General features: G+C 42.6%; 1 protein-coding gene across 4 annotated transcripts; it reads right to left on the minus strand.

The window, feature by feature from the left end:
* Positions 1-361: 361 nt before the first annotated feature.
* Positions 362-206,906, minus strand: LOC121278260 (synaptotagmin-like protein 2). Of its 4 annotated transcripts, none has more exons than XM_041188501.1 (16): positions 206,768-206,906; positions 205,256-205,688; positions 136,471-136,619; positions 134,846-134,957; positions 128,592-128,655; positions 127,752-127,800; positions 114,247-115,605; positions 38,315-38,409; positions 37,762-37,881; positions 30,823-30,998; positions 20,506-20,608; positions 13,565-13,726; positions 8,291-8,369; positions 7,103-7,202; positions 2,959-3,164; positions 362-1,091 (listed from the first exon to the last, which is right to left on the minus strand). In XM_041188501.1, the coding sequence occupies exons 2-16, from the start codon at positions 205,381-205,383 to the stop codon at positions 952-954; spliced, it is 3,042 nt and encodes a 1,013-aa protein (XP_041044435.1). In that variant the 5' UTR covers positions 205,384-205,688; positions 206,768-206,906; the 3' UTR covers positions 362-951. The 4 variants fall into 4 exon arrangements, with proteins under 4 accessions (XP_041044435.1, XP_041044434.1, XP_041044433.1 ...); XM_041188500.1 differs by lacking the exon at positions 206,768-206,906 and adding an exon at positions 205,775-205,875; XM_041188499.1 differs by lacking the exon at positions 206,768-206,906 and having other exon boundaries at positions 205,256-205,739.
* Positions 206,907-231,204: the final 24,298 nt, after the last annotated feature.

Here is a 231,204-nt window from a genome sequence, read left to right on the forward strand (position 1 = left end):
CAGGTCAATAATTTGCCTTCAATTCCATAAGCTGTAACTTGAACTAATTGTCCCTTATGAGTGACTTTATGAATATCTTCCATAGACATTGCCTTATCCACTACTTGAGTCACTTCTTGAAAAAGTTCAATCAATCCGGCTCATTCGGCGTGATCTACCTTATAGGTTACAAAATTTAAAACAGCTTTTAGTGTAATAACTTTGAGATTTAATTTACTTCGAATCTTGTGCTCTCAAATTTATTTCAAGTGTTGGGTCATTCTTGATTGAAGGAACTCTCATGTAAGCACATTTTGTACTCATTTTGAATTGTTTCTTTATTCACACATCTACCATGATTAAAAAAAGAGATGAATACAGCTTAATTGTAAATACTATATTTATAATATTTTGATAAACAAAAAGGTGCAAAGTTTGGATAAAATGCTTAAATGATTATAATTAGCCTAAAACTACATGGTATATGTTCGTTCAAAATTTTCAAAATTGTATTTGGCATTTTATTAACAGACAGGCTTTAGCAATGAAGACATTTTCTTGGAAATTTAGGGATAAGTACAACACTTACTTTCATTAAAATAGCAACCTCCCACATGATTTATCCTAGTTGTTTTTCATTTCTTTGCTTTTTAAATTCCCCATATCTTTTTCTTTAGTTCTTCAATGTTCATGTTTAGCTTTGTTCTGTTTTCGTTCTTCAGAAGTATACCAGTTTCTGTAGTCACCAAATACTTTACCAATTTCCAAATGCTCCTGTTCACTTAATTATTGTCTTGTTCAATTTTTTTAAACTTTGGCTTGTCTCTATAACCCATCACCCCTCAAAAAAAGAATAGATGTTAAATGATAAAAAATGTATGAAGACATCATATTTTTCTTGACAGAAGCAAATCATTAAATTTATATCTAAGCACCTAAAGTCAAAGGAAGCAGTAACTGAAAAAGAGCTCATCACTTTCTTTTTGTCATAGTAGGTCTGAGAGGCAATACTGCTTCCACCCACTGACAAGGTTTGGATATCATGTCCTTCCAGAGAGCAGCTTCCTCTTCATTTGAGTCCATCCAATCCACACTTTGGCCATAGCTATTCCCTGCAGAAGAAACAATTGGAAACATATTTAAGGAAAATCAATACTAGTTGGAAGTTTAACATATTCAACATAGAATACCTATTGTATTGCAGTTTGAGGAAATGAGTTATTACAGAGAGTAGTTAGAATGTGGATCTTGTTACATGGAGTGGTTGAAGAACATTGTATTGATGTGTGTAATGGGAGGTTTGATGCAAACATGAAGGAGAAGGGAATCCAGGGCAGGGAGGAAGACATAATTAGCATGGAGGTGACTCTTGTGGAGTATAAAAGCCAGCATAGATTTTTTGGACCTTATTGCCAGTGTGTGTGCAGTGGAATTGATTAATTCTACTTAATGTTGTATTACAATCTTGAATAATGTGTGACCACTATAATTTTTTAATGCAAGAATTTCTGGATTGAAATTAACATCAACATGCAAGAGAAGCTTCAATCATCAAACTCATCTACTGGAACCTCTTGGGATTGAACAGCCCCTGTCAAAGTGGCGCTAAGTTGTAGCCCCCATTTACGTCAAAAGATCTAATTGTGAAACCTCCCATTGACAATGCCACTGGTGCAGCCTATCAGTACTCCAAACAAAAATGCCCTTTCATGCCCTTCAAGTAACTAGTCCTAAATATTGTTTAAATGCATGAAACCAATAATGTTATTAGCTACACTTGTATTAGAGCTAGTAATGAGGGGAATGGATGCTATCATATAAAAACTTTAAATAGACTTCATAACTGATTTTAACTTTAGAAAGATTGAAGTGGCAACAGCACCTTTATTAGAGTTATAGAAAGCTTAACAACTGAATTTGATGTGTTACTTGTTATAGTCTCCTTTTTTCCTATCAATATGCTATGTGGTTTAGTTGGTTAAAACACTTTTTTTTCATCATTAGGATCTAGGATTAAAGTTGAAACAGGGAAATAAGGATGAAAATCTCCTCATTACCTGTTGTAAAGGTCCCAAACGTAATGCATTTGGATAGGCACAACTTTGTTCTTTGCTGGTGGGTTGTTCACAGAACAAATTGACCATCATTTATCACTAATTGGCAGCCTTACTACAGAGACTGCTGGGAGAAGTGGAAATTGTCTCCTTGATGCAGTGAGGCTGATCTGTGATTGCCGCAAGATATTGATGTGGCAGGCAAGGGGGAGATTTACTCCATATCTGGCTAAGCTATGCCTGACCTGGGAGTGCATTCCTCAGGACTGATATCCCTCATACTAATGAGCACAAAGTCATACAAAACAATTTAGTTTAACTAGAAAACTACATTTAACTTGGATCTTGAAAGTTAAACAGCACACAAAAATGGCAAACATTAGGATGCATACACAATTTTGTGAACATCTGTTGAAATGATGACTTCTTTAATTAATAAACTAATAGCAAGACTGAGAAATTGGGGTTTACCACTGTTTACAGCAAACAGCAGTATAATAATGCTGCAACGTAACCATGAAACAGAAAATAGTTTCCCGAAGAAGAAATGCTTTTCAAAAACTGTAACTCCTACTGACCGCAACAAGAGGGTAGGTAGAGTCGTTATTTTCAGCGCTGTGGTATCCTATTATATTTTCAAACACATTTAGGGTAAAGATGTTGAACCTCCACTATTCACGGCAGTCTCTGTGGTAAGGCTGCCAATTAGTAATAAATTATGGTTAGTTTGTTCTGTGAACAACCCACCAGCAAAGAAGAAAGCTAACCCTGTCCAAAATTATTCCACTTGGGACAGTTAAATATATTACAGATTATTTCCAAAGATTCCCTCTGCATGTCAGGATCTAAACTCCTGTCTTCCACAGTATTACACACTCCTTTAAGTAAATTGCAGATAGAAAATTACAATTAAAACTTTTCATACCTGTGCCTAGATTAAGACGAACTCCCCCAAGAAACTGATTAGTGAAGGTTTCGTGGTCCCAAATCGATAGTTCTGCACAGGCCTCCATTATTTCATCCAACTTGAATCCATCATACACCATGGTATGGTTATAGATTGGATTAAGAGTTTTCTTTACAACTCGGGTCTTCTGCCTGCTCTTCTTACTGGTATCTGGTAAAATATAACTAGAAGAAACAAAACAGTAAAAAAAATGACAGTGAACAGCTTCAGACATTACTCGGTCCAGCGTTAAACAAATTTTACAATGATACGTTTGTTTTCAAGCTGTGCTTCACAGCATGAATTTTGCTGAGGGCCAAATTCTGTTATACATATTCTACGATACCTCAGAAATTATTCAGCTGATGTTAAAGCAGCAAAAATGTTATAATTGTATGTATAATGTGTGCAAACCCCCTTATAAAATGCAGATACATGAAACAACCAACTCATTTTTAAAGCATAAAATAAGTCTAATGAAATTCTGTATTTTATAAATCCTATCTTTCCCATAACTTCACACAATGTGAAACAAATCACATTAATATATTAAAAAAGGAGCAGTCGCAAAAAAACATGCTGCACTATATAAGCTGCTAATTCACTAGAGCAATATCATTCTTTTTCTACATGTCCATAGAACAATTTTATATTAAAATCATAATTTTAAGTTTCCAGAGCAGAGAGAAGAGGCAAAAATTGAAACACTTATCAACTCTCAAATAGAACTACCATTTTTCAATGTGCCCAAAGATCAGGAAATATATTGATCCAATTTACCAAGAAAGTTTCATACCAAATAATAGAATTAATTAATCATCAAAACTGGTTGCCTTTTAGTCAACCTTTTCTGAACTTGACCTTTGATGTTCTCAACATTGAAAAAGCAGGAAGATAAACTCTCTTTTAACATCAAAAATGTTCCACATACAAAATCTACTGATGCAGTCTGTTAAAATTACTGAAAGCAAACGTTCAACCTGGAAATGTCAGTGTAGGGTCACATGAGATAAAATTAAGTAACTTATCAATTAATAAGTAAATAGGATCATAACATTTATAGTACAGATAAAGACCATTCAGATCATCACATCTGTGCCAATGCTGGTTAATCAGCTGCAACTGTCCATTCAAATCTCACTTTCGCTGCGTTCTTTTATATTTTTCCTTTGCAAGTAAATGTCCAATTTCCCCACTGAATAATGTTATAATCATTGCTTCAATTGTTACTTGTGGTAAAACATTTCACATTTTAGTAATCACTGTTTGAAAGTTTATTCTAAAATTCACTTTCAACTTTTAGTGTTAATCCTTAGTCAAAACTTTGTTACTGACTCACCATCCAATGCAAACAATCTTTCAGTATTTACTCTTTTGAACATCTTAATTTTGAAATCTCAGATTACATCCCTCTTAATCTCTGGAAAAATTCAGCAAGCCTAACAGCATCTGTGGAGAGAAAGACAGAGTTAACGTTTCGAGTCCATATGACTTCTTCAGAGCTCTGAAGAAGAGTCATACAGACTTGAAACGTTAACTCCACCTTTCTCTCCACAGATGCTGTTAGACCTGCTGAGTTTTTCCAGAATTTTCTGTTTTTGTTTCAGATTTCCGGCATCTGCGGTATTTTGCTTTTACCTCTTAATCTTTACTTCACTAAAAAAAGGTCCCCGTTTTCTACCCTTTCTTCACAAATATAATTCATGAATTTTAATTATACCCATCCATTGTGTTCAATTTCAGAAACCCAGTTGGTAAAGGATAGAACTGGAGCCAATCTTTTCACACTTTTATAAGCATTTTACAGAGTTGACACATTGCAAGCACACATCTCCTAACTCAACAACCACAGTTTCGGTTTGTGTTTATTTATAGGGGCCAAGTGAATCCCCACTTAAAGCCCACCACCTGCCTATATAAGTAACAACATTCTCTGATTTCATCCCTGTAATGGCATGCCTAATACAGCACAATATACTGTAACTGTGGCTCAACTCGTGACCTGTGCACATTTGACATAATTTATTTGTTTTGCACATGCGCGAAAGAGCGCTGGCCCCAACTCTCCCTCCTCCTCCCACCCGCACAGGTAGTGCTGAGCACTACTGCTCGCATCTTATGCTGGGCGGGCCTTAATTGGTCCGCCTGTGTAAAATGGTGGTGCAGAGCCGATTGCGGGAGGTGGTCAGCTCCGCGACTGCTCCTGCCAAGCCCGCACGACGCGGGAAAAATTCAAGCCATAAGGAATATCAATTACTTATATATACCATGGAGAAAGCAAGAGATACTAGCACAGATCTCCAGGACATACCACTCCCAGCAACCCAAAATGTCCACTAATCATTACTCTTTGCTTCTGTTCCCTCACAATCCCTCTATCATGCAGTTACATTCCTTTTAATCCCAAAGGTAGCAATTCTGAACTCCCTACTACTCTATTTGTGCTCAAAAGGAGATTGCAACAAACAAAAAATGCAATGTTAGTACCTCCTAGCCAATCATCACTGATTCTACAACTGGTTTGATTTTCCAGTAAAGCTGGCAGAAGCCTCAAAATAAATTCACATTGGTGTCAAGTGACATCATTACAATGCCGGTGCCATTTTTTGACCTTACTGCCTGACTCTTAACGCTTCATTGTTGCATTAACCAACTAGAGTTGATACAAATCCTGAAGAAGCCATTTCAAATTCTATTTATGTGGATTAAAACAGAAAATGATGGAACTACTCAGCAGGTCAGGCAGCATTTGTGGAGAGAGAAACAGTGATAATGTTTCAGGCCAATGACCCTTTATCAGAACTCAATTCCAGAACTGGCCTCAGGTCTGATGAAAGATCATTGTCCTGAACTGTTAACTATGTTTCTCTATTCACAGATGCCGCTAACATGTTCTGATTTTATTTCAAATTTCCAGCAGTTGCAGTATTTTGCTTTTGCTTTTCTATTTAAAGGTCTCTTCAGTTGTTTATAGTTAAAGCTGTATACAGCTTTTAGAGCCATTCTCTTCCAGTCATTTGTGGGTTTTTTAGCCTAAAATGAGTTGCAGCCTACACAAGACTAAATCTGCACCTGCTTATGTCTGTTCCCAAACTGAACTGCTTGCTTCTGTCAGCAAACACACAGAGATAACTTAAACAAAGTAAAAATCTTCTAACCAAGGCACCACCCTGAATCACTATCTCCATGGCAAGGTGACATCTTCTGGGATGGTCTCAAACAGAAATGTAAACCTTCAAACATTTCTTTGATTCTGTAACCTGTATGATTAATTTATATTTGTAATGGAGTTTTATGACCTCCTTCCTCCAGAATTGTTGGCCCTATTAAGGAACTGTCTTGTTTACAACCTGGTGTTACCTTCCTTTGATGTGGGAACTATATACATATTTAAATCTTTTATTGAAGTAAGTGTAGACCTCCTGACTGCATTACAAGCCTAGAGCTGGGTCATTAATTGTTTAATTTGCACATCTATATTTCTGACCTTATTAAATAAACATTTGTTAGTTTTTAACTGTAATTAACTCCAAGCTTGTTTGAATAACATTTACTTCAGGGTTGCTGATCAGTTTGTCATTCAGATACTTCATTTATTTAGTTAAATATTTAATTCTTAAACCTAAAGGTATTTTCTAAAACATATGAGTCATTGACCAGATTTTCATAACAATGGGCATCAGTCTATAAACCCAACTTTGAGACAAGGAAAAAGAGAAGCAGGAGGAAGGAATGGAGCTGCAGCTGGATAGAGAGCAAATAGAAGCAGGTGTGCCCAGAGAAATCCTTACAATCTCAACAGAAAATATACAGAAGTTCTCTGAGACACAGTGAAGAAGGAGACGTCAATTATTGAAGGGAGGTATCAACCAAGTTCAATGTTAACATCTTTGCAAGGCCCAAGAGCAATTATCAATTCTACTTTTAAGTGTGCCTTTAAATGGAAAAGGAGCTTCAAAATTTAATGTTCTCTTATAACCTCTACAGCAAAATTCTTAGCTGAGTTCAGTGCTGTTTTGCAAAGCATCACCAGAGACTTTTACATTTATGCATTGCATGTTCTATTAATGTTTCTAAATGACAGTAGTAGATAAAATTTTATTCTGATTCTAACAGAACTTACCATCTCACAAAAGAGTCTACACCACCAGGCTTTAGTGGCTGTAATTGTGTTGCTCTTTTCAGCCATATATGAACTTCCCCATTGAGTGGTGTGCTCCCACCTAAAGTAAATTGCATATTATCAGTTATACATTGATTGTTTCAAGAAATCTTGAATACACAATATCTGTCACCAGAAGTTCAAGTAATGAACTTGTGTTTTTCTCATGTAAATGGACTGAAGAAATTTCACTTAACAGACCAATGGTGGTGGGGTGGTGTGATGGTAGGGGGAAGGTGGGAAAAAATGATTATATTCAGATTCTGAACAAAATTAATTGCAATACTACATGGAATTTCCGACCGTTTTATTTTCGTGGTTATATTTAACACTGTTTTCTCCCGAGAATAGGCTCATGTGAATAGTGACTTATCCAATTAGAGCATCTTGCTCCTCTACTAAAGTTTCCTTTTAACCTTGAATTTCATTATATTGGTATCAGGAGTATATCAGGGCGGGTCACAATCAGGTCACAATTAAGCATTATTTTGTAACCTGAAGCAATTATCATGCTACTAAGATAATTAAACTGAATTGCTAGATAATAGCATTGTATTTTTGAGCGGGGCAGAGAAATTGTTACGCTGAAGTTCATTGTGTTGCTGCATACATAAGGTGAAATCTTGCTTTTCGTCCTGCGGACCGAGTTGGCCTAAAACAAAATAATTTTGACATCTGTCGATCACTCCCATGCATTGAATTTTTAAAGAGTGAAAGTAAAAGAGCAAAAGAATATAAGAACTTGACAGATCATCATAAGAACATGGCCTCAACTCCCTTAATTCCCTTTGTACTCAAAAATCTATCAGTTCCTGTCTTGCATCTACTATATTACTGGGCTTTCACAGCTCTCTGGGATGAAGAATTCCAAAGATTCACAACTCTTTGAATGAAGAAATTTCTCCTCATCTCAGTCCTAAATGCCTAATGTTTTACTCTGACACTAACCCTATGTTCTAGCTTCCATAGCCAGAGAAAACATTTTCTCAGATCTGCCCTGTCAAGCCCCTTAAGAATTTATGTTTCAAAGAGAGCACCTCCCATTCTTCTAAATTCCAGGGTAGGGAAATCATAAGGGTTTTACACCTAGTTTAATTAGTGTTTGATTGGAAACACTGATCCAAGTGTTACTAATGAAAGAGAGATTACCTATTGACTCTGCTGGAGTATACTTGAGCGCCACACAGATTTCTCCTTGACTGATGTTTTCTTCAGGTAATTTGGATGGCTGAAAGTGTATAGAAGTTGCATCATATAATATTAGAAAAAGACAGCAGTACCAGTATGTATACTCTAAATAGTTCAGATGTTTTGGTACATATTGCCACGACAGACAATCCAACAGATTATGCTACAATTATACCACAATATTTAATAGTACAACGTGGACCCAAGTTACACTGCCATTGCACCTTGCACTGAATTGAGCAAGAGGTTACTGCACATGCATGCTTGCATATTTGTACAAAACTCCATGTGCTTGGAGATTTTTTTTTAACTTTCTAAGATGGTCGGCAACAGCATTCACTTTCTGTTACCCTTAAAATATTGAAAGTAGATTTATAAGGTTTTTGGATTTTTCAAACGTGACTTTGCATCAGGGTCACATTTCAGGAATTTTTGAACATTTTTCCATTGAAAGGATTTGAACAAACAGATACTTTTAATGTTGCATTTTTAAAAGCAATCTATTCTCACAAATTTAATAAGGGTGACCAAGACAAAAAGCTATTGATATTCTAATTCAATGTTGTATCTCCCAGAGTCAGGTTATCTGGGTAATCAGGAAAAAACTTCACCCATTACACTGAAAAATCCAGTGATCATTGTGAGACAAAGTAGAAGAGGGGCATGCTTTTTGGCAAGGAGCTTTTCAATCTTGCATCAAAATGATGTAAAATAGGGTTCTGCAGGAGAGAAGAGGTTCTGCTCATGGGAACAAAGGAACTGGAGTAGGTCATTTAGTCACTTGAGCATGTACCACCATTCAATGAGACCATGGCTGATCTGTGACCAAACTCTGCATACTTGCCTTTGCCCCTGAATATCTTTGGTTGACAAAAACATCAATCTCTTGTTTAAAATTGACATTTGACTTAGCACCAATTGCAGTTTGCAGAAGATGGTGCTAAACTTTTACCACCCTTTGCATGGAGAAGTATTTTCTAATTTCACTCTTGAAAGGTCTGGCTCTAATCTTTAGAGTACTTTCCTAGTCCTGGACTCCCCAACCAACAGAAATCGTTTCATTCTATCTAACCTATCTCTCCCTCTTAATATCTTGAGAACTTTGATCAAATCATCCCTTAACTTTCAAAATGCCAGGAAAAACAGACCTAGCTTGTGTAATCCTTCCTCATAATTTAACCCTTGGATTCCAGGTATTATCCTGGTAAATCTGCGCTGCACTTCCCCCAAAGCCAATTTATCTTTCCTAAGGTGATGTGCCCAGAACTGTTCAAAGTACTCAAGGTGTAACTTAATTATGGTTTTGTACAGCTGGAGTATAATTTCTATCTCTTGTATTCCAGTCCTCTAGATAGAATGGCCAGACTTCCATTCGACGTTTTGAATATTTTCTGCTTCTGTTGTAAGGAACATATCTTTTAATTTCTGTTGGACTGATTTGAGAAGGGGGTAGAGTTTAAGTTATAGTGTTAGAAGTTAGCAGTTGATATTTTTTTCTTTTGCCACTGGTTAATGACAGTTTGTTCAATAAACAGTTGTTTACTTATTAAGTTTACAAGCCTGGTGCTCGTATTCTATTAACCTAAATTAAACAGGTAGGTAGAATTGGGACAATCTTCTTCACATTTGTCATGGCTCGGGGGACAATGGGGCTATATTACAGCGCATTATCCCTAGTGAGTCGTGACACTGTACATGACATTTTAGTAATCTACATATATGGACCCACAGGTCTCTTTGGACCTCCAATGTTTCTAGCTTTTTGCACTGTTCTGTCCTTTTCAGGTTCAATGCAGATGACCTCATATCTGCCTACATTAAAATCCACTTATCACAGCTTTGCCTAGTCAATCTGTTAATGTCTCATTGAAATTTTATCCTTTCATCTACATTGCTTACAGTGCCATTGGCTGGTTAGATAAATGGTTTTCTAATCCCATCACCTGTCATTAATAAATACAGTGAATATTTTCAGGCCTCAATACAGATCCTTGCCAGACGCCACTGGTCAATCCTCCCCAATATCTCAACTGCCCATTATTCCTATTTTCTGTCTCCTGCCAATCAGCCAATTTCCTAACCAGTCTAATACTTTGCCTTCAGTTCCATGAGCTTCAACTTTAACCAACAGTCTCTTCTTAGGGACTTTATCAAATACCCTCTAAAGGATCATATAGCTACAACATTAGCATCTACCTGACAAATGGAATATTGCCCAGGTATATCCTGTCCACAAAAATCAGGAAAAACTGAATCCAACAAATTACTGCCCCATCAGTGTACTCTTGATCATCAGCAAAGTGATGGAAGATGTTATCAACAATGCTATCAAGCAGCACTTAGACAGCAATAACCTGATGCTCAGTTTGGGGTCTGGCAGGCCCATTTGGATCCTGACCTCAATACAGCCTTGAACCAAACATGGACAAAACAGCTCAACCGAAATCTTCATAAAAACAAAAAACTGCGGATGCTGGAAATCCAAGACAAAAACAGAATTACCTGGAAAAACTCAGCAGGTCTGGCAGCATTGGCAGAGAAGAAAAGAGTTGACATTTTGAGTCCTCATGACCCTTCAACAGAACTGGGTGAATATTAGGAGAGGGGTGAAATATAAGCTGGTTTAAGGTTGGGGGGGGGGGGGTTGTGTGGGGGGAGAGAAGTGTGGGGGCGTGTGGTTGTAGGGACAAGCAAGCAGTGATAGGAGCAGATAATCATAAAATGTCACAGACAAAAGAATAAAGAGGTGTTGAAGGTGGTGATATTATCTAAATGAATGTGCTAATTAAGAATGGATGGCAGGACACTCAAGGTACAGCTCTAGTGGGGATGGGGTGGAAAGGCTAACAGGGCATAAAAGATATAGATTTAAAAATAATGGAAATAGGTGGGAAAAGAAAAATCTATATAAATTATTGGAAAAAACAAAAGACCTGCGGTCACACCTGCAGTCTGTTTGCAAGCAAGACCCAAACCTCCCTGTCACTTGCCATTTTAACACTCCACCCTGCTCTCTTACCCACCCTCTGTCCTTGGCTTGCTGCATTGTTCCAGTGAAGCCCAACGCAAACTGGAGGAATAGCACCTCATCTTCCAACTAGGCACTTTACAGCCTTCTGGACTGAATATTGAATTCAACAACTTTAGATCTTGAACTCCCTCCTCCATCCCCACCCCCTTTCTGTTTCTTCCCTCTTCCTTTTGTTTTTTCCAATAATTTATATAGATTTTTCTTTTCCCACCTATTTCCATTATTTTTAAATCTATATCTTTTATGCCCTGTTAGCCTTTCCACCCCACCCCCACTAGAGCTGTACCTTGAGTGTCCTACCATCCATTCTTAATTAGCACATTCATTTAGATAATATCACCACCTTCAACACCTCTTTGTTCTTTTATCTGTGACATCTTTTGATTATCTGCTCCTATCACTGCTTGCTTGTCCCTACAACCACACCCCCCCAACTTCTCTCCCCCACCCCCCACCCCCCCACCACCTTATATTTCACCCCTCTCCTAATATTCACTCAGTTCTGTTGAAGGGTCATGAGGACTCGAAACGTAAGCTCTGCCAGACCTGCTGAGTTTTTCCAGGTAATTCTGTTTTTGAACTGAAATCTTCCTTTGCTGTAAATCTTGATGTGAAATAATTGTTTGATATGCCCACCATTCCCTTATTTTTAATGACAATATCACCATTAGCAGCTTTCAAGGGATCCGCATTGCTCTTGATCACCCTCTTTTTTCTTATATCATTATAAAACAGGTTGTGATAGCTTTGATATCTCTTGCAAACTTCCTTTCATACATCCCTTTTGTAATTCTTACTGTTTGTTACCATTTGCAGTTATTTGTATCTCTCCTCGTCACCAGGATCTGTGCTTTTTTCTTTCGTATTTTTTGGTTTTTTTAGTTTCATGCTGTCTCTTAACTTTTTATTCATCCATAAGGACAGAAAATATAGGAACAGGAGTAGACCAGATAGTTGCTTGTACTTCCTCCACCATTCAATATGATCATGGCTGATCTTCTGTCTCAACTTCATTTTCCAGCCTGCTGCTCATCACCCTTGATTCTCTGAGAGACCAAAAATCTGTCTATCTCAGCCTTAAATATACTCAACAATGGAGCAACACTCGGGTAAGACAATTTCAAAGATTCACCACCTTTGAAATTTCTCTCCACCACTCTCAGTCTTAAAAACTGGGCCTTTACCCTGAGACAGTGTCGCCATGTTCTAAATGCCTCAGCCAGGGAAAACAATCTCTCTGTCTACCCTGTCAAGCCTCTTCAAAATCATTTCTTTGACAAGTAGAGCTCTTGTCCCTTATTGCAGTTCTGACGATAGGTCATCAACCTGAAATATTAACTCTTCTTTCTCTCCTGCTACAGTTGATGCCTGGCCAGGTGAGTATTACCAGCACTTTGTTTTTATTTCAGATTTCCATTTTGCTTTCGGAATTATGCTGGAAGTGATATAAAACTATCTACTACAGGTGATCTCATGAAATTTGTTTTAGTATGCCTGAAGGTCAGAACACTGATTTGACTTCTGACTTATGATATCATTTTCACCTTAATATGTATTTGAAATCATTGTACAGAATTGACTGGATAACTACACCATAAGAAATGTTTTAAATCTTTATGATTTTAGAAATAAATGAACAGTAGCTCATGCAATGGTACAGTGCAAATAATTCCCCTTGGTGTTATTTGGAGAAATTTTGCAGGGCCAAAAGAAGTCCAGAGAACTAAGTCTTTACATTTTCTTTTCACTTTCCTTGTGAGATCAGATGAAACAAGCGTCCTCCCCCAAGTTCCACAAAGGGTAAATCCTCTCCTTGAGTGCAAATACCCCTCCTCCCCCATCCCAAGCAAGATGCACTTCAGTAACATGAGAGTGCTTGGGACCTCTCCAGCGTTGGCCTCTTGCTATCTGACATTTCTCCACAAACTGTTGGCCAACTGCTGCTTTCTATTGTTGAGATCAGGACAGATTGTCACCTGCCTCAATGCCCATGCACCCAATTCCCAAAAGTCACAATGCAGGGTGATAAATTCCCAACACAGTGCTCTCTGTCTACAAATTGTATGCTTTTGGGATTCACTGAAAGTTTAAATTTTAAAGCATTTTCCAAGAATTTATGATTAAAACCAACTGACTCAAGAGGATCAACTGTTGTTGACTTGTATGGTTAAAAATATATGTCTCATGCAAAACGCAGTTGTTACCTTTGACTGCAAGGTGTACCAGTTTGGTGTATTATCGCTCCAGTCCCAATTACTCATCTCCACCTCTGTTTCACCAAGGAACATATTTCGACCAAGAGTATCACTGTGCCACACAGAGAGATTCAGTGTTCGATTCTGAAGTTCTTGCTTCTTTATTTTGTACTGAAAAGAATAGTTCAATAAACATTAACTCAACCAATCCAGGATGGATTATAAGGGCTTCTTCAAAACTATATACAATAGTGTGATACTTACTGCTTTAACTGTGATTATGCAATGCAAGTATTTCTTTTGATATCTTCCAAAGTTGTTTTATATTAAATAGTTATTATGATTAATCATTGTTTTGCCAGATTTAAGGATATTTATCTCAACCCATAACAAAATCAGGGTAGTGTCCTCAGCCCAACTATCTTCAGCTGCTTCATCAATGTCCTTCCTTCCATCATAAGGTCAGAAGTGGGGATGTTCGCTGATGATTGCACAATGTTCAGCACCATTCACGACTCCTCAGATACTGAAGCAGTCTATGTCCAAATGGAGCAAAACCTGGACAATATCCAGCCTTGGGCTGACAAATGGCAAGTAACATTTGCACCACACAAGTGTCAGGCAATGACCACCTCCAATGAGAGAGAATCTAACCATCGCCCCTTGATGTTCAACAGCATTACCATCACTGAATCCCCCACGATCAACATCCTGGGTGTTACCACTGACCAGAAACTGAACTGTACTAGCCATATAAATACTGTGGCTACAAGAGCAAGTCAGAGGCTAGGAATCATGAGGTGAGTAACTCACCTCCTGACTCCCCTAGGCCTGTTCACCATCTACAAGGCATTCCATCTATCAGGAATGTGATGGAATACTCTCCACTTGCCTGGATGAGTGCAGCTCCAGTTATACTCAAAAAGCTCAACACCATCCAGGACAAAGCAGCCTCCTTGATTGGCTCCGCATCTACAAACATTCACACCCTCCAACACCGACACACAGTAGCAGCAATGTGTACCAACTATAAGATGTTCTGCAGGAACTCACCAAGCCTCCTTAGACAACATCTTCCATACCCATGACCACTACCATCTAGAAGGACAAGGTCAGCAGATACATGGGAGCACTACTGCCTTGAAGTTCCCCTCCAAGCCACTCACCATCCTGACTTGGAAATATATTGCTGTTCCTTCACTGTTGCCGGGTCAAAATCCTGGAACTGCCTCCCTATTAGCAATGCGGGTGTCCCTACACCACATTGACTGCAGTGGTTCAAGAAGGCAGCTCACCACCACCTTCTCAAGGGCAATTAGGGATAGGCAATGAATGCTAGCCTAGACAGCGATGCCCACATCCCATAAATGAATAAAAAATAATACTGGAATAACCTAATAGTATTTTAGGTGACTATTATTTTACACCTTTGTACAGTACATCCACTGGATCTGCAACATTTAGATTTTTAACCATGTTTTCTAAACTATGCTTAAAAAAAGACCTCAGAACTCAGCCCTTAATTTTTTCATTTTATTTTTGGTCTGCCTGCTGCAGATCACAGTCTCCTCAGCAGTGACCACTAGCTCTGGTGACATTGATGTTAGGAAATAGAGATAGTATAAGTAAGTTATATTTGTATTTGTAGGTATTAGGCATGAGTTTTAGCTTTAAAGCTTAAGTATGATTTGTATTTCTGTATCTGTGTGTTAAGAAATATCAAATGGAATTTTAGCTTCACTTTAAAAAGGTGCTTGCATTTCTAATTAGAGTTTACGACTTAAGAAATTAAGCAAACACAAGAGTAGAAAAACAGTGCTGTTGCCTAGCAACAGGAGAACAGAGAGGCAGGTCCCTCCCATAGACACTCATACAAGAAGAAAGACATCTGTTTGTTTTGGAAGCTATTGGACTTCAGCTGATTTGGAAGACAGCTGCCAAACAGAAGCCACCTAGAAGAGACAGATAGCTACTCCCAAGCTAAAATTGGTTGTAAGTAGCTGCCAGAGAGAGACTGGAGCAAAGGGCTCAGATAGCCAGTCCCAAGCTAAAGAGACCCCAAAATCCAGGGGTGTGGAACAGGGGAAAGTCCCAAGCAGGCTTTCTAGTCAAAAGTAGGACCTGGGAAAGTTCCTGAAAATGGAGTTAAGAGTGAGGGGCAGGGCAAAAGGCTCCAAGCTTCAGATTTACAGAGACAAAAGCTACAGAAAGCAGATTTAAAGTGAGAACAGCTTGCAAGAGGCAAGATGGTCCAAAGAAACAACTGAAGGTCTGTAACTCTTTGCTATGGTTATGTGAAGCAGTAGTACACTGAGTTGGTGAGACAGAGTACATGGAAGACAGCTTGAATGTAAATGGTGACCCAGGGAAGAGGGACATTGGAAGGAAAATTCGAAACCCTGGAGGTGAACTCTTGGGAAGGCATCTGTGAGAAAGCATTGGTTTGAGAGAAGATTCTTAAGTGAGTTCTTTGAGACTAGAGATTGGAAACCCTTGTGTGAAAGAGGGAATTCAATTAGACTGATTGGTGCACGGTGTGACAAACATTTAGGGGAAGTTGTGGAGAGACCTATAGCATCTGGTAGAAGTGGCATCTGTCACTTGGGGCTGAATCTTCTGGTCGGCATGCGGGGGCAGCCCCGTCACGCCGATGTGTAAAATGAAGTGCAATGACATCGGGCGTGCATCCTGACATCATCACATGTCATCTCAACATTTCATTTGGTGAGTACACCCCAGTGTCGGCTGCTTACCCGCCGAAATGTCATCAGCCTATTAAGGCCATTAAAAATGAAATGAAACCAGTTAAGAACGCTACTTGTCCAATGTTAAGGTTGGCAGGCAACCGAAAGTCCAAGCGGCCTTCACGTTTTTTTGCCCATGGATGAGGTTTCCTGAAGCTTTTATAAAATCAATAAAATAATTTCCCCACCTTTACAAGCATGTCCCAACTCATGATGTGATACTGTCACATGAGGGGATGTGTTTAATAAATTTTAACATCACTTATTAAAGTTTATTATTGTCTATTCAATCTCCCTGAGGCAGCTCCATGCCTCAGGGAGATTGTTGTGCTCTTTCGTGCACATGCACGGAAGAATGCAGGCCCTGACTCTTCCTCCTCCCCCTCACCCGCACAAGTAGTGCTGAACGCTACCAGCTGCGCATTGCGCTGGGCGGGCCTTAATTGGCCCTCCTGCATAAAATGGCGATGCACAGCCAATCGTGTGCAGTGATTGGCCCGATGCCAGCCTGCCATAGGAAAAATTCTCCTTTGGTTTCAGAGTGTGGTGTGTCTGACCACAAGATGCCTATTGTTTATGTGGACTGTGTACTTACTGTGAACATTAGAGCACAAGATAGTTTCCGTAACTTGTGTTATCCTGTATATATCTGTAAAAGGGTGAAGGAGTATTGTAATATAGTTCAACATTTCTTGTTAAAAGTTCATCAGCTAACTCCTGTGACTTTGTTCAGCAGCTATTCTCCACGTATCTAAACAAACAAATTAAAAGTTAGATTTATCAAACTGGATAAACTCTGGGATCAGGCTTGTCCAGTGGTAATCTCAGCTGGGGATCATAACATTGCTGAGACTGCTGTGCTGCCAACCCTTTGATTGGGCCAGCAGCTCTTGAGGATGGGCACTGTTCCTTAATAAAACAGCAGCTCTGGAAGCAGCCACTGAATTAGCTACCACCTATAAAATGAAGCTTCAGAAATAAAAACAGAAAGTGGCGGAAAAACTCAGCAGGCAGCATCTGTGGAGAGAGGAACAGATTTAACATTTCAAATCTAATATGACTGTTCTTGGAACTTCTTCTCCATATTGGACTCGAAACATTAACTCTGTTTCTCTCTCCACAGCTGTTGCCAAACCTGCTGAGCTTTCCAGCATTTTCTGTTTTTATTTTAGATCTCCAGCATCTGCAGTATTTTGCTATTATTAAATGAAACCTCAGGTTCCGCTGCCAGCTCTGGCAGCAGAACCCCTGGAAAATTGCAGCCTATGTTTCTATCAAATTATTGAGAAAGCCACGTAAGTGGCATTTCCATCTCTCTGGTATGGTGTGTGAAAACACTCCATCTATTTACGCCCAGAGAACTTAGTCGTTAGGTAGCAAAAGATAAGGTTAAGGTACCCTCATGTGCGTACAGGGCTACTCCTGCAGTTTAACCGACCAAACCCTCACACGAGGCAGTGTAGCTGATCAGTCATTAATAGCCCTGGAATTATTGAGCCTGTCCAGCAGCCAAACTTGATTCCAATCTTCCATTGTTAGCTATGTTAAGTTGAAATCAACATGGTCCCAAAGAGACCCTATTTCACCTCTCACTCAAAAAAGATTATTACTTGCTTTGAGCAACTCCTACGTAACAGCCCCTTATCTTTATAATTGCTTTATCCTAAAGCCAGCTTTGGAAGCAAGTCACAATTTTACTGGTGTATATCTCACACAGTCCCAGTTTTCCTTTTTAATATACTTTTTCATTTTATGTTTTGTTTTCCTTTTTCCTCAAATTCTCACTTCATAGGTTCTTTTCAATTATAGAAAATGATGCTCTCAAGAAAGTTCGAATTGAGTAGCTTCCTGAAGAAAAATACCAAACCACTGAATCAAAGAATTGTGTTATCATCCCAGTTGTTGTTACTACTGGACAAGCCAGATCCCAAGGTGGGATCCGGCTTGATAGATCCCAACTTTTATTTTTTGTTTTGAAATGTGGAGAGCAGCTACTGAACAGTCGCAGGTGTCAGCTGATGAACTTTTAACAAAAACATTTATTAAACAATAAAAGATGAACTATATTACAATATTTCTTCACCCACCACTATATCTTTATACATATACATAGATTTGTAAGCATAACACAAGTTACAAAAGCTATCTTATACTCTCATGTTCACTGTAAGTACACAGTCCATGTAAACCAATAGGCAACCTATGATCAGGCACTCAAACTAAGTGACAACTGCCACCCCAAACAGATGCTATGGATCTATGGATTTCTGATCAACTTGCACCCTGCCCCAACCCAACCCCTCCCCCCTCCCCCACTGAGACGCTTGCCATACCATGAGCCAACCAGTCTCACTGAACCCCGTCTTTCACACGAGGGTTTCCAATCTCCATTCCATAAGAATCCACTTTGGAATCTTCTCCCAAACTACCCTTTCTCTCGGATGCATTCCACAAGGGTCCACCTCCAGGGTTTCAAACTCTTCTTCCAATGTTCCTCTCTCCTGGATTGCCACGTGCGTTCAGGCTTTCTTCCGTACACTCTCTCTCAGTTACTCAGCCATGCTAACAGAACACCACTGCTTCACATGTCCATTGAAAGAAGTCACCAGCCTTTTGGCTGTCCCCTCAAATCTTCTGGCTTCTCACAAGCCTGTTTTGCCTTGAGTCTGCTTCCTGCAGCTTTTTCTCTCTCAAATTAGGCCTTTGCTCTCTGCTCCTTGCTTTCAGTTCCACTGATCAGGATCTTGTTCCAGATCCCTGTCCTTGTCCTTTGAATTAACTTAAAGGGCTTCTTGAGACCTTTCTCTTTTTCCTTTAGGACCTGCTCCCTGCAGTTCCCTTTCCCAGTAGACTGCTGACAACTTGGTATCTCCCTTAAGATCCAGAACTCATTAATAGTCACTGTTACTTTATCTTTAGACCAGCTCATCTAAGAGCCTTAGACTTATTTCCCTCCGCAATCTGCTAGTATATCCAGCTAGAGAGAGACTTAAACTGCTTCTTCCACCTTAGAGCTTAATCGCCAACTGAACTCGAACTGCTTTCAGTTTCTCTGTGTCTGTGGTTCCCTCTCTCTGGACCCCTGTTGCTAGGCAACAGCACAGGTTTTTCTACCTTGTATTTGCATTAACTTCCCTTCAAGAGTCATTAAAAAATGCCTGCATTTTGATGAGGTTTTAAGTGAACCTAAAACTCAAGTTCCTCCCTTTCTTAACACACAAATACAGAAGCACAAATTAAACTTAAAGCTAATACTCATTCCTAACATCTACAAATACCAATTAAATTTACTTAAACCATCTGTAGTTCCTTACAATTGCTACAGTGCAGAAGGAGGCCACTCAACCCATCATGTCTGCACTGGCTCTCTGAATGAGCAATTCACTTAGTGTCATTCTCTTGCCACCTCCCCATAACCCTGCATTTATCTTGTTGAAGCACATACAAGCATGAGGATGTTGAGAAAAATTCCATAGAGTATGTATTCTTAAGTGGGTATGTGAATTATCCAAAGTCTGAAACACTAATGCTGTGTGAACGTTTTAGTGGTTAAAAATATAATATTAAGAATAAAAGAAGTCTACATGGGGTTTCAATTAGGCTTGCAACTCCTATTTGATACAACAAATATTTGGCCAAACAACCAAAAGTACAAAAGTGTGTTGGCACTGTTCAATTTCTGTAGTTTCCTCATGTCCAAGAGAAAATGCTCATTCCATTGCAGAAAGCTGAAAGATTGAGTAAATCCCATGCTACCCAATTTGAGTGGTTTAGTATTCCACTCTCAAACAAATGTCCAAATCTCAAGATTGGATGTTACACAGAAAACATGTTTCTCTCAATTTATTAGGTTTTCTCAGTGATCAGTTGGGTTAGTGGTGCTGTGCAGGAAAGAAATCTTTCTTCTTTGGACATGGGGTTGTGTGGTACGGAAGTACATGATAATATGATGATAATGTGGCCAATTTAGATCAAAATTTCTGTTAGCCACTGTAGACTAATATAGACAGTAACTATGGCAAGCCCATGGCTCAAGCTAGTGCATCTTCCTGGGTGCAGGGATTAGATGAAAGCAAACAACATGGATTATGGAAGTGTGTTGTGGGGGTGTTTGGGGGGGTGGGGTGGAATACAGATTTTCTATGTTTTAGAATAATTTGCAGATGCAAGATAACCAGCAAGCTCTAATTTTAAAAAAAAACTTACCTTCAGGATTTCATTATATTGTGGATTCAGTGTAGCTTTCTTTACAGATGACTTGCGTTTACTTGGTCGTGAGCGGTCAGGAAGGAGGTAAGTTTTTACATACCTATTTGAAGAGAAAAATAATCTGTATAAGTACAGGTTTCTGGGATTCTTGTGCATATGCTATTTATCAGTCTATAACCTCAATCTCTGGCACCTCGATATGTTTTAATATTTTGAATTTCGATAATATTTTCAAACAGGGGAATTCTTGTTCATAATAAGCAAGCTGGGAACAACTTGAATACATAGAAATTTATATCAAAGGCATCATTACTTGGCCTCTCAACACTATTATATCTGTTTGGAGATTTTAGTTGTAATAAATATAAACCAATCAAGCATTATATAACATAATGATAATCCTCTGATAGAATTCTCCTCAGGCATATAAAATCAATTGAGGTTGTCTTACATATGATGGAGTACTTGTTACTTTTCCATAAATTCTGGTTGAACTAACAATATTTACTGAGATTACAGCTGACCATCATAAGCTCCATTCCACGTAAAAAAGCTTTTAGTGGCAGCACCTTTCAAATTACAACAATTCTTTCTCAGTATATTTTCTGTCTCATTACATCTTATCACTGCTCATTGCAGAGATGTTTAGTGCCTATTTATTTCTGTTCTCCTGAAATATTTTGCAGCTTGTTATTTCATGTGCAGCAAAGACTAGTTTCAAATCAAATAATTTGATTTAGTTCCGGTCATAGTTGACTAAGCTCATTATAAACATTTTAGTGCCTCTGATATACATCATGTATGTTTTTGCCTGGGCATTTTCCCTTCCTTTCCTTGTCTCTTAATGGCATACACAATTCTTGAGCCAAGAAAATGATCAGGTGTTTGCTAATGCCAATTTGCAAGCAGATACTAAAAGTTGTATGAAATTAACCTACGAAATTCCTGGTCCAAGTATCCCTGACTCTATGTAGTAGATGCACATGATCTCTATTCATTGCCTTTTGGCAATAATGAAGCTGACATTTGGAGTTCACCAAGTAATGAAATTGTAGGCTCAAACCTGGACTCCCCCAACAACCCCATAGTCTCTGAAACTGGCTGCATTCACAAAGTTTATCATTACAGAAAAGCTGTTTTATAAGCAAAAGTTAGTTACAGCAATTTTAAGAATTTCACGAATTCATATTCTCAATGGAATCTGACTAGTTTTGTAGATATTTTTAAGCCTATTCTGACCATATTTATATCTCCACCATCAAGCATAGTTAAAGGCTATAACAGTACCCCTACATAATATGGTCTTCCTGCTGTGCAGTTATGAAATGTGTGATAGATATATCAAAGAATCATACCATGTACTTTTAAAATTTCCTTTTCCTTTATTTGAAATGCAGTACACGTAAATGGAAAATGGAGGCTTGCTAAATACAATAAAGGGCCGTAGCTTCCGGCTAGCATCAGAAAGTGCTGGCCCACAGAAATGAGAAGAAACAAACACATACAGTTACTGTTTGTGCTGCGTTCATCTATTGAATCAATGAGCGGAATAGTCTCAGGTTTGCACTGCGGGGTGGTGGCCGGGAAAAATGATATTTTACCCACCGGCCACAATGGCAGCTTTTCATGACATATCACTCCAAACCTACCACGTTAATTATGCATTCCTGGGATACACACCGTTTTGATGGCGAGCAGGTTCCGATTTGCCTGCCACGCTGTCACCTCATCACACCAGACGCCACGTTTAAAGTACAGCTGCGCTCCATGCTCCCAGCCCAGGACTGCAGCAAAGAAGACATGACTCTGAAAGGCAATTGGACTAAGGCCCTTGAGTGCCTTTTGGATGCTGTGGAGGCCCGCTGTGATGTCCTCTACCCCCACTCTGGCTGCAGGAGGGGAAGCAACATTATCACTCCAGCATGGTAGGCAATGGCAGTGGTGATCAATGCCACTGCTGTACAGAAGAGGTTGGCCATCCAATGCAGATAGAGGATGAATGATCGCATCCATGCAGCCAGCTCATTCATCACTCTAAATTCACACACTCAAGCCGATCAGGCACTTTTTAAAATTCATTCATGGGATGTGGCCTTTGCTGGCTGGGCCAACATTTATTGCCCATCCCTAATTGCCCTTGAGAAGGTAATGGTGAGCTGCCTTCTTGAAATGCTACAGTCCCTGTGGTGTAGGTACATCCACAGTGCTGTTAGGATGGGAGTTCCAGGATTTTGACCCAGTAGCAATGAAGGAACGGCGATATATTTCCAAGTCAGGATTGTGAGTGACTTGGGATCACCACCACCTGGAAGTTCCCCTCCATCTACCCTTGTTCTTTTAGATGTTAGTGGTTGTGGGTTTGGAAGGTGCTCTCTAAGGAGCCTTGGTGAGCTTCTGCAGTGCATCTTGTAGATGGTACACACGGCAGATACTGTGCATCAGTGGTGGAGGGAGTGAATGTTTGCCAATCAGGTGGGCTGCTTTTTGCTGGATGGTGTCAAGCTTCTTGAGTGTTGTGGGAGCTGCACTCATTCAGGCAAGTGGGGAGTATTCCATCACACTCCTGACTTGTGCCTTGTAGATGATGCACAGGCTTTGGTGAGTCAGGAGGTGAATTACTTGCCACAGGATTCCTAGCGTCTGACTTGCTCTTGTATCCACAGTATTTGTATGGCTGTCCAGTTCAGTTTCTGGTCAACGGTAATCCCCAAGATGTTGATAGTGGGAGATTCAGTGATGGTAATGCCATTGAACAGCAAGGGGCGATGGTTGGATCCTCTCTTGTTGGAGATGGTCATTGCCTGGCATGTGTGGCATGAATGTTACTTGCCAATTGTCAGTCCAAGCCTGGATATTGACCAGGTCTTGCTGTATTTAGACATGGACTGCTCCAGCATCTGTGGAGTCACAAATGCTGCTGAACATTGTGCAATCATCAGCAAACATCCCCACTTCTGGTGGAAAGAAAGTCCTTGATGAAGCAGCTGAAGATGTTTGGGATGTGTATACTACCCTAAGGAACTCCTGCAGTGATGTCTTGGAGCTGAAATGACCTTCAACAACCACAGCCATCTTCCTTTGTACTAGGTATGACTCCAACCAGTGGAGAGTTTTACCCCTGATTCCCATTGACTCCAGTTTTTCTAGGGCTCAAGATGCACTGCAGCAACTCACCAAGGCTCCTTGGACAGCACCTTCCAAACCCACGACCACTACCATCTAGAAGGACAAGGGCAGCAGATAGATGGGAACACCACCACCTGGAAATTCCCCACCAAGCCACTCACCATCATGACTTGGAAGTATATCGCCATTCCTCCACTGTTGCTGGGTCAAAATTCTGGAACTCCCTCCCTAACAGCACTGTGGGTGTACCTACACCACTTGGACTGCAGTGATTCAAGAGGGCAGCTCACCACCACCTTCTCAAGGGCAACTAGCGATGGGCAAAAAATGCTGGCCCAGCCAGTGAAGGCCACATCCCATGAATGAATAAAAAAGAGTTACCTGCCCTTGAAAATTACGCTGACAGTTCCAATCATTGAAGCTGCTTGGGTCCTGCATCGAAAGACTCCTCGGGCCCCAGTGAAGTGCAGCTCTGGTGGATACAAGGAGGCCACGCTCCCTTTTTTAGTTGGTCAGCGGATTTCAGATATGAGGGTCGGAGGTCAGGGGTGGGGAGGGTCAGAGATCAGGAGGATGGAAGGTGGGGGGGGGTTGGATGTCCGGGGGTTGTGGGGGCTTGGAAGGAGTTGGGGTGCATGGGGGTACCACAAGCTTGGGGAGGGTGGTGTCAGAAGTCGGTGGGGGTCAGGTCGGGCCTGCGAAGGCGATTGGAGGTTGGGGGGGGGGTTGCTGAGCCAGGGGTTGGGGAAGGTGATTCCTTGTGAAGGGTGGACTGGAGTGTGGGGGGAGTCACGCTGGGGTCAGTCTGGGTGTTTACCATACTTATCCAGAAGTTAGAAAAGGTTTTAATTTTTCTAACTTTTTAAGGGTAACTGTTGATGTACTCCTGTCCGAACCATCCAAGGGTTGCGATTTAAACCGCATTTTCAGATGGTTCCCAGTGCAGCGCAATTGTCCAGAGGAATTGTGCACTTCTGGGCCAATTGCAGTGCAAACCCTTACCTGGGAACGTCCGAGAAGGATTTCCCAGTGCACCTTTTGGGTAACCCCAAACCCGACACTGGGGAGCTCGGAAGTTACGGCATTGTTAAATAAACTTTTCATGTCATGAGTTAAAGATACTGTACAGTCTAAATAAATCCTAATTGGATATTCATTAGGACTGCTTCATAAAAAACTTCAAGAAGCATCAGTAATTAAATCTATTCAGGGATTATTACAAATTAGCTAGTTATCAAAAACATAACTCGTCATTCACCCTGTTCAATTGGCTCAATTGCAGGTTTTAATAAGGCTCAAAGAGAAAGTGCCCGAGGAAAAATGCCCATTGCCGACTGTGAATTGATGTGCACAAGAAAACCTATATCAATTGAAAGGAGGCTCAGGTCTTCTTTTAAGAGCTGACAAATGCATATCTATTGACTGTTTTAAGTAAAACACCTGAGATAAGAATCAATCTGAATTACACATAACTGCTAAATGGAACAAATTTCAATTCTGTGTCATCAGCAATTAACAAGTAACACCAAGCACTCAGCTGGCTTACACATAAGAACATAAGAAATAGGAGCAGGAGTCTACCATTCGGCCCCTCAAGCCTACTCCATGAATCAATACGATCACGGTTGATCTTCTACCTTAGCTCCATTTTCCTGCCTATCCCTCATATCCATGGATTCCCTGACAGACCAAAAATCTAATCTCAGTCTTGAATATACTTAATGATGGAGCATTCACAACCTTCTGGGATAGATATGTGAAGCTATCAACCGTCTCCAGCGCCACATTGTCAATGCTGATAGGTGGAAGTATTGCAACACCATGGACTATGAGTTGTCTTCCTGATGATGATGGCCAAACCAAACTCCCTACTGGTGTGAAAGAGCCTAATCATTTACTGCTGAAGGTGATCCTCAGTATGGAATTTAGTATGGTATTCTCAGCATAGAGTAACTCTCTGATGAAGACTTGGCACACTTTTCTTTTGGACCTCAAGTGGGCTGAACAGTTTTCTGTCAATTCTGGTATGTAAGTAGATACCCTCTGTAAATGAACTGTAGAGATATGACAGCAGCAAAGAGAAGAATATGCCAAAGAGTGTTTGTGCCAGAACACAACTCTCTTTGACCCCGCTGCAGATCTCAAAGGGTTCCAATGATACCCCATCATACCTGACTTTGCCCATCATGTTGTCATGGAAAGAGGAGATCACACTGAGCAGCTTCAGCGGGCAGCCATTTTCTCCAGCAGCTAAAATAGACCACCTCTGCCTGCCTGATCAAATGCCTTGGTGAGATTGATGAAGGTTACGTAGAGTAAAATAGGTCTCCTTTGTTCAAAGCATTTCTCTTGCAGCTGCCGGACTGAGAAGATCAGTTCAATTATATATCTCCCAGACCTTAGGCCACACTGGGATTCAGGGTAGATGCACCCAGCCAGGATCTGACAAGGGCAATATGGGCAAATACTTTTCCCACAATGCTCAGCAGGGAGATAGATACCTTGATAGTTGTTGTAATCGTTGCAGTCACCCTTGTTCTTGTACAGGGTCACAATCTTTGCATCAATCATATCATAGAACACTGCCCCCTCCCTCCAGTGGAGACAGAGAAGTTTGTGTAAGTGCTGCAGGAGTGCTCGTTTCTGGTGCCGGATGAGTTCAGGTGGTATAGCTTTGCCCATGGTAATCGAATCAATATCTCTGTGAAGCTCCTCCACTGTGGGGTTTGGTATCCAGTTCCTCCATGACAGGTGGGCTTTCTATGGTGTTTAGGGATTCCTTGGTGACAGTGTTCTCCCCACAGTACAACTAAAGATAGTATTTCAGTCATTTCTCCAACTGTTTAATGCAGTCAATGATGGCCTCCCCTAACTTTTTTCTCAATGGAGCTTTTTTTTGCTGATGGACCTTTTGCAGTTTTGATCTGATCATACACACCCCTAGTAATCCCAGCATTGAAGGACTTTGGATATCCTGGCAAAGTTGTAACTAGTGATCGTTGGCACAGCACTTAGCAATCTGTTGGACCTTACTTCTAGCAGTTCGTAGCACATCCAGAATCTTCTTGCTTGGATCTCTTATAATTAATGAGAGTGGATTGCTTGGGTACAATGACAGGGTAATTACAATATTAGCCTCAGGCCAGTCAGTGTTTTACTGCTCTTGCTTCCCATATTTTGAGAGCGCTGATATTAGTTACCTTAAGTTCTTCACTCTTATTATCCCTTTGGTTAACCTCTATTTTTGGTATATAATTTATGTCCTCTCCTGTGAAGTCAGACACAAAATATTTGTTCAAAGTCTCTGCCATTTCCTCATTTCCCATGATAATTTCTCCTGTTTCTGCCTCTAAGAGACCCATGTTTCCTTTAGATAATCTCCTCCTTTTGACATACTCATAAAAACTCTTACAATCTCTTTTTTTAATATTAATGGCTAATTTACTCCCATATCATTTTTTCTCCCTTATAGCAACTTTTGGTTACTATTTACTGATTTCTAAAATATTCCCAATCCTCAGACTTACTACCATTCTTTTTAGTCTAATACTATTCTTAAATTCCATAGGAAGCATGGATGAATCGTTATCGCTGAATTTTTGTTAATGGAATTTATGTTTGTTGAACTTTTTCAATTGTTTCTCTAAAGGTCTCCCACTGTTTATTTATTGCCATACATTTTAGTCTATTTACCCAATCAACCTTAGCCTCCCTAGCAAAGCTGGAGTCAATGGGAATCAGGGGGAAAATATCTACTGGTTAGAGTCATACCTAGCATAAAGGAAGATGGTTGTGCTTATTGGAGGTCAATCATCTCAGTTCTAGGACATCAGTTCTAGGACATCACTGCACAAGTTCCTCAGGGTAGTGTCCTTGGCCCTATCACCTTCAGCTGCTTCATCAATGACCTTCCTTCCATTAAAAGGTCAGAAGTGGGGATGTTGGCTGATGATTGCACAATGTTCAACACCATTCGCGACTCCTCAGATACTGAAGCAGTTCTTGTCCAAATGCAGCTAGACCTGGGCAATATCCAGGCTTGGGCTAACAAGTGGCAAGTAACATTCATACCACACAAGTGCCAGGCAATGACCATCTCTAACAAAAGGGAATCTAACCATTGCCCCTTGACATTCAATGGTATTACCATTGCTGGGAGTTACCATTGTCCAGAAACTGAACTGTACTGTCATAAAAATACTGTAGCTACAAGAGCAGGTCAGAGGCTATGAATCCTGTGACAAGTAACTTGCCTCCTGACTCCCCAAAGCCTGTCCACCGTCCACAAGGCACAAGTCAGGAGTGTGATGGAATAATCTCCACTTGCCTGGATGAGTGCAGCTCCAACAACACTCAAGGAGCTTGACACCATCCAGAACAAAGCAGCCTGTTTGATTGGCACCCCATCTACAAACATTCACTGCCTCCATTGCCGATGCACATTGGCAGCACTGCAGGAATACGCCAAGCTTCCTTAGACAGCACCTTCCAAACCCAGACCACTACCATCTAGAAGGACAAGGGCAGTTGACACATGGAGGAGAACTTCCATGCTGTGGTGTTCCCAAGTCACTCACCATCCTGACTTGGAAATATTTCGCTATTTCTTCACTGTTGCTGGGTCAAAATCCTGGAACTCCTTTCCTACCTAACAGCACTGTGGGTGTACCTACAACACGTGGACTGCAGTGGTTCAAGAAGACAGCTCACTTTTACAAGGGTAATTAGGGATGGGCAATAACTGCTGGCCTAGCCAACAATGCCCACATCCCATGAATGAATAAAAAAAAACCTTTTCCTCTCATACCTGCATAGCTGGCTTGCTTCAAGCTTATGATTCTTGTTTGGGACTCGAATATGACACTTGCAAAATTAACATGGAATTCAATTATATTTTGATCATTCTTTTCCCCAGAGGAAGTTGACTATGAGATTACTAACAAAACCTACTTCATTGTGCAGTACTATATCTAAAATAATTTTATCCCTAGTTGGTTTCACAACATATTGGGCTGAATATTATGGCAGGTCCTTATTACTCATCCTCACCTCCCACCCATTAGAAACATCAGTTGCAAACCTACTGACTTTAGCAAAGGCTGTTCTGTGGTATGAAGCTGTGCTGGCTTTAACAAGCTGAGTGTGGGACTTGTGCCCCTCATTGGAAGTCTTGCCCTCGTGAGCTGTTGGCCAATCAGATTTTGGAGCCCAGGTGGGGAGGCACAATGTGGGGTACAGGGTACAGCCTACAGCCTTAGTGGCGGGGGTGGGGGGGGGAGGGGGTGGGGGTTCCCCCCAATGTGCATTTGCACCCCCAAATGATGCATCCCCCCTTCCTTCCCACCCTTTTACTAACTGTAGTGAAAAAATGGCCTTCCTACTCTTGCCTGCCTTCCACTGCAAAGCGTAGTAAAGGGCCATTAATTGGTCACTTAAGGGCCCCAATAAACCAAAGGGCAGGCAGGCTAGTAGCACCTTCCCCCTCCGTATTGTGGGAATGGGTAGGGGGTGGGTGGAAATGCAGTGGGCTATATTTTATGTGACCCCTGTGCTGAAAACACCAGTGGGGGCCCCAGTGGGGGCCTGTAAAATCCAGCCCATTGTTCCAGGAAATTCTCATGAAGGCATTCTACTCATTTTCTACACTACTTCTGCCAATCTGATCTGTCCAGTCGAGATGAAGATTAAAGTTCCCTACAATTATTACATTGCCTTTGTCAAAAGCTCCAATTACTTCTTATTTACTGTTCTATTCAATGGTATAACTTGTATTTGAGGGCCTATAACTCCCAGCAGATTAATCCTATCACCACCTATACTGATTCTATTTCCTGATCTTCTGAGCCAAGATCCTTTCTCACTACTATGTTAATGTCATCCTTTATGATCAGTGGTACTCCTTTTTCATTCTGTCTTTTTGAAATGTTATATACCCTGGGGGCAGCATTTTCCCATCACCAAGTGGGGAGGTGAGGCCCAGGGCCCACTTACTGACGTAAAATGACGCATGGTGATCGCTGAACTGTCAAAGGCCTATTAAGGCCTGTTTAAAACAATTAAATGAGCTGCCCGTCCAACCTCAAGGTTGGCGGGCAGGTGAAGAGCCCAGGCGGCCTTCACATATTTCATGGAACCTCATCCATGGGAGGGATGAGGTTTCATGAAGTGTTCAAAAAAAAATCAGTAAAATTTTTTCCAAAATGTCACATGAGGGGCCAAGTTTCAAAAATTTAAAAGTCTTTTATTTAAAAGTTTAACACTGAAACAAATCTCCCTGAGGTACCTCCGTTCCTCAGGGAGATTGCTGAGCTCTTTCACACACATGCGCGAAAGAGTGCAGGGAACCACTCAGGAAATTCCTCCCCCCAACTGCCCGCACAGGGAGCGCACAGCGTTTCTGGTCGAGTGTTATGATGGGCGGGCCTTAATTGGCTCGCTCACGTAAAATAGCAGCACGGACCCAACTGGGTTTGCGCCCGCCCCCGCACAACACCCCCCCCGCCACCCCCCCCAAGCCTCTGATGGAGGGAAACTTCTGGCCTGGAATATTTACTTCCCAAACTTGGTCATCTTGTAACATAGATGTGGCATAAACAGATGCTACACATCAATTTAAGAATCCTTCTGAATATCCAAAAAGTTGACTTAGTCTAATTTCTCCCCAGTAAATTGCCATAGGATATTTTGTACCCAATTATAAATTGGTGTCAAATGTCATTTTGCTTGAAGAGTAGGAGCTGTGAACACCAAGATCCCTTTCACTCTACTGTATATGAACTGAATTTTGAACTTTTTTTTTACAAAGCTGGTCAAGCGAGCAATAAACTGAAAACCACAACTAGATGATTCTTAACCTACTGAATGAACAGAAATAACATATTGCTTCGATGATGGGGCTAAAATAATCAAGCCGTTGCTTCTATTGTCTGCTTTCCAAAATATGTCTGGCTCCTATAAAGCACACCAATTGGGCACACATTAATTGTGCCAAAGTAGTTTAGACTTTGAGATTTGTCCTCCGCTAATGAAAGCTAAATATCAAAATTTTAGACGTGGGCTGTCTTTCACGAAGACCATATTTTATTTGTTATGATGTCAAATCATCCATGGCCATGTTCAATTTTTAATTAATTCATCAAAATGCTTGCAATAGTTCCAAAAAAAAATGAAAGGCAAGAGTTTGCTTACGGATCGGAGGTGTACTTTTTGATGTTAGCTACAGCCAACCCTCGACACTGTATGACTTGGATCTGGAATTCTTTTTTTGCTTCTTCATAGTGCAATTTAAATTGTACAGCTCCCTGAATTGGAATATCTCCAAAATCTCCAGCATCACTGTATAGGCTCTGCAAACTGCCACTCAGCTAGAACAATATAAGAAGAAAAATCAAAATTTTATTCTAAACATGAAATCCCAGAATAACAAACCACTAATACAATCACTCTAAGGTACAAAGAAGATATTACAAAGGATCACGGAATTCTAAAATTATTAAATAGCCTGCTTATTGATTTGTATAGCTGTTTAGCAGTAAAACCAGAATGATCAACAATTCATATTGCTTCTTTATAAATGTCTTTTCTGAAGTTAGAAGGCAAACAAGGCATATTTTGCCAATGGAATTAAATATATATTTTTGTCATTTGATCTCAGGATGTGGGCAACACTGGCAATACTGTATTTATTGTCCATCTGCATCTACCCTGAAAATGTGTTACTCTGCTCTCATGATGGTTCTCCCCATTTTGATCTTAGAAAACTGCTCTAGACTTTAACCCAGAGATGATGAAGGAATGATGATATATGTCCAAATAAAATGTGACCTGGAGGATAACTTGGCAATGAGGGCATTTCCTTAACCTTTCTGCTCTTGTTCATCCTGGTAAGTGAGGCTACAGTTCAAGGAGGTGGGAGGGTAGATATTACACGGGAGCAATGAAGCAAACTGCTTTGTCCTGCATATTTTTGAGCAGTATTGTGACTTTGTTTATCAGGTAAGTATCAGTATTCCATCAACTTTTTCCCCTTTCTAGTAGCCTTGATGTTGATTTGGCTGGTCCATTTCAATATATGGTCAGTAAGTCTCCTGTAAAGCCATGTTAATATCCCATTGCTAGCTGTCTTGGCAACTGAGTTGCTCAATAGACCATTTCAGAAGATATTAAGAGTCAATAATGCAATTTGAATTAATGTGGAATACAGGCCAAAATGATTTGCAGTGTATTAGATATAAGTGAACTAACTGGATTTTGCAACAATCAACAGCTTCCTTGTTCATGTGTTTCTGATGCCAGCAAATAAATGACCACCCTTTAGAAAGGCCAGCCTTCATTTAGTCAAAGCACCCTTGCCTCTGGTATAGAAGAAACTTTGGTACTTAACCTAGACTGACACTTCAATGCAGCTCCGAGGGCATGTTGCACTGTTGTTGGTGCTCCCTTTCAGATAAGATGTAAAACTGAGGCCTCAACAGTCTGCTCAAATGAACATAGAATCTCCTATGAAATTGTTTAAAGAAGAGCAGAAAAGAGGTGTCCTGACAAACATTGAATCCTTATCCAACACTATTAAAACAGTACATGGTCATTTATCTCACTGCTCTTAGTGGTACTTCATATTGTTTGACTATTACAACATTTACCCTTCTAAAATATTTGATTGACTTTGAAACACTTTAGCACATCATAAAAATGTGATAAGTAATATATCAATGTAAGTTCTTCCTATTTAGTTGCACAACATTGTGGAATTTGAACCTATAACATATATTTACTGGCCCAGTACTATAATCACAATACCATTATTAAATTCCAAACATGCTCATTGTATTAATGAATATCTATTTATATAGCAACATGCTAGTTTTTTTTGCAACTACTGTATGGCTTTTGACAGCAGTAGAATTGAAATTTCTAAAAATTTATCATATGGAATAAAGTACCAGTACCTTACAAAATGCAAGCACAGACATCAAACATTCACATTTCTTCCTTAGCTTCCTTTTACAAGTCCCCATAGAGACTGGGTGTTTCAAGGCTGTGAAAGCTGCTGCTTTCAGCCTCCACAACAACCATCCCACAGCCCCCACCCTCCCAAGCACCACCTTTCCTGTGAGGCTGATTGGAGGTGGGGTGGGGTTAAAAACACTGCTTGTTCTGTTGGTGTTTATGTGTGATTTTGTTTTCTCCCCTCCCATTCACTCTTCCCCTTGCTCTGTTCTGTTTAAAAAGCTGTTCATCTGTGTTCTTCGAGTTTTGGCAAAGGGTCTGTACATCCATACGTGCAACTTATTAACTTCTATGTTGCCTCCACAGTTGTTGTTTGACTTGCGGAGGCTCCAGCATTTTCTCGTTTTCCTTCTTGTTCTGTTGGTTCAGTGCTGCCTCATACTGGTTGTATTCAGTAGAGTGGCAACAGCAATATCCAGTTTTTCAGTCCCTATCAACTAGGGGCGCAATTTTCCAAGCCTGCTGGCAGCGGCCTTTGGCATGTGTGGCAAATATGGTGCAAACTGCTTCACGACGACATGAAGGCAGGTCGTGATCGTCTGCTCAGCCCGCCAATGGTGGACCGTGTTTCCCACCGTCGGTCGGCGGGGAGCTAATTGTAATACATTAGCATATATTTAAAAGGCCATCCGGCCAGGCTTTTGGAACTCCGCCGGATTGTCCATCTACATTGGCGGGAAAGCACGCTGACGTGTTTCACAACAGCACGCAGGCGACGTGCACTTGGCGGCCTTTACTTTGGGGGGAACTGAGGTGAGTGAGCAGCAGCGTTCTCCACAGCTCGCCCATTGTTTACAGGCCTCAGGGGCGCCGGGGGGCAGGGGAAACTGATGCCTGGCCTCGGAGGCGACTGCTGAGGGAAGGGGGTGTCTGGGGTGAAGTGCTGGCCAGACTCAGAGGTGTCTGTTGCCAGTGTTGGGGGGATTGGGGGGGGAGGGGGGGGTGGGGGGGGGATGTCAAGTGCCGCCCTGGCGCTGCATCCCGCACACAGGCTATCAAGGTGGGGTCAGGGTAAGCGAGGGAAGTGACCACACATTAGGGACACCTGTATAAACTAACCATGCCTCTGCAATTGAGAGGGATCAGGCTCAGCCACAGTGATACGATTGGGGTTGGGCTCCTAGCCTGCCCACCCATGCAAGCAACGCGGTGGCACCAAAGGGCTCCATACCTTACCCCCAACCCTCCCTGCCACCCCACCCCCCTGGCACAGACATCAAGACCACCGCCACTTTATTGGACCGCGGAGCAGTTGGACTGCGCACGTTGTACAATCTCCTCACCAATGCTGGCCATGTAGCAGTCACTGCTGGAGGTGCTCACAGCCCCTTGCAATCTCAGCAACTCGTTTTGGACCAGTGTGCCCCATGTCACAGGTTGTCAGGGCAGCCATGCAGCGCACTCATCTCTAGCCATCTGAGGGGTGACCAGTACTCTCCAGGAAGCATTAAGGAGTGGTCACACAGGATCAGGAAAGGTGCTAGGTACAGCCATGATAACCACGTCTCTCTCTCTTTCATGCTGCAGGAGGACCACGTCAGGATCATGGATCCTGGTGACCTAGCTGTATGCCTGTTGGCCTACAGGGACTGTAGAATTTGGAGGAGAGAGCGACTGAGGCCCCTGGCTGTGCAAAGGCAGGAGCAGCAACCTCATGAAGAGGCAGCAGGGGCTCCTGCACACACTACCCAGGAGCGACAGCGAGCCGTGGTTAGTCGGCACCTAGTGACACCCAGGGTCTATAGATACTGTCTGCCATTTCTGAAGATGACTGAGAGCCAGTGTCGCTGACGACTGCGCATGTCTTGGGACCTGGTAGCTCACATCTGCCACTTACTGCAGGACTTGGTACCAAGGGGACATGGAGGGCATCTACTGCCAATGGCTGTGGAAGTGACTGCGGCGCTCGATTTCTACGCCAATGGCTCCTTTTAGGGCTCCACAGGTGACCTCTATGGGATTTCACAATCCCATTTCACAAATGCATCCATGAGGTCATGGATGCCATCTTCTCCATGGCACACAGCTTTGTACGTTTTGCCCAGGATTGGGACAGCCAGGATGCAAGGGCCATTGGATTCACCCTGATCTTGGGATTCCCACAGGTGCAGGGTGCAATTGACTGCACTCAGGTGGCGTTCAGGTTTCCATTGCTACACTCGGTGGACTACATCAACTGCAAGGGCTTCCGCTCACTGAATATGCAGCTGGTATGCGACCACCAGAAACACATCCTGCAGGTATGTGCACGGTTTCCAGCAAGTGTGCACGACGCCTACACCCTGAGTCGCTCGCAGATCCCTGAAGTCTTCCAGGGTCCACAGAGGCTGCAGGGATGGCTCCTTGGGGACAAGGGCTAACTGCAGAGAACGTGGCTGATGACACCCGTGCGGCGGCCTCAGACTGCAGCAGAGCGATGCTATAATGAGGCTCATGCAGCTGCTCGCAACTTTTTGGAGCAGACCATCGAGATGCTGAAGATGTGGTTCTGGTGCCTGGACTGGTCTGTAGGAGCCCTGCAATACAGTCCTCAGAGAGTGTCACGCATCGTCGTCATCTGCTGCGCCCTTTACAACCTGGTGCTGCAACCAGGACAAGATCTGGCTGAGGACGAGATGGAGGAGCTGGAGGTATCCTTGGGTGAAGACGATGCTATGGGGATGAGGGTGAGGGGCTCCTCGGTGCTGACAATTATGGGGATGGGGCTCTCACACTGGCTAGGCGAGGCAGGGGCGCTCATGAGACCCTCATAGCTGCCAGATTTGTTGAGAATGATGGCGACATGCAGTGTGGTGACTCCATAGATACTCACATCACAGTTATGAATGTTTGCCTCCAGTCTGGCTTATGGCAGCACGAATACCCTCTGAGAGAATGCTCCTGTCATGGAGATACAGTGGAGGCTCAAATAGTCGCTCAATTGCAGGAGGATGAGGATGACATGGAGCGAGGGCACTCCATAGATCTTCACACGGCCTCTGAGAATGTCTGACTCCTGTCTGACTGAGGGTAGCTGACTTGCACTCCATGATCAGGGCCATCTCAGAGACGCAGCCATGAAACTTTAGACACATCTGATTCTACGTCCACCTTCAGCACCTCAGCCCTTCAGGAGCTGGTGCACAGAATCATTGGTCACGTGATGCACTGACCACCGCTGCCACCTCCTCCCAAGCTGGGTTGGTGACTTTACTGCCCATCCTGCAGCCAAAGCGGGGGTAGACTACTTCCACGGCATCCAGCAGTCGCCCGAGGGGGGCTGCAGTCTTTTTTCCTTTGCTGACTATGTCTCCCAGGCAGTGGTGGTGAGCTAGTGGCAATGATCACTTTGTTGGCGGCTGCCTTTTAAAGATGGAAGCTGGTGTGATGCAACAGTGGGATGATGGCGGGCGGGCAAATGAGAGCCCGCCTGCCATGGAAATGGTGCGTTTTGCGGGAGTGAATAAATAATGAGGCGGGCTGCAGACAATACAGCGTGAAAACCCACCATTTTTGTCAGCGGGTAGGAATCCATTTTACCTGCCTGCTATTGCACTTAGTGCAATTCTGGGGAAATTCCACCCTAAGAGTGTGCCTCATTCAAAACTGTTTTACTGAATTCTCTAACAGCGCATTTAATTGACTAGTAATTAAAAAATAATTCATTCGTACAGTGCCTTATTACATTGAAATGCTACAAAGTACCTTACAGAATAAAATACTTTTAGACTGTTGCAATGTAGGCAAACTAATTAAACACAACATGTTATTTAAAGGAATTAAGGATTAGAGATGGCAAGATGCATGGTAATGGAATTACTTTTTCTATTGTTACCGTACTTGCTGTTTCGATATTTATGTTTTTGATTCAATGGTAGCACTCTTGCAATTTGAGTCAGAAGGTTGGGGGTTCAAGACCTACTCCAGGACCCGACCACATAATCTAGGCCAAGGCATGAATGTTTTTAATCCATTCCTAGGGTGGGTGTGAATGGAAAGGTCAGCATTTATTGCTCAACCCTAACTGCCCTCAAGATGGTAATGGTCACCTGCCTTCTTGAACTACTGTAGTCCCTATGGTATAGATATTCACAGTGCTATTAGGGATGCATTCCATGTAGCATTGAGAAAGTGTTGCATTGTCTTTCATATGAGATATTAAACCAAGTTGCTGTCTGTCTTCTTGACTGGATGTAAAAGATCCCACAATAGCATTTGTAAACCAGGGAGCCTGCAGAGTGTTTTGGTTAATATTTCCATCCCAGTCACCACAAACAGATCAACTAGTCACTCATCTTATTTACACCTTGATCTATGCACAGCTTACCCAATGCATTAAATTACCAAAATGTATATTCTTCAGGGAGAATGATGAAGGGGTTCATTGAGATGGAAATAAGAAAACACAGAAACATTTTAAGAAGTTGATCAGAGGGCTCAAAAAGTTGGAAGAATCAAAATTCTGTCAGGATCATAGCCCTTAAACCTCCAGGGAAATACAAATTGGACCATTGAAGCCCTTTGTGCTTCAAAATTCAAAACTCACCACTTCAAAAATTTAATTTTTATGTGCATCAGTATTTTTTTCCCTTATAGTGAAATATTGGATAAAGGTATAGCTGACATTATGGCAAGTTCATGTCCAACTGCATTCCCATTGTGACTATTTTTGCATGTCATAAGCTTTCTTCTTCAAATGCTGATTTACTTGCTTTGCAGATCCAACCATTTCTAATGTTTATAAGCTTCAGATTTCTTGCATTCACAGTTTTGCTGTTTATCTCATAAATTAGTAATCAAATTACAATACAAAGTAGTCTTGCTTGGCAGCAACACAAAGTTTGTTGTGTAAGCTCAACATTAGGACCAACCTGAGTGAAGGAGGGCGCAACTCCTTCCTCCATGGGGGCTCATGTTAATTTGATTTTGATTAACTCTTAACATACATTTCAATTTTACCATCCATGTGAAGCATGGATGGTTGCAGTGCGATTGTGATAATTATGGCATTTTAGTATTCAATCAAACAACTGGCCCTTATGCAAAATCTGCATACTTGCCTTAATAAAAATAACCATATAGCCTGTTTAATTTTAATATAGTATGAAAGCACCTGAATGTATTCGCAGCTTGACTCACCTTGCAAGATTGCAGATTTGAACCAACATACACATCTGTCTGCTTCAGGATGTCTGACCCAAAGCTAGATTCAGATGTTAAATCATCAAAATAATCATATTCTTCATTTTGTGGATCATTCTAACAAGAGAACAATAATTAGAACAAATCAGTAAGTCTATTGACATTTTTATGATACAAGAAAGCCTAACATTAATTTTTCACACAAGATGGATTTTATATACATTAATAAAAAAAATGTTCTGTACACATCAATAATAAAACAAATGTTCAACCCCAAACCAACGAGGGGCTTTCCATTTACTGTGCAAGAATGGGATATGAACAGAGCATAGAACTTTTAAGACAAACATGACCTTTTTGACATACACCACATGAGGGGATGCATTATTTGTTGTTGGCGCCATCCCAGAGCTATAATTTATTCTTCAAGCAATGCAATATTTTCAGGAGCAAATTAATATTTTTCATATTTATACAGTAGTATTGGACTACCATTGATTTCTTATGATGCATGGCAAGGTGAAATAGTTCATATTCTTCGAAAACTTACTGATGGCAAAGTAGAAACTGAGACTTCACTGGGAGTTGATAGTGAGGAGGGTTTATTTGTTTTGACACTGAAGTCTGAAGAATCGTTACTAGGCACTGAAATTAGGAATAGAATATTTAACAGTTAATCATATAAATCCAGTTTAGCCTCAAGTACTTATTAGTCAAATACTTGTTGTAGATACTTAGAGTTAGAGGCAGAATAAAGCTTTCCCTATTTTATCATTTTAAATCTAACCACAAAAGATTATTTCCTATTGCATTATTTCTTCCTTCTTCAAATAAACCATGAATATCCGAAGTCTCAACAAAACTCATCAGCAGCAGCATATTTCCAAAGGAAAAGGAAATCAACATATTATTGTAATAATCCCATCGCCACCACCACAACTGAAGATACTGCTGATCAATACATTGATGAAGCTGAAGGGATGAGGAACTTCAGTTATGAAGATAGATTGGAGAAATTGGGACTGCTATTCTTGGAAAAAAGAAGGCTGAGAGGAGATTTAGAAGTATTCAAAATCAGGTCAGAATAGATAGGAAGAGACTTCTCCCACTCATGAAAGGATCAAGAATGAGAGGGCACAGGTTTAAAGTAATTGGCTAAAGAAGCAAAAACAAAATGATGAAAACTTGCTCACAGAGCAAATGGTTAAGATCTGGAATGCACTTCTATAGGCAGGTTCAATCGAAGCATTCAAAAGGAAATTAGACTGTATCAGAAAAAGAAGAATGTGGATGGTTACATGGAGAAGGTGGGAGAATGGCATTAAGTGAATTGCTCATCCAGAGAGCTGGTGCAGACACAATGGGCCAAATGGCTGCCTTCTACACTGTAACAACTCTGTGATCCTGTGATATCTAATCAGGCAATTCTAGCCATGTTCTCTTGTGTACTGCCTAGCCTACACAGAGTTCAGTGCTGAAAAGTATGTGCATGGTGCAGTAATTCATGGAATGCTAAGGATTTATTAGTCAAATACTTTGTTGTAGATACTTAGAGTTAGGGACAGCATAAAGCTTCCCCTATTTTGCGGTAATTCATGGAATTCTAAAGACTCCTATGGCAGCTGTAGCACTTCTATGAGGCCTTGGCAAGAAGGTAATTGTGGGGCACTGTAGCACTGTTTTTTAAACTCCAATCTTCTATCATTGCACAATATCCGTGGGAAGACGGCATTTATTAACCTGCCTTCGCTTTGCTTCTCAATGTTAAGAAAGCATTCAACTTCATGGAATAGAGCTATTTATTTCAAAACTCGTGACATTTAGCCTTGTCTTTATCAAACAGCAAGTTATGTGGTATGCAATGTAATGGTTATTATTCATTATGCCATTCTCAGGCGCTTTCTTAACACTCTCGGGATAAGCCTATTCACTTTATTGTTTTTTTGTATTTAACTCACTTGCAAAGGCATACTTAGTAAAGCAGTAGATAAGCTCCACTTTGGTAATCCACATAAGTTAATGCTCTTTGTGGAAGATTTAATGTTAACCAAAGCTATTCCAGAAACCCTTAACCTAGTTGACTCCTTTTGCTCTTTCATTAAAAACAAAATAAAAGGGAGAAAAGCTGACATCATCATTGTCATCAAGATATTTCATTGAAACCCAAAAGTGAATGTATGAATTATTAATAATAGTTATAATTAAAATCAATTATCAGAACTTTTCAGTTCGACACTTGATCCCATAACAAAACTATTGACTTCAGTTGAAAGGTAAATTGGGTGAGTGCATAATGGTGGCTGATCTGTTACTGCTTGTTTTGCAATTCAACTGCAGCAGGGGTGCATCTCCTGAGTACATTATCTATTGATTTTTTTCAATGCTATTTAAAAGGAGGGATAATGGGCCTGGTTAATAGTTTCAAAGCTGTATATATTTGAGACTCTCTAGAATTTCCCAGAGTGTATTTTTTTACATTTATTTTTGGGATGTGGGAGATGCTATCAAGGCTGCATTTACTGTCCTTCCCTAATTGTCCTGAAAAGGGGATAGTGGGCCTTTTACCTGCTGTCCTGGTGGTAATGGTATTTCCATTTTGGTGTTAGTGTTGAATTCCAGAATCTTGACCTAATGAAATGTTCAAATTGACATGGTGAGTAACTTGGAGGTGAGAGTATTCCTTTTTGCTGGTCTAGTTCTTCTCATCAGCAAAGAATGCAGGGCTGGGGGTGCCGTTAAAATAAGCTTGGAAAGTTGTTGTTGTTTGTTCCTATAGATAGTACATATTGCAGCTACAGTGTGCCATTGGTAGTGCTGTGGATGTTCAAGAAGGCAGTTCACCACCACTTTCTCAAGGACAGTTAGGGATGGGCAATAAATGCTGGCTCAGCCAGCGAAGCCCACATCCCATGAATGAAGTTTTTAAAAAGCTGAATCAAGTGACAGGGGTGTTGATCAATAACACAATTCTATCTTGAAAGGCATTGAGCTTCTTGAATCTTGAGCTGCAGACATCAGGCGAATGGTAAGCATTCCATCATGCTCCTAACAAGCCTTGTAGGTGGACGAGAAGCTTTGAGGGCTTAGCAAGTAAGTCTGTTGTCATAGGATGTGCAGCATCTGTCCTGCTTTTGAAGCAATTCTTGTGTAGATATTGCTGCTCCAGCAATGCAGTAGCATTTCCCAAATATTTTTGAAATTCGCTGTTATGAGCATCTCAATGTACATGATTATTTTGTGAATGTAAAAATATATAAAGTTTGGAAAACCAACAGCAAAGGAAAACAAAAGTGATGCGTCTGGATCATACCACAAGAACAACTGAATTGATGACAGAATCCAACAAGGCAAAAATTGGGGCCAGGGCTTATTTAACTCTAGCTGTGAATTCTGTACATTTTTTTTCTTTAGGGCATTTAGTCTTCATATCTCTTTTAACCTGAAGGAAAATTAGGAAAAATGGACATTTCATTCCATTTCATTCTCTCAATTTTCCCAAATGCCTTGTGCACTTTCTATAGCATCATTATCCTTTTGGGAGCATGATGCTCAAAATTGTATACAGTGTTCAAAACTGCTGAATTATATAGATTTGACCTTTTGGCTAATTTTCTAGCATGCTGACAGATTTATTAATGGTCATTTCTTGTTGCAAAGTCATTTTTTCAGACTGATCTACAGTTATCTCAAATAATTTCTTCCATTTTTATGGCACCATCATTCATCCTGCCAATCACAGTCATTTTTTAAAACAGTAAATGTCCTTCTGCAATCATAAACTTTGAGCCACTCGAGATCCTTCTGAATAACCCTTACAGATGCAATGCAATTTGTCATCTCCTACCTTTTTGGTTCGTCAGCAGTACTAGTCATGTTTTTAATTTCTTCATCTAGGTTGTTTACGTAGATTTGAAACAGCACTAGACCTCAGGCTGAGCTCTCAGAAACTCCAGTAATAACTTCCGCCCAATTTGAAGAACTTTCATTGACTATACAGATGCTGCAGTGGAATGATGTAATAAAAAGTCAAAGAAAAAGTGGTGATAGCTTCTGAAGTATGAGGGCTGATTAATCTATGCTCATCTTTTTATCCATTCTGGGGCTCTGAAAATATTTTAAATCAAGCTGCATAATTTGCTGCCATGTCCCCAATGCCAGAAGAGTTTGTCAAGTTGTTTTATGGTTTCTTCATTGCAGTAGAAAAAAAAATCCTTTAATAATAACAGCAGCCAAGTAAATTGCTATTTAGAAAGTATATAATCCACCACATGGTCTGAATGAACAGCTGTCAGTTAAAACATTCTCAATCCTTCAACAGGGCTTTAATGCACAAATGCAATTATCTGACAATACAGTTACACTGGAAGGCTTGTAACTCATTTCAAATTTCATTAAGGTTACCAAAAGAATCAGCAGAACATAAGAATTAAATAATCTCCAAGGTTTGCGATGATAACCTTAAAACTATTAAGCCAGTCCCAGCTGTATTCTTGATTGGTGAAAAATGGAATTGAACAATTTTTCGGCAGTACAGAAAGTTTGGGAAATAAGAGTTTTAATGTCGCAAATGTTCTAAAAGAAAATATTTCTATAGAAACTAAATTGTTACTTAACAATTAAGGTACAATCCAAAGAGATTGGCTTAGTAGACTAATCAGAAAAATTAAATTACATTACCTAAGCTAAAATTGGCTGTCTGGGCTTCATCATCCATAGCTACCTTCTGGCATTGTAATTAAGTAACTACCCTGATGGAACTGCTGTGTACTTCCATAATTTGCATATTTTTTTCTTTCTAATTCTGGAATAAGTTCTACAGATCTGAGGCTTGCTACGTTAAACTCAGTCTATTGACAACAATCCCAGAGCACAGACTCCCGACCAGAATTCCACTCTGTCATCCTTTGTTCTACAGGAATGAGTCCCAGTCCATAGAATACCTCCTAATGGGAAGATAAGGGAGTGCATGAACATACAAAGGACAGGATAGGACTAGCTGAACCTGTCATGGTGTAATTTCATTATACCATAATTTCCATTTAGCTTATCTTCCACCCAGCTATCAAATAAAAACCTAGAAGAGGCAAAAAAAGAGAAAAAATATGTCGGCCTGTTTAGAAAAATTTTCTGCCATGAATCTACACTTAATACATATGCTACAGCATAAATGCCGACATAAACCAGTTGGGCTGAATGGCCTGTTTCTGTGCTGTAGATTCTACATAGTTCTGTGTAACTGGTTCTACAAGTTGATGACGCTGAAAATAATCAGTAGCCCCTAACAACTAAATTAGTCTTAGGCTTATGTAACCTCAGCTTCAGATCCTTACTAATATGTCTAGTTCAAACAACCAATACACATGGACTGAGTCTGAATCTTCCTTTATTTTAAAGGCATCAATCAAATACCCTCAAAGTCTATGCTATTCTAGTTAAAAATCCTTAGGGCTCTTTTTTATTATTCATTTTAAGGTTATGAATATTGCCAGCACAGCAGACATCTATTACCCATCCCGAGTTGCCTTGGGCAGGATGTTGTGGGCTGCCTTGTATGACTGAAGCAGTTTCATACAATTAAGGAACTTTCCAGGCCACTTCAAGGGTCAGTTAAAAGTCAGCCAGGTTACTATGGGATTAGAATCACACACAGGTCAGCATGGATAAAAACAGCAGATTTCCTTCCCTAAAGGATGCTGGGTTTTTAAAACAATCCGAAAGATTCAAGGGGCTGAATTTGGCCCTTGACGGGCGGGCGGGCAGCTGACCGCCGCCGCCGAAATGGGCCGCGCCACCATTTTGCGCAGGTGGGCCAATTAAGGCCCACCCAGCAGGTTTGCGACTCCCGTGTACAATGGGAAAATCGAATCAGCGGCGGGCGTGTTCAGACCGCTGGTTCCAATGGGGATCCCGCAATCTGTATGAAGAGCAGCCAGGCAGCCTCCTTGAGGCAGTTCACCATAGCCACTCATAGGGAAGGACATGATTTGAGGGAGGAGGAGGAGGGGGGCAGGCTGCAGGATAAGCCAGCAGGGGGCCACTGTGCCCCTCGCTTCTCCTCCAGAGGATGGGAGGAGGAGGGCCTCCCACATCACCAGGCAGGCGTGGCAGGAGGTGATGGAGCTGTAAGCTCCCATGACGATGTGCGGCACACAGGTACACAGTGCCGCAAACGGTTCAATGATTTGTTGCGCTCGGGAAGGGTGAGTACCATGTCGGCCTTGGCCATTTGACCAAGCAGGTAGCCTTAGCCTTTGAGCCCCCCACTCCCCGTCCCCCACGTCTTAGTGTTGTTACTACACTGGGCATTTGGCACACGCTGGGTGGGCAAACAGATAGTGACCATGCTTACATCACCCTTAGTGGTTGAGGAGAAGGTGGGTTCTCCCCGCAGCATATGTTGGTGTTTGTCACATTTGAGTAGTCTGAGGGCAACCTGCAGGGGAGGCAGCTAGAAACATACTCAGAACTCCAACACATGTCTTATTGATGGTGATGAGATGGTGGAAGGAGAGCCTCGAGGTGTCGTGGCCAAGAGCCATCTGCTGGCCTCGGCGCTGAATCTAGTTGCGCCTCCTTGCCATGGGCGCTAAGACCCGTGTGTTATTCAAAGTGATGGATGCCGAATGTGTCCAAGGTGGCCGTTGGGGGAGTGGGTTGGGACCAGCCATACTATCTTCTGGGGACTGATCACCAGTAGTGTGGACAGGAGCCACTGGAGGCCTCAGATGGGCCACTGTGGTTGGGGTGCGGCGTGCGCGTGCAGAGTACATGAGCGAGCAGCCCCAATAAATGCTCTTCTCTGTTCTGCAGGCAAAAACTGAGAGCAATATGAAGGAGCGCCACCAGACTTGTTGGTGGGCACGCTGTGTTGCAGCACCTCACCACTTATGAGGAGCAGGCCATGGAGCTGGGGAGGAGGCAGGCGGCCAGGTCAACAGGTGTTGGCGAGGCTGGAGTGCAGCAGCCAGGTATTTGAGGGCCACAGTCCCATCCACTCTGTCTCCCTACCATGCAAACACTGATGATTGTTGTAATCGTTAATGCAGCTACACTGCTCATTCACAGACTGATACAGTCAGACGTGTGGGTCATACACAAAGGTCCCTCGGCCCCTTGAGGATGTGCGTCTCTAGCACCTTGCAAAGTTGCCTTATCCAATTTCTGACCACTATCCCCATGGCCTAACATGCCATGGCATCGCTGCTGCACATCCAAAGACTTATTACATCTTAGAAGGGTTTGTACCTCCACCACCCTTTCAGCCAGTGTGTCCCACATTACTCAGTCCAAAAGGTCCTCAGCATCTCACCTATCAATCTCATGGCGCTCAACTTAAATAAATGCCACCACATTACTCATCCCTGCACCAAGGAGAAATGTTGCCTTCTGTCCACCCATTCTATGCCCCTCATAATGGTATGAAGGTCAATAATGTGACCTGTCAATCTCCTGTGCTCCACGGCAAATGTCACAAGTTTATGCAATGTTTCCTCATCACTCCAACTCTCCAGGCCAGCATGCATCCAGGTCAGGAACCTCTGCACTCTCCCCACTCCAATGCCATCCCTCCCATGAAGCGCAGGTCACAACTGAACACAGAAGTGTAGATGTGGCCTCAACAGCATTTTCTGCACTTACAACATGACCTCCCTTTTCCTACGTTCTATTCCTTGGCTAATGAAGGCACGTCTGGCTTCGACCTTGTTAAATGCCTTATGTTCCTGTTCTGCTACCTTAACGGGTCTGCCCAGCAAGGTCCCTGTAATTATCGTGTCTTCCCATGGTCCTACCATTACTCATGTATTCCCATACCTTGCTTGTCTTGCCCAAGTGCTTAACCGAACACTTATCCACATAACATTCCATGTGGCATTCCTTAGGCCATCTGACCAGCCTGTCTGTATGCACGTGTAATGTTTGGGCCTCCTCTTAACTATTTACCACCCCACCAATGTTCATCTCCTTAGGCTCTTGAAGGGTGAGCGACTTATGAGGCAGGTGAGGGAAAGGAATGAATGGTGTTACTGACTGAACGCTAGCTGATGCACTGTCCTCATTGTTAATTTCAGCATCACCACCGCATGGCCGCCCCCAACATGTCTGTAGCCCCCCCTCCACACCTGAGGGCCAAGATTTGCAACTTGCGTCACATCATTTCAGCCAGCCAGGCACCAGCACAGTGACAAAACATGTCAGTGGGGAATATAACATCGGTTAGTGTCCTGGGGCACAGTGGAGAGGGCACTTCACAATCTCTGGAGGAGATGGCATGGACAGAGAGTGCCAATGGCGCCAGCAGCCGGAGGACTGCAGGGGACCAGGCACATGCTGAGTCCGACAGTGATGATGAGCCTCTGGAGATGTCGACAATGCAGGAGCTGCAGGACAAGCGGCAGGATGCGTGGGAGCATCTGACAGGGTTGCATGAGGGTGTGCTTCACTTGGTCTCTGTGATGGAGGTGTCCAGGTTGCGCGTCAGTGAAGGCATGAACCTCAGGACAGACCTTCAGGCTTCCTCCACTGAGAGATTGGCAAGTCTCATGGAGAGGGGCTTCAGTCGGATTGAGACTCTTCTGATTGGGTTATGCTCTGACCTGCAATCCCTCACAGGGGGAATGGCCACAGGTGGTCATTCCCAATGTGGGAGATGTTCTGGACACCAAGTGTCCCAGCTCGGTGCCCATGCATCTGCGGTGAGCAGGGAGGTGCAATGTGACCTCATGTTGGCGTAGTAGCTGCCTGACGTCGCTGCGGGCTCCTCTCAGGGCGCTCTGGATGAGGGCAGCAGCTCCTCCGTCCCTCTGCCAGTGACCGTTGCATCTGTTGAGGCTGTGATAACTGGGGAGGTGCCAGTTCTGGAACTAGCCACTCCCTCCCAGGCGGGGCCAACACAGGCTCCACCGGCCAGAGGATGCACGCCAAGGTCATCGACGCCAACAGGACAGCAGAGCCAGCACTCCGAGCGATGGGGCAGCACCTAGACGTAACACCCACAAACGTAAGCATGAGGCACGTTAGGCACTCCCCGGGTATGTCACTGGTGATTTTGTGTTGGCATTAGATTAGGGAAAATATACTTATGGATGTCCGAGTGATGTTTGTGTTTTATTTTGGACTAAATAAAGTCCACTTTTCTGACCATGGCTAAGGGTGTTTCCTTTGTGCTGCATTTGTATGTTTCACAGACATATCATGAGTGTTTGAGTGGACATTGATGTTTCTGTACTAAACCCTTAGTTGCAGCTGATGGGGTGGAAGATATAGCACCTAAATGCCACATGTGGAAGCACCAGGCAATGCTGGTCCTGCAGATCCATGTGTGTGGAGCTAGCTGAAGGTTCGTTGGATTAAATGGTCCTGGGTGTCCCTGCCTCCTTGGTGTAGTAGCGGGTCAGTGTACTGCCCCTCATCATCGTCCTGTGCTTCCTCATCCTCTGTGCCACTGCTGGATTCATCATGTGCAGCCTCATCCAGTGCGTCAAAGTCTTCATCGTCAACTGCATCCCCCCTTTCCAGCGCAAGATTGTGCAGAGTGCAGCATGCTACCACTATCAGAGAGACACGAACTGGGGGGTACTGGAGTGCGCCCCCTGAGTGGTCCAAGCAACGGAAGCGCATCTTGAGAAGACCGATGGCTCTCTCCACTACAGCCCTTGTGGCTCCTATTGTAGCACTGCTCAACTTCTGTTCATGGATGGCAGAGAGGCGTCATGAGCCACCTTCTGAGGGGATAGCCCTTGTCACCCACCAGCCAACCATCAAGCCGAGCCAGAGCACTGAAGAGCCCCGGCACCTGGGAGTGTCTGAGGATGTAGGCATCGTGGGAGCTGCCTGGGTACCTTGCACAGACTCGCAGAATCTGCATCCTGTGATCACACACAATCTGCCTGTTCATGGAGTGGAAGCCCTTCCTGTTGACGAAGGCACCGGGCTCACCTGCTGGCGCCTTGATGGCCACATGTGTGCAGTCTATTGCATCCTGGACACGGGGGAAGCCAGCAATGGCTGTGAAGCCTGACTTGCCCGCCACAGTGGAAGTAGATGAAGGTCAATGTCCGTCTGAACAGAGCGTCTGTAACCTGCTTGACACAAGTGTGGACAGCTGATTGGGAGACACCGCAAAGATCACCCACCGAGCCCTGGAAGAAGCCAGATGCATAGAAGTGGAGGCAACTGTGAGCTTCAGAGCCACTGGCATGGGGTGTCCACCCACACAGTTAGGGGAGATCTCAGGGCCAATCACCTGACAGATAGAGTTGACTGTTTCCCTTGAGAGACAGAGCCTCCTTCGGCACTGCGCCTCAGTTATTTTGAGGTAGCTGCTTTGCCGCCTGTATACTCTTGCAGCAGGATAGTGGCGTCTTCTGCGGCCCCTTCCACCTTGAACAACCTCTTGGCTCTGCACCCCATGTGCCTGCGCCTGGCCTGCCAAAGGTGGCTCCCCTGGAGGCTGATTGTCCACTCCTGGCCTCCTCCTTATTCTATCCCTCCCTTCCTCCTCAGAGGAGCTGCCTCCACAAGAGAGGTCAGAACCAATACCCAGGCTAAATGGAGGCCTCTGGAAAGCTGCAGGCCCAATAAAGATTACTGTCTGCCGACTGGTGAGCTGAAGCTTCAAAGTACAGAGAAAGCTATTGGAAATCTATCTGAACTGCTAACAATCTCACAGGCAAGTTTAAAACACTTTCTGCATTAAATACTTCAGAAAAAACATTAACAACCCCTCTGAGCCCACATATCCTGCCCATGGATGAGGTTTGTTCAAAAATCACTTACCTGCCTGCCCGTTGGGCCCATGTGCCAAGGCGAAGATCGCACTGTCTCCTCAAAATCGGCGTCGATTGCTGAGTTCAGGGCCTTAACAAGGCCTTTAATTAATAGCGGGCGTGTGTCACACTGCATAGCGCACCTGCCCACCTAAATATTGCAATGCCGCACACTGACGTCGGGACGATCACGCGACATTTTAAGCGCTGACATGTGGGCTCTGCCACCCGCGTGTCAGCCAGAAAATTCAGCCAAAGGCCTCAGTTAACACTTTTTATTTAAACTGAAATTAAATTCTCAAATAGGGGTTTGATCCCACGTTCTCTCGTTTACTAGTCCAGTAATGTGACCACCACATTAGTCAGAACCTATTATATTCCTAATGTGATAAGCTGCATTGGTGAAATCTATGGGAAGAATTTTCGGGTCGGTGAATGGGGGTGGGGCCCGATGTCACCACACGTCATTTAGATTGTCAGTTCAGCCAAAATGTCAAAGGCCCATTAAGGCCTGTTAAAAACTAATTGAACTAATAAAATGAGCTGCCCGTCCAACCTTAAGGATGGCGGGCAGGCGAAGAACCCAGGCGGCCTTTGCATTTTTCATGGAGCCTCATCCACGGGCGGGCTGAGGTTTCATGAAGTGTTTAAAAATTCAATAAAAATGTTTTTAAAAATTCATTGGCATGTCCCAGCACATGTGACACAGTCACATGAGGGGACATGTTTTAAAATTTTTTAATTTCTTTATTTAGATTTTTAAAACTTAAACTAATCTCCCTGAGGCTCATGCACGAAAGAGTGCAAGACTCAGGGAATTCCTCCCCTCGCCCGCACAGGGAGCGCTCAGCGCTTCCGGATGCCCGTCACGCTGGGCAGGCCTTAATTGACTCGCCCACGCAAAATGACGGCACGGCCCCATCAGGGGCATCAATCAGTTCCTGCCCCCGCACAACCACGCCCCCCGCCCCCGACGGAGGGATATTTCTCTCCTATGTCTCTAGTTGGCAAAGGCAGAGGTGGGCATGAGAGATAATGACATAAATATGTAAATCTGTAAAGAGATTAATGTACAATATAAATTATTAAACAAAGTTTCTCACTCTCTATCATTTGAGGCTGTATTCTCAGGAATCCTGCAAAAACAAGGAAATCAATTAGAAAGGCTAGCCACTTTGGACATTCAGATTCTCTTTCATTTTATTTCTGTAGAAAAATGCAAGTTGTCACTTGCTCCAGACTGGCCATCCACCAGCAGGCTGTTATTGGAGTAGTGATATACAAGCATAGAAAAGTGTGAACAAATGGGTTAGGAGCAGGAGTAGGCCGCTCGGCCCTTGGTGCCTGCTCCACCATTGAATAAGATCATGGTTGATGTAAGCACACAAGATGATCTGGAGCTTTTTTTTTCATTAATTTACGGGATGTGAGCGTCACTGGCTAGGCCAACATTTATTGCCCATCCCTAATTACCCTCGAGAAGGTCGGGGTGAGCTGCCTTCTTAAACTGCTGCAATCCCCGAGGTGTAGGTACACCCACAGTGCTGTTAAGGAGGGAGTTCCAGGATTTTGACCTAGTGACAGTGAAGGAACAGTGATGTATTTCCATGTCAGGATATTGAGTGGCTTGGAGGGGAACTTCCAGGTGGTCCGGTTCCGATCTATCTGCTGCCCTTGTCCTTCCAGATGATAGTGGTCATGGGTTTGGATGGTGCTGCCTAAGGAGCCTTGGTGAGTTTCCGCAGTGCATCTTGTAGATGGTACACACTGCTCTACTGTGCATTGGTGGTGGAGGGAGTGAATGTTTGTGGATGGGGTGCCAATCAAGTGAGCTGCTTTGTCCTGGACAGTGTCAAGCTTCCTGAGTGTTTTTGGAGCTGCACTCATCCAGGCTAGTGGAGAGTATTCTATCACACTCCTGACTTGTGCCTTATAGATGGTGGACAGGCTTTGGGAAGTCAGGAGGTGAGTTACTCATCATACGATTCCAAGCCTCTGACCAGTTCTTATTGCCACAGTATTTATATGACTAGTCCAGTTCAGCTTCTGGTTAATAGTACCCTCAGGATATTGATAGTGGGGATTCAGCAATGGTAATTCCATTGAATGTCAAGGGGGAATGGTTAGATGATTCTCCCTTATTGGAAATGGTCATTGCCTGGCACTTGTGTGGCATGAATGTTACTTGCCACTTCTCAGCCCAAGCCTGGATATTGTTCAGGTCTTGCTGCATTTGGACATGGTCTTCTTCAGTATTTGAGTAGTCGTGAATGGTGCTGAACATTGTGCAATCGTCAGTGAACATCCCACTTCTGACCTTTTGATGGGAGGAAGGTCATTGATGAAGCAGTTGAAGATGGTTGGGCCTCGGACACTATCCCAAGGAACTCATGCAATAATGTCCTGGAACTGAGATGATTGACCTCCAACAACCAGAACCATCTTCCTTTGTGCTACGTATGATTCCAACCGGCAGAGAGTTTTCCCCCCAATTACCATTGAATCCAGTTTTACTAGGGCTCCTTGATGCCACACATGGTCAAATGCTGTCTTGATGTCACTTGATGAGAGGCAGTCACTTTCATCTCACCTTTGTGGTTCAGTTCTTTTGTCTATGTTTGAACCAATGTAATGAGGTCAGAATCTGAGTGACCCTGGTAGAACCCAAACTGAGCATCAGTGAGCAGGTTATTGCTAAGCAAGTGCCTCTTGATAGCACTGTTGATGACCCCTTCCATCATTTTGTTGATGATCGAAAGTAGACTGATGGGGTGGTAATTGGCTGGGTTGGATTTGTCCTGCTTTTTATGTACATGCATAACCTGGGCAATTTTCCACTTTGCCAAATAGATGCCAGTGTTGTAAGTGTACTGTAGCTGTATTGTAGCTTGGATAGGGGCACATTAAGTTCTGGAGCACAAGTCTTCAGTACTATTATTGGAATATTATCAGGGCCCATAGCCTTTGCAGTATCCAGTGCCTTCAGCCGTTTCTTGGTAACTTGAATCAAATTGGCTGAAGACTGACATCTGTGATTCTGGGGACCTCTGAAAGAGGCCAAGATGGATCAATCACTCGGTCTTTCTGGCTGGAGATTGTTGCAAATGCTTCAGCCTTATCTTTTGCACTGATGTGTTGGGCTCCTCCATCATTGAGGATGGGGATATTTGTGGAGCTACCAGTGGAGGAAGCTTCAAGGTACAAAAATGCAACTTATATTTCACTGATGCCTCTTTCTGCAAATTTTAAATAGGATTATTGTCTTAGGTAGTGGGACCAGTCTCTAGAATTAAACAATAAGTCATTGCTTTTGATTCATATGGTGAAATTTTGTGGGCCTTCCCGCATATTCCCACTCTATCCTTAGTGGCAATGTGCTAGATGGGACTGAAATTAAACTGGGAGCCAGCTATGTCAGTCCTGGTCTTTTGTCAGTGTTTCCAAGATGGACAGAACCTTTCTCCACCCCAAAAGAGAGCATTGGCGTAAATAAAGTAAAGACCAGAGTGGAGACTGTCTATGTCAGGAGTTACTGCATCTCTAGCATGAGGCAAGACAGATCTGCAGAGATAGGCCTGGGCAGTCTCCCAAAGTGGGCTCCAACTGCATTTGAGACCTTGATCGTGGTCTGGAGTTTCAAAGAAATGACTGAACTATTTTTTTTGAAAAAAAATTCAAATGGTATACTTTTCTAATTTCATGGGGTGGTAGTTAGGCTGTGTGTGTGTGTGTATGGGAGGGGCAGGGAATGGGGTGTCGTTGGTTTGGTCCACTACCTTCAAATAGCAGCAAATATTTGAAAGGACTAACACTGAGATCAAGTGTGTGGTTTGTTAAGCACTATAATCAGTTAAACTGATTAAACTATTGTAGGTTCATATCAGACAATCATCTGATTGGCTGGGAACAACAGCAGTTTCAATCCAAAGTTATAATTCTTTCCAGGCGTATGGAAGGAATGATTGAAGGAAAGGAAACATATTTGCAACCAAGCCAGATATTGAGGTTGGGCAGACAGAAATAAATAAATTTAGGTTTAATCTATTTTAAAGCTGTTTTACACTTCTAACATTATCACAAAAGCATGTTTAAAAGATGGATACCTCTCTTCTATGTATCAGAAATATTATTTTAAACCATTGCCTAAATTTACTCCTAAGGTATAAAAATGCAACACTATTTTCAGATTTTTATTGTTGCAGCACAATCATTCACATCCTAATTTCTTTGAAATGTAGAAAATTGATTCAAAGTCTTCTGTAGAGACGCGTGACCTCAGGTGCCTTTGTTAGCAGCAGAGAAGCTTCCAACAGGCCATATTAGGCAGGTTAAATGTCAACACCAAACTCAACTTGCATTTATAAAGCGCCTTTAACATAGCAAAATGCCCCAAGATACTACACAAGAACATTATAAAACAAAATTTGAAACCAAACTACATAAGAATATATTAGGGCAGATTGGTCCTAAGGTCCTAAAGGAGGAAAGAAAGGTAAGAGAGGTGAAGATGTTTAGGGAAGGAATTCCTGAGCGTAGGGCCTAGGCAGCTGATGGCATAGCCACCAGTGGTGGAGAAATTACATTTGGTGTTGCTCAAGAGGCCAAAATTAGAGGAGTACAAATATCTCAGAGGGTTGCGAAGCTGCAAGAGATTAGAGAGATAGAGAGGTGCAAGGCCAAGGAGGAATTTAAAAATGGATGAGAATATTAAAATCAAGATATTCCTTAACTGGGAGCCAATGTGGGTCAGGGGGCACGAGGGTAATGCGTGAACAGGACTTGGTACGAGCTTGGATGCAGGCAGCAGACATTTAAGTTTATGCAGGGTAGAATGTTGGCTAGCGAGGAGGGCTTTGGAAATTTCACATCTAGATGTAGCAAAGGCATGGATGAGGGTTTCAGCTGGAGATGCGCTGAGACAGAGATTGAGTCAGGTTACAGAGATGAAAGTGGGTAGTTTGAGTGATAAATGGACATTTGGTCAGAAGGTCATGTCGGGATTAAATATGGCAATAAGTTTGCAAACAATTTAGTTTAGCCTCAGACACTGGGCAAGGAGAGGAATGGAATCAGTGGCAAGGAAATTGAGGTTGTAGCACTGACCAAAGACATCTGCTTGCATCTTCCCAATGTTCAGTTGGAGTAAATTCTTGCCCATTGTTGGACAAGCAATCTGACTATATAAAGACAGTGGAGGAATCAAGAGAAGTAATGGTGTCAGCTCAGAAATGACAAAATTCATCAACTTCAGCATATGATTGGTGGATTTGCATGTCTGTTAATATTAATCACTGTGGTTTTCATATGACCATTTCAAGATTTGGAACACTAGGAGGGAATCCCAGGCAAAAGGAAATGGATTTTAGTCCGTACATTGTAGAATAAGGGTTTGGCACATGAAGGGTTTATGTGGGACTGAGTACAGCACCGCCCACACAGTGATGTAAGAGGATACATGACCCACATCCAAGGGTCAGTGTAGTATTAGACAGAGCCGTGTATAGAAGCAAGCATGGAGACAACTCCGAGCTTGGACCTTGACCATACCTACGTATATAGTTTCTAGTAGTTAATAAATACTTACTGTTGAACTACCTAAGAATATGAATACCTTAATAAGACCTACCAAACTATGTCCATCACCTTAGAACATGGTGGCAGCAAATGGAACAATTCAAAATCTCGCAGAAACTTCAAAAGAAAATTAAAATCCTAGGAAACTGAAGAAAAATCAAAGAAGCATTCTGACCTGAAGACAAGCTCAAGAAGCAAAGATGCAGAAGGAAATCACCCAAGAAAAGCTCCAAAGAAAGGCTTGGAAGCTGAAGGCAGAAATTAAATTCCTCACTGTAGCAGAAGACTCTATTGAATCCCATGGGAATCTAGCTTCAATACCTAGAATATGCAGAGTCAGCAGACCTAGCAGGGGGGAGCCAAAAATGTAAAATTCCTGGACAACACACATCCTGAAAAAAGTTAAATACTGCCGTGGTCAGAAATTACCATTTAAATAGCACTCCAAGAAACCCAATTCTCAAACACATGGCAGCCAAGTTCACTCCAAACAAAGAAAGAAATAATAATTAATTATAAATTAATCGCGACTGAGTAGCAGCTTTAAAAACCCAGCAAAAGCCAGGTTTCAACCCTTCCAAACCTGAGAACATTGCATTAAAGTGGGGAAGACTCTAACCAGTTAATCCAGGCAGCCATTGTTGAAAAAAATTTAAACGCCAAGATCGCGAATGCCATTACTGCGGAAACCTGCCAAAGCAGGCAATTGCGGGAAAACTCTTTGTGAAGAAGCATATGGTGGCACCATTTTTGATTTTTGGAAACCTCTTAAAGCTGAAGCTGCAATTTAAAATTTTAACCATGGAGTAGAAATCCACACTTCCAGATTAATTTGGACTCATCCAAGGCCCAGATCAATCACAAAGTTGGGGCTCTGGAGAAAGAGAATTCTTAGATGCATGATTGCTTCATGTTTGGATAAAAAGACAGAAGCTGATTAAGTTAACACTGCTTTATTCAGTAGGCCCAGTGGCTGACAATATAAGGACAAGGAATCAAATAATCATCTGCAAAATTTGAGAAGTAACAAAATCCTTGAAAAGACTAAACTTAATAAATGTGTCCAGCAGCCAGGAGGGCCTGTCAACTCCTTCATCACTGATCTATACAGGATGGCTGAATGCTGTGATCACAGTGATCTGAAACCTGAGATAATCAGGGATAGAATAGTTGTAGGAGTGGCAGATGATGCACTTTCAAGCATGCTTCAAGCCAAGGAACATCCAACCCTTGAGAAGGCCATCCAGATTGTTGGGCTGGTTTCACCCAAGCGGGCTTGAAGGTGAGCGGAAAATTTCGCTACAGCTCTCAAAGTAAAGCATTTAAATATCTCGTTAAGCAATTAACTGCCATTTTAACCCAGGATTCTGGATTTACCAGACAGTGAATCTAACTCCTGAGCTGTATAGAACTCACAATGATCACCAAGGTGGGAGCGTAGAGAGGAGAGCTACTTCAGCGAAATTGACAGGCTGGAAAGCCTTTGGTCAATGAAATTGTCCAGGTAAGAGGCTACTGCTCACAGCATGCTTGCCAACTTTTTGGAAGTCATTTTATCTCTCCTGCACTTCACACTTCACTAAACCTCAGCTGCATTTCCCTGTTGCCAGCCTTCACCATGACATGGGAGTAGCTTATGTAGCTCTTCCTTGCATCTCTGATGAACAACAAGAGAAGCCACACGCCAACAGCAACACAGCTGCCTCCAATTCAACCACAGGCCACTCCACAGGACAGCAGGATGGTCACAGAGATCCAGTTCCAAGGAGGTGAGACCTCCAACACAGGGACTACAGGCAGACAGTCAGGTCTCCTCATGTGAGAACGAGATCCTTGGGAGGCTTGGGTTTTCACAGCAGCTTGCTGACACTTGCAGCTTCCTGGCACAAGAACTCCTGCACAGTGGGTCTGGTGGGCACATATTTCCAATGGCTGTTAAGGTGCCTGTCACTGGAGGGCACCCCCTGGGTCTCTGCCTTTCCACTAGGTTGTGTGCTCTATTTCCTTGCAATTATCAATGGCTTGTGTGGGTAGCAGAGAAGGACAACATTTACAGAGGGTGACTGAGGCCTGGGTGGGAGAGAGCAGTAGAATGAAAGTGTTGGCTGTTCAAATGGGGATGTAAGGTACCTGCAGAAAGAAGGGAATGAGTGAAGTTGCAAGAGCCGTAGGTCTGAGGAGTTCTGCGCAGGAGGATACTGGGCAAGTCAGAGTGTGAGACCAGAAAATGTTCTACCATTCACCTGTCCCACCCTCTTGAAGTCCTGGATCCTCCTGGGTAAATGCCTCAAGGACGGGGGGGACCATACTTCAACTGTTGACATCCTTAGTCACTTCCATGCATGCCTGCTTGGTTGGAGAGTTTGCCTTCTTTCTCCCAAACCAAAAGGTGGGGAACTCACCTCACTGCAGCCCGTCATTCCCAGATCAGGACCTCCTGGTAAGAGTGAGAGAATGGGGTAACAGTCTTCCCAGGTCTTCTCCCCATTGGTTGCTGCAGCCTCAAAGATCCATGCCCAGTTGACCCACTTTAACACATGTCAGGGCCTCATTATATAAAGTTAGATATTGGAAAGGACAAGTGTGAAAATCCACAAAATCTAGTGAATGGCGAGTTTTTGTGATGGAAATTAGGGTGGAAATTGATTTCTCCGGGTATCCACCTTGCTGAAACTTGGGCCAGAATTTTCAGGTCGGTGAGTGGGGGCGGGCCCTGCTCGCTGACACGTAAAATGATGCGTGGGGACGTCTGATGCGTGTCATTCAGATCTTCAGTTCAGCCGGTGTGCACCAGCGTCGGCTGCGCGCCCACCAAACTGTCAAAAGCCTATTAAGGCCATTTAAATATCAATTAAACTAATTGATGGAGCTGCCCGTCCAGCCGTAAGGTTGGCAGGCAGGTGAAGAGCCCAGGCGGCCTTCGCATTTATCATGAAATCTCATCCACGGGCGGAATGAGGTTTCATGAAGTGTTTATAAATTGAATGAAAGTTTTTATTAGAGTTCACTGACATGTCCCAGCTCATTTGACACTGCCACACGAGGGGACGTCTTAAAAATTTTATTTTTTCTTTTGTTTGATATTTTAAAATTTTAATAATCTCCCCGAGGCAGCTCTGTGCCTCAGGGAAATTTCTGCGCTCTTTCGCACACTTGCACGAAATAGCACAGGCCCCGACTCAGCCTACTCCTCCTGCCGGCACAGGGAGCACTTAGCGCTTCCAGGTGCCCGTTACACTGGGGGGGCCTTAATTGGCCTGTCCACATAAAATGGCGGCGTCCAGTCAATCGCGGACAGTGATCGGCTGCACACCCACCCACGACCGCTCCCGTCCAACCTCCCCCACCAATGGGGAGAAAATTCTCCCCTTGGTTTCTCAGGTATCTACCCTGCTGGAACTTGGTTTCTCAGATTTCCAGAAGGAACTGGATGGATTGCTGTCTCTTGGATAATTTGGAAACAATTCAGTTCATGCCTGACAACTTCTTATCATTGAAAAGTGTCTCACAATTTCACAGATGACATCCATTTATAGTTACAAATTTCCTGAGTCAAATAACTATAGCTTTAAGTGATCTGTTTGCAACCTCTGACCTTACATTATGAGAATAAACTCTCGGTGCTACACATTAATAGAAAACTTCACTATTAGTGGGTTTGAACATTACTATATTGTGTCTTAAGGTGGTAGAATTCAGGCTTGCATCCACATAGAAATCCAAATACATGCTAACCCAAAACATATACTATAACTGGATTAACCGGTGAGAGAATAATGATTGGAAAGGGTTTGGTATTAAGGTATCCTTGCCACCTATCTCCCACTACTCAGGAGGGTAATGCTGCATGAATAAGGGAAATGTAAGAGGATGAGAGAACCTTTAGAATGGGACTAAAATATTTATTAAAAACTAGTCTAGCCTGGGATGTTATATGGTAATCAGAAATGTTTAAATGGCTACTGATAGTAGAAAAGAAACATGATGAAAATACTTGTTTTCTTGCCACAGATAGAATCTGGCAATCCATCCACAGAAATCTCTCAGGGCTCATTAAATTATGTGCTATTTCATATTTTCTTTTCTTTTATATGATAATTATTTCTTTCCCACAGAGAACAATGTATTTAATGATCCTATCACAATGCCTCTTAATTAGAGTTTATTTTAAAAATTAGTTTTGGCCATATAAGTTATGCATATATACTTCAATCAGATGCACACATTCAAGATTCTGCTATATTTATTTCAATAAGCAGCAATGACCCTCCTAACCTGGATTTCTCCAGGAAATCTTTTCAGTGCCCTGTCCCCAGGGCCATAACATTTGCAAGATATGGCAGTTCAAATAAATCAGTTTGATATTAGCCTTAGTCTACTTGATAGAACTCATTTACATTATCTTACAGATGTTTCACTAAATCCAATTCTCCTTCCTGCTTGCATTTAATCTATATTTACACTTAACACACAGCACAATGATGGATATCCCTATTAAGCAGAATACTAATCTAGAGGGAACTTTTGCTTGAGCATCATTCCATTTAGTTTCTAATCAAAACCTACAGGCCATTTTAAAAAAATAATTCATGGGATGAGCTAGGCCAGCATTTATTGCCCATCCCTAATTGCCCTTGATAAGGTGGTGGTGAGCTGCCTTCTTGAACCGCTGTAATCCATGTGGTGTTAGGGCAGGAGTTCCATTATTTTGACTCAGTGACAGTGAAGGAATGGCGATATGTTTCCAAGTCAGGATGGTGAATGGCTTGGAGGGGAACTTCCAGGTGTTCCCGTTTGCCTGCTGCCCTTGGCCTTCTAGATGGTAGTGGTCATGGGTTTGGAAGGTGTCGTCGAAGGAACATTGAATATGCTTTTAGAAATTCTAGCAATTACTGTGGTAATTCTGACTTTCCACAATTGTGCAAATTGGGTGATAGTGAATCAGCTTCAAGTGTTATAACTCTACCAATTTTTATTCTTTTTTTTAATCCTTTCGTGAAACGTGGGTGTCACTGGCTAGGCCAGCATTTATTGTCCAACCCTAATTGCCCTTGAGAAGGTGGTGGTGAGCTGCTTTCTTGAACTGCTGGAGTCCATATGGTGTAGGTACACCCACAGTGCTGTTAGGAAGGGAGTTCTAGGATTTTGACCCAGCAGCAATGAGAGAATGGCGATTCCATTGACTTCATTGGAAATGTAAAGCAGGCAGGCTGCCAATTCATTATCACCTGCTTTACACAATTGCACAAAGTTAAAGGCCTGAATTTTTGCTTCTAGAGCAGGAGCACAGAGTCAGGACAATCCCTGGCTCCACAAACCCAACTTGGGAAAAATACCCTGGAACTTCGGATTTTCATTCCGGGCATGGATTTTATGGGAGTTCAGGCAGGGGATTCCGGAAACAGTGTAGAGGTGGACTGGGGTGGAAGATCTGCCTTGGTGCACCGGCACTTTGTCACAACAATGAAAAAAAAAAGCAAAACACAACCCTTTAGCCCTCACACCCCTTCATGCCCCATCCATGCCAACCCATGCCACCTTATGCCCTTACCCCCATGGTCCCATACCCTCCATGCCAACCTATGCCCCTCTTCCCACATCCAATAGCCCTTCAAACCTTACATGCCAACCTATACCCCTATGTGCACCCATAGCCCTTTATAGCCCCTGTGCCAACTTTGTGCCAACTCACGACAACCCATGTCCACCCCCCCATACACCAACCTTTGCAGCTACCATTCCAATTCACCCAGTTAGATATGTGGGCAGACAGCAGGACACATGCAGAGATTAAATAAAGTTCTTCTACATCTATTGATGAATTAGCAACTGCAAAAAAATACCCATCAAGGAAACCCATTCACTGTATTTAACTTCCTTTAATCCCTTATAAAAACAAGCATTGGAATTCATAGTCCCACTTCAGAAGTTTATAACCACTTGGAGCTGACAATCAAACTGAACTGACAAACACCCCACTATGATAACGAAAAATTGTGAAATCAGTCATGCAGCACTAATCCTGTAATGATAGGCCTCAGGCTTATGTTAACACAGAGTAAAACAAGCACTGATTTTTTTAAAAAACATTGCAGAGAGTTTTTTCAAATATTTAAAGGGCAAGAGTTTTAAATGCCTTGACTGCACCTTTTGGCAGCCCCTCATAACAACCCCTCTCAACAGTTCCAATATGCTCAACAGTTCCAAAGAGTTTATGCACGCTTTACGCAGTTATGTCAATTTGCAACAATCCCAAAGGGCAGATTACCTCTCCCAAATGTCATCTGACCTACCCTAAATTTGCCCTAAGGGTACCTTATCTTTCCAGAAGGGTACTCTACCTCTCCAAAGAATTCTGGCAGTTTCAGACCTTCTCCTACCAGGTCTAAAGTGCACAAGTCGTGTCTTGAACATTTCACTAGCAAAAATTAGATCAGCCTGAGGCAGCTACCGAGCAGTTGCTTCCATGAATCACAGATGTGCAACTTAAAACCCACCCCCATGTGAAAATTGTAGGTGCTAGGTTCAGAGGCTGGGCTTCCAGATTAGGGCCACCACAGCCATTTTCGTAAAGATGGAAAGCCTCCCCGTCTTTCTGAAAATTCAGGCCAAAATTATCCTAATCTGTGCACTTTTCACTGGCATTTCCAATAAAGTTGGAAACTACAGCTCAGCTACATTAACCAGACCCACTTTTAAAGTAAATTCTATTCACAATTTTTCATTATGATGACATTCAAAGAAGTACAGATTAAAGAAAATGGAAATATTCTAAAAGCAAAATGGAAATGGAAAATGTTGGTGTTTTACAACATTCAGCGTCTGAAAAGAGAAAAGGGAGGCTAGCAATTCAGCTGTGCAGTCCTTCATTAAATCTGATTTGACAAAACCCACACTCAAACTATTAACCTATCTTTTCTCAATTTGGATAGTGATCAATATTTCCAGCATTATCTATTTTCTCTACCCCAGAGGGCTGTGAAACCTCAATCATTGGCCTACTCCTGTTCCAATGTTCCTAACATGTTGGTGAAAGACGATCAGCATTGAGAGGTTCTTACTTGGGGATGGGAGAACAGCTCGATGTTAATGTTTTACTTTGAAGACAGTCAAACAGAAGTCATGCGATGTTGGGACTTGATGCAAATAATACCTGAGATTTTATGGAATCTCAAGGAACATATTGAGAGGCAGGAGGACCAAACAAATTGGGTGGGATGGTGGGGAGTGGTGTGCCCATCATTCATTACTGCCACTGGCATTTTATCAGCAGCAGGGAAGGTAAGCAGATGGCTCCCCCACCCAGTGGCCAATTATGGGCCCCTTCCCACTGCTGCTGCAATTTTACTAACAGCAGGTGGGCCCTCCACCACGTGACAAGACCGCCAGGTTTATCCTGGCAGCCTCTCTGCAGGCTCCAAGGACAACCCCTCCACCACTCCCAGTGGGAAGGTTGTGTGGTGTTCATGGCAACAATCCCCTTCCCTCAGTAACCACAACACCTCCCACCCCACCCTCCCCACCACCTTTTTAAAAATTCTTTCACAGGATGTGGGCATCGCTGGCTATGCCAGCATTTTTATTGCCCATTCCTAATTACCCTTGAGAAGATGATGGTGAGTTTCCTTCTTGAACCGCTTCAGTCCACGAGTTCTAGGTACACCCACAGTGCTGTTAGGGAGGGAGTTCCAGCGACGATAGGTTAATAGTTTGAGTGTGGGTTTTGTCAAATCAGATTTAATGAAGGACTGCACAGCTGAATTGCTAGCCTCCCTTTTCTCTTTTCAGACGCTGAATGTTGTAAAACACCAACATTTTCCATTTCCATTTTGCTTTTAGAATATTTCCATTTCCATTTGAACCAGCGACGGTGAAGGAACAACAATAAAGTTCTATGTCAGGATGGTGTGTGGTTGGAGGGAAACCTGCAGGTGGTTGTGTTCCTATGCATCTGCTGCCTTCTAGGTGGTAGAGGTCATGAGTTTGGAAGGTGCTGTCGAAGGAGCCTCGGTGAGTTTCTTCAGTGCATTTTGTAGATGGTTCACACTGCTGCCACTGTGCGTCAGTGGTGGAGGGAGTGGATGTTGAAGGTAGTGAATGGGGTGCCAATCAAGTGGGCTGCTTTGTCCCGGATAGCGTCGAGCTTCTTGAGTGTTGTGGGAGCTGGACTCATCCAGGCAAGTGGGGAGTATTCCATCACACTCCTGACTTGTGTCTTGTAGATGGTAGACAGGCTTTGGGGAGTCAGGAGGCGAGTTACTTCCTGCAGAATTCCCAGTCTCTGACCTGCTCTTGTAGCCACAGTATTTATATGGTTGGTCCAGTTCGGTTTCTGGTCAACAATAACCCCTGGGATGTTGATAATGGGGGATCCAGCAATGGCAATGGCCTTGAATATTAAGGGGAGAGAGTTGGTCTCTCTTGTTGGAGATGGTCATTGCCTGGCACTTATGTGGTGCAAATATTACTTGCCACTTATCAGCCCAAGCCTGAATGCTGCCCAGGTCTTGCTACATTTGGACATTGACTGCTTCAGTAACTGAGGAGTCATGAATGGTGCTGAAAATTGCATAATCAGCAGCAAACATACTGACCTTATGATGGAAGGAAGGTCATTGATGAAGCAGCTGAAGATGGTTGGGCCAAGGACACTACCCTGAGGAACTCCTGCTGTGATGTCCTGGAGCTGAGATGATTGACTTCCAAAAACCACAACCATCTTCCTTTTGGCTAGGTATGACTCCAATCAGTGGAGAGTTTTCCCTTGATTCCCATTGCCTCCAGTTAGCTAGGTGATTTTGCTCCTTGATATATCACTCTCACTTCATCTCACCTCTTGAGTTCAGCTCTTTTGTCCATGTTTGGACCAAGGTTATAATGAAGTCAGGGGCTGAGTTGCACAAACGGGGGCCTATCACCGGGACCTATCTGATTGGCCCTGGTGAATCCGATCCCACTTACCTAGTGGTGTCCATGACGTTGCACCAGGTCTGATGCAGTTCCAGCAGTGGCCAGTGCTCCCCGTAGCACTGCTGGTGTTGAAGAGTTGCTGGCCCTCTGATTGGCCGACAGCTCTTGAGGTCAGGATTTTGTCCCTTAAAGAAATGGGAGGCCAGACACCAGGCAATTAATTGCTGGATGCACATAAAATCCGGTCAGGGCTCCTGGAAGCAGGTGAGGCAGGATTTCCCTCGAATTTCTGGTTGGCGAACCAGGCCACCGCGAATTTGTAAAATCCCAGCCTGTCTGTCTGACCAGTGGATTTACTAATCATTTTTACCATATAGACTATGATCTCTTCCCTTTTGTCTGAATGATATGAAATATGCTGAGTGAAAGGAATTTGGGGGGTGGAATTTAAAAGCAAAAAAAAAGTTAAATAATTACATTTGTAATATTTTCCAATCCCTGCACTAGTCACCCATCTAGCTTCTTTGAGGGCAAACTATATCAGATTTAGACAGTTTTGTGATGTGAATTTAAGCTTATAGAAGCTGGGCCAAAACTGTCTAAATTCAATTCACATAGGACCTCTATAGGAAACTTCCATCTAATCAGTCTCATCTGGATTCAGACCTACACGCAAAAGCACAATGTTCAAAGCCAGTATGCCAGCCAAATACCAAAAGCAATTTAAATGTTAATTAGGATTCCATGTAGCTGAATCAGGTGTTTATTCCAATGATGTAGCTTGGAGCTCCGAGAATATGATGACACAGAATGGTGGGTGTAATTTAACCCCCCCCCCGCCCCCCCCACCAACCCCACTCTGAGTTCCAAATTTCAGCTAAACTCAAAAGAAGGGGCCTGGCCTCCATGTGGGAAAAAAAAAATCCAAGTAGACTCAATTCAGTGCTTTACTTGTTCCCAACAGCAGGCTAGTGTTGCTTTAAAGAACGGTCACAGATCTGAAACGTTAACTCCCTTTCTCCCTCCACAGATGCTGCAAGACTTGCTGGGCAGAATCTTCGGCTTGGTGAGCAGGGGCAGGGCCCGCTTGCCGAGGCATAAAATGACGCGCGGCGACGTTGGGATGGGGTTTCATGAACGTTTTTAAAGTGTTTTTAAAAATTTTAATAAAATTAATGGACATGGCCCAGCTCATGTGACAGTTTCACATGAGGAGACATGCTCTTAAATTTTTTTTTTACCTATACTCAATGTTTTACAAGTGAAAGTAATTTCCCTGAGGCAGCTCTGGGCATCAAGGAGATTTCTGCACTCTTCCATGTGCATGCACGAAAGAGTGCACTCCCCAACTCAGGCAAAACCCCCCCTACCATACCAAACCACCACCACCCCCCCAACCCCTACTCCCTACGCAGGGAGCGCTCAATGCTTCCGGGTGCGTATCATGCTGGATGGGCCTTAATTGGCCCGCCCACGTAAGATGGCGGTGCCCGGCTGATCGGGGGTGCGCCCGCACACGCTCGCCCCCTCACAACTTCCCCTGACAGGGAGAAAATTCTCCCCATTAAGTTTTTTCAAGCCTTTCCTATTTTTATTTCAAATTCCTAGCTTTCACAGTATTTTTGCTTTGGTGTTGCCCTGGTATTGGAAGAGCTTGGGAACTGAAGGTGATGCAAAAAAAAAAATGGAGAAGCCAGAAAGGAGAAAAATAAAAACAAACAGCTGAAAAGACATTTTTTCCAGTTTTCTCCAAGTGAAATGGAGCACAATTGTAAAAACTTAGTCCCTGCTGAAAAGGTGAGACCTGAAGCAGGCCAGAAACCCTTTGGATTCTTCAGCGGGTTTTGCTGAGGCTTTTTAGCTAGGCCATGACGTGGGTTGGATATGTCAAAGGAAGGATTTTCTAGTTAAATGGACCATGGCATGCATTATAAGGGTTCACCAGTATTAAGATTTTTGAGACTGCAGTACCCACAGGAATGGAAGGAAACTATTTGAAAAAAGGGGATTCAAATAAATGTTTTCAAATATTTATTTTTTAATTTTGATATATATTTTTTCCCAGCTATTTTTTCATTATTATTATTTTATAAATTTATTTCCATTTTTATTCATTGTTTTATCCCCACCTATTTCGATTTTTTTCCCACAACGTGCCCTCCCCCCACCCCACACCCACCAGGGCCATCAGTCACTTGCTCATCCTGCTTTCTACTCTTCATGTCACCATCAGCCCCTCCGTTAGCCAGTACCACCACCATCAACACCCCTTCGACCTTTTGTTTATGACATCTTTTGCAATCTCTCCTTTGCCTCCACCTATCGCTGGCCTTCTGTCCAGCTTCACCTGTTCCACCCCACCTTAAACAGTATATATTTCACCATATTTTTACTTCTCTTTAGTTCTGAAGAAGGGTCAAACGGACTCAAAATGTTAACTCTGTCCTTCTATCCACAGATGCTGTCAGACCTGAGTTTTTCCAGCACTTATTGTATTTGTTTCAAACCCCACACTCTAATTTCCTAAGCATTCTCCTGCACAGCATTCCTCAGAACAACACACCCTGCAACTCCATTCATTCTTCTCTCTCCTGACACCTCCTTATATACCCGTTGGAACAGCCAACACTCACACTCACCATCAACCTACTCACGTGCCCTTGCATATTGTTATGACACAGCAGTTGGTAAAGTTTCTTATTTAAAATTCCAGGGGGAAACTTTAAACAACTGAAGTGATATGTTTTGAGTTGCAATTCTAAATTCAGAAATAAGACCACCAGTTCTCGACAGGTTTTTACATCAAACCACAGGATAAATTGATTAATTTACATGAATTAAACATATACACATGGCTACAAATTACTACTATCATAACTTTTTAACAAATTCCTGAACTAATCTCCACTAAAGCAACAACAACACATAGGGCAGAATTTCTCCCCCCCCACCACCCCCACCCCCAACACCCCCCGTTGGGGGGGGAAGTTGAAGAGCAGGAGCGTGGAGACGCACTTCCGATTGGTGCCCCCAATCGGGGGAGCCCCGCCATTTTACGTGGGCAGGCCAATTAAGGCCCGCCTGGCGCACTCATCTCCCTGTGGCAAAGTGCTGCCTCAGGGAGATCGACTGTACATTAAAAAATATTAAAAATAGAAAGAAAAAAATTCCCTGACATATCCCCTCATGTGACACTGTCACATAAGTTGGGACATGTGCATAACTTTTAAAATCACTTTAATTAAATTTTTTAAAACCTACATGAAATCTCATCCCGCCCATGGATGAGGTTTCATGCTTTTTCTAATGCCAGCCAGGGCTCCTGGCCTGCTCACCAACCTTAAGGTTGGATGGGCAGGCCCATTAATTACTTTAATGACTGTCAATGGCCTCAATTGGCCATTGACAGATTGGTGGGTGCACAGCTGATTTTGCTGAGTCTCACCTATCTGAAAATTTAAATTGGGCACAGTGACATCGGGAGTTCCGCCTGACATCACCGCGTGTCATTTTATGTGTCGGCGAGCGGGCCCCATTCCCCGCTCGCTGACAGGAAAATCCAGGCTAAAGACTTTAAGCAGAAACCAGGCAAAGCATTTTCACCTTACAAATTCAAAATGAGATTCATTTCACTTTGGTTCCTTGGCAGACAGTTGTAAGCTTACAGCAGCCTTGATGTTACATTGCCTCTGCCCCCACACACAAAACGGCTTTGTGTTATACCCAGCACTTCTCTTTGAATGTAAATTCTCATTGTATCATCAGGCCCTTTGAAGTCCACCTCATCTAACAATAAAACCCCTTTCACAGTACCAATTTTATTAGTATTATTAGTGTTATTTAACCCCCAGTTGTTGAATGCTCTATTCAACAAACTGCAAATGTCCTCTACCTCTGTATTTACATCTCAAAACTAATATACTTCATAGCATCCAGACTGGATGGCTTTAATCCACTTAACACACACACAGACACACCCACAGACTAAACCCCTATTTTAAAACAAAATAATTTCCAATATCATTCTATACATTAATAGCCTCATGACACATACCTATACCTTACAGTCACCTGCCACAAATGTTGTCCTTTACTGCTATCCACATGAACCATCAGTAACAAACAAGTTCTTTGCCTTCTCTCCTTTCAGAGGAAGAGAGCACACAAAAATTAGGAAGAGACAGAGACCTCAAGGCAGGAAGGGCCTGGGTCTCCTGTGACAGGCACTTGACAGCAATGTATGCCTACTTGGCCCATTGGTAGGAGGTCTTGTTCCAGGAGGCTGCAGATATCAACAGTGACCTGCCATGAAAACTTGAGCCTCCTCAGACTTTGGTGCTCATACATGACTGGAGTGTTGATTCTCTGTCTGTAGACCTTGTGTTCATGCTTTGTTTCCTTTTGGCTTGATATCTGTGTCCGTCCCCTCTGTCCTGTGGAGTGGCTTGTGCCTGAGGAGAAGGCAGCTAGTGCTGCTCCTGCTATTGTTAGTGTTGGTGTTGGTGCTCCTCTTGTTCTTAAGAGGTGCAAGGTGGAGCTTCATAAACTACTCCCATACTGTGCTGAAAGCTGGCAGCACAGCTGAAGGTGAGTGAAGAGTAAGACAGGTAAAGTTACTTCCAAGAAATTGGCAATCATCTGTGAAGCACTGAAATCACTCTCTGAGCAGGTGTGCTATGAGCAGCAGCATCTCATCTGGCCTTGGCTGTAGCCCTTCATTTTCACTACTCAAAGCCTTCTCAGCCTGTCAGTTTCACTGAAGAAGCTCTCCCCACTATACTTTCACCTCAGTGACCCTGGCAAGTTCCAAATAGCCTGAAAAACAATTCCACTGGCTGTTAAATCCAGATTCCTTGGGTAAGACAGAACTTAATTGTTAATTTTTAATATTTAAGTGCCTTACCCAACAACTTCACAGAGACTCCTTGCTCATCTTCAAACCCATTCAGGTAAAACCCGGAAGAGGGGAGGATGATGTTACACTCCCAATCAATGTGAATTTTAGGGGGTTTAACTCCCTGCATTCACCTCCATATCCATCTCTCCTTTCCTGTAAAAATTCCACCCGAGTTCTCAGGAACAATAGCCATCATTCCTCTCAGTTCAAATAGACACTCTTTATTATAAAGCTAGACATTGAGTGTTGAAGGCTAACTGACTGTGAAAGGTATCATAATTGAGGATAATCCTATTCTCACCCAGCATAGGCATGTACCTGCCTTTCGTCTTCCATAAACCTAATCTCAATCAAAACTATGCCATCCATATCTGAGTTTGCACCAAGTCACGTTCATCTACTCAAAAGAAAAATACCACAAATGCTGGAAATCTGAAATAAAAACAAAAATTCTTAGAAATACTCAGCAAGTCAGGTAGCATCTGTAGAAACAGAGTCATCCCAAACACTTCTCCCGTCCCAATGGCAAGCAGAGTGGATGCAACCCCTGACCTTTTACCCACTCCCTTCTCACCATCCAAGGCCCCAAACACATTTTCCAATTGAAATAGTGATTTACTTGTACTTCTTTCAATGTAGTATACCATATTGGCTGTTCACGTTGTAGTCTCCCTGTATTGGGGAGACTAAATGTAGACTCAGTGACCGCTTTGCAGAACACCCCCATTCAGTCTGCAAGGATGACCTCGAACTTCCTGAAGCTTGTCATTTTAATACTTTACCTTGCTCCCACTCTGACATTTCTGTCCTTGGCCTGCTACAGTGTTCCATTGAAACTCAAGGAACTACACCTCATCTTTTGTCTGTACTCAACGTTGAGTTCAAACCTTTAGATCATAACTTCTTACTCCATCTTGTTCTGTGGGCAGGATTTTCTGCCTGTCGGGTGGGTGGGCCCGACGCAATCTCCGGCGGGTGGGAGGCGATCTCCGCCAGCAAAACAGGCCGCACCGCCATTTTACGTGGACGGGCCAATTAAGGCGTCCGGTGGGAAGCGCTATGCGCTTCCTGTGCATGCGGGGGGATTCCCTAAAAGCGAGTGCATGTTCTTTTGCGCATGTGCAGCCTCAGGGAGATCGTTTCCACTTTAAAAAATATTAAAAATAGAAAAAAAGTTCCCTAACGTATCTCTCTCATGTGACAACGTCACATGAGATGGAACATGATCATAATACACAATAACTTTATTAAAATTTTTAAAACCCTGCATGAAATCTCATCCTGTCACTGGATGAGGTTTCATGTTTTCTCTATTGCCCGCCAGGGCTCCTGGCCTGCTCGCCAACCTTAAGGTTGAACAGGCAGGTCCTTTAATTGCTTAACTGATCCTGTCAATGGCCTCAATTGGCCATTGACAGGTCGGTGGGCCTGCAACTGATTTTGCTGCGCCCCCACCATCCTGAAAATTTAAATGGGGCAGGATGACGTCAGGGGTTCCACCCGATATCATCCCATGTCATTTTATGTGTCGGCGAGCGGGTCCTGCCCCCTGCTTGCCAATGGCAAAATTCTGCCCTGTGTGTTTTTTTGTTGGTTTTTTTCTTTATCCCTTTATGTGCATTCAGGTGGCTGCTATGTAGTACATTGGAACATACGTATTAGGAGCTGGAGTAGGCCACTTGGTCTCTCGAGCCTGCTCTGCCATTCAATACGATCATGGCTGATCTGATTGGAACTTTAATTCCACATTCCCACTTACCCCACTAAGCTTTCACCCCCTTGTTAATCAAGAATCTATCTAGCTCTGCCTTAAAAATATTCAAAGACTTTGCTTCTGCCACCTTGAGGAAGAGAGTTTCAAAGACACACAATCCTCAGAAAAAAATTCTCATCTCTTTCGTAAATGGCTGACCACTTATTTTTAAACAGTGACTATTAGTAGTCATTCATGCTTCATTTGGACACAATCATTGTTCCTTTATGCCCATTACCACTCTCTTTGGCTTTTGCATCATGAAATCTTTTGTTATTTAATGTCCCCTGCTCTCCATCCTATCACAGACCTTCCCTTTTGCTTTTTCTGCTGCCCACCACCCCCCCCACCACCCCCCCACCCACCCCCTGCACCCCTTCCACTGGCTTAAAAATTCTTACATTTCTATCTTTCTTCAGTTCTGATGAAAGGTCATCGTCCTGAAATGTTAACCCTGGTTCATAGTCACCTATTATTCACTTTCCTTGCTGACATACATTGGGTCTTATTCTCCCAACACTTCATGGTTAAATCCTTCCGTAGCTTTTCCCCTCCCTACTTTTGTACACTTTCCAGTATCATCATCTTCCAAACTTTACATTCTTCTGGCTCTAGCCACTGTTGCATCGCCCATCCCTTTGTTCCATTATTGGCAACCATGCCTTCAGCCTCTTCAAGCCGAAAACTTGGAACTCTCTAAACACGTTTTGACAAAGCTTTTGGACACTGTTTCTAATATCTCCTTTGGTTGGACATGTAGGTTTTCCTTATGCCTCTGGGAAGTGCCTTGGCATGTTTTTCGATGTTATAAACAAGTTTAAATGGAAGCTGTTGTCATTTGAATTTTAGTGGATAATGTGTCCATGTTCAGACCGCCTTATTTCGAGGTCTTGGAATCTAAACTTTGAAAGAACCTTTTAGACAGGCTTTAACCATCAATGTCACTGACTCATACCAAAAGGTATAAATTCCTCTGCTATCAATGCATAGCTAGGGCTTATGTGTGTTGTTACAACTTGTTGAAAACTTTGCTGACAAAATTATAGCGCTAAACATCTTGAGAATTCAACAGGCCCTTGACTGATGTTGGCTGTACTAATTACTTCCTTTGTCTGACACATTTCTCCCATTCATTACATCTTATGATGTCAGTTCAATATTGTATAACTTCTGTAATTAAATAAAGGATATGATAAGTTTTCACAAAGGTAGTTTGTATGGTGAGCTGATAATTAGTGTCTTATACAAGTTCAACATAACCTCCTTGCTCTTATACTCTATGCCCCTTTTAATAAGGCCTAAGATACTGTATGCTTTATTAATTGCTCTCTCAACCTGTCCTGCCACCTTTAATGACTTATGCAAATATACACCCAGGTCTCTCTGTTCCTGCACCCACTTTAGAGTTGTACCCTTTAATTTATACTGTTTCTCCATTTTCTTCCCACCAAAATGTATCACCTCACATTTCTCCACATTGAACTTCATCTGCCATCTATCTGCCATGGTAAACTCCACTACAAACCTTCCTCCAGCCCGAAAAACAACCATTAACCATTACTCTCTGTTTCACTTAGCTAATTTTCTATCCATGTTGCTACAGTCCCATTTCATCCGTGGGCTATAACTTTTCTCACAAGTCTGTTGTGTGGCACTGTATCAGTGCCTTTTGGAAATCGATGTACACCAAATCAACAGTATTGTCCCCATCACCTTCACTGTTACTTCTTCGAAAACCTCCAACAAGTTAGTTAAACACGACGGTCCCTTAAGAAATCTGTAATTAACCTACATTTGTCCATGTAATTATTAATTCTGTTCCAAATTAGAGTTTCTAGAAATTTCCCCACCACCAAAGTTAAGCTGATTCGTCTATAGTTACTGGGCTTATCTTCACCCCCTTTTTTGAACACGGGTGTAACATTTGCAATTTTCCGGTCCTCTGGCACATCCTGAGTCTAAGGAAGATGGAAAGATTATGGCCACCGTCTCTGCAATTTCCACTCACTTTCCTCAGTATCCTTGGATGCATCTCATCTGGTCCCAGTGCCTTGTCCACTTTAAGTATAGACAGCCTATTCAATATCTCCTCCTTATCAATTTTAAACCCTTCTGGTGACTGAATTTCCTCCTCTTTCACTATGGCCTGGGTAACATCTTCTTCTTTGGTAAAGACAGATGCAAAATATTCACTTAAAACCTCAGCCATGCCCCCTGCCTCCCTATTTAAATCCCTCTTTTGGTCCTTAATTGGCCCTACTCCCCCTTTGACCATTCTTTTACTATTTATATGTTTATAGAACACTTTGAGATTCCCTTTCATGTTAGCTGCCAGCCTCTTTTCATATTCCTGCTTCCCTTATTTGCCTTTTCCCCCCTCCTCTGAACCTTCTCTATTCAGCCTGGTTCTCAATTTTATTTTTTACCAGACACCTGTCGTAAGCACACTTTTTCTTCTTTACCTTAATTTCTATCTTCCTTCTCATGGAAAGAACTCTGGATTTGTTTGTCAAAACCTTCACCTTTTGCAGGAATATACCTTAACTGTGCCTGAAACATCTCTTCTTTGAAGGTAGCCCATTGTTCAGCTACTGTTTTTCCTGCCAACCTTTGGCTCCAATTTATTCAGCCCAGGTTCATTCTTAATCCATTGAATTTGTCATTCCCCAAGTAAATTATTCTTACTCTGGATTGTTCATTGTCCCTTTCCATGGTCATCCTAAAATCTAATGATACAATGATCCCCTAAGTCTACAACTGACACTTGATCTACTTGGCCCACCTCATTCCCAAAAACCAGGTCTAGTAGTGTCTCCTTTCTCAGTTTTTCAACAAGGTTACCTCTATATTAAATCCAAGAATAAACAGTAATGATAAATAAGTGAAGCAACTGATATCCAAATAGATCTAGCAATCTCTCTGGTGAGAACTTCACCTCAACTGCAACCAATTTCAGGCTTCTTGATTAGAGATTTCCAGTGTGGTGCTGGAGTGATGTCATCAGGCTGTCCAATCAGCCAATCACATTGAAGGATTTTTATAGACACCTAACCAGAAAACTAATGGCAGAAAATAAAATCACAAAACAAAAATAAATACTTCTAACTAAGGATTAGAACATAAACATGGGACGAAGGTAGAAGGTAAAATATTCTGAAAACACTTCTTTCAAAAAAAATTTTAAAACAGTAATTCAAAAAACCTAATTAATCATTCAACAGCACCACATGAATAGAAAATTACTATTTCAAGAACAAATCTGTTCATCAAATTTTATTAGTCATATTACCATTATAAATCCATTTAAACCAGATTGAACAAGGTGCAACTTTCTTTGGGGTTTCTAATGGTGATGTGGAGGCGTGAAAGATGAAATTCTCACTTATTGCAGTGATTGCCAGCTTGGGAGGTGGGGCGAGGGGGATGCCAAGGGGGTGCACAGTGCACAGTCAAAGCCCTGAGTAACAGATTGCAACTTCAAGATTTTGGTGCTAATCTGCACATTTCTGACACCCTGAAGTTATTGCCAGTTTCGGGGGAAGGTAAAATGGAAAACATGGACAGTATCTCACCAAACCTTCCCCAACCCTGGCCCTCCACAAAATGCAGGCCATTGTGGGAAGCAACTTATGTTCTCCCACCAGTGGGTTTGCAGGTGGGAGGGGCCGGTTAAATTTTTCAGATGTCCTTCCCACCAGGCTTGCACCTGCCCTGACCTCTCCGCAATTTTACAGTGGTAAAGGCGAGGCCTCATCTGGCTGGCCCTATTCTGAGAAAATTGGAACAATAAATGAAGAAGAATTTAACTTGTTTCCATTGGAGAGAATAAACTGTTAAGGGCATTCTCCGATTCTTCAAGGTAAATGCAAATGGTTATCTAGAAAGAAAGGATTTATATTTATAAAGTGCCACATCATATTTCTCAGAAATGTCTGTAAACACTTCATAGTCACTGAATTACATGTGAAGGACAATGATTGTTAGTACATAGGCAACTGTGGCAACCATTTTGTACTTACTCAGATTCCAATAAGAGCAATGAGATAAATGTTCTTCTGCTTTTTAGATGAGATTTGAAGAAGGGATGTTGTTGTATACAAGGAAAGCTACTTACTTTTGATGGTGTCACTGGCTCTATAAGGTCCTGAGCCTTTTGGCTCAGAAGTGAGTAGACCGAAAATAAAACAATTGCAAAATGAACAAACTTCTGCCAAGATTTGAAAAGAAAAAAATACCCCCCTGAGCAGTGGATAAGTGAAACAGGCCGCCACAAAATCAGTTACTGGTAGGAAGATTAACGTCAATAAAAAGAGCTGTATTGCCATTTAGCTAGTAAAGGCACTGAAGTTTGCTGAGTCAAGTATAGACAGAGGTGATGTGGGAATAATGGACTGAATTAAGGATTGGGAGTCTAAACCAGATAGATATTTTGAGTTTTTCCTTTATAGCCTTTGATGGCATGGAATCATGGGGCTGAATTTTCCCCCAGCGCCATTTTATGTGGGTGGGCCAATTAAGGCCCACCCTGCGTGACATCCTCACAGAAGCACTATACGTTCCCTGTGCGGATGGGGAAGGGAAATCTCAAAATGGAGAGTGTGCTCTTTCGTGCATGCACACGAAACAGCACACTCATCTCCCTGAGGCTAAGTGCAGCCTCAGGGAGATCAGCTCAAAATGTTAAAAACCTAAAGTTAGAAAAGTAAAATTTCCCTAACATGTCCCCTCATGTGACAATGTCACATGAGTTGGGACATGTCCATAATATTTACAAAATCTTTATTAAAAATGTTAAATACCTACATGAATTAAGGTTAGACGGGCAGATCCTTCAATTACTTAATTGACTCTGTCAATGGCCTCAATTGGCCATTAACAGATTGGTGGGCGCACAGCTGATTCTGCTGCGCCCCCGCCTTCCTGAAAATTTAAATGGGGCGCGGTGATGTCGGGAGCTCCTCCCCACCCCCCCCCCCCCCCCCCCCCACCGACCCCCCCCCCTCCGATATCACCGTGTGTCATTTACGCATTGGCGAGCGGGCCCTGTCCCTGCTCGCCGACACGTAAAATCCTGCCCATGGAGAAGATTTCCCAAATGTGCCCTCAGAAGGTTAAACAAGTCAAATTGACTCCATGGTGCATGGTTAAAGGAAAGAAAGGAATGAATTGCCTTTTCTCATTGTTGCTATAAGAAATTGGTGTTTTTTATTTAAAAAAAAATAGATAGGATAGAAACTATAAATCCGGAACACAAGTTTAGCCATTGTATTACACTTTCGGGATTTTGTTTAAATTGTTGACGTTTATACATTGTAGTGAAATTGTAAGAGCAACACAGAAAAGAAAGATACAACTGAATAATCAGAAATTTATTTTGCCTATAAGTAACAAACAGCTGTTGTGGTTTATCTCACTATAGTAACCACTGGTTCTGATCCAGTATAATTAGAAAGCAATAAAGCCCAAAACTTATTTCTAATCTGTCCTTGAGTCCTTCAGAATCTATACAGGCTTCAAGTGAGCTTTTAATGGTCTGAAGTATAACAGACAACTGTTACTCTACCGAATGCAACAGGAATGCACAATGCCCTTGGTGAAATTGCGAAATGTAAGTTTAACCACCTTTTGCACTGAAAGACATTTTCCTGTTTTCAAAATTCCATCCACATTTTCTTTCACAACATAACTGAAAACAAAAAGCTTTCAAAACTAAAGGGTACAGGGTAGAATTCCAGAAATTTGCAAAACAAAAAGATTACTGTTAATGCACAGGATTTGTGGAATGTTCGATTTTGGGGAATTGGTTACAAACAGTGCTGCTTCAAGAAATGCCAGGAAATGTTTTCTTTTCTGAAGTGGGCTATTTTCAATCGTTGTTTTAGATGTGCTAATGAGTTCGTTGGAACTTAATGTATTCATATAAAAAAATCTGTTTACTTAGAATGTTATTTTGTTAGAAATTAAAACAAATATTTAATCAGTTGTAGTAATAAACCATTTAACAATTCTCAAATAACAAATTGAGCTATTTTATAAGTATAAATGTTTACAAACAGTGGTTAATTCAAGCACAAATTGGGCAACTGGCTTAACAGAAATGAAGAAAATCCTACTGTTCCCATGAGACACTTGCAGACACAGAATCAGTGTGTTGCAAAAATGAGTTGGGTATGTCCCCAGTTTTCTAAACCTCTTGCCAAATAGGCTGTTTACATTCATAAACTTTTATTAAATTTGATTTGGAAAACTATTATTGAATTTATATTCTTGGTCATGTTTGGAATGTCAATAAATTCAGTTAATATATATTGGTCCATTACTAAAAGAGAGGGCAGCAGCTGCAGTGTGGCTGACAGGAAGTGGATCCAAAGCATAAAGTATTTCAATGTCTTTCTGCAGTCTGGCAAGGTGACTAAGGTGCAAAGTCAACCTGTCAACCCTGAGGGCCTTAAAGGGATGACACCCTCTGAGCAGGACAGCTTGTTGGCAGAGAATAGTACATCAAGGGGATGTGCGCCCTGTGCCAAACCTTAGCCAAGGGAAGGGATCATGGGTCAAAATCCTGGAACTCCTTCCTTAACAGCACTGTGGGTGTACCTACAACACATGGACTGCAACAGTTCAGGAGGGCAGCTCACCACTACCTTCTCAAGGGCAATTAGGGATGGGCAACAAATGCTAGCCTAGCTGGTGATGCCCACATCCCATGATTGAATAAAAAAAAGTTTTCTAGGGAGGATGCTAATGTAAACCTTGGGCCAGGGCAATGAAAGGATCATCACTATGGAACTGTGGATCATGATGTGCAAATTAGAAGGTTAACTGTAAATGAACTCTTTATCCTCACATTGCAGGAGAAAAGATCATACTATGCCCGCAAGAAGGCTTGTTCGGGGTGGGAGAGGCCAATCTGGCAATACTGAAGTCCATGGAGGAGACGACTTTTGACATTGGAAGGGAGGCCATGGTGTAGGCAGTAGCTGACAGTGACATTGGTGTGGGACAGAGAGATCTCTGGGTGGCCCAGGCATACCACCAGGTCATCTCTATCCTCTGACATGGCGGCACATTCTTCCCCATGGACCTCCTCCAGGTCCATTCCTCTCTGAATGGCCATTTTGTGCGAAGCACAACAGACCACAAAAGTTGTGGGAATTCCTTGAAGGGGCTGTACCCGAGGCTGCCCCACATCGGTCAAGGTACTGGAACCACCTCTTCAGAAGGCTGATGGCCTATTCCCTGCTGGCCCTTATGTTGAGATGTTAGTGGCTATGCCTCTCCTGTGCCTCAGTTGTGTGGTTTTGCACTGAGGTCAGCAGCAGCCTCTTTACCGGACACTCCTTGGCGCCAGGAGCCAGCCACAGAGGTTATGTGGCGGATTGAATAGCTGCAGCATCTCAACTGCCTCAGGATGAACCATGATAGCTGCCAGGAAACCTCACACACACCTGAAGGAGACACTTATGATGGTTATACATCAGCTACACATTTAATGAATAGAAGCCCTTCCAGTTGATGAATGATCCAGTCTGAGACAACGGGACTTTGGTGGCCAAATGGGTTCGGTTGATCACACCCTTGCAATCGGGTGAACTCTGCCATTGAGTCCCTCTTGTACCTGACTGACTGAATAAATGCAGTGAAGTCTGATATGCCCTCACAAAAAGTACATATGTCACTGGTGATGTGCAGCAGCAACAGGTTGCTGACTGAGATGCCACAAGGGTCAGTTGCTGACTTCTGAAATGAGCCTGAAGCTACAAAGTTCAATGTCATTGTCAGCTTGACACATTCTAGCATAGGGTGTCCCCTGTACCTTGTGGCTCATTCTCCAGAAGAGCACACAATTCAGCCACCATCTGCCTAGAGAGGTGAAGCCGTTTGCAGCTCTATGCTCAGGAAGCTGATCCTCTGACAGTACACTCAATTTTGTGGGTGTCTCCAATTCACACTCTTAGTCAGCACTCCCAAACATACAATTCTGCTTAGGCGATGGCAGGTCAGTGGCTATGAATGAGCTCCTGGTTATTAATTTTCCTTTTTATAAAAAGGCTGCCTTTTCAGTCAAGGGGCTCCTGCTGTGAAGGCTGGTTCACCTGCTTGGACAGAGTGCTGTCACAGCATGAGGCCTGTGAGCTTTTGATAAAATAGCTAATCTTAGGGTGACCACTGAGACCTCAAGAATAACAGACACATTTGCCAACCCCATACATGCACTTATGCATTTTATTTTAAAATGAATTAATAACTATTGATTCAAACATTTTGTTCAAACAAGTGAGAACATAAAGAACTTGTCTTAGAATGAGCTGAATTTGGGGAGCTTGTACATTTTCAGCTTATAATGAACATTTGGAGGAGCTAAAGCAGGCTAAAAAATTCAAGTGATGCTTTTAATCAGGAACTGTGTGTATAACTGTAGAGATTGCCTAGTAACCCAATCCATTTTATGGTAAGCAATTTCCAGGTTGAGAATTAAGGCACAGATATAGAGGGAATTTTTACTCCTAATGGCAGCTACTTGAGAGCAGTGTACATTAGTGTGGCTCAATGCTTATGTTAATCAAGCGATGTAGCGACATAGCGGTCCGGACTTTGTCACAATGGAGGGCCTCTGTCAGGAACCGTCCAGCTGTCAAGAAAATGTTAAGGAGCTGTCCATATGTCAAAGCTATCGAGAAAAGCGAAACCTGTAGAAGTCGCCCAGGAAGTGTCAAAGCTGTCAAGAAACTGCCCAAGGATACTAGGTGAGTTGGCATGGAGTGGGTAGGGCAAAGGGTAGTGGGAGCATGGGTTGGCACTAAGTTGGCTTGGGGGTATAGGGAAATAGGGTTAGTCGAGGGGCATTAAGTTAGCATCGGGATATGGAGGAAATGGGGCGAGTAGAGGGTAACTAAGTTGGCATAGGGATGGGTTGGCATGGATGGGGCATAGGGAATGTGTGTTGGGGGTGTGAGGGCTGGGGGGATGTTTCTTGTTTATTTATTTATTTGTTTAAACACAGTGCAGGGGCACAGAGGCCTTGCACCCAACCCGCCTCCACACCCGGCAGCCAGCAGATTTGTTCCAGTGTCGCCCGCCCCAGCTTCTGTTTCAGTCTACTCCCCACCCTAAATGAAAATCCCATCTGTGGGCAGCCAATTTTAAAGGTGGGGCTCGCTGGTCCAAGAAACCCCCTTCTCGGCAAACACAACCGGGGGACAAAAACCCGGGCCAGCATGAGGGCATCATAAGGACGCACATACGGATAGGCCCGTTGGAACTTTGTGGGGCCGCTACAATGTCCCTGGACCCATCTTTCGCAGACATAAATAGGACCGATAATTTCAATTTTAAATGTTTTCCTGGAGGCTGGGCACTTCAAAGTAAAAATATTAGACAACAAGGTTCAAATTGGGGATCGATAAGTTGGAGTAGATTTTCATTTTGGTGCAAAATTTTAAAGTGGCATTGCAGATAAGAGATACGTTATAGAAGCCTCACGATTTTCATTTCCAAGTGGAAACACACTATACAATATATATCTGCAGTCTGGGCAAACTAAAATTAGATGTTTTTTTCCTAATTTAAACAGGTTTCATATCCAAGCATTTGGGATAAGTGTTGATCCTGTATTAAAAAAAAAATCAAGGCCCAAATATCCTGATATGGGGAGAGGCCTCTGAATCAACTTATGTCACTGATGCACCTTGGGACCCTGAGAAATTCCTGACAGTGCTGGTTTTATCCTGCTTAGACTGCTCCAACGACAGTGGAATCAGAAGTTTATATCCATTGGGATATGGGCTGTTTGGTACAAATTTGGTTTATACGCGGATTTACTTAGACCTTTTCAGAGCTGGTATAAAACCAGCATAACTCCAAATAAATCAGCTAGAGTGTTAAAGCACAATGGCAACCCTCCCCGACCGCAATGTACACCACTGTCCATCTCAGCAACATTCACCCCATCCTCCTGACAATGTTCACCCCGGCTCCTGGCAATGTTCCACAGCACCCCCTACCCAGTCCTGGCAATGTTCACCCCCAATCCTGGCAATGACCTCCCCTCTTCTGGCAGTGTTCAACCAACCCCGCCATGCCTTCCCCCTCCTTCTCCCCCTCCCGGCATTGTTCGACCCCCATTCCAGCAACATTCACCCCTTCCCCTGGACAATGTTCATCCACGTGCACCCACACCCCTCCTCCCCCAACACCCACTTCCCCAACCCACCTCTGACCCCAGACAGTGCTCACTCCCTCCTGCACCCACTCTCCCAATTCACCTTCTGGAATTACTGGCTCCTGTGCAGCCAATGTCAGAAGAGTTAGCATTGTCAGGGAATGCGGGAGGAGGGGAGGGGGTTAAATTTGTCTGGTGGGGGTGGGGGGGTAGTTTGCAGTGAGGCGGGTGTTAGCACTTTCAGCAAGGGAAAGTTCAACAGTGTTGACAGCTCCACTTAAGACATGTAAGTCAATGAACTGAAGCCTGACGTTAAGGGGTGTATCTCCAGTTCAACGCAAGGAAAGGGAGCATGGCTGTACTGGAATTATGCTTGACAACTGGCCACCTGACTCTGTTCGTCGCAGCATCCCTGCAGGAGCCAGCATCAGAAAGTGCAAAGACTCCAACGTAAAACAATAATTTGCCCATTTAAGTTGCTGTCAGTATCAGGCACACCATCTCTGACAGTAACTGGAAGATCTGGACTTATGTTGAAGCAACGAAGAGGTCTCCAAGGTTTTAAAAACTCACGTGTATTACTCTAATAATATACAGGCTTGTTTTCATATTGTTACTATAAGAAGTAAATAAATAACTTGGGTGATTATCAATCTACAATAATTTAACAGGTAGGGAAGTCAAAAGTGTCAAGAAAAGTAAACACACCATACTAGAGGTGGAATCTTGTGCTGGTGATAGGGATCATAGCCGCAGCTGGACAGCCAGCAAGATCTCCATGTCACCACTTTCCAGGAAGGCCGACTGGTAGTGCCTGCCAATCAACAGTTGACAGGCCAGCAGTGGGCCTTTCCCAGGATCAGGACACTGGGCACTAAAGCCCCACCCACCAAGAGTCACCTGCCAATCAGAGGTCATCAGCTCTTTTGAACAGCAGTGCTCTTGGGAAGAGGGTGGCTGCTGCCAGAACAACAGGCACTGTCTGTCTTTGAACAAGGGACACCTCCCCACCCCACCCCCCTCAGGAGCTGGCAAGCAAACACGAGCTGCGTGACGAGTCCCCTCACCCACTACTGGGTTAATATCTGCAGCGGTGGGATGAAGCCCTAAAGTAGGCATTAATTGACCACTTAAGGGTTTCAATTGGCAGTGTGGTGGGAAAGCTATCCACGGGCCTTCCTGCCACAGACTTAATCGAGGTGGAAGTGGTGAAGTCACAGGGTTCCCACCCGCCTGATTAAATGCCACCGATCGCCAAAATCGCCACAGGGGAGGGCACAAGATTCCACCCCAAAAGTCACAGGGAATGTCATTTATGATTTTGGTTAGCGCCGTTTCGCTGTACTAGTAGGAACTCAGACAAAGTATGGGATTTCCCGGCCCCTCCATGGTGGGTTTCCCCGCGGCAGATGTGGCGAGCCATACAATTCTCCATTGACTTCAGCGGGACTGGAAGATCCCGCCGGCAGGAGGGGCTGGAAAATCCCACCCAAAGTGTTTGAGGAGAGATAGACACAGATCAATTTCCTCCCTTTTCACTGGTTTCTAACTCAATTTACTATCCTGCCCTTAACCCCATACTTCAGATGTGACGGACTGTATGCCAGACAATGAATGGAAAAAGGGGAAAGGTTGTGCAAGGAAGCAGAAATAAGGTGTTTTTTTTATTTCAAGGATAAGAGAATAAAGTGAAGATCAAATGTGTCTCCAACAAGAACAAAGATGGCAAAGTTAAATGGTTATAAGGAATGCAGAGAATACTAAATATTGAAAGCAAAAGTTTGCTGCAGGAAAACAAATGATGGATGGAGGCTCTGATCTTTTTTGAGAATGGAACTCTTAAGATCTTCACAAACTGTGCACAAAGTTACCTTGTGGCTAGATTGTGTAGTTAACGTATAGTGACAAGTTTACATATACAAAACCAATTAGAAACGTGGACTAGAAATGTAGATTTAAAAAGGCTCCTACAAAAAAGTCACAAAACTGTAGCAACAAGAAGTCAAGTAAGGGTGATGCGCGACTGAAAGTTTTGAACAGGATATAAATAGATATTGTCGTTTAATCAGTCTCATTTATAATATCTTAGTCACCGACTGCTGGCATTATATTAACAATTACCCCTCTTTAAAACAAGGGCACGTATCCAAATACAATATGTAGAAAATTTCAGAGTATGTGGGAATGATTTTCAAACTATAATCAAATCATGGTTCGGACTGGTTAGAGACCAGTTAATCTCTTCTTTGGTTTATCACTGTTTAATGACTGGATTTGAACCAATTGATTAGATTGGAGCCTTGTACTTACTCCTGGAAATCCATTATTTTTTTAAATAATGGTTGGATAAGGTTAAATACTATTTAACATTACTGGACAACTAATTCAAAGAAGAGTTCATTACGCTAGTAATGAGAGATGGAATGTGTTTACAAAACCTATATTAAAAAGTAAGTAATTGACATTTAAAAAAATCATTTAAAACCTTTAAGCACAGTAGTCAATGTATTTTCCAAATGGGCACATTTTTTCCTGGACATTTCTAATGGTTATGAGCAAGTAGATTTATAGAAATGTAATTTATTAAAATGAAATTAATGTATAAATCATTTTGTAATATTCTGAAGTAGAAATGCTTCTTCAATTCCTCAAAGACTATAACATTTTTATTATGCTAATGAATTATTGCTTTAAAAAAATCAAATCAAAAGAAAGCTAAGTAGGACACAGTTTCTGATCTGCAAAAGCAAATATCCTTCTTTTCAAATTACAAAGTAGCCCAAAGTCAGATATAGCCTGCACTTCTCATTTCAGTTTGTGCCTCTCTTGGGAACAGAACTGACTTAAGTCTGCCTGCCTGCTTGTTTTATCTTCTCTGAAGTGCCCTCATTACCTTGCTCTAACCCATGCAGCACAGAGTCAGACAGGAATAAAGCAGCTTAACAAGTTGAATTTGGCTTTAGTCTTCCAACAGCACAATCAGTATCTTTCAAAAACCTCAATGAATTCTTTGCTGTATTTCCAAGTGTTTTATTTTATCATTAAAGGTCTTAATATTGCTGGACATCTTCTGACCAAGTTAAATCATCGATTATGCATAAATTTAAAGCACCAATATGTTCACGTGGTAGATCACTGATTAGCAAATCACTGGATAGTGGATCACAGATGTGCAAGGCATGATATCGTACTCAACATTTGTTTACAGTTGATCCAGAAATCATCTGATGGGATTTTTCTGCTTGAAAACAGCATAATCTCTGATCATATGTACGTATTTGTAGGATCTGTGCACATAAAACACCAATGAAACCACTGGAATGTTGAAATTACAAGAACCGTTATAACTGATGTGCCAAAGATTCACATATCAATGCAAAAATACTTTAATCGTTGGAATTTCAAAAAGTATTTTTTTAAATTTAATATAGGAACTCGGGAGATATGATGGTACATTCACTTAGTACCTTAGGAATTTACATTCAATTTATGATTTGCAATGATGCATTCAGAAGCAAACCGTGTCCTACTTTTAAACTCTTAATACCAAAGACCAATTATTTGCAGATGACTTCCTTTAAGATGCAAGCAGGGAACTCTTGCATGCTTTTAGAATGTCATGACAATACAAACATTATCAGTCAGGAGCATCTTCAAATATTAATATGGATAAATATAATCTATACCTGCTTGCATTTTTCAAACTTTGATTCTTAAAATTGTCACTTGGCTTTTCAATTTTTACGTATGTAATTTTCCTATTTAATTTGCATCATTTGGTGTGAAATTATTAGATTTCTGAATATTAAGCTCTATGTCTAATTACTTTGAAATCCACGCCAAGATCTCAGAATCACAGAATCACACAGTGCAGAAGAGGCCCTTCGGCCCATCGAGTCTGCACCGACACGTGAGAAACACCTGAGCTACCTACCTAATCCCACTTACCAGCACTTGGCCCATAGCCTTCCCTCAATCAATAATCTTTTTCCTCATCGTATATAACTGAAAACATGAAGAATGCAGTTTCCCACCAGATCTCAGTCCTTCACATATTTGTGTTGGTTGTTGGAGACCAAACATCCCCAAGTCATCACTGCAGGAGTTCCTCAAGGTAGTGTCCAAGGCCCAACCAGCTTCAGCTGCTTCATCAATGACCTTCCTTCAATCATAAGGTCAGAAGTGAGGATGTTCGCTGATGATTGCACAATGTTCAGCACCATTCACAATTCCTCAGATACTGAAGCAGTTTATGTTCAAATGCACAATATCCAGGCTTGGGCAGACAAGTGGAAAGCTACATTAACACCACACAAATACCAGCCAATTTCCATTCCCAACAAGAGAGAACCTGATTATTCCCCATTGACATTTAATGGCATTACCATCACTGCATCCCCCACTATTAACATCCTGGGGGTCACCATTGACCAGAAACTTAACTGGACCAGCCATATAAATATTATGGCTACAAGAGTAAGTCAGAGGCTAGGAATCCTGTGGCAAGTAATTCATCTCCCAACTCCCCAAAGCTTGTCCACCATCCATAGAGCACAAGTCAGGAAGGAATGTGATAGAATGTTCTCCAATAGCCAGGACAAATGCAGCTCCATCAACACTCAATAAACTCTACACAATCCAGGATAAAGCAGCCTGCTTGATCAGCACCCCATCCACCACCTTAAACATTCACTCCCTCCACCAGCACTGCACAGTGGTAGCAGTATGATGCAGTGCAACAACTCACCAAGCTTCCTTCAACAGCACCTCCCAAACCTGTGACCTCTACCACCTTGAAGGACAGGGGGCAGAGGGCACATGGGAATACCATTGCTTGCAAGTTCCCCCCAAAGTCACACACACTGACTTGGAACTTCACTGTGGCTGGGTCAAATTCCCTTCCCAACAGCACTGTGGGTGTACCTACACATGATGGACTGCAGTGGTTCAAGGGGGCTCACCGCAACTTCTCAAGGATAATTAGGGATAAGCAACAAATGTTGGCCTCGTCAGTGGTGCCCACATCCCATGAATGAATTAAACACGTGATGTGAGAAAAGCTTTTTCACACAATGAGTGGTTGGGTATGGAATGCACTGCCTGGAAGTATGGTGGAGACTGGTCCAATCGAGGCATTCAAGAGGACATTAGGTGACTATTTGAATAAAAACAATATGCAAGGGTACGGAGAAAAGACAGAGTAATGGCACTAGGTCATAATGCTTATTTGGAGAGCAGGTGCAGACATGATGGGCCGAATGGCCTCCCTCTGTGCTGTTAAGATTCTGGCCAACATCTTCCCCCCATTGTGGGAGAAGAGCGGGAGCAGGTGTGGGCAGGCGGGCCTCTGACTGGGGGCGCACCAACATTTTACTTGGGCAGGCCAAATAATGTCCACCCAGAGTGACGTCTGCCAGGAAGTGCTATGCGCTCCCTGTGCGGGTGGCGGGGGGGATGCCCTCAGCCAGGAATGTGCTCTTACACATACATGCGCACGACAGAGTACACAGGTCTCCCTGAGGCAAAGTTCTGCCTCAGGGAGATCGGCTCAGGTTTAAAACTTTAAATATAAAGGTTTAAAAAATTTCCCCGCCATGTCCCCTCATGTGACACTGTCACATGAGTGGGGACATGTCCATAACTTTTATTGAAACCTTTTATAAACATTTAAAGACCCTCATGAAACCTCATCCCACCCGTGGATGAGGTTTCAAGCTTTTTCTGAGGCCCGCCTGGGCTCCCAGCCTGACCGCCAACTGTAATGTTGGACGGGCAGGTCCACTAATGAGGTTAGTTAGTTTTTTAATGGCCTTAATAGGCCATTGACAGTTCGGAAGGGACACAGCCAATCCGGTTGCGTGCCTGCCGAACTGAAAATCCAAATGACGCAGGGTGACATCAGGACGCACGCCCGACATATACCCACATCATTTTACGCATCAGGCCCCGCCCCCGCTTGCCTACCGGAGAAACCTGTCCTCTGATTCTGTGGGAAAAAAAAATCACTCCTTCAGTACTGCAATGCCATGTCACCCTGCTTTATGTGCTCAAGTCTTGAAATGAACTGAACAACAGGAATGAGAGAACGGTAGGATATATGTGCTGCTACTATTGGTCCAAATCCAGTAGCTCCAGTTCAGCTTACATCTAAATGACCTGTGCTCGCACTGCTTGGTTCTTGCACAGCTAGAATGTTAAATTATCCAGTTTAGGAGAAAATTTGTGTGCTTGGACACATGCAGGTATGGAGCTGTCTTCCAAGAGTTACAAATGAACGTGGGCAAAATGAAGTCAGCAGAAAGAAAAATTAGGTAGTTGTGTATACATTGCCAATCTGCTACTGCACATTTTCCATCTCCCAATAGTTTAAAGTAGTTTGTAAATATTTCCAGAGCAGGGAGTAGAAAATCCCTTTGCTGGACTTTATGGGGCAATGGTGGCATTGCCCACCAGCCAGATAAGTTGGAGGCAGCCCTGCTCTGCCAAACCTGGCAGCCATGATGGGAATTTCTAGCTCTCAGGCAGTTAGTTGCTTGAAATCACAGCTTCTGCCACAATGAGGCAGAATATCCACTCCCCCAAGAGCTGCTGGCCAATCAGAAGATCAACAGCTCTCCAGTCCCATCAGTGCAACAAGAGCAGCAGCCATTGCTGGGGAGCCTGTTGCAGCAATGATCAAGAAGGCCCAGTGTTCAGGTGAGGTCAGAAGTTGCCAGGGCCAATCAGGAGGGACCACCATCCACCCCCTTCCCCAAGCTCACAGGGAGGCAAGTTTTATAGGTTTTACATGGCGAGGTGCCCATCCAGCTGGAAGAGGCACTTAAGTGGTCATTAATTGGCCAGTTTAGGGCCTCAATTGCCCTACCACCTTCCCTGTTGCTGGCAAAATGCCAGTGGTGGTGGGAAGGCAAAGTGCACAGCATCCACTACAATCCCACCCAATTCCCAAATCCCCTCACCTCCCAGCCCACTCCCAGGGAAGAGGGGATGTGTGTAAAATTATCGTCTGCTCTCTAAATTTAGGTTAGATAGGCTTACAAAGTGTTTACAGAGTGCAAATGAGCACATTATAAACCAGATAGCAGTGCATTCCAGAGGTGTCATGTCAACGTTTTGTAAAAATACCCTATTTATGGATTCTTACTTCATTTTGTAAAAAAGAATGAACCTGGCTTTGGATTTACACTACTAGTTTAATGTCAGTGTAGATTTAAAATCACTTCATACCAATGCCAAACTTACAACACACATGCACCTGTAGACACAAGTTGTGGAGCTTTGTTTACAGTTGGAAAGATGTTAGCAGAACGTCCTCAAATAATTAAAAGGAGAGGGAAAAAATCCATAATTTTATTTGCAAATTATCTGCAAAAGAAACAAGGCATTTCTCTATGGATCAGCTACTCACTGCATAAAGTTGCTGATTCACTTTAGTTAAGCCTGATTTAGTCCAAAATCTCAGTGCAGGGAGACGAGGAGAATTTTTTTTCTCTCAGAGAATCGTTAGTCTATGGAATTCTCTTCCCCAGAAAGCAGCGGAGGCTGGGTCATTGAGTTTATTTAAGGCAGAGTTAGACAGATTTTTGATAGACAAGGGAGTCAAGGATTATGGGGGCTGACAGGAAAGTGGAGTTGAGACCACAACCAGATCAGCCATGTTCTTATCGAATGGCAGAGCAGGCTCAAAGGGCTGAATAGCCTGTTCCTGCACCTAAGTCCTATGCTCCTATATACTATGTCTAGTGTCTCAATCATCACCCAACTAGCATGATGATGGCAACACCTCATCTCCTACAGCACCATTTCTCACAATGGTCCGGAGAAGTGCAGAGTAGAGCTCAGATGTTCAGCTGTACTAGACCACTTTTAATCATCTGACAATCTAGTCAGAGAACAACATTGATATTAATAGGGAATAGGTTCCTAATATGGCCTTTTGTATATTGAGGGTGAGGGCGAATGGTGTTGAGGTAGTGGGGGGCAGAGACAAAAATTAGTAAGGAAACTAAAAGAGTAAACTGTAATCCTAACGAGTAATTATAAAAGTAATATTTATCATTTGTATCTTGCATCTAATGAGCATATAGCTACATAAGGAGCTGTGAGCTAAGAAAGTGGTCTGATTATGCTCAGAGTCCCTGCTGGTAGAGGGTTAATCAGGACATTTACAATTGTAAAGGCAAGGAATGTTACAAAAACACCTCTCGTCAAAGAGGAAAGGGGAGACATTATTGGAGTATTTTTTGGGCAAATGTAGTTTGGAAATTGCAAAATCACCATATTGAATTTGAGGGAAACAGACTGCTATTGAGCCTTGTGTAAGATACTTTTGTATTTTATGAAAGCAATTCATCAGGTACTATCAATTTACATGACACCATGCGCTTTGTTTATAAAAATGATGAATTGTTCAGGAAGACTCCTTACCATAATGACCCTAACCCTTCAAATGTCAATTTGTTAAAAATTTCATCAAACCTGATCCTCAACCTGAACCTAACTTGCAATAAATTGGGGCTCATCCCTAGTTTCTCCAACATTATTTGCAGGTCAAAACAATTACCTCCAGATTATTTCATCTTAGTTACAGAGCAACAGAGTCAAAACTGAATACTGTAGGACATAGAATTTGCACACATTACACAAAGGATGAGAATGATTTCAACATCAATAATTAAAGATGAAGAAAAACGTGTAAAGATTAGATTTAATTTCCTTGAGAAAAAGGTCAAGTTTCACCACTTTAGTGTTTTAATGGAGACCATCTGACTTGACAATTACTGTGTTCAAACGCAGAATGAGAACAAGTATTATAATCAGAGTATCACAGAATGTTTTATCAATGGAAAAGGTATAACCGGCATTTCCATTTCATCAGCAAGAGAAATCAGTGCTGGGAAATGGAATCTTTTCTAATGGAGCTTGGGTGATGCTGTCAAATCAGAAAGTCTCTTCTAACCTGCACAGTTTTCCCTTCGTCTCCAGGAGATTGTATCACAAGTGCACACAAGTGGGATCACAATGAGTACATAATGCAGAAACACTTAAATGTTTAAAATAATTAGATTCAAGGTTAGACTATGTCTTTTGCTTTTTAATTTCTCTCCTTATTTTTATTCATATGCTTCGTGTGTTTCTTTGCATCTCACTGCAATGTCTCAAATCCTTGCCTTCAAGGTTGAATTAACTACCTGTTCTCTAAATATCGCTGTCTCACTCTGAAAATGATCATAACAGAAACTTGGCAAACATCTCTTAAAAACAGTCAGAAAGAATAGGCCTGTAAAACTTCAATATCAATGGCTTTTAATCTCTAATTCTCCTAAAACACAGGTTATTCAATTAAGTAGAACAATTTCTTTATGTCTGTCAAGATTGAATCTTATGCCTCCTCCCGTGGCAAGTTTGGAGTTTGGTGATGGGGGTGCATTTAATCAGGCAACAAGCTGGCGGGTGGGGACCCTGCCTCTTTCCCACCTCCACCGCAGTAAGTCCATGGCAGGAAGACCCATGGATGGCCTTCCTGACCTGTCACCAATTGATTCCCTTATGTGGGCAATTAATGCCCATTCAAGGGCGGCATCCCACCACCACTGGTATTGATCCAGCAGCAGGTAGGGGAGCACAACAAGCAAACCCATGTAGTGTTGCTTGTGGGCTCCCAGTGGTGGGGGGTTGGGGTTGGGGGATTCAATGTCACTCAGTGTCTGATCAAGGGACACAACATGAGGAAGTGGGGAGTCTGCTGAGAGCTATCCTCCTGCACTTATTGCCAGCTAGCCTCCCCAACAACCTCCGCCTCATGACTGTCTCCTGCCAGCACACTCTGGCCTGGGATCCAGCGACATTCCAAGGCCTCATGTGGTGTCATACTGGCAGCAGCCACTGCCTCCCCAGTGGCACTGCCATTCAACACAGCTGCCAGCCAATCTCGGTGGGTGGGACTTCCACCCCCAGGGTCCTTGATCCAGGGCAAGGCCCACACTGGCCAGTCAACTGCCCGAGTGGAACAGGATGGGGCGAGCCTTCCTGGAGAGAGGTAATGTGGGGCTCTCGCTGGCTCTCCAGTTTCCTCTAGATTCTGCTCTTGGTCTAACTAAGATGACCCAGTGACATTGTACATAAACATCAGTGTGAGAAAAACTTCCCAAACAGCATGTTGAACTTATTGTCAATAACACTGAATTCATTAACACTGATCATTTAAATCAGCTTTTAATCATTTTCCATGTTAAATCCCAAGATTTTTTTCAGGTAGTGAATCAGTAAAACTTATTTTCTCTCAAATTTAAATAGAAAAAAAATCTCACAATTACTCATGAATTTCTTAGATCTGGAGATGCATCTATATTGTGTAAATAACATCAATGTACATGTTGTAGGCACTATACTAACATCACAAAGACCATTCTCACATGTCTCTAGACTTTTACAGCAAATGGTCAAAGAAAGATTATGTAATTTGGAATTTTTTGTTTAAAAGGGGACCGAGAGACCCTTGAAATTCTGTTGCATGGAATATGTATTTTATACTGCTGTAAACATCAGAATTTCACTTTTCGTTACGTATGGAGCAAGGTCAGTGATGCATTAGCACAGTTAGCACACTGCTAGTCTCCTGAAAACTCTTATCATCAATCAAAGGCTGATTTGTGTCACACACCTAAATTGTTTATCCAAAACAAGATTGCAGCTGTTTCAGTATGCATAACTTCCATCAATGCTGCTTTCCTACCATTGGAAGAGCAGGTAAGTAGCTGGAGCCAGAAAAATAAATTTGGTTCGGTTAAAGAATGCCTCAATTTTAAAATTCTCATTCTTGTTTTCAAACCCCTCCATGACCTCCCCGTCTCCCTATTTTTGTAATCTCCTCCAGCCCCACAGCCTTCCCCTCCTCTAATGCTGGCCTCTTGAGCATCCCTAATTTTAATCGTTCCACCACTGGCCGCCATCCCTTCTGCCTGGGCCCTGTGCTCTGGAATTCCCTCCCCAAACCTCTTTGCCTCGCTCCTCCTTTAAAATAGTACCTTAAAACCTACCTCTTTGATCAAGCTTTTGGCTGTCTATCCTAATATTGCCTTATGCGGCTCTGTGTGAAATCTTCAATTTACAAAGCTCCTGTGTAGCACATTGGGATGTTTTAAGTACGTTAAGGCACTGTACAATACATGTTGATGTTGTTATAACTCAACCGGGTGTCTGGTAGAATAAAGCACGTTGGAACTTGGATGCAGTAGCCCCCACCTAAGATAGATTTCTCACTCAGCATTGCAAGCATTAGCATCTCCACCTACCCTCTTACAAGGACACTCAGAGGGGAGTGGCAACATCTAAGGCAGGGAAGCAGTTTCAATCTCTGAAGAATCATTCTCTTTTGAGGGGTTGAGAGAGGCTGGAAAGGGGAAAGGTTAGACATCACACTGTATGACAAGTGGGTGCTAGATTTTCTGACATAATAAGAGAAATGGACATCCGAGATGAGCCAAGTTGACCTGGGGCCCACACTGGCATCATGTGGGTCAGTGCTGATGGGTATCCACCAATAGAACAGGGGCCCATGGGTTTTTGACCAGATTCTTCAATTTCACCCGTTTCTCACTTAGTGCTTTAAAAATAGCTTAAAGGAAATTATGGACCTTATCTTCTTGAGGTGTGTCTGTAAAAGAAGACTGTTGTCTGAGCACTGACGGTTGTCAGTTACAGCTGCCCAAAGCGTTGTGTTGTGTGTCAATACTTATGGAAGCTGTTGAGACATACAAACATATAAACATGGAGCAGGAGTAGGCCACTCGGCCCCTCAAGCCTGCTCTGCCATTCATTAAGATCATGGATGATCTGATTATAACCTCCCGGTAACCCCAATAACCTTTCATCCCCTTGTTAATCAAGAATCTATCCAGCTCTGTCTTAAAAATATTCAAAGACTCTACTTCCACTGCCTTTTGAGGAAGAGAGTTCCAAAGACTCACGACCCTCAAAGAAAAAAATTCTCCTCATCTCTGTCTTAATGAGTGACCCCTTATTTTTAAACAATGACCCCTAGTTCTATTTTCTCCCACAAGAGGAAACATCCTCTCCAAATCCATTCTATCAAAGCCCCTCAGGTTCTTAAAGGTTTTGATCAAGTCACCTCTCACTCTTCTAAACTCCAGTGGACACAAGCCTAACCTGACCAACCTTTCCTCATAAGACAACCCACCCATTCCTGATAAAAGTAAAATACTGCAGATACTGGAAATCTGAAACAAAAACAAAAGTAGCTGGAAAAACTCATCAGGTCTGACAGCATCTGTGGAAAGGAAGACAGAGTTAATGTTTCAAGTCCATATGACTCTTCATCAGAACTCATTCCTGATATTAGTCCACTAAACCTTTGCTTCCAAAGCATTTAGATGTTTCCCAAATAAGGAGACCAATACTGTCCATGATACTCCAGATGTGTTCTCACCAGTGTCCTGTACAACTGAAGCATAACCTCCCTATTTTTGTACTCAATCCCCCTCACAATAAACGATAACATTCTAGTAGTTTTCCTAATTACTTGCTGTACCTGCATACTAATCTTTTGTGATTCATGCACTAGGACAAACAGATTCCTCTGAATCTTAGAGTTCTGTAATCTCTCACTGTTTAGATAATAAGCTTCTTTTTTTGTTCTTCCTGCTAAAATAGACAATTTCACACTTGACATTATACTCCATTTGCCAGAGCTTTGCCCATTCACTTAATGTCACTTTGTAGCCTCTTTACGTCCTCTTCACAATTTACTTCCCTACCTATCTTTGTGTCATCAGCAAATTTAGCAACCACACTGAATGGTCCTTTCATCCAAGTCTTGAGGCCCCAGCACTGATCCCTGTGGCACACCGCTCATTACGTCCCGCCAGCCAGAAAAAGACCCATTTATGGCTACCCTCTGTTTCCATTCTCCCATCCATACCAATATATTACCCCCTCCACCATGAGCTTTTATTTTCCGCAATAATCTTTCATGTGGCACCTTATCAAATGCCTTCTGGAAATCTAAGTACAGTACATCCACCGGTTCCCCTTTATCCACAGCACATCTGATACCTTCAAAGACCGCCAATAAAATGGTTAAACATGATTTCCTTTTTACAAAACCATGTGACTCTGCTTGATTGCCTTGAATTTTCCTAAATGTCCTGCTATAACATGTTTAAAAATAACTTCTAACATTTTCACTGTAACAGATGTTTAGTGACCTGGCCTATAGTTTCCTGATCTCTGTCTCCCTCCCTTTCTGAATAAAGGAGTTACATTTGCTATTTTCCAATCTAATGGGGCTTTCCCTGAATCTAGGGAATTTTGAAAATTAAAATCAATGCATCAACTATTTCACTAGCCACCTTTTTCAAGGCCCTAGGATGAAGTTCATCCAGTCCTGGGGATTTATCAGCCACAGCCCCAACAATTTGTTCAATACCACTTCTCTGGTGATTGTAATTTTCCTGAGTTCCTTTCTCCCTTCCATTTACTGATTTACAGCTACTTTTGGGATGTTATTTATATCCTCAATAGTAAAGACCAATGCAAAAGATCTGTTCAATTCATCTGCTAGCTCCTTATTTCCCATTATTAAATCCCCAGGCTCCCTTTCTATCGGACCAACTCACTTTGTTAACTCATAGAAGAAAATTTATAGGTGTACTCAGCATGTGACAACTCCGCAATCATCTCCTGTGGAAACCCCCCACAACCCCCATGCCAATGGTGCCACCAGGGTGGATGTGTCACTTAAGAATGGAGAGTAGTTTCACAGATCCGCTATAACACAAATCACTTGCCATGTTCAGGATATCACTGAGACAGCAGCCTTATGTATATTAGTTCCAGAAACTGTTAAAACAGCAAACCACTTGTCACAAGAGTGAGACACAGAATTGGTGTTGTTCTGAATCTGACTAGTGTGAGTGTGTAGCAAGGTTTACACTGACAGCAGAAGCCACATAATGACCAGAGTAATGAAATCCTCAAGGGATAAAAGAAGTAAAACAATGGGCTGAATATTCAGGCCTCTCCTTACCAATGTCAGGGCTGGAGGTGAGAGGGGACTTGAAAATACCAACCCCAGCCAACATTTCAGTTTTAGGACACCACTCCTGGCACCAGCAATGATAAAGAGGCCAGGACAGAGATCCTGCTCCCCTCTCCATTGAGAGTAATTATAAGTTCAAAGTTATTAAGAGTTTGCTGGAGCGGGAGGCTGAAATATTTAAAAGGGCGCATGGGTTTCAGAAGGCGTCTGTTGTAAATCTGAAGGGAAGAGGGTACAGATTGGGGAGCCAGTCATGGCTGCCCCAGAAAATCATCCCACCCCCTTAGAGGGTCAGCAGGGCAAAGGGGGATACAGCATTTGCCACTGCATAGGTGGAAGGGAGAGTAGGCACTCGACATTGAATAGGGTCATCATGCCCTGACATCGCAAGGGCAGTAGAGCAGGGAGAAAGGCTGCAACTCACAATTGGGTGGGCCAACCTGTCCAAAAAGGCAGCAGCAGCAGGCAATGGGGGCACCACGTTCAGATCTTCAGCCCAGTGGTGACGATGGGAAACTTCCTTCACAGGAAAGGTGGAGCAGGAGATCAAGGGAGAGGACAGAAGGGCAGGAGAGCAAAAAACGGCCATACCTTCAACACAGGATCAACTGCCAAAGATGGAACTACTTGCAGATGATGAAAGCCAGTGCAACAGGAAACTAACTCTCCAGGTAGATGGGCACAAACATCTGTGCCCTTGTCACAGAAGACCGCACACTTCAGAGCACTTGTTGCCATGCCCACTCAGTAGCCATCAAAGTCACTGTGACCTTGAACTTCTCCATTTCTGTCTCCATCCGAGAATTAGCTGCAGACCTCAGTGGCATCTCACAAAGCGGCTGCACACACCTGCATGTCGCAGGTCATCATTAACCTGTTTACGATGGCAGGCCCATAATTCATTTCACAAAAGATGTGGCTTCAAAAGTACAGAGCGCATCGGCAGCAAAATCCATCACTGGATTCCCACAGGTTCAGGGCAACAATGATTATACCCATGTGCCCATCAAGGCACCCAGTGACTGTCCAATCAGAGCCATCAACAGGGAATGGCTTCCACTCCCTCAACATTCAACTGATCTGCGACCATGACAAGAGTTTCCTCTATGCGTGTGTGCTCATTTTCTTGGCAGCTGCCATGACTCCTTCACCCTGAGGCAGTCCAGGTTGTCTTAGGTCTTCACTCTAGCCCCAAAGTGCTTGGACGGATACCAGGAGACAAGGGATAATCCTTGAAGACATGGCTACTTATCCCTCTACCAGAGCCTGAGACAGAGGCACAGAGTTGATATAACTAATAACACCTGCTCACAAGGACAACCAATGAGCTGGCTTCTGAAGATGTGATTCCAGTACCAGGACCAGTCAGGTGGTGCCCTCCAATACCCTCTTTCAAGGGTCTCGGCCACTTTGGTGGTCAGCTGTGCTCTCCATCATGGCCCTCCAGGGAGATGTGGACAATGAGGCCATGGAAGGAGATGGCTCAACCAGGAAGGAGCAGGAGCAGAAGGTGAGAAAGGAAGAGGAGGTGGAGGGAGATGACCCTGAATAGAGACGTACCCTACTGCATGGCAAGTTGTCCTCCTCCACCACTCCCTCATGGCCTCCAACATTAGATCCAGGTCAGCATCGATGAAGCCAGGGGCAGCCCTGCCCTATGGTCAAGGCCTTCAGTTCTCCTGGGTTAAAATCCTGGGACTCCCTCCCTTATAGCGCAGTGGGTGTGTCTACATGGACTGCAGCGGTTCAAGAAGGCAGCTCACCACCACCTCCTAAAGGACAATTATGAATGGGCAATAAATTCTGACCTAGTCAACGATGCCCACATCCCATGAATGAATGAAAAGAAAGATATTTTGCTTCCCTCCAATTCTGTGGAAGGTTTTGGCGCAATTGGCAGATTTCTTCCTTAAGACAACCAGCAGCCTCAGTGATGGCTGCCATTTGGTGTCTAGTTCAGCCCCACACTTCATCATACCCACCTCCATTCTCACCCTCACTGGTTCTAAGTGGACCAAAAATCTGTCTCCTTACCAAATAAGAGATTCCCCATGCGAAAATCTGAACTTCAATCAGCTTCCCACTGCAGACAGGTTTGACCCCAAAATAAATCTGGCTCCTGTTTTCTGCCTCTTTGGTGAAAATTTAGCTCAATACATGTGCATGGTTCTAATGCTGGAAGTATGTAAAAAAAAATCTCCTTTTGTGTGCCGAAACCAGGGATCTGCCACACCTCCAATAAAATGATAGTGCTGAAGTGGGAGCAGCTCTGAGGAAATTCCAATCCAAAATTGCAGCAAAAATGCCACAAGGGAGACAAAATGAAAAATTCTGAAACACCACCTGTAGCTGCTAATGTTTTATAAACTGTTTGACGTGTTAAGCATCTGTTATTGAAGAGAAAGAAACAATATGTTCTTCGTAAGGAATAAGGTTTGGGTCATCACTGTGAGAAATGTGTTTACACTTATATAATGTGTGTCAAAACTAGACAGCAATATTAGGTTGATTAGATATTACATGTTATCATTTGAATTCTTTGTAAGACAATGAATTAAATTACTACTGTATTTTAAAAGCTGTTTGATTTTATGCACGATATGATCTGTACTAATAAAATAACAATTCCTTAGTACCATATCTGCTCATTGTGTTTCAACTCACTGACACAAGGCATCAAGACTTTCAAGCACTGTCCTCTTAACCTTACAATCTTGAATGACTGAATGGTTGCTTAAAAACTATCAGGTTTTTATGGTAGAAAGAAATAGTCTGCTGCCAGCAGAACTGTAATGACTGACATACAGAGACATACTCAATTTCTGAAGGGCAATTTTTTCCTCTTCTGTATGTTTTTGTTAAATATTGAAATTTTGACAGGTATAGTGATTCTGACCTGGAGGCACAGCAAGCATATATAAGTCTAAAGAGATAAATGGAATGTTGAAATTTCACAATGTTATACTGAGTAAGGATGTTAATAAAACCTCTCGCCCCTTTTCTGGAGTATTCAACTTTTATTAAATAAATCTCAAATCCTTAGTGGTTTTGACAGGTAAACTATTTTGTTCTGTGTTGGCCACCAGCTCAGTTGTACAAATATCAGTAACACAAGACAAACTGCCTGAAGATGCAATCTCAGTCAGTCATAGCCTTTCAAGGTCATGTTTTACTTCTGTTTGTCCAGAGTTTTCAATGAAGGTGACCTAGTATTTGTCATGCTTTTCTCTCCATTTTAAAACTAGAATATCTTCACTGAAAATAGTAAAATAAACCTTCTGCTTTACTCTCAGTATAAATGACCAAAAACAAAGGCAGAACAATCAAACATTGGTTTAGGTTATGCCAAATGTTAAATCGTGATGTAGGTAAAACTACATACACCGCAAGAAATGCTTTTTCTTCAACCAGTTTTGGAGCAAGTGGGATTTATGGAGGGAAGAGGATAAGAATCTAGCAGGATGAATATTTAATGTAGGTGAGTCTGGAGATGATCAAGTTATTTAATAAGGACTGTGATAGTGCAGGGGACATCAAGTTATTTAATAAGGACTGTGATAGTGCAGGGGACAAGGTAGCGGGCCATGTTGCAGAGGTAAGTTGTCTTGTAATGGATAGGATCTAATGTTCAGCTTAGAGTCAAAAAGATCCCCATATTGCAAGCTGTCTGCTTCAACCTGAGACACTGACCTGTAAGTGAATCAGTGACAAGGCAGCAAAAATGATGACAGGACCAAAACAATAGCTTCAGCCTTTCCAATGTTAAGTTGGTAGAAGTTGGTACTCATCTAAAACTTGGGGCAGGATTTTCCCTGCAGGCTTCAGGAGTCCAGTGTGGGGTTCAAATGGGGATCTGAAGGCCCAACTGTTTGGAAAACAGTTACTCAGTTGAGAATTTCCCCCAATTGGCCAGTTAATTGCCCGAGAGTGGGTTCATCATCCAATTAAGGATGGTGAGTAGGCTCACAAACTGGACAGCCAATAGGAGACCCTCCAGCTTGAAAACAGCAGTAGGCTGCTATCCCAGGAAAATAAGAGACAGGGATCCCCAACATTTTGAAATGTAAAATAAAAAATAGATCAGGCAGCCGGGCCTGATTCCAGGGAGCAGGGAACCGCTCCACAGTGCTGCTTTCGGCCGCAGCAAAAACCAGGCTGGTAGAGGGCCTCTAAGTTTGTCTGGAGCACTACCCCAACTCCACCCCACCCCCAGCCACCAGGTCTGTCACTGGGAGACAACATCAAGGCAGCTGCACTGCCCCCTGCTCTCCCCACCCTCCCACCGGCAGAGACCTGGTAGCCAACTGAAAAATCCCAGTTGGCCTCTGCCACAAACAGGGAAATTTGGCTACCCCTGCTGGCCATCCCCCACCTTCCACTTCCCATCACTTCTTATGGAAAATGTCTGGGGGCCAGGCTGGTGCTAGGGAACTTGAATGCCAGGCAGCAATATTATTTTTAACATCCACTTTAATGCTTATAAGCCTAGCAGGGCTTGAAATCCCGGCCCTTGGTGTCAGAGAGCTAGTACAAAAGCAGTCAATTGATTGAGGAAAGCGGGAAAGAGGTAGAGCTTAAAATTATCAGGGTACATGTATGCAGCATATTTCAATAATGTTGCACATGCAAGGCTGTTTAAAAGTTAGATGTTAATAAAGAGTTATTTGAAAGAGAAGTTAGGGGAATGATACTGAGTGGAAATGATGAATGTACTGTCTTGGGATTAATGCAGACCCTTACTGTTTCTGACCTAGATGTACAGTCTTGCTCAAGATGGTCAGTTAAGGACTTTCAAGAAGCTTTATGTCATTGCAAAATATACCTTTTCTTCAAACAGGGTTGATGAGGTACTGCTGTTGCTTTGGGGATTGATGAGGGTAATGTTTTTGATTTGGTGTACATGGACTTCCAAAAGGCATTTGATAGAAGTGCTGCACAACAGACTGGCGAGCAAAGTTAGAGCTCATGGGAAAAAAAGGGATGGCAGCAACATGGATACAGAATTGACTGAGTGACAGGAAACAGCTGGTAGTGGTTAATGGATGTTTTTCAGACTGGAGGAAAGTGGATTTCCCCAAGGGTCGGTGTTAGGGCTCCTGATGTTCCTGATAAATATTAGTGACCTAGATTTTGGTGTACAGTCCACAGTTTCAAAATCTGAGGATGATATAAAATTTGGAAGTATTGTGAACTATAAAGAGGATAGTGCATTACTCCAAAAAGGACATAGCCAGGTTGTCAGAATGGTAAATGAAATTTAATGCAGAGGTGTGTGAAGCGATTCATTTTGGTAGGAAAAACACAGAAATAAAATAAAACAGAGTATACAATTCTAAAAGGGATGTAGGAGCAGAAGGACCTGAATGTATAGGTGCATAAATCATTGAAGGTGGCAGGATAGGCTGAGAGTGCGATTAACAAAGCATACAACATCTTAAGCTTTATTAATGGTGGCACAGAGTACAAAAGCAAGGAAGATATGTTAAATTTGTACAGAACCACTGGTTCAGCCTCAACTGCAGTATTGCAGCCACAACTTTAGGAAGGATGTGAAAACATTTAGAGAGGGTGCAGAAAAGATTCACAAGAGTGGTTCCAGGGATGAGGAATTTCAGCCATGAAGACAGATTGTAGAAGTTGGGACTGTTTTCCTTGGAGAAAAAGAAGGCAGAGAGGAGATTTGTTAGAGGTATTCAAAATCATGAGGGGTCTGGACAGGGAATTTTCTGGGCTCCTCCATCCTGCCTCCATCCTGGCAGTGTCCACCTGCCTTTCATACTGAGAAGATGGGCACAGACTGGAGATGGGTCCACTGGCTCCAAAGGCAGGATTGAGATGGGCAAATGCCAATACAAGTAGGTTAGAAGGCCCACCTTTGTCTGCTGGGTCATCAGCCCAGTTCTCAACATGGTTGTTAGGCCCCCTTAGCCCTCACCGCTCAACACCCTCACCCCTCAATCCTCACCCACATGCCATGCATCATCATTATATTAAATGCCCCATCCATAACAAACATGCCCTCTCCATACATCTCCATGCATCCTCCATACACCCTTGACATTCATATAGCTCATGCCCCCTCCACACACCCCATGCGCCTTCCATACCACCAATGTCCCTTCTAAGATACCATGCATTCTCCATTCCCACTATTCCAGTATCCACTACATAGAGGCCATACATCATAGGAGCCCTATAATAATGACACTGGAAGGCTTTGTAATGTTCATAAAACTATCAAAGTGACCAAATATCCATTCTAAATCCACTTTGAAAGAAACATAATTCCATTGCACAGCTGTGACACAAAGGCTCTGAATAATTGAATGCATTTAAACCTTTGAAGCAGACTAAACATCTGACTAACCAGCTTTGTTTTATTGACAGTTTTATGAGCTTGTAATGACTTTATATTTCTTTCAAGTTGTTTCTCCATGCCTTTTATGTTTATTTGGACATGATTAAGAGGTGTTATGGGGATTAAAGCTTTTTTTTTAAATGGGGGTTTCAATTATTGTGTTTGACTGACAGTTTTCTGAGCTGCTGAGAGAATTATGGACAGAATTTTACATTCCCCTACTAGTGGGTTTGCAGGTTGGGAGCTGTGGTCAAATTCCTTGGATGACCTTCCCACCTGGCTCCTGCTCACCCAACCTCTCCACAATTGAGGCCTTTAAGTGGCCAATTAGTGACCACTTAAAGACCATTTTCCACACAGCCTGGTGGGGTGGGGGGGGTGGGGTTGGGGGGGCAAGGTCTAGCCCAGCAGGTGCTCCCACCCATCATCTCCATCAAACCTCTCACCCTCCCTCTGCCCAACCCCTCGGGTCCCACTTCCCCAATCCGCCCTGTGACCTCCACGCTTACTTAGCACTGGACTCACAGGACTTACACTCTGGGCACTGCTTGCAGTCCTAGTTCCTGTCCACTGCAGCATCTTCCACTACTGGGATGAGAGAGCTGTTGGCTAATCAGAATGAACAGCTTCTCTCTGAGGTAGGACTTCCTCCAGAGGTGAAAGGCGGAAGTCCCATCTCCAGCCATTTAACGCTCATTGGAGCACTAAATGGCTGTGGGGCAGCCCGTATCAGTGGGGATGCAGGTGATGCCAACTCTTTGGATGGCAGGAATGGAAACCCCACCATCCTAAAAATCCTGGCCTTTGTTTCTTTGAAGTCATTTATGAATGGATATTTGTTTATCTTGATAGTTTTATGAGCATTTAAAGCCTTTCCATTGTTATTATAAGGCTCATGAGTTCTACCCAAGGTGAATACTGGAAGTGTTTTTCAAAGGCTGAACAGATCTCTGGACTTTAAATCGATCTGAAGATGAAAGCAGTGTCCAAATGACACATTAAAGTCAGTTTCTCAATTATGTTGAATGCAAAAGAACCCTTTATGCGCTAGATAAAGTACTGTAATACATGTGAACACTTACACAATGTTGGTCAATTTAGAGGTCACTTAAATTTTAAGAACAAAGCCCTGTTATCAATCATTGCATTAAAACATACTTACATTATTGTACACTGACTAAATATGACATATGAGGTTGGCAACACCTTTTAAAATTATTGAACCATGTCCCCTGCAAGAGCCAGCCCAAAACCATCAAAATTGCAGTCTGAAATGCTCACTCCCACAATGGATTAGGCAAAGGCAGGATTGCTGAGTGCGGGCTCGCTATCCACACCATTATACCGGAACCATAAAAAATCCCACAAGATGGTAATGGGGGCGGGAATCCCATAATTGGGTCCCGCCCACTCTTTTTAAATCTGCCCCCGCTTCTGACACTGATGGAGTCATGACAATCCGGGCCACAATCTCTGGGTTACCAATCCAGCAGGATAACCACCAGGCTACTGTTCCCTCAATGCTTCAAAACAGAGGGGAGAGGGAATAGAATCTGATGAAATAGCCAAAGTGTTGCATTTGCAAGTGGATAAAACTATGGCAAAAAAATTCAATGTATTAACTTTTAAATGTCACTATGCGGTGTGAATGGGAAAGTAATGGCCTAAAAGTGCATTGTGTGACCTTGGTCATTAACTGCTTAAATGCAGGCAATAATACTCCATTTAAATGGAGCTATGTGGCAAAGTACATATTTTCATTACCTAATTTTACTGTCTAAGAGTTAGCTAGCTTTGGTTTATTGCACTATGGTTTTATTTATTTATGCAAATATTGTATTCAATAAATTATCCATGCCCTTTATGTTTTAATCAACTGTCAATTGCATTTGCCATATTCAAAGTTGTCAATAATTTCTAACCTTTCAAAAAATACAACCTTGCCTATCCCCAGGTTGTGTTTCCCTCACTGCTCATGCATTAATTAAATTTAATTACTCATTATTTTTTGCATACTGTCTGATATGCCTGTCAGAAGCAGAGATAATTTCACTATCTCTTCTCACATAACACACAAAATCAATGCATCCATCATTCCAGCCCATCAAATTTTCTGACTATAAGTAAATTCTACTTTAATCATTTTGATATCAGAGCAAAAATAACTGCAAACCTCAGTATAAGATAGAAATCCAAGAATTATTTGTGTTTTGGCAGCACAATCTTTGTGGCTTTCTAACTTGAGACATCTGTTAAGAGTGAAGTCTTAGTTTGTATTCAACAGTTGACATATGTAAAAGTATGTTGGCCAAGTTGATATTTGCGATGATACACCTGCTAAGAACTGCTGAGCAATTTAAGAAAGCAATCCAAATTTGCCTTTGCAAACCAGGGCTTGAGCACAGAAATCAAGGCTGCCACTCCAATGCAGGGAGAGCTGCATTGTAGGAGTGCCACCTTTCTGATGAGACAAAGCCTCCTTTACATACTCGGGTGGGTGTGCAAGATCCCATTATATTATTTTGAAGAAGGGGAAGGGGAGTTATCCCATGTACCCTGGCCATTATTTATCCCTCAATCAACATGACCTAAAAAAACACATATTCTCTGGTCATAATCACATTGCTGGAGTTTGCTATTGTACTTTGGCTGCACTATTTCCTACATTACATCAGTGACTGCACTTCAAGAGCACTTGATTGACTACAAAGCACTTTGAGATGTCTTTCAAGTCTTTCTTTCTTTTCTAAATAGTCTCTTTTTGAAAGTTATTTGTGATCTGCTCTCCTAATATCAGGTAGACTGAAAAGCCCAGTGATGGATGTTAGTGTTTGAGCACATTTTGCTTATGAGCTGGTGGAATGTGAATTTACACCTAATATTCCGAAGGCAGCTTCTTAAACTGTTTCAGCAAAGATGCCAAAGAACGACAATCCACTTATGTGGAGATACATGTTTATTTGAGGGTGAAGGGTTGGGGGGGGTGGGCGAAAGGAGGCTACCAACTAGTTAATAAATCTCTTTCATACACTTAACTAGGAATTAGCTGTGAATTGAAGTGTCATATATGAAAATCTGGCAATAGGCTTTCTTAAGTTTGGAAATAATGGGTGAAATTTTCTAAGCCCACTGGCGAGCATGATAGGTGGCATGCACAGAAAATACGTCACGATGGTGTGAAGACAGGTCGCAATCTTCTGCTCAGCCTGCCAACGGTGGGACGTGTTTCCCGCCATCGGTCGGTGGGGAGCTAATTGTAATACATTAGCGTATAATTAAAAGACCATCTCGCCAGGCTCTTGGAGCCCCGCCAGATTGTCCATCCACGTGGACGGGAAAGCACACTGACATGTTTCACAACAGCACGCAGGCAACATGCACTTGGCGGCCTTTACTTTGGGGGAACTGAGGTGAGTGAACAGCAGTGTTCTCCACAGCTCACCCATTATTTATAGGCCTCGGGGCGCCGAGGAGCGGAGGCAACTGATGCCTGGCCTCAGAGGCAACTGCTAAGGAGGGAAGAGGGATGTCAAGTGCTACCCTGGTGCTGCATCCCACGCATAGGCAATTGAGGTGGGGGGGCAAGGTAAGCGAGGGAAGTGGCCATGCATTAGAGACACCTGTATAAACTGACCATGCCTCTGCAAATAAGACAGATTAGGAACAGCCACAATGACATGATTGGGGTCAAGGTCCTAGCCTGCCTGCCCATGCAAGCAATGTGGAGGCACCAAAGGGCCACCAAGCACTCCATCCCTTACCCTGACCCCACGACCATCCCCCCCCACCCCCACCCCCGGCACAGACTTTGAGCCCACCACCACTTTATTGGGCCACGGAGCAGTTGGATTACACACGTTGTACAACCTCCTCACCAACACTGGCCATGTAGCAGTCACTGCTGGAGGCACACACAACCCCTTGTAATCTCAGCATCTTGGTTTGGACCAGTGTCAAACATGTCACAGGTTGACAGGGCAGCCATGCAGCGCACTCATCTGTGGCCATCCAAGGGGTGACCAGCACTCTCCAGGAAGCATTAAGGGGCAGTCACACAGGGCCAGGAAAGGTGCCAAGTACAGCCATGAAAACCACATTACTCTCTCTCGTGTTACAGGAGGACCGCGTCAGGGTCATGGATCCTGGTGACGTAGCTGTATGCCTGATGGCCTACAGGGACTGTAGAAGACGGAGGAGAGAGTGACTGAGGCACCTGGCACACCAGCAACCTCATGAAGGAGCATGCAGGAGCAGCAACATCATGAAGAAGGAGCAACAGGGGCTCCTGCACACACTGCCCATGAGCGACAGCGAACCATGGTTAGTCGGCGCCTAGCAACACCCAGAGTCTATAGATAGAAACATAGAAACATAGAAAATAGGAGCAGGAGTAGGCCATTTAGCCCTTCAAGCCTGCTCTGCTATGATCATCATGATCATGGCTGATCATCCAACTCGATAGCCTGCTCCCACTTTTTCCTCATATCCTTTGATCCCTTTCGACCCAAGAGCTATATCTAACTCCTTCTTGAAAACATACAATGTTTTGGCCTCAACTACTTTCTGTAGTAGTGAATTCCACAAAATCACTACTCTCCGGGTGAAGAAATTTCTCCTTATCTCAGTCCTAAGTGGTCTGCCCCATATCCTCAGACCATGACTTCCTGGTTCTGGACTCCCCCACCATTGAGAACGTCCTTCCTGCATCAAGAACAAAAACAAAAATACCTGGAAAAACTCAGCAGGTCTGACAGCATCTGTGGAGAGGATACAGTTGACATTTCGAGGCCATATGACCCTTCATCAGAACTAAGACATATAGAAATGAGATGAAATATAAGCTGTTAGAAGGGGATTGGGACAGTTTAGTCTACTGCATTCCTGCTCCCAATGCGGTTTCCTCTACGTTGGGGAGACCAAACGCAGACTGGATGACCGCTTTGCAGAACACCTTCGGTCTGTCCACAAGCATTACCCAGAGCTCCCTGTCGCTTGCCATTTTAACACACCACCCTGCTCTCATGTCCATCCTTGGCCTGCTGCAATGTTCCAGTGAAGCTCAACGCAAACTGGAGGAACAGCACCTCATCTTCTGACTTGGTTCTTTACAGCCTTCTGGCCTTAATATTGAGTTCAACAATTTTAGATCATGAACTCTCTCCTCCATCCCCACCCCCTTTCCGATCCCCCTTTTTCCAAAAATTTATAATTTTTTTACAACTATAATTTTTTCTTTTCCCTCCTATTTTTCAATTTATTTTGATCTATTGTTTTATCTCCACCTTTTAGCCCATTTTGATCCCTTCCCCCCACCCCACCCGCACTAGGGCCATCTGCCACTAGCTTGTCCTGCTTGCTTCCCTTAATGTCCCCATTTGCACATCCTTTTGATAATATCACCACTGTAAACACCCCTTTGTCCTTTTGTCTGTGACATCTTTGGCCGTCTCTGCTTATATTTCATCTCATTTCTATATGTCTTAGTTCTGATTAAGGGTTATATGGATTCGAAACATCAACTGTATCCCTCTCTCACAGATGCTGTCAGACCTGCTGAGATTTTCCAGGTATTTTTGTTTTTGTTCTAGATTTCCATCATCTGCAGTATTTTGCTTTTATCTTGCTGCATCCACCCTGTCTAGTCCTGTTAGAATTTCTTCTGAACTCCATCGAATATAATCCTAACTGACTCAATCTCTCCTCATTATCAGTCTTGCCATCCCAGGAATCAGCCTGGTAAATCTTCACTGCACTCCCTCTATAGCAAGGACATCCTTCCTCAGATAAAGAGACCAAAACTGCACACAATATTCCAGGTGTGGTCTCACCAAGGACCTGTGTAATTGCAGCAAGGCATCCCTGTTCCTGTACTCGAATTCTCTCACTATGAAGGCCAACATACCATTTGCCTTCTTCACCGCCTGCTGCACCTGCTTACTGACTGGCGTATGAGGATACCCAGATCATGTTGCACATTCCCCTCTCTCAATTTATAGCCACTCAGATAATAATCTGCTTTCCTGTTTTTGCTACCAAAGTGGATAACCTCACACTTACCCACATTATACTGCATCTGCCATGCATTTGCCCAATCACGCAGCTTGTCCAAATCACACTGAAGCATCTCTGCATCCTCCTCACAGCTCATCCTCCCACCCAGCTTTGTGTCTTCTGCAAATTTGGCAATATTACACTTAGTTCCCTCATCTAAATCATTAATATACCTTGTGAATAGCTGGGGTCCCAGCACCATTCCCTGCGGTACCCCACTAGTCACTGCCTGCCATTCGGAAAAAGACCCATTTATTCCTACTCTTTGTTTCCTGTCTGCCAACCAGTTTTCTATCTATCTCAATACACTACCCCCAATCCCATGAGCTCTAATTTTATACACTAATCTCTTATGTGGGACTTTGTCAAAAGCCTTCTGAAAGATGCCGCCTGCCATTCCTGCAGGTGACTGAGAACCAGTATCGCCAACGACTGCACATGAACTCTATCGGCTGTTTGGCAAATGTGCCTGAGAAAGCAAGGGGAGATAATTAGTGCATGGCAGTGGCCTGTTAGACAGGACACATCACTCATGCCATGGGTGTCTGATGGATGTTGCACTGCTGGATCCTCACTTGGTAGAGCAGCGCCGACCTCACCATCAGCAGAGGACCGGTTCTGGTCATTTCCGGCCAGCTGGATGGCTCTGTTTTCGAATTCTGTCAGAACCTTGAATTCCGGCATCCTCCCACCTGTCTGTAACCTTTCCCTCTTGTTGTAGCCAGCTTGTCCTGCATGGATAGAGATGGGGAGAGTGCATTGGGACTCCTGCCAGGCCAGATGATAAGTATGCCTGGCCTGCATGGGTGGTAAATGGTCCTATTGACGGGATGAGGGCAATGATGGTGTGTGTGAAAGAGTGAATGGTGATGTCCCTTGCACTGGCAGTGAGTGAGGACACTGTGGATGTGCTATGGATTTGTGAGTGAGAGAGTTTGGAGTGATGAAAAGAGTGACTTACCCTGGCAGAACAGAGGAGATCATTCATCCTTTTGCGGCACTGGATGGCTGTCCTCCTCTGTAGGGCGTTCGCACTGACCACCGCTGCCACCACCTCCCAAGCCAGTTGATGACATTGCTACCCATCCTGCAACCAGAGTGGGGGTAGGGCACATCCCTGCGGGCCTCCACAGCATCTAGGAGTCACTCAAGGGAACCATCGTTGAAGTGGGGGGCTGCAGTCTTTTTGCCTTTGCTGGTCATGTCTCCTAGGAAGAGGTGGTGAGCTGATGGCGATGAGCGCTTTTCTGGCCCGCCTGCCATGGAAACGGCGTGTTTCACGGGAGTGAAGATATAATGAGGCGAGCTCGGGAAGATACAGCGTGAAAATCCGCCATTTTCATCGCCATGCAGGACTCCATTTTACCCACCCACTACTGCACTTAGTGCAATTCTGGGAAAATTCCGCCCAACATATGCTTCAGCAACAATCAAAAAAAGAAATTAGCCAATAGAAAGGAGAAGCAGTATATGCCCCAAAACTTCCAAAATAAAATTTCGGAGTGCCACAACTGAGCGCCGTGATTCTCAATCTGATCACCTGTAGGGCGTGACTTCATGCCTGCTTGGAGTTATCAGCTGAACCTTCACCCTATCCAGCTAAATTCTTCAAGCTTTGTAACAAGGTGAGTTGCTATATTAGATATAGGCCCGGAACGTGCTGTTGTATTGACAAATAAATTGTCTTTGCTAGTCATCATGACTCCACTGAAGCTGACCGCAACTTCGGAGTCTGCACATGTGCAGAATAACACAGAGATCCAAAAGTTTCTATCAGTAATTTCACAATCCTTCAGAGGGTGTGCTGTTGAAAAGCCCCCAGAGAGAAATCCCTGAACAATCAGTGAATTGACGAAAACTTCAAACTTCCATTTTTACGCTGTTAGTTTTGCTGTATGAACCCTTTAAAAAATTACACTTGTTGAATAAGGCGTAACCAGTTTTTAAATGGTGTATTAACTTCATAATTACTCTCACTAGCCCAGAAAAGATAATCTTACATTTGTGGAATGTCAAATTTCTCCAATACAATAAAAAAATCCACATAGTTTGAAAATAATTTGAAAAGTTTGTTTAGAATTATTTTAGCATCCATCTTAATCCAATCATAATCATGGATTTCATTCTTGGTAAAATTTAAACTAAAAGTGAATGGACATAATGGTTTTAATTTTCAGGTTTGTAGAAATCTGTTGGGAATACTTCAATGTGCTTCCCTATTTAATGACATCACTGTTGCTGCACGCTTGAAAATCCCTTGTATGGGCAGCAGATTCAAACTGCCATTGCGATAGGAGAAATCAATGCCCGAGAGATTGCTAGATCTTTGTGGACAGCAACTGTTCTGTTGAAGGGTCATGAGGACTCGAAACGTCAACTCTTTTCTTCTCCGCTGATGCTGCCAGACCTGCTGAGTTTTTCCGGGTAATTCTGTTTTTGTTTTGGATTTCCAGCATCCGCAGTTTTTTGTTTTTATCTCTGAATGCCATTACTTCATTGCTGGCTGCATAATCCAGTCTATGGGTTTCTACAACTGCATTGTGTAGTGGATAGGTTCAACAATTTCCTGAACCCGATTATGTATATTACGTCAATAATTGAGAGACTCTGTGGAAAGCAATAGGGAGAATTTTCTCCCTGTCGGGCAGACCGGTTGGGAGCGGGCGCAGGCAAGCATGGAGCCACCCGCAATCGGCTGTGTGCTGCCATTTTAGGTGGGCAAACCAATTAAGGCCCACCCAGCATGACACGCACCTGGAAGCGCCATGCGCCCCCTGTGTGGATGGAGGGGAGGGGTGGAGGGAGAGTTGGTGCCTGCGCTCTTTCGCTGCCTCAGGGAGATTAATCTTATTATGAAATATTGAAGAAAAAATAAAATTATTCAGATATGTCCCCTCATGTGACAGTGTCACATGAGCTGGGACATGTTTATGAATTTTGATAAAACTTTTTATGTCATTAATAAATCCTTCATGAAACCTCATCCCACCCATGGATGAAGTTTCATGAAAAATGCAAAGGCTGCCTGGGCTCTTCATCTGCCCGCCAACCTTAAGGTTGGATGGGCAGCTCATTTAATTGAGTACTTTGATTAGTTTATTAATGGACTTAAAAGGCCAGTTCGGCGGGCATGCAGCTGACGCTGGTGCATGCCCACTGAACTAAAGGTCGGAATGATGCGTGGTGACGTCAGAACACACACCCAATGTCACCGCGCATCATTTTACACGTCAGTGTGAGGTGCTCACCTCCGCACGCCAAACAAAAGATCCTGCCCAATGAGACAACAGTATGCTGTAAACAAAACACTCTTGGTTGAAACTAAAAATCTTGGCTTTTCTTTGATGATATTAAGAACCAGAAACAATCATGATTCAATTGGTCTACAGGTGTATTTTTAAGCAACAAATCTGATCTACTGATAACATGCTATGCCTGAGGTATCTCCCCTAGAGCCTCATTTTCCAGATGATTTAGAATTCCTGAAAGCCTTCAGCACTCCCAAATCAAGCAGGAAGTCATATTTCACCTTTAATCTCTAATTTGACTATCAACTTTAAAATGATAGAAATATGAACTCTTTTATCATAGTTCAATATTAAGCTTTGGGTGAAAAAATAATTTTTGTAATCTGAACCATATTATGTAGTTTAATAGTGGTTCAGGAATATATTGAGACCAGAAAAAAAATACTCCCTATTACAGGCCTTTCATATAATTTTAACCGGTGCTTCCTTATTCACATAAATAAATTTTCCTCAAATTAAAGAAACAGTCTCTTAAAGAGCATTTACTATCAATACTTCGTTATGAATTTCAGTTTAAGACACCAAATACTTCCAAACATAAGAGTTGTATGTTTTTTAATGAGGACAAGAGTTATCACTAAACCCTCCCAATACCTTGGGTGTTCTTTTAAAATGTAAATGTTACTTTATCAAATTACAGTGCTACTAAATGAAGGAACTTTCAGGATAATAGGCCTGAACTCAATTTGACTGCTCTGGTGGACTCCCGCTGCAAGTGTGGCAGGATCCATCAGACTGTTTGCAAGCTCAATCCAGATAAGACACCTTAAACTGAGTTTCCAGGATGGTTTTGTGGAGGTAGAGTTCCTGCCTGTTCATTAAGGCCATTGCCCTCAGGAAGGAGAGGGAGAACTTCCTAAGTTGTGACCATCTTGACCCTCAGTTGGGACCCAACGTGCAATAGGAATAGGAAGGCCTGGTCTCACCAGGACTTGCTCAATCACAATGGAAGTGGGACCAGTTGGGGTCCAACTTGGTATGAAAGCAAAAAAACGCGGATGCTGGAAATCTGAAATAAAAACTGAAAATGCTAGAAAATCTCAGCAGGTCTGGCAGCATCTGTGGAGCAAGAAACAGAGTTAACATTTCAAGCCTAATATGAATCTTCTTCAGATCCAAATTGGATCAGGGTCAGGGTCTTGAAGATAAGGAGGCCGATAAGTGTGTGAAGGATAGACATGACCTGCTTTGTTAGAGGACTGCTTGTATATCCAGATAGTTCTTCCAGGGAAGAGCGAACCTATCACACTGCCTGGGTAGCCACTGGAGGAATTTCCCAGGTCATTTCTACTGAGGTACAACAGATATACCTGCACACTGCAGAAGGCCTGAACTTGCCCATCCCACTCATGGACAACAAAAACCTCAGTGGTTGAGCTCTACAGTGGGCACAAGACTGCCAGGATTGCCCCCCTATGAAATTAACAGGCTGTACTGTTTTTAAACACTACCTTTGAAGCACTCAGCGCCATGGCTGGTTTGTCACATACACTTACAAAAGCATGGAAAAATGTAGATTCTACATATTTTACACGAAGAGTTGGGAAAATGAATGGGAGAAATGAAAAGTTTATGAACTTCAACTTGAGAAAATATGGTTCTGTACGGGTACAGTGTTGTACTTTGTAAAACAAGCAGGAATGTTTCAAGGATTCAGTCATTTGATTCTTGTGAAGTCATACTTCACCTCAACGTTTGGCTAGTAAAATCTCATTTGAACTGGTCTGTTTGCTGGACTCAAACTACAGCTTAAGTTTGACAGTTTTTCACTTGAGCTATGGCTGAGGGCTATAAAGTTTTATACCACATATAATGATTTGAGCTTTGGCTGATCTTTGGGTAGCACCAACTGTTCAAATAACTGAACACTTGCCTGATTGCTACAAGCCACAAGGTGAAAACTCCTCCCTTTCTGGCAGTTTCGAGTTCTCGAAGTCAATGTCCTGATAGGAATTCAAAGTGGTAGCAAATGTTGCAAAGAACTTTAGAACACTTCAGAAGTAAACAGGTATTCTCTATAAAAGCATCTACAACCTACTTCTACACAAAAAAGTTTCATTTTTAAAACATTTCGGATAAGAGTCAAAGCATCATCAAAAACTCCCCAGCTTAGGTTTAGAGCATGAATCAGATCCATTGGAAGCTGATTCCAAAGACAGAAATAATCATTCCAGTTCTATTTTAGAGTAGGCCTTTTAGATATCCAAACAATGGCTATATTACTTTTCAATAATTGCACAGATTTTTGAAAATTCCACAACAGTCTTCACAAGCTTAGTGTATCTTAGCTTTAAAAACATAGTTATTCACATTGCATTATGTAAGTTCATATTGAAACAACTCTAACAACATATTTTAAGATACAACTGGAAACAAATCACCCAGATAAACCTTCAAATTATCTAAATATAAAAACAAAAAACTGCAGATGCTGGAAATCCAAAACAAAAACAGAATTACCTGGAAAAACTCAGCAGGTCTGGCAAGGACAGACATGTGGGCAAGAGAGCAGGGTGGAGTGTTAAAATGGCAAGCGACATGGAGGTCTGGGTAATGTTTGCGAAGGTGTTCTGCAAAGCGGTCGCCCTGCATGTCTGTCCTTGGCTTGCTGCATTGTTCCAGTGAAGCTCAACGCAAACTGGAGGAACAGCACCTCATCTTCCGACTAGGCACTTTACAGCCTTCCGGACTGAGTATTGAATTCAACAACTTTAGATCTTGAACTCCCTCCTCCATCCCCACCCCCTTTCCGTTTCTTCTCCCTCCCTTTTGTTTTTTCCAATAATTTATATAGATTTTTCTTTTCCCACCTATTTCCATTATTTTTAAATCTATACCTTTTATGCCCTGTTAGTCCTATTTCACCCCACCCCACTAGTGCTGTACTTTGCATGGCCTGCCATCCATTCTTAATTAGCACATTCTTTTAGATAATATCACCACCTTCAACACCTCTTTGTTCTTTTGTCTGTGACATCTTTTGATTATCTGCTCCTATCACTGTTTGTTTGTCCCTACAACCACACCCTCCCACTTCTCTCCACCCCACCTTAAACCAGCTTATATTTTACCCCTCTCCTATTTTTACTCAGTTCCGTTGAAGGGTCATGAGGACTCGAAACGTCAACTTTGTTCTTCTCCCCGATGCCGCCAGACCTGCTGAGTTTTTCCAGGTAATTCTGTTTTTGCTTCAAATTATCTATTAGCAGCTAATTGTTTCAATGGAATTCCAATATTTTCACTTACTTTTAGTACAGTCATTCACTGAATCTCAGAATAACTTCAAATAGGCCCATCATTCAGTTAGAGGACAAGTTATCAAGATACTGCCTCAATGAAAGGAGGGAGATTTTGAGGCCTCCTGCCCAGTGGAAATCGAGTGATACCAGTGTGAAAGTCATGGGATAGAACTTACCATCAGGTTTCTGCTGTCAATGTGGCCATCACCATTTGCATGGGTTCTCAGAATAAGCAGCCACAGGAGCAAGAAAACATCAATGTAGATATTTTAGATTGAGGACCTACAATGTGAATGGAACTGCTTTGCATTTTAGGATTCAAATACATGAAGTGTGGACAGCAGAAACTCTGCCTGGTAACAGCTGGCCTTCCAGTTGAAAAGCAGCATAAAGATAAGTCCACAGATATTCTGTGAGATCAGGAGGAACAGGAGTTCTCCTCTAGCCTTCATAAAAGTAACTTGGGCTGCTGCTACTGCTGTGGTGCTTGGTTGGACTCTCCCACTCCCCCAAGAATGGCCTCCCCTGCCTACCTACCTGTGGGCCCAGATGCCAACCAAGACACTCCAATATAACAGAAGCCCAGAGGTGCAGGCTGCCCTGGTATACTGCTCCATGCATGCCAGCTCTAGATTAATGAGGCCTTGGTCATCCCACTCCCAAATGATTGTGTGTGTACCAGGTCTCTCATAACACTGGAACCACTGCCAGCCCACCACATCTGCTACTTTCTCATTGTCCCCTTTGCCGTTCTGTTTCTACACCGTTGGTCCACTTCAAAGCCAGTCCCTGCCACTCACACTGCACGATCATGAATACCCTTTCCGGCCCACTTGCTGCAACTATCTATCACCATGGCAGAATACTGAAGTCAGAAACAACAATGCTCCTCTGCTGATTGAATATTGGCAGTGCTCACCCCACCGTACTACTCTCTGCCTCTATTTTTTCTGTGATTGTTTAATGGCAACTCTCTGTCCCCAAGTATTTTCAGTCAGAACTCTGGCAGTTCTTAAGGTTGCTGGCAAAAAATATTTGCTCTCTCCCTGCCACTCCTTCTGTTCTCTGCCCATATTCCCTCTCACCCACTTCTCTCTCTTCCCCATCTTCCACCAAATCCTCGCCTCACCTCTCATCCACTTCCACCCTTTTCTGTCCTCTCTCTCTTCTACCCAACACCTCTATCCTTCCCTTCCTCTATCCTCATCCATCTCCTTCTCTCCTCTTTCCCTCCCTCTCCCAAGTTTTCTGAAAACTGACTTGTAGTGGCTTGAGATGTGTTAAACTACTATTCAGTTTTAAAAGTGGAAACAAAATAGCAACTGCCAAAATAAGCAAGAAAAGGGACTTTCATGTTTCATCAGAAATAAGTTAAATGCCTTTAGACAACTAAATTACAGCGTACCGTGGGAGTTTCTCTGTGGCGCCTCTGAGTTTTCTCTCCAACTCAGTGATGGGAAATGGTCCTGTTCAGTTGTTCTTTTGTCAGTCAAAAACTGATCTACCTCTGGTTCGTTTTCATATCTTTGAGCTGGAGCTGAAGACAATGAGAAGAATTTGCTGGCATTACTGTCTTCTTGCTGTGACATGGCTTTTTTTGTACCCATTTTCAATGCTTCGTCAGCTTTCTGCCTTTCAACCATATTTGCCGGAGGCTTGTTTTTCATTGTAGCAGAGAACCTCACTTGTTTGCCACCCATCTCCAACCTTGTGTTGCCATCAGAATCCTCAGCTTGTGGTGGCACTGCTATGTCTTCTGTGGACCGAATTAGGGTCCATTTGGATAGGTTTTCTGACTCAGTGGAGCTAGTACTTGGACTGCGCTTTAAAATGCCTTTTCTTTTTGAATGCTCATTCTCTCCTCTTCCTAATGTAAGATTTGGTATGTCATTGTTATATTCTCCTGGCTTCTTGATATGGCTAGATGTGTTGTTCATTAAACTTAGAGGTCTATCTGGCTCAGAACTTTGGTCCAAGATATTGTGTATCTGTTGACCTTTTCCCTTTGATTGGTTGAGCTTTGTATTGGCTGCAAATGATTTTAAATCTGAAGGTCTTGAAGAAAACAAACTATCTATGTCAGATGATTCGCTCACGATACTTTCATTAACTGGATTTTGCACTGCTGCTATGTTTGATTTTATGGCACTTTCAGCACCATCTTTTTGTGGCTTTTTAGCACCCTGCAGAATTTCTGACAGCAATGTTGATGAATTTCTTGAAGATAGGTTCTTCCACCTCTCATCAGCGTTAAACATGTTGTTGTTTTCCTTTGAATTGGAGGGTATTTCTGCACTTGACACAGATAGTCCCTTAATATGGTCATTGTTCTCTGTGGGTTCTTGTGTAGTTTCTGCATCGCTGTGAAGCACCCCTGGATCATGACTGTCAAGTGCAGCTATCGGACTGTGCTTAAAATAACGGACGTGTTCAGAAATATCTGGCCTTCTAGATGGTTTGGTCTCCACTGGGGAAAATCCAGGTTGGTCACAATCTGTTTGTATGTCTAGATCGGTGGGAATTTTTCGAGGACTCTGCCAAATTAGATCCTCCCCTGGTGTCCTGAACTTTTCTTGTTCGGCCAATTGTAATTGTTGACTAATAGTGTAATCAGAATATGGATTTATTTCAGATATTGGTACATCTACTGCTGTAATGGATGAGTCCATGTTGGACAGAAGTATCTCATTGCTTGGAGATGTAGATTCATCATGATCCTCATGATCCTCAGTATGTCCTTTCATGTATGGTTTGATGTCATCTTCTGTGAAGATGTAATTAAGGCTATATGAGAAAAAGTCATGGTTCATAATATTCTACGGGTAATGAGCATCTGTTACAATGATATTAAGAAAAGCTTTCTGAGTATGTTTAAATTGAAACTGAAAGACACAAAATCTGGAAGGAGATAAACAACAGTGTCAGCTGAATCTGTCATATTAACCTAATAAAAGGTTGATACTGAGTCAGGAATTCCTTCCTTTTCTCTACTCACCCACCTGTTTTTGCCAGGCAAGTAGGGCTAAAACAACCTCCTTGTTTTTAAACTGTAGAAGAATATGCTTACTCACTCTTTCGTTACACACACATGCAATTGGAATTTCTTTTAGAATCCTTCAACAGGCACTTCACAAAAGTTTTGTTTTTGGAACTTCAAATAAATTATATATACTTAATTGTCTTGATCCACCATTTTAGTTACTTCTTCAAAAATTGAATCAGGTTTAACATTCTGAAGTTTTTAGTTATCTTTGGTCAGCGCCGTATATCTTAGATGATCATATATAGGATTACAAATGATGTTTTCATTAATTCCCCTGCCACAGAGACTAAACTTACTGGCCTATCACTTACAGAATGTGATTTTAATTCCTTTTTAAATAAGGGCACTACATGTGATTTTCATTCATCATCTGACTACTGAAAATATTCTCCCTTCAATAATTTCAGTGCACCAGGATAAATTGAATCTAGAATTACCTGGGAAAACTCAGCGGGTCTGGCAGCATCGGCGGAGAAGAAAAGAGTTGACGTTTCGAGTCCTCATGACTCTTCGAGAGAACCGTTCTGTTGAAGGGTCATGAGGACTCGTAACGTCAACTCTTTTCTTCTCTGCTGATGTTTTTCCAGGTTTTTGTTTTGGATTTCCAGTATCCGCAGATTTTTGTTTTTATAAATTGAATCTAGTCCTTTCTTCTTGAAGCCCTTTTAATTTAGTTTGCTCCATCATAAGATTTGCAAGTTTTTTGAGCCTTAGTCTTATCTGTTGTGCAAGGGCAGGGCTCACAATTATATACATTTCAGATGTAGTAAGATTTTCTGTCCACATTTCTAGTAACTACAGGCTTCTACAATCCACTTCTCCAGACTAATATTCTCCAATAATATCGTTGATTCTTCTGTTTGTCAATTCTGGTTTGAATGAGCACAATGTATCACTGTAAACCATTCTGGATGTTTCCATTCATGTCTGGTCAGTTGACTAGATCTTTAGCCTTTCCTTTGCCTAATTGCCTGCTGAGGTGTCTTAAAGATTTTTCCATCGAGTCTAATACCATTTTCTACAGCCAGTTCATCTCATGGACATAAGTATTCTTTAATACCAGTGGATGTAACCAACCTGGTTTGTGACCATCTGACTTTATGACCACAAGCAGATTTTGCACCATAATCCTTCTGGAGTTTTTTCTTATATGCGTAAGTTTCTATTGGCCCAAACTTTTCAGTCAGCAATGATATGTAACCTAATGAATAATGTGTCAACCTGTAAAATGATCCCTTTCTATGTGACAAAATGTCCTGGTGTTGAAATTTTGTGATCTGTCGTTTTGTTTCTTGGAAAGGTTAGATCACAGTTGATGTCCCATCTGAAGAATGCAATTTCTTTCATTTCCCTACATAGTCTTGGAGCACATTACATGCAAGAGATTTTGGTCATCCCTCTTTTAATATATTCTTCTTTAGCTATCTATCTACCTATCCATTTTTACCTATGGGCCACAGTGAGCATCACGGGCCACTGTTATATATTAAAATCACGATACAAATGTAAATTGTTTTTGTTGTAATAGTAGTTCCTGTGGCTTGAGCAACAGTATTATGTGTAAAGAAGTAGTCTTACTGATCATTATCCCTATAACCCAATCATTATTATCTAACATTGCCCCTACTGACACAAAGAACTAGGCCTGAACTTTTACTTTAGGTGCAATTGGCAATCTGGGCACCAATTATGCCCAAAATTGTATTCATTTTGAGAAGTCCTTTGTCCCACGGCCTTCTGCTCACTCATTTGCATATTGCTGAATGTAAAATCTGCTGTGAAGCAGTACCATTTGACACCATTTTAAAATGCAATTGAGAGGAAAAAAATTTGCTTTAAAAATACACAATATATTTAAGAACGTTAACTTGGTGCAGTTTTATTATCAAAGATGAAAATCAGTTTATCACAAAAGCAAGCATTTTTAATCAGAGTATCAAGTTCCCTATCTTTTGCAACCAGATTTCAACTAACAGGCGTGACTTATAAAAAAACTATTCAGAGCCATTTATAAGTTAAATTGGTAACAGTAGTCAGTTTCAAAGTAAATTTTTAAAAAGTCAAAAACTTTTAAAATATGCCTATTAATATCTTTCAGCCTAAAAGAAACCTTTTTTGGACCCTCCTCAAAAACTAACCAACAGGCTTAGCAGAAATTCCAAATAGAGGTGTGGCCAATTTTATAGGTAGGGCCAACTTCTACTTGACGTTTCTAAACCAGTGCAAAAAAATTCGATTTGTGTTGGATGTAATTTGTCCTTGAAACTCCTTGATCTTTTGTACTTGTTTGGGCAATTTTGGATGAACTGTGCAGAAAATGTATACAGGTAATTTGGAGATGCTTCCTGTTGGTCATGACTATTTTATTGTTTATCATTTTCTATCAGTGTCTGTACCCTTTTGTAGAATTGCATTCAAATGCAAAATTACTATTTGTCCTCACGCAGCATGGGATATTTAGCACTTATGGCTAGTCAAGTCTCCCTACTCTATGGTAGTTATTGTCATGCTATCATGTTAACTGAGCTTGATATTTGTTAGGTAATGAACTAACTCTGGAAAAAAAATAGCAGAACTCAAGTCAACTCAACTTTGATGTCAAGCATCTATGCACTTCAAAGGACTTGGAGAGAAGAGTAGAGAAGACCCGGCCACAACCTTTCCATCCCATTTAACTATCAAAATTGAGTCATGAGATTAGAGATTGGCTATTCATTTGTACAAGAAGGGAACAAGGATAAATTGGGTAACTACAAACCTGCATATCTAACATCAGGGTGAACTGTTTGAATTTATAATTTATGTTATTATGTCAGACCATTTAAAAATGCATAGGTTAATGAAGAAGAGACAGAGTGGATTTACAAAAACCAAGTCACGTTTGCAAATTTTTTTTGGATTAGCGATTGATTAGATAGAAAAAGGGAATACAAGTTGTGTACTATATATGGGCTTTCAGAAGTTTTTTTGATAAAATGTCTCACATGAGGTTTGTTAGAAACATTCAGGGAGATGGTAAAAGACGAGTTCAAACTGTGTAAGTATAAAGTTCATTGTTAAACAGGTTACAAGGATCAGGGTAAATGTGAGAAAAGTTAGGTGCAACGTACTCCAGGGGTGGGTGCTGGGCCCATTTTTGTTTTAGACATTTTGGATTTGGGCATAGTGAGCAGAAACTAAATCATTGTTGGCTAACAATGAATAGGACTATAAAAGATAGGAGAGTAGAGGATGCAGTCTCATGCAGTCTAATTTGCTGAATATAGGATATTGAAAATTAAGTGGGCAAAGACACTATTATCCAGCAAAAAAAAATCAACAAAAATCCCTCAGACATGAATGTTTGATAAAAAGAAGTGGTGGGCTGATGTTTATGGCAAGATCACAAATTCTTCAAGATCAAAGAGAATGAGAACTATTTTGTTTATATGGAATTGGAACAATTCCCAATCCCAAAAACCACACCAACATAAAGATTCTGACAAGAAATTACAGACTGTCTTTTGGAAAAGATGTGAATGATCCTTGTCAGACGAAATAATTTATCTTTCATGAAATTAACTTTGTTCTCATCACGATATGATAATCACTGCTGGGGAATCGAAACATTTCCACTTATGGCATCTAACATCAAGGTCAAAGTCATCCAAGTTGGGCACAATGCAAGTTAAAGTGCCTCAGGGCATGCTAATCTCAGCCTCAGAAAAATTCCCTGCAGTAACAGAGTGACATTTCCACTTCTACACCTCAAAATCTAATGATATCTGGAAAAAACTAGCTATTTAGTGCTAATTAATGCTGAGTTACATAGTTTTATGCTAGAGGCCTCAGAAACAAGCATTGTCTTGATATTCCACAGTGAAATCCAACAGATAATCCAAACAATTTACAACAGCCAAAAAACACTATAGGAAAAATTTTTGCCCCATCGGAGATGTTGGACGGGGGCGGGCGCAAACACAATTGGCTCCCCTGATTGGGGCCGTGCCGCCATTGTACATGGGTGGGCCTTAACCGCCCAGAAGCACTGTGCGCTCCCTGTGCGGGTGGGGCGGATTCTGAGAGTCGTTTTCTGCGGTCTTTCGCGCATGCGCGCAGAAGAGCACAGAAATCTCCCTGAGGCATGGTGGCGCCTCAGGGAGATTAGTTTGACATGTGTAAATTGAAATAAAGGAGAAAAAACTTTTAAACCATGTTCCCTCATTTGACACTGTTATATGAGCTGGGACATGTCAAAGAATTAATGTAAAAATTTTTATTAGATTTTAAAACACTTCATGAAACCTCATCCTGCCCGTGGATGAGGTTTCATGAAGAATGCGAAGACCGCCTGGGCTCTTCGCCCACCCACCAACCTTAAGGTTGGACGGGCAGCTCATTTAATTGAGCTAGTTAGGTTTTAATTGGCCTTAATAGGCCATTTAATAGGCCTTTGACAGTTCGGTGGGTGTCGAAAATCTAAATGACAGTGCGGTGACATTGGGACACCCGCCTGATGTCACCACGCGTCATTTTACGCGTCTGCTCACCGACCAGAGAATTCAGCCCTATGATAGACACAGGAACAGAAAGGAAGGGCGCACTAACAATGTAAACCACATACGAGTGAATGTTAAACAATATGAAAGTATTGAGGCTTAGTATTAAGTTCCCAAGCCTTGTTAAATTTATTGTAGACAGTAGGTGAAGAAAGAGAGCAGAAGTCAATTCTTAGTCAATTTTAGATTTGTTTTAGATTTAGATTTATGAGGTTTTACAAATGTATAGCTCCTAACTCTACACCCACTACCACTGTCAATAAGTGTCTCATCACATGTGCAGAAATCATTATCTGATGGGTTCCACCCACTTGTAGACATTTAGTTTTAATTTATATAATTAACAAGCCTTGTTTGAAAAATAAAGGAAGACTGTTCAAATAAAGACTTGGGAGCACCAGAGACTGAAACTTCAGAAATATAAACACAAATGATCAAAAAAATTGAAAGTTATGAAATAGGACACCCTGGACACCCAACCTCAACAGGAATTACACAAATGCTAGCCTAGCGGGCCCTCATATGAACAGATCAAGATAACTTTTTCAACTTTTGCTTCAAAAAGAACCCAATAAACAATGAATCCTGACAAGCTCTGAATAGACAGTCACCCAAAAACAACAATGCACAAATGATAAGGAATTTAAAACCTAAATGAAAATGCTTACAAGAGAAAGAGAAACCATGGAAAGAAATTGGAAAAGGTACAAAATCAAATGCTTCAGATGAACTGCCACAAAATATTATCGAGCAACTTCATCAACACAAACTACCTGGTGCTTGCTCTCACCAATCTAGCATTAGCAATTTCTGGCTTACATTTACAGTATACTTTCAAATGAAAAGTATCATTAAACAATACCAAATGAAATGGGGAAACAGCCCACACCCTGAGACTTAAAGGCTGAATTTTCCAATTCACATTGAAGAACCATGCTTATAGCCGCACATATCAAAATTTAATGGGCATGCTCCCCTCAATTTTCTGTCCATTAGTACTAAGGGACAGAACATTGTCAGTAGCTTAGTAATTATTTCTTGATTTTCTGGCCAGTGAATGAGGCTCTCTGACAGCAGCAAGGGCTCGGGAAATCATCTCTTGAAGATAAGTGATATTTAAATATTCCACTGAATGAGAGAAAAATACATAAACCAATAACAATTCTAGGGTTGTCAGAAAAATCAGCATACAGCAGAATGGATTATGAATGCTCATTACACAAAGAGCACCTGGGATGATGAAATTGCTTGTACTGCTGGACACTGCAGTTATTTGCCTGATTCCATAACTAGAGAGAACTAGCTCCTAGTCCTAGAGTGGTATTTTACAGTCCCCCGCCAATGGGTTTAAAGGTGTGTGGGCTCACGAAATGCAGTCCATGGCCTGCCCATTGCCTATCTACCCATCCCCAACATGTCTCCCATTTTAGGGGGGCAGTGAAGGCATCATGCGGCCTGCCTGCCCTTGCACCTATTGAGACAATAAGTGACCCCTTAAGTGTCTCATTCAACCCCCGCCACTATTTCACCCACAGCAGGGGAAGGCCCATGGCAAGTGGGTAGCCCAGCAGCCTTACTTTAACTGCAAAGGCTGGTACTGGGCAAGGGTGATATGCCACCTTTAAGAGTCCCATGCCCATTGGAGGCACCACCCTAGCTCATACCCACCTTATCCCTCACACTCTGGCCTCTCAAACCGGCTCCCCAACACCCTCACCCCTTCACTGGGGGCTGCCAGCTTGGCCCCATTGATATTACCTTCATTCCAGCCTCCATTTGCTCCTCTTGTTCAGGGATTGCCTGTAGTCCCAGCAGTGCCCACTGCTCAAATCTGGCACTGCTGAGGCCACAGAGCTAACAGCCATCCGATTGACTGGCAGCTCTCCAAAGTAGGAATTCTTCTTCAGATGCGGGAAAGATGCCCTGAGCCAGTTAACACCTTGCTGAACGTCAAATGGATAGCACTAGGTAATACCATTTATCATGTTTATCATATTAAACATGCTTTAAAATCATTCAAAGAAATTACAAATATGCCTGGAAACCTCTTTTCCTCAACAATGATTTCACCCCAACCTAACTCTTTCCCTTTCCCCATTGGCTCAGTGAGTACACTTTCTCCATTGTTCCATAATGTGTTTCAAGACATGACCCTGGTTACGGAAAGGCTATCAAAATGCAATTCAGTGTTTATTTTATTATTGTATATTCCATTCTCTTCAATCACTTGCTAAACTAAATATCTATCCAGTCTTTTGTAACTATTTCAACAATAGTTACATCCATTGCCTGCTAGAGTGTTTATTCCACAAATTCACCATTCTATTTAAAGGCTACTCACTTTTTAATCTTCTTCGTTTGACTCTCTTCTTCACAACTTTTATCAAAATGTAACAATTCTATTTTTCCTAAATCAGCAAAAAATTGCTCAATATATTATCGCAGGAGCTACCATAATGGCTTCATGTAATTACACTTCAACCAGCAGAATGTGGTTGTTTAGCGATAAACAAGCTCCAATGAGAATTGGAATAATAGACTTTGTAACTAGAATCTAAAGCTAATTTGAAGCTTACATATCTGACAACCAGGCAACAATTGACTTTCAGTCAAATCTGTCTTTGCATTGACCTACTTGAGATTTGTATTTCACAGAGCCAGTTTAAATTATACCTAATATACCAGATTGCAACTCAATCGAATTATTGTAGCAATAAGAGCCATGTTTTCCTATGTGTGCATCATTTCACATAGAAGTAAACATGTGGAGCAATTGCAGAGAAAAAGGCACTTTCTTGTCTGTTTTTGCCACTGCTCTGAGTCTTTCCCATACCAAAATCTATTTGAAAATTAGACAAAATAACTGCTTTTTGAGGACCATTGAGGTCTGGTTAATGTTCAGACTTGAAAAGCCCTACCAGAATTGCGCAGGGGCAATAAAAATAAAAGTTCAGTTGCCAGCATCTTGTTGCATAGGGATCAATTCTCTACACATGATAATGGCAACTCCCAGAAGCATCTTTATAATTATAAAGTTATAGTTATTATAGTATACTATAAAGTATATCCTATTATAAAGAGTTTTAGTAACCCTTCACCATTTCCTGACCACTGTCCTTCATAAAAGGGTGACTCCTGGTTGACACAGAGAATGCTCTGCAGTTCAATCACTCTTCTACTTATGATTAACATTATAGGGAATGATTCCATAAACTAGGCGAGCAAATCTTTGGATATTGTATTTTAATGGATAGAAAATAGTGGACTGCATATCCATGATTTCATAATTTGGAAACCGTTTACATGTCAATCTGAGCTGGGAAAACAGAATTATGGAATTATTCTTTATTTCTGATAGAACAATTATATTTTGGCATGTATTCATGGTCTAGAAATTCGGGCATGTCCATTGTTGAACACACAGGATTCCTGTCCTGTGCCTGAATAGTGAGGCTGATGATGCCACCAATGTTGGGCCTTGGGCCTCATTATAATGGAGCCCGCAAGCCCTCAGGTGAAGAGGAGTGCCAAATCAGGCTGTTGCAATCTTTGTGTAGGGCCTCAGGTAAGTGGCATTAGGATTGGTGGAAATCCTTTGGACAGGGAGAAGGTGGGGCACATTGAGGTTGGGGGGCGGGTGAGTGGTTATTTGAGTAGGGGGCAGGAATGGTGATGATTGTGAGGTGTTGGGAAGGCAGTGATCAGGGTGAGCTGGAGTGTATCTCTGATCAGATGAGTTGGCAGAGAACTGAGTTTTTGTTGAATGTGGGGTCAAGTAAATGTGAAAAAACTTACCTTGTAGGTCTCAGGTGGTGTAATGGCCTGGTTTTACTGAGGCCTTAGGGCAAACCAATCTAGAAAGTGGGGGCCTAAAACATATGTTAGGCCTCTTATTTGCATATGCAAAGAGCCTAATGTCTGTTTGAGGCAGGAGCCTGGATACCTATATTTTCTTATCCCAGTATGGCAGGCTGTGCTTAGCTGGAAAGGTTTGTGCACTTCCTGGCCAGCATACTGGGTGTTTAATATTCCAGTTAACCTTCATTGACCAATTTAAATGTGCATATTTTTTGTGAGCAGTGTTGTCAACATAGTGGTCCCATAATGGCCAGTTACTGTAACCTTATATTGCAACTAACAAAATAAAAACTCCAATTTTATCAATTTTAAATATTCATCCCAATGATTCCACCATTCAATAAGTGGCAGCGCATCCTAATCCCAGAATTATTATATTCTGCAGGGCCACACATTACCTTTAATAAACAGCAAAGAAGGACATGATTTTTTTAGAATCATTCTGTGCCTTGATACAAAACTTAATCAATAAAAACAATTATTGAAATCTGTCCACAATCTCCTTGGGGAACACGGGAACACAAACAATAGGGGTAGGAGTAGGCCATAGGGCCCATCAAGCTTGCCTCGCCATTCAATATGATCATGACTTAACTTGGGTTTCACTTCCACTTTCCCGCTCATGTCCCATAATCAATAATTCCCTGAGACACCAAAAATCTGTATTGTCCAGCCTTAGATGTATCCAATGATGGAGCCTCTGGAGTGCAGAAGTCCAAAGATTCACAACATTTTGAGTGAAGTAATTTCTCCTTTTCACAGTCCAAATGATCAGCCCCTTATGCTGAGACTGTGCCCCCATGATTTCAATTCCCCAGGCAATGGACACTATTCTTCAGTGTCTACCCTATCAAGCCCCTTCACAATTTTGGCGATTTCAATGAGAATGCCTCTCATTCTTCTAAACCCCAGAAAATATAAACCCAATTTACTTAGCCTCTTATCATAGGACAAACCCCTCATTCCAGGGACCAATTTAATGAACATTCACTATACTGCCTCCATTGCAATTATATTGGGCAGAATTTTGCCCTTGATGGGCGGGCGGGCCCCACGGCTCGGCGGCAGGCGGGCAGCCGATTGCCGCTGCCGAAGTGGTCCCCGCTGCTATTTTGAGTGGGTGGGCCAATTAAGGCCCAGCCAGCCGGCCGCCCGAAGGGAAGCGCTATGCGCTTCCTGTGCAGGTGGGGAGGGGGGGGACTTCCCCAACTGTCAAATTGCACTCGAGTGCACAGCTCCCTGAGACTAAGTGCTGAGACTAAGTGCTGTCTCAGGGAGAGCGCTGAAAGTTTTATAAACTTAAAAAATAGAAAAATAAAAAAATTATTAACATGACCCCCTCATGGGACATTTAATAAATGTCACATAAAGTTTATTAAAGTTTTTTAAAACAGACATGAAACCTCATCCCGCCAGTGGATGAGGTTTCATGTTTTTTCTATTCCCCGCTGGGGCTCCTGGCCTGCCCGCCAGCCTTAAGGTTGGATGGGCAGGGCCTTTAGTTGGCTTAATTATCCTGTCAATGGCCTCCATTGGCTGATTTTGCTGTCCCCCCACCTTCAAAAAGATAGTATTGCAAGCAATGTCAAGGTATATATTCCCTTGGAGGAGAAAGGTAGGACAAATAAATCTAGAATACCCTGGATGGCGAGAGAAATAGAGGTGAAGATGAAAAGGAAAAAGTGCGCACATGACAGATGCCAGGTGAAATTACAATGAGAATCAGGCTGAATGTAGAAGGGCCAGAGGGGAAGTGAAAAAACTAATCAGAAAAGCAAGGAGAGCATGAAAAGGGACTAGCAGCTAACATAAAAGGGAATCCCAAGGTCATCTATAAGCATGTAAATAATAAAAGGGTGGTAAAAGAAAGAAAGGGTAGGTCCAATTAGGAATAAAAGTGGAGACTTGCATGTGGAGGCAGGAGAAGAAGTGGAGGTATTAAACGAGCACTTTGCATTTATCTTTACAAAGGAAGGGGATGCTACCCTGGCTGAGGTGAGAGAGGAGGTAACTAGTACACTCAAGGAATTTACAAATGAGAAGGAAGAGGTATTAGAAAGGCTATCTTTAATTAAAATTGATGAGGTACCAGGATCGGATGAGGTGCATCCAAGGATAATCAGGGATGTGAGAGTGGAAACTTCAGAGGCACTGGTGATAATCATCCAGTCTTCCTTAGACACAGGGGTGGTGCTGGAGGACTGGAGAATTGCAAATGTTACACCCTTGTTCAATAAGAGGTGCAAAGATAATGCCGGCAACTACAGGCCAGACAATTTGACTTTGGTGATCGGGAAGCTTCTGGAAACGATAGTTCAGGACAAAATCAATAGTCACTTAGACAGTTGTAGGATAATTGAGGAAAAGCAGCATGGATTCAGTAAGGGAAAATCATGTTTAACTAGCTTGTTGGAGCTTTTTGAGGAGGTAACAGAAAAAGTTGATAAGGGAACACTGTTGATGTGGTGTCTATGGATTTTCAAAAGGTATTTGATACAGTGCCATACAATATACTTGTGAGCAAATTTTTAGCTCATGGAATAAAAGGGAGAGAAGGCACTTAGATAAGAAATTGGCTGAGTGACAGGAAACAGAGATAAATGGTTGTTTTTCAGATTGGAGGAAGGTCTGTAGTGGAGTTCCTCAGTGTTGGGACCCTTGCTCTTCTTGATATATATTAATGAAGGTGGCTGGGGTCTCGAACAAACTTCCTGAAAGGGTGGTGGAGACAAGTTCAAACAAGGTATTCAAAAGGGAATTGGATGGCTATCTGAAAAGAGAATGTGCAAGAGTACGGGGATAAGGCAGAGGAGTGGGATGGGTAGAATGCTCTTTCAGTGAGCCAATGGGATGAATGGCCTCTTTCTGCCCTGTAAAGATTCTGTGATTCAGTGAAATAGATGTAAGTGGGTAATGATTTTCTGAAGACCACTATTTAACTCAATGTGCAGTGACCATACTTTATAGCTACCTTTTAAGCTAGTGCTGTTTTAGTGTCTGGATTCTGGGAAACCAGAATTACTATGTTAAATCCTGCCAACTATATTACTAACTTGGTTCCCCAGTATTGATGAATAGTGGACCCATATAAAACTGGATAGAGGGCCGGATGCCAGTTCATGGAGCCTTGTCTTACAAAATTGAAACTAGAAACAGTGTCAGTATAAAAATGGCTTATGGTTTAAAAATACCTAGAAAAATAAATTTTCTGCCTGAGAAATTATGATTAGTTCCACAGCTAGAAAATTTTTGATATTGGGCCTCATTAGGTAAATAGGTAGTGTTCAAAGAATGAATATATGGAGTGGTTATGGGAATAAGTTAATGAGCTCAGATATTTCTCTTTCATATTGTTTGTAAAACTTTTTTCAAACTTGCACAGCATTAATGACTTGCACAGAAACATTCAAGCAAAGAAATTCAACGCTTCTTAAATTTGTCTCTCAAAATAGCTGCATAAATGTTGAGTACCTTTCCATGTCCTTGCTTCATCTTTCGGTTTATATCTGTTTACTGTTGCCTATATTTGAGGAAAATATTGAGGAAAAAAATTAAATCAGAATCCAATCTGCACAAAATGATTTCACCATTTGCATCTGCAATAACTCTTTTAGCTATTTAAATTTGCAACTGTTATTGCTTTTGCAGTCCACTATCAGTTCCAGTATGTCGTATTTATAAATTGAAAATCAGCCAACCTTTAATCCCTGTGTAGCTAGACTGACCAAGGCACAGCCTCTGCAGTAACATTCAGACAATGTTTCCAAGGGAATGAACGGATGAGAGCACCCAAATTTAAACAAGGAACATGTACCTATTAAAATACTCCAGTATAACGTACTTGCTCTTGATTATTAATCTCAGAATTCAGCTGTATACATAAATTTTAAAAATCCACAGGGGTTCTCTGAATCTTCACTTTCCCTGGAGTTTCCAACATAAATTTAATTTCTTTCTAAATTATATATAAGGCTATCTTGTCATCAACTACTAGGTGCGTACAGATATTTCAAAGCTTATTTTGGTTGAGGATAATACAAACACAAAGACTAGTTTTAACTCTCAATTCCCATAGATTCATTGAGTACCCAATTTCAACTGTGCTGTCATAGGAAGGCACATGGTTTCTCTGGAGGGAAGGAATCACCTCAGGCTGCTGTCATACACATTTTAGCAGCTGGTTTACAAGAATTTACTAGCAGGAATATGGGAGCAAGTCACGTTGGCATCCTCTCAGCCAGGGTATTATAAATAGACTCGGCAGCATTTATTTTTAACTACAGCTAAATAGGTCAGGAACCCAATTCTAACCTGAAGCTGAGATTGAGACATCGTCGCATTTGCCTGTGGTTTGGATTCTGCTTCTTCTAACAGCCTGTTTAAAGAAAGTCAGAGTGATAGTAACATTAAAGGGAATTTCAGTCCTAAAGTGATCAAAAAGTAAAAATATATAAATTTTGAATAATAACCATAATATTATTACTGAATGAATTAAACAGTATCCCTTTACTTCTGGAATCAGGGTTTGAATCCCAATCCATGCTGATAGGATGAAATTGTTTTCTCTTTTAACCAGTCCGGCACAGAGCAAATTTCAAAAGTTTCAATGGAGGGGGAAGAGGTGAGGGGATAACTTTTCCCCTTTTTCCTCACCTCAAAGTTGTTCGCAACAAGATATACTTTTTAGAAGGAGTGTTTTAAACCTTTTGATTGTTGTGATTTTAAAGGATAAACACAAACAGGCTTTCTGATAAATTTAAATTGAAAGGATAAATGTTTATTTACACAACACCCAAAAGCAACAAAACACTCACTTTCTCAAACACACAGATAGATACGTAGAAGAAAAGAGGAGTTCTACAGATGACATGTGCACTTAGATTATTGACAGCATACCAAGAGAAAAAAAATCACAAGTCCATAATCAGTACTTTAAGATGAAAACGTTGCAAGCCTGAAGACAAATGAAGGTTGAAAGTTTCTGGGTTTTCATACAAAGTTGTGGCCAGCCTTCTGTGGAGAAGAAATATACTATTGTAGGTGAAATCAAATTAGCACTTCTCTTCAATGCTTGAGCTGACTGACTGTTTAGGTGGGTTCTGTTCTTCTTGCTGGGTGGTGGTCCCCTCTGTGCTGCATACCCCAGACTGACCTGTTCTGGCCTGTCCTTGGAAAAATAAGATTTACTGTCTCAAGCCAGGTTTCAATCACGTGACTACAGAATCAATACTTTCATTGCGCATACAATGAATCGATGTCAAAAGCATTGCAACACAATGGGGAATGAATGGTGGCCGTTCACACTTGCTTATGATAAAATAGTTTCTACAAACCTCTCTCTGTTAGGTTTCTGGAGTTTGCAGACACCAAGGGTCGAATTTTCTGGCTGATGTGTGGGTGGCGGAACCCGCACGTCAGCGCTTAAAATGTGGCGCACTGACGTCGCGTGAGCGTCCTGACGTCAGTGCGCGGCATCGCGATATTTAGGTTGGTGGGTGCGTGGCATCGCGATATTTAGGTTGGTGGGTGCGCTATGCAACACGACATGTGCCCACCATTAATTTAAGGCCTTGTTAAGGCCATTAAGTCAGCAATTGACGAGGATTTTGAGGGGCCTGTGCGAACTTCGGCTCAGCGCACGGGCCCAATGGGCAGGCAGGTAAATGATTGTTTAACAAACCTCATTAAGTGGCGGGATGAGGTTTGATATCGGAATTATAAAATTGTAATAAAGTTTTTGTTTATTTCATTAACGTGTCCCATCCCGTGTGACATTTTCACATGAGGGGGACATGTTAATGATTTTTTTTATTGTTCTATTTTTAATCTTTCACAACCTTTCAGCAATCTCCTTGAGACACCACTTAGCCTCAGGGAGATGTGCACTCTTTCGTGCACATACGCGAAAGAGCGCACTCTCGCAGTTGGGGAATCCCCCCTCCCGCCCACACAGGAAGCGCATAGCGCTTCCTGTCGGGCGACACGCTGGGCAGGCCTTAATTGGCTTGCCCACTTAAAATGGCTGCGGGGCCCATTTTGGCAGCAGCAATTAACTGCCTGCCCTACGCCAAGTAGGTCCAGCCCGCCTGCCCATCAAGGGCAAAATTCAGCCCCAAGGCTAGGGCGAGCATTGTAATTGAGCTTCTGTAGCTATCCAGACAATAGGAGCTATAATTTCCACAAGTGATCTTGCATCCTGAATGTCTTTTCAAGGGAGTGTCCTCCATGTGGACATTTACATTTTAATGACTTTTCAGAAATAGGAGTTAACTCCAGTCTGTATAGAAATCGCAAAAAGTCACCCGACCTCCTGGATCAATTCACTTTGGGTCAAGGTGAATTGTCCTTATTCCATGCTATTTCTTAAAAAAGTAAAAACTATCAATTGTCTTCATACATTGATGGGCATGGCGTGAGTGTGACACAACCCAGTTTCCAAATGAGCACAGGCTTACAGAATTAAACTGTTCATAATTTGTCAATAATAATATGGTTGGTAATCCAAGACACTGAGATTATGGTCCCAAGTCATTGTATTTCCTGACAAATTTGTCCCACATCTGGCATGGAAGTTGATTTCCACACAGCAGGACTTAGTGGCATACGGCCACCAACCAGTTGTGCCTTCTGCTGTGATTTCCTTGGGGGACAGGAGTGGATGGGTGTTGCAATTTGCCCCTTTATATCTGACAATATTAATGGCAGAGCAACCCATGGGATGACATTTTCCATCATAATTCCTGCTGCTGCCTTCCTCAAGGTACTTGCTGTATGCTAGCAAGTGACAGATGTGCAGTACCACCTATGATAGATGTCAGACCCAGAAGAGTTTTACTAGCTGAATGAGAATTTCTTCTCTATGAAGCCAATTTTATAATTTCTACTGGTCTTCAGACAGACATACCAGTTTTGTCCACTACTAACTCACCCGAATCATATTCTACTAATAGCGCCTTCCATTTATTGCCACCCCCACCCCCAAAATGGCTTCCTGCCAGGACCGTTCAAATTGGCTGACCCCAGAAAATCCACTGGGGTCAGTCAATTTGACATGGGGCTTGATGGAGATTCTGCTTCACTGCTATGACAGAATGGGCTTTTGGGAGATATCTATACTTTTCACATCGCACCTTATGTTTTAGAATCAATGCTTTTTCTTTTTTTTATTCATTCTTGGGATTTTTTATTCATTCTTGGGATGTGGGCTTTGCTGGCTGGGCCAGCATTTATTGCCCATCCCTAGTTGCCCTTGAGAAAGTGGTGGTGAGCTGCCTTCTTGAACTGCTGCAGTCTATGTGGTGTAGGTACACCCACAATGCTGTTAGGAAGGGAGTTCCAGGATTTTGACCCAGCGACAGTGAAGGAACGGTGATATATTTCCAAGTCAGAATGGTGAGTGACTTGGAGGGGAACTTCCAGGTGGTGGTGTTCCCATTTTTCTGCTGTCCTTATCATTCTAGATGGTAGTGGTCATGGGTTTGGAAGGTGCTAAGGAGCCTTGGTGAATTCCTGCAGTGCATCTTGTAGACGGTACACACTGCTGCTACTGTGCATTGGTGGTGGAGGGAGTGAATGTTTGTGGATGTGGTGCCAATCAAGCAGACCGCTTTGTCCTGGATGGTGTCAAGCTTCTTCAGTGTTGTGGGAGCTGCACTCATCCAGGCAAGTGGGGAGTATTCCATCACACTCCTGACTTGTATCTTGTAGATGGTGGACAGACTTTGAGGAGTCAGGTACTTGTAGACAAGTAAAAGCAGAAGAGGATGACGTTTCATTTATGTGTACAGTGCAATATATATGGGAGAAAAGCACAGAAGTTGCAAGAGAAGTACGGAAAAAAATGATCTTAAAGAAGTTATTTTCCTTGCCCTCCCCCCATCCCCACCGCCACCCCCAACATTCTCTCGATTAAAGTTGTTGCTGCAGTCCCAAAAAGTGCAACTTTAAGTGAAGGCAAAATACAGCGGAAGCTGTAAATCTGAAATAAAAACAAAAAAATGTTGGAAAATCTCAGCAGATCTGACAGCATCCATGGAGAAAAACAGAGTTAACATCTTGAGTCTGCATAACTTCTTCACAGCTTTAAGTGAAATGACTTTAGCAAATCACATTTTCCCATCCCACCCATTGTAAAAGCTGTCTTTAGGTTCTGTTGGACCTTTCTATACAGAAAAAAATATTAAAACATTATACCCTGTAAGTTGAAATACTTTATATTGCTAAATTCCCAAATTGGTAAATGAAATTACTTTTAAAATGAAATAAAATCAATTAAAAAATATAAACAAAATGGTAACTTTCTACTTCCCTCCTGGTCGCTGCTGATCCTATTCACCCGTCCATCCTGATTCCAAAACCTTCCACTCACCACACATCCCACTCTTTGACCATCTTGGTTGCTGCAGACTATTCCTCTCGTCTACCTTCCTGTTCTCAGCCTCTCTCGCTCCGTAACCCACCCTTTTGCCACTGACCTTCCAACTTGTGGCAGCTACCACTCCATGACCCACACTCTTGCTGATCCTTCCCCTCGCCAAACCTCCCACTCCCCAACTCTTCCATTCACTGCTTCTCTCTCTCCAGCTGTGGTGATGGTCTGCACTTCAAACTACAGCCATTTCTAAAAAAAATGCATCAAATGTGTTGTTGTTGATGACGTTGTTAGCTGATATGACCTCGCCTTTTAATGCCACACAGTTTAATCATTGTACATAGGGGCATTTTGATGTCAAACTGAAGTGTTGCTGATGAGAGAATTTTATAGATTGGAAAATTTACACCTCCAGGTCAGAACAAACCAGAATAAAATCATAGTCTTTCTTTTTAAAAAAAAATTTCTGATTCTTTCAAATGTGATTCCTGTCATTCTGCCACCCTTTCATTCATATAACAAATTTGTCAAGCCTGGTCATTTATATGAATTGTTGTCACACTTCTGATGCAGTCTCACTTCCTGCAGGGCCTTGTGCCAAGAAGCAGTGCAGGAACATAGGCAGAGCTCGGGAGTCTTCTTGTCGGGAAGACTGCAAATGAAAGTGCAGGTCACTTTCCCAGATCTGCTTCAACTTGCTGTATGACCCCCTCAGATCATCTGGTTTAAGGTGGCCGCAGAACCATATCCTGATTCTTGGATTCTTCAGGGCCCCCTCAAAATAGGTGCCCTTCTGTTGATGAGAAATAAAAATGAAATGGGAGGGCTGGGAACGCCACCCCCCCCCAGCCTCATTTCCCAGTATTCCCTGTTTGTGCAGGCCCTGGGCCACCTCTCTGGAAATGCCCTAGAAATCCCATCATGATTACACGGACAGAGACCCCATTACTTCTCCTCTCCACTGTAACTGGGAACTGGACAATTCCCAAGCTCTCTAGCGAGCTGTATCAGGGACTGTTGGGCTTAAATTTGTTAGAAAGCAAAGAAATAAGGGAGATTCTGAGTGGATCAAGCTTCTTCACGAGTAAGAATGCTGGGTTAATTATTAAGCTAAATAATAATAATTTAAAAAGACAGAAAAATATTGCAATATATTGCTTCACAAATGTATTTTGTCTAAATGCACAGCTTTTCTTCTAATATGATAAACTCTTAAAAATGTGGCTTGAAATTTGAATATTAGCAGATCAGTTTAATGTGTTTGTGCGAAATTCCTTTCTCCACTTTTTCAGGAAAGTGCTAAGGAAATAAACAGATCAATGCCTGCACTCAAAACATGCAGAAAGAGGTTGGAGTATTGCTGAAGTGGTTTGTTATGAAAATCTAGGAAAATCAATAAGAAAATGAACTAAGGACAAGAAAGAAACATAGGGCAGAATTTTATGTCCTGCAGGCGGGTGCGTGCCATACCTGATTGGGCATAAAATCGCGAGAGAAGAGGCTGGGCAAGCACCCTGATGACATCGCGCACTCACACAATATTTCGCTCGGCGGGCGCAGACAAAAGTTTGAAGCATGCCTGCCAACAATTAAGAGGGAAATTAAGCCCATTAATGGCGCAATTGTCCCAAATTTTTCATGACCCGTCCAACCTTACAGTTGGCAGATGGGCCAATTGGCCAGGTAGACTTTGAATTTTTCATCAAATCAAGGGCAGGATGAAATTTCTGTTATGAAATAAAACAAGAAGATATATTTGTGGCCAGCATTTTTATTGGCTATATTTTCAGGTGATTGATTGTGATGCATGGACTTTTCTTCAGCTTTTAAAACCTTTATTTGCTGATTTGCAGGTCTGCAGCTCCGAGGCAGCTGTCTGCCTTCAGGGAGCTCTCTCGCAGTGCTCATCGTGATGACATCATAGCCCACCCTCTTCCCGCCCCCACCCCGGCAGCACTGAGCGTTGCTCACTGGCTGGCCATTAACTGATGAAATTGCATTTGGGGCCGATCATGGTCAACGGTCCGTTTCTCGATTGCTCCCAGGCTGGCCAAAGGTAAAATTCAGGCCATAAATTTCTTCATCCTGAGGAAACAATTTCCTCCATTCCTCTAACTCCGGAAATGAAAATGCTTTACCATCTCAGTATTCATTTGCAATATAAGCATTATGCATTTCTCTAAATATTTCCTACCTTTTATCTGACTTGAAGGCTTCAGGCTCTGAAGAAATATCTTGATATCGAGGGCTTGGGCTGAGAAACACATTTGCATTGTTTGATGCCTTCACTGCAACATCCTGAACCACTGCGTATGAGAAATAAACAGTCAATCCTGAACATCAAATTTCTTATGCTGGGCACTACGCCCAAATTGATTAGATGTGCTCAACTACGCAAAACAGATTTGCTAAAAGGTAAGTGGCAGTCAAAAAAATGCAATTGAAAAGCAATAATAATATGGAATCAATATCCAATGATCAGACAGTGCAAAGGACACTGATAATTGTTTGGGATCATTTCCCATTTGGATTTATCTTCATTCCAAAATGAGATTTGTCTATATGCATGCATCTTAGAAGCACCTATTAGTGATCACAATCAGAATTTTATTTGATCAGAATTTCATTAAGCTCAGCATTACCCTAGGACAAGATTATAACAAGATTTTTTTTTGCAAATTTAGGCTTTTATAATGAGATTAAAATTCTAAATGTGATTATAGAAAATTGTCTGCACAGATGTCAGAACTGATACTCCACTGGCCCAAAGATATAGTTGATAAGCAAAGTGGAGAACTGAACCACACAGACAAGAAAGATTACATATTAATCCTTGGTCTGTGTTGATACCTGACAGGGCAAGAGTAATTGGCACTACAATTAGCTTAATTCTACAATTCTAGGAAGGGGAAAAACTGAGCAGGTTTATTCCTTCTGATCGACATTCCTTCACTCCTGCTGCCAGAACATGAAGGTGAGTATCTCATGCGAGGTTAGGATGAAGTTTGGCTGCAATGCCACTATGATACAATAGCCCATTGGCATTGCTTTCAGGATGAAGTTGTAAATGTGCAGTCCTAGTGTGGAGCCTTACCCATAGTGAGCATGTACTGGGATTATAATTGGCATGTTCCTCATGATCTCCCATCCATTAATATAAATGCTTGTGACTCCACACTTGGATCAAGCATCTGGAAAACCATTCCTTGAATGTCTACAGCAACAACAACTACAAAATTACAAAAAAGACTTGCAGTTACATGGCGCCTTTCATAACCACCAGACACCTCAAAGGACTGAGCAGCCAATGAAAAAGCAGCAGAGGATTTGGACACAGCAAGCTCCCACAAACAGCAATGCGATAATGAACATATAAGCTGTTTGTGTGATATTGACCTCCCACCAAGGTCATCAATTATATAGTGGCTTCAACATAACCTGCTGTCCCAGATTGAAAATCTGATGTCCAGGCAGCCATTTTTTTAAAAATTGGGCTCGTGGAGCCAGGAATTATCCCAACTCTGTGCATTTGATTCACGGACAAAAATCCAGGCCATTATCAGACAAAAATGAGCACTTAGACAAAACAGGAGATATTAGGAAGGTTGGGGGTGAGCCCTTAAGAAGGTAAGTGGAGAAAGCAGTGTGTCCAGTGTGGTTGAAAGCGCAACTAAAAATGATGGGTGAAGGGAGAGTTCACATAATGTGGCCAAGATACCTCAGAAGTGTCAGCATCTTCAGAATTGTAATATAGCATGAGTCAATAACTTCAGGGAGGAAAGTAAATTGGAAAACAAAAAATTTTCTAGGAAGACTTACCTGGTATCTTCTTTTTTTTGTTAAATGAATTCTTCAGCATGTCTATTCCACTGGAAATGTCTCCAAAGCGCTTTGATTTAACTTCAGCAAACCATTCACCCGTCATCACCTTCAACTTGGTTGCATCAAAACTGGTTCCCTTCAGTTTCCTGCACAAGAAGTTTCATTTTAAAAAAAACTGATTTTTTTTCTACTTTTCCACTTCAGGATTTTATAACACCAGAATAAAAACAGAGAATGCTGGAAATATTCAGCAGGTCAGGCATTCAGGTCTATGACCTTTCATCAGAATTGGGGAAAGTTAGAAATGTAACAATTTTTCAGCAAGTGAAAGAGGGGAGAGTGGGGGAAAGAACAAAATGAAAAGTGTGGAGGGCAAGAGAAATTTCATGGTGCAATGTCAAAGGCGGTGGTCGGGACAAGTAAAGCAGAAGACATGCCTAGCGGTTGTGTGAATGGCAGGACCGTGAATAGCTGCCATTCGAAATGTTGTCTCCAGCAGTCTGTAAAGTGCTCAGTTGAAGGATCTGTTGCTGTTACTCAAGCTTGCATTAAATTTCATTAGAACACTGCAGGAGGCCAAGGACAAAAAGGTCAAAGTGGAAGCGAGATGGAGAATTAAAATGACAGGTGGCCAGAGGCTCAGGGTCACACTTGTGGACTGAACAAAGGTGTTTTGTCACCCCAGTGTTGAGATCACAGTGTGAGCAGCTGGTACGTTTGAACAATTAATTCGCTGTTTCACCAGAAAGGGGTGATGGGGGGCCTTGGAAAATGAGAAGGGTGGAGGTAAAGGGTAGGTGTTGCACCTCCTGCTTTTGCATGGAAAGGTGCCATAGGAAGGGAAGAAGGTGTTGGGGGTGATTGAGGAGTGGACCAGCATACTGCAAAGGGAATGGTCCCTTTGGAATGCTCAAAGGGGAGGGGGAGATGTGTTTGGTGATGACATCACACTAGATGTGGCAGAAATAGCAGAAGATGGTCAGTTAAACACGAAGGCCGATGGGGTGAAAAGTGAGGCCAAGAGGAAGCCAATCATGGTTCTGAGAGGGAGGGAAAGATACAAAAGCAGAAGAAGTACAAGAAATAGAACAGACACGGTTGAGGGCCCTGACATCCATGACCCAGCAAGTGAAGGAATGTTGATATATTTCCAAGTCAGGATGGTGTGTGGCTTGGAGTGAAACTTCCAGGTGGTGATCTGCCCATGCATCTGCTGCCCTTGTCCTTCCAGATGGTAGTGGTCGTGAATTTGGAAGGTGCTGTCGGAGGAGCTATGTTGAGTTCCTGCAGTGCATCTTGTAGGTGGCACGCACTGCTGCCAGTGTGTGTCGGTGGTGGAGGGATTGAATATTTGTGGATGGGGTGTCAATCAAGTGGGCTGCTTTGTCTTGGACAGCGTTGAACTCCGTGAATGTTGTTGGCACTGGATATATCAGAAGTGCTGGAATGAAAGGCTGTATTGTCAAAACAGATGTAACAGGGTCAGGGAAATGGGGAGATTAGAACTGTGCCCTTACAGAGAGTGAAGTGTGAGGAAGTATAGTCAAGATAACTGAGGCAGCGGGCTTATACTAAATATTGTTTGATAGTCTATCCCCAGAAATGGAGAGAGAGAAAAATCAAGGAAGGGAAGTGAAGAGTCAGAGGTAGCAAGAAAAGGTTGTGCAATTTGGAAGCAAAGATTTCCTTCACTGTTTTTTTTTCCCTGGTCCTTGTTTCTCTCATTTCTTTTTCTTTGCTTTCAGATGGCAGATATTCAGGATCCTACCATCCACACCTCCTCTGGACACATCTTTTGTTTCTTTACTTGTCTCATTGCCATTCCCTTTGACCTTGTACCATGAAACTATTTGCTATTTATTGTCTATCGCCCTCAGGCCTATTACAGGCCTTCTAATTTATTCTTATTCCACTCATTCCTCCCTTTCACTTGCTCAAAAGTTGTTACATTTCTAACTTTTTACACCTTGGATGAAAGGGCACAGATCAGAAATATTGAATTGAATTTAATGCAGCCTATCACAGTGAGAAATGTGGCATGCCGGTCTACTTCATTATGGAAGAGGCCCCGCGTCAGTGGTAGCAAAACCTCTCCTGATTAAATCGGAGGGCGGAAGGGGCCGAAGTGAGATTCTTGGTCACCAGTGACAGGATGTCAATTGAGCTCATTAATGACCCAATTGATACCCATTATCCATGAGCCCACTGAAATTCAGTGGCGGCCCAGGGATTAAATGAGGGCCTCATGGCTTTCCCACACCCTCTGAAGGCCGCCCAGCAAACCCTATCAGGTTTGTTAGCAGCCTCCGGTAACGGGAGTCCCTCATTGTCAGCCACTCTGTGCCCAATCGAGGGACCCAACATCGGGAAGGGTGAAAGCCATTTCCTTATCCCCTTTCAGCTGCGACCCCCATCTTGCAATCCCCATTCCGCCTTTAGTCTGGGGTCCCATGGTGAGGAGAAATTTCTTCACCCAGAGAGTGGTGAGCCTGTGGAATTCATTACCACAGAATGTAGTTGAGACCAAAACATTGTATGCTTTCAAGAAGGAGTTAGATATCACTCTTAGGGTGAAAGGGATCAAAGGATATGGGGAGAAAACGGGAGCAGGCTATTGAGTTGGATGATCAGCCATGACCATAATGAATAACAGAGCAGGTTCGAAGGGCCAGATGGCCTACTCCTGCTCCGAGTTTCTATGTTTCTATCCTGGACCTCTGGTGGATGCATTGCCACCAGCTGCCATTGCTCATGCTAGTGCTGGAGGCAATGGGGAGCTGCTGGTCTCTGATTGGCCAGCAGCTCTCGAACAACATGACTTGCAGCACTGGGGACCTCAATCACAAGGAAGACCTGATGGTGGCCCTTAAGCGCCTGAAAGGGATCAGATTCTATCGGGCCTCCCCCACAGAACTCCAATCATTGAGTGAGACTCCTGTTGGCCCAACAAAATCCTGGCCTTTAGGACTGTTTCACGTTCCACAGATGATGCCAGAACTGCTGAGTATTTCCAGCATTTTATGTTTTATTTGTGACTACCAGCAAGGTATCCTCCGAATAGTTGCAATCATTTGAACAAAAGCATGTATGGACTCCTCCTATCTGCACCACTCATGATTTATGAATGAGTTAAGGAAGCAGCAATGGCAGACCTGATTTACACAAATGTGGTGTTTGGATTCTAACAACATCTCTCATTTGAGTATTTATAGGCACCGATTTTTCTGACAGGACTGCTGACTGCCTAAACCAAGACACACCTCGAGTTTCTTTTCAACCAGCTGAAAAACCGAGCTTGTTGGAAGCCTTATACCTGCTCAACTATATCTGAAAACAATTATTAAATATTAGATATAAATAAAGAGAAGGGTTTGATATTTTCCACTCATTCAAATAGTGAGATTTTGAAATTACATTGATGCATGGAATAACTTAGGCTCACACTGGGACATTAAAGAAGCAGCAAATAGTTCAGTAAGTTGGAGTCATACCTAGCACAAAGGAAGATGGTTGTGGTTGTTGAAGGTCAATCATCTCAGTTCCAGGACATCACTGCAGGAGTTCCTCGGGGTAGTGTCCTAGGTCCAGCAACATTCAGTTGCTTCACCAATGATCTTCCTTCCACCATAAATTCAGAAGTGGGGATGTTCACTGATGTTTGCACAACGTTCAGCACCATTCCTGACTCCTCAGATACTGAAGCAGTCCATGTCCAAGTGCAGCAAGACCTGGACAACATCCAGGCTTGGACTAACAAGTGGCAAGTAACATTCACACCTCAAAAGTGCCAGGCAATGACCATCCCAACAAAAGAGAATCTAACTATCGCCCCTTGACATTCAATGACATTACCATCACTGAATCCCCCACTATCAACATCTGGAGGTTACCATTGACTAGAAACTGAACTGGACTAGCCACATAAACACTGTGGCCACAAGAGCAGGTCAGGGGCTAGGAATCCTGTGGTGAGTAACTCACCTCCTGACTCCCCAAAGCCTGTCCACCATCCACAAGGCACGAGTCAGGAGTGTGATGGAAAACTCTCTACTTGCCTGGATGAGTGCAGCTCCAACAACACTTAAGAAGCTTGACACCAACCAGGACAAAGCTATCTGCTTGACTGTTTGTGGAAGGGGTGCCATTCACTCCCTGTACCATTGACGAACAGTAGCAGCAGTGTGTACCATCTACAAGATGCACTGCAGAAATTCACCAAGGCTCCTTAGGCAGCACCTTGCAAACCCACGACCACCACCATCTGGAAGGACAAGGGCAACAGACACGTGGGAGCACCATCACCTGGAAGCTCCGCTCCAAGCCACTCCCATCCTGACTTGGAAATGTATCGCCGTTCTTTCACTGTCGCTGGATCAAAATCCTGGAACTCCCTCCCGAACAGCACTGTGGGTGTACCTGCACCACAGCGGCTCTGATGGTTCAGGAAAGTAGTTGACCACTGCCTTCTTGAGGGCAATTAGGGATGGGCAATAAATGTTGGCCTAGCCAGCAACACCTACATCCCATAAATGAATTTAAAAAAGGACCCAGTTATTATTTTCATAACAGAGTGTGAGAGTTTTTTGAAATACGTTAGAGTTCAAAGTAAATAGGAATTGAGTGAAGGAAGAAGATCACTAATAATGCCCTCAAGCTGGAACCACTATTGTTCCAATTAAAATTTTACTAATTTTCCCAGTGCTCAACCTTTCAGGTTGAAGATTCTACTTTTCTTGACAGGTGGAGAATTTATGGTTGAAAAATTTTAGGCTTTTTTATGGTTTAAAAGCAGGGCATCTCAAAGCAAAGCAATAAAATGACCTCAGCGCACTGAACAGCATTGCTTTTGTTATCTGTATGTATAGAAAAAGCATGAAATGTGGATCTCCTCAAAAAGGGTTGTTAAATTTCCATTTACAGACTTAAAAAGTGTCCAGTCAGCATAGCAGTGTGAAAAGAATTTTCTCTGAACATAGCAGCAGACCAAGAAAATAGTTTCCTGACTGGAAATTATATTTGTCGGATTTTCTTGGGATAAGTCAAATTTTAGTTTTCAATGGGATTTATGTTTATGTTTCAATGGTTCACACTTGAACTACAGATGAGATACTGGGGTCTGTTGGTACATTTGCAACCATAACCTAAGACATTATCTTCTGAAAAGGAGAGTTCAGAGAGGAACATACAGAGGTGAACAAGTCGCATCATTCGAAGCACCTTCAGCCACAAACTTGATTCAATAATTTCTGAGGAACTTTTACCAGTCAATAAGGCCCCTTTAAATATATTTTAATAAACGTAAGCTTAAGCAACACAATTTGGTGTGAATCTCCCCTCTTGTTATAATAAGCCTGAGGCGAGGCAGAATATTAATGACTAACAATCAAAATTTCTCATAAAGATCATTGTTAAATGTCTCCAAATACCATTTGAATAGCACATCTTTCATTCTTGATTGCTATTTAACGAGCAGTCGATTTAATAACCATTCCATGTATATTGCAGAAACCTCCCCAGGTTTTAAAATGGAATTCTTCAAATTGCTAGTAGATATTGTTTTACTGTGCTTGCTACAGCAAAGTATGACCATTTCAATAAGTTAGTACAACCACTCCCATCCCATTATCTGACAGATTTTCAAAAAGAGAGAGCAAGAAATCAAAAAGAGGAACTGTAAAATATTTTTTATTTTGGAATTGATCCTTGAATTAGAAGGTAAATGAGGTTTTTCTACCATTTGCATTTCAGTGCAGTTTTGTGAAGTAAAATTCACTTAAATTGAAAGGAAACCAACCTCCAAATTTTCAACTCATAAGCTATAAATTCTTTATGATAAAAACTCAAGTATTTGCAAGGATGCCAATGTATTGCACATAAAGAAGGAGCAGAGACCCACTCACTCAGTTTTCCAGAACCGCTTCACCTAATTCAAGGTCACGGGGAGTCAGACCCTATCCCAACAGGCAATGGGCACTAGGTGGGGTACACCCAGGAAGGGACGCCAGTCCATCACAGAACACACACTCACACGCATACACACTGAGGGGCAATTTACAGTAGCCAATCCACCCAACCAACATGTCTTTGGACAGGAGGAGGAAGCTGGAATACCCTGAGGAAATCCACGCCGACACAGGGAGAACATGGAAACTCCGCACAGACACCTGAGGTCAGGATCAAACCCGGGTCCCTGGAGCTGTGAGGCAGCAACACTAACCACTTTGCCCAGAGCATAAACCCAATTCTCACAAAAGTTTTTTGAAAACATATTTGAGAAAACTAATTAGCAGCAATTCTGTTACATTGTGACTTATCATTGTCACCAATCTGCCCCTAACAACCATCATACACCTTACAATAACCTTACCGCAATGTCTTGCCACTAAAGGATGTGCTGCAAATAAAACTACTTATTTTAAAAGCTTTGCAAGCAAAAACTAAAGTTAGAATGTGAATACCAGACATTTGTGGTAGGATATTGAAGGGAATGAGTGCAAATTGCAGGGGCACTAGCCATAATCTTTCAGTCTTCCCTAGACTCAGCGGAGGTGCCAGAGGACTGGAAAATTGCAAACATTACACTCGTTCAAAAAACTGTTGTAGGAACATGGATACAAAGTGCCTGAGTAATACAAAACAGACAGTAATGGTCAATGGATATTGTTCAGGCTGGAGGAAGGTTTGTGGTGGAGTTCCCCAGAGGTCAGTAATGGGACCCTTGTTTTTCCTGACATATATTAATGATCTTGATCTTGGTGTACAGGGCACAATTTCAAAGTTTGCAGATGATACAAAATGTGGAAGCATTGTAAACTGTGAGGAAGATAGTGTAGAAATTCAAAAGACAAGTTGGTGGAGTGGGCAGACAGGTGGCAGATGAACTTCAATGCAGAGAAGTGTGAGGTGATGCATTTTGATAGGAGGAACATGGACAGACAATATAAAATAAGGAGTATAATTCTGAAGGGGGTGCAGGAGCAGAGGGACTTGGGTGTATATGTGCATAGATCATTGAAGGTGGCCGGACAGGTGGAGAGAGCAATTAACAGAGCATACAGTATCCTGGGCTTTATTGATAGGGGCATAGAGTATAAGAGCAAGGAGGTTATGCTGAATTTACATAGGACATGAGTTAGACCTCAGCTGGAGTATTGTGTATAGCTCTGGGTGCCACACTATAGGAAGGTTGTGAAAGAATTGGAGAGAGTGCAGAAAAGGTTTACAAGAATGGTTCCAGGGTCGAGAAACTTCAGTTACATGGATAAATTAGAGGCATTGGGACTGTTCTCCTCGGAGAAGAGAAGGCCAAAAGATTTGATAGAGGTGTTAAAAGTCATGAGGGGGCTGGACAGAGTAGATAGGGAGAAATGTTCCCGCTCATAAAAAGGATCGAGAATGAGTGGGCACAGATTTAAAATGGTTTGCAAAAGAAGCAAATGTGATGTGAGAAAACATTTTTTCACACAGCGAGTGATTTGGGTTTGGAATGCATTGCCTGGAAGTGTAGCGGAGGCAGCTTCAATCAAGGCATTTAAGAGGGCATTAGATGATTATTAGAACAGAGACAATGTATAGGGGTATGGGGAAAAGGCAGGAAAATGGTACTGGATCATAATGCTCATTTGGAGAGCTGGTGCAAACACAATAGGCCAAATGGCCTCCTTCTCTGCCATAACAATTCTTTGATTCTGTGAATTCATCTCGGCATAACCAGCGCTACTTCATGAGGGCGCAACTGAGAAGCAAAGGAAAGAACCTGTATTTATGAAACTCCTTTAATGACCACGAAGTGCTTTATAGTAAAGTGCTTTAAAAGTGGTTACTGCTGTAATATTAGGGCCTTCGTTGTAATTAAATATGTAGGTTACAAGTGCTGTTGATTAGCAACTCATCTAATGACAGAGTGAGAGAATTAGACATCCCGGTCTTCATGTAGCCTGCACATCATAAATGGGGGGGTACATTTTGGCTATAGACAACTTGCATTCAATTCAACTTACAGAATCAGCAGGCAAAGGAGAAGTTCAAAGCAACCCCTGTGTTTTCAGATGCTGTATTTGAGATCTTGGTCAAGAAGTTGGACAGGAGGAGGGTCATCCTCTTCCCATCAGACTCCTTGGCTTTAAACCCCCTTCATAACAGCACTGTGGGTGTACCTACACCATATGGGCTGCAGTGGTTCAAGAAGGGAGCTCACCACCACCACCTTCTCAAGGGCAACTAGGGATGGGTAGTAAATGCTGGCCCAGACAGCGAAGCCCACATCCCATGAATGAATTTTTTAAAATCCCATTTCAGTTGCACTGAAGCAGACAGGTGAGTAAGAAAGCTTGAAGAACTTTTGGAAGAGTAGGAAAAAAAAGCTCAAGAAACCGAGTGAGTAAATATATTTGCATCTTTTGGGAGCTGTACTGTTCTACAAAGCCTACAGTATGATGTATAATCAAACTCAGCTGTAGTGGTACCAAATAAGCTGCCATTCCCACTCGAAGGATAGCAGCTTGGGCAAAGGTAGCAAGGCTACCAGTAATCATGGACCCACATGTTATCATGAAGTACTGGCTTCAGGAACAAAGAGAGAATAAATGAGAAAACTGGTGAAAAGAGGAATGTTATTTATTCAAAGAAACAATGGGCTGAATTTTACAAGTCACCAGCAGATAGGAGAACAAAAAGAGTGGGGGGGGGTGGCCATAAATTAGAGTGCTATGCCATCAGCAGCATACCCGCCACCAGCCCATCCCTGGCACAATTTTGGGGGCAATGGGGGAAGTGTTGGGTGAGCCACCTGCCACCATGGCCCAAATGAGGCCCACTTAAGTGCCTCATCCCACCACCACCCGAATTTAAGGGGTGGTGGAAGAAGTGTGCACCCAACAGATAGCCAGCAGGTTTCAACCTGCGGGCTGATGGTCATTCAAAGAGGGGGTGCCTCCTTCCCAGGCCCCCTGTGCAAGAGACCCACCTCCCCATCCCACAGCTTTACCTCCCTGCATCCAATCTCCCACCCCCCACAATCCTGTTCAATATGCCCCCCACACCTCTTGACTAGGCCTGCCAACTTGGTCCAGCTGACGTACCTGAGGTTGGGGGCATCCTTGGTTTGTCTTCCTCCCAGACCCCCTGCAAGGTGGGCAGTGGCCACTCATCCTGGTGTGGTGCAGAGCTGCTGGCCTCCAACTGGCTGGGATCTCTATGAGGTGAGACTTTCTCCTGGAGATGGATAGAAGTCCCACCTGAAAATAATTCAATGCCGTCGCCCAAAAAATTAAAGTAGGGTGAGTTGGCCCAGTGGAAGTGGGCTCACTCTCAAAATTTACACTGGGTTGTGGGGACCCTGCCCTCAGTGTATAGTCCAGCCCTATGAAATAAACATACACAGGCAACAAAATGCAACATAGAGAAGCAAGAGACTGCAGGACTTTAAGCAGTTTGTATTACTTAAAATGAATTTGAATATTTGATCATCAAGCTGAGCATCTGTTGCAGCTTTTAATCTTCTATTCCTTTTTCATGACTCATTAAAGCACAGCCCAAACCCCACGGGGTAACTTCAGCCTATTTAATCATTTCATCCAACTCATTATGAATTTTAATCAACTTTCAGAATCTTTCATTTCTTTACCAATTTGAATTATTTCTAAAGAAGATGCAGCATTTAAAAGTTCAACTGCAGTGTGATGTAAGTTTAATGTATCATCATAAGTTTGGGGTAGAGTTTTCTCGCAAAGTTGAGTCTGGGCTTTTGAGTCATAAGCAAATAAAGCAAGAAGCCTGAGGATCCCATTCGATATACGGCACAGAAACAGGCCATTGGCCCACTTAGTCCGTGTTTATGCTCCACTTGAGCCTCCTCCCATCTTTGTCCTCTAAATCTACCATCGTAATCATTTAACTTCCACTTAAATGCATCTATACTATTCACTTCAATGACTCCCTGTGGTAGTGAGTTCCACAGTCTCACTACTCTTTCCGGTGAAGAAGTTTCTTCCGAATTTCCTAATGAATTTCTTGGTGACTATCTTATATTAATGGCTTCTAGTTATGCTCTTCCCCTCGAGAGGAAACATTCTCTCTGCATCCACTATATCAAAACCTTTCAAACTGTTAAAGACCACTATTAAGTCACCCCGGCCTTCTTTTTTTCAAGAGATCTCAGAAAATCAGCAGAAGGTAGATCTTGGGCCACATCTATGTATTTAGCATGAGCATTGGCACTTGTTGCATCACTATAGGCAGCTCGCCCAACAAGAAAACTCCATTTCAGGCTGTCTGCCTCATCGGCAGTGATAGCTTGAGGGTGGGAATGGGGAGCGGTTGCTGCAGGTACGTGGGGATGAACAGAAGCAGGGGCAATCTCCAGGATGTGATTTGGTACAGCATGGTTCTGGCTCACAAAAATGTGTTTTTTAAATTAATTTTTACATGTAGCTTGCCTATAGTTGGCAGCTGTAGGATATAAAGAATCTAGGACCTGCCCTGCTCATTGGCATCTAAGGTACAGGAATCCTTTAGAACCCTAATTGACACTCTCAAGGGGCCCATCACCTGTTTCAGGCTGCTGCCCAGGACGACAAATTTAGCAGTGCTACTAATGTCAGTGCAAATTGGAGGCAGGCCATCCAACTGTTAATTTGCTATGCTTTGTGCCCCTTGTATGCTCATAGCACATACCAATTTCTATCCCATTAAGTTTTAACAAAACTGTTGTATGGTGTTGGATACCATTCAGGAGATCTTAATGAAGAGTGGTTTTTTTTTCCTTCTGCCCTCTGCTTCCAATTCTGCTATGGAGCTTCTCTCAGGCAATCTTCCTCTGCGTCTTCACTTCAGGTACTTTCGGTCACATCAGAATGCTGCTCCTTTCATTTCCCAGCTCTTCAATTTCTGCTCCAGCTTCTCTGAGGTTCTGAGTTTTTCCAAGAGCTACAACCATGTTGTAGGATCTTGGATACAGTTCAGTAGGTCTTAATGAAGTCTTTGTAGTCTTAACTAGGTTAATTGTATGTATTTATTTACTACAACAACTATGTACGCATATACAGTAAAGGATTCAAGCTAGGAGCTGTCTCCATGCTTGCTTGTGCACATGGCTCTGTCCAACACTAGGCTGACCCCTAGGTGTGAGTCATGTGTTCTCTTACATCACTGTGTGAGCAGTATTCAATCCCACATTAGCCCTGTGTGTGCCAGATCCTTATCCTACAAAAACTGAAGCCAATTGCTTGCATGTCACAATACTGCATTGCGTTTGGCAAGTTAACATCAATTTAAAAAATTGAAGAATTGCAATAGCACCTAGATTTATAGAACTTGTGGAAGGCATCCAAGTGTGATAGGAAAAAAGTCCTTCTTTGGTAAGTATTCAATGAATCTCTGCCTGCTCGAGCCTATCATTCCAGAGCGGATGACATCAAAAGCACATAAATATTTTCAATTTGGCAAGTAACCCTGAGTGTAAGGCAAGTTGAAGAGATGAACATTTCCTTTCTTTGTAAATTTCCAACAATCAATGAATTACTTTTAGTATCCACCTCCCCCACAGTATTGATTACAAAAAGAATGGAAGCTACAAGCCAAGGAGAGGAGTAGATTTTCAAAAATGTTTCTAGATTGCTTCTTTCCTTCATGTAGCACATAACAACAGGACACAAATAATTCACTATCTAGTCTTTAGTAACGATCCAGGAATGGTAAATAAAGTCAAAATAAAATATAGCCTAATATATCATTAAAACAAAAATGTTCATGAAGGTTTGAGGAAAACCATAATGACAGAGAAACATTGAGGCAGAAATTTTAACCTCAAAAAATGTCCAGGTTTAGGTCGGGTGGGACGTTAAAGTGTTAAAAATTTGAATCCTGACCCCAGCCTACTCACTTCCAGTTTTAACAGGGATGGGCAGGAATGCTGATGGCAGTAAGCCTGGTTTAAGGAGGCGAGCTGGCACTTTGAGTAAGAGCCTCATTTTAATGCACGATTTTGAATTTAACCTTGGACGACCGGGTTACCCAAGCCTTGGAAAACCTGGCAACTAAACCCAGGCTAAACTTTTAGGTGTAGGAGGTAAGTCCCTGTCCAATTACTTGCTGGATGCAGCATTATTGCATTGATAAACATCGGAAACAGGCACCTACTGCCCGCGACCCTTCAGTTCTCACCTCTACTTTTCCCATGAGGGCCCCAACCCCATCTCCAGGCATCCATCCTCTCCTCCTCGGTATCCAATTAATCACGGAACTGTAGATCGACACCCCCGCCCCCTACCCCACCAACAGCCCCTCCCCCCCCCCCACCTCACAAACACCTCAGGATCCTGGGTTTGACTTCCCCCCAGAATCAAAGACCCAAGACACTAGGATCAGCACCCCACCCCACCCTATTGCCCTCCAGGGCTTCGACTTATTTGGTCCTGGGGTCTCCTCTGGGCTGCACCCAGGCTAACCAGAAGCCAAGCCTGTTAATCAGGCTGCCTGCCAGACGGGGAACCTGTCAGTAACATCACACGCACACCATGGATTTAAAACACCACATTCTCCAGGAAAAATCCGACCTCCAGGTTCCCTGCATTGTACTGACTCCCCACACCACTCATCCCACATGCTCCCCCAACACAGCTCCTGGCAGGTCAGCTAAATTAAATTCCATTTAATCGAAAAAGACCAATGTAATACGATTTTAAAACATTAATTCGAACACAATTGTGGTGGCCAAGAATAGAAAAGGATGGTGTATTTAAGAATGCTGATGCATCATCCTTGAAATACATTTTGGCTCAGTTAAAAAAGATTAAGTGGTATCAAGCTAAGTATGGATAAAGAGAGAAATATTCAAGACAAGATCTTAAAAGGCTCTTGAAACATATAAAATCCTTAAGAGGTTTGACAGGGAAGATGTTGAGAAAATGTTTCCCCTGGCTGGGGAATCCAGAACATAGGATCAAGGGGTGCAATGCTGTGTCCTTCCCCATGGTCAGTTTGGTGATGGGTGGGGATGTAATCAGGCAGGAGGGTGGCAAATGGGGACCCGGCTGCCTTCCTGTCTCCACCCTGATTAAAGCCGAGGGTGGGATTAAGCCCCAAGAACAGCCTTCCCTCACCACTGCCAAATAAGGCCTTTAAGTGAGTAATTACTGCCCACTTATGGGTCTCATCCCACTGCAGCTGGTATTAATCCAGTGGCTGGCAGGGGGGGGGGCACACCACACAGAGGACATGACAAGTAAATCCTGGGGTGGGATACTGAAAACTACCCTTCTGCCCTTGCTTCCAATCCCCTCCCTCCTCCCCCGCAAGTCCCTTCCTGTCATCACATACCATATGCCTGGGTCCCTTCTCTATCCGAGACCTCAGGTGGGTGCAGAATCAGCAGCTGTCACCCCTAGCACAACTGATTTCAGAAGAGCTGCTGGCCTCTGATTGGCTGGCAGCTCTCAGTGGGCCGGGCTTCTGCCGGGGTTCCTGGTCTTAGGGGAAGGCCTGCAGCTGAGTGACACAAGATAGGACAGGCCTTCCTGAAAAGAGCTGTTGTTGGTGTCTCATCAGCTCTCTAGCTGGTGGCTGAGACTTCCATCACCTCCATAAGATTCCGCCAAAGGTATCAGAATTAAGAGTTGGTCATTTAAGACTGAGATGAGGAGAAACATTTTTACCACATGGCATATTAGATCCTGCTCATGTTTTTCAGCCAATAAACAGGTGTTGTGCTATTAAATTTCTAGGTCTAGGTTTTCAGGAACAGCAGAGGCAAAGCTAAACAGAATACAAATATCAACTGATGATAATGAAGGTCGTTATTAAGGTCAGACATTCTTAAAGGGAACTAAGTTTTCTTTATCATCAGAACATGAGAATGAAAGAAAAATTGACTGACATTTTGCAAAGTCACTGAACTCAAGAGAGATTCATGAAAATTGGAAAGTGGCTAAAAATTCAATTGTTTAAAAAAAGGGCCAGGGATATATTTGGAACTATAAATAGTTAGCTTTAAAATTTAATCCAGGTAAAACCTTGGAAATATCAGCAAGCCAGTAGGTCAGCATTTGAAAATACATAAATTGTTTTTTGAAAATAATAGTCATGTTCAACAAGATTAATGTGATTGGTCATTGTTGGCTGTCCTTAGATTCAAGGATGATGTCTACTTAGGGTTGCAAGTCTCTTGTCATGAGTATTCATGTGACTGAACAGGCCAATTTTCAACCCACATACATGGGGCAGAACATCTCATGAGGTAGTGGGGTCCGGAGTGCAGGATTTGCTTCCTTTTCTTTCCTTCTCTGCCACCACTTTGCTTCATCATTAAGATGTTGGGACTCAAAAGCACAAAGCAGCTTGATGAACAATTCATTGCCATTCTCAACGATTGGTAACAAGCTCCTCCCAATCAATAAGGTTAATGCTGCCGCACTTCAAGGAGAGCTTCAGAGTGTCTTTGAAACATTTTATTTGTCCTCCCCTGGAATGTTTGCCATTTAAGAACCGAGAGAGCAGGACCTGGCAGAGAAGATAGTCTTCAGCCATCTGTCTACAGTGGCTGGGATTTTCTGGCTCCGCCATGGCAGGACCTGCCGCAGAAGATTTGGCAGCCCAGCCAAAAGTCCATTGACTTTCGGTGGGACCAGACAAGCAAGCAGGGGGCGGGGCTGGAAAATCCCACCCAATGTCCAATCCAGAGTTGATTTTACAGGGGTTTTGCCTGAATACTATGACCCCTGCAAGTTCCAGACTGGAGTCAAGTAAGGCTGTGTGATAGCCCCCATAAACCCCCATACTATTTACAATCTACCTGACTATTGCTATCCACCTCAAAGATCAGCTGCTCTCTGGTGTCAGTATTAAATACTGTCTGGATAGAAAACTCTTTAATGTTGCTTGTTTGCCTCAATGCCAAAACTAAACTGACCACCATAGATAGACATGATCTACTGTTTAATGCAATTAATATTATATAGAGACCAATCACTTTCTGTTATGGTAACAATGTGCTTATATAAGATAACCTTCCAAGATAAGTGTACACAAATGCAACTCATCCCAAAATATAATACATACATACATTGTAAAAAATAGAAAATACATACAACTATAATTCAATGAATGTATAATTAAGTGGAAAACAAACCAGGAGGAATTAATTTCAATGACAAGAGAAAGAGAAATTTATTTAGTGAGCCCTACTTCCAGAAAGTACACTCTTTCCTAATTGAACAAGTTGTAAATTTATATGGGATAAGTGGTACTCTATTGTTCTTAGAATTTGATAAACCTTTTGACAAGATTCCACATCAAAAATTAACTAGAATGCCTAATTAACTGGTAATGATCCTAAACAAATAATTAACTTAAGTTAACAAAAAATAACAACTTGTATTTACTTTGCACATTTAACATAGAAAAATATCCCAAGGCACTTCACATGCATAATCAGACAAAAATTGGCACCCAGCCAAATAACATGAATAAAATCTGGGTCAGATAGGTAGGTTTTAAGCAGGATCTTTTAAAAAACAAGAAATCAGAGAGAACCAGTATGAGTTTGTAAAGGGTAGGTCATGCCTAATGAATCTGGTTGATTTTTTTTTGAAGTGGTGACTCACGTAGTGGACAGTGGAATGTCTATGGAAGGTCCTTATATGGACTCCTTGAAGATATTTGATAAACTTCCTCTTAAGAGAAACAAAAACAGAATTACCTGGAAAAACTCAGCAGGTCTGGCAGCAGCTGTGGAGAAGAAAAGATTTGACGTTTCGAGTCCTCATGACCCTTCAACAGAACTGAGGACTTCAACTTTACCCAACAGTCTCCTCTTAAGAGACTGTTAGGTAAAGTTGAAGTCCATGTAATTGAAAGCAAATTATAGGCCTGGTTAAGAAGTTGGCTGAGTGGTAAGTGACAGTGAGTAGGTGTAATGGGCAGGTTCTCTAATTGGCAGATGTGACTAGTGATGTCCCACAAGGATCTGTGTTGGGACATCAACTATTCACCATGTTTATTAATAACTTAGCTGATGGGATAGAAAGCCACATACCCCAATTTTCCAATGACAGAATGATAGGCAGCACTTTAAGCAGTTTAGATGGCAACTTAAAATTACAAAGAGATATTAATGGATTAATGGAGAAAACTCTAGCAAAAATATTTCTCTGTAGGTAAGTGTGAGGTCAACCACGTTGAACCTTAAAAAAAGATATAGCAGGGTGCTCCCTACATGATGAAAAGCTAGAAACAGTGGAGGTCCAAAGAGACTTGGGGCTCCATGTACACAGATCATTGAAATATCATGGACCGATACAGAGAACAAAAAAATCAAAAGGCAAATGGAATGTTGGTCTTATTTATTAAGAGGATGAGAAGACAATGGGTTAGTAGTCATGCTGCAGCTACACAAAGTCCTGGTTAGTTCACAGCTGGAGTAGTGTCAGCAGCCCTGGGCATCACACCTTAGAAAGGATATATTGGCCTTGTAGAGATTACAGCATAGATTTCCCAGAATGATACTTGGTCTCCAAGGACTAAATTAGGAGGAGAGATTAACCAAACAAGGGTCATATTCCCTGGAATTTAGAAGGTAAAGGGGTGATTTAATTGAATTTATCAAGATATTAGGAGAAACAGATAGAGTGGATAGAAAGAAACTGTTTCTGCTGGTTGGGGATTCTTAAGCCAGGGGGGCCAAATCTGCGCTACCAAGGTCAGTAGCTCAAGTAGCAAAATTTTCTGAATCACCGGACTGTCTCGGCAAAAATATTCCCAAATGTCATGGTTGTTGCTTCTGGGAGGAGGGTGTGGGATAGAGCCGGACCCGCCGACCCCAGAAGCAGAGCATAATTGGTCATAAAGGCGAGCGGACAGGTGCCAAGTCAGGCTGGTTAGAAAGCCTGCCTCAGTTCTCTGTGACTTTGTCCCAGTTGTCTTATAATATTTTAGGCCCACGAGCCCTCTCACCCACACCCCTATGGCCCCTTATGGTGAGGCGAGAGTGATTACCATTGACATCAAGGCAGTATTTGACCAAGTGTGGCATCAAGGAGCCCGAGCAAAACTGGAGTCATTGGGAATCAGGGGGAAAACTCTGCTGGTTAGAGTCATGCCTAGCACAAAAGAAGATGGTTGCAGTTGTTGGAGGTCAATCATCTCAGCTCCAGGGCTTCACTGCAGGAGTTCTTCAGGGTAGTGTCCTAGGCCCAACCATCTTCAGCTGCTTCATCAATGATCTTCCATCCATCATAAAGTCATAAGTGGGGATGTTTACTGATGATTGCACAATGTTCAGCACCATTCACGACTCCTCAGATACTGAAGAAGTCGATGTCTAAATGCAGCAAGACCTGGACAGAATCCAAGCATGGGCTGACAAGTGGTAAGTAACATTCGCACCACACAAGTGACAAGAGAGAATCTAACCATCGCCCCTTGACATTCAATAGCATTACCATCACTGAATCCCCCACTATCAACAACCTGGGGGTTACCATTCACCAGAAACTGAACTGGAATAGCCACATAAATACTGTGGCTACAAGAGCAGGTCAGAGGCTAGGAATCCTGTGGTGAGTAACTTACTTCCTGATTCCCCAAAGCCTGCCACTATCCAAAAGGCAAAAGTCAGGAGTGTGATAGAATATTGTCCACTTGCCTGGATGAGTGCAGCTCCAACAATATTCAAGAAGCTTTATACCATCTAGGACAATACAGGCCACTTGATTGGCATCTCATCCACAAATATTTATTCCCTCCACCACCGACGCACTGTGGCAGCAGTGTGCACCATCTACAAAATGCGCTGCAGAAACTCAACAAGCTGACTTTGACTGCACCTTCCAAACACACGACCACTACCACCTAGAAGGACAAGGGCAGCAAACAGGTGGAACACCATTACATGGAAGTTTCCCTCCAAGCCACTTACCATCCTGACTTGGAAATATATTGCCGTTCCTTCACTGTCACTGGGTCAAAATCCTAGAACGCTCTCCCTAACAGAATTGTGGGTGTACCTACACCAAATGGAGTGTAGTGGTACAAGAAGGCAGCTCACCACCACTTTCTCAAGGGCAACTAGGATTGGGCAATAAATGCTGGCCTAGCCAACAATGCTCGCACCCTGTGAACAAATGAAAAAAAAATGCCCTATATGCCAACTCATGCATCCCACAACCCCCATGGCCATTTATACCTCCATGCCAACTCATGACAATTCACTCAACATCTATCCCAGGCAGAACTCAGCAGCCACGTGAAAATGAAATGAAACAATGTCCAAAAAATCCAATACAGATTTCACTATACATGCCTAACATTAAAAAAACAACACCCATTCAGGGGAGCCGATTCAAAACTTCTTTTTGAAACATATCCCCAACTCTTAATCTCTTGTTAAAACAAACTTCTCTTCATTCCCATATCAAAGAAAGCTAATTCTTTAATAGGCTCTTTAACCTTTCAATCAAACTGTGAACTCAGAAGACACCTGCTGAGATAATTGTAGCTTTTGTAAATCAGCCAACGAATAATAAAGAGTCCTTAGGGAAATATCGATAAAAGACTATTAAAACTGAGAGAACAGGGATTTTTAAAAAACTATTTGACACTGGCAGCCTTTCTTTTCAATATTAAAGGGCTGAGGATTTAAATAACTCCAGAACATAACAGTTCTATGTCATTTACATCTACCCCATAAGTTTGTAAATGTGACACAGCAGGTTAAAACCTTGCAAAATCCAAAATGCAGTCTTATTTGGATCACCTTGCTAAGTTCAGTGGCAGAATATAAAGCGTGGTGGGCAAGCTCACGCCCGACCCAACTGAGCGTAAAATGACACGCGATGACATCGGGCGAGCAACCCAGCATCATCGCACTATCCGGCGATATTACGCTCGGCAGATGCACACCAGAGTCGGCAGTGCACCCGGCGGCAATTCAAAGGCCATTAAAAAGGTAATTAAGTTCAAATTTATGCTGCCCTTACAGTTGGCAGGCAGGCAGGCAAAAAGGCCAAGCGGCCTTGCACTTTTTAGGAAACCTATTCCTCAGGCGGGATGAGGCTTCCTAAAGCAATAATAAAAATCAAATAAAAATTTTACACAAAGGACATGTTTTGTAACATTTTTCTGTTCTATATTAATTTTTTCAATATCTTCTTCATCTATCTGAGTCATGGAGCTGCCTCAGGGAGAATATTCAGCATTCTTTTGCATGAGGCCTCCTCGCATTCCCTCCACCCTCTCTACACAGGCAGCACTCAGTGCTGCCGCTCTCATTTCACGCTGAGCGGGCCTTAATTGGCTCACCAGCGTGAAATCGCGGTGCGCTGTTGATCACGGTCAACTTCCTGACTGGCCCCTCCGATCCCACGTGGCAAGGGAAAATTTCTGCCTCAGGTTTCCCACCTGTGTGAATCACACCCTGCTCCCTTTCCCCTCCCGGCAAAAATTGGATCTGTAGGAAATGGGGCCAGGACTTCCATAGCTGGATTCCTCCTGGCTTTTTTGAAGGTCCGCGGAGTCTTCCCAACTCTGTGGAAATCCAAGCCTTGGAGTCAGACCTTTCAGGAGTGAAATTAGTAAGCACTTTGTCAGGAAGATATAATAATTCTCATAATGTTATTGGAACTTATTGTAAAATAGTGGTATCTGTGTCTATGTGTGGCTGTGTGTGTGAGACTTAATTGGATTAAAGGTCTGAAGGCTTTAATGTATTAGAAGAGTAGCTAAGGTTGAAACGTTAAATAGGTAAACATAGAGGTAAAGGGAACATTTGCATTTTAAATAAACCAGACTAGATTGTTTCCAAAAGAGGGAGTGAAATGTGTCACCTGGCCAGGTGAAGTGTCACCTGGCCAGGTGAAGTGTCACCTGACCAGGTGAAGTTTACTTGTAAAATTTAGTACCATGACAGATTTTTATTATCAGAAACGTAAAGTCCAAACACATAGTAAAACAATGGGAATTTGCATTCAAAGGGGAAAATATGTAAAAATGAGTGGAGGCTGTGTGTAAGGATAGGCATTTTAGGATCTAACGAGCGTGAAAGGCTTTCAGTATCTATGCCTCAAACTGCTGTTTTCAAAAAACTGAAGTTAAGAAAACTCACTTTGAATGCCATTGATTCAGGGTATTGTGTGTTACATTGCCTGGGTCTTTTAAAATCTATGTGTCTTACTGTTGCAAAAGTGTAACTGAGAGTCTGATTAAGTAGGGGATTTAGAAGTTATTATAGCAGCAATTTTTAGACATATGTATGTGCTTAAAAATCATTTTTCTTGTTAAAAAAACATTTAATCTAGTTTTGTAAAAACCTATAATACTTGGTGGTCTTGCTACAATTGAATTCAAGGCACTCATCTCAAAATTTATACAAATTGCAAAACAAGTTATGGCAGTTGTTTAAAGTTTTCCTCTGGGATTTGAACAACTCAGCATTTACCATCGGTTGTGCCATAACAACTTCTACACACAAAGGGTGAAAGAGGTTTGGAACTCTCCTCACAAATGGCAACTGAAGCTAGATCAATTGTAAATCTTAAATCTGAGATTGAGAAGATTTTTGTTAATAAATGAACTTAAAAGATATAGTGCAAAGGTGAGAATATGGGATTGAGTTGCAGATCATCCATGATCTCATACAATGGCAGAACTGGGGCTAAATGGCCTACCCATGTTCTTAGAAGAGAAAATAGAGCTATAGAACTTGGAGAATGAAGCTCCAGAATCGAGGGCCTCAGCAGCTGACGGCTCAACCACCAAGGATGAAACAAAAGTTAGGCCGGAGTTGGAGGAGCGCAGAGATCTCAGAGGATTTTAGGGCTGGAGGAAATTGCAGAGATAGGGAGGGAGGAGTGAGTCCATGGAAGGATCTGAACATGAGGATGAGGACTTTAAATTGGAACTGGTAGGGAATCAAATGCCAGGGCTAATGGGTGATTTGGGGTTGGGTACAGGTTATAGCACAACAGCTGAGGTTGTACACTCTCAGTTCAACCAAGACACTGACTAGAAAGGGGACTTGAATGGTTTGAGAGAGGGTGGTGTTTATGAGGAGGCAGCCAAAGACCATTGTTCTGCCCATTGTTTAATTGGAGAAAATTGCAGCTCATTCATGACTAGATGCTGGAAAAACAGGTTGACAACCTGTATAGGGGATGAGAGTGGTGGTGAAGCGATAGAGTTGAATGGCATCAGAACACCTGCAGAAGTAAAAACTATAGTCCCAATATTTGTGGGAGGAAGTGAAGGCTTGTGTTTCTCATGGTAGGGTTGTGATTGGAGGGGGTAGGGGGGCCAGGAACAGAGGTCCTGCAAAATTTTACAGCAAGGCCTAATTATCATTTTTGCACCATTTCCTACCCAGCCAGCTGCCAAGTGGGAAAGCCAGTGAGAGAAGATCACAATGGTGGACTATTGGGACAATCCTTTACAACCACAAACATCACAGATTGTTGCGGGGTGAGTTGGTATGGAGCCAGTATTGGGAGAAATGACAGTGTTGGCGAGAAGGTGGGGCCAACAATCAGAATGGAGCCCAAGCTCAGTGGACATGCTTGAGAGAAAATTGAGATCATACTAGGATTAATGACCAAGGTGAGAGACAAAGGGGTTTACTGGAGAAAAGAGCATTAAAGTTAGAAGAGATAGAACGATTGAGCAGATCAACAGCACAGAGGTAGCATAGCAAGTGGAGGGCCAAAGGAAGTACAGAAGTTATAAATTGAAATTCTCAAACTGAGAAAGGATTATGAGCAGACCCTTGCAATTTTAAATGATTGGCCAGCAAATTTTATCAAAATAGAATTCCAAATTATGAGAAACTTAAAGATATTTGAATCTTTTAAGTAACTGAAAGAGGCATGAAATTCCTTCTAACAATACATCAATACATCTAGCAAAAAGTCAGCATGAGTGTAAAACAGGGAACAATCAATTTTCTAAAATTAACAGAAGGAATTACACTGTTGTGGCCAGTAGATGGCAGACAGGATTAAATGTGCATACAAAGAGTCACTCGACTGTACAGAACAGGAATATTGCTAGAAAAAGAGATGTAGTGTCAAAGCTTTTTGTCTTGTACTCATCAAGGTAGACACAAGAATGCCAAATTTCACAGGGAGCAACAATTTATACTGCATGAGAGAAGAGTGCTGATTGGTTGGCAAGTTGGCTCTGATTGTTTGAGGCTTTGCCATGGAGAATGCACCAGTGAGCTATTGTCTTCTATACTTTTGTTTAATTCAATAAGGGCGCAATGCCAGGATATATTCCTTTTGCCCACAGAGGACAGGTTTAAACTGTTGCTCCCTTTGAAATTTGGAATTCCGAAGTCTGTCCTAATTAATGCAAGACAAAAAGCTCCAACAACACATCTCTTTTTTCAGCAATACAAAATGTGAATATGTGCAAAATAATTAGGTTGGGAGCATGAACCAAACAAGGCTGTATGTGTTAAATAGAATAGTCGCAGAATTCCTTACCCTTGAGTCTTTGAAGATAGAATCCTCATCACAATGCTTAGCAAATTTCATTGCCTTCAGTCTTCACCACAATCTCTGTCACCTGGTTACCGACTCCATCCCTCTCTCTGGCAGCAGTCTGAGGCTCAACCAGACCTTGGTGTCGTATTTGACAGCAAAACACATTTTCACCCACATATCCGCACCATCTCCATAACATCACCCAATTTCACCTTTGCTGCAGCTCATCTGCTGCCAGAACCCTCAGTCATGCCTTTGTTACCTCTAAGCCTGACTATTCCAATACCCTCCTGGCTGGTCTCCTGCATTCTACCCTGCATAAATTTGAAGTCATCCAAAACTCTGCTGCCACATCAAACCCCATTCATCCATCGTCCTGTGTTCACTGACCTACATTGACTCCCAGTCAAGCAATGCCTCAGTTTTAAAATTCTCTTCCTTGTTTTCAAATCCTGCCATGGCCTCACCCCTCCCCATCTCTGTAATCTCCTCCAACTCCATAATCCTCAAAGATCATCTAATTCTGGTTGCTTCAATATCCCTGATTTTAATTGCTCTACTATTGGTGGTTGTGCCTTCAGATGCCTAGGCTCTAGGCTCTGGAATACCCTCCCCAAACCTCACTACCTCTCTTTCCTTCTTTAAAATGCTCATTTGAAATTACCTCTTTGACTGGTCATCTGTCCTCATAGCCCCTTATGTGGCCCATTGTCAAATTTTGCTTCATAAAGCTCCTGTGAAATGTTTTGTTACGTTAAAGATGCTGTATAAATAAAAGTTGTGGTTTTTGGCTATTGCAAGATTAGAATTAATTACACATGTAATTATACTTGTGTATATACATGTGTACATACATATACACCAGAATGCTAACTGGGCTGGAGGGTCTGAGCTATGAAGAAAGATTGGATAGGCTGGGGTTGTTTTCCTTGGAGTAGCGAAAGTTAAGAGGGGACCTGAGAGAGGTGTGTAAGATTATGAGGAGCATAGATAGGGTGGATAGGAAGGCAATTTTTCCATTAGTAGAGGGCTCAATAACCAGGGAACATAGATTTAAGGTAAGAGATAGAAGGCTAAGAGGGGAGTTGAGGAGAAATTCTCTCACCCAGACGGTGGTGGGAGTCTGGAACTCACTGCCTGAAAGGATGGTTGAGTCAGAAACTATAGTAACAATAAGGAAGTATTTAGATATTCACTTGCGTTGCCATAGCCTCCAGGGCTATGGGCCAAGTGCTGGAAAATGGGATTAGTGTTGGCAGATCTTTGCTGACCAGCACAGACATGATGGGCTGAATAGCCTTGTGCTATAAACGTCTATGAGTCTGTGTGGTATGACGTGACAAATGATGTGTGCCAGGCAGATCAAATCCACAAGGAAAACTTGGCCATTCTATCACAACTGTTTTGCAATTTGTATTAATTACAAGATTTGTGCACTGAATTCAGAAGTAATGAGTTCATTAACACCTTTAGAGATTTTAGAAATTAAAACATTTATTAACAAAAGCAAAGATTTCAAGCACATACATAAGATTACAGTTAATTAAAGTATAACAAACCTCAAAGTTCCTAATTAACTTGACTCCCAACTAAAGGCACCCTGTTTAAGGCAACAGTCCAAAATGGATTTTAAATTTAAATAGGCAACCCAGCAAGGTTCCCACAGCATCCACACAACAGTGGAATTACCAAGGTTTTTCTCCAACTTTGGTTACTGGACACAGCAGACTTCTGCAAAAGTGGCTGGAGACTTTTTCCCAAGGCTGTTTTACACGGTCATTTTCGATCTTACATGGCCCCCCAACTTAGCCTTCCATCGTCCTTTATATATATTTCTCTCTCTCTAATCCGTAAATTCTATTGTTCTATATGTCTTTGGACATTCACTTTTCCCATAATATAAAAATCTTTCATGTTGACAATATGATCAGTACCTTTGGGAAAAATAAACATACTGCTTGACCTTGCTTATCTTGTTAGTTGTAAACATCCTATCATCCCTTTGAAACCTAAACAGTCCCTTCTTCACTTATTTAAAAATGCAAATTTCCTTCACACCTTACATGCTACCCTCTTCCATGTTTACTCATTAGCATTTCAAATGCCTTTTATACCTAACTTCCTTTGATAATTTCAACCTTGCAGCCCACCTGACTCCAATTCAATTAAATCACACAGGCAAAACCATACACATGCACACGCAGAAACCTACTTTACAATAAACCACAATAATTATGAAAAACACAATAGATTCATGACACATGCACTGTCTTGAAAATTATGAATTTTCACAATATAAATACTATTTTTGAATTATTTACGCCAAAAGATGGAAGGCCTGGAATTATAAATCTTACCATGCGGCCTGGTGGAAAACTGACAATTACATTGAATCATGCTAGCAATTGATTAAACTATAAAATACATGTAACTGATTGCTAACTACAGACATTATCACAAATTTACTGAACTAGATCATAATGATCAAGTTTTTTTGATGCACATTGTAGTCCAAGCGCTAAGTATACCAGTAAACCCCAGCTTCTGCTTTCTCAGTATGGTGCACACCCACTGTATGCCCCTGATGGCACACACGTTTGTCTTTGGTATAGATCAAGGGTCATCCCCTGACACCAGAAGTTCGGCTGGGATTATTCCATTGGGCACATCTTGAATAATCATGGATTTCTGGAGCTGTCATTTCTAAACTTCAATCCATGTTCAGGGAACTTTCAGATTTTTGTTGAAAAAAAAAATCTGCAGAATAATGAAAGCCATTTGACACAATAGGGTGTGATTATTTGAATGACCATGTGCAGGCAGTCCAGACCAATAAAATTATAAAGCTTTTTATTGCAATATTGTATACTTATAGTATTAGTAGAAAGATTCAATGATAAACCAATAACAATGGCGGCTGTCTGACTCAAGATCAGGTCGGTGGCATTCATGAGTTATTTGCTCCCTTCACCCTCACTCAACTCTTCCCCGCCCCCCCCGCACCCCCCCCCCCCCCCCCCCCCCCCCCCAACACTTATAACATAAATTCAATATTTGGGGAATTACCATCAATGGCCAACTCTTATGTCCTAGCTAGCATCAGCTTCATTCACCCCAGGTTCTTGCTGAGGAGATCATTTATTACAAGCTGTTAGATTTCAATACAAAAGGATTTAGTGCACAACCAGTTTTAAATGCAAAATAAATACTATATTACCATATATTCTCATTAATGGAGTGATACTCTTTTTTTGGTTAGAAATTTCCTTTGTAAACAAATGGGCCAGGAATTTTAGGTGAAGGGAAAAGTAATGGCATTCACTGCTGACCTCAAAGAAAGCTGCCCACAAAAGTTTAGTGGTCTCCGTGGTCTGCTTTTCCCCTTTCCTGATGATACCTCAAGGAGGTCTCCTGACATGCTGCAGCAGTGATATCAGCAGGCAGGGTAAGCAGCCAATCACACTGAAGTATTGACACACAGAAAGCCAGGAAATTAAAGTACTGAATTCCTCCATTTATAAGTCAAAATTTCAGACAGTGAAATAAATTATTATAATTGGATTAAGATAGAGACTAAAATAAACTAGTTTTTAAAAATGTGGTTTTTTTAATCATAATGGAGAAATTTGACATTCCACAAATATAAAATCTACTCTTCAGGCCCAGTGAAAGTGTTTAGCAGTAATTATGAAGTTAGTATGCAGTTAAAAACCCAGTTACATGTCTCTCAACAACATGCAACTTTTTCAAGGGTTTTTACAACAAGACCAACAATGTTAGAATGGAAGTTCTCATCAATTTGTAGATCTATTGCAGCCTGGGCATCCTCAACAGTGCACCATCTGGAGAAGTGTAGTATCATTGACAGCAACTTCTGGATTTCCTCGTTTTTCTGTACAATTGCAAAATTGCTGTCAGCTTCAGTGGAGAAATGATAGCGAATGCTGCCAACTTCCAGGCTATCATATATAGTGGAATAAGAATAATTAAGAATTTTAGTTAATGAATACCCATACAGAATATTGTTTAGTGCATAGAACTTAACTCTGCTGTAATAACTCTGAGGGTAGAAATTCATCTCGGGTGCTAATACAAAATGGATGGTATCAGATCAGCTGCCCATTATACGCAGTACCTGATATTCAGTTCCATTGCAATTAATGGATTTAAATACCAGATACTGTGTATAACAGCTGATCAGATACCATCCAAGACAAATGTCTACCTCCTGATATCTAATAGCTGTTAGTAAAACATCATTTTGCAAATCCACCACTGCATCTTTTCCATTAAACTGTAAAGTAGAAAAAAAATGGAGCACACAATGGTATAGTAAAGGAATCCTTTGGTGAATTTGAAACACCTGAACTATAAGCACTAAACCTGCAAAATACTCAGAATAATTAGATGCAAGAGCGGAGGATCTCCTGTAATGCACCAATGTTCCAGTTACCCTCCAACTTATGCATGCTCTCTAATGTATCACAGATTAATGAATAAAGATAATTGTTTCTTTATGATTGTTTTGTCACAATATGTTAGATTCAAAGACTGATACATGTCAAAACCTACATGTTCCACTACTGATTTAAATGATGTTGCAAACCATAGTACAATCTTATAAGTTTCTCTCTTCCCGTTAGCTGTTATTTGCTCTTTTCACAGTCACTCTTCTCAGCCTAGTTCAAGACATTTTCTTTTCTTATAAACTACATAATCACCAGTAATTAGGAACACTAAATTCCAGGACTGCTATCAATTGGTCCAAGCAAATGACATTTCTGAAGCCATAAATTTGTATGCAAACATTGTACATGATTAAGCTACAGAACCACTGCCAATGTCCTTCTGTTTCCCTCCTGATAAAGTGATTGTTTACTTTGCTTCGAAATCCTTTTATAATCAAACTCATTTACATTTTTATTTTAAACTTCACTGCAAAACCTGTCAAACTCATTTGTAATACATTAGCAATGTATTTGTTGTGCTTTAAAACAGATGAAAAATTGCCGTTAAGAATCAAAACTATTTAAAAAGCATTAAATTGGGCTCATAGATATAAAATAACCAATAATAATAATATTTATGAGGTTTGAGGACAACAGTGCATCATTTTTTTGCATAAATAACACTTTTGCAAAGAAAATAACACAACAGGGTAAGGATAATAAGATTTCTTTTGATCCATAAATATGACAAAACCATTTAATAAGGCATTTCCATCACATAAAGTTCTGTGCAACTTTCTATTTGTTATTGAGTTAGGTTCAACTGTATGCCTTTTACTGTGTGCCTTTTGGCACAAAGGAGAAGGCTTAAATGCCAGGGCAGGGTTATGAAAAGCTATTCACAAGCCTACAATGACAAGTCAAAAGAAAGGTTAAGGTCAGACATGTTTGTTTAAGTGAAACATTTGTAGGCGTGTAGTAGGGGTGTGTAGGTTGTTTGAGAAGTGAGAGTCAACAATGGAGTAGCTAAGTAAATATACAGCCAGTTGTAGGGATTTCACAACTATGGAGGCGTTCAGCATTGTCTCTATAAACAGCTGAGCTAGTTAGCATCTGTACCTACAAGTACTGGCCTTGGTTTAATCAGGGAATACAAGTAGCCAAGTTTGAATAATGCAACAGAACATTGCAAGATTAAGAAAAATGAACTGGCTTAGTACAACTACAACTGATCAAGGAGTACCATCACTTCTTTATCATTCTCATCTAAGTAGCAACTTCCCTTAAAGAGATATGCTACCTTGACATTTTGCCACTTTTTAACCGCTTACACAGCAACAGCAACCTACAAAGGTCAGAAAGCTGACAAACAAACGCCCAAAAAATACACGTCAAAAAATATAACTGAAAAATCTGCCCTGAATGAAGGTTGGTGGCTGAAACCACTGCTTCAAGGTGCCTTAATTTAAATGTATGTTTATGACATTAGATTTCAGGAAGGGGAGTTTCCGTGGAGATTCTCCCCATCATTTGCTATACCTTTGACAGAAGAATAACAGAAATCCAAAAAATATGGTGCAGATAGTGAAAACATATACTGGACAAAGAAAAATATCCAGGGCTACAGGGGAAGAGTGCAGAAGTGAAATTAATTTGATATCTTTTTTGAAGAGCCAAATGGTCTTCTTCTTTGCTGCATGATTTACACCGTCTTCTCCAGATTTCCACCACCTTTCTGTCAAAGTTATTACAGACAACCACATCACCAGCTCTATCACTACCTTCCCCCAAGCGCCCCCCCCCCCCACATTTCTAACAATGCTTTGGATTCATTTTCTGCAATGCAGTTAGTTTTTCCATGAATACTGAATATCAATGGCCGCTAAAATGGTATAGGGATAGGTATAGAGGAAGCATTTCTGTAGGATGCACTTGATGTTCCTCAAACTTCAGAAACACTGGAGAAATTATGTAAATAAGCTATTTATTTACTGTATTCACTTCTACCAATGCGACCTCCTTTTTATTGGAGAGAATAAAGCAGATTTGATGATAGCTGCTGAACATCTCAATCCAGTCCATAAATGAGACTATGTCAGAGCTTCCAGTTGCTTGCCATTTTAATTTACCATCCCATTCTACTCTGACCTGTCATCATACTCCTACATATTTCCAATGAAGCTCAGGAAACAGCAGATTTTTTTCTGAATAAGCACTTTACAGATTTTCCAGATTCAACACGGAGTTCAACAATTTCATATCATAACAACTTGCAGATTCTGGCTATGACTCGGCTGTTGACATTCACAGCTCTTCTGCACACACCTTTTGTTTCTTGTCCCATTACCACCTGGCACTATCATCCTTTTTGTCTTTTAAATCATCACTGCTTTCCACACTATAACAGTTCCTCTTAGAAACATACAAACTAGGAGTAGGAGAATGCCATTCAGCCCTTTGAGCCTGCTCTGCCATTCATTATGATCATGGCTGATCATCCAACCCAATAGCCTGCTCCTGCATTCTCCCCATACCCTTCGATCCCTTTTGCCCCAAGAGCTATATCTAACTCCTTCTTGAAAGCATACAATATTTTGGTCTCAACTACTTTCTGTGGTAACGAATTCCACAGGCTCACCACTCTCTGGGTGAAGAAATTTCTCGTCATCTCAGTCCTAAATGGTCTACCCCATATCCTCAGACTGTGACCCCTGGTTCTGGACTGCCCCACCATTGGGAACATCCATCCTGCATCTACCTTGTCTAGTCCTGTTAGAATTTTATAGGTTTCTATGAGATACCCCCTCATTCTTCTGAACTCCAACGAATATAATCCTAACTGACTCAATCTCTCTTCATATGTCAGTCCCGCCATCCCAGGAATCAGTCAGGTAAACCTTCGTTGCACTCCCTCCATAGCAAGTACATCCTTCCTCAGATAAGGAGACCAAAACTGCACACAATATTCCAGGTGTGGTCTCACCAAGGCCCTGACCAATTGCAGCAAGACATCCCTGCTTCTATACTCGAATCCTCTTGCTATGAAGGCCAACATACCATTTGCCTTCTTTACCGCCTGCTGCACCTGCATGCTTACCTTCACCGACTGGTGTACGAGGACACCCAGGTCTTGTTGCACATTCCCCTCTCTCAATTTATAGCCATTCAGATAATAATCTGCCTTCCTGTTTTTGCTACCAAAATGGATAACCTCACATTTATCCACATTATACTGCATCTGCCATGCATTTGCTCACTCACTCAGCTTGTCCAAATCACACTGAAACATCTCTGCTTCCACCTCATAGCTCACCCTCCAACCCAGCTTTGTGTCATCTACAAATTTGGAGATATTACATTTAATTCCCTCATCCAGTTTTCTATCCAACTCAATACACTACCCCCAATCCCATGCGCTTTAATTTTACATGCCAATCTTTTATGTGGGACTTTGTAGATCCAGTAGATTTGTCAAGAATGATTTCCTTTTCATAAGTCCATGCTGACTGTCCGATTCTGCCACTGTTTTCCATGTGCTCAGCTATTAAATCTTTTATAATGGACTATAGGATTTCCCCCACTATTGACATCAGGCTGACTGGTCTATAATTCCCTGTTTTCTCTCTGGCTCCCTTTTTAAATAGCGGGGTTACATTAGTTACCCTGCAATCTGTAGGAACTGTTCCAGAGTCTATAAAATCCCGGAAGATGACCACCAATGTATCCACTATTTCTACGGCCACTTCCTTAAGTACTCTGGGATGTAGATTATCAGGCCCCGGGGATTTATCGGCCTTCAATCCCATCAATTTCCCCAACACCGTTTCCCTACTAATGCTGATTTCTTTCAGTTCCTCCCTCTCACTAAACCGTGTCTTTCCCAACATTTCTGGAATGTTATTAGTGTCCTCCTTTGTGAAGACAGAACTAAAGTATGTATTTAGTCGGTCAGCCATTTCGTTATTCCCCATTATAAATTCCCGAGTTTCTGAATGTAAAGGACCTACATTTCTCTTCACCAATCTTTTTCTCTTCACATACCTATAGAAACTTTTACAGTCAGTTTTTGTGTTCCCTGCAAGCTTACTCTCATACTCTATTTTCCCCTTCTTAATCAATCCCTTGGTCCTCCTTTGCTGAATTCTAAACTGCTCCCAATCCTCAGGTCTGTTGTTTTTTCTCACCAATTTGTATACCACTTCCTTGCATATAATACTATCTCTAATTTCCCTTGTAGTCCATGGTTTGGCCACCTTTCCTGTTTTACTTTTGCGCCAGACAGGAATAAACAATTATTGCAGTTCGTCAATGTGCTCTTTGAATGTTTGCCATTGCCTATCCACCGTCCTCCCTTTAAGTAACATTTCCCAATCCATCATAGCCAACTCGCGCCTCATACCATCGTAGTTTCCTTTATTAAGATTCAGGACCCAAGTCTCAGAATTAACTACGTTACTCTCCATCTTGATGAAGAATTCTATCATATTATGGTTGCTCATCCCCAAGGGGCCTCACACAACTAGATTGGCAATTATTCCTTTCTCATTACACAATACCCAGTCTAGAATGGCCTGTCCTCATGTTGGTTCCTCAATATATTGGTCCAGAAAAATACCCCATATACACTCCAGGAATTCCTCCTCCACAGTATTGTTACTAATTTGATTTGCTCAATCTATATGCATGTTAAAGTCACCCATAATTATAGATGTTCCTTTATTACATGCGTCTCCAATTTCCTGTTTAATGCCATTCCCAACATCACCACTACAGTTTGGAGGCCTATATACAACCGCCACTAACATTTTTTGCCCCTTAGTGTTCCTCAGTTCTACCCACAAAGATTCCACATTGTCGGAGCTAATATATATTGCGTTAATTTCCTCTTTAACCAGCAATGCAACTCCACTGCCTTTTCCTTTTTGTCTGTCCTTCCTAAATACTGAATACCCCTGGATGTTCAGTTCCTATCACTGGTCATCCTGCAGCCATGTCTCCATAATCCCAAATATATCATCTATTTGCGTGGTTAATGCATCCACTTTATTGCGAATGCTCCTCGCATTAAGGCACAAAACCTTAAGGCTTGTCATTTTAACATTACTTGTCCCCTTCTCACTATTTTTCACTGAGGCCCTGTTTGATTATTGCCCTTGTTTTCTTTATCACTTTTCTTATTCCTCTTTCTGTCTTTTGTTCTTGTCTTTGATTCCCCTTCCCCTGACTCCTTACATAGGTTCCCATCCCCCTGCCATTTTAGTTTAGACCCTCCTCAACCACTCGGTTGTTCTTTCACCCCCTCTCCTTTTTTCTGCCTCTGCACTTGCTGAAAACCTGATATATCTGCAACATTTACTAGTTCTGATGAAAGGTCACAACCTGAGACATAAACTGTTTTCTCTCTCCACAGATGCTGCCAGACCGACTGAACATTTCCAGCATTTTCTGTGTGTATCTGATGAGAATGAAATGTGAGAATTTAGAGTGCTGAGAGGCAGGTCCAGAAGGGCAATGTTATGGGTAAGTGGAACTTGTGTAGGATACAGGCAACAGACCTTTGCTAGAGCTTTTACAGGGCAAAAAGGGAGGACAGCCAGGAAACATTTGGATTAAATAAGTCTGGAGGGTCAAAATGGTTTCAGTGGTGGATGAGCTCAGGTGAGGTGGGTGATGGAAATTGGTGATGTTACGGAAGTACCATGTTTGTGAGAGATGTTGTATGCTCTGTTTATGGTCAAACCGGTTGTGAACAGTCTGGTTCAGTCTGAGGCAATGGCCACAGAAGGCAGCGGTGAGTGTACCCAAGTCTGTTGCAGGGGCTAAAATTAAGGGCTTCAGTCTTCCCATTTTTAGCCACAGGAAACATGGCTTATGCAAAGCTGGATTTCAGACTAACAGCACAAAGGCTTTCAAGCGTTCAAGTATGATAGCGGAGCAGTATAGTGAGTGTCATCAGAGTACACATGGAAGATGACCCCAATTTTACTTATGATATCACCAAGGGGCAGCACACACAATGAGGAATTGGAGGTGGTTGTGGAAAGGGATGCCATTGTTGGAGACTCAGGCCAGAAATAAATAGATAAGAATGGAACTGTGAGGGCGGTCCCACCAAGAAAGGAGAGGCAGTGGGGGATTGATGTTATCGACGGCAGCAGTGGCTGCAGAGAACACAAGGGGGAAGGGGAGGATAATGCACTATGGTTGCAGTCCTCTAACTCAATTAATCTGTGCCTGCATGAATTTACATTGTTAGAGATCGCACTTCTATCTAAGTGAGAGCTAATACTAAAGCATAAAATCAACAAACATAAGTCATCCACAACAGCAAACAATAGGTGTTATCCCTTTCAGCAGCAATTTCAAAACAAGGTCAATGTAAAATCTCAATGGACGCTGGTTATCATTCTGCTCTTAATAAGTATAATGAATCAATTTATCTACAGTTGGCTGTAAACATAAGACCTGGCAATCTTAATCTGTGTCTCTAACTGTTAACTGTTTGCACATAAACAACCAGTCAACCAGACTGATAAAGATTTCAGTTTTCAAACATCAGTTTATGTAAGGCAAATATTTCACCCATGGACTAATAATTCAATTTCCACAAACTCCATGGGCTGGATGTATATGCCGCCACCCAGCATCTTTTTGGGGAGGGCGGTGGAAAATGTGTAAAATAGGTCAGGCAGCTAGCCCACCACCTTTCCACCCACCCCCGAGCCAAACCCCTATAATATGCTAGGTGGTCGGCAGCTGAAATCTGCAGCCTGCCCGCCATATGTAAATAAATAATTAACTAGAAATCTATTAGGCTTGTGAGCAAGTCCATTGACCTGGATAATATGCTGCCCACATCACAATACCACTGGCATAGGCAGGTGGGCGGGAGTGGGCAGGCCATTTTCCCCACCCCCCAAAATGTCAACTCCACCCCCTTCCTTCTATGCCACCTGCCCACCTAAACCCATCCCACCCCACCCCTCCCCTCTCCCTGGGCTCCAGGATCCCTGCCCATCCTAAAACTCCTGGAGTTACTTTTCTGGGCAGCCATCCTTATTTTTTGTGCTCTTTCTTGCAGTTCAAGCAGTGCCCACGACTGAGCTCTGGTGCTGCTGGCCAGTCTGATTCACCAACAGCTTCCAAGGGCAAGGCTTCTCACCTTGAAGGGCAGAAGTCCCACTCTTAACCATCTTATCCTGTCTGCAGCCTGTTATGGCTGTGGGATGGGCTTCTGGCTGACTTTCCTACCAGGGCCGGCGAGCAATCAGACCCCCTCACTCCCATTAAATGCAGCCTCATTGCTGTATAATAGCTCAAATCCATGAGCAGCGTTTCCACCCCACCATTCATTGAGTCAGTGAGGAACAGATCCTTGCGATGCTAGCTGTCCTGCCCCATAAAATTCTGTCCCATACCTCTCAAAATCTCTCAGCTCCTGCATAGAGCTCATGTCCCACGAGACCAAAGAATTAGTGTGACTTGACTTCCAAGCTGACCGCGAAATTAGGGTATTTTAACCCCCAAATGATGGGTGGGATGAGGGCAGGTGGAAAGATAGAGATGTTAAAATCTTTAAACACGCCTTTAAACTGACCACTGCCAGTTTTAATGGAAGTGGTTTCAGGAGGGTGTGGGCGACAATCTGCTCTCAGGAGGTGTGTTGGTCACTGAATCTTTAAAGGAGGCTTAGTGCCTCTTTTATGACATTTTTTTGTAAATTTTAACACAAGAATGCTTGGATTCTTGGGCCTTTGGAATCCCAACTGATAAATGGAGGCAAGAAGGACTACATCAATGTGTATGTCCCTTTACTGCACTGCTTGAGGGCCAGGAAGAGCAAGGGTGTTTTCCCCAGGCCCAACAAGCTTAACTCCAGATGAATGGACTTTTGAAATCAATCAAATCAAGCACCCCTGTAGTTTGAGTGAACATGGCATCCAGTCCCTGGTTGTTTTCTCAGTCTTGCAGGTTTCCCATCCAAAAATCCTCCTGCCACACCCTGCCTTCTTCCAAAATTCCTGTTGGAAATGTACAGCTTTTCACATAATGTTCAAAAAGATTAAGCCTTCCTTTGGATAGGGTCATATCATATAGAATGATTTCATTGTCAAAGACACCATTGTTGGCAATCAAACTTCATTGGGCATAATGCACCATTTAGAAATGGTAAATAACGTGGCTGTCACCATGTGCTATGAAATTCACAACATTCTCTCTTCAACAAAAAAGAGAACCTAACCACCTCCCCTTGACATTCAACAACATTACCATTACTGAATCCCCTACCATCAACATGCTGGTGGTCACAATTGACCAGAAACTGGACCAGCTATATAAATACTGTAGCCAACAGAGCAAGCTAGAAGCTGGACATTCTGTGGTGAGGAACTCCCCTCCTGACTCTCCAAAGCCTGTCCGCCATCTAAAGGCACAAGGCAGGAGCATGACAGAATACTCACCACTTGCCTGGATGAGTGCAGCTCCAACAGCAATCAAGATGCTCAACACCATCCAGGACAAAGCAGCCTGCATCTCATCCACCACCATAAACATTTACTCCCACCACCACCAGCGTACAGCAGTGCATACTGAAGACTGCACTGCAGAAACACACCAAGCATCTTTCAACAGCATCTACCAAACCATTAAACTCTACCACCTGGAAGGACAAAGGTGGCAGACCCATGGAAACATCATCATCTGTAAGTACCCCTCCAAGACACACCACGGTGCCTTGGAACTATGTACTGAATTTTATGCCCCCCATCCCAACCCCAAAGGTTGGCAGACAGTGTGGGGCCATAAAATCAGGCACAATGCAATTGGCATTGCTATTGGTGCTCAACCACCCACCTACCAGGTCCTGCATGCACCACAATTTTATGTGCCACAGGGAGGCATCAGGCAGCCCTCACCCATTGGTCAATTTAGACCCTTAATTGGCTCTTCTCACTCCTGCCACAATTTTTCTAAAATAGCTGGAGGCCATCGAGAAGTGTGAAACCTAGAAACTTTCACTGCTTGGGCTGGTGGTGAGCAATTGGGGGGAATTATGTCTTTTACAGGTCTCTGGACCTATCGGAGGCCCCTTTCCCAAGGTCCTCCTCCCCTTGTTTCCTCTCCCCCACTACCCTGTCCAATTCAGCACCCCATCCCCATCGCATTTACTTCAGTGTCCGGCACCAGCAAATCACCGGTGCAGTCCCTGTGGTGTAGGTACACTCACAGTGCTGCTAGGGAGGGAGTTCCAGGATTTTGACCCAGCGACAGTGAAGGAACGACAATATATTTCCAAGTCAGGATGGTGAGTGGCTTGGAGGGGAAGTTCCAGGTAGTGGTGTTCCCATGTATCTGCTGCCCTTGTCCTTCTAGATGGTAGAGGTTGTGGGTTTGGAAGTTGCTGCCTAAGGGAGAGTCCTGGTGAGTTTCCACAGTACATCTTGCAGATGGTACATACTGCTGCCACTGTGCATCGGTGGAGTGAATGTTTGTGGCTGGGATGCCAATGAAGTGGGCTGCTTTGTCTTGGATGGTGTCAAACCTCTTGAGTATACTTGGAGCTGCACTCATCCAGGCAAGTGGAGAGTTTTCCATCTCAGTCCTGACTTGTGCCTTGCAGATGTTAGGCAGTGTTTGGAGAGTCAGGTGGTGAGTTACTCACCACAGGATTCCTAGCCTCTGATCTGCTCTTGTAACCACAGTAGTTATATGGTTAGTCCAGTTCAATTTCTGGTCAATGCTAACCCCCCAGGATGTTGATAGTTGAGGATTCAGTGAAGGTGATGCCATTGAATGTCAAGGGGCAATGGTTAGATCTTCTCTTGCTGGAGATGATCATTGCCTGGCACTTAAGTGGCACAAATGTTACTTTCCACTTGTAAGCCCAAGCCTGGATATTGTCCAGGTTTTGCCGTATTTGGAAATGGACTGCTTTGGTATCTGACGAATCAGAAATGTTGCTGAACATTGCATAATATGCAGTGAACAACCCCACTTCTGACCTTAGGATGGAAGGAAGGTCATTGATGAAGCAGCTGAAGATGGTTGTGCCTAGGACACAACCTGAGGAACACCTGCAGTGATATCCTGGAGCTGAGATGACTGACCTCCAACAAGTACAACCATCTTCCTTTGTGCTAGGTATGAGTCCAACCAGCAGAGAGCTTTCCCATGATTCCCGCTGAATCCAGTTTTGCTTGGGCTCCTTGATGCCACACTTGGTCAAATGCTGCCTTGATGTCAAGGGCAGTCATTCTCACCTCACAAGTTCAGCTCTTTTGTCCATGTTTGAACCAAGGCTGTAATGAGGTCAGGAGCTGAGTGGCCCTGGCGGAACTCAAACTGAGCATCAGTGAGCAGGCTATTGCTAAACAAGTGCCACTTGATAGTGAGTTGACGTAATAGTGAGTTGACAATCCCTTCCATCACTTTACTGATGATCGAAAGTAGACTGATGGGGTGGTAATTGGGTGGGTTGGATTTACCCTGTTTTTTTATGTACAGGGCAATTTTCCACATTGCCGGGTAGATATCAGTGTTGTAGCTATACCGGAACAGCTTGGCTAGGGGTACGGCAAGTTCTGGAGCACAAGCCTTCAGCACTATTGCTTGAATATTGTCAGGGCCCATAGCCTTTGCAGTGTCTGGTGGCTTCAGCAGTTTGTTGATATCACGTGGAGTGAATCGAATCAGCTGGAAACTGACATCTGTGATGCTGGGGACCTCTGGAGGATGCCGAGAGGGATCATCCACTCGGCACTTCTGACACTTATGCCAGGCCATGAGGTTACAGATTGTGGTTGAGTACAATTCTGCTGCTGCTGATGGCCCACAAAGCCTCATAGATGCTCAGTTTTGAGTTACTAGATCTGTTCAAAAATCTATCCCATTTAGCATGGTGGTAGTACCACACAACATGATGGAAGACAGGACTTTGTTTCCACAAGGACTGTGCGATGGTCCTGCAGATACTGTCGTGGACAGATGTATCTGGGCAGGCAAGGATGAGGCCAAATATGCTTTTCCCTCTTCTTCATTCTCTCAGCATCTATTGCAGACCCAGTCTAGCAGTTATGTCCTTTAGGATTCAGCCAGCTTGGTCTGTCATGGTGCTACCAAGCCACTCTTGATGATGGATGTTGAGGGTTCCCAGGGCAACTCCGCCCCAACTGTATTCCACTGTGCTGCCACCTCTGCGACAGCCCTTTCAATTTTGGCACAAGCCTCCAGTTATTACAGTTGTCATTTCCAGTGCCTAGGTCAATGCCAGGTAGTCTGTCCAGTTCCATTCCATTTACTGTGAACCTTGAGTCACATGTAGGCCAGACTAGGTATCCCTATAGTGAACCAGATGGGTTTTTACAACAACCAACAATGTTTCCTGGTTATTGTTAGCTTCAGATTTTTATTGAATTTGAGGTGGGATTTGAACCTGGGTCTCTGGATTACCAGCCCCATGACAATACCACTACACCACCACCTCCCCCATACTTGAGTGAGTTCACAACACCATGACCCTTCTTAAGTCTGACCCAAATTTATTTGGTAGACTCTGCATCTTCCATGATGAGTGACCCAAGAGAACAGAAAGTATCAACCTGTTCAAGCTGAATTCTGTCAATCAGAATCTTGTAGACTTTTCCACCCATCCCCATCACCCTTGTCTTGTTGACCTTGATCAGGAGACTGTATTTCTGGTTAACTTGATCAAGTCAATCCACCAACTCCTGTCACTTCTCCACCGAATTGGCAAGCAGAATAATGTCATTAGCATATCAAAGATTCAAAACTCACCGTCTGCCAATCGTTATTCCACCTTTGTATCCATCAAGTGTCTCTCTCTCATAGCTGTTTCTGTGAGGATGTTGAAGAAATATAGTGAGAGGAAATTCTGAGGGGATGCCAGCAACTCTGACCCTCGCTCATTGCTGACGACAAAACTTGGCTAGCAAGTTGATTAAATGCAGTGGGTATCCCATGTCTAACATTGTCATCCAGAGTTTCTTGTGTGAAACCAAATCAAAAGCCTTCTCAAAATCAATGAAGCACATGTATATTGGTTGCTGATGTTCTTGGACTTTGCTCATTATGCTTCTAAGATTAGTGACTTGAACTCCGGTTCCTCTTCCAAGGCGAAATCCAGCTTGCTCATCCGCAATTGCACTGTCTTTTTCTGGATCCATTCCAGAATGATCTTGAGCAAGATTTTCCTAGCATGGAGATCAAAGCAATTGTTCTGTAATTTGTGCACTGTTTCATGCCACCTTTCTTTGGGAGAGGGATAAAGATAGAATCAGTCCAGTCTTCCGGTCAATCGCCTGTCTCCCATAGTGCCACAAATATTCTATACATCTTATTTTCAAATGCTATAACATGTACAAGAAAACTACTACCAATGGTTCAACAGAAACAATCAAAACAGAAAATACTCTGCTGGTCAGGCAGTTTTTGCATCGAGAACAGATGACATAACGTCTTGATTTACAGACTTGCCCGTCATCTCTACAGATGTTGTCTGATCTGCTGTGTGCTTGCAGCATTTTCTTGCTGTATTATGATTAGTTTTGCCTCAAGGGCAGACAGTATTAGTTCTTTATGAATGGACTAAAGAAAAGACATTGAAGTGCAATAGTTCCATACTTCTCTAAAGACTGTGCTGACATCACTACAACTCTAATCCTTACTTCTGATTGGCAAAATTAACTAAAACCTTAAAGAGTGCACAATACATGCATAGATCAAAATCCCTTCACAAAGACTATTCAATTTCTAATTAATACTACACTAAACTTAGACCATTACAATTGAAAACTTATATAAATTCTATTAGTTTCAGGGATTAAGCTGTGCTGGAAAGCAGTGGCAGTTTTAAGTGCTATCGGTTTACTTTTGGGAATTCTAATCTTCCCTGTGCAGAGGTATGCACATGACCAGCTCCAAACCTAATTACAGAGATCCAGTAAACTGATTTACACAGTTTTGCTCTCATCAGCTTACATGAAAAGATGCCAATGTGCTTTTTATTCATACTTTTAAAAAGCAAATGAATATCAATTGCAATAAATCATGGGAGATTGCTGATTTTATTTGGCGCAGCAGTCATTAGCAATCTCTCTGAATTGAAAATGTTTGTCAGGGTATCTAAGCCCAATGATTTATTCTTTTGAGGTGCTATTGCATCATGGAGAAAAAAATCAATAGGTTTCACAAACAGTAAATATTCAAACTTCTTGTCCGCTTTCCTGTCTCAAATTCATACGTAAAACATTTAAATAAAGGTTAGTCAAATTAACCTATTACTTTATTAATGTTTTCATGTTAAGAGTTTAAAACATGCAAAAGTGAAGCAGCTTAGAATTTTGCACTGAATAATTAAGTTGGCAAATTTAACAGGGATTTGCCTAACACACTCAGCTCCCCAAACATGACATTCAAAGCAGGACCTCCAGTACAGCAAATTGGCAATGCTTCAAATTCACTTCCCTGAATTTCAATTACAGCATCTACATAGGTGAGTCAGACTTCTGAACCTCCAGTGCATAGCAGCTAATAGTGGCTGAGATTCCAGGAGCAATGCAACATTTCAACAAGGATCTTTACAAATACTAAATGTCTCTTTCCACGTTCAGAAATTAGAGAGAACAGATAGATACTGAGTGATTAAAGAGGGGGAAGGGGAAAATGCTCTGAAAAAAGAGGCGATGAAGATAGGCCCCTAAAAAGCAATTAAAGAACAGGAAAGCTATAGCTGCAGGGAAATTACAGAGTGACTAAATTGGCTGATTAAATCCAAAAGAAACATCTGAAGAGCACAAAACTAAGTCTGACTGTAGGATTAAGCACCCCACTTAAACATATTCCTCTTCACCATCTCTACACTGTGGTTGCAGGGTACCATCTTGCCAAAGCTTCTTTTGATAGCACCTCCCAAACCTGTGACCTCTAGAAGACAAGGACTGAAGGAACATGGGAATACCACCACCTGCAGGTTCCCTGCCAAGGCATACACCATATTTGGCTGAATGGCTGGACTGCGCAAAATAGAGTGGAACTTAAACAGTCAAAATTGAAGATGCAAGACAAGGAGCTCTGAAGATGACAAATGGGGATTTGGAAACAAGAGATTGAAGACTCTAAGAGATACATTTTCCTCTGCTGGCCGTCTGGTACACATATTAGAAGGAGATAAAGAATTGTAAAATTCTGTAAGATTCTGAATGTTTGGACAAGAAGTCAAACTTTGCTCTTGTAAATTAGGTTATTATCAGAACCCTTTGAAGGTATCACAGTCCTCTGCTATTTTAGACCCACATACAGAAACCAGTGACAAATTTTGGTTTCATTTAATTTCCTTTCCCTTCCTGACGTTAGCAAAACATGCATAAGATCTGGGCAAAACTGATAATACCAAAGTATTAAGTTATCAGTACCAGTTTAAGTTTTGTTAGATTGGTTTAGTTTGGTTGAATAGAAAAAATCATGAACAAAAAAAGACATATGCATCTCCTGTTTTGCCTTCCTGAGAATAATAAATTGGATGTAATTTTTCTTATTACTGTGGCTGTGACAATTTCTGCAAATGAATCGGATGATACATTCTTGGTAGCTAACCAACATTTACAGAGCTAGTGCAACTAAACTAGTCACTGTTCCAAAGCCCTCTATTTTACCATAGTAAATATGAGTCACTATTCACCATTACTCACCATTTTAACAAGAACGGATCTTTCAAAATGTACAGCTATTTGATACAAATGAAGTTCATTGGGAAGTGGGAAAAATATTTGAGCATAGAAGAAGAATTTCTTGGCAGTGTTTTTAATGTACTACCTTTAGAACAATCAGAATTATCTTTCAATTTCTCCCTTCCTTTGACAGGTTGTAATTTCAGAGGCTACAGAAGCTCTCTGCAGCCTTCCCCAATTGGCCATCTTCTATGTTTCAGACTTAACACCCCTTAAGTGTAAAAAGACTATTCTACCTTGATGACTGCACAGTCAAGCTTGGCCTTGTCTTCACAGTATCCACAAAGACACAATTTCCACCAGATATCATTGCATAGTAGTTAGTGGTGATAATGCTGATTTATTTCCACTGCTTAGCCTCAGAGAGTGTTGTGGCCAACTGTAGCATAGTGACAACTGATCCGTTTAAACCAGTGAACATAGCACCAATGTGGCACCTCCATGGATCATATATCCCAGTAAAACATCAGTCAGTTCCTTTGCTCTTCAATAGCTTTGAAAGTATTGGCATATTGCTTTTAATATTAAGTTATATCAAGATGATGATTTACTAAATTAAAGGTACTATATGAACAAATGCTGTTGCTGAATGGGATCATTCAACAATGAAAGACAAGAATATTTTAGTCAATGTTTATTGATTATCTTAAGTATGTTCATAGATTTTTTTGTTAAAATTTATGAACTCAGATTAGATTTTGATAGTCTAGGTGTTCATCACTATATACATTTATGTAACATTAATATGCAGTGATTATGGTGCAGAAACTACAATGACATTGCTGTAAATCATTAATGTTCTGCCACTGAATTGTGATAAATGCCAGTTGTGCAGTCGCTTTTCTTCAGAGTGGTTCTAACTGAAACATGATTCATAACTCAAGGATTTTCAACTGTTCTAATCGGTTCACTCTTACAGTAAACAGGTTTGAATGACAGCAGCTGGCACAGTTCATTGGACTGGTATTTGCAACTCATCCTTCAAGAACCTGACAGGCTCCAGTTAAGAAATGTGTTCACACCAATAACAAATGCCTCAAATTCTTTCAAACCCAGCGTCCCCTTGCACATCATCATCTGTTGTACAACTTATTTGATTTCCTTAATGTGCAGTCAGTTTAGCTGGACAAGCTACTCTATCAACAGCTTATTGCCAACAATGCTAGTTAATGATCACTCATATCCTACTGATGGATTTTCTTTCACTGAAAGACTTACTTCTCTTTTTCAGGAGAATGCAACATTTTAGTCAGGTGTTTTTTTCTCACTTGGTTTGCTTTTTTTCTTTTTCTCCCCACAATCTTTTTAGATTTGCTCATGGAATATGGACATCACTGGCAAGACCAGCATTTATTACCCAGTTCTAATTGCCCTTGAAGATGATGGTGAGCTACCTTCTTGATTTGCTGCAATTCATCCTGGTGAGGGTACTTCTACAATGCTATTAGGTTGGGAGTTACAGGATTTTGACCCAGAAGGAATGCTGATATAGTTCCAAGTCACGATGACTTGGTAGAAAACTTGCAGATGATGGTATTCCCATGCTCCTTCTGCCCTTGCTCTTCTAGATGGTAAAGGTCATGGATTTGGGAGGTGCAGTTAAAAGTAGTTTTGGCAAGATGGTAAAAACTGCAGCCACAGCATGCAGGTGGTGGACAGCTAAATGCTTAAGGTGGTGGATGGGGTGATCAGGTGGGCTGCTTTGCCATGGATATTATCGAGATTCTTGAGAGTTGTAGGGGCCGCATTCATCCAGGCATATTGAGAGGATCCATTACACTCCTAACTTGTATCTTCTGGATGGTGGAAAGGTTCTGAGGTATCAGGTGGTGATTTTTCCTCCTCCTTTTCTGTGGCAAGAAATGGCAGATGTAGGTGACTGAGGATGATCAGTCAGGTTGAAGGTCACCACTATTTTTTGGATAGCGGTAGTTTGCACTAAGATTTTCTCTTTAAAAGTACGAGATTGGAAAAAGTGAATCACCTTTTCCAACTTGCAATTTTATTCACAAGAATTATTATCTACATAGTAACAGCCATGCCATGGCTAACAACATTATAGTTAATTATGAATTCCAATGTTATCCTGTCCAGCCTGCCATCTTTCATCCTCCATAAACTTGAGCTCATCCAAACTCTACTGCCCAACACACAAAGTCCCATTCCAACTCCCCTGTGTTCACCAACTAATATTGGCTCCTTGGCCAGCAATAACTCGATTACATTTCTCATACTTGTATTTAAATTCTTTCGTGGTTTTGCTGCTCTTTATATTTTTCACCTCCTTCAGACCTACACGTCTTGAGAATTCCGCATTCCTCTAATTCAGATCTATTTTGCCTGTCCCATTTCTTTTCCTTCACCATTGGTGGCAGTATTTTCAGTTGTCTAAATAGTATGTGAAAAATGAGAGACAGAAAGAGATGAGAAAAAAAATAAAAATAAAATGGTGAGCGTAAGAGAGACAGAAGAGGTTGCATAAATTCATTTTTGTTTATAAAAAAGTTAAGCAAAAACTTTGCAAATGCTGAAAGTCTGAAACTAAAACAGAAAATGCTGGGAAGGCAGTTCAGACCCCTAAGCTTCTATTGTGTATGTTTATATTCAGAAGTTTACACAAAAAAATGGTCAATCATGATTCTGCTGGCACTTTGCTGGACCAACACAAAACTAATCTCATGGATAAAGGCAAAATACTGCAGAAGCTGGAAATCTGAAATAAAAACAAATTGCTGGAAAAACTCAGCCGGTCTGGCAGCATCTGCGGAGAGAAAGACAGAGTTAATGTTTCAAGTCTGTATGACTCATCATGTGGACTCAAAAAGTTAACTCAGTTTCTCTCTCCACAGATACTGCCAGACCTGCTGAGTTTATCCAGCATTTTCTGTTTTTATTAAAAAACAAATCCCATAGCCCTCCTCTCTCTCTAGCTTTGCATCCTCCTCTGCTTTAAAAAAAAGTATCAAAAATATAAGGTTGAAGTTTTGTTTTGACCTTTCTGTCTCTTCCCAGATATTAACAGATTTGTTCCTTGTTTCCAATATATACTGTTTGAATTTTGCTTTACTGGTAGCCCCAATCAATGTGTTGATTTTACATGATAATCAATTACATGAAGTGTGTAAAGGAACAAATTTCTCGTACACTTGGTGATAGAATTCTTTTTGAAACATGCCTGATTGACCTCTCAACATCCCCATGAATACGTTAATTAACTTCTAATTTTAGAATAGAGTTTTGAAGATTAGTTTCCTGTCAACTGTGAAAGTTAATAACAGTTGGAGGGCTGTGTGATTGGTTTGATGGCAGCCTGTGCCTGTAATATGACTGAAAAATTATGTCTTCTTCTCTCCCAAGGTTGGGAATGGATATACACTGCACAAATATCAGCATTTATACAGCATGCAGTGTGCTGTATAAATTCCAAAGTGCTTGACAAAGGCATCATCAAAAAAATAGGTGTTGAACTAAAGGGTGACCAGAAAGTTGGTCAAAGAAATGGGTTTGAGGAGGAGAGAGGTGGAGAAGTAGCATAGTCAATGAAGGTAATTATAGAAAATGGGGTCTGGATGGTTGTAGGCACAGCCATCAAAAGTGGAGCAAAGGGAGAAGGGATGCAAGAAAGATTATAGATTTTGGTTTATGTTTTTTTATGAAAATGGCAAACAGTACCCATCTTCAATTTTCATATCCATACCCATGGTTGAATTTTACATTATTCCGTTATTCTTTCCTAAAAACATTCATCAATTAAAAACAAATCAATTGCAATACTACATAAGAAACGAGTGAAAAAATCATCAGTTGGTTCAAATAAACACATTCATACCTTCCAGTTTGTAAAGTTCACTTTAAACTAAAGTTCACTTTTGCAAACACTATTGTCCACAGTTATAATTTAATTAAATTGTTTTTTTTTTGCTGCCCTGACGTCAAGTATAGAAAACAACAATCCATAAGCAAAATACACATCAAAACAGATTCATAATTGTGACACCAATTTTTTTCTTGTTATGCAACTTTAAATGTGATGGACACTTAATCTGGTGGGCTTTTCACAACAGAGACCCCTGTTGCCTGGATTAAATCCCACCCAGTGAGTGACAGTCCCACTCCAGAATAGAAAGTGAGTGCGTATCAACCAGTGGCTCCCTAGTTCTGGGTGGGAACTTGACACTATGCTGTCACATGTGTTCAAGGCTCTTAAGATTCAGTAGTTTAAATCTTTGTCTAGGACAGACAAATGTTGACTGTACACTCAACCAAGATGCCACCATCCACTGTGCATTTAAATAAGTTTCCTGATATTCAGCAGCCTCAAGGTTAACATTGTTTACACAGATGATCAGGCCAGTTGCACCCTTTAGCAATGAGCCTAACATATGCAGGTGAAGAATAGAATTATACCTCAATGTCCTCGCTCATTCAATGATGGATTACTCAATTACATGATAACTTGTTTGTTTCGAGAAACGCTCAATGGGAAGCTTTGGAACATTAACGGCTCACATCAGCTGGAATTGTGATCGACATTGTAAACATAGTACTCACAATACAATCAGGGCAGAACTGCTGACCGGAAATTTCTAACGAGCAAAGCAGGGTGATTAAATTCAAAACATATGGAATATATAATAAATATATTAAGCACATGGTGTTCTAACATGCTAGTTCACAAAGTAATAACATTTGGGGTTCACAGCTGCAGCATTCACAGATTTATTCCCAGTCAGATTCAGAGGCTGAGTGTGGAGGAGGTCAGTGGGACGGAGCATGGTTGGTAGAAGGTTGGAAGCAAGAAGAGACCGAATGCTTCTAACAGCAATGGCAGAGAAAATATATATTTTGTACAGAATAAAATACACGGTGGATAAATTATCCTAGACACTCCGTGTGCTTCTCAGATTTCTTTTAAGAACAGGTTTTCTACCTGCATTTTCAGTTGGTAAAAGGGGAAATAATGGGGAAACTGGGTGGCACATGACACTCTCACATCATTTTACACCCCTGGTATCTGGCCTTCTATCAATCTGTCAAAAGACTCATACATAAAATAAACATTCTGAACCAACTTCCCAGTTGTCACAAAACGATCAATCTCACTCAGACAAGGTGCAGCAGGGTAAATGTTCATCTTCACCCAATGTGGAAATCCAGTAGAACAGATCACTCACATCTTATAGAAACAGCTTGATTTTCATTCCATAGATTCTAATGAAATGTAAATTGGACAGATTCTTTAATGGCTGGGCAATCTGTTCCACTACGTTACCATCCAGGCAGTAAAGTCAAAAATTTACCCAAGCATGCTTGTAGAAAAATTCACGTTAGTGCAGTTTGACTGCTCTTCTGAAATTGGGTTATGACATACGACTGAGCCAGAGCGGAAAGAGTTGTAACCTGGCTCTAACTATGCTCATATGTGCAAACTACTACTGTTGTTGCTGCTCATCACCTACCTTATCTAAGTGATTGTTCATCATGGGTTAGTCTAGACACTGAATGCGAGCAGTTTATTCAGCTGGAGAGGCATCACAGCAGAGGTTGATCCCACACACACACACACACACACACACACACACACACACACACACACACACACACACAATCTCTCTCTCTCTCTTTCTCTTTTCTGGAGGAGTCATTAATTAGTACTTTGAAGTGGAAAATTGGCTGATTTTCTTCCTATTTAGCCAGAGGGCCCCGAAACTGATTTTAGTTCTCCCACTGAGCCATTGAATAGAGGCATATTCATTTTAATTCAGCAATGTGTGCTTGATCAATGAAGTATGTGTGCAGTATCTTTACAAATTAAGGATACTCAAAGATCGATATGCTTAGTGTTTGATCTCATCCTTTCCAGCCAGACTATTCGCACCTTAATATGTATTGAACAATTGCCTAATGGAATCGTTATATAAAACAACACAGGAGGGAAAAACACCATCTGTCACACCTTGCAGGAGGTAGGAACCTTGTGTGAATCCAATCATGTGGTAAAATTGAAATATCTGCATGTACTACCACAATGTTTATATGAAACAAACTCAACAATACCAACCAGTTTCCAAGCCTTGTGAGTGGCCTATTTTGCTCATGATAGTGCTCAAAACCTGCAGGTCATTTGCAGCTTTCTGTTTCTACAAACTCTACAACATGGAGGTGATTTGAAAATAGAAATGACCCTCAATACAACATACATTTTAAAATGTAGACCTGAGAAAATATGTGGGGTGCTGCTGGGCAAGGGGAGTATGGGAAGAATCATAAAACTTATAAAAGAATGATTATTTGTCCATAAGCTACAGTTTCAACTGAAGGAACTCAATACAATCACCCATCAGCGGATTTGATGATGGTGGCCGGGAGGGCGGGGATTGGAGGAAAGAGTGCCAAATCCTGCAGGCACCATGCCCGCCACCTACCCACCCACCCCTGCCCCCAACGCAATTAAATGGGGGAAGGAGGAGCCCGTCTGCCCTTGGGCCTATTGAGGCCTCATAAAGGCCTTATCCCACTACTGTCGATATTTAACCCACAGCAGGGGAAGAACCGCACCAGTTGGATCCCAACAGCTTTAGCTGCACTGGTTGGTATTGGACAAGGAGTCCATGGACCCATCAGAGGCACCTCCCATCAGCCAAGTATCCCACCTTTAACGCTCCCACTGGCCTTTTGAACCTGTCCCCAACCAAATCCCCTCACATCCTTTTGCCACAGCCTGTCAACCTAGCACCAGCGAGACCCAATATCCTGGACTTACCTGGACTCAGCATGGTGGGTCTACCTGTCATCGAACCCAGTAGTATTTCTGGGGTCACAGTACTGCCAGCCGTCCGATTCATCAGCAGTCCCGAAAGAGGGCAGAAATCCTGCCTGCAACCACATACTGCTGCTCCCAGTGCTAAATGGCCCCAGGTCAGCCATCAGAATCATGGATGGTCTTCCCCTGACTTTTTAGGAAAGGAGTGGGGACTTCAGTGCCTCATTAAATCCAGCTCAAGGTCTCTAATTCATTATCCTGCTCTTTCCCCATATCCTTTCAAATTCTTCCTTTTGAATTTTCTTACTTAATTTGGTTTGAAACAATTATATACTTTCTACCAGATTAGTCTCACTCCATGTGGCATCCTAATTGTGCGAGAGTTGCTAATCAAGACTCAATGATGCCATCATATTACACGGGGCAAGTAGAAGAGGCAGGTTCCAAGAACTATGTCAGCCCATGCAGGGAATGAACGAGCACCATTGGCATTATTAAGCACCATGATCTAACCAACTGAGCTGCTTGGCCCTACCCTGATAATCACTCCTGTGAAAGTAATCCCCTATGAAAAGGATTCCCAAGCCATCCCTTTTCATGTCCTCTTTAACACCATGTGTCCTAATTGTCATAATTTCCTTACCTGGCATCATATCAAAAAAGAATGTTGCCCTCAGACAATGTTGCATCCTTGTTACTTGAATCATACATACATGTGGAAGGATACAGTCATGTTCTACGGACACCATTGTGTAAAACATGAAGTAACTCCCTGCAACATTGTTGTTAAACTAACACATTTGTGGATATCTCAGCCAATATCCCCTCTTCAGAATTATTCTGGCCATCAATTTATAAGAATTTTATTCATACGAATTGCTTATTTACAAGAGGGCTGACTATATTCCGGCAACTTTCAGTTGAGCTGTCAAGATTGTGTTATGCCCAGGGAGTTAAATGACAAACCTAAAAAGTAAACAAATAAGGACAGATTTTACAGGTTTGCACAGCCAGCAAAAAAATCAAATGCAGTGAAACAGCAGCTTCCAATATGTGCAGCCAATGGCCAAGTCCCCTGCAGGTAGCGTAATTTTTCAAACTCATCTCTGAAAAAAGTACAATAATTAAGGAATCAGATAGATTAAGGTTCATACAAGGGGTTAGGCTATTTCAAGCAATACTTTAGAACTGAATTTAGCACAGCTCCAAATTCCATATTCAAAAGCTAATGCTACAGATGCTAGAAATCTGAAATAAAAACAGAAACTGTTGGAAATATTCAGCAGGTCTGGCAGCACCTGGGGAAAGAGCAGCAGAATTAATGGGTGGAACCTTGCACTTTCACTGGTGGCGAGTGTGGAGGCAAGAAGGGCATGTATTTAAGCAGGATGGTGACATACCTGAACCCTGCTACCTTCCCAAATTAAGTTCTAGGTGAGAAAGCCCTTGGTTGGCTTTCCTTTCAGCCACTAATTAAGACCCTTAAGTGGCCAATTAAGGATCACTTCAGGGCCTAATCCCACCACTGCTGGGATTAACATAGCTGCCAACAGGCCAGTTGCCATACCATGTGCATGACAGCTGCCACCTCTGAGCAGCTTGTCACCTCCAGGTGGGTGGGGAGTTCCTCGATCAAAAGCATAGTGCCAGATTGAGGAACTGGACTTCGGAGAGCGGGGGTGTTGTGGCACTGAAAAGTCATATTGGAACCCGTAGGACAGTCATAATGCACACTAAAGGTTAACCCTGTTTCTGTCTCCACAGGTGCTGCCAAACCTGCTGAGCTTTTCCAGCACTTTCTTTTTATTTCAGATCTCCAGCATCTGCAATATTTTGCTTTTATAGCTATCTTATGGACCTCATAATTCTAACACCCCAATACCCTCTAATCTAAAAGAAACAGATGGTGTAAACTTGCACCTCTTACTTTGATTCCTCCCCTCCACCACCCCTCAGCACAAACTTACCCTTGTGCTGCTGTCCTTTCAAACACCCAAGAACAGCAACCTGGCCAGAGTAGTAGGAGAAGACAAGACAACAGTGATCATGAAGGCTCACCATCACTTAATTTCACACTCTCACCTACCAGCTCAAACACTGACACTATATCTATCTTACAGGTTAGATTGGAGGCAGGATCTGCACATGGTGAGAAACTGGGCATAAGTGTGCTGCAGCCAGGGCAGGAACAGCTCGCCGCAGGGCAAAGTCACACACAAGTACTGCTGCAGGGGGCTCTGATGAGCATTCTGATGGGGAGGCTACAGAAGATAGCTCCCCATACTTGTGCATGGGGAAGTCTGCTAGACAACCTGCATTCAATGTCAAGCAGCATGGAGGAGTCCAGCACCAACTTGGCACAAGGCTTTGTGCAAAGCTTGGAGCCCATCCTTTCCAAGATGGACAAGGGGCCAACTCCATCCACATACTTGTGGACCCAATCATGATGCAATGCCTGATGGCCGATGTCTCAGCTTCGATTGCAACACAAGCATCTTCCAACAGAAATCTGAGTGCAGCAGTAGAGGCTCAGACTGAAGTCACGGGGGCTCAGCTTGGTGCCATTCAAACTCAGACTACTGCCATCGTGGCTGCAGATACCAGTGATGAAAAGGACTTGTAGGATGCTACAGCAGTCCAATAATCTGACCGCCAACAGATTACTAGGATTGCTGAGATCTCCAGGGTGAGTGGCAATGACTCCATGTCGCATAAGCTTGGCATCCTCTCTCTGGATGATAACATCTTTGCTTGCACCACTGCCACTCAGCCAGTGCCCTTGTTGTTGCTGCTCAGCCAGCCCTAACTGCTGTCACCCTTGCTGCTGTGGTACAGTCTGAAGTCAAGTGTTCTAGGCCCATAGCTACAAAGTCATCCTGCAAGGCATCTGCAATCCCCTCCACTGAAAATCATCAGTCTTCCACCAGCTATGTTGAAGCCATTGGGGTAGCAGTATGTACAAACACTAGGAGAGGCAAAGACACACAGAAGCCAGGCACTAAGGGAATACACAAAGGTAATTTGTTTATGTTTGCATGCAGTATGACATTCTTTCATTTACAGAATTGATTTGCTTATTTTGTGGTGGCTTTTATTTTTGCATTGTGGCCAAGAGGATGCTGTGATGGACAATGATGGACAATGTGCTATGATATAGAGAAGTGGGATTGTTGGTGCAAGGTGACTTGGAATTACTGGTTTCTCACTCCATTTAGTTCTTTGCATACAGAATCAGGCTGATTAGGTTGCCACTTTCCTTCCTTTACTGATTCTTCTTTGCCCTCTTCCTCTTGTTCCTCCTCCCTCCTCTTCTAGCAGGTTGCCTTGCTCCGAATGGCCTGTTCTCATTCTCCCACTCATGCTTTATTCCAAAGAGGAAGGTCTACTCATGCACCCTGGAAGCATGTGTTTGTGCAGTAGCTCTGAAGTCAGAAAAAAAGTCCTGCAGCACCTGCCACTCTACTCCTTGTAGACTTTTGCAACTTGAAACAACTTGGAAAATACCAAACACTTGTAGAATCATCCAAACAACAACAAGAAATCAACCAGCAATTATCCTGCAGTTAGTTGATGATGGCTTTAAATAGTTCTGATGGGTGGGTCCTTCATGCTGCTTAACAAGTGTTCAGTCACGCAAGATTGAGAGGCAGTTTTAAGCTTCAAAAATGGCTGCACTGGCATTAAATCAGCAATGCACACTGCCTGACTTTGTGATCTGCCTGTTCTATATACTTCCAGAAGACGATAGCTGCACACATGCTATGCCTTCAGCAGCAATTAAAATCTTGTGAAATTCGTACTAGAAATGTTGGCACAAAGAGGATGCAATTTTGGTCCTTGAGCATCACCCATAGTGCTCAAATAATGAACACTACAGAGTCCAATTTCCTGCCCAACTAGTTCAATTTAAAATCCTTTGAAACTAATTTTTACTCAATGTTAAGTTTATTTAAAACCCTTACACTGTAAATAAACAAAAGCTGGTGCAGTTTTTTTTTAATATTCATTCACAGAACTTGGGCTTCAATGGCTGGGCCAGCATTTATTGCCCATCCCTATTTGTCCTTGAGAAGGTGATGGTGAGCTGCCTTCTGGGAACCACTGCAGTCCATGTGGTGTAGGAAGTGCTGTTAGGAAGGGAGTTCCAGGATTTTGACCCAGTGACAGTGAAGGAACACGATATATTTCCAAATCAGGGTGGTGAGTGACTTGGAGGGGAGCTTCCAGGTGGTGGTGTTTCATCCATCTGTTGCCCGTGTCCTTCTGGATGTTAGTAGTCGAGGGTTTGGAAGGTGCTGTCTCAGGAGCCTTGGTGAATTCCTGCAGTGCATTGCATAGATGGTACACAATGCTGCTACTGTGCGTCAGTGGTGGAGGGAGTGAATGTTTGTGGGTGTGGTGCTAATCAAACGAGCTTTGTCCTGGACAGTGTGAAGTTTCTTGATTGTTATGGGAGCTACACTCATTCAGGCAAGTGGGAAGTATTCCATCACACTCCTGACTTGTGCCTTGTAGATGGTGCACAGGCTTTGAAGAGTCAGGAGGTGAGTTACTTGTCACACAATTCCTACTCTCTGACCTGCTTTTGTAGTCACAGTAGTTATATGGCTAGTCCAGTTCAGCTTCTGGTCAGGGTAACCCCCAGGATGTGGGGGATACAGTGATGGTAATGCCATTGAACATCAATGGGCGATGGTTAGATTCTCTCTTGTTGGAGATGGTCATTAACTGACACTTGTGTGGTGCGAATGTTACTTGCCACTTGTCAGCCCAAGCCTGGATATTGTCCAGATCTTGCTGCATTTGGACATGGACTGCTTCAGTATCTGAGGGAATTGCAAATGGTGCTGAACATTGTGCAATCATCAGCGAACATCCCCACTTCTGATCTTATGAAGGAAGGAAAGTCACTGATGAAGCAGCTGAAGATGGTTGGGCCTAGGACACTACTCTGAGGAACTCCTGCAGTAATGCCCTGGAGCTGAGATGATTGACCTTCAACAACCACAACCATCTTCCTTTGTGATAGGAATGACTCCAGCCAGCAGAGAGTTATCCCCCGCATTCCCATTGACTCCAGTTTTGCTAGGGGTCCTTGATGCCACACTCAGTCAAATGCTGTCTTATTGTCAAGGGCAATCACTGTCACCTCAGGAGTACATCTCTTTTGTCCATGTTTGAACCAAGCCTATGTTGAGGTCAAGAGCTGAGTGGCCTTGGTGGAACCCAAACTAGGCATCAGTGAGCAGATTATTGCTAAGCAATATTATGGCTAGCCAAATTATGGCTAACACTTTTCCAGCACACACTCCATCAACTTAACACCATTAATAGGTTTTTTTTTTTACAAATTAAGTATGACTTAACCCCAGTGCTATCCTGCACAAGCAAGTAAAATTGAACCTAACAAATTTTTAAAAATGGAATTTTATTCTGTTTGATTAATTTAATTTCTTTCCTCTCATTCATTTGCTTAATAAAGGCAGTCACTCCTTTCTTTAGTTTTCCCAACATCCCAGGCCTCTTATCATTTTTTTTAGCTACATCATTTTCACTTGCTACAATGATGTCCAATTGATCGGTACCCTTTCCCAACTGGGGATGTCACTGGTGTTGATGAGAGTTGGATGAGTAGAGCCTAGAGGTATGGTAGTGATCATCTTTCCTAAGCAAATTGACAATGGTCTTCTTCCTGACCTTCTTAGAATGAAAATATAATTCCACTGATGTAGCAATATATATTCACTCTAAAAAAAACACAATGACAGATGGATAGGTGGGATTGTACTGCACTCTTCTCTGTTAATGATGTACAGGCAGCTCTCCAAACAGCTGTATAGCACCTGGTGACCAAATTCTCTGGAAGCCACTTTCTACTATAAATTATCAATGATGGTGCCATCAGGTACAATGCAAAAGGACAGTTCAAGGTTGCAGGGATGATGGCAACAACGTTTTCATGTTTCTGGGTTCTTTTGAAATGCCAGTACATGAGGGCACTCACAATAAAATAATTCAACCCTGCATGAAATTATAAATGTACCTTTTTTGTAAAGCTAATCAATATTTCCAGGAAATCTACAATATGAGTAATTAGTTTTTCCTTCCTCATATTATCCTGCTTTTCCACCAGTTCTGAACAAGGATTACAAAGGAAATTTTAACTTATCTTTCTCGTTCAACAGTTGATCAACCTGCTTGGCATTTGAAGCGTTTTCTATGTCAGAATTCCAGAATTTGCATTCATTCTTTTTATTCACAGAGTCTAATTATTTTATTTAACAACAACAGCTTACAACAACAACTTATATTTATATAGCACCTTTAACATAATGAAACATCCCAAGGCACTTTGAATGAGCATTATAAAACCAAATATGACACTGAGCCACATAAGAAGATAATAGGTCAAATGGCCAAAGGCTTGCTCAAAGAGGTAGGTTTTATGAATTGTCTTAAAGGAAGAAAGTGAGCTAGAAAGGTGTAGGTAGGGAATTCCAGAGTTTGGGGCCTAGGCAACTGAAGGCACGGCCACCAATGCTGGAGCAGTTATAATTGGGAATGCACAAGAATTAGAGGAGTGACGATATCTTAGAGGGTTGTGGCGTTGGAGAAGATTACAGAAATAAGAGCATAGAGGGATTTGAAAACAAGGATGAGAATTTTAAAATCAAGACCTTGCTTGACTAGGGGCTAATGCCGCTCAGTGAACATGGAGTGATATAGGAATGGCTTTTGCTGCATATGAAGACATGGGCAGCAATATTTTGGATGACCTCAAGTTTATGGAGGGTGGAATATGGAGGACAAGAGTGTGTTGAGATAGGAAATAGGAACATAGGAAATCAGGATGCGGACCACCACCCGTGATCGGCACCAGACCGCAATTTCACGCTCAGAATGAAATACGAGCGGCAGCGATCAGAGCTGTCAGTGCAGGCGGAGGGAGGAGGGCGAGTGGGTCGAGTGTGAACCTCACATTTGCATGCGAGTGAGCGCTTCATAATCTCCTTGAGGCACGGAGCTGCCTCAGGGAGATGAAACATTGTTAAAAAAGTAAAATAAAAATGTAATAAAACATGTCCCCTCATGTGACTCTGTCGCATGAGCAGGGACATGTTATTAATTTATTTGTAAAACTTTTATTTTATATTTGTTTGCTTTTGGAAACCTCACCCTGCACCTGGATGAGGTTTCCAAAAAGATGCAAAGGCCACTTGGCTTTTTCACCTGCCAGCCAACCATTAGGTTGGATGGGCAGCGAAAAATTTAGGTTAATTGATTATTTAATGGCCTTAACAGGCCTTTTAATTGTCGGCAGGCGTGCTGCTGACTTCGGCGCGCATCTGCCAACCAAACAATTGCGTGACTGCGCGTAGATGTTGGCTCGCTCACCGGGCGTCAACGCGTGTCGTTTCTCGCTCGAGCTGGTCAGGCGCTCGCTAACCAGACAAGCAAAAATTTTTGCCCTTGATCTAAGGATGCTGGAGTCGGAAGAGAAACCATTGTAAATGATTCTCTGGCTATGATTAGATAGATGAGAATGACTATTATAAGTACAAAAATAGATCACTTCAAATTAAATTTAGTCAACTTTCTGTTTTTACATTCCTGCAATGAACTGATTTTAAGAAGGCAAATTTTGCAGCAGCAGCAATTTTTTGCCAAACACTGTTGATTAATTGGAAAGAAAGTAAGTGAGTCATTAAGGATTAAACTTGTCTTTTGCAGTTGAAAACAACAAAAATCCCTTTTTGCTGTTTCAACTGATTTGTGTAAAATTTGGCCAGAATTTGTAGCTCGGTGGGTGGGCACATGCCCGATCCGACCGAGTGTGAAATGACGCGCATTGACATCAGCCCAGAGTGCCTGACGGTTGACGGGCAGGCCAAAAGATTGTTTTGGAAACCTCATCCACCGGCGGTATGAGGTTTCCAAAAGCAAATACCAATGAAATAAAAACTTGAAGCTCACATGGCAGAGTAATGAAGGGACATGTTTTATTAAATTTTTCTGATGTTTAATAATGTTTGCAATATTTTCTTCATCTCCCTGAGGCAGCTTCATGCCTCAGGGAGATTACTCAGCGCCCTTTCGCACACATGCGCAATGTGTGCGCTACGCTGGCTTGCACTCCTCCCCCTGCCCGCTCAGGCAGCACTAGGCACTGTTGCTGGCGTATCACACTGGATGGGCCTTAATTGGTCTGCTTGCATAGAATCGTGGTCAGTTGTCGATCATGGGCGGCGGTCAGCTTCCCGACCACCCCACCCCCGATCCCTCACACCAGTGGGTAAAATTTGCCCTTTGAGTTGATAAGCAATTATAGAGGCAACATTCAGAAGCAACGTTAAGTGAGAGGTTCTGCCCATGGTTAATGCACTCTTCAGAATTCAATTTCCAATGATTATCACTGGATAAAATTTAAAATGATCCATGTAATCTTTCAGGTATTGTACATTCTTGAATAAAAGTTAAATTCTATTGCATTCACAACATAGCACAATCATGGAAGCATAATACTAACATTATTTCTTCAGAACTTTTCATGTGTTAAAGGTTAACAGTTGCTAATGAGTACTGCATCACAGAAATACAGCCATGGGAATAATATGGAACATATGAAGAGTAGAAGTTTATATCTTGTGCTGACAGTACAAAACACATCAATAGTCTGAATTAGAAGCCATATATGTCATTATTTACAATGTGACATCTTGAGTACCAATATTTGAAGAGAGAATCAAATGAGGGTTCTGCCCCTATGAAGGGCTCAGTGAATATGTACATTATAGTGAAACTCAATTGCATATGCTTCTAGTCTGAAGACTTCTGTTTAATTTAAGAAGTCATCAAAAATAACATCCCAGGATTCTTCAGGCCTTTCTTGTATTGCACTCATGTATTATATTCTGGATACCTTTGGAAACCTGTATGCACACAAAGGAACATAGGACTTAAGAGCAGTGGTAGGCCATTTGGTCCTTCAAGCCTGCAGCACCATTCAATAAGATCATGCCTGATCTGACTGTGGTCTCAACTCCACTTCCCTGTCTGCCTCCCAAAACCCTTGATTCCCTCGTCTATCAAAAATCTATCTAACTTAGTCTTGAATAAATACAAAGACCTAGCCTTTTCTCTGAAGGGATTTCAACTGTTGTATAACAAAGCATGCACCTTGCTCAAAATGTATTTATTCACGCTTCCGATAACTTTACACATGAGTACAAACTTAAGGTTAATCTGCAAATCAGTTTTTTTGTGATGTCATGTTAACATCCCAGGCTAAATTTCTCTCTCCCTAGATCTACATAATTAAGATGATCCACCTTGCCATTCTATCGTAAGTAATAGTAGAAATGAACACTGAGCACTGCTGAGTATATTCAAGAAAGAAATTGATAAATTTTTGGATATTAAGGGCATCCAGGGGTATGGAGAGAAAGCAGGAATATGAGGTTGAGATAGAGGAAAAGCCATGATCATATTGAATAGGGGAGCAGGCTTGAAGGGCCGAATAGCCTACTCCTGCTCCTAGTTTCTTTGTTTCGATGAACAAAAGTTCAAAATCAAAGTGACCTTAATTGAGCCCTTTCATGTATATGCAACTTTGCTCCAATGCAGTGATTTTCCTCAATCAACCTGAAAAGTTAACTTGGTTTCTTTCGACAGAAGCTACCAGATCTGCTGAGTATTTCCAGAATGTTTTGTTTTCATTTCAGGTTTGCCACATGTGCAATATTTTGCTTTTGTTTTGGGTAAGAATTAAGCTGTGAGGAGGATGTGAAGAGGCTGCAAAGGGATAAAGACAGGTTAAGTAAGTGGGCATGAAGGTAGCAGATGGAGCTGTGGGGAAATGAAAAGTTATCCACTTCAATCAGAAGGATAGAAAAGCAAAATATATTTTTCAAGTGAGAGAGACTAGTCAACGCTAGTATGCAAAGGCATTTGGTTGTCCTTGCACAAGAGACATAGGGCAGGATTTTATGCGTCGGCGGGTAGGGAGGGGGTGGGGCCCATGCACCAACATGTAAAATGACGCGCAGTGACGTCGGGGGGATCTCCCGATGTCACCGCGCCCTATTTAAATTTTCAGGAAGGCAGGAGCATAAGAAAATCAGCTGCGCGCCCACCAACCTGTCAATGGCCAATTGAGGCTATTGACAGAGTCAATAATGTAATTAAAGGACCTGCCCGTCCAACCTTAAGGTTGGCGGGCAGGCCAGGAGACCCGGCACAAACTAGAAAAAGCATGAAACCTCATCCATGGGCGGGATGAGGTTTCATATAGGTTATAAAAAATGTTAACAAAGTTTTTGTGACAATTATGGACATGTCCCAACTCACTGTCACATGAGGGGACATGTTAGGGAAATTTTACTTTTCTATTTTTAGGTTTTGTACATTTTGAGCCGATCTCCCTGAGGCTGCACTTAGCCTTAGGGAGATGAGAGAGCTCTTTTGTGCACATGCGCAAAAGAGCGCACTCTCAATTTTGGGATTCCCCACCCACCCACACAAGGAGCGCATAGCGCTTCCGTGCGGATGCCGTGCTGGGTGGGCCATAATTGGCCCGCCCATGCAAAATGGCACCATGCCTCCGATCGGGGGCACTGATTGGAAACGCACCTGCCCTTCAACTTCTACCCCACAGGGATAAAATTCAGCCCATAAAGTTAACATGCAGGTTAACACAGCATGAATTACAAGGCAATTGGTATGTTAGTCTTTACTGCAAGGGGGTTGAAGTATAAGAGTAAAAGAATCATACTGCAATTATATAGGACATTGTTGAGACCATACCTAGAATACTATGTACAGTTTTGGCCTTTTTACCCAAGGATCTCTTGCCTTGATTGGCTTGGGGCGGGGGGGGGGGGGGGGGGGGGGGGGGGGGGGTGGTGCGCAATGAAGGTTTGCTACATTGATTATTGGGATGAGTGAGCTGTCCCATGAGAAGGACTCAAGCTGAGTGGGTTATATTCAATGGAATGTGATGGACAGGAGAGAGATATAACTGTCAAGAACAGGCAAATGACAGGTTTTCTTGAAGTTTCAAAAAAAATGTTGATTATTCAATACCCAAATGTATTGGCAACCACACACACTCGCACGCACATACAGATACAGAAGCACACACTCAAGAAAAGGTAGCATGCAGTTAGATCTTAAGGAGTTCAAAGATTCCCCATCACACTTATTTTCGCACCCCTCCAGTCTTGCTCTGAGATGAAGCCTTGAAGCGTTGCAAGCCGATAATTATTCTTCAATAGCCCGAAAGAGAGAGTCTGGGAGTTTCGGAAGACTAATTTGCTGTGGTTCAGTGTTTACAGTAGCAGATTTCTCTTTTTCCTCTCCAGTCAACGTGCAATCAAAGTCCTGGAGCAAAAACCAGCTTCAGTTCCTCAAGTGGAGGGGTAAAAACCAACCCAACATCTCTACTGATGGTTCTTAGGCAGGGTCTTGTTTCTTCTTGGTCTGGATCTTTCTCCCTCGCTGCTCCAAAAACGTGCCTTATTAGATGTCCTTATCTAAAACCAAGCTTCTGTCAAAATGGTTTCTGATGACTAGGCCATTGTCAAACAATGGGCTCTGAGTTTCATCCATTCATATGCCATTGGGATAGAATAGCATTTTTTCTTTTGGTTTTATAACCAGTCCCTGGAATTCAACTCCTAAGTCAAAAAGATTTTAAACAGTATTCTGAAAACAATTACTTTAATTATTTGGAGATGGACAGCTGTAACCCACAGGAAAGGTCTATTGCACTTTAATGACTCCTCAAAGATTAGTTCAAGGGCCTTGTGTAACTCCATTTTCTTTTGAAATGTCCATTCTCAATTTTGTTTTAAAGCAAGATGTCTATTTTGAATTTAAACTCCCTAAGTCCATATTGCACCAGTGTGACGGGCATGTGGAAGAATGAGAGGTGATTTCATTGAAACATATGAAATCCTTAGAGGCCTTGACAGGATAGATGCAAAGAGGTTGCTCCCTGGCTGAAGAGCCTTGGGCTAGAGGTCAGAGTCTCAGAACAAACGGGCAACCATTCAGGATTTTATTTTATTTGTTATTTCATGGGATGTGGACATTGCTGGCAATGACAGCATTTGTTGCTCATTCCTAATTGTCCTTGAACTGACCTTGTTAGGTCATTTCAGAGGGCAGTTAAGAATCAACCACATTGTTGTGGGTCTACAGTCACTTGTAAACCAGCCCAGGATGGCAGATTTCCTTCTCTGAAGGACATTAGTGAGATGAGGATTTCTTTTCCTCAGAGTTGTGTATTTTTAAACTTCTCTACCCAAGAGGGCTGTGGACCATTGAGTATACTTAAGACAGAGGTGGATAGATTTTTGGGTACTAAAGGAACAAAGGGATACGGGGATAGCGTGAGAATGTGGAGTTGAGGCAGATCTTAAACCATGATCACGTTGAATGGTGGAGGATGCTCAAGTGGCTGTATAGCCCATACCTATTGTTACAAATACAAAGTTTATAAGTTTATTGAGATGGTGGACATGGAAAGGATGCTTCTTCTTGTGTGTTGGTCCAGAACTAGGGGGCACTGTTTTAAAATTAGGAGTTGCACTTTTCAGGCAAAGATGAGGAGAATTTTTTTTTCTCAGAGGGTTGTGTGACTTTGGAACTCTCTGCCTCAGAAGGCAGTGGAGGCGGGGTCATTGAATATTTTTAAGGCGCAGGTAGATTGATTCCGTTGCCTAACAAGAATCCAAGGTTATTGGGGAGTAGATGGGAATGTGGAATTTGAAACACAAACAGATCAACCACGATCTTATTGAATGGTGGAGCAGGCTCAAGGAGCTGAATGGCCTACTTCTGCTCCTATTTCATTTGTTCATAGGATTGTTATGTTTTGGGACTGTCCCTATAATTCAAAGTGAAATGGAGAAATGAAGGGGGTCATGTGACCAGTTCTGAATTCTGCCTGACAAGCTTGGGTGGTTTGGTTGTCTCACAGAGGTGTTAGGAATGTTAGGTTTTATAGACAGTTTAAAGGTATAATTGTTTATTTAATTCCAAGATGGAATGGAATTGGGGGTTTAGAGAATGGTTAGTCAGCACTCCTACCTGGATACAAGGTCCATTTTTTTTTATTCACTCATGGGATGTGAGCGTCGCTGGCTAGGCTAGCATTTATTGTCCAACTCTAATTGCCCTTGAGAAGGTGGTGGTGAGCTGCCTTCTAGGAACTGCTGCATTCTATATAGTGTAGGTACACCCACAGTACAATTAGAGAGGGAGTTCCAGGGTTTTGACCCAGCGACAGTGAAGGAATGGCAATATATTTCCAAGTCAGGATGGCAAATGGCTTGGAGGGGAAATTCTAGGTGGTGGTGTTCCCATTGGTTTGCTGCCCTTGTCCTTCTAAATGGTAGTGGTCGTAAGTTTGGAAGGTGCTGTATAAAGAGGCTTAACGAGTTTTTGTAGTGCATCTTTTAGATGGTACACACTGCTGCCACAGTGCATCGGTGGTGAAGAGAATGAATGTATGTGGAAGGGGTTTCAGTCAAGCGGGCTACTTTGCCCTGGATGGTGTCAAGCTCTTGAATGTTGTTGGAGCTGCACTCATCCAGGCAAGTGGAAGGTATTCCATCACACTCCTGACTTGTGCCTTCTAGATGGTGGACAGGCTTTGGGGAGTCAGGAAGCGAGTTACTTGCCACAGGATTCCCAGTCCCTGACCTGCTCTTGTTGCCACAGTATTTATATAGCTAGTCCAGTTCAGTTTCTGGTCAATGGTAACCTCCAGGATGTTGATAGTGGGGATTTAGTGATGGTAATGCATTGAATGTCAAGGGATGATGGTTAGATTCTCTCTTGTGAGATGGCTGGAACTTGTATGGGACAAATGTTATTTGCCACTTATCAGCCCAAGCTTGGATATTGTCCAGGTCTTGCTCCATTTGGGCATTTACATTGCCACGCAGATGGGCTTTGAGAGAGGAACAGGCGATAAAAAGACATTGCAGCCTCAACTCACAGTTTTTCTTAAGATGTTCCTGAGGCTCTCATATAGGTCAGTTTACAAGAATCTGAGAGAGAAAGACAGAGCAAAGAGATAGAGGCAGACAGTTTCTACTGATCACTATGTAGATGGGAGCTCATGCTCAGATTTAAGAGACCAAATTCATTAGTATTTAAATGAGACTGGTATATTTGCCTTGCTTCAGCTAGAGAGAGGAATCTCCAATGTAACCCTCAGTGTGAAAGTTAGTTCAGGGATTAGCAGTTATCCAGAGCTGGAAAAGGAAAAAGGGCACAAGCCATTGGGAGCCGAAAGTAGCTTTGGACCAGTTCCTGGAGAATGAAGTATCCAATTAAGGGACAGAGTAAAGTATAACAATGGAGGGGGATTTTCTCATTTTAAAAATTAAATGGGGTTCTTTTCTGTAGTTCTGAGTATAAGTTGCTTCCCGACTGAGTTTAGACATTGTTGTTTTTAGTTTGTTTATTACAGTAAAAGTCTTAAAACTTGAAATCTTCTTGTAAGATCTGGTTAGTCACTGGAATTCAAATATCTTTTTAAAGGTTATCAGTCTCTATGGGGATCTTAACATTAGTTCTAATTGTTACATTCTTCCAAACGTTTAACTAAATAAATAGCCAACTCTCCAGCTGATCATACCCAAGACCATTATTTATTCCCCCACAAACTGCTTCTAATTCAGTTCCTGGGACAGCTTGTAATTGTAATCTTTGGGTGGTGGGGCAACGGAGTTAGTGGTGTGGCTATCAGTTTCAACAGCAAAGGGGCTGAACTGAGCTGCCAGCCCAAATGAGCTGGTTCAATTTTAGACAGCCTAAAGAGTGGCAGGCTGGCAACAAAGTAGGTCTTGAGTGTGGAAGGGTGCAACTGCTGAGGGGGGAAGCACAGTATGGCTGATGGCTAGAGTCTGGTAAGTTAAAAATCGACCACTGTGACTCTATCAGTGTAATCAATTCTAAGATGTCAAGTGTCTGTCAATCTTTCTCTTGTTCAGGGTAGGAAAAAGAGCCAACATAGCATTTCTGTCACAGCAGGAGGAGTTATAAATGGGCTGGGTAGTCTTTCTCATCCATATCTATTTTTGTAACGCTTGAAAGGCATGAAGACTCGAGCAGAATAAGTATTAATACTGTGTAAAGTTTACTTGCAGCCCTGAGTGAAGAATTTTCCAGTTTAACAGATGGCTTCATTACTTATTCTTCTCATTAATAGTAAATGAAATGCCCATAGCAATAAGCAGAAATTCTTCAAAAAGGATAGGTGCCTGTATTACAACATGTGAACCTGTGAGGCAACATCGATACAACTATTTACCAGGTTTGAATACCTGGGCTGGTTTTCACTTGAAATGCTTGATTTTTTTTTACTCTCAGATGAACAGTAGAAGAACAAGGGCAGTAGATGCATGGGAACACGCCCACCTGCAAGTTCCCCTCTAAGCCACACACCATCCTGACTTGCAACAGCATCGGTGTTCCTTCACAGTCACAAATCAAAATCCTGGAACTCCCTCCCTAACAGCACCATGAGTGTACCTACACCACAAGGACTGCAGCAGTTCGGGAAGGTGGCTCACTACCACCTTCTCAAAGGCAGTTAGGGATGGGCAACAAATGCTGGCCTAATCAGCGATGCTCACTTCCCATGAACAAATAAATCATGTTAAGTAATACTGAAATGTATGCTCATCTTCTTCCAGTAGATTAGTGACAAGTAACATAGCTGGTTTTAACCTGCTAATACAGTCATAGAAACTCTAACCACAGCCAGCTCTGTATTAACAGTGTCCAGAACAAGATCATCAACCTCTCTTGGTACTGGACCAAATCAAATTTATGCAGTGTTTATCTACCTAATTAAAATAATCTGTCAGAACTGTACAGGAGGCATAAATTATTGATGTACTTAGTCTCTACATAACTAACTGCTCCCTTTATTGAATGTTGAATTTGTAATGCCCCATTATGGTTTTTTTTAAATAACACAATTTTAAAACTGCAATGTTTCTTCTATGAACAAGGATTTAATCCCTCAATTACTCATTTGACAATCCTAATCTCTATTGCCTTTGGGAGCTACCAGATGAATTATCAAGGTCCCATCTGGTGGGCTGCTACCTATAGCCTCATTACCACTTGTCTTCTGCCACAGCGATGTTCCCCATGTCCTTTAATTGGGCTACCCCAGGGGACTTAATCTCAAGCTTGCAGCCATCATTTTGAAGCTAATGAGGCTCAGGCCCCCAAACACCCAGCGCAGCGCAGTGCAGTCCACACCACACACACCCAGCAGAGGACTAGTCTTTACAATATGCACCGAGCACAGACCAGCCTGCTCTTGACCCAACCACCACCCTGTTAGACGTGTCTTTCCAAAATTTCAAATCTTTCTGAAAGAAATATTTATTTTTATTCATTCTGGGCCTGACTAACAAAGCCAGAATTTATTGCCCATCCCTAGTTGCCCTAATAACTGAATGTTTGCTAGGCCATTTCAGACATCATGGGCTGGATTTAAATGCCTCTGTTGGACCTGGGATAAGGGTGCAAGTAGTGAGCCCACATGCAGCAATTCTGTCCATGTTGACTCCATTGAGGGGGCGTGCATTTTAGACTCCCTATATTCATGGGAGTTGGGCTCATTTTGGTAGAAAACATGAGTCATGGAAGCTCAGACGAATCATGAATATGGGGGAACCTTAGTCTATAGTCAGAAACCTTGTCACAGCTAATTTCTAAAGTTGTTGAAAACTTCACATCATAATGTAATATTGTTTAATACGTTAAATAGGTGTAATGCATTATTTAATGATAGGAGTTGGTTTAGTAAAAGATGTGACCATTACATTGACCAACATTGTGAAAGTGTTCTGATACATCAGGGTACTTTATCCAACGGATAAAGTGCTCTTCTGCATTTAACAGTATTGAAATTAAGATTTCCTGTATGATTTAATCCTTTCTTTCATTCACTCTCCAAGCATCTGTTCAACATTTGAAACATTGGAACAGATATCTAAGGTCTTCGAAAAACTTCAAAGGCTTTAATGTATTTAGTTCTGGAGATTTTGTTGATACAGCTGTGCAATGGAATCTCCTTATGAATGCTTGTCTGAGCTTCAAACCCCATAAATTGATTCGACTCAACAGAAGCTGTTGACACAGGGTTTGTTGCTGTCTAGAGGACTGTGAACTTTGTTTTGATAGTTTTATGAGCTCCAAAGAGGATTAACATTTTTAAAAGAGGTCTTTAAATGGCTGTTTGTTTATTTTGACCATTTCATGCATGTATAAAAGACCTCTCAATTATAGGGCTCATCTGCCTACAGAGGATACTGAGTAATTGGGCATGAGAGTATGGAGGGGGCACAAGGTGTGGATGGTTAGGGTGAGGTGCGAGGGGGGTGAGTGGTGAGCACTAGGATGCCTAACACTTATTTACAGAACTGGGCTGATTTCTGAAGCATATCTTCTCTCACTTCCATTCCATCCTTCTGGAGGCGGTGCCTGCAACTCCAGCCCATTCCATCACACTGTCATGAAAATAACATGGGCAGGTAGTGCTGAGCAGAAGGCAGGATTGCAATGCCAGAAATTGGCAGGCTCGTGATTCCTGCCTCAAGGTTAAAAATTCAGGCCCACAAGTGTCAATGAATCATATTGGTATGGAAAAGTAAGACCAAATAAAACCAACAGTTATTGCCTTATGACCCAATTGGCAACTTCTCAGCTTTGTGGTCATTGATACTAGCTTTTCATCTAAATTTAGTTCAAATTCTGAAACTCCATGTGGGGTGAGAATCTGAGTTCTCCTGGATTAATAGTAATGCAACATAACCACTCAATTTCCCAATCTGTGCAGAGCAAATCTCAGCCAGGCTGAGTGGGGGTACAATAATTTGCCACATTATTGCCAGGTAAGAAAGGAAAATATTTCTGCCAAAGTTTTTGGTTCTGATTGCGGTGACCCTTGTAAGTGTCACATAACACTAGGATCAAGGACAGAATTCTCCCTGGGCTCCTTATGCTGCCACAGAAGAGCTTTCTAACCACTTTCCCCAGCCTGCCTTGATGCAAATCATTTCCCTGGATCAAGGCTGATTAATGCAGGATGAGCTCCTGCCAGATTCTCCATCACAAGGATAAAAACTGGCTAGGAAGCAAAATTTGGTGCTGCTGTGATTTAAGAGGCAGGACCCATAATTAGAGGGAAGAAGGTAAGTGGCCTGAAGGGAGGGCCATGTGCCAAAAATCCCTCCAATCCCAGGGGCCTTTTGCCACTGCTCCAGTGTGCAGTGCCCATCTCCTGGTGTTAACTGGCAACAACAGGAAGTAAAATAGAGTTTAAATTGCTGCTGTACTTCCTTACCATTATTTACGTAAGCTGCCAGATCAGTCTACAGTACTTCCCTGTGGCAAAGGAGGGAGCTGATAGTAAGGGAAGGTACCCAGCAATAGGCCTCCCCTCCCAATTTTCCTTCAGCCATATTCCTTCATATTTGGCAATTTAGTGGAGGAAAATCCAGCCCCAAGTTTGGCCATGATGATTCATTGGGGAACAGTCTTGCTCTTATTTGAAGCACCAGCATTTAGTGGAGATATGGAAGACTTCGCGGGCTGATGGTTCTGTATGCCAGCATCAGTTTGTGTTTTCAAGATATGAAAAGACAAAAGCAGAAAAATATTTGAGGAATTTAAATATTTTCCACATTGTGTTAGTAACAGAAGAAAGGGGTGAATATTTTGGTGGGGATTTTGTAAATAAAAGGCCATCAAATATTTTTATTATTTGTGTATGAGAATAGCCCTGTTATGCAGAAGTAAGCGCCAGTGAAAAATTCAGTGGGGCAATTCCTGGCTAATGCTCAAATACACATGTAGGGAATTTTTAACTTTGAAGGATAGTGTAAGACAAGGAATGTCAATGTATACACCCAATATACACCTCAAATAGAAAAAAAGATCAGGAGGGATGTGCAATGGGTGGCTAATTTGATCCTGCCCATCTTACTGCATCTTTCAAAGTTACAATTACCCCCATCTTCTTTCACTGAGTTTTAAATGTTGAACTCTAAAATTTAGCAATGTAATAGGGAAGTCAAGAGCAGAACCACTGGGATTGAAGGAAAATCAGTGGAATTGGACTGATCTGCCACACCTCTTATTAGTCACCTGTAGAAGCAGGACTGCCAGGAAACTAGAAACAAGGTTCCAGTCTCTTTCTTCACCTGCAGGGTGTGAGATTTTTCACAGCAAAAAAAAAGTGCTATTTACTGCACTAACCAGGTCCTGATATTAGTTAACCCAAAAATTGAATTTATGAGTATCAAAGCTGTAGACATCTTCCTCACCTCACAAAAGTACATCTTCTATGCAGAAATTCTACATACACTAAATGGTTTAAGTCAATAATTCTACAGATCTTTATGGGATTAATAATATATTCACTCAGCCCGAGCATACTTTAGTTCTGCTTCACAGTTTAGACTGAACATCAAAATGCACTGAAATAAAAAGCCAATTACATTAAATTTTGATTAAGGAACTGTACCATAACATGCAGTTAACAGAAAAAGTCAGTATTACTTTTCAGATCAAAATGCAGCCAACACAAAAGCACATACCTGTACGATATCATTATGCATTATTTTGCAACTATACTGCGCTATAGCAAAACAATCTCTATCAAATAGCATTGCTGCAATAAGCAAAAACATTCAGGTACATAGGTGAAGTATAACAAAATGAAGATATTTATCTAACAGCACTCGTATGCGAAATACCTTCCGCAAGAACATTATTCTGGAGTGATAGTTACTACATTGTGACAGGTCACATGCCAAAAGTAAAAAGATCAGCTTTGTTTTTAACTTAAAGAATACAATTTATAATAAACAGGTGAGAAAAAAAGAGTTGCAAATATAGAATGCCTTCTCAGGACACCCAAAGAAGTTTGCAGCTTATTGTCACTATTGAAATGTACGGGAAACACAGAAAAGTCCCAAAACAGCATCAAAATAATCTGTTAAATCAGCAGGTCTGACAGCATCTGCGGAGAGGAACACAGTTAAGTTCCTCTCCGCAGATGCTGTCAGACCTACTGAGTTTTTCCAGGTATTTTTATTTTTGTTTTTGTTTTGGATTTCCAGCATCCACAGTTTTTTGCTTTTAATCTGTTAGGTATTCACTGGGAGAACTCTTCTGCTTCGCTTGGGACAGGTTTCCGGGACCTTTGCTGTTAACCTGAAGGTCGACCGAGCCTCTGTCTGAAGTCTTATCAAAGGGACGGAGGGACAGAGAGAAAAACCAAACAGCACTGATGCAGAAGGCAAGGAAACTTCCTACCTGATGCGATTTTCTTCAAGCTTTCGCAGAGCGGCATCTCTTTGAACGACTTTCTGAAGAGCGAACTGTTCGTCCTCAGACAGAAAGCTCAAGTCCATGATTTTACTCAGATCTTTCTCCGTTTTCATTTTCCAGCCGCTCCACTATCCTCGATGAAATTTGAATGAACTGAAAGCAGATCAGCCGGAGGAAGCAAGAGCAACAGGGCTTCTATCTTTCCTCCTTTCCGCTATTCCACTGTCTGTATTTGTTCAAAACTTTCTCAACTTCTTGTTTCCCTCTTAAAATTGGTTAGGGGTAAGAAAAGGTTAAGCCAGCTGCTTCTTTCAGGTTCCTCGAAGATGTGCGGTCACATTCGCAAGATTCGTGTCTAACGTTCAGGTTCCTTCAATAAGATTCTATCATCCCATGATAGGGTAAAGCACTGCGGGCTCTGTGAAAATATAAAAGGCAGCTAACAGTGAGAATCTTCCTGTGTCAAGTATTTTCTGTATGCAAATTAAATCTAAGTTGCCATACCGGTTTAGAGTTCAGAGTTCAGACCACTTTTGTTGTTTGAAATGAATCGAAGGGCCAAATGGCCTACTCCTGTTCCTAACTCCTACTTTGTTTATGACGAAAAGAACAGGCTATACTAGATCTTACCAACTGAAAGTATACTGCAAAAAAAACCCTGTGGAAATAGGTCACCTCTTAAAAAAATGAACAAATATTTGGAACACTAATAAATGAAAACAATGACTTTTAACAAGGGTTAGGAACAAATAAAAATGGTTACAAATCTTTAAAAAGGTAACTGAATTGACGTTAATTGTATACCCTGTTATGTTTTTATCAGAAATTGTGGGACCCAGCAAAAGTCAAGTATAGATACAAAGATTGTTGGGCATAAAAATATTTCTGGGCACAGTTCCAGAGGCAAGCTGGAACAAAGTCCAGGATCAAACTAAATTCTTCCTTATGCCTTAAATAATAATTAGGGTGAGCCATGGTGTCAGTTAGACACTTGAACACGGGTCACTTGTCCAAGCCTTCTTAGCTTCACCATAAACCTCAAAAGGTACATCCTGGAGCAGTGGTCAAGGGTGGGCCAAAAGCACCCACAGTTGTCTTGAACAGCTAGATAGAGCCCCTTCCAACACCACTAATTCTACATTACTGCAAGTTTTGGAAAATATTATTTTGAGCTGCCTCCAATAGTCCCTTTAAATCTTAAGCTGTTCAAAAACTGAAAATACCAGTGCAAAAAAATTTACCAATCCTGATCTAAACCAAACACAGGAGCTTTATTTCTAAGGCCTGTTCATTTCAGGTAGTGCGACAGTGTTGCCTAAAATAAGGCCCAAATACAAGGGCCTGAAAACCCATGCAGATGATTGCACCACTTTTAAAACCATTAAATAGACACAATGTTAAATTTGCTGCCTGATCCACTGAAAGCATAAATCTTTAGTTTAAATTCATAAGAATTTCTTACCTAAAAGCAAAGGGCATGCTATTTAGCTTACATACCATGATACTGCTTAGTTTCAGTTGATAGATCTGCTGTATCATTCCATGCCTGACTTACTACAAATGACTATTGAAGAGTTTCTGTGCACCCCACCCAATCTGCCATCAATTTAATTCTGCTTAGTTGGACAAAGAGGCATTTAAGTTGGCTATGCTTTATTGGTGACACCGTAAAGTAGTATACACCTGCTAGGGCTCTCTAGCAGGCAAGAATTAAAACAATGATAGCAATTGAGTCATAGATGTTGCAGAACTGGTTTTCTTTTATAACAATTGGCCTTTAAGTAAAAACATACACTTTGTAGCTGAAAGTCACTATGCTGTATAAAAGTGAACAATATTAATCAGAACATGACTTTCTCTGTCTGTGTTGGGCTAGTCATTTCTGACAGTTTTGAGATCAGCAAAGAACTGAGTGGTATTTTATGATTCATAGGCGAACCTTTAATTGTCCTCATTATATGAGTTAACATTAAAACCTGTGACCTTGAGCTTCATGCCAGTACTAACAAATATAGAGTTAATAGGCTCTGAAGTGTAGGAATGGGAGTTTTAGGAAGGGTGGTAGGCAAAAGTGTTCAATTGGCTGCCAATGATTTGAAGCCACTATTGCTCTTCTGACTTCTAAACAATATGTTTGCAGAATTCATAGCACCCTAGTGATGAAATTATAAGGCATCACTTCATTAAACTTTGTGCGTGATATAGATTCCCATTAAACAGCCTGTAGTTTGGACAGTTTTTCTCATCAATAGCTTTTTGTAAAACTCAGTCTTGTACCGTGCATGTGTGCAGCTTGTATGTGCTTTAATTAGCAATTCTGATTTACAGACGCTGTAATGACTTTCTGTTGTGAGACAAAACAATGATATTTCAATGCTGTAGAGCATCTACCAATGAGATCTGTTGATGAAAAAATACTTCAGTAGCTGATAGTCAATGGGAGTTAGCAATAATACTTGGTACATGACAGGTAACATCTTAAGTGCATAATATGCAGTTTATAATTTTTATTTCAGTTATCTCTGTAGGCATGGGCTGGATTTAATGTTCCCGATGCAGAACCCACCCATCGGTTGGAGAACAGGCAGGAGACCCACATTGTATCAGTGAGGAAAGCCTGACTGAATATAGTGCTTATCAGGCCAAAGGAAGGCCTTACCTGGGAAGTCCCGCCTAATGAGAGCTGCCGGCCAATCGAGGTGCCAGCAGCTCTCCAATGCCTACAGTGGTAACTGCTGCTGATAAAGCACCATCAGAGGCCAAGGATCAATGAGGGACCCAGGCCACAGGTAAGCGAAAGCAGGATAGGGATTGTGCGGAGGGGGCTGGTCAGATGCAAAGGCAGGGTGGTGTCTTTCAGCAGGCATCCCGCTTCCCAATGCTGGGTCCTTCAGTTGGGCACTTATTGTCTTTGAAAGATGGACTCACCCTGAGGCAGCTGACAAACCTTACAGGGTTTGCTGGGCAACCTTCAGGAGGCGTGGAAAAACCATGAGAGCTAGGGAAAATCCCTGAGCACCACTAAGTCCCAGTTGGCTCAGGGCTAATGACTTTTAAGTATCTCCTTAATTAGCCTCATAAGTCAATACATGGAACATATGAATTAGGAGCAGGAGTAGGCCATTCGGCCCCCTCGAGCATGCTCCGCTGTTCAAAAGATCATAGCTGATCTGATTTTGACCTCAATTCCACATTCATCTGACCCACAATAACCTTTGACTCCCTTATAAACAAGCATCTATCTACTTCAGCCTTAAAAATATTCATTGACCCTGTCCTCCTCCACTCTCCAGGGAAGATTCACAACCATCTGAGAAAAAGAAATTATTGTCATCTCTGCCTTATTTTTAAATGGTGTCCCCTAATTCTAATCTTTCCCCACAAGGGGAAACCGCCTTTCAAGATCCATCCTGCCAAGTCCCCTCAGGATCTTATATGTTTCAATAAGATCACCTCCCAATTTTCTACATTCCAATGGATACAGGCCCAGTCTGTCCAACCTTTCCTCATAAGATAACCTTCCAATCTCAGGTATAAGTAGAGTGAACCTTCTCTGAACTGTTTCTAACGCATTTATATCCTTTCTTACATAAGGAGACCAAAACTGTACACAGTATTCTAGATTTGCTGTCACCAATGCCTTGTACAACTGTAGCAAAACATCCTTACTTTTATATTCCATTCCCCTTGCAATAAACAACAACATTCCATTTGCCTTCCTCTTCACTTGCTGTACCTGCATAATAACTTTTCTAATTCATGTACCAGAACATCCAAATCCCTTTGTGCTTCACAGTTCTGCAATTTCTCTCTATTTAAATAATATGCTGCTTTTCTATTCTTCCTGTCAAAGTGAACAAGTTCACTTTCTCCCACTCTGCCAAAGTTTTTCCCACTGACTTAGCCTATCTATGCTCCTTTGCAGGCTTCTGATGTCCTCTTCACAACTTACTTTCCTACCTATCATGTCATCAGCAAATTTAGCAACAATACACTTGGTCCCTTCATCCAAGTCATTGATATAAATTGTAAATAGCTGAGGCCCTAGCACTGATCCCTGTGGCAGTCCACCACATCTTTAAAACCTGAAAATGACCCATTTATGCCTACTTTCGTGCTTCCTGTTAGCTAGCCAACTCTCTCTTCATGTTAATATGTTATCCCCTACACTATGAGCTCTTATTTTGTGTAGTACACACTGCTGCTACTGTGCATCGGTGGTGGAGGGAGTAAATGTTTGTGAATGTGGTGCCAATCAAATGGACTGCTTTGTGCTGGACGGTGTCCAGCTTCTTCAGTGTTGTAGGTGCTGCACTCATCCAGGCAAGTGGGGAGCATCCATCACATTCCTGACTTGTGCTTTGTAGATAGTGGACAGGCTTTGGGGAGTCAAGTGACGAGTTACTTGTCAGATGATTCCTACCGTCTGACCCAATCTTGTAGCACAGTATTGATATGGCGAGTCCAGCTCAGTTTCTGGTCAATGGTAACCCCCAGGATGTTGATAGTGGGGGATTCAATGATGGTAATACCACTGAACATCAAGGGGCGATGGTTGGATTCTGTCTTGTTGCATTGCCTGACACTTGTGTGGCGCAAATGTTACTTGCCACTTGTCAGCCCAAGCCTGGATATTCTCCAGGTCTTGCTGCATGTGGACATGGACTGCTTCAGTAACTGAGGAGTTGTGAATGGTGCTGAATATTGTGCAATCATCAGCAAACATCCCAACTTCTGACCTTGTGATGGAAGGAAGGTCATTGATGAAGCAGCTGAAGATGGTTGGGCCTAGGACACTACTCTGAGAAACTCCTGCAGTGACATCCTGGAGCTGAGATGACTGACCTCCAACAACCACAACCATCTTCCCTTGTGCTAGGTATGACTCCAACCAGTGGAGAGTTTCCCCCCGATTCCCATTGACTCAAGTTTTGCTATAGCTCCTTGACGCCACACTCAGTCAAATGCTGCCTTGATGTCAAGGGCAGTCACTGTCACCTCAACTCGGGAGTTTAGCTCGTGTCCATGTTTGAACCAAGGCTGTAACGAGGTCAGGAGCTGAGTGGTCCTGGTGGAACCCAAACTGGGCATCAGTGAGCAGATTATTGCGAAGCAAGTTCTGCTTGATAGCACTGTTGATGACCCTTTCCATTAATTTACTGATGATGGAGAGTAGACTGATGGGGTGGTAATTGGCTGGGTTGGAATTGTCCTGCTTTTTGTGTACAGGACATACCTGGGCAATTTTCCACATAACCGGGTAGATGCCAGTGTTGTAGCTGTACTGGAATAGCTTGGCTAAGGGCATGGCAAATTCTGGAGCACAGGTCTTCAGTACTATTAAGAAATATTTGGATGTGCACTTGTAATGCCATGGATACAAGGCTATGGGCCTAGTGCTGGAAACTGGGATTAGAATAGTTAGGTACTTGTTTGACTGGCGCAGACTCTGCTGTCGACCTCTATGACTCTATTGCCGGAATGTTGTCAGAGCTCATAGCCTTTGCAGTATCCAGTGCCTTCAGCTGTTTCTTGATATCACGAGTGAGCGAAATTGGCTGAAGACTGGCATCTGTGATGCTGGGGACTTCCAGGGGAGGCTGAGATGGATCATCCACTCTGCACTTACGGCTGAAGTTTGTTGTGAATACTTCAGCCTTATCTTTTTCACTGCTGTGCTGGGCTCCTCCATCATTGAGGATGGGGATATTTGTGGAGCTTCCTCCTCCAGTCAGTTGTTTAATAGTCCACTACCATTCATGGCTGGATGTGGCAGGACTGTAGAGCTTAGATCTGATGCTTGGTTGTGGGATCACTTTGCTCAGTCTGTCACTTGCTGCTTATGCTGTTTGGCACCCAAGTAGTCCTGTTTTATAGCTTCATTAGGTTGACACCTCATTTTTAGGTATGCCTGGTGCTGCTCCTGGCATGCCCTCCTGCACTCTTCATTGAACCAGGATTGATCCCCTGGCTTGATGGTAATGATAGAGAGGGCAATATGCTGGGCCATGAGGTTACACATTGTGTTTGAGTACAATTCTGCTGCTTTTGATGGCCCACAGCACCTCATGGATGCCCAGTCTTGAGTTGCTAGCTCTGTTTGAAATCTATCCCATTTAGCATGATAGTGATAGTGCCACACAACATGATGGATGGTATTCCCAATGTGAAGGCATGACTTTGTCTCCGCAATGACTGTGCTGTGGTCACTCCTACCGATACTGTCATGGACAGCTGCAACTGCGGCAGGCAGGTTGGTGAGGATGTTGTCAAGTATGTTTTTCCCTCTTGTTGGTTCCCTCACCACTTGCCGCAGACCCAGTCTAGCAGCTATATCATTTAGGACTCAGCCAGCTTAATCAGAAGTGGTGCTACCGAGCCACTCTTGGTGATGGACATTGAAGTCCCTCACCGAGAGAACATTCTGCGCCCTTGCCACCATCAGTGCTTCCTCCAAGTGATGTTCAACATGAAGGAGCATTGATTCATCAGCTGAGGGAGGGCGCTACCTGGTAATCAGCAGGAGGTTTCCTGGCCCATGTTTGACCTGATGCCATCAAACTTCATGGGGTCTGGAGTTGATGTTGAGGACTCTTGGGCAATTCCCTCCCAACAGTATACCACTGTGCTGCCATCTCTGCTGGGCCTATCCTACCGGTGGGACAGGGATGGTGATGGTGGAGTCTGGGACATTATCTGTAAAGTATGATTCTGTGAGGATGATTATGTCAGGCTGTTGCTTGACTAGTCTGTGAGACAACTCTCCCAATTTTGGCACTAGCCCCCAGGTGTTAGCAAGGAGGACTTTGCAGGGTCGACAGGGCTGCGATTGCTGTCATCATTTCCGGTGCCTAGGTCAATTCCAGGTTTGTCCAGTTTCATTCCTTTTTTGTGTCTTTGTAGCAGTTTGTTACAACTGAGTGGTTTGCTCGGCCAGAGGGCATTTAAGAGTCAGCCATATTGCTGTGGGTGTGGATGACAGATTTCCTTCCCTAAAGGGCATTAGTGAACCAGATGGGTTTTTACAACAACTGACAATGGCTTCATGGTCATCATTGGACTTTCAATTCCAGATTTTTTATTGAATTAAAATTCCACAATCTGCCGTGGCAGGATTCGAACCCGGGTCCCCAGAGCATTACCCTGAGTCTCTGGATTCTAATGAGAGCCATTGTCCTGAAAACACGACATACTCATCATCCAGGCTACCTTTGCCAATCTGATTTGTCCAATCTATATGTAAATTGAAATTAGCCATGAATATTGCCATACCTTTCTCACAAGCTCCCATTATTTCTTCCTGTATACCCCATCCTACAGTGTGGTTACTTTTAGGGGCCCTATAAACAATCCGCACAAGTGACTTCTTGCCTTTACTATTTCTCATCTCTACCCAAACTGATTCTACATCTTGATCTCCAGAACTAAAGTCATCTCTCCCTATTGTATCAATGTACTTAATTAACAGAGCTACCTCTCCAGCTTTTCTGAGCTTCCTGACCTTCCTACATATCATGTACTCTTGAATATTCAGCTCCCAGTCTTTGTCATCCTGCAGCCATGACTCTGTAATGGCTATCAGATCATACATATTCATTTCTATTTGTGCTGTCAATTCATCTGTTTTGTTACAAATGCTATGTGCATTCAGAAACAGTTCTATCTTTTTACTATTTTTGTAATCTCTAGCCTTATTTGCTGGTGCAGTCTTAGGTTCATACACTCTGTCCCCTCCTGCCACACTTTGATCACATTTCCCTTATCCCTACCTTGCTCCCTTGCCTTGTCTTTTTTATTTAATTTATTACATCTCTCCAAACTTGATCCCTTGCACCCACTACTTAGTTTAAAGTCCTCTATACCACCTAGTTATACAGCTCACCAGAAGACTTGTCCCAGTGGTTCAGGTGAAGGCTGTCCCAATGTCCCACTTTCCCCAGTCCTGGTGCCAATGCCCCATGAATCAAAAACCATTTCTCCCACACCAATCCTTGAGCCAGGCATTTAACTGTCTAATCTGATTTACCCTACACCAATTTGCTTGTGGATCAGGTAGTGATCCAGAACCATTGAGGTTCTGCTTTTCAGTTTAGCCCCTAGATGCTCATACTTCCTCAGCAGAATCTCTTTCTTAGTTCTATCTATGTCGTTGGTACCTATGTGGACCACAACCACTGGATCATCCCCCTCCCACTGTAAGTTCCTCTCCAGCCCAGAGCAGATGCCCTGAACCCTGGCACCGGCCAGGCAACACAACTTCCTAGACTTCCACTCTTGGCTGCAGAGATGTGTCAATCCCTTTGGCTATACTTTCCCCAACTACTACTATATCCCTATTAACTCCTCCTGCATGAATGGCTTCCTATTCCATGGTGCCATGGTCAGTTTGCTCATCCACCCTGCAGCCACCACTTTCATCTATACAGGCTGCAAGAACCTCAAACCTGTTGGACAATTGTAAAGGCTGAGGCTTCTCCACTGCTACCTTCTGGGTCCCCATATCTGCCTCACTCGCAGTCACACCGCCCCCCCATCCCTGACCATTGATCAAATAAGACGACCCTAAGGGATGTGATTGCCTCCTGGTACAAAGTGTCCAGGTAACTTTCCCCCTCCCTGATGCATTGCAATGTCTGCAGTTCGGCCTCCAGCCCAGTGACTATGTGCCGAAGCTACTCAGGCTGCAGTCACTCACTGCAGATGTATTTGCCCTGGGTCACCCCAGTGCCCAGGAGGTACCGCATTCTGCAATCACAACTCATCGCCTGCCCTGCCATCTTTATCATGTGTAATTAATTTATTTTTAATTAACTTATAATTAATAACACTGCTCCTCCCAATAACGTTTACTACTGCTAGTAAACCTTACCACAGTTAATAAAACCTTACAATTACTAATAAATATATGAAGTTTGAAGATAAATGAGCAAAATATTCACCAATCAGTCACTTATCTGTTTCCCTGTGATGTCACACTTTGATTTCTCACATAACCCAGCCACTCTGCTCTGGAGCCACAGACTGGACTGGGTTGGCTAGCTCTTCTAGGCGGTGGTTACTGCCTCTGGGTTCTTTTTTCGCCCACTCATGGGTGAAATAGGTGGGTTCCCTGCCTCAGCCAACTCCTGCCACTGACTTAATGGAAGTCAGTTTTCCCACAAGCGGGAATGGGGTGCGCAGTGACCCCTGTGATCATGTGGACCCACCCATCGCCGAGCCCGCTCCAGCAGGCTCCATACAATCCAGCCCAATATTTCTACATATTGGAACAGCAGTAGACCATTCATTCCTTCAAACCCGTTTCACCATTCAATCAGGTCATGGCTGATCTGTACTATGATCTGATTGAAAGACATATGAACATGTCGTTTGAAAGCTGATTTAACACTTTGCCAGACTTCATCCGTAAAAACATTTTGGGCGGAATTTTACTGCCCCTCCTGCCAGCGGGATCTTCCAGTCCCGCTGAAGTCAATGGACTTTGATTGGCTTGCCGCATTTTCCGGCCCCGCCCCTACCAGGACAGGACCGGAAAATTACGCCCTTTAAGTCTGCTTTCCAACATATTTCTGAGATAAAAAGTTAAATAGCGTGAGGCAATATATTCACCACAGTTTTTATTAGGTTATTTTTCAGATCTTAAATGAGCAGATCTCAGGCATACAAATGGTAATATAATTTTATTTTTTCCCCAGTGCCACAGCATGTTTCAAGTACAACACAGAATGTCTGTTTATGTCAGTATCTACAATGCTTGGTGTGGCGAGTTCAATAAGCAGAGTAACTGGAAGGGGGAATGACTGGAAGTTTGGTATTTCCAACAGTGTAATGGGGAAATTCTGATGAGCTTCTCTTGCATTTCTTCTACTGACCATAGAACTATAGAAATAGGGTGCACTTGACTTGGAACACACCCTTAGACTCTCAAACAAGATATTGCATGAAGTATGGAAAGAGGCCTAAACAAGGAAAGAAGAGAACATATGTAACAGCTTACAATTTAGAGATTTTTTTTATAAGATTCATTTTACTCAAAATAAGTCACAAGATCCTTCTGTGACAGGAGTCGCACAACAAATTATGTTTACAATACTTTCGCCTCCTTTTGAAAGTGCAGAGTACAGCACTTCTTAAAAAAACTCTCCTGGGTTTTGTCACAAAATATGTAAGTATTTCATTTTGTGTATAAATCAAGGGAGAGATCACTGTCCCGTTGAGCAGTGAACATGACATTCACGCAGCTCATCACAATTTCTAATCTGCCTTTGGTGCATTTATGTCAACTTAGAACTTTATGTAAAATAAAATGAAAAGGTGTATATATTTTTAAATGACAAGCTCACTCAAATAAGTCAGAAACTTTAATGTGCAGTCATCAGCATAGGTGATCAGGCAGTTTCTACAACAGCTAACTCGCAATGCTAGTAATAATTTTGATATTAAAAAGCGAGGGTAGAAAAATAGCCTGTAGAGAAGTAAATATTCAGAGAGGATGACACTATTATTTTCATTTTTCTAACATTGCCAGTACTGACAGTACCACTGCATTGCAGTTACTTTCAACAATACTAATTGCAACCTGGACCAAAACAACAGCCAGCCCAAAAAGACTGAGTTAATCAAAATGCAACTGAACCACACTTCCTCCCTAAAATCTCTGTCCCATTTCTGCAAATTTATATGTGGAATCATAATGTTCTATTTTGGGAATAAATTTGTGCAAGATCTGAGAGTACAATGAGTTCTTTCTTAATTCTTTCATGGGATATGGGTGTCATTGGCAAAGCAAGCATTTGTTGCCCATCCCTATTTGCCCTTAAACTGAACAGCATGCTAAGGCCATTTCAGAGTTAATTGTGGGGCTGGAGTCACATGCAGACCAGACCAAATACAGACAGCAGATTTTCTTCCCTAAAAAATATTGGTGAGCCAGATAGGTTTTTATGACATTTGATAATGATTTCATAGGTACCATTACTAAGACTAGCTTTATAATTCCAGATTTATTATTTGAATTCATATTCCACCAGCTGCAGTAGTGGGATTTGAACCCATACCCCCACAGCAATCTGCTAGACCTCAGGATCACTAATGTAATTCATAGTGATATTACCACTCTGCCAACATTTCACCCAAAATCTTATGAGGCTAAAAATCTTGAATGGTAAGATTACATAGGATATATGGCTATTTGGCCCAATCAATCCATGTCAGTGTTTATGCTTCACTAAAGCTTCCTCCCATCTTTACCTCATTTAAATCTACCATTGTAACCCTCGATTCCCATATAGCTAAGTTCACCTGGGATTTAGGGGCTGCTTTAGACTCACAGAAGCTTTGGTTGTCACAAATCCCTCATCTATTCTGATACAAGTAATATAAACTAGGTAATGAGTTGTGCCTATGCTTTAAAAATGCAATTTATTGTTAAGAAATAAAATATTGCAAAAGTGAGTGTTATGTTATGAAGAGTTATGTTTCATGTTCCAATATAGTATTTTATGTTGACTTTCAGCAATGCTTAACTGAGACAATTTGTAAATGAAATCCCTAATCTATATGTTAACACGTATTCATACAAACAGCTACTACTAGCATAAGTGTGCAATGAAAACTGCTTCACATTAATGATAAGCTTGAGCTGTAATTGTGCCTTGGTTTTGGTTACTGTTGAGGGTGACTAATGCTTAAAGATCTGCAAGTAAAAAAGTACTGAGTTTTCTTGCATAGTGTACCTGGAGTAAGTTAAAGGTTCAACACCAAGGCAGGATAACTGCTGGTTATCTTAACTATTTTCAAATATCCATTTCAAATAATCATCTTTGATAGTGTGATACATGATAAATAATTAACATAATCTGAGATAATTATTATTCTCAAATGCATCCATATAAGTAACAAACACTACAGACGTCTTTTTTATGGCGAGGTTTCCCTTCCCGCCATCCAAGGAGTCGGCAGTGAACGCATCGGCACTGCTCCTGGTTGCCCAGCAGCCATTTAATGCTCCAATGAGCATTATTGACTGGAGATGGGACATCTGTCCCTCACTCGGGAGGAAGTTCTGCCTCTGATTGGCCAGCAGATCTCTATTCTCAACAGCGCCAGAAACTGCATTGGACAGAACTGGGACTGCAAGCAGTCCCCAGAGTCTAAGGCCAGGACTTTCCAGCCCCGCCATGGCAGGACCCACCACAGGGGATGCGGCAGGCCAGCCAAAAGTCCATTTACTTTCGGAGGGAGCAGAAGATCCCGGCAGTGGGGGAGGCCAGAAAATCAAGGCCTAATTGTCCCAGGAGTCCAGGACTGTTAAGTCTTATGGTCTATGGGCAGGGTGGGGAGGTGAGGCCCTGGGGTGCACTGGGGGTAGGGGTTGGGCAGATGGGGTGTTGGTGGAGGGGCAAGTGAAGGAAGGAGCACATGCAAGGACCAGACCTTTTGGAAGGGCACCTAATGTTGAAAGGAGGCTGTTGATGGAGGCCCCCCACCTCTAACCCGAGACCTGAGCAGGGTCATTTTTCAGGCATCCCCCCCCCCCACCCCCTCCCACCGAACCCCTAGATTCCTCGCACCAGCCAGAAATTGTGGCTGGGTGGAAATGGCCCTTAAGTGGTCATTAATTGGCCACCTAAGGGCCTCAATTGGAACAATGGCAGGCAGGAAGGACTAGGCCTCTCCCGCCACCCCCCCCCCCACCCCACCCTGTAAAATTGCAGAGAGGTCAAGGTAAGCAGGAGCCTGGTTGGAAGATCATCCATGGGATTTTACCAACCCACCCCACTTGCAAAGCCACTGGCATGGAAACATAAAATTCTGCCCCAAGCATTTATCCAGACCCACAAAAATGTGGTTGACTGTTAACTGCACTTGAAATGGTCTAACAACTCACTCCGTTGTATTAAACTGCTACAGAAAAGTAAAATAACAATCCAATGGGATAAGCTAACTTGTGTCAACCTCGGCACTGAAACAGCAAAGTCATACTCTGCCAATTATCCCTGCAAAGTCCTCCTCACTTACATCTGGAGATTTGTGCCAAAATTGGGAGACCTGCCCCACTCAGTCTTAGTCTAACAATGGTCAAAAGATCTGAACGCAAAAGTGACATGAAAGTGATTGCCCTGGACATCAAGGCAGCATTTGACCAAGGGAGGCATCAAAAAATAAAATCTGAGTGAAACTGAAGTTTATACGAATCAGAGGAAACCTCTTCACTGGTTAGAGTCATACATAGAACAAAAGAAGATGTTGGCAGTTGTTGGAGACCAATCACCTCAGCCCAAAGCAATGCTGTAGGAGTTCCTTAGGGTAGAGTACTAGGCCCAACCATCTTCAACTGCTTTGTCAATTGCCTTCCCTCAAAGTTGGGTCAGAAATGGGTATGTATGCTAATGATTGAATAGTGTTTAAGTGTATTTGCAACTTCTCAGACACTGAAGTAGTGCCTGCTCACATGCAGCAAGGACTGGACAGCATTCAGGCTCAGGCTGATAAGTGGCAAGTAACATTTGCACCACATAAGTGCCTGGCAATGATCATCTCCAACGGGAGAGAGTCTAAGGCCAGGATTTTACTTATGGCAGGCGGGCTGTTTGGGTGCAGGTGCGGGTGGGCGCAGAGCCTATCGCCGCCCACGATCGGCTCCACACCTCCATTTTACGTGGGCAGGCCAATTAAGGTCCGCCCTGCATGAATTGCAGCTCCCAAGAACACAGGGAAGGGGTGGACGGCAGCAGGGGTCCAATGACCACCTGATCCAGTGGCGACCTGGCGGCCTATTCAAAAACAGTGCAGGCAGCCTTCCAAAGACTGCCACCGATATCGCACAGGAAGATGTCCAACAGCGCTCTCAGAGAGCATGCCGGATGGGAGGGCAGGTCTGTGGGGCAGTATGCCCTGAGATTTTCGGATGAGTGCCTCACTGCCCTCCTCGAGGAGGTGGCAGCACGCCACAACATCCTTGTGCCAAGGGACGGGTGGAGGAGGCCCCATTACATGACAAAACGCACCAGGGAAGAGGTGTCAGAAAGGGTCAGCTCCCATAATGTGGTGTGATGCACCCGGGTGCAGTGCTGCAAGCTGCTTAATGACCTCTTGCGATCGAGAAGGGTGAGATGGGTCACTTATCATAGCGGTTAGGTTTCCCCCATCCCCCCCACCCCCACCAACAACCCCCCCCCAACCCCACACCCCCCTCCCCCCACCCCCCCACCCCGTCCCCCGTCCCCCATCCCCAACTCAGAATTTTGTTTTTGCATTCATTCATTCACGGCATGTAGCCTTCTCTGGGTGGGCCAGCATTTATTGCCCATCCCTTGTTGCCCCAGGAGGGTGTTAATGAGCTGCCTTCTGTATCCGCTGCATGTGGTACAGGTACACCCACAGTGCTGTTTGGGAGTGAACTCCAGGATTTGCACCGAGGCACAGTGATGGAGCGCTGAAACATTTCAAAGTTAGGATGCTGAGTGACTTGGAGGGGAACTTCCAAGTGGTGGGGCAGCCACCCAGCTGCTGCCCTTGTCCTTCTAGGTGGTAGTGCTCATGGGTTTGGAAGGTCTTAGAGTGTGAGTGGCAAATGTAATAGAGGCAGCATCTGGGCAAGTGGGTCAGCCCTGGCTGCTTGGGGTGAGTGTATGGAGGCTCCAGGGCCATGAATCAGATGAGCCCTGCAATGTTTCACTCAGCTGGGGTTGGCCAGGCTGCAATGGCAATGCAGGTACAGGGTGGACTAATCAATGCTCCTCTCTCCTTTCAGGAGTAGACTGTACACAATAATGCCGGAACGGCTGCGGACTGGCAGAGGTCAGGCCTACCTATTCATACTTACCAGATACGAGCAGGAGGCTCTCGAGCTGGAGAGTCATCATGCGCTCAGGTCAACCAGCCGCGGTGAGGTTGGGGTGACACTGGGAGGTAAGAGTGCTGTGCACTGAGGTCACAATATCTGTCAGTGCAAACATTCCACTGTATATTGACTGTATATTGATTTCAGCATCCAACATGGGTCGCCCATTGATAGTGGAAGGAGGAGCGCATCCTGATCTGGGTGCCAGATTAACAGTGTAACAACTTCAACTAATCAAATGTCCGTGTTCTTCCTTTCACTCTCTTCAGAGCATGTCCAGACTCAGGAGGCAGAGGGACAGCCACTGACTGCTGAGGGTCCAGAAAATACAAATGCACCAGCATCACACCATCTCAGCCAGGCAGGCACCAGCATAGATACCAGCTCATCGGTGGGGATAAGCTCATCAACTAGTGTCCCGGGGCACAGCAGTGAGGGCACTTCCCATTCACTTAAGCTGCAGGCAGAGACAGAGTGTGCTCAAAGTGCTGGCAGTTGGAGGACTGCTGGGGACCAGGAACATGCTCAGTCGGTGGCTGATGATGTGCCTCTGGAGTCGTTCCTGAGGCAGCAGATGCTGGAAGTCCAGCAGGGTGTGCGGGAGGATCTGGCGGAGATACCTGAGGATCTGCATGCCATGGTCTCCGTGATGGAGGAGTCCATACGGAGCATAGCAATGCAATGACCCTCATGGCCGAGCGCACTGCCTCCTCCACGGAGGGAGTGGTGACTCTCATGGAGAGGCTACTCCAGGAGACCAATCAAGGGTTCCTGGGGATGCATTCAGACCTGCAAGCCCTCACACTGGCATTGACCTCAGGTGCTCAGTGTCAGAGATGGATTGGGCACCCAGTATCCCAGCTAGGTGCCCATCCATCAATGTTGAGCAGGGAGGTCCAAAGCGACCTCATGTTGGTGCACGAGGTGCCTGTCATCTCTGTGGGCTCTTCTCAGAGCGCTCCAGATGACGGCAGCAGCTCCTCCACCCCTCTACCAGTGACCGTGGCACCTGATGAGGCTGCGGCAACTGGGGCGATGCCAGCCATGGTATTAGCAGCTCCCTCCCAGTCGGAGCCAGCACAAGCTCCATGGGCCAGAGGATGCCCACTGAGCTCATCAAGGCCAACAGGACAGCAGAGTGAGCAGGCTGTCTGCAATGCCAGCGCCAGCGAGGGGGGAGCACCCAGACGTAGCACTCGCAAGCGTAAACGTTAATCACCTTAGGCAGAACATGGGCTTATCACTGGTGGATTTCTTTTGACCCCCGTTTCAGTTGTTTTTTAGTAGTGTGCTACTTAACACCTTTTAATGGACTTTCATTTCTGTATGCAAGTACGCAATCATTAAATGTTTTAGTTCTCAACAACCCTCTGGATTCTTCATTAGTTCTGTAGGTGAAGGGGAACCTATGATGTTATGAGTGACTTGTCATTGAGCTTTATTGATAAGATACATAGTTAATGTTCCTAACCAGGCTGATGTTGTTCTCAGGTATCATGTGTTGGAGGTTCATCTGTGGTCAACTAGCTGAAGGAGCGTTGGATCAAAGCCTCCCGGGTGTCCCTGCCTCCCTGGAGGTTGCCCGGGTCAGTGTCTATCCCTTCAGTGTTCTCCTGTGCGTGCTCATCCTCAGACTCAATACTGGACTCATTGGGCAGAATTTTACGGCCCCGTTTTGGCGGGGACAGGGCCGTTAAATGCGGTGAGACATTATAAACCCCACTGAACTTCAGCGGGAATGTAAAATCCCGCTGCTATAAAATTCTGCCCATCATGTGCAGCCAGAGCATCTGCGTCTACATCTTCCTCCACTGCGCCAACCCCCCCCCCGGCCCCCCCCCCCCCCCTTTCAGCACCAGATTGTGGAGGGCGCAGCATGCAAGCATGGTCAGTGACACATGATCTGGGTGGTATAGCAGTGCGCCCCCTGAACAGTCCAGCTCATCTTGAGAAGACCGATGGTTCGTTTTACCATGGACCGTATGGAGGTGTGGCTCCTATTGTACTGGTGCTCAGCCTCTGTTCTTGGATGGCGGAGAGTATCATGAGCCACCTTCTGAGGGGATAGCCCTTGTCACCCAGCAGCCATCCATCTAGCCAGGCTGGAACACTGAAGAGCCCTGGCACCTGGGAGTGTCTGAGGATGTAGGCGTCGTGGGAGCTGCCTGGGTACCATGCACAGACTTGTAGAATCTGAATCCTGTGGTCACACACTATCTGCACGTTCATGGAGTGGAAGCCCTTCCGGTGGACAAAGGCACCGGGCTCACCTGCTGGCGCCTTGATGGCCACATGTGTGCAGTCTATTGCACCCTGGATACAGGGAAAGCCAGCAATGGCCGTGAAGCCTCTGGCTTGTTCTGTCTGGCTGGCCTCGTCCATGTGGCAGTGAATGAAAGTGAATGCATGCCTGAACAGAGCATCTGTCACCAGCTTGACGCAACTGTGGACAGTTGATTGTGAGACTCCACAAAGATCACCTGCCGACCCCTGGAAAAAGCCAGAGGCATAGAAGTTGAGGGCAACCATGAGCTTCAGCGCCACTGGCATGGGGTGTCCACCCACACAGTTGGAGCTGATCTCAGGGCCGATCATCTGACAGATGGAGGTCACTGTCTCCCTTCAGAGACAGAGCCTCCTTTGGCTTTGCAGCTCAGACATATTGAGGAGCTGCATCGCCACCTGTAAACACTGGCAGCAGGATAGTGGCATCTTCTGCAGCCCCTTCCACCTTGCTGTTGGCCCTACACCCCTTGTGCTGCACCTGTTCTCCCAAAGGAGACTCTCCTGGAGGCTAAATATGGACTCCTGGCCTCCTTCCCCTTCTGGCCCTCCCTTCCTCCTCAGAGGAGGTGCCTCCAGTGGAGAGCACAATCCCCATTCCCAGGGTAAGGGGAGACTGCCTGAAACCTGCAAGGCCCCAAGAATTATATTTCCTCCAGAATCCTGAAATGAAGCCTGTTTTTTTTTTCTGTCAAAGCAGCTCTGACGAGATTTGATGTTGTTCTCTTCACACGAGCAAGTAGCAATAAGTTTAAAAAGTAAATAACCAACAACTTGCATTCGCGAGCCCACTCACCCCTCCTATCCCACCTGTGGATGAGATTTATAAAAATGTGGCCTACTTGCCTGCCAGTAGCGTCCATGCGACACACTGAAAATCACACGGGCTGCTAGAAATCGCTGTGTATTACTGTCTCAAGTTAATTAACGGCCTCGCAAGTCATAGCGCGCCCGGCCTCCAAAATATCTCAATGATGTGCAGTGACATCTGGACACACGCCCGACATCATCGCACATCATTTTACACATCAGCGTATTGGGCCTGCCCCCACATGCTAATGGCAAAATTCTGCCCTAAATGCCTCCCCTTGACATTCAATGGCATTGTTATCACTGAATCACCCACCATTAACATCTTGGGGGTTATTATTGACCAGAAACTAAACTGGACCAGCCATATAAGTATTGTGGCTACATTATAGCAAGGCAGATGCTGCTAATTCTGTGGTGAGTAACTCACCTCTTGACTCCTTAAAACCTGTCTACCATCTTCAAGGCATAAGTCAGGAGTGTGACGGAATACTCGCCATCTTCCTAGATGAGTGCAGCTCCAATAACACTCAAGAAGCTTCACACTATCCAGGACAAAGCAGCCTATCCACCACCTTCAATTCCTTCCACCAGCAGGGCACAATGACAGCCATGTGTACCATCTACAAGATGCAGTGCAATAACTCACCAAGCCTTCATTAGCATCTTCCAAATCTTCTACCACCAAGAAGAACTAGAGCACTAGACACATATGAACACTACTGCCTGCAAGTATCCCTCCTAGTCATACACCATTCTAACTTGGAAATGTATCAACACTGTTTCATTGTTGCTGGGTCAAAATCCTGGAACTCGCTCCTTAACAGCACTGTGGATGTACATGCACTGTAGTGGTGCAAGAAGCTGGCTCACCACTACCTTCACATGGGCAATTAAGGACGAGCAATAAAAGCCAGCTTTGTCAGCAACGCCCACATCACATGAATGAACAAAATAAAAATTATGGAAAGTCTATGTCAATCAGGCTGAGCCACCAGAAATTCCACGAATGCCATCAGCATTACCCGAGGAGCAACGGCACTGCAGAAATATGCAGCAAGTGCTAAAATAATCTATAGCATTGTCAGCATTATTTGAAATTTAGGTAAATAAACAGACAATGTGGGATTGTCAGTGGAAGAAGATTTCTCCCATTTTGAATTTGAAAGTGATGGAAACTAAAGGTGCAGGATAAAGAAGAACAGTGAACAGATATCTAGTTACCCTTAAGCCAGGGAAAGTTTTTGACACATAGGTAGTGACATGTCTGTCTAACAGAGGAATCCTTCAAGCTGATGTGTAAGGGTCATAAAGTTCCATTAGTGGCTCACAGGAGCACTGCCTGCCAAGCCGAAAATGCACAGTACAGGATAGTTTAACCAGTGTGGCTCTAAATTGCTCTTACTGTTGGATTGACTAGCATGCCTTCCTACGTTCTCGTCAATTGCTGCTTGCAATCAATAATGGGGAGAGAGTGATGTAAAAATAAACAGTAACAGAATTACCTGGAAAAACTCAGCAGGTCTGGCAGCATCGGCGGAGAAGAAAAGAGTTGACGTTTCGAGTCCTCATGACCCTTCGAATAAACAGTGATTGTTTATTGAGACATAGGGCAAAGCATCAGATCATAGACTTACAGTTCTCAGTTGCCTGCGCTGTATAGTGATTCGTCAGTGCTATAACATGATCAGTGCACTTGCATTCTCTTAAAGGGACAGGGTACCTCACTTTACCACAGAGATAAAAACAAAAAACTGCGGATGCTGGAAATCCAAAACAAAAAATAAAAAATAAAAAATACCTGGAAAAACTCAGCAGGTCTGGCAGCATCAGTGGAGAAGAGTACAGTTGACGTTTCGAGTCCTCATGACCCTTCAACAGAACAGTTCTCAAAGACCCAATGGGAGAAGCCTCTCTAAGTGTTACACTGGGACAGAGTTCAAGCTGATGCTGCCAGACCTGCTGAGATTTTCCAGGTATTTTTTGTTTTTTATTTTGTCACTTTACCACATCCCTCCCTCTTTACTTAAAAGTACAGCTAACAAGCTTAAAATACATGAATTATTTACACAATAACTATTTACACACTAACTATTTACAGGCCAAGTCTCTCAGGAGGCCTTCTTTGACGGGTTCAGCGTCGTAGCCCAACAGCCTTGCTGGTGTTTCCGAGACCTTCTTTTCAGGGGCAGTTGTCCACTATGTCCCTCAATGGATAATTTCATCAGCTTCTGGGTGCAGTCACATTCACTCCTGTTGCCCCTCCCCTCCAAGCTGAAACAGATAAAGGGCAACAAGCCCAAAGTAATACAGTAATGAGCGACATGATGTGTGAGGAGAAAGAAGAAAAGGAAAAATATATATTTTGTTTTTCTTTCTGAGGACTGTCAATAATTTCTCTTCTTCTTCTTGCATATCCTTTTCTTGGTTGCATGACCCGTACCTCTGTCTTCTCTTTAACTTCGCTGTTGGCTGGAGCAGACTCGGGCACGAGCTGAACGTAAATAAGCTCAGTAGTTGAGTTTTCCGAAAGCTCTTCTGAAAATTCAGGAATTTCTAGCTTTAAAACTTAAGGGCTTTTACGCTGCTGCTGCTTCAGCTCTTCCAATCCTTTCCTATTCTCATTAATAGTTTCCTGGAGAATCGCATATTGTTTCCCCTTCTCAGCTAATTTGTTCCTTAACTCAGCCAGAGACTGGCTTAACTCTTCTTTTTCTTCTCCCAATTTGTGCCATGAAAAAGATAAGTTATTGAATTTTGTAGCGCATGAAAGTCCTTTAATAGATTTTCTGTTTCCTTTCAAAGAATGCCTACTTCAGCTTGAACTCTGTCCCAGTGTAACACTTATAGAGGCTTCTCCCATTGGGTCTTTGAGTACTCATTTTTTTCTTGCAGCAATGCTCCTGGTTTCAAATTGGGAACTTAGTGGGCCCTCAAGATTATCTCTCCCAGCCAGTTCCTTCTGAGGAGACTCAGTCCCCTGCCTGACATTACAAATAGGGGTAATTTTGCAGACTGTTCCCCATACTGCACCTTGACTTGACATATCACTTTCACATTTATTTCTTTGCCCTTGTATGCTCTCAGCTTTTTTTCCAAAAATTCTAACTTCAAAGGATGGATTCCTTTACTCAGATATGTAAATGTACGCTCTTCAATGATGGACATCGACGCTCCGTATCAACTTCCATGGGTTGTCCGTTAACTGTAATGACTATTTGGATTGGCTCAGTTCTACCCACTTTGAGGTTATATAACGAATGGATGTCTGATTCTATTTCTTCTGGCTTTCCCATGAGGCATATTTTATGATTTTTCCTTCTGCCTTTCTCTGCAGTGCCGCCTTATGTGGCCATAGCAGTGGCAGAAAAAGCCCTCAACTTGTTTGAGTTGTCATTTGCTCACTGGAGGCCTGGATTTATTTTGCCCATTAATTTTGTGAGTTTTCACTGCAGTATCATTGTTTTTCAATGCTCTGAAGCTAGAGAGCATTTCCCATCTTTCCGTGGAGTCCAAGGTTTTCATGAGTTTTGTTGTCGGATTGTCCCGCTTGACTAGATGAACGGCGCCATTTTGTATATCTTTTATAATGCCGGAATTTCTAATAGCACTCTCCATTGCAGTAGCTAATTCTTATGTCTTACTGAAGTCTAGACTAGGTTCAGCTAGCAAACACATCTGGATGGTATCATCTCCAATCCCACATATCAGCCGGTCCTCAGCCTATCACTAATGGACATTCCAAATCTGCAGTGCTCAGTTAATGCCTTTAAAATGGCCACATAGTCAGCTATTGTCTGCTCTAGAAACCTGTTCCTTGAATTGAGCTTGAAGCGCTGCATAGGAACTCAGGGCTTTGGTCTCAGGTGGCTTTGTACAATTTTTATTAACTCGTCAAAAGTCTTCGAGTCTGTGGCGCTAGGTGATGTAAGGCTGCAGATCAGCCTGTATGTTTTGCTCCCACACGAGGACTAGAGAATCGTCCTCTTCTTCTCCCTGCACCCCCCAATACGATATCATTAATGGTAAAAAAGAACACTAGGTTTTCGACATACTGAGACCTGTCACCTGAAATGGGGTCGAATAGTTTGACATGCCTGAACTGCGGCGTCATGAATGACTGCAATGGGACTGCACTTCCAATAGGCTTCCCAGGTAATGATGAATTTAGGTGTTTGGTTTACTGCAGAATTGTGCTTTCTCTGGGGTGTCCTATAATTTTCTGCCCCTAGCCACTTTTCATGTATTTACCCTTTAAAATGTTTTGCCATTTTAAGAGCAGTCACCACTTTTTTAACTCTGCCTTTGCAGCTGTCGGTTTCTCTCTGCTGGGTTTCGCGCTCCTTTTGAGTTTTCTTGGGATCCCCATAATCGCAAATCTGCAGGTTTTTTTAAAAATTTTAAATTGCAGTGCTGTTTTCTACTCAGATTGCCAGCTGTCACCTATTTTACAAGTAAGTACAGATGCTCTTTCCAATGCTTTGCTCGCACATCATGAAATTTATTTTCTTTTCTTTATCCTCGTTGCCGCTGTTATGTCTTGGGTAAATGAGTTTGTTGGCCAACCAAACTCTAACTGCAGCCTTCCTCTGTTCTCATCAATTGCTGCTTGCAATCAATAATGGGGAGAGACTGATGTAAGAATAAACAGTGATGGCTTATTGAGACATAGGGCAGAGCACCAGATCAGACATGCTCACTCAGAAACCTCCAGAATTAGACCTACAGTTCCCAGTTGCCCGCACTGTACAGTGATTTGTCAACACTGTCACATGAGCAGTACCCTTGCATTCTCTTAAAGGGACAGGGTACCTCACTTTATCACAGAAGTCCAGCCAGAAATGTGTTGGTATAATCAAGTCTAGTGGAAACGAAGATATGGTGAGGATTTCAGTGGCAAGTAAAGCTTGGGCAAGTTTAAAGTTGGATGATGTTATGGAGATTGGAATGGGCAGCCTTACTGATGATGCAGGTGTGTGGACAGAGTGTTTGGAAAGGGCTAGGAATCTAACTTCAAGCATATCAGATAAAGGGACGACAATGAGAAAGGGGACAGGAAATACAGGACTGAAGGTGTTGTATGCAGTATACGAAATAAGGTAAATGAGCTTGCGGCACAGATTGAAATTGGCAGGTATGATGTGGTGAGCATTATGGAGACATGGCTGCAAGGGATCAGGACTGGGAGCTAAATATCTGAGGATATACATCCATTTGAAAAGATAGGGTGGTTGGCAGAGGGGGTGGGGTTGCTTTGTTAGTAAGAAATGAAACTAAATCGATAGCAAGAAATGATGTAGGGTCAGATGATGTAGAATCTGTGTGGGTAGAGTTGAGGAACCGCAAAGGTAAAAACACCATAATGGGAGTTATGTACAGGCCTCCGAACTGTAGTCAGTATGTGGGGCACATGATACACCAGGAGATAGAAAAGGTGTGTAAGAAAGGCAAGGTTACAGTGATCATGGGGGATTTCAATATGCAGATAGACTGGGAAAATCAGGTTGGTAGTGGATCCCAAGAAAAGGAATTTGTGGAATGTCTACGAGATGGCTCTTTGGAGCAGCTTGTGGTGGAGCCCACTAGGGAGCAGGCAATTCTAGATTTAGTGATGTGTAATGAGGCAGATTTGATAAGGGAGCTTAAGGTGAAGGAACCCTTAGGAGGAAGTGACCATAATATGATAGAATTTACCCTGCAATTTGAGAGGAAAAAGCTGGGATCAGATGTAACGGTATTACAGTTAAATAAAGGCAACTACAGAGGCATGAGGGAGGAGCTGGCCAGAATTGACTGGGAGATGAGCCTAGCAGGAAAAACAGTGGAACAGCAGTGGCAGGTGTTTCTGGGAGTAATTTGGGAGACTCAGCAAAAATTCAAGGAAGAAGAAGCATACTAAAGGGAGGATGAGACAACCATGGTTGACAAGCTAAAGAGAAAGCATACAATGCAGCAAAGAGCAGTGGGAAATCAGGGGATTGGAAACCCTACAAAGACCAACAGAGGACAACTAAAGAAGAAATAAGGAGGGAGAAGATTAAATATGAGGGTAAACTAGCCAGTAATATAAAAGAAGATTGGAAGAGTTTTTTTAGATATGTAAAGGGTAAGAGAGAGGCAAAAGTGGACATTGGGCCACTGGAAAATGATGCTGGAGAAGTAGTAGTGGGGAACAAAGAAATGGCAGAGGAACTGAATAGGTACTTTGCGTCAATCTTCACAGTGGAAGACACGAGTGACATCCCCAAAGTTCAAGAGAATCAGAGGGCAGAAGTGAGTATGGTGGCCATTACCAAGGAGAAGGTGCTAGGAAAACTGAAAGGTCTGAAGGTGGATAAATCACCTGGACCAGATGGATTACATTCCAGAGTTCTGAAGGAGATAGCTGAAGAGATAATGGAGGCGTTAGTGGTGATCTTTCAGGAATCACTGGAATCAGGGAGGGTCCCAGAGGACTGGAAAATCGCTAATGTAACCCCCCTGTTTAAGAAGGGAACGAGGCAAAAGTCAGGGAATTACAGGCTGATTAGCCTGACCTCGGCCGTTTGTAAGATTTTAGAGTCCATTATTAAGGATGAGATTTCAGAATACTTGGAAGTGCATGGTAAAATTGGGCAAAGTCAGCATGGTTTCATCAAGGGGAGGTCATGCCTGACAAATCTGTTAGCAGTCTTTGAGGAGGTAACAAGTAGGTTAGACAAAGGAGAGCCAATGGATGTTATCTACTTGGACTTCCAGAAGGCCTTTGACAAGGTGCTGCACAGGATGCTGTTCAGTAAGATAAGAGCCCATGGTGCTAGAGGCAAGGTACTAGCATGGATAGAAGATTGGTTGTCTGGCAGGAGGCAGAGAGTGGGGATAAGGGGGTCCTTCTCAGGATGGTGGCCGGTGACTAGTGGCCGCAGGGGTCAGTGTTGGGACCACAACTTTTCACTTTATACATTAATGATCTAGATGAAGGAACTGAGGGCATCCTGGCTAAGTTTGCAGATGATACAAAGATAGGTGGAGGGACAGGTAGTATTGAGGAGGTGGGGAGGCTGCGGAAGGATTTGGACAGGTTAGGAGAATGGGCAAAGAAGTGGCAGATGGAATACAATGTGGGCAAGTGTGAAGTCATGCACTTTGGTAGGAAGAATAGAGGCATAGACTATTTTCTAAGTGGGGAGAGAATTCAGAAATCTGGAGTGCAAAGGGACTTGGGAGTCCTAGTCCAGGATTCTCTTAAGGTTAACTTGCAGATTGAGTCAGTAGTTAGGAAGGCAAATGCAATGTTGGCATTTATTTCGAGAGGACTAGAATATAAAAGCAGGGATGTGCTGCTGAGGCTTTATAAGGCTCTGGTCAGACCACATTTAGAATATTGTGAGCGATTTTGAGCTCAGAAAGGATGTGCTGGCCCTGGAGAGGGTCCAGAGGAGGTTCACGAGAACGATCCCAGGAATGAAAGGCTTAACATATGCGGAATGTTTGAGGACTCTGGGTCTATACTCGATGGAGTTTAGAAGGATGAGGGGGGATCTGATTGAAACTTACAGAATACTGAAAGGTCTGGATAGAGTGGATGTGGGGAAGATGTTACCATTAGTAGGAGAGGCTAGGACCCGAGGGCACAGCCTCAGAGTAAAGGGGAGACCTTTTAGAACAGAGATGAGGAGAAACTTCTTTAGCCAGAGAGTGGTGAATCCATGGAATTCATTGCCACAGAAGGCTGTGGAGGCCAGGTCATTGAGTGTATTTAAAACCGAGATAGATAGGTTCTTGATTGGTAAGGGGATCAAAAGTTACGGGGAGAAGCCGGGAGAATGGGGTTGAGAAACTTATCAGCCATGATTGAATGACTGAGCAGACTCGATGGGCCGAATGGCCTAATTTCTGCTCCTGTGTCTCATGGTCTTAAGGTGTGGTGGGAAGCTCATCTTAGGGTGAAATATAATACCAAGGATGCGAACAGTTTGGTTCAGTCTCAGACAATTTCAAGACGAGCGGGATGGAG

The sequence above is a fragment of the Carcharodon carcharias genome, chromosome 5, assembly GCF_017639515.1.
Source record: "Carcharodon carcharias isolate sCarCar2 chromosome 5, sCarCar2.pri, whole genome shotgun sequence".
NCBI classification, from domain to species: domain Eukaryota; kingdom Metazoa; phylum Chordata; class Chondrichthyes; order Lamniformes; family Lamnidae; genus Carcharodon; species Carcharodon carcharias.

Coding starts and splice junctions, on each gene's coding strand:
- LOC121278260 (XM_041188501.1), bottom strand. CDS start 205,383: ATGAAAACGGAGAAAGATCTGAGTAAAATCATGGACTTGAGCTTTCTG. Junction 136,620..205,255: donor CTTGAAGAAAATCGCATCAG/GTAGGAAGTTTC, acceptor CTTCTTGTGCAG/GAAACTGAAGGGAACCAGTT. Junction 20,609..30,822: donor AAAAAGTACACCTCCGATCC/GTAAGCAAACTC, acceptor CTCTTCAAATAG/GTATGTAAAAACTTACCTCC.